This window comes from Ochlerotatus camptorhynchus, unplaced genomic scaffold (assembly GCF_037179485.1).
Source record: "Ochlerotatus camptorhynchus isolate MF236.1 unplaced genomic scaffold, CSIRO-AGI_Acam_v1.1 ptg000335l, whole genome shotgun sequence".
In the NCBI taxonomy this organism is placed as follows: Eukaryota; Metazoa; Arthropoda; class Insecta; order Diptera; family Culicidae; genus Ochlerotatus; species Ochlerotatus camptorhynchus.
The window spans coordinates 2763-259083 of record NW_027040823.1 but is presented as its reverse complement, the minus strand read 5'-3'; the positions used below and the strand labels follow the sequence as shown (position 1 = coordinate 259083).

The window sequence follows — 256321 nt, the reverse complement described above, 5'->3', positions numbered from 1 at the left end:
AGTAACGCTGAGCTATTAGCGAAGAAACGTGTTCAACTTTTTGGCTCAGCTCTGGTACTATCAACAATCAATACGAAACTATCGATTTTAAATTAGGACAAATAGGCTGGTCAAGTAGTGAGCCAATTTAAAAACCGGTTGGTGGCTGCTGAGCTGTATTTTGTTTGGAACAAGGGTAACTCGCTTGACATAGATGGCCCGCAGCGGCTCACGACGAACAACTGAATCCGATCAGTAGCGGTGCGGCTTCTTCCTCTTTCTACGAGGAATGGATGCTCATGTGGGCTCGCTGCTTGCGAGCAGCCTTTCGTTGGGTACTGGAGACCAATTTTCAACGCCACGCGCCGAAAGCACTGCTGCTGCTGCTGATGACGACCGACTGGACACAACCATACACGGTGATTGAATATGCACCATTCGGCGAGATCGGATGAAATTCGATTTTAAAATCTGTGTTAGGGAAACCGCTTTTTACAAGCAATCGGTGATAATTTGTTTCATCATTGCAACATTTGTTAGACATTTGTGTTATTTTCAATAGTGTCCATTTTAACAGAGTTATAAGTGGTCAAAACCTGACCACTTTTCGTAACGCGGTCGATTTTGGTTTTTTTGAAATTGCACCCCCAATATGTTGCCGAAAGACGTGATCTTACGTCAAAACGAATCGTAACAATGATAAATATTGTCCGTCTTGGCTTCTCCTCTGTGTCACGTATTTTGTCTGATTTCCGCTATGGGACAGAATGTGACGTGTTTCGACACACAGTGGCATGCGAACTGACGGCTATTCAAGATACTGCTGTACATGGTTCGCTTCAAACATTGTAGCTTGTGCAGTTCCGCCATTCGCTAGGAATCACCCAACACGCAGCAGTAGGCACACACTCAACTTACCTCAAAGAAGGTTCACTCGTCAATGATGACTGCGATGGCGGTACGACTGTACAGCAGTGCCTTCGTGTGAGCTAGCTGGTGAGCGCTGAGTGACTGAGCTGTTGTCACTCACGCATTAGGCTGATACATGTTGGGCTATCATTTTATAGGCTGGTGCATACCACACATCTCCCCTCTTCTCTCAGGTAAAAGAACAAGAAAAAAAAAAAGAAAAAGAAAAAAAAATAGCTTGCTTTCCCTAATAAAATTTATATGGTTCGTTTGCTTGTCGTATTCAGGGTATAATCCAAACTTTTTAAGGAATATTTCTACAATTTGAGTAATCGTCCATTTATTGTATTTAGGCTAGCGAACAACAACGAACTTTGAAAACGTTTGAATTTATTATCATCAAAATATTACCAACCTCATATGAAAATCACCAGAGTATAACTTACTATGACTTATCCTGCATCAAACGAACATAGTCAAATAGATACGATGGAGTTTTCCTTTCCCTTGCTGGTCGTTTCGATGACTCTGTATCCATTTGTTTCTCGGTGCTAGTTCGTGAGCTGTCCCTCCAGGTGTGAACTTTTTTTGTTTGCGACACATGTCGCTTTACAGTATGACCTTCATCATCAGCAAGAAGCAAACTGCCATTCTTCTCCTTAATTACCGTAAAACGTTTGACATGAAACCGGGTATCTCCTTTCCCTTTTGTTTGACGCTCTACGATCACAATATCTCCAGGCATGACTGTGTTTCTCTTAGCACCACGACGCCGATCTTCATGATCTTTTCCTTTCAACTTTACATCACGATCTCTTGCACTTAGCAGTTGATCATCGAAATCAGACTTCCCGTACTCTAGTAACGGTAAACCACGTTTTATCTTCCTCCCCATCATAACTTCTTCTGGCGAAATCTTTATAACCGAATGAATTCCGGCGTTGTGGGCATGAACTGCATTCTGAAGCTCCTCAGCATAACTGATTCCACTTGAAACTGCTGTAGACATCGCTTTATTTACTACCTTCATAAAACTTTCCGCCAGCCCATTTTGCTGAGGAAAGAACGGCGTCGAAAAGATAGTCTGAATGCCACGATCTGAACAATATTGTTTATAATCTTCACCGTTGAATGGAGGCCCGTTGTCAGATTTGATAGATTTAGGGAAGCCTTCCCGTCCAAACACGTCATCCAAGACTTTCTTAGTGTATTCGAAAGCAGTAGACTTCACAGGTCGAGCGATTGCATAGCGGGATCTCAGGTCAACAATTAAGATGGATATCCCGCCAAACTTCAGGTAAGGTCCGTTAAAGTCCATCGCTATGGTCTCCCAAACCGCCTTTGGTGCAAACGTGCGTTTCATTGGAGTATGACACTCCGGTTTTCCGTTTACAGCACAATGTACACAAGATTTTACCCAGCGTTCAGCATCTGCTGTCATTCCAGGCCACCAAACACGCTTACGCAATATGCTTTTAAATTTTGCTGTTAAAGGATGACCTGCATGTGCGATTGCTAGTGTTTGCTCTCTAAGCTCGCTGGGAATAACCGCACAACCACTTTTTACAAGCATTCCATCTTTACCAAGTAAATCATTTGAAATTGCTTTGAACTTTTGTAGTTCCTTAGGCCAATCTCCAGTTTCCAATGAATCCAATACTCGTTGAAGAGTGGTGTCACGACCGGTAGACTCCCTAATCTCGGTTTCAGTCAAAAACTGCACAGCACTTGCCTCTAGATGCGCAATTTCCCATGGCCTGGTTTCCTCGTCGAAAGCGTCGTCATTTCCATCATACAGACGAGAAGAGGGATCAGCAATATTCTCACAGCCACGCACAAACTCTACATCGTAGCTATAAGGGCTGAGTCTTAACGCCCAGCCATCGGCCCTTGTTAAAGCTCTCTTAGCGGTTTCCCGAGATCGATTCAAAATAAAAGTTATGCCTCTAGCATCAGTGCGCAAAGTGAAATGCCTACCTAATAAAAAGTATGCAAAATGTTCGACCGCCCACACAGCTCCTAAAGCTTCACGTTGATTTTGGGCGTACTTTTTCTCAGTGACCGTCAGCGCCTTAGACGCAAAACTAATTATGCGAGGGGTACGTTTACCATCCTCCTGCACTAACACTGCTCCCAAAGCATTAGGTGAGGCATCTGTATATAAAACGGTTTTGTCATCTTCCGAAAAATATCCAAGTGAAATTGTACAATGTACAATGCGATCTTTGACTAACTCAAATGCTTGCTCTTGTTCCTGTCCCCAGGTCCAAGATTTTGAAGACACCGTGGTCCACAAAGGAGATGAAATATCTGCAAAGTTTCGTATGTACGGGCTCACAAATGAAGCCAACCCCAAGAAGCTCCTCAGTTCTGATGTGGTGCTCGGATGACGGAACTTCCTGATGTCCTTGATTTTTGATTCCTCGATGTTGAATCCTGACTTATCCAGCTCATGTCCCAGGAATTTAATGCGGGTTTGATTAAACTCACACTTAGCCATATTGAGTGTCAGATTGTTTGTGTTCAAGATACGTAAAACATGGGCGACAGTCTTTCGTAACTCTTCTAGCGTTTCAGCATACAACAGTATATCGTCTATATAAACAATTTTGTTTTTTACCTCCTCTAAAATTCGAGACATCTCTCGTTGAAAAACTTCAGGAGCACAGTTTACCCCAAACATAAGTCGGGTAAACCTGTACATCCCGTCTTCTGCTAAGAAAGTTGTTAAATCTCGTGACTCACTACTCAACTCAAGATGATAGTAGGCGTTGGACAAGTCAAGCTTAGAAAAATATTTTGCACCGTGCAACTTGACTTTCATCTCGTCAACTAGAGGCAGCCGGAAATATTGACGCTTGATTGCCCTGTTCGGTGCCCGCATATTGACGACCAGCCGAAAATCGTCCTTTCCTTTTTGCACCGCAGACATACCGCTGATCCACTCCGGTGCCATAGTAACCCTCTCGATGATTCCGCGCTGCTCCATTTGCTTGAGCCGAAGTCTTGCAGCCTCGCGATATGCCGCCGGAACATTATAATATGCGTTTTTCTCTGGAGCAATCGATTTGTCAACGCAAAACTTTACCTTAACTCCTGGCATCTTCGGAAAAACTTCGTCCTGTAGTGATTGTCTACAATTATAAACATCAGCGCCTACCTTTAACAACTCCATGTCACTCGCAGTATTTCTACCAAGCAACGAACAGCGACCCTGTTTAACTACCAGGAAGTCTGCAGTTACGACCGGTTTTCTGAATCCAATTGCATGAATTTTGGCTCTGAAAGCATGTTCAACTAACATTGGCTTATCGGCCCCATAACCGCGTAAATCCCTGTTACCAGGAAGTTGAATATAATCAATCCTCGCCCATCCAGTTTGCGACTGCTCCTGGAGATTGCGCCAATCATCCCCACCAATAACATTAGCATCTGCCCCAGAGTCAATAAGAAATCTTATTGGATTTGATGAGCCAACGGTACAATCAACCATCACGTCTCCAAGCGAAAGTGCGTTGATTTGCTGAAAAATGAAAATGAATCCCTCGTTGAATGAAAAACCATAATTTGCGAAAACATGATATTCTGTTATATTTTCTGCATATTTTTTTTTATTAGAATGTATCGGTTGTTACCTGTGCCTTATTATCTTCCACCATAGAATCGGATTTATATCGACTGCCCTCTACATTGTTGACTCGTTTCATACGGCAGGTTGCAGCAAAATGGCCGCGGCGTCCACAGGAGTTACAATTTCTGTCCAACGCTGGACACCGTAGACCACCATGGACAGCCCGATTACATCTTGAACACCGTTCATAACGTTGTAATGGAAGCTTAGTTTCTCCTCGAAATTGGTTTGGTCTGAAACCAGGACCTGTATCATTGCCATTACTTTGTTTACGCTTCATTCCCACGCCACGAGAAAAACTACGGGATACAGCCATGATGGATGTCGGATCCTCGAGTGATGGAGACTCGGGCTGTAAAGCTTCATCTCGCGTAGCTGACTGAACAACAAAGTTTGTATCATGTCCATACGTTCTTGCTGCATTAGCTAATGCACGATTCCTTAATCCTTTCAGCAGTTGCGTTCGAACAAAACGCTCTTGGTCGGATGTACTGTAACCACAAAGCCATACTTTTTCCATCAACCTGACAAATTAAGACATCATTATATAATTGAAACATATTGTTTTAAAAGCTTTTCAAATTAACCTGGCATGGAAGTTAACTGCCGATTCTCCTTTCTCCTGTTGCATAGACGAAAACATGTCATGCTCGGCCGAGGTATCAGTTAATGACTTCAAGTAGTTCTCAATGTTTTTAACGAAAATCGCATAGCAACTGGGACCATTCGAGTCAGGACGCAACTTGGCCGCACGGACAATTCCTTTAAGCTCATCTCCAATGGATAAGTATAGCATTTGGTATCGCTTCACCGGGTCATCTGCATTAGCCAATGAAGCTGCCAACTCGAAGTTCTCGAAGTATTTTATCCAAGCTTCCCACAGTTTGTTAGCAGAAACGCCTTTCGGGAACGGTTTGATGTTGTCCCATCTGATGCTTTGCGTACTGCTACCAGTTTGCATTACGGTTGATGTCAAGGTTGGTGCTAATGCTGGTCCTTCAGAGCTATGAATTGCTTCAGAACGATGATTATCTTCGTGATTACGCAAGCCGGAACCAGCGATTTCAGCAATAGTCTTCTCCAGTTCAAATATTCTTTTCCGCAATTCTCGCGTTTCCTTATCCGGATCTACTGAAGTGTAATAGTCGGCGTAAAGCTCATCATGTGTGTCACCAATGTAACTTATGTGGGCTGCATCAGAATTGGTAACTCGCACAAACCTTCCAGGGCTGGACACATAGCTTTCTGATTCTTCTGAACTCTCCCTGTTGTTTTCAAAAGCCGGAGCACGAACATATTTACCCGGGCTTGACATTGTGACTTGCACAGCACCAAAAAATTCTTCGCGAGGTAGATGTAAAACTTATCTGAAAAACAAACGGATAAGCACAATTGTGCTGTTAGCGTCCAGCCCACATTTAATTTATTGCTATGTTTTTTTTTCTCAATGGCTTCAATTCAGCTAGTAAAAATTTCCCAACAATCAATAACTCAGCATACAACGTTATATATACTCGTCCCGAGCTATCAAACAAATTCAGTGCTCGTCCCGAGCTTTCAAACAATTTCAGTGCTCGTCCCGAGCTATCAAACAAATCCAGTGCTCGTCCCGAGCTTTCAAACAATTTCAGTGCTCGTCCCGAGCTAAATGCAATTTGTTCGTCCCGAACTATCAATCACCTTTATCAGTGCTCGTCCCGAGCTAGTTCACTGGTTAATGCTCCTCCCGAGCTATTGCACTTCCACAATAGTTCGGCGAAAAACCTCAAACTGTCTTCCTCGTGTTCTTATTTTTATCACCAAATTATGGTCCGTGCTCGTCCCGAGCAATTATCATCACACCACTACAAATCATGATTAAACACACTATGAACACGAACAAAAAAAAACACAATGGCGCAATAGCGCCCCTCGCAGCTGCATCACACGGCAACCATTTTTTTTTTTTTTTGCTGATTTACTCTTTTTTTTTGTTGAATTTCTCTACCGCCACACATTGGGTGATTCCCAAAGAGACAATTATACTTACTTTTGCTGCTAAATAACAAGCAGTAAAATACCTGAAACGGTCGCCAATGTGCAGTTCCGCCATTCGCTAGGAATCACCCAACACGCAGCAGTAGGCACACACTCAACTTACCTCAAAGAAGGTTCACTCGTCAATGATGACTGCGATGGCGGTACGACTGTACAGCAGTGCCTTCGTGTGAGCTAGCTGGTGAGCGCTGAGTGACTGAGCTGTTGTCACTCACGCATTAGGCTGATACATGTTGGGCTATCATTTTATAGGCTGGTGCATACCACACATAGCTCACCTGTAAATGACCATCGTAGCCGTAATTAAGAGCTTCTCCTTTTCATATTCGTGCAGCTTGTCGTATAGCGCAACTGCATTGACGTTGTACATACGCTTGGTTTTGGCCTTATTAATTTTATACGTGACGAAAAGTAACAAATCGACAGACAACAACAAACAACTGCGTGGTGTCAAGCTTGGTGTCAAGGCCTGTCGACCTAAGAGGGAATACCTCATCGAAAGAATAAAGCTGGGTTTAGACTAGGCAAGTCAAATGATCAACTCAGTTGAATTCAATTGGCTTGAAAAGTTGAGCCTGGTTCAACTTTTTTCAATTCAAGTGAGTTGATCAAGTCAGTTGAATGGTATGGTTTACACTTTCAATTCGCGTTCAAGTCAGTAGAATTCAACTGACTTGATCAATTGACTTGCCCTGTCTAAACCCAGCTTAATGGTTTATTCTTCCATGCCTCACGAATAAGTTATCGAAGTTATCCACTGTGTTTTCACTAGAAATACTCAGAGGGAGAGATAGGCGGAGAAAACAAAGTACAATTCGGCAGCAGGGATTTGTACCTAAAATATCTTACAACCCTTGCTAGAAGCCAGCATTTCACATGACTTTTATTTTTGATTCGATTTACGTGCAAAATAATAATTGATTGCATCGCAATATTTTGCACATTTCTTGGTGCCATTAATTAACCAACTAAGATCAATTAATCAATAGAGTTAGAATATTGTTTTTGATTGCAAAAACTACTTAGTTAAATTTGAGAAGCATACGAAACATAAAGGTGATTGAATTTCTGTTCGATTGCAATACTCTTAAAATTAATCTAATACGAATAAGAAATCCTCGGACAAAATCTAATGGGAATGTTCGATTGGGTCGGATTTTAGCAGTTCATTTGGCTCAAAACATTCTCTCCGCCTAGAGTCGGTGTATAATGAGTCACGCCAAGAGAAAAACAGTTGAACTCGCATCATGGTTTTCGAAAGATTCCCTTTCTTTTAACTTGGCAACAGAGGACTTCTGCATCAACTTCAAATGACTTCTAGCGAGGAAAAAAAATAACGGCTGTAGTATATCATTATATCAGTAATTTTGTGGAATTATCTTAAGGAAAAATAGTAGAAATTGTCATTACTGATCATTACAAAACGTATCGCATGACAAATGTAATGCTCACTGCGTGTATATGATCATTTCTTCGGTTATATTTAATAATTAATTGCAATACCTTTCGTGGACCTTTCATAGCATCGTAATGCTTGTTTACTTTGCACGATAGGTAGCCGGTTTGACAGTTCAATAGGTAGACTTGGCTTCATTGGCGTGACTCATTATACACCGACTCTATCTCCGCCCATCTCTCCCACTGAGTATTTCTAGTTTTCACTAAGATCCTGACATATCAACTGGCGACGAGGATGGATGAGCAACCGGTCACTATGATGGTAATAAGACAAGATTTAAAAGTACTTAAAAATACTTAAGAACACTAACCCGCATAAACAACCAGCTATGATATCGTTTGTGTATGGTACCCGCTTATAAGGGAAGTCTTATGAGATATTTAAAAATATTTTATGATATTTGAACTTAAGTTTAGAGTGGGATGTCCCTACTGTGTTACCTGACTTATAACAAATATACGTTGTATACGAGTACCCCGAATACAACATATAGTTCGTCTAATTTAACATCGCAAATGCTATGCAAAATTAGACGAATCATACGTTGTATTCGGGGTACTCGTATACCGATGTCAATTATACAAGGTCTGGCCCAACCGGCTTATTGGTATTAGTGAAATGTGGAAAAGTTTAGTGGTGTTCGTATTTCATCGCAATTTTTATATTTTTACACGAAACAGCTGTTTTCTGTGACGACACGTCTGCCATACGCAGTATGGAATGTTGTGCTGCCGTGACATCGTCATTCGCTTGCTCAGCAATGTTTACAACATTTTTGCTTCTAACACCAGCAAGCTGCCTGTTGCTCCAGACCTTGTATGATTGACATCGCTCGTATACAACGTATATTCGTTATAAGTCAGGTAACACAGTAGCGTGCACTCGTCCATTTGAATCACATTATTCGGCAACACTGACACCATGAAAGCTTCACACTTCCCTTCACACCAACACATCAACGAGCGCAATCCGTAACGCCTCGATTCAAGAAAATTTCTCCCATTTGCGGCACCGATCAAGATTTGCACATCAGACGTCCATCTTGGATGGCGGCTTCGACGCAGTGTTGGTTGTAACATTTATTTCTCATTAGACAGTGGCTTCATTAAAATTTTCATATAAATCATACAGCAGCTCATTGAAACCACTGAAATCAGACAAGTACTGAGGTACAATCTGCTCCAATATTTTCTTTAAATTTTCTGCCATTGTTCAATGCTTCGCTCCATGTCAGAAATACGACTTTTTCTGTCTACCTAACTCCACTGTCACGTAACGCATCCCTGCTGTCAAAGCTGTTACCCGCCGCACAGAACATCGCTCTTGGCAACGCTGGCTCGCGTGCATTGAAAAAGTACAGCGACTCGATCGGGCTCGGCGAAACAGAAATTAGTCGTGTTTTTCGCGTAATTTCCAACTGAAACCGGTAAAAAACTGTGGAATCGATCGTTGCGCGTGTGAAAACGAAGAAAAGTACCCGGTGAAAGTGGAATTTGGCAGTGAAAAGTGACGGCAAAAGTTTTTGTACTCCACTTCGAGGAAGAAGAGCTGCCTGGACATCTTTCTCTTTGGTTGGATTTCTGGTGTGAAATATTCCGTGTGAAGCGGGAGGTGGGATAGGTAACGGAGAAGCAGAAGCAACGCACACCCGTCCGCGCCGTAGAAAGTGGAAAAGGGACGAACCGCCAGCCAAACGCCACCGGGAGTGAGTGAGACAACGCGGCATTACAGAAGAGAAGCGAAGGAAAGCGAAAAAGTGTTGTATAGCGTTATAGCGGAGGAAAAATGGATGCGGAATCAAACCTGGCAGAGGTTGCCGTTTCATCCAACAATGGTGAGTAGCGGGGTCGAATCGTTTACGCAGGTTTTTCATCAATTTTCGAAGAACGCATTCTGCGAAGTGCGTAAAATTTCCTCAGACGGCTGTCATCCTCGGCCTCGGCGGAACTTTTACTGAGCGGAGATGGCTCGGTCGGGTGAAGTGGGGTCAACAGGTAATCTTTTTTTTTTTCGACGTACACCTTCGGTGGGCATTTTTCTTCTTCCTCGTTCTTTGGCTGCAGCAGCTTCTGCAAAAATCTTGACAACGAACTGTGTGTGGTGACGATGCTTCTTGCTTCTGCTCTGCTGCCACTTCTGGAGTGCTGGCTGCTGCTGCTGATGGTACCAATACCATCGCAAGGTAGCTTCTTTCCGATTAATCTCGTTTTCTGTTTTTATTTGTGATACCCATCCGCGTTCATCTGTGTGTGCGTTCGATGTGTACACTCTTCGTTCTGCTTGTAGATTTTTGGAACGAACCGGGGGGTGAGTGCGTTGTTTTTTTTTTCCTTATGTACAGCACTTTCCATATTGTTGTTCGGGCATGAAAGATTGCTCAGAATTGCGCTTTGTCTATGTGTTTATTATAGTGAATTATTTATTGCTGATTGCATCTGAGTCTTAACTTCCCCAAATAAGCTAAAAGTGCACGTTTCCTTTAAATCGTTTTAGTGTCTTCGGAGTATTTATTGCTTGCATATAAGGAATAAGTGCACCGAAGACACCAAGACGATTCGAGGATAACTCGCCCTTTTATCACAACACAAAACACGCTCTGTCCAGTTTGGTGTGAAATGCGCAATATTATATTAAATATGCGATGTCTTATGTGGACCGTACACGATTGCTTTTATTGACAATAATCGTATTGTCAATACATTCAATATTGACGTCAATACATCGGTATTGACAATATTTCTGTATTCACATCATCAATATTAATGTCAATAATTCCCCTTCGCGTCAATATATTGATACGTGTGGGGTTTGCTTTAAGCAAACCCCACACGCATCAATATATTGACGCGAAGGGGAATTATTGACAATAATATTGATGATGTGAATTTAGAAATATTGTCAATCTCCATGTATTGACGTCAATATAGAATGTATTGACAATACGATTATTGTCAATAAAAGCAATCGTGTAGGGTTCACTTTACAGTCAACTCTCCATGACTCGATATTGAAGGGACCATCAAGAAATTTCGAATTAAAGACTAATCAAAATATGTTGTTTACCGTCTATAATTTCAATAATAATATCGAAATACCCCATTCACTGGAATATATAACCTTACCCTAATAAACAATCTCATAGATGGTACAACCATACCACATCAACTTGAGATTATACCCCGAATTGGTGGTTAGGCGCTTCTTATGGCTATTGTTTATGGGGGTATTTTTACTCAAATGAATTCAAAAAATGGTCCAAGAATCCATGTATGGAAGTTCTGAGTAGTTAATTTATAATATTGAGCCAGACAATAAGGCCCCACTTCCTGAAATTTAATTTATCAAGATATCAAAGGTTCTGGTATTTTCTGGATGTGGCACTAACGCCCCGGCCATTAGTCCGATTGGTGATTTAGTCCAGATTTGATTAAATTTTGACGGGCTTCCTCCCATAGTTATGTTTTTAAGAGCTTAATCGCTTGGAAGTTTGTTCTAATCATTTGGACGACCCAAAATCTTGGAAATTCTCCTTGTCCGGAATATTTTAAAATAAAACTACCTGAGTCTTGAAGATTTTTCTATATCTAAGCCTTAGCGTGAAACTTTAAATGCACAAATGTCAGCATCCTCAAAACATACAAATTTGAAATTGCTACTCCTTGTTTACTGTACTACTACAAACAGAGAGTAGCAATTTCAAATTTGTATGTTTTGTGCAGGCTGACATTTGTGCCTTTGAAGTTTCACGCTTAGGCTTCCTTAGAGTATCACCTTAGCTTTTAAATATTTATTATTTTTTTTTTTTTCCAAATACTGGATGCTCGAAATAAAAATCTGACGAAATTGCTCTTTCTGGTACTTTTATATAATTTGCTCCATAATACTCTTGAAAATCATCTGCCGAAAACTCTTTGAATTCATTCTGCAATGATCTTAAATTATTAATAAATTTTGTAGTATTGCCTAGAAATTCCCCGGAGATTTCTCCGGATAATTCACTCCTCACATTCATTCCTCAGTATTATTTGTATTGTATTGTCCTAACAGGATGGAATATATCTAAGAATTGAAATTAGTTTTGCTCATGACATAAATTATTTGAACTACTTACCGTACTTACCTTACCAATCAGGCTAGGGCCTTGTTGTCATCTACTGTCCGAAGAAGTAGTCTACTCGATCCATGGCCACACTTCGCCAGCTTCGTAGTCTGCGAAGGGTCCGCAGGTCGCCTTCTACTTGGTCGATCCACCTTGCCCGTCGCGCGCCTTTTCTTCTTGTTCCTATTGGGTCGCTTTCTAGAACTTTACTGGGTCGTCGTGCGGCATTCTTACGACGTGCCCAGCCCACCGTAGTCGCCCAATTTTTGCAATGTGAAATTATTTGAAATGTTCCTCACAATTCCCTTGGAACACTCCTTTGAATTCCCTAAAAATTATCACCGGAACATGATTGCAATTACAAAATCAAGGCTCCGTGCTGGCGGTAGCCCTCTTCCTCATCGCCATGAACGTAGTCTTCGAATGCTTACCAAAAGTCGTGTTCATTTTTGTGTTAGCGAATGACATCGTCGTTCTCGCCAAAGGACATAGACCGACCCTGATCCGCAGGAAACTCCAAAGCAACATCGAGACAGTGCATGCTTGGGCATCATCCGTCGGATTTAAACTATCACCATCCAAGAGTCAATTCTCTCACCTGTGCTTAGGAAACCACCGAGCTAAAAGGAACCCCCCAAAATCGGAGGAGGAGAAATACCTTTCGAGGCCACGTTCTCGGAGTATATCTAAACCGTCACCTGAGTTTTCAGCTGCACTGCGACCGGATAATAAAGCAATGGGAACGTCGACTGAACCTGTTACGAATTATCACCAGCAAGCACACCAACACTAACCGTAGCGTTGGACTGCGTATCATGAAGGCAATCATTTGTAGCAAACTGCTCTACGGCGCCGAGCTACTGTGTAGAAATTTCGAAATAGCCGCAGTGTGTCCGGGCTTCTCCCTTGCATTCCTGCAGCAGTCACGTGTGTCGAGGCTGGAATCCTCCCATTCCGATATATATTCGTAAAAGCCGTATGTTCCAAAGTCACCAGTTTCTTGGAGAAGACGACCGGAGACAACGATGGAGTGTTCCTCCTCAAAGAAGCAAAGATTTCACCCACCAGAACCTCCCCCACTGGTTCTGAGTCGAAGTATGGGACTACTCTCCACCTAAGATCATATGGGCATTAAATAAACCAACCAAAGAAAACTGTGGTCCCGCGCTTCAACGAGCTCATTAGAACAACGCTGAATGGCTACGAGTTCATCTATTCGGATGGTTCGAAAAAAATAAGCGAAGTCGGCTATGGTGTATTCGGCTCCAACCTAGATACCAGCAGAGCCCTTCCTTAAGCCTACGCCGATTTTCTCAGTTAAGGCAGTTGCCATCTTCTCGCCCGTTACGGAGTCCAGCATTACCGATTCAGTGTGCTGAAGGTCCTTGAGAGTCCGAAGAACCTGCACCCGTTGGTGCAAGCAATTTAAATGGCTTCGCACAGTAACACCAACCGCTGGAAACTAACGATTTTAAATTGGCTCACTACTTGACTAGCCTATTGGTCCCAAGCAAACGATTAACATACCCCATTCTAGTCGAAATTCTAGTACTATACTATGTTTGTTTTGATTCGCTATGAAAGTTTGACCGATGGGGTTCGTGGATTTTCCTATGTTTCGAGGGGTGCATCGATTAGCTTGGGACCGAAGAGAGTACCAGAGCTGAGCCACAAAGTTGAGTACGTTTCTTCGGGACCTTCAGGTCTTAGAGTTACCTCTATGGTAACACCGTATATGTCTGGATTCCCAGCCACTGTGGTATCGCTGGAAACGAGACTGCGGGCAAGTTGGCAGCGAACGGCAGATCGAAAACCCCAGCGAAACCGGAAGTACCTGCAGCTGATTTAAAAATGTGGATCAAAACGATCATTGCTTCGGCATGGGACACTGAATGGGCTAATACTCGAGACCCTTACGAATTACTAGTTCGACATCAAAAACTGGAAGGACCAGAGAGTACTGTCCAGATTACACTGCGGCTACACTAGATTTTCACACGATCTCGGATCCCGTGATGGATTCCACAAACAATGTCAGTTGAGCATCTCATAATAAATTGTCCTGCATCTCCGAGACCAATATCGGTCCCAACATCAGAGTCGCATTACCCAATGACCCAGGCTCACTTCTCGACTTCCTCGAGCCGGTGTCTTAGCTATTACCAACCTACGTAGAACCCCGCGACAAATAATGACACGACAATGGACGAACGACGGCACCAGCTCTTTAAATTACATGACAAACGACGACGACAACCCCGCAGGCTCCGGACATAGACCCTCTCTATGGAAACTTCTCCGAACTTCCTTTGAGTCCTCTTCAGAATTCCTTACGTATTAACTTCAAATATCTTTCGAATCCTTTTCAGGTTTTATCAGAAATCAGAACTACCTTGGTATTCAGGTTTTGCATAGAATCTGCAGTTCATCAGGACTACCTTGAAAGTAGATTGTACTTGACGTTTTCCTCACAGTTCTTCCCAGAACCCCCCTGGAATGAGTTCCTTAGAAAATATCATCCAATTTTATGAGGTCCTTAATTTTGATGTTGTTTAAATCTGTGCTCTTGGAAAATACATAGGAAATAGGATCTTGAAAATTTCATCAAGTACAATTATTTTCAAGTCCAGCATTTCAAAAAAATTGTACAGATTTAAAATGTTTCTTACCACCTACCAATCAGGCTGAGGCTTTGTTGGCCTCTACTTTCCGAAGAAGTCGTCTCGACTCTACTCGATCCACGGCCACAATTCGCCAGCCTCGTAGTCTGCGAAGGGTCCGCAGGTTGCCTTCTACTTGCTCGATCCACCTTGCCCGCTGCGCGCCTTGTTCCTGTTAGGTCGCTTTCTAGAACCATTTTCACTGGGTCGTCGTGCGGCATTCTTACGACGTGCCCAGCCCACCGTAGTCGCCCAATTTTTGCAATGTGGACGATGGATGGTTCTCCCAGCAGCTGGTGCAGTTCGTGGTTCATTCGCCTCCTCCACGTTCCGTCATCCATCTGCACTCCACCGTAGATGGTACGCAACACCTTCCGTTCGAAAACACCAAGGGCGCGTTGGTCCTCCACGAGCATAGTCCAGGTCTCGTGGCCGTAGAGGACCACCGGTCTAATCAGCGTCTTGTAGACAGTCAACTTCGTGCGGCGGCGAATTTTATTCGACCGGAGCGTCCTCCGGAGTCCAAAGTAGGCACGATTCCCTGTCATAATCCGTCTTTGAATTTTTCTGCTGGTATCATTTTCGGCGGTCACCAGTGAGCCCAAATACACGAACTCATCGATCACCTCGATTTCGTCACCGTCAATCTGAACTCGGGGTGGGAGGCTAACATTGTCTTCCCTAGAACCCCTTCCTCTCATGTACTTAGTCTTCGATGTGTTGATGGCAAATTCAATCCGCCTAGCTTCAGCCTTCAGTCTGATGTACGTTTCCGCTTTCGTCTCAAAGTTCCGTGCCATGATGTCGATGTCATCGGTGAAGCCAAGAATCTGGATGGACTTCATGAAGATCGTGTAACTCGTGTCTATGCCAGCTCTTCTGATCACACCATCACGATGTTAAATAGCAGACAAGAAAGTCTAACACCGTGCCGTAACCCCCTTCGAGATTCAAAGGGCCTCGAGAGTGCTCCCGATACTCGAACAACGCACATCACTTGATCCATCGTTGCCTTGACCAATCGCTTCAGTTAATCCGGAAATCCGTACTCGTGCATAATCTGATCTCGATCGATGAACAAATGATGTGTGGGCACGTTGTATTCGCGGTATTTCTGCAGAACCTGCCGAATCGCGAAAATTTGGTCCGTGGTAGCGCGGACATCCATGAATCCCGCTTGGTATTGCCCCACGAACCCTCTTGCCAATGGTGACAGGCGGCGACATAGAATTTAGGAGAGTACCTTGTAGGTGGCGCTCAGCAGTGTGATCGTGCGGTAGTTGCAGCAGTCCAACTGCAGTCGCCTTTTTTGTAGATTGGACATAGAAAGCCTTCTATACACTCCTCCGGTAATATCTCCTCCTCCCAAATCTTGGCAATTACCCAGTACAGTTCAGTGCGGTTGTTAGCGGAATGCTTAAATAAAACAGCAAAAAAGGTTATCTTCCATTAAATTCCACATAATTAATTTTGGTATCTATAACAGATACGTATTTCGACTACAATGCGCAATCCTCATCATCTGGGTGATGGTTTTTTGCTTACTGAGCAGAAAATCATGGGTTTATTCCCAATCTCCTTGAAGCTGGAAATTTCCTTGATCACCGACAGCACGCTTTCCGACAAGGTTCGTCCACCCATTTCGCAACCCTAGGGGAAGTTCTCAAGAACGCTCATTCCGAGTCGGAGTCTTCCGTCATCTACCGAAAAACACGCCGACGACATCCTCATCGTCACCACCGGACCCACGCCAGTACGTACAAGGATAAGAACCCAAGCGGCAGTCTCCGCCGTCGTAGGCTTTGAATTAACAGCCTCTAAAAGCATCAGGTGCCATGTCTGCCCTTCTCGACACAAAATTTGCGGACCACCGATCAAAATCGACGACCAGTCCATACCACTGAAGAAGACCGTCCGAGTTCTGGGAGTTCTCGTTGACCGATTCCTCAACTTTGAACAGTATTCAGTGCAGTCAAGAAAATTTGCCGCAGCCGAGTGAATCTCATGCGGACCATTTCCCGACAGAATAGAATTCAAGACACGCCTAGACAAACCAACATATCCATCGGGTAGAAAAAGTCTTCCTCTGCTCGATGGTGATGTCGATTTGCCAGGGAGAGCCATGACTTCCGAGAAATCATCGAGAGAAGTCATTGTTTACAAAAGCCGTTACGCCCTAATTCCAGCTCTATCTAGAATTATCGACAGTCGCCTTCTATACGGGCTGGAGATGACCTGCATCGCAACGGATAAGCTTTTAGCTACGTTAGCACCAATCTACAACACCTACGTCCGGATTGTGTCTGGCCTGCTGCCATCCACGCCCGCTGACGCCTTTCCGCTTCCGTACAACCGCAGCTATCGCAACCAAAGCCATTGCTTTCATCTCGAAGACATCCGGAAATCAAGGAATCTTCCTCCTCGACGAGGGGAACAGACTCCTCCGCACGGCTGCCAATGAAGATCTCCCCCAGTGGCCAGGGTCCACTGGCATGGAGACAAATGCTGGCAAACACCATTACCGAAAATCGAAATCCGGATTCAGGACAGGTTCAAAACCGGAGACAATTCCGTGGCCATGAAAAGGACTGTAGCTGAAATGTTAGAAGAAAAATACCCCACGCACACTCACCGATACACGGACGGATCTCGGTCTAGTCGGAAACATCACACCAATCAGCTGCAGCTTACCGCCGCTATGTGCTGTCTTCTCTGCTGAAGCTGCTGCCGTCTTCATCGCTGCTACAACGCTCTCCAACCGACCAATCCTGGTCCTCACGGATTCGCACAGCGTTATATAAGCCCTGACATCCGAGGCCCCGACTCATCCCTGGGTACAGGCGACGATGAAGTCCGCGCCACCAAACACGGTATTCTGCTGGATTCCGGGCACTGCGAAATACCAGGCAACTCTGAAGCTGACTGGGGCTGACGCTGGGGCTGGACCATCTACCCCTCGCTATACCAACGAAGTACCGTTACACGATGTCAAGCGCTGGATCGTGAGCAAAGTACGGGAAGCTTGGGACGCAGAGTGGGCCCAAAACCGCTCCCTCTTCATCAGACGGATCAAAGGGACGACGAGGAGATGGACAGAACAGTTGAACCAGCGGGATCAGAAGATAGCGTCTCGTTTGAGGACCGGTCGGTTGTAGAACTCCAGCCTCAATCGAGCACATTCTATGCGTATGTCCTCTGTATCAGAACCTGCGGGAATTCCACGGGCTACCAAATAGCATGCTGGAAGTTTAGTCTTTTTAATTCCTTTCGGCTGTTGCGACATCTCTACCTGGTGGGGGCCTTCCCGGTGTGGAGCTCCGTCTTATTCAGATTTTAATGTTGTGTCTTTAATATATGTCGGTTGAAGTAAACACTGTAAAAAACTACTCTGTTGGGGTCCTCCTTCTGAGGCCCCACCTTTCATGGAGGAGATGAACTAGCCTACGGCTAAAAATCTCAAAAATAAAGTTTAAAAAAGAAAACTCTGTGATTAGAAAAGAGTTGAACAATCGAACAAGTTAACGAAGTTTGTTTTTTAAGGAGCTAGGTGTCCCTTAAGGTGAACGGTTTTGCTAACTGAGAAGAAAATCATGGGTTTATTCCCAAGCTCTCTTGTTATTAGTAAAGAGCTGAACGATCGCATCAATAGCGAAAGTTTACTGTTGATGATGTTTTTATATATGTATATACCTTGAAGTACCGTAATTTCGTGCACCTAAGTCCCTAATACCGTGCTTTTTTGAAAAATTCAAACCAAATTTTTAATAAGGATATTTTGAAATAAGATAGAAATTCGAATAGGTATTACGTACAAGTGTATGGAAAAAATATAAATTTAAAAAATAGTACAATACACTACAAATTGTTGAACAAATGCGCGGAATAAGGCGACGCGTGTTATTATGGCACTTCAGGTAGTCAACTTTCGCTAAACCCACAGTTCCTCTTAATGAAAGGCTTTTGTTAGTTGCTCAAAGCGGAAAATTGGTTGAGGAATACACCGATTGATTATTATCCCAATCGTTTAGCAACTATCCAAATTGTTCATGCATGAGCCCTTTGGAAAGGAATTAGCACTGTCAGAAATGACGTTTGACTTCGGTTTAGATGGGCTACAGCCCAACTAAAACGCAGTCCACTTAAAGATAGACCAACGAGCGAAATTCGATTGTATATATATATAAGGAGCTCGGTGACCAATAGGGTGATCGTTTTTGCTTACTGAGCAGACAATCATGGGTTCGTTCCTAAGCTCCTTTTGAGTATACAGTTGAACCACAGACAAACAGACATAACACATTGAATATTTCTCAATGTAAAATATCGTCCCTAAAACATTACCGCCATCTGTTGAGTACACTGTGGTGGGTAGTACGCTGAACAGATGGCGGTAGTGTGTAAACGTCAAACGCAAAGGAATTGACTATGCGCGCCACAGGTGGCGGTACTACCAACTACGATACTTTTAAATTGACCGTTAAATGCTTGTTCGATGAACAGCTTGCGAGTGTTATGTCTGTTTGTCTGTGGTTGAACGATCACATCACTTGCCATTTGCCATGGCGAATCAAGATCTTATTTACCATTCCTACTAACAAAACAAGCAGAGGCAAGCTTGGTCTCTAGTAGCAACAATTATCCAACTCAAAATAAAAAGTAATGAGCATCCAAAACTTGTGCATTGAGAATCCTCAGCTATTTGGTTCATTGTGCAATGTTGTTAGCTTTGTCACTCATGGAGTAGCAACTACGATATGTGCGATCACTCAAGCTCAAGTAGAATACTCACAGCACGTTTAAGATGTTCGGTCGGGAGCTCGTCTAAGACTGGCCAATTTTCGTTGCTGACGTTTGTTAGAATACCCCAAACCATGAGGGAATGCAACCATATTAGCCTTAGTGAGGGGGGAAAAAAGAACGTCTAAATATGATCGAATTGTCCACTCGAGGAGAGCTTTGAGTTTGCCGAAAAATTCCATCTTTGACAAACAGCAATACGATATTCCGAATGTGTAATCATAACTCTCATTTTCATTCCACCCACAGGTTCAACCTCAGGTGAGCCGAAAGACCCGACTGTTCTAAAGGAGAAGTTGGCGGACGAGTTGAAATCGGCCGCATCTCTCAAAGGAGGCGGAGATGGACCGGCTTTGGATGTTCCTCTCGAGAAGGATGATTTGCTGGAACGGTTAGACAAGATCGACACCGATTCCAGCGACGCTGCGGCCAAACCATCTGGTGCTTCGGCTTCGACAAACGATGTCGACATGGAGAACGACGATCTCATTCAGAGGTTGGAAGCACTGGAGAAAGGTGAAGATGAGACTACGACTGCAAAAGATGCTGCTCCAGAGAAGAAGAAAGACGAAGCAGCTGGAGAGCCCATTGAAACGAACCATCAGAATGGTTTGGACAAGGAAAACGAAGCGGATTTACTGCAGGAAGAAGTGTCCAAGGAGAAGGTAGAAGAGAAGATGGAAGTTGATGGTGATAAGGCTCCCCTAGACGTTTCTTCTACGGAACCTACGGCGAATGGTGCTTCAACTGAAGAGCAAATGGAACAACCAACAAGTTCAGCAAAACGCCGTCATTCGCAGGATGAGGAATCGCAAACTACTGAACCTTCCACTAAGAAGCCTCATGTTGACGAGGAAGAAGTTGTGGATGCACCTAAGGTAGTTGAACCTAGTGAACAGAAACCGAAGGAAAAAGTAGAACCAGAGGTGAAGGAACAGCCAAAGGCAGATGAAACCGATAAAGAGCCTGCAGAAAAGTCAGAGGAATCAGCCAAGACTGAAGAGGGTTCTGCTTCTAAGTCTAATGTTACAGAAGATATAACTAAGGATAAGAAAGAAGAGCAGATACCTTCGGACAAATCGGTACCTCCCCCGGATCTTGATCCCACGAAAGATGAAGAACTTTCCAAGGAGAAGAAAGTGGACGAAGCTTCTAAGGAGGAGAAGAAAGTGGACGAAGCTTCTAAGGAGGAGAAGAAAGTGGAAGTAGTTTCCAAGGAGGAGAAGAAACTGGAAGTACCTTCCAAGGAGGAGAAGAAAGTGGAAGAAATTTCCAAGAAAGAAAAGGAAGTCAAAGAACCTGAAGCACCGATGGAAGTTGGTAAACCAAGCGAGCAACCCGCTAAGGATGATGAAGATGTATCAGTTTCTGAACAGAAGGAAGAAGAAGATTCGACGCCTGCTGTCGTAGAAACTGCAGAGTCCTCGAAAGCTGTTACTGAACCAAAACCTGCTGCTGCCGAAGCGGAAAGTAAAGTTGATTCAAAACCGGTGGAAGAACAGTTAAAAACAGTAGAAAAGGAAACTAAGGTTGAGGAGAAGGTCGAAGATGTTGCAGAGAAGAAGCCAAGTGAAGAAAAGGTTGAAGAACTTGTTGTCGAAGTGCAAAAGCCTGCTGCACCCAAAAAGGCTGAGGATGTTAAGTAAGTTACCTGTTACAGGGATGCAAATTGAATTGTATTAATGACTAACGCTTTATTTGTAGAGAATCGGAGAAAACCAAGCCAGTTGAAGAAGAACCGGCTCCATCGCAACCAGTTGAAGATGTTCCTAAACCTACTCAGGAAGAGAAAGCACAACCAGAATCGCCACCCGAACAACCAGCTCCGGAAGCTGTACCCAAATCCAAGGAACTTCCAGATACGGAACCTAACACCGAATCTTCACAAGAAGAACAGCCAACCAGTTCCTCGCCAGCTGTGGTGGAAGAAAAGACCGATGATGCCATTAGCTCCTCTTCCGAAAAGAAAGAAGAACAAGCCGTTCCCTCTTCAACCGAAGTTGATTCTGCTGCTACTGCTGCTGCTGTCGAACAACCAGCGGAGAAGCCCTGCGAGACAGAGACTGTTACAAGTTCAGACGAGAAACCTCCTAAAGAGGCTGCTATATCTCAGGAAGTTGATTCCACACCCGAAAAGGCCCCCGTCGCTGCTTCCGAACCAGCTAATGATGATGAACCTATGGAAGTCGACAGCGAACCTGTTGCCGAAACATCATCTAAGAAAGAAGTTTCAGAACCACCATGCACCAAGAAGGAAGCCTATGAATGCACTGAGGAAAGCGCAGAAAAAGCTTCCGCGGCAAAACCACAGGAAGTAGCGGTGGAAGCTGTTCCTGAATCGGCTTCTGCACCAGTTCCTGTACAAGAATCGGTTCCGAAAGCAGCTGAACAGGAAGAGGAAAAGATGGAAGTTGATTCCGCAGCTCCAACTCAGAGCAAACCGGATCCGGATGTCACGGAAAGTATGAACACTACCAGCGAAGAGCTGATTGTATCCATGGCCAAGGATGACACTGCCACGGCAGCCGACAGTCAGAGTGAAACAGCAGCCACCGTTTCCGAACACAACAAAAACATGGATGCCACGGAAGGTGCTACAGAAGATTCCAAAGCGGATGCTTCAAAAACATTGGATGACAGTATCGAATGTTCCTTGCCGACTTCCAGCTCGGACAAAATGGCCGATCGGTTAAAGCAACGGTTGGATCTCATTTCCAACGGCAGCAGCACGCCAAATGCCGCCGTTAGCTCTAGCAACGTTTACAACTCCACTCCCATCCAGAAACAGTTCGAAATCAGCTCGGAAAATGTCAGCAAAATCTCCCGGAATTCGGTGGACAACAGCCACCAGGCGGACGAGGAACACAGCGCTATTACAGTGGGTGATCAGTCCTCCATTTCGGAAGAAAAGGAGGCAGCCGTTGCTTCTACTTCCGGTGTTTCGAAGCCTCCCGCAGAAGTCAAGAAACAGCTAGTGACCGATACAAGTGATGATACAAGCGTTACCATCAAAGACGGAAGCAGCTTGAAAACAGAATCCTCGGAGGTTGATTCGTGCACAGGTGAGTTCATGTTTTTTTATGTTTGTACAGCAGACTATAATTTCAAACGCTATTTTCAGCTTCATCCGCTCTCAACACGGCCGATGAAATCAACATGTATGCCACCAACGCTCGGAAGTTCAATGGCATTTCTTCCACTTCCGGTTCTGAACTGGAGGATAAATCTACCATCACTCCGACTAATGTTTCCACGACAGACGCTCCCTCAACGGTGGTCAACAAGTTGGATCTTACACCGACCCTCACGTCCGAGGAGACACTTTACGAAGTCAGTGTTTGGTTTGATGGAACCGAACTGCAGTTCTTATCCATTGAGAAACTGGAAAACAAATCATCAACTTCGGGTGCAACGGCAGGTTCAACGCAGGATCTAACTGGAATCGATTCCTCCAAACAGTCCTCCAATGGGAGCGTCGGCAGCTTAGGTCCGTTCTCTCTTCCTCCAGCACGTCCTGCAGCCGATTCGGCTATGTCGCATTCCACCGCCACGGAAACCTCCTCCGGAACCAGTCAACTGAAGCCCTCGCTGCCGAAAATGAAGCACACTGTACGGGGCGCCAAGGCGCTGGCGACTCTAATGATCGAAGAGTTCACTAAGATCAAGCGGGCATTGAGCAAGGACGATGAAGTATCCGATAATGAGCCGGAGACACCGATGAAGACGCCAAAAGGACGACCAGGATCAGTTGCCAAAAAAGCAGCAACTCCCTCCGCACGAGGTCAGAAGCGATCACGTACTGACTCGGATGCAACTGAGGAAGAACTGTCTAAATCTAAACAAGCGGCCAAACAGGCAAAGAAGGGATCAAAGGTAGAAAGCAGCTCACCATCAGAAACAACCGGAACCGCTGAACCCCCCGCCAAGAAAGAAGACGAACAGTGCTGTTTGGCGCGGTGGACTGATCGGAAGTACTACGCTGGAAGGGTTACGGGATACAAGGGAGACAACAAATTCATGGTCGTGTTTGAGGACGGTGCTTCCAAGGCGCTCTCCAAGGACGTGATCGTATTTGGCGACATGGATACCCTGCCTATCATGGGCCATTCGATCCATGCCCTCACCGGTGGTGATACGTACGAACCGGGTATCGTACAGGAACTAAAGCGAAACGAATCCGACGAAGTGGTCTATAGCGTACAAATCGCCACCGGAACCGTCGAAGTGACGGCCTCCGATATGTATCTCACCGATGAGCAAGCCAAGTACATCAACAAGGCATGCAAAGCGGCCGAAGCCGCTGACGAGAAGAACACCTCGATGCAGTCGCCCCGGGGAGCAAACACACCGGTTATGCAAACACCAGAAGAAGCATCGGGTGCAGCAAGCGCGGAGAAGGGCTCGCGGTCAACGCGTAGGCGAGGCGCAGACAAACCACAGACACCAGTCACGCCGGAGGCAGGCTACTCGGGCGGTGTGGGCAAGAAGGGACGCCGGGGTCGAAGGTAAGATCTTAGGCCCGTCACCATACGGGCAAAAATATTATCAATTCTCAAAAGTATTGTCAACCATATTGATGCAAGTATTGACGACGGAACACGTTGACGCAAAATCAAATACGTAGATAAGCATTGCCTTGACAGCATCGAGTATTCTAGGTCTTCGTTGGAAACCTGGCTAGCTCGTAAAATTAGCTTCTCAGGGAAGTTTTAGTATTGTAATGTTGCTGATATTGCAATTTAGATGGAATTAACTTACAGAATGTTGGAGGTGAAAGCGCTGTTTTTACGATTTCCCGCGTATTTGTGGAGTTGGGTCTTAAAATGTGCTAATGGGATTAAAAACAAGTGGTTCATATGTAAAATGCAGAGTGACCAGTGAACCGCGAAAATCGGAAAAAAGCTGGGAATTTGAAGTCACCGAGAAAAAACCGAAAGACAAATCTGGAAAATCAAATCCTCGTCCTCTCTTCGAAAACAATAAGATTTTTGGACTGGACTAGAATTTCAGGATACAGTCACAGCATATTAGCATTTGAGCGGATTTTAGAATGATTTCTAGAGAGTATTTCTGAGAATATTTTCTAGGGACCTTTAGGAAAACCTCTAAGAGAGTTTTTACTAGAACTTCCAAGAGGATTGCAGGATTCGTGAACACCAAGGAAAGCGAATTTTGAGGGTACAATTCCAGAATAATTTTGCGCATTTCGAGTGGAATTTCTAGAGAATTTTAAGGAGATTTCCAATGCAGTTTCCAGAATGAATTTAGATGAGAGCTCCATGATTATTTTGAGCACAATTTGAAGACATTTCTCGACGGAAGAATTTACCCTGCCCGATAGTGTTGGCAGGGAATGGGGGATTACAAGTTTTGGTCGAGAATCTGAGTGCTACGGAGAATTTCAAGCAGATTTAAAAAAAATGAAGCTCTAGTGAATTCTTGTAGAGAGTTTAAAATTCGAAGAGAATCAAAGGCCGAATTTCAATAATTTTTTTGAGTGTTCTACAGTGAATTTCTGGACTGTTATAAAGAATATTTCAAGGGACTTCCAGAGAGAATTTCAACTTTATTTTAGAAGAATTCTGAAAATACCTCTCAATCAAATAAAAGCCTCTAATCTTTGAGCGAAGACTTCGCTGCTGCTGTCTTAGAAATGGCCCACTGTATACCTGGCGTTGGCGGTTTCTTCCATGCTTGGCATGCATCGTTGTACACATCAACTGCTAATTTGTTAATAGCTTTTCACTCAGTTGTTGAAATTTGTTGTTCTTTATTTTTGTTTATTTGTATGTTTGCATCAAATAGTCTGTGTTGTGATGTGTTGTAAAAAAAAGTACGAAAATAACTAGGAAAGCATTGTCAAGTTACTAAAAATGTATAAGTCTTATAAAAAGGCAGAGAGTCTTCGGCGAAGCATATTCCGTGTCAAGTGACAATCGAACATCGACGCTACTCGGCTGAACACTCGCTACAAGCCGTAAATTGCGCTCCCTAGGCTATAACTGGTTCGAAGAAGTGGCATAAGACTGTTGCGTAGTGATCGAGGTTGAACATTAATTTTCACTTGTTGCAGAATTGCTTCGCAGTCGATTCTTCCTTGCAGAGTATCGGCGACGGTTAAGGCTCTGAAAACATCTCTTCGGATACGTAAGGGCTCGACATTGATCAATTGGCAGCGATTCTCGTAGCTTGGAAGACGAAGTGGGTATCTCCAAGGTAGTGCGCGAACCGAAGAAAACGTCGTTGCACAGATTAAATTCGCTCGGCCCCATTATTGTAGTTCGGGCTCCAGACTGCAGAGCAGTATTCCAACGTAGATCATACGAAAGAGCAATTGAGCGATTTCAAGCAGTAAATGTCTGTGAAGTTCTTAGTAATCTTGAAGACAAAACCAAGAGTTCTGGACGCTTTGTCGACGACATACGATATATGGTGTGAGTATGTCAGCTTTGAGTCTAGAAAAACGCCTAAGTCTTTCACGCAGTGCACCCGTTCGATAGTCGTGCCTAGTAGTTTGTAGTTGAAAATAATCGGTTGTTTCTTGCGTGAGAAAGTAATAACTGTACACTTAGCTGGGTTGACCACCAGTCGGTTTAGACTACACCAGTCAGCAAAGATGTCAATCTGATTTTGGAGAGAACGGCAGTCGGCGAGTGAGCTGATGCGCAGAAAAACTTTCAGATCGTCTGCAAACGATAATCGTGGCTCTGTGATAACATGGTGAACGTCGTCGAAGTAGAGGAGAAATACCAATGGTCCCAGATGGCTGCCCTGAGGTATACCGGACTTTGCGCAGAAGCTTGCTGAGCGACAAGTACCCAAAGTTACTGTCAATTGGCGCTCCGTGAGGTATGAACGAAACCATCTCAAAAGATTTCCACCGATCCCTAGTCTATCAAGCTTAGCGATCGCAATTTCGTGGTTCAGCTTATCGAAGGCTGCCGTAAGATCTGTGTAGATAACGTCCGTTTGGGTCCGAGCAATCAAACTGTCTGTGATGTAAGACGTTAGGCACAGCAGGTTCGTAGTTGTGGAACGCCCAGTTATGAATCCGTGTTGATCTGTACTTAGATATTGCCTGCAATGCGCATTTAGGGACTCTATGACAACCAATTCAAAAAGTTTTGATACAGCACTCAGCGATGTGATTCCTCGGTAGTTGTTTACGTCGCGTTTGCTTCCCTTTTTATGAACAGGAAACATATCCGCAGTCTTCCAGCAAGACGGAAAGATGCCGCTGGAAAGAGAGAGCTGGAATATGCGGCGCAGTGGATCTAAAAGACAAGTGATGTTCTTTTTAAGAATAATCGACGGAACACCATCGGGTCCAGCCTTAGTTGAAGTCTTAAGTTTAGATGCTGCTCTAGAAATCGTATCTGTAGTGGCTTCGACCATGCTGAGCGTTTGGTTGATCAAAGGAACATTACTGGCCGCGGAAGTAATGATATTAGCGGAGAGTTGCTCGGCTACAAACACACTAGCAAATTTGGCTGAGAACAGGTTGCAAATGTCTTGTTGATTTCCAGCAGTTTCACCATTAAAAATCATGGAAGAGGGTAAGCCGACTTCCCTGCGTTGCTCATTTACGAAGTTCCAGAAGGATTTCGGGTGTGATTTTAGCCGCCGTTGAATCCTCCTTTGATAGCGTTGAAAACAGAGACGACTTAACCGCTTATACTCGTGGTTGAGTCTGACATAGTAGCATTTCAGTGGCAGTGTGCGGAGTTTAGTAAATCTTCTGAGAGCAGCCTTCTTAGTTCTTTTCAACGAGCGAAGATCTTTCGTCATCCACGGGACGCGAGAGTCGATATGGATGATCTTTTTGGAAACGTGTCTGTCAATGACATATGCCAAGACGTGAGAAAAGGTTTGTGCAGCAATGTTGACGTCTACAGGATCTAGAATATGCTCCCAATCTAGATTAGACAGCACATGGACGATACTGCAATGGTCAGCTCTACGGAAGTCATATGACACAGCGTTTGGAGTGCTGGTGAAATCATGGACAATATTATTTTCGATCACGATAACTAAAGCAGGGTGATGATGCACTACCTTGACTAAAGGTTCGGGTGCCGTGGAGAGGAAAGGAGCTGTATCACGAGCACTCACAAAGCAGAGATCCAGGGTGCGGTTGTTTTCATTCAACAGGCCATTGATTTGTGACAGAATTGCGGTACTATAACTGTCCAGGAGCTGGATGGTTCCTACGTGGAAAGATGAACGCTCGTGATCAGGACAAAAGAAACCACTATGGGTTGGAGTCCATGCAATGTCCGGTAGGTTAAAATCGCCAAGAACAATAACTTCGTCGGAAGGGCCTGCTTTGTCTGAAGCGGCCAAGACGGATCGACAATGTGCGTCAATAAGCTCCAAGTCACGGGTTCGATCTGGAGGAATGTACACTGCACAGAGAAGCAATTGACGATCACCAAGGTAAGCACTGCACCTGGATTTTCAGGGAATCAGGAATATCAGGGAAATTTGTTTTCTTCACTGAGTCGACACCCTGATTAGGTATAGCAAAATATGCTACGAGGGAGAAGGGGGGTCTAAAATGTGTCTAAAATATGCTACGTTTTATGGATGATTCCTTCCATTACAATCTTCATTTGTTAATCACCAACTATGAATCAGCTTGTATCGTCATTTCGGCTAATAGCTTCGTACAGTATCCGAAACATCGCTAAGAAGCCCTGCACCTCCTCCATACCGTCGGACTGAACTAACATATTTTCTATATATTTCTAGGCTTTCGTAAATCCATTGCGATGCACATCCTGCGTTTTAGAAACCAGAACAAGTAGTTGGTTAAAAGAAAAATTACTACTACAATATGCAGATAAAAAAAAATAACAAAAAACAACAACAGTACACTTTATAGTCAATAGGGCAAAAGTAACTTTTAGCTATATTCGAATCATAATCAGAGTCGAGAGGTGAAGCAAAAGAGAATCTGTTTACAAAAAAAAGCAACAACCAGAGGAGAGAAGAATAATGTTTTAAAACACTTGACACAACCCGCCAGAGAGTCACCGTCAACCAATCGAGTATTTAGTATTATCGAATCAACGTATAATCCAATGAGAGTATTCAAAATTTAAAACGGAGCGTTACTATCCCTGGTAGTGAATGCAAAGAAAGTAAGACAAGTGCATGGGATATCAACTATTTCTCGCATTAGGCGTGGCCGTAGCAGAACATTCAGGTTTGAATGTGTCGTGTTTTCAAGCAACTCCGCCAGCTGCATTTACCGGAAAGCAAGCCCCCTGCTTTCTCTACGCTCTGTTGACGAAGAAAATAAAAAAGGACCGAGCACACTGATCGAAACGCGCGAACAGAATCTGGTCAACATTTTTGGCATTCCTTCAAAACAACAAATTACAGCATACTAACGACTTTTAGGAATCTTGACTTACTGAGATAGTTCTTGCAAAATATTTTGTTTGTACGGTGTAGAATTAGTTTTATTCAATTTATGGATAGTTTCATATTCGGGCTGCTAGGAAGAAGAACACTGTGTTCTCTTATTTATCTAAGATAGAGAGTGTAAACTACTACTAACTAATACCGCATCTGTTTAAAATGTGTACCATTTAGCGGCTAGGTTTGACGACGACAGGAAAAGAGAGTTTTTAGATATTGGAAATCTAAACATGTTTCGTAAGTCCAAACAAATGCTACAATCTGTGTTCGAGAATAAAAGAACGATACGCATATACGGTTTGGTTGTACTATTTAATTTCTTCCACATTGCCAACGAATCTTTTTTTTTTCCACGAAAGCGCTACAATGATTATGCTACAATGTGACTGGGAAATCATTTTTTGCGAAAACGAAGTTCGTTGCTGTAATTTTGATTTACGGAAATTGTCGCAAAATCATCGATGGCACGAGCCAATTCGGAATCGACTGAGCAGAAGCAATGTTCTAGTACACGCAGGCGGGTAATGGCGATTCCGATTCCGAAAAGAATATCCTTCTTGACAGAACTGCAACACAATTGAACACACAATCTCTCCATCGTATGATGCAATTAAATAGAGTAATAGCATTTAAGAGGATAAAAGTAAATCAATTAAGTCACACGTTTAGAGTATATATATAAATAGCAGCAGGACATTGAGCGAATATTCGTGGGAAGGGACAACAGCCTACAACAACATCAACAACAAAAACACACGAACACAGACTTAGATTTGTAATTATGAAAAATCACTATGAATGTTTCCAAAACCGGTGTGTTCGTTAGCGAAAAATGAGTGTACCAAATTGGCTGGCACCGAAACAACCTAATCGTATTATTGTTCTCTATAAAAAAAACATTAAATAATTGGCACTCTCTATAAAAAAAAACATACAAAAATGCGACCGCTCGGTATTAGGAAAAATAAGGACAGAATGATGGAACGGAACAAAAATCTCATTCAACTGGTAATATCGGTATTACATACACAAACTTATATATACATAAAGGAGAGTAAGCAAACAAAAAAAGCTAGAAATCAAGAATATCCAGTAACGAAATCTACCGACAAGAAGAAATGTGCGTGAGAAAAAGCGCCATCAACAGAAGACAAGGAATAAACCTATACTGGAAATAGTAATTTTAAAAATTGAGGAATACAAAAATAAAAACGTAATTATTCTTAACAAATCACAAAGAGAAAAGTTTGTTTTTCGTTATTATGTTGGTTTTGTTTTTGCCCAATTAAACAGAAAAGAAAGATCCGACAAGTCCCTTGATAAAACAAAAAAAAACCTAGAGAGGAAGGTTAGTAGAGGACGCAAGGAAAAGAGAATATAGCATATAAAATATCCACTCTGTTTGGGAATGCCAAATCTGTTTGACCATTTTCGTCTGTAAATTTCGATTTCGATTACCGTGAAAAACAAACGGCTCTTGAGGAACACAGCAAAAAAAATCGATTCTCTCAGTTTTGAAAACATATTCTCTTTTCCTAACCCTACTCTTCGACGATCTTCCTCTATCCAATCGATGGAATCCGGTTCGCGGCTTCCGGTACTACTGCGCTTTGACATCCAGCTTATTTATTGTTTTGTTAGATTGTAGGGAATGATTTCCACAGAATTGATTTTAGGTCAGTTCCGGGCAAAATTGCGTAAACATAATGAATATTCGAATCGATCTTCTCCGATTTGTATGAAACTTTGCGTAATTGTTTGTTGTGGGCAATGATTCACATTTTTGCTCAAATTTGGTTACTTTGGATCTTGTAATTTTTTTCAAAATGGCATCTTTGAAAATTAAAAAAAAATACGTCTGAGACAAAGTTGTAGAGACAAATAAATGCCTTTCTGAGAAAATAAGCAAAACATGTTTTGAGTAAAAATGCAAAAAAGAATGTTAAAAACCCAAATATCTCAAAATGTCCGATTTTTTCAATTTGTTTAAAAAAAAAGCTCATCAAAAATACAATTTTTTAAATGATCACGGACACTTGAAAACTGACAAAAATCGTAGAACAAATACTTTTCTTCAAATTTTTAATTTTTAGTACGCTTTTTGTGTATTTTTTCACAAAATAATATTTAAAATGTTCCAAACATTGTTTTCTGAGTATACATTACATAAAAAAGAAGTTTTAACAAGAAAATTAATAAAAGTTCTTGTTCTACGATTTTGTCAATTTTTTAGTGTCCATAATTTTAAACATTTGAAATGTTCCTGAGCTTTCTTTAAAAACCCATCAAAAATCGGACCAGAACATTTTGAGATATGTAAGTTTTTACAATATTTTTTTAAATTTTTCCCAGAAAAAAACATTATTTTTCTCTTTGCCTCAGACGCAGTGCTGAGATTTGTCATTGGTCCTTGACAGACTTTCGCACGATATTGACAAAATTGTTTTTCACATAGTCACTAAGTCTTTCATCATCAAAAAAACCTTTGTCAAAATCTCATTAATTTTTTCGTCAATGACAAAGATTCACCTGGTAACAAAAAAGTGTAATTTCGTGCATTCTGAGCCACATTATTGTTATCCAAGCAGTTCTCAGGACGTAAATGCTTGCTCACTTTAAGGGCTCCATGTAATTGTTTTGCTCGAGCCGTTTAATTTCGTTTCAAATTTAGCTAATGAACAAATCTGCACATGTTTGCCACTGACAATTGACATGGTTTGCCTTGACGATGACTGCTAGCTCAAATGAGTGACCAAACCAGAATTTTGATTTTCGCCGTGTATTGTCGAGATTTTGCAGCACTGCTCAGACGTCATTCCGATCAAATTTGCCAACACTACCGCCATCTTTTCATAAGATCGCGTCATATCATGAGCAAGGACCCGAACATACGTAAAATTTATATTGACTTGGTTTGCGTCTCACCTCATTTGACAGATATGATCGCCCGTTTGACAGATTGAATCGCTCATTTGTCAAATTGAATTGCGGACAAACGAAATGCTCCAGTGGCGTGTCGGTTCGTCGGTGGTGGTAAGTCAAAGAGAATGTCGATGAAGAGAATCGATCAGCGAGGAAGGCCCTTTTCAAATCATTCAAAGTGTTTTTATGTTACGAAGTTAGCGATTTTCAGAGTTTGTTGGAAAAGCTAACATGAAGCTTTAGGTGATATTAGCTAGAGAATGATCTTTAGAAGATAATAGGTGAATAGTTCCGTTAAGGCCCACGCACATTAGATCCGGATCGGACGCGTTGCGGCAAAGTGACAGCTAAATCTATTGTCTAACTGTCAAATTTACGTCAACGCAACGCAAACGGATCTAATGTGGGTGGCCCTTTAGAGTACGGCAGTATGAAAATTGAATAGAAGTTGAAAATGAGCGAGGCCTATTAATGCGACAGTTTTTAAAGTCAGACGCACATCTTTTGCCTAACCCGTACGATGTACGCGGAGACTTGAAGTATGTCTTCAAGTCTACAGGCAAAAGATGTGCGTCCTCCTTTTGCTCATAACTGACTGCGGCTGTGGAATAGTTCTAGCGACATTTCATCACTACCTAAAGCCCCACGTTTGCGAGAGCATTTCCAGTCGATGGTGTGTTATAATGCAATTCTTCTTTACCCAACTATTGTGTTGCTCCTCTCGTCATGACCAAATTGGTCATCTCAGAGAGAAAGCAGTATTAGGGTGGTTGTTGCGTGCTGTACCATCATCAGCATTGTTGACGGCTACTCCCGCCTTGAGTTGTTACATTCAAAGTGTTTTTATGTTACTTCATACGCGAAGTTAGCAGGAGCAACACAATAGTTGGGTAAAGAAGAATTGCATTATAACACACCATCGACTGGAAATGCTCTCGCAAACGTGGGGCTTTAGGTAGTGATGAAACGTCGCTAGAACTATTCCACAGCCGCAGTCAGTTATGAGCAAAAGGGGGACGCACATCTTTTGCCTGTAGACTTGAAGACATACTTCAAGTCTCCGCGTACATCGTACGGGTTAGGCAAAAGATGTGCTTCGAACTTTAAAAACTGTCGCATTAATGGCCCTTCGCTCATTTTCAACTTCTATTCCATTTTCATACTGCCGTACTCTAACGGAACTATCCACCTATTCTCTTCTAAAGATCATTCTCTAGCTAATAAATTATCAAACTAAAGCTTCATGTTAGCATTTCCAACCAACTCCCTTTGAAATGTTTCGCGAGAAAAGGTATTTTTTTTACCGTGCGGGACCGAAATCCGTACACGTACACCTGTAAAGTCTTCAAGTAGAGATGTCGATGGAAAAGCAAGTTGAAATGCGTTACACCTGTCATTTGACGAACCTCAATGGACAAACCCCCTCGTCAATGCTGATGGTGACGCAGTATCCAGCTTTCCATGCTGGGTAATGGCGGCCTGTTTGTATGAATAAATGTAGGCCCTTATTACGGGGGTCACTACATGGTGATAAGGAAGTGATATTGAGAATAAGAGCCGTGATTGCCGTACAAATCAAATGGGAATCACTTCACCGTGACGACAAGTGACAAGTTTTCACCGTGAAGTGACATCCGTAATAAGCCCCGTATCCTTCACTGTGCTTTTTGACACTAACTGGAGGGCGTATGTTGTTCCATTTTCTTCTGTTCCTGGGAGAGGGAAAGGGAGGGGTCGAAATTCGTACATCCAGATAGTGTCAAAAAATCACAATGAAGTATACAATTATTCATACAAACAGGCCGCCATTACCGAGCATGGAAAGCTGGATTGTAGGTCCCGCTTAAGAAATTAATCGAAATCGGTACGCCATATACCTAGCCATATACAAAACCGCCTACTTTTTGTATTAGGTGTACGGATGTCGGTCCCCAACGGTACTCCATGCTTGAAACAGAGGTGGTTATTCCGAGAGTCGAAGTGAATTTCTTTCATTAGTGAGATGACAGATGACTCTCCGTGCAAATCAAATGAAGAGTCACGTAACCACGGCCTGACTTTTGTCACCTCACTAGTGACATAGAGTTACAAACAAGTGGAAACTAACGATTTAAAATTGGTCACTACTTGACTAGCCTATTGGTCCGAAGCAAATCGATTAACGTACCCCATTCTAGTCGAAATTCTAGCACTGCACTATGTTTGTTTAGATTCGCTATGAAAGTTTGACAGATAAAATGAGAGGTTCATGGATTTTCCTATGATTCGAGGGGTGCATCGATTAGCTTGGGACCGAAGATAGTACCAGAGCTGGGCCAAAAAGTTGAGCTCGTTTCTTCGGGACCTTCTGGTCTTAGAGTTACCTCTATGGTACTAGCATAGAGGTAACTCTAAGACTAAAGGGTGTCCACGATGAAATTGCCACACTATGAAATTGATCTAACTTTTTAACCGTTGGGTAGAATTTAATGAAAATTTGGGTGGATTTAGTTCATAGTGCATTATTTACATCCTGCAAGTTTTAAAGTCCTGTGATCAAAACTCGCGGAAATGGAGTCGAAAGAACAGCTCGTGCGTGATAAAATCATGCGCATTCATCACGAGAACAAGGATCTCTCGCATCGTTCCATCGCTAAAACGTTGGGAATCGCGAATTCCACGGTGTCGCGAGTGATTAAGCGGTTCGAGGAACGGTTGACCACCGATCGGAAGCCCAGAAGTGAAGGAAAAAGTATTCCGTACAACACCAAAAATCACAACCGCGTAGTTGGGGCCTTCAACCGAAATCCGAACGCCTCCGTTAGGGATGTGGCTAAGAAGCTGCACCTAAGCCGAAGTTTTGTCCAGAAGGCCAAAACTAAGGCTGGGCTTCGAACGTTCAAGGTACAAAAGGCCCCTAATCGCGACGAGAAGCAGAACAAGTCCGCCAAAACCCGTGCCAGGAAGTTGTACCTCAACATGCTGACGAAAGTTGAATGCTGCATCATGGACGACGAAACATATGTGAAAGCCGACTTCAAACAGATCCCCGGCAACCTGTTTTTCACGGCCAAGGATAAGTTCAGCGTTCCGGAGCATGTCCGCACTCAGAAGATGTCCAAATTTGCGAAGAAATTCCTGGTTTGGCAAGCCATCTGCACGTGCGGGAAGCGGAGTGCACCTTTCGTACTGGGCGATTATGAAGCAGCACCTTCTTAAACGACCTAAGGTAGTGAAGACAGTCGAAGAACTGAAGAAAGTATGGGTTTACATGCAAAAAAACGGTTGATTCACAGGTTGTGCAGAATCTTATGGCCGGGGTTAAGGCCAAGGTGCGGGCATTTGCGTATGGACTGTAAATAAAATACGAGTAAAATGGTAAAATGAAGTTTAATAGTTATTTCTCAATCCCTGAAAATTTGATGGCAATCGGATGAAAACTCGAATTTTGCGAATCAATTTTGTGTGTGGCAATTTCATCGTGGACACCCTTTAGAAGCACAAACGAAGTGACATAGTCGTCTGTCTGGCTGGCGAAGAAATCAATTAAAATAATGTGGTTCGCTGTAATAGAATTTTCTTAGAAGCTTGTGCCATCAGCCACCAGATGGGCTAGTATTTTTGTTTTGATTTGAACATAGTTGATTTTGTGTGCAATATGATCTTTGACAGTGTGCAAAGAGTGTATCATTTTGTCATTTTTTTTTTATGCATTTCAGTTTAGACTAGAGTGAAAGAGATAGAACCAAAACATTCTAGTACATTTAGTGTTGCCATGTGGTACAATCCATTAGTAGTGTTGCCATGTTGCACATTCCAGTAGTAGTGGTGTTGCCATGTGGTACACTGAAAAATTGCATTAGCAGGTGCGTCACCAAAGTTTTCGAGCCGCTCCGTCTGTCACTTCGTTTGTGCTAGAAGCATAGAGGTAACTCTAAGACCAGAAGGTCCCGAAGAAACGCGCTCAACTTTTTGGCTCAGCTCTGGTACTCTCTTCGGTCCCAAGCTAATCGATGAACCCCTCGAAACATAGGAAAATCCACGAACCCCTCATTTTATCTGCGCCTAAAAACAAACATGGTGTAGTACTAGAATTTCCACTTGAATGGGGTACGTTAATCGATTTGCTTGGGACCAATAGTTAGTTTCCACCGGTTGGTGTTATTAGCCTGTTGTCAATCGCTGTTCCAGAGTCGGTGTCACACCTAGTGTCACACCAAGAGAAAAACAGTTGAACTCGCATCACGGTTTTCGAAAGATTCCCTTTCTTTTCACTTGGCAACAGAGGACTCAGCGGCGCCGGTGTTGTAGTGGTAAGCGTAATTACCTCTCACCCCAGCATGCCTGGGTTTAATCCCAGTTGGCGCCGCAGGGATGTTCTGAGGCATAACATCTCTGATTACGCCTTCCTTCGGATGGGAAGTAAAGCCGTTGGTCCCCGGTTCATGATTTGATGGGTCGATAGGTAGGGTCCAGGTGTGGGAGCTGCCTCTCTGGCGTCGGTAGCATTGGTGCTCAGCACGGAAAACAAGATCGACGGACTTCTACATCAACTTCAAATGACTTCTAGCGAAAAAAATAGGTGGCTGTAGTAAATCATTAAAAATCAAAAAATAGTAGAAATTCTCATTACTGATCATTACCAAACGTATCCGACGACAATTTAATGCTCACTGCGTGTTTATGATCATTGCTTCGATTATTTTCGGGAAAACCGTTTTTTCGGAATATATTAAGTCCAATATTTTGATAAAGAATCGAATTCTTTTTTCTTCGAATATTGATGCAGACGCGTGAAATACTTCAGGTGACCTCCCGTAGTACCATAGTAGTACCATGGTAGTACCGTGGAACCATAGAGGTGGAACTCCATTTCGTAGAATGACCCATTTCGCGGAGTTCCATTTGGCGCAATAACCCGTTCCGTGCGATTTCATTTAGGGGAACGTTTAAATTTGAATTCAATAATTTTGGCAGAATTTTCCTTTCGCAGCAGTTCTGTATTCGTATTCCAAAAATAAATCAGTTTTTATCAAAATATAATTCCATATAAAATGAGGTATGTATTCCGTGAATATAAATTGTGAAGGCAGCTTGGGATAGAAAAAAGGATGTTTGGGATTGGATTGGATTGACATCAGGAGGATTAAATTGGGAATTGGGATAGGGTCGAGTCATTCCTCTATGTAAAAACTGATTTGTAAGTGGCTGCCAGTGAGTTGACGTAACAATATCGAGTAAAAGTATATAGAAAGAGTTACTGTATTTTGTACTTGAAATGTTAGATGATCGAATCATACAAATAATAACATCTGGAGGTTTTAAGCAACTTTAAATGGAATAAGGGCACCGCAAAGCAGATAAACTGGCGGGATTGGTTGGAAATTCCTCTGCGTCAGTACAACAATATTGCCCGTTTATTACTTTCAGCAAAGCTCAACAGGCGCAACTGCAAACATCTGCCATCTCTGAATGCAGCGACGTTTCGGACATCGTTGAAGAGGAGATCCCAGTACCACCCAGCCCCGAAACCGCACTGGAATTCGTCGACGGAGTTCAACCGGAGCTGCAGCGGACCGAAAAGGAGTCGGAAATCAGAAGTATTTTGTTCTAGCCTAGAAGCGAAGAGTTTTGCTCATGATTAAAACCATTGCAGAAATGTATCTGGTAGCCGAATATTTGGGCCACGAACGACAGTTGGCCGAACTTTTGGGGCCACTTCCGGGAAGTAAGACTTTATTTCGAAACAAGCATTTCATCTTGACCTGTACCATTCCACCGAGAGGATCCTGCAATACTCCCGTATGCTACACCCCGAAGTCTTGAGAGCCTTACTACGATCACTTATGCATCTATGAACGATTTACAGGAAACCAACGACATGCGGAACAAGTACCGTCAGTTCAGTGCAATTCCCTTTGTGAAGGAGCACCTTCGGCAGCAGATTGAAACCGGGGGAGGGAAAGTTTACCAACACTTTGAAGACATTCCGAAAGCAAAGTACAAACAGTGTAAGCTTATAGCGCCACACCCCTCCGCCACGGCCAAGTACGTTCAGTGCCTAGCGGTGGACATTCCGGTAAGTGCCAAATCTAAAGCTTCCCCATCTGTTTGAAGTTTCATCAGAATCGTAATTACAGGCCGTATCGCACGAATGGATCATCCAGTGTTGCCAGACGCTAACATTCGTTGAGTTCAAATCGTTCGCACTTCCTGCCGGGTGGTCCCTGCTCGACGAACGCTACATTCGATGGAGCTGTGGTCGGGCAGCTGATCAACGGTCCACTGTGAACCCCTTTGCCGGTCACTGTGTGAACATTGCCAGTATGGACAAGGACTTTACCGAGTTCTGGGGTCGTGTGTGCAAATTGGCCGGTGGAACGGTTCGGTTGATCAAGTCCGAAACGGATCTGACGGAGAATCTATCCGGGTACATGCTGACTGATCAGGAATTCCCGGAGGATGTCAAATTGCGAGCCACCCGCTACGGGCTGCTGATCGTTTCGACGGTATGGGTGGTGCAAAGTCTGGTCGTTGGTCGCATCTGCCAACCCGACAGTCACGAGAAGTTGACGCAAATATACCAAGACGATGACTATTAGTCGTTCAAGCTGATGAGGTCTACTCGCTCAATAGCATTTGATTATGTTCGTTGTATTTGTGTAGGCATGAGTCCTGACGTCCTTTACTGTAAAGCATTGAATGCTCTGTGCAACATCAATCAGTTTTGATTTAAAACTTCGCATATTACACCATTAGCCTTAATATTAATGTTAGTTTTTTTTTTGTTGGAAGGGTAACTTATTACTATTGCAGGAAATCAAACTCCAAAATTAGATTTATATCGACAATGTACTACAAAGCAATTGTATATTAAATTGTTACGAAAGCAGAAATGGCTATCTGTTATTTAAGTGGCACGCCTTTTCCTCGTCTTAATTTTTTTTAGAAGTCTACAAATCAGCTATGAAATATTTGCGAAACGTTCTCTAGATATTCTTTAAATTTGTCGAGCCTCTTAACGGAATCCCTTTATGAAGAGCTTTGAGTGGGTTGGTTTATTTCCTTTAAATTCCGTTATAATTGCTTATCTTTTGACAGATACGCGTATTTCGTCTACTACTTGCAGACTTCATCAGTGCCAAGTACTCAACACCAGCACTTCTCTAGATATTGTTTGAAGACCTACTTCCTAAAACCTCTATGAATAATCGTCGGTTGAAAACTGTCTAAGTCTGGAAGGAAGTTCCATCGACGCATCATTTCCTCAATCGTAAGGGGAATATTAGGGTTGGTCAACCTCCTATTCTCCATTCCTGTTCTGTATCGAGGTCATCAACAACTGTGCCCAATTTGAACAAATTCTGTTATGATCCGGATTTGCGGGAGAACATTTACAAAAGCAGTTTCACCCAGGGTAAGTGCTGTTTTGACCCAATGCTCTAGATTTTTAAAATTTGAAATAAATTGTCATACTTTCATCATTTCATTTACGTATTTATGACAGAATATAAAATGTTCTAACTTTCGAAATAAATTCGGCCAATGAAAAATAAATTGAAATTTAAATTCAATTAAATTAACCGATGATTGTAGGAAAGACGTTTCTCTCTAATTTGGTAGTCATTCCATATAGGGTAAATGATGGCTTCGGCAGCCATCAACTGTTTTCGGCAACCACAATTTAAACGTTAATTTCGATGTATTTTCTCACTAAAACACTTCGCTGAATGTATTTAAACGATTCCTTAGTCTTTCAGCTTCAATCCTAATACATTTTTACGACTGAGCAAACTTGTTATGCTAGGTGTTTCTTCAAAAGAAACATAAGCACATCAAAATACGGCTGATTTCGAGTTGCCGATAATAGAACAGCTGGTTAACACGCAGTTTAAACGGAAAGGTTGCCGAAGTAAAAGAGGCTGCCGACAATAGTCACACTCACCTGAGAAGTTTGGAGCGCCTTAAAAACGTTTTCAAACCGTTTTGGACAGTGTTGTTGATTGGAATGGATAGAATAGCTAGCAGCAGATGAATGTAAACAAACAGACACGTCATAGGTGTGCGTGACACTGAGAAAATGCTAATAGAAGTGCGGAAGCTGCTTAGATTGACGAGAATACGTAAATTCCCCTAAATACTACCACATTAGAATGATCCGTCCTACAGCCATCTGTCGATTGAAATTGAAGTTGAATTGGGTTCTTTAAGGTTATTGGTATTGAATTAAACGCATATTCGTAATCTAATTTAAAAATGGAACCGAAATCCAAAATTTCATCAAAATTTGAGCACTGGAACTATTTTAAATAAGTGCGATTACACTACCAATTATCACCATCTTATTAACCCCAATAAGGCTGTTGGTCCGGACCTTATATAAAGGACATTGACTCGGTAGGATTTTGTAGGACAGCGAGCTGCCAATTTGTTAGTTTGGTGTCAAACAGCAAAGTTATTATTTTGCTTTAAACCTTAATTTAAAATTCGAGATGAATGTCTATGGTTTCGACAAAAAAAATTTCGGTATGCTCAGAAAACAAAGTTCTTTAGGATGATGTATAAAAAGCGATATATTTATCAAAATGAAAGAACCCAATTGAAAAATCTAGAAATGGTTCCGTTCGAAACGTTCGTTTCAAACCGTGTGTAACAACCAAAGCGTCGCATAACGCCCCACCGCCGCAACACATAACGCCACCAGTGGGAAACTGGCGGCCGCCGACACAGCCCTGCAAAAAGTACACGTTGGAAGAAGAAATTTCTTTCTGCCGTCCGTCAGTCAAAGCGATTTCTACCGTCGGTGTTCGTTTTGGCTTGCCCGTTTTCGTCAACAAAAATAATCGGAAAGTGTCCTCCCGGGGCGGTTACGGTCACGGGAATTTCCTCCGCGTTCGGTGCAACTCAAGTTTTCCGGTGGTCCGGCTCTAGATACGAACTATCGGCTTCTCGGAACCCCGGAGATTTTCTGTGCGGTGGTGACTGGCGAAAGCAGTGCCTACGCCTTTTGTGGGTGAAAATCAACCAACACAGTCGAAGATTGCATCATTCGTATGCGTGTTCGTGCACACAGGAAGATTGAGGTTTGTAAACACAGTGCTGGTGCATAAACAAACCGCGAAGGTGTGTGTGTGTTGAGTGCTTTTGTGTTTTCGATTGCGACGGTTTGACAGTTTCTTTCTGGTCCGTGCTGCATTACTCATTCATTGATTACTAGGCGGGACTATTGCGATTCTGTTGAGGATTGTGCTTTTTCGTGAATTTAAAAAAAAGGGTTAAACTGCTGACAAATAGTGGATTATCTGGTGAAACGAATTAAATGTTAGTTTGGAAGTGACATGGATATGGAAGGAGTTGTTGATTATCTGGTAAGTACAGATTTGTTTAAAACCTTTTGGAACTGGTACCATTTCTCTGATCAACTTATATTTTGTTTTTACGACTTATTGTGAAACAGGTTGTTAATTTTAGAATTTTGATATGGATGTTAAACATACACATGTGTCAATTACGACTTAAAAACAACTATTAGGTTTTTAACAACATCTTTTTAATTCCATATGGAGAACTCTAATTTGGATTTCGAGGTAAATTTGACTGTTACGGCATCATGATCAAATCAGTGTGTATTATGGTTAAGTTAACACAATCCCCAAAAAATTACTTTGGATTTTGTACGCTTCAGTTTTATCAAATTAGATGTACCTGAGATTGAGCCGTACTACTGACGTGTACCACTGTGTTTACATTGGATTGCATCATGTTTTACCTGCTCTTACTCTGGTAGTCAAAACCATCATTGTGTACAGCCCGTCACTGCTAGACTACTTGTCGACGCGTGCCTGAATAAAAAGGATTTGTATTCTCCGTTAAATCTTTACAACGAACTCGGTTAATTACAACAATTATTGTAGTTTCAAGCCTAAATAAAATTGAAGTCACATTTCATGTACGCGGTATATAAATAATGTACCTATACCTTATGTCAATACAAACACCATTCATTTTATGAAAATTTAATTAAATGTTTCCAAAATAATATTATTTTTCCATTTTTTTTGTGTTGATGTTATGACGAATTCGGCGTTGAAACTTGGTCGGTTTGTATACAAAAATAAAGCAATGTCTGTATAGAATAAGATACGGAAATCAGATTTGTTTTTGTGGTGGTATAATCTGAGGTTTTCGTCCGTGTCCGTGATCGAAAGAGATTTTCGATATTGTGAATCATTCAGTAGCCATGATTGTTCTTGAATGAATTTGGAAATTTTAAAAGTTCAAATCGATTAAAAGTGTAGGTTTGGAATAATGATGTAAATTTTACAATGATACTCAAACAATTCCCAATTTGGTCCCTTATTAGCCTCCTAAAGTTTGAGTTGTTTTGGCTAAAAATATAGTATCCATAAACGCATTACTGTCCCATTTGAATTGAAAAATAAAGCAAGTATGTGACTGTTATGACTAAAATTTAGTAAAAGTTAGTACATTTAATGTACATTTTTTTCTCTGTTTGATATACTTTGTTCTACCGATATATACAATCTGATTTGTACTTTTGAGAGGTGACATTTAACTTAATGACCTAATTTTTCTCAGTCCGGGATAGAGCAGGGGCTTTATGAACAGCAAATACTTAGACAGTATTTGAGAGGTCTTAGAACCCTCCCTCACCCCCGCGTAGACAATCATCGTCTGTACACAATTTTGGAGATTTGTATGGACGGTAGACACTCGTCAAACGTGGTTCATGAACAGTTCCGAATCATTAAAAGGCATAAGTTGTAAACGCTGAACACAAACGGCGTTGTTTACGATAGACTTTTTTTTATAAGCGATTGTTGCGTGTCCTTAGTGTTCACACGGGGTGATTTTATAGCGATACAACATTGTTTTGAGTCTATGATGAAGGGGAAACAAATAAAACGAAATCGGAGAAAAGTGATATTTAGAATCACGTTGGTTTGGTGAACTTGGCGGAAGTTCTATGAACATCTGGGAACATCTATGAACATCTCGAAAGTTCTATGAACTCCTCGGAAGTTCTATTAACAGTTCAGAAGATTTATGTACAGCTTGGAAGTTCTATTAAATTCTCGGAAGGCCTATGATCATCTCAGATGTTCAATGCTCATCTCGGATGTTCCATACTCATCACTGAAGTTTTATAAACTTCTCTAGAAAGTTATATGAACTGCTTGGAAATTCTATGATCATCTCAGAAGTTATATGAACATCACGGGAGTTCGTTGATTATCTCGGGAGTTGTAAAAACATCTAGAAAATTCTATGAATTTCTCGAAAGTCCTGTGAACTGCTCGGAAGTTTTATGGACATTTCGGAAGTGCTACGGATATCTCGAAAGTTCTATTAACTGCTCGAAAGTTCTATGAGAAATGTGTAGACAATAATAATAATACATCTCGAAAGATCTATATTCATCTCTGTAGTTATATGAATACCTCGGAAACAGTGGCGTCCCGTAACCTCACTTTTTACCTGTGCACCAACTGTCAAACCCAGATTTAATGCCATATTCATACTCAATTCGGTTGAAAAATACACTTTATCTTCTAGTTTACTCGATATCTATCCATTGCCAGCAATATTTTGATAATTGTTTATGTTTTGAGAGTTGGTGCCAGTGATGCAAAATATCATGACACTCACGTGACACTCGTCTACGCATCAACCGACTATCGCTGATAGAACGTTTTGTCGCGCAGTGACTGGTAGAACCATGGCAAACAACAATCACCAGTAATGGTCGCTGCTCACAAGCAAAACGTTACACTCGCTGCTGATGATGAAAAGCACAACGAAAACAGTGAAGAGTTCTGTAGTACGATGATGAGAAAAAGCGAAACGACAGAAGAAAATGAAAACAATGCCTACGCATTCCAAGTTCGTCTCGGCAGGCGCGATTGTGTGAGCTACAAACAAAGCAGGTAACATTAAACGGAAGCTGTTGGGCTCACTGACACAAACAAGCAAAGCAGCAACTGCTTCAAAACGAGCACAGATGAGTGTCGTGATTGTCGGGAATGACCAGATCGGTGATGGATCACAACCGAAGACGACATTCATCAGTTGCTTTTTACTTCTTTCGTCAACTTGATGGATGGTCATGGAGATAGCTTCGACGAGCACATTGATAGGAATGTACAAAGCGTTACTACCATCAGCTGTTTGACGATCGTGATTGTGATGGTTCGCAACTCTGGTTGGTGCACAGGCAGGCATGGAAAATCATTTACATTCATTTCATACATTCATTCACATTCATTTGCCTCTAACTTTTTTCATCAACAGCATTCCGCAAAATGATGTATGAAGCTTTTGTAGGTTTTGTTATTAGCTACAACTTTTGCTCATAACTCAAATCTGTATCTCTCATGCATCACGAACTAGAGCGGGCAGAACTTGTTACTGTTTTTCAAAAACACTAGTGGCTTCTGTTCGCTCTGGTTCGTCATGCATCAGAGATACGGATTTAACTTTTTAACAAAAGTTGTAGCTTATAACAAAACCTACAAAAGCTATTTATATCATTTTGCGGAATGCTGTTGAAGAAAAAAGTTAGAGGCAAATGAATGTAAATGAATGCACGAAATGAATGCAAATGATTTTCCATGCCTGTGCACAGGTAGATTGAGGTTAAAAAACGCCACCGCTCGGAAATAGTATGAACTGTTCAGAAGCTCTATTAACTGCTCGGAAGCTCTCTGAACATCTTGGAAATTCTATGAGAGTTTTGGAACTCTGTGCACATCTCGCAAGTTCTATGAACATCTCGGAAAATTTTAATCGGAAGATCTATGAACATCTGGAACATCATATGAATTTAAGTACTGTGTACTACACGAAAGTTCTATGAACAGTTGAAAGTCAAATTGATTTAAAAACAAAGAAAACGGAAAAGAAAAGAGCGATTCTTAATAGTATTGGAGTTCTATAAACTTGTCGGAAGATCTATGAACTTGTCGGAAATTCTGTGAACTTGCCGGACATTCTGTGAATTTGTCGGAATTTTAGTGAACCTGTTGGAAGATCTTCATCATCTATGAACATATTGTAAGTGCTATGAAATGCTTGAAAGATTTATGGACTGCTCGGAAGCTCTATGAACATCTCAGAAGTTCCTTTCATATCTCGGAAGTTTATTAAACAACTTGGAAGATCTATGAACATCTAGAAAATTATATGAATTTTAGTCATGTGTACTTCATCAGTTCAACAATTCAACTGCTCGGTAGCTCTGTGAACATATCAGAAGTTCCTTGCATATCTCGGAAGTTCATTAAACATCTCGGAAGTTCATTGGACAATTTGGAACATCTACAAAATTATATGAATTTAAGTCTTGTGTACTACACGAAAGTTCTAAGAACGGGTGAAAGGGAGAAAATGATTTAAATATAAAGAAAAGAGATATTCTTAATAGCATTGGAGTTCTATGAACTTGTCGGAAGTTCTATGAACTTGTCGGAATTTCTGTAAATATGCCGGAATTTATGTGAACCTGCCGGAAATTCTGTAAACTTGTAGCTAGTTCTGTGAACTTGTCTTAAGTTCAGTGAAATTGTAGGAAGATAAGTGAACTTGGCGTAAGTTTTATGAACTTGTCGGAAGATTTTTGAACTTGTCGGAAATTCTGTGAACTTGCCGGACATTCTGTGAATTTGTCGGAATTTTAGTGAACCTGTTGGAAGATCTTCATCAGTTCAACAATTCAACTGCTCGGAAGCTCTATGAACATCTTGGAAGGTCTACGAGAGTTTTGGAAGTCCATGAACATCTTGGGATTGCTATGAACTGCGTGAAAGATTTATGGACTGCTCGGAAACTCTATAAACATCTCAGAAGTTCCTTTCATATCTCGGCAGTTCATTGAACAACTTGGAAGATCTATGAACATCTAGAAAATTATATGAATTTAAGTCCTGTGTACTACACGAAAGTTCTATGAACTGGTGAAAGGGAAAAAATGATTTAAACACAAAGCAAACGGAAAAGAAAAGAGATATTCTTAATATCATTGAAGCTCAATGAACTTGTCGGAAGTTTTATGAACTTGTCGGAAGTTCTATGAACTTGTCGGAAGTTCTATAAATATGTCGGAATTTATGTGAACCTGCCGGAAATTCTGTAAACTTGTAGCTAGTTCTGTGAACTTGTCTGAAGTTCAGTGAAATTGTAGGAAGATAAGTGAACTTGGCGTAAGTTTTATGAATTGGTCGGAAGATCTATGATCTTGTCGGAAAATCTGTGAACTTGCCGGACATTCTGTGAATTTGTCGGAATTTTAGTGAACCTGTTGGAAGATCTTCATCAGTTTAACAATTCAACTACTCGGAAGCTCTATGAACATCTTGGAAGTTCTACGAGAGTTTTGGAAGTCTATGAACATCACACTTAATTTTTTTCGCCGAGATTCCAACAGCCGAGCAGTTCTGCAATTTGTTTTGCTGAGATTCAGTAAAACAATTGCCGAGACTCAGCTAACAAATAACTTTTTGCTGAGATATCAGCTAACAAACAGATATTTTGCAGATATATCAGCAAATGTAAATGCCGAGGTAATCGGTTGTTGGAGATTTTACCGAGCTAGATTAAGTGTGAACACGGCGAAAAGTGAAGGGCGACACTTTAAAGGAAATCAAAACAAGGCGCATAGTATTGAGCGAATTGTTGTTGTCATACATGTTCGGGGCGATTTAATAAGGGCGTATTCTTAACCTTCCGCATTTACGGGCGAAATGGTAAAAAATATTTTTCAAGAGAAAAATAATAAAAAATGGGATTTTTCACTCAACACAAATAAAAATGGATCAATTTTACGATCATAAATTTAATTGCAATGAGAAAAAAAATGCTTAACCTTCAATTAAAAATTAAATTTATACGTGCAAACTTGCTCGGTTTTTCTCCATATGTTTACATTTAGCTAGTTTCGCCCTTATCACAATTTGCTCCGGACTTTACTACTTGATCAGAGATGTTATGCCTCAGAACATCCCGGCGGCGCCGACTGGGATTGATCCCAGGCCTGCTGGGGTGAGAGGTAATCACGCTAACGCTTCATATTGATTATTTTCGGGTAAAAAAAGTTCGTCGTTAAAATCGTCGTGTACATTCAGCGCTTTAGGCATTTTGGAGTTTAATTTTTGTTTTGTTTTGAGTATGTTCCATATACACTTCAAATTGTTGACTAATGAGTTCAAATCTCACCTTTACTTTAAACCGTTTGCACAGCTGTCAGCTCTGCTGAAATGGCGCATCCTAATGTACGCCAATTCCAGTACAGAGAGTTCAGCCATGGTTCGACAATAACGAATTGATTGTGGAATAATTTGTAGGAACGTATTCCAATTATTCAATGTATGCGATAAAATATTCTGTTCTGAACTTGATTTGCGTCATCTAAATAAACCGGTTGATTGGTTTGATCATCTTCGCTAATAACCATTCCAAGCGTGCTTTCTCGTAACGGAAATCTATAGCGCTAGCAAAAAGCTGACTAGACATGGCTAGACTACAACAGTCGTCACTATTCCTTGTTTCTGTTCCCCAACAATAGCTCAAACTTTCCACGTATCCCTTTATCCCTTTTCCTTGCCGGGCCAAACCCAACGTTGTCTAATAGCTACGGTATAGACGAAACTCCTCCTACTCAACTAAAGTTTTACAGCTTGTCGCGTCACAATCCTTTCCCATCCATCACATGTGTTAGTTAATGTAACTGCAAAGTTCATTCACATTCACACCCTGTCTGTTTGTTGTGTTCTGAAATGGGGCCAGCATCGATTTAGCGATGATGACCCGCCCAGCTATCCAGTCGCCGCATGTTTCCGAATTCGAACGATGTGTGCGAATAAGATGAGAAGTCACGACGGAACCGACATTTGTTTGTTTACCTGTGCAATCGTAAAATTTAAGCTGATGCGCAGTTCAGTTACAGTTATCAAGAGTGGTTTTCTTTTTTTTTTTTTTCGCATCGTCGGGTGTCAGATATTTGAATGAATATTACGTTTTATTTTAAATAAACGCATACAGTTGTAAACAAACCCAGATAGGGTAAGGTGGGGCAAGAAGGGTCATCTATGAGGGGCACTCAATCGCAATATACAGGACCAGTTAAAATGCAAGAAAATGTACGTTGCAAAGTAGTAATGAAAATAATAGAAATTATTTTGCCGTACTTAATGTAATTGAACGTACTCAAAGTATAATTAACGAACTTGAATTAAGGAATCGTGGCTATAATTAATGGACTTAAATAGTAGTTAACGGCGTACAGGGTATTGTTAAAATAGTTAAAGCGTCGGAGCTCAAAGTTATTACGTGCCTAAAGGTCCTCTCCTTGATTTTTTTTTTTAATTTTCAACAACAGGTTCAATCAAATCCATGATTATGGTTGCATTGAACCTGTTGATTTTGGCACACAAATAAATGAATAAATGTACTAGCTGACCCATCTTGCGCCACCTTACCCTAGAATGAGTATTGATTACTGTACCGTGTGCTCCGCAACAGGTTCAAGGACACTTAATGCTTATCAATCGCCTCGAGCTCTAATTGTGCAGATGCATCTAAAAATGGTGCACTTCATAGACAGACACATCACGCTCGAATCAAACATTTGTTTAGAGGTGAAACATCCGTGTTATCTGTGAGTGGCTGCCTGTTGGAACCAACTGATAAGACAGTGCCCTAGGTGGCAATCTACGGAAATATGTAACTAGTGTTCGCTATATCCGGCAAGGTGTCTTGTTGTCAGTCGTATTTCAATTTGTTGATTTTGGCGAAGGTTTTTCTGTTTTCTTGATGGAAGGTTAGGCCAATCTTCTATTTTTATAAATGTGATCTATAAATACCATGTGCAGTCAAGGATCTTGTTTATTTTTTATGCTTTTTTATAGTCACTTTAACACTCTTGGGTCATACGTGCGAGACGCGTCCGGGAATGAGAATTGAACTCGCCATTTTGGCGTGAGAGGTATGGATGTAAACCACTACGCCGGAGCCATTCCTGCTTTTTTGTAACGCAAGATTAAGTAGCTCGGTTTGGCTGTAAATCTATAGCTGTGTGGAAAACTGGAAAATCACTGAAGTAATGCGACGTTTTTACGAATAGTCTAATTTTAAAGTCTCTTAAATCACGTTCAATGTACAGCGTAAATATTTGTATACACACGTAATCTCGGCATCCTTGTTGGGTAATTTGTTTACAGTTTTCGAACTGTAAATCACAAAAACTATCGACAAACTACTGAATACGGTAATGGTAAGCAGGCTGCCTTCCAGTCATTTTGGATAAAAAAATGTTATATTAAATTATGGAATAGTAAGATATTATAGTAATATTTTGTTTGTGTAAGCAACAAGAAAAGATTGTGAAGTTTGTGTTTGACACATAATACCTGCCAATTTTGCAATAAGCCATTTTGTCATTTATTTCACCCACTCTTCGCTCTTCACTCTTCGCGAAGAGGCGATTAGAAAATCGCTCATTGTGACTCTGCCAAAGCTAAATTTGCAGGTTTTATGCGTTAAACACAAACATTACAATCTTTTCTTGTTACTTACACATACAAAATATCATCATAGTATCTTATTATTCTATAATTTAATAGAACATTTTTTTAGCCAAAATGAATGGCAGATGGTAAGTACTGAATTGACCGAACACCGAGTTTTCAGTATTCATTACAGGGTGTACACAGGGCTGGAAAGCACCTCAGAGCGTTAGCAAAGCAACTTTGTGCATGCATCTCACAACACTCGACAAAGAGTGTGTGGTTCTCCCATTTACTTCGCACACTCTTTTCCAACTAATCTGTGAGAAAGCGATCCACACAATGAGCGGTACACTCCGTTCTGTGCGACGCACGGAGCGAATCAACTCGGGGGCAACTTGACAACTCTAGTATATTGCCAGTTTACCCCGATAGTTTGGTGCTGGTGGTTCTGTAAAACTCACAAATTTCAGAAATGTTATCTGAATAGGGCGTATTCAGAAATGATATACAGTAAATAATATTAAAGTTTAAAATGCATCTTATTGTCGCACGCCCGCCAAAACGGACACGCAACATCCGACGTCAAAACTAACATTAGCGACATAGGAACTCCAGTGGTGCCAGCGACAGATGACGTTTTGATTCGCTGCAGGTCTCTGAATGGTTTTGCAGTGAGTAAGAACGTACTAATTACACCGACAAACCGACATGACACTTAATTCTGACTTATGCCCGAAAATCTTAAACGGCCGATTTAAATGTGCAGTGATCCGAACTGTCAAAACTATAGGATTCTTTGATCTAGATAAAAATAATTTGTTTGATCTATTGATCAGACACGAACCATAACTTATTCATGGGGCAGAGCTGGTAGCAGGTCACTTTTTAGTGACTTTGCCACTATTTTGAAGTTAGTCACTAAAAAGTCACTTTTCACACCAAAAAGTCACTAAAGTCACTATTTCCCTAAAAATAGTCACTAAAGTCACTTTTTCGCAACTAAAATAGAGTGAAATGGAAAAATATTACCAACATTTTTAAATTAAGTGCTTGGCACTAAGGAAGTTTTAAAAGAATTCTGGGATGACTTCTGAGGATACTTCCAAGAGACCTCTAAAGAGTTCGAAATAAGAAGAGAAGAATTCCTATGGAATCGGCTTTTCAGGGTTCAATCTCAAAGGAATTATTCGAAGAGTTTCAAGGGTATTCTGAGATGGATTTTTTTTTTGAGAATTCTGAGAATGCCATGGGAATTCTGAGGAGAATACTAATTGAATTTCCTATATAATTCAGAAGAGAAGTCCAAGATCATTCTAAGCAGAAATTTATGATATTTCTGAGGTTAATTACATGGAAATTCTAAGGAGAACTTAAGTAAATTTAAAATAGATTTATGGGAAGAACTTTCATGGAAATCCTGGAAGAATAATTAAAAAATCGAATATAACCTACTTTTATGTTGTATTAATTCATGCGTGAAGTTATCGATTTTCATAGTTGGGGATGCTTAACGTCAAATATCAGACTTAAAGTGAACATTTTATGCGATAGATTAGGAGATGAAAGTAAAGAGTTGATAGTGTGTGAAAATTGTACATAGAAAGTAGAAACCATAAACGAACTGTATCCCGGATGGTTAAACTATACCACAAATGGTTTGGATGATACCCCAGAAGCAATCAGGTAGATGCTTACATCAGATGGCGATTTGAGCGTGAAACAATTGATAGAACTGTTTCCGCACATCGGAGGTACATGAGCAAATCGGCGATCATCCCTTTTGCAAGTGTGGCGAGGTGAAACACCCCTCACTATCCCTCATCAACGGATGAGTTTGGTGAAAGGGATGCTCTACCCGATTCGTACCTTCCTCAAAATTGTTTTAAGCTCGCTTTTTACTTTCTATATACAATTTTCACACTGCCGTAGTGCAATGGAATTATCAACTCTATACTTTATTAAAATGTCCACTTTAAGTCTGATATTTGACGTTCAGCAGTTCCAAGAATGTTGTCAAGAATGCAATAGTATTTTTGTTAAGCTTGTTTTAGAAGAAAGTTTAAGAGGAGCGGAATAATTCTAAAAAGGTTCCTGAGATCATTCTAAAAAAAAATATATGAAATATTCTTAGTGAATTATCAAAGTTATATCAAAATGTTAAAGATTTCAAAACCAGAATGAATTTCAAATCTTCGAAAAAAATGCTGTTGATGTAATGATCTATTTAACCCAATTTAAGCTGGTTTATTATGGTTTATTGGTTTGTACACTAATTTTAAAGTATATCGCTCAACCAGTAACATTAAAAAAAATCGTTGGGAAAATCCAGAAATTGCTATTTGCTGGCCATCGTAAATAAAGTAATCAAAGGGAAATTATTCAAATCACTTCAAATGCTTTTAATAGGAGATTGCGTTGAGAGTTTCCATATATAATTAGAGGAATTCATGAAATGTGATTTTAAGCTCCAGGAAAAAACAGTTTATTTCAGTATTAAACCTTATTTGAGTTTCTGAGTCATCATATAAATGTAACTATTGGTTACTTATTTATTATTTAAAAGTCACTATTTAGTCACTATTTCCGTAATTTTAGTCACTAAAGTCACTACTATTATATCGAATAAGCGCTACCAGTCCTGATGGGGATTCATGGCTTAGCTAAATATTTCCCGCAAACACGGAGCCAGATGTCAGTAGTGTGCTGTGGTCAGAAAATTTATTGTTTTTGCTATGGTCACTCATGTCGGTTTGTCGGTGCTAATTATACGCAGCTAGTACTGCAAAAAGTACAATTTGAGGTACTCTCTTCGGTCGCAAGCTAATCGATGCACCCTTCGAAACCTAGGAATATCAACGAACCCCTCATTTTATCTGTCAAACTCACATAGCGAATAAAAACAAACATAGTGTAGTACTAGAATGGATTACGTTAATCAATTTACTTGGGACCGATAGGCTAGTCCAGTGTGAGCCAATTTAAAATCGTTAGTTTGCACCGGTTGATACATTGGCGTACTTGGTTAGGCCTTTGCATTTAAGCTTAATATGTGATATATTATTCAGTTTGACTTCATTTTCAATTTCTTGCGACAACGCATGCTATCGTCAGAACTCAATTTTAGTTGCTATTTTCGAAAATCCTGATTAACAACCACTTTACTTATATGATCACTACATTTTCAGAGTTCTTCATGGTATTTGAGTTGTCATTGTCACTATGCCCATAACTGTGTAACTAAATAATAAAACATACACATGAATATGGACTCATCTGTTTATTGAGGCTTCAAGTTTGGTGAGGATTAGGGCTTTTTAATGTATCACCAACGTAGAGTGTGCCACGCGAGTTCGACCCGTTTGTTTACATCAGAAAAGGCGAATCCAATAGAAACTAAGCGATCGTTTCCGCCTCTGGTGGTGAATAAGGGAACCATCAAAAGAGTGATGAGGGCTGAAATTTTCGCCGTGAAGCATACGAAGAGGAAAATGTTTTTACTTTTTCTGATTAATTTATCCATCACAGGTGTTTGTAACCATCATCCACATGGAATATTTTGTTTTCTGTATCGATTGTGCAGTGAGCCGGCTGGTGCTTCCACATATTTTTGTTAAGAAAAGTGAAGATTTATAAAACTACCACAGCGGTTATGATCTTCCGGATTTTTAATGTGGTGTTATTTGAGCTGTAAATCCGTTAAAATATGTGGAAAATAATAAAATAAGACCCCTCCTGATGGACATATGCAAAATACGCATAACAATATGCGTTAATTTGAGATGTAAGCATTGTAATTTTGATGCAAACAAACGGTTTGGTTGACGTTTCCTCTCATAATCGCCTAGCGCACTCTACATTGGTGGCGCATAGAAACAGCCTATAAGGATTTTCACAACACAAATTAAAGCATTTTTCACTCAACATCTTGCCAATCTCCATCGGTAATTGTCTTATTGCACGATTTTACACAGATCTAAACTGATTTGCACCTAAACTATTCACACACAACAAATCCGGAAAATCATAACCACTAAGACACTCTTATAATTTTCTATTGTCTTCAACAAAAATATTCCTGGATCCTTGCAAATATGATACAGAAATAAATTTTTCAACTGTAGACACTCTTATAATTTTCTATTGTCTTCAACAAAAATATTCCTGGATCCTTGCAAATATGATACAGAATTAAATTTTTCAACTGTAGATTAAGTTTTAGAGCTACTCAGATGAATCAATTTATCAGGAAAAGTGAAAAGTGTTTCGCTTCCTATGTCTCATGGCAGAAATTTCTGCTCACAACACTATTTTGACGTTCTCCTATTGACCACCAGAGGTTGAACGAATCGCTAAGTTTCTATTAAAAAAATGCGTATAGAAACAATTTTGTAATTTTTTTTCGGTAGAATTCTCAAGTTTTTGAAAAATTCCTCAAGCCGGAATTTTAAATAAAAAAAAAAGATGCAAAATTTTATCAGGATATTACGATTGATACAAATACAAATACAGATTGTCAAACCTCTTAACGGAATCCCTTTAAGAAGAGCTTTGAGTGTGTTGGTTTATTTCTTTTAAATTCCGTTATAATTGCTTATCTTTTGACAGACACGCGTATTTTGTCTACTAATTGCAGACTTCATCAGTGCCAAGTGGTGTTGAGTACTTGGCACTGATGAAGTCTGCAAGTAGTAGACGAAATGCGCGTATCTGTCAAAATATAAGCAATTATAACGGAATTAAAAGGAAATAAATCAACATACTCAAAGCTCTTCAAGTCCTGATAGTTACAAAAAACATGTTGATGAATGTTGCAGATGCTCATTATGATTCTATTTTCAAACCGTTCGTAATATGTATTTCCCAACGTTGAAATTTGTGTGGTGATTAATGAGTATTTTCAGTTCAGTTTCAGAAATCTTGCATATCAGAAGAACACATACGACCCATGGCAAGCTTTCATCGCACAACTATGATCAAAAAATAAGTCTAAGGCTGGTTAAATTCAAGAGCAAAATAAAATAGAAGATAACACAGTATTTTTATTACCTTTTGATTATATTAGAAAATGAACCTCCATCAATCGGTTTCAATTCGTTTGGATTTATATAATTTCACTACGAAAATCATAAATTCGCTCTTTTCACATAGCATTCTTGCTTGTTGTTTGACATCCATACATGGTGAAACAAAAAGTTTGTTTTCCGTAGAAAAATACCATTGAACTATTTGCAAGTGGGTACGTGAAACTAAGGTTATCTGTCACCTGGCCGACGACTTGGAGCGAATATATAATACAACAAGCGCTAATGTCTTCTTTGAATTCTTTGCAGAATTTGCTTACCACGACTGCATGCATAGGAGATGAAGAAGAGCATAACAAAGAATAATTTTGTCAATTTGCTGGGTTTCCCATTTGCAACCCTACACTGAGTGGTGCTCTTTGCGTCGGACCCAGCCCAGATGACAGCCCTGGTTGACCAAAACCTCAAAATTGTGGCAAATAGGCAAAAAACAGTTGAAATAGATGTTTTTTAGCTGTACGAAGAAAACTTGACAATCAAGACGTCACAAAAAGGAGTATAGTAGAACCAAAACCAATGCACAATGGTCCCAAAGCCGTGTTTAGGAAGACAACAATGGTTGCGCCCAAACCGTCAGTTTTAGGTATATGTTTTCTTGTTTGTTTTGATCAATCTTATTATGTTTTTAAAATTAAGGTGGTCCATAAAATTGGTGAATTAAAAATACTAACTTTTTTATTATTTGAGATAGACCAAAGCAGTGTTCTAAACAGTTGTAGAACAATCAATTCAAAGCAACTTTGCTGAAGGCACAACGTTTTTATCTCGTATAGTTCATGAGTTTTGATTTTTTTAAACAAGCAGGTCAGGGTGACCACTAAAATCGATTTTCTTTGAATATCTTTTCATGCGTTAATTTCTCATAAAAATATTGTTCTGATTACATTTAGAACTTTTGATGACGCATATTTTTACTCAAGCAGCTAGGCTATTATCTTTTTTTGATTAGAATGTTAAAGGCTATTTTCTTCGAAAAAATGGCTCTTTTCAATTGTCAATATCTCATACAAGGCATACAATGCCTTGGTTTTATTTGCATGCACGTAACCCATAGCTCATACCGTAGTAGGCTGTGTATAAAAGAAAATGATTTACTTAGTTTGACAGTTGCACCATGACGAAGTGGCAGTGTATTCGTGATTTGTCCCACGTGCAATGTTGTGAAAAGAAATTTCAATCGCCGTGGGAGTGTCCCGGTGGACCGTCAAAAGGGTTTTAGACCGAGAAAAGAAAGGACAACTATCCGCGAAGGTGGCCACAGGTCGTCCGAGGTCAGCTCGGGTTCCGAGGGTTATCGCTGCTATCAAAAGGAAGATCCGGGTGAATCCAGTGCGTTCAATAAGGAAAATGGCAAAGGAACACGGGATAAGTGACTTTACGGCACGGAAAATCGTAAAGGAAGATTGCGGGGTGAAGTCAAGGGCACGGAAAAAAAACTCACATGATTACCAACCGCATCCGGGAGCTACGAGTCGAACGATGCAAGAAAATCTTGAGCTTAAGCGACAAAATCCGGTAATCCTGTTCAACGACGAGAGCATGTTTACCGTCCATCCCGTTTCAAATTCCAGAACCGACCGGTATATTAGTTCTCTTCCGGTAAAAGACGTGGCCGACTAGCACAAGAACGTGTATCTGGCCAAGCATCCTGCTAGCGTTATGGTGTTTGGATTGGTGGCTTCCGATGGCAAAAAAAATGGACCCGGTGTTCATTCCAGAAGGTGACAAGGTCAACACGGAGGTCTACATCGGGATTTTAAGTAAGTATGTTCTCCCGTGGATCAAAGAACAGTACGGTCCGAAGCCAAATGTTGTATTTCAACAAGATGGGGCTCCGTGCCACACCTCGAACCGCACTCAGAAGTGGTTGCAGGAAGATCTTCCGTTCTGGTCGAAGGATATGTGGCCGCCATCCAGCCACGATCTTAATCCGCTGGATTACTCAATATAGCGCGTCATGAAAGTCAAGAAATACGCAGCTGTTAAATTCAAAAGTTTATCATTTTCCAAAATTTCACTTTTGTAAATTGCACGAATGTGCAACTGTTGCTATGGTAATTAAAATTACCACCGATTGCCTGCTAAAAGCGATTTCCCTAACACAGATTTCAAAGTTGAATTCCATCCGGTTTCACCAAACGGTGTTTATTCAATCACCGCGTGGTGAAGGGTGGTGTTCTCCAGTACACAACTAAAGGCTCCCCGCAAGCAGCTAGATATCAAGACTGGCCTGAACCGCTGATCGGATGCAGTTCCAACCACCCTCATCCCAAACAACATACAGCTCACTAGTCCTCATCTGTGTTTAACACCCTAATAGCTCAGCATTACTCAACCATCACGACAAAACGGTCCTATTCAGGACCACCATAAATTTGAAAAAGAGTATTTTTTGTACGTTTGTCAAGGTCATCAATTGGATGTCATTTCCCATATCAAGATAGAGCTGGGATTAGGGTGTAACAACTTTTGTAAACAATTACCTCTTTCGATGATGTCTTGAAAGTCAAGGCTCGCCCACGCAAATCAACATGACCATCAGGTAGGGTAAGACTTCCCCTACTCGACGGTAATGCTGGTTTGCGTGCCTTGAATTCTTAAAAATCATCGAGAGAAGTCATTGTTTACAAAAGAGGCGGCATGAAAGTGGTCTGATTTTGATCCAGAGATGATGGACTCTTAAAACGCCAATCGATAAGAATGTTTTCTACGAATCTGTTAAAATTAAGACTTTATCATTTTCAAAATGTCTCTGAAAATTGCATGAATGTGCAACTGTTGCTATGATAATTAAAATGATCACCAATTTCCTGCTAAAAGCGATTTCCCTAACACAGATTTCAAAGTTGAATTCCATCCGGTCTCACAAAACGGTGTTTTATTAAATCACCGCGTGGTGAGTGGTAGTGTTCTTCAGTACACAACAAAAGGCTGCCCCCATGAGCATCCATAGAAGGAGGAAGAAGCCGCAGCGCTATTGATGGAAATCAGTAGCTCTTCGTGAGTCGCTGTGGGCCATCTTTGTCAAGCGCGTCATACTAAAGAGTATAAATAGAGAGAACCCCGCTCAGATTCCTATTCCTTCACAAAACACAAGCTCTTGCTGCAGTTAACAAATAAGATTTATTATATAAGACCACGTAGTCCTACGTCACCATTACGTACAACCCCTTGGGGCTGTCCCTTGTAGGTTTTTTTTTTAAATTTGGAAATTCACAGGACTTTAACCATTTTACAGAGTATTCTTCGGCATAATTAAAGATGATTGTCTGTTGGATTTCTTTACTATATTCGAGATAATTAAGTTTAAGCACTAGTCTTTCAATATAGCATCAACAATGGCGGACACGCGACCTCACACCACAAGTGATGAAGAAGCTTGCCTAGATGTACATGTATTTTGCTAGGCCAATCTACAAACCTTAGTTATGCTGTATATACCGACAGAATCTCGAGTCAAAATACGCTTTGATTTAGAAGCAAGTTACCAAAACAGCCGATTGATAAATATGTATAGGAAATCCCAAGCGTAAAAGAAGCAACAAGTTGAAAGCACCCATTCACAGTTATACACGAAAAAAGCGAAAGAGTAATCTCCGCGAACCCTCCACTATTATCGCCGCGTGTGTGCGTGTGTGTGTGTGATGAGGATAGGAAAGATGGGCAACTTACGCAAATGATGACCATGGAGAATGTAAGAACGGTCCATTATAGGCCTACGCATTTGAGAAAGTCATGCACCATCCTGCCGAAGTGGAAAGAATTTCTTCAGTTCTTCGACTTCATGCACGGCTCCACTCAATGCCTGTAATGGAAAAGAAGCCCCAAGCAAAGCCCGTTGGAAACTCTAGAACCTTTATGTTGTAAGGTGGTTCAACCTCCATGCTACTTCTGTTCGTGGAGTGGCTTCAGTTTCGTTCGGCGTGTGCTGCCCGTGTGACGTAAGTGGGGTTTTTTTGTGCTACCAACTAGCAACCTGTTGGTAGAGAGCAGGGATGGATCGGTTTTTGGAGCATCGTTCATTACTTTTTAATGTAGAAAGCCACTGTCAAGTCCAATTGGATTTTCAGTTAATACCATCTTAAAATAAATCGATTAATGTTATTACTCTCTCGATCAAACTTCGAAATTTTTGCACCGTAGAGCCACACTATGTGTTTTCACTGAAGGTGCACTCGAGTGCGCGCCCTTGTGTATCTTCAGTGAAGATACGAATTTTTCTATATTGAAAAATAATGAACGATGCTCAAAAGAGCGATCCATCCCTGGTAGAGAGGAAGACAAAGAAGACGAAACACTGTGACAAAATGGGCCAATGCTATACTTATTGCTGTGACAATATGAATCACACAGTTTGAGCGTTGTAAATACGAACTACTAAACTGATAACAAAGTGGATGCTTTCGGAGTGAAATGGAGCGGCAACAACAGTAGGTGGATCTTACAGAACACAAGATAACGCACAATGGAAACTGTGAGTATGGGTGATAAGACCTTCATCGAAAAATGAAAAACAGTTTGATTGCTATTGATCGTTTTATGGAGGGTCCTCAGATAGGCTAGGTATTACGTAGCTGGAGGCGGCGGGTTCGATGCCGGTCCGGTCGGTGACATCTTTCGGGTTGGATTTTTTTTTGGCTTCCTTGGACATAGAGTATGATTGTGCTTGCGGTAAAACGCTCGCTACAGAAGCGTAAAAAACCTAGAAGACGAAGAAGAAGATGCTGGTTACTTGCCAGCTTATAAAGCGTGAATGTTGTCGAAATAGCTAAACAATTCTAGCCTCATGAACACTGCTTCCAACTTCCACGCTCGTAACTTAGCACAATTAAAATTATTGTAAACATAATGGTCTCCCGTGTACACTTCTGATTACTTCGAAAAAAAATGATAAAACAATGCCTCCTTTGTGACATGGGAATGATAACAAACACTCGAATCCTTCACAAGAGAGGAAACACATGTGGCTCGATTAAAGTATGTCCTCCGTTACATTTTGTCAGGTACACAATTTTGAGGCATCTTGATGGAATCCCATTATGTCACCCACGTTTCATTCACTGCCAGAGTGAAAGGTGCCTGAAATAATGCCGAATGATTACAGCTCAGCGAATGCGGAAAAGGTTGAACCCTAGCCCTTATTCGTCCGCCGTGGTCAAACAAGTCTCGCCGCCGCCGCCCCCACACGCCCCAAATCCAAATGGCAACAAGAAATCCGTTACCTGTTGGCCCTTTTCATTGACCGGTGAAAGGAGTGCCGTCGCGGTTTGCCTCTAATGTTTGTTTTGCTTGCTACACTCTACAAACAAGCTTAGGTACCTAAATATCTGAATTTTACCTTGGCTGGGTGGCGAGCTCGTGTTCGGTGACAATGAAAACATCAGGGCAGACTAATGTCATTATTTTGACTAGACTGTGTGAGTGTTGAGAAGCTGAAGGCATCTACGTGGTGATGTGATTTTAATAAGATTTTAGAGTGGAAAAACATATTACCTAAAAGCCACTGCTACTGTTGCTTCTAGCAACTGGCAGTGCTCTGTTAATGGTCCGCAAAAGAAATGCATTATTTAAGTTTTCTTTCCTTTCTACATTTCGCTGATTTTGTTTTTCTTTTCCTAAACTTTCTGTACGGGTTTATTTTTATTACCTTTTGTGCGATCATTCACAGTCCCTCTACCAGACCACCGTTCACTTTAGTTACGAGTTGAAGCATCAAGTTGCAAGTGTTTCCCGGCACAGTTGCCAGTTTTGACGTAGGACTACGTCTGTGATTTCTATATGGGGGTACACTTTGTGAAAACCAAACATAGAACATGCAACAACATTATGAAAGATTTTGAACGTTAATAACTCAGCTGCCCCTGGACCAATTTCAATAATTTTATCACCAATCGATCAGAAATATGTATACGCAAAATTTCAAAATGTGCAAATTATCATCGATTACCTGCGAAAAGCGATTTCTCTAACACAGATTTCAAAGTTGAATTCCATCCGGTCTCACAAAACGGTGTATATTAAATCACCGCGTGGTGAGTGGTGGTGTTCTCGAGTACACAACGAAAGGCTCCCCGCAAGCAGCTAGCTATCAAGACTGCCCTCAACCGCTGATCGGATGCAGTTCCAATCACCGTGTGTGGTGGTGTCTTGTCGTCGGCATCAGCAGCAGCAGCAGTACTTTCGGCGCGTGGTGTGTTCTCCAGTACACAACGAAAGGTTACCTGCAAGCAGCGAGCTGCAGCCCACATGAGCATCCATAGAAGGAGGAAGAAGCCACAGCGCTATTGATCGGAATCAGTAGCTCTTCGTGAGTCGCTGTGGGCCATCTTTATCCACCGCGTCATACTAAAGAGTATAAATAGAGAGAACCCCGCTCAAATTCATATTCCTACACAAAACACAAGCTCTTACTGCAGTTAACAAATAAGATTTATTATATAAGACCACGTAGGCTTACGTCACAATTGCGTACAACCCCATAGGGCTGTCCCTTGTAGTTTTTTGTTGCAGTTTAGGGTTTTAGGTTGACAAAACATGCGAACTGATGTGGATTTCAACAATCTCAATTTTGTTGAAATATCTTTTGAGTGTGTGTATCATTATAATTTACAATCAAAATATATCAGGTTTTCTTTGATTTATTTATATTTCTTGTGAGGGTTGAAGACAATGATTTCTTCGATAAATATTGTTGAAAAGAATTAAACGCTATCAAAATTAAATCGATTGAAAAATTGGTTCAGTTTTTCAGATTTTCTACTGATCTCTTAAATGGCAGCAGTGTTATCATATTTTATAATATAAACAATCGATGTTTATATTTGTTCAGAGTAGTCATTCAACATTCCATCCTTCCACATTCCTTAATGCCAAGAAGGAAAAGGTTCCCCCTATTGTAATAACCACTTCCGATTTCCATGCTCTTCGCACGGAACTTTTGAACTTCGTGAAATTCAAGTTTTCACTTCAAATTGGCCGTCAGGGTGAATGCCGTGAATTGGCTGAAACCTTGGACGGATTCAAACGTCTTCTCACGTATCTTACTGAGAAGCAGCATCATTTTTTACTTACGACACCAAAACTGAACGTGTGTTCAAGGTTGCCATGAAAGGACTGCCCAGTAGTGAATCCCTGGATCAGATCAAAGATCAATTGACTAAATTACTTGGAGTTGAGCCTGTCCAAGCAATCAAAATGAAAATGAAATCCCGTCCTAATCTAGTCTAGTGAACAACCTTAAAGCCTTAGAAAAAGCTAGCCTTATGCTCCATGTCCGAGTGAAGTGGGAGCACTTCAGCAAAACTTGAGGAAATGTCCAAAACTGCACCCAGTGTCGTAAGTGCCAGGGAAGGAGTCACGGAACTAAAAATTGCTACATGCCAGCTAGATGCATGAATTGTGGTGATTCCTCTCACGCAAAAGACGGCTGTCCTGTAAAAGAAGATCCTAAGAAATTTAAAAGTTCAAATTGTGATGAAAACTTACCACTCTTAATTGTTATGATGGATATCTCAGGGCTGGTCGGTTAACAAAATGAAAGCAAATCGATATTAAAGTGTGCAGTTCCTATCATAATGAAAACTCATTTTGATTTCAAATGTTGCGACATAAGTCTGATATCATATTGTGCTTTCATTATGCAGTCAAGACGTTTTAAATGAAAGCAACTTAACTTGAAGCTCTGCTGTTTACGTCTTGTTTAAAATTTAATTGAAATTCATCTGTCGTTGAACTAATGATTATCGTTTATCTGATTTGTTTAACACATTTTAGGTCATTCGTGACTTGCCCGCGGTGAGATTGGAGCCTGAGTCTTTCAGCTTGAGAAACATGAATGGTAACCATTTACTCTAGGCCCGTATTCAGTTAAACATTATGAATGCAAAATCAGTAATCAAATTGATTTCATTGAAATCCGTTTGCTTCAACAGTGTAAAATTTTGCTCTCATTTTAGCTGTGTTAACCGTTAAGTCAACCAAAATGAGATCAACTGGAGTATTCAAAATAAGTTACATCATAACAGCAAATTTTGATTTCAATTTGATGTTCAGCTTTGCCCGAGTAGCGAGTCACTTTTTAGTGACTAGGTCGTTTTTTTCAAGCAAGCCACTAAAAAGTCTCCTTTTTTAAGGCCAAGTCACTAAAGTTACTTTTTCTGGTAATCAGTCACTATTTTAAACTTTTTTTTCAACGTGAATTTATTTTAAGATTGATCATCCTTCTTGCAAAAATAGGCCTACACTTTGTTCTAATTTTTGAACAATTCCATAACTTTGGCGGATAATTTCCAGATTTATAATAAGAGAGCTATTTATGAAATGCGTTAAAAATATGATTTTTGTTTTGTAAAACAACAACAACAACAAGTAACCGAAACGTTTTTAAGACATGACAATCAGTTTTAAAGAAACAGCTTTACTTCAATTTAGTAAGTCTACACAGTTCGAAAAAGTAGTGTAAATTTCTGTTCAATATGATGCACATAAATGGAGCGTCACATATCATATACGTTTACATTATGTATCATGTAAAGTTCTGACACATTTCATGCAATGTAGCAAATATTGTATACAAAAGCCCATCTTTGTAAACAATATTGTTTGCAAGTTGCTCGGTTGCGTGAAATGAAATACAAGTCTACGTGAATGAATGTTTACATCACAATTAATATTCAGAATTTTTTATCTGTGTAGGATCACAACATTTTTAATGTCTTGAAGTTTCGTACTAGCAAAATTGTGGAAACTTTTAAGAAGTTCAATTTATCTCACAAAAACTAGATCGAGGGATCTTTGGGGAATTTCAGCGATCTTAAGCAGAAGTCCCCGAAATTTTAGCCCAGACTTTTGGATTGGCTTAAAAACTTTAAATGTGAGCTTAGACAAATTCAGGATAGTTCCATGATGTGCTGAAATAAAATTGAGAACCCTTAAGATGTTTCGAGAGATTCTGTGCAGAGACATTCAGAATATTTATGAAAACTTCAGAACTATTTCAGAAATCCAGGGAAGTTTAAAGGTGTTCACGAGAATTCCATTTATTTTAAAGCAGTTTTAGGGAAGCTACGAGAACATCAAGACAGATCATAGAATTAAAGGGCAGTTAAAAAAAATCAAGGAAAGTTTCGAGAAATAAATTTCCGGGAATTTCAGAGAAAATTTATGTAACGCAATAAAAATTATATGAACATCCGAAAAATGTGAGAGTATTTCTGGGGTGTTATATCGTGGAAATTCCAAGATTTCAAAAATTTCGAAAACTTAGCTAAGTTGATTAGAGAACATCAACGAAGTTCCATTAATTAAAAAAAATGCTAGAACTTTTAGCAAGTACCGATATTTTCAAGAAATTCCAGAGAACTTCTAAGAAATTTAGATATTATTTCGTTATGTTCAGTGAAATTCCGAGTTCTTTGAGGACGATCAGATATCATCACAAAAATCCCATTAACTTAAGGAAATTTGGAGCGACTTACAAGGAGTTCCTTGGAATTATGGGATATTCCGAGAATTATATGATTGATCTGAAAACTTTAGAAGATACATGGAATTGTAAATGTATATCAGAAAATTTGATCAATTTCGAGAAATCAAGGTAAGCATAGAAAACTTCAGGGCTGAACTTTCCAGGGAAAATTAATGATTTAGGGCTAAATTCCGTGAGCGTTTATAAACTTTATAAAACTTAAAGAAAATTGTATAATTTAAAGGCAATTCAATCAATTGTAGTAAAATTGTGGGTTCTTTTAAAAATAATAAGATATGCAGGGCAGTCTAGAGAATTTTAACGAAATCAAGAAATATGTTGGTCAGTTTCAGGATCGCGTTTTCTTTGATATTGCCGCCTACGGACATTTTTCAGACGGATCAAGAGCTGAAGATCGTCGTCTATTATAATTGAATCAAATTTAACCTCGCATTTTGGTACTGAGACAGCTCTTGCTTCAACTATAGTAGTAGTCAGAGATTTTAGAGCATTATTAATATCATCTTTGGTTTGCAAAGGACTATTTGGGCCAATGCTATGTTCCTAAAATGTTCGATATTGCTCCCAATCAGCTCTATGGTAATTGAACGTAGAGCTGTTGGGATTAGATATTATTTCTTGGGATATTTCAAAAGTTACTGGAAGGTCATCAATAAATGACCAAGTTGCTGTTTATTAATTTATTTGATAAGGCTCAATCGAATTAACTTTACAGAGCCAAGGATTCTTGTTCACTATACAATACATCGTAAAACTATAGTCAAAAGGTACAACACAATAAACACTATATCTTCCGCTATCCAATAAGCCTCCTCCATCAGAACGGGAGCCACTTCCAGTGGTTTCTTTATATGGCGGTATCGCCAACGGGTGGAAGAGCACTTCCATTGCAGCAATGGACACAAAACGTGGTCAGCACTCACACGCTCATCACGAATCGGTTACTTTCCAAAGTCGACGACGCATCCACTGAAAGAACTACTGATGAAGAACAATGAGGAGGACCACACAATGGTTGCTGTCGAATAAACAAACTTCTGTTGACAGCCGAGTGAACACTCCAAATGATCAAGTTGTAAGCGTTTAAAACCTGACACTATTCCGACAAGAATTGTTTGATTTGAACCCCCAGTATAGTCCACAAAGACGCAGTCCTACGTCACAAGTGGCCGAGAAATGGAAACACGAAGTCAACTCTAATCCTATATTAAGGGACGAGTTTAGTTTAGACAAAAACATCGAGTTTCCCGATATTATTCCCGAATTTCTATTCATTTAGGGAGAATATCGAATTTGGAGATATCAAGCAAGGGAAATTTAACATTTATAGATCCTTGAACTGGTTTAGATTTTCAGGACACAGTCACTTACTATTAAGGGAATTTTGTTGAAAATTCTAAATGAATGTTGAGGATATTTTGGAATTAATTCTAGAGATAACAACAATGTATTTCAGAGAACTTTCATTCGGGAAGAACTCTAAGAGAGCCTTGACTAGAACTCCAAGTCAATTGTGTGAGTTCAGAGAAAAGTTTTTAGCTAGTTCTGTGGGAAATTCGATGATGATTGTCAAGAGGATTCCTGTTGAATTGTAGGTAAATTTCTAAAGAATCTTTTAAATAAATTCTTAGATATTTTTTAAGAGAGTTCTGATGAGAAATCCAAGCATATTTTGCGGGCATTGAATTTCGAGTAAGTTTGATAAGGGAATCGAATTGTGAAGAGATTAATTTTATTCCGAGCTTATGCTCGCCAAGGCCATCTCGAGAAGAGTTTCTAGAGAATTCTAAAATGGATTCCAAGTAAATTGTCAGACGAACTTAGAGGATATAATAAATAATTTTAAAGTAGAAATTTAAGATAATTTTGAGGTGAATTGCTTGGGAATTCTAAGGTCAGGGTGTCAACTACCTGGAAACACATGGAAAATCAGGAAACATCAGGGAATTCATTTTTGTACCTGGGCATCAGGGCTTCTCAGGGAATTTCATTCAAATTCAGGGAAATATTTCTTAACCACAGAAACTTATTAATAAGTATGACTGACTTCGGTAGTTTCAAACAACTCGGTGTAGTTTGAGGATGGTTGCTCATTTAACATTTTAAATAGAGGTGCGAACTTGTGGTTGTTCCATGCTTGATGTAGCATTTTTGCAAGGTATGCAAACATTGCTCAAATAAAAGAGTATTTCGATGATGTTGGGCCTAAAATAAATTCAGCTATTTGGTGTTGGCACCCAACTGAGAACTGAGATCCTGAGGGTTGATAAAAATCCCCTTCCGTAGATGCTAGACGTTGTTAGTCGCTGCTAATTTTAACCTCAAAATTGTGTGTCGTCTCTTAATATATGCTGCACCTAATTGCGTCTGACAAAATTTAACCTTCGAGTAGATTGGTGCGTCTACTCGATCCAGTTGTGTCCAACAAAAATCAATCCTTTGAGGGCATTGGGTCTTTGAGTAAATGCAAGAATGGATAAAAGGAGAGGATGATTTATTATCTGAATACTTGTAGTTCTTGTTCCTTACTGTATTCTTAACAACCTGATTAGCTCAGAGAATCAACTAAATGAGAATTTAAGGCAAATGGTCTTGCTTGGATGTGTTTTTTTCTATTGCTTGGAGTAGCACTTTTATTATTGAATACGAATAAATATACGCACAAACATTGCCTTGACAGCATAGAGTGGCTTTATTGAGGTATTATAGGTCTTCATTGTAAACCTAGTTAACTCGGAAAATTAGGTTCTCGGTGAAGTTTTAGTATTGTGATGTTCCTGCTATTGCAATTGAGATGGCAGTATCTCACAAAATTTTTGAGGTGAATGCTCAAGTAACAATTTTGATTTTATCATGGTTTTAAACATGTTTATAAAGGTTAGAATGGACTTGAAGACCATAATTGAACCGGAAATGCTGCTTGAGTGTGCGCCATTAATGCGACAGTACAAAGTCAAACGTGCAGCTTTTGCCTAACCCGTCAACTTCTATTCAATTTCCATACTGCCGTACTCTAACGGAACTATCTACCTACCATCTTCTAAAGACCATTCTCTAGCTAATAAATTATCACACTAAAGCTTCATATTAGATAGCATTTCCAACCAACTCTTCTATAAGAAATTTTCTCAATACTTCAAGATGATCAAATATCAGAGATTCTCTAGGTGTCTCAGAAATTATTACAAAGCCTTCTGGTGCTCGTAGGTCTCCAATAACTTCACATGATATTTTGTCAATACTTCAGGATAATTAAGTGTTATTCTGAAGATATTCAACTGTCCAACAATTAAAATAAAGTCTCTCAGAGATTCTCTGATGATATAAGCTGTCTCAGGAATTATTGCAAAGACCTCCAGGTGCTCGTAGGTCTCCAAACACATCTCTGGATATTATTTTTTTTCAATAAATCGTGGTTCAGCATGTTTTGACAGCAGAATCGTCCGAGACCTTTTCTCGTGGTTCGAACTCGTTACCTGACACTGGATTACGTTGTACGCTCCAGGAAACATTCTTGAATCAAAATCACCTTCTCCATTCGTACTAAAATCCCCGAAGTAAATAAAATGTGCACACGCACACATATGTAGGGATGAATACCACACACCTTTTTTCCCGTGTTGGGTATTTTGAACACTGCGAGCAGTATCCAAGTGAACAATAGATCTAAGATATATTCACTGTTTTAATATTGCTTTATCAGCACGTCGTATCTCCATTGTGTGAAGCGACCGACATAGACTGACCGAAAGCGTTTTCCTTGTTAGGTATTGCATTTCGAATGAATTGCACTACTTGGCGGGGAACTGAATTCCAAATATCAAAGGGTTCTGTCAACCCCTTATCCAGAAAAATACGCCTCTTATTGAATATTGCTGTACAAGAGCATAGCAGGTGTTCAGAGTCTTCTTTTTCTATGTCACATAATCGACACATGTCCCCTTGATGTTTTCCTATTACCTTCAAGTGATATTTACATTAGGGAGAGTGGGATTGCCAACTTCCTGTTGCTAACATTTCGTGGATAGAGGACGGGCTCTTCTCCACACTCATGGGGCATCCTTCAGGGCGAGGGTTTATTCCATTGCGAATTATATGATCTTGGTTGCTGAAAGGAGATTCTTATTCCGTTCCCGGTGGGTTTCGTGTGGGTATTTCTGCTTACAGGCGCTTCATACAGCGTTTTTGGCGCTTCATACAGCGCCAAGCTGAATATGTTTGTCAGTGGGACTTGAGCAAGCCGCCCAGATTGGATTGCCGATTGTTATGTGCAGGCGCCTTGCTACATGAGTGGTAGTCTCAATCATCATCATCATCAAGTGATATTTACATGGACAGTGTCCTGTTATTAAACCAGTGTACATACTCAGCAGTGTTGGAAAAGTTCGCGATATTTCACGAAGTTCACCAAGGGAAAAGTTCGCGAGTCATAGCGAACTTTGATGAACTTTTCCATCACTGATACTCAGATCTAGCTTTGATAGTTCAGGAATCTTGCTAGTCATTGAAATGCTCGGATTAATAAACCGTTTCGACTGCCACTTTCATTTTTTTCCCATTTCTTGAACTCCATTCTAAGAGAGCAAGCAGAAACTCCAAATAATGGTACTGGTCCTATAAATTGTTGAGATGATCCAGGCCTAGCTAGTGTGTCGGCTTTCTCATTCCCTTGAATTCCGCAGTGACCAGAAACCCAAAATAGGTTCACTTGGTTTTGGCAGGCCAATTTTTCAAGTGACATTGCACATTCCCATACAAGTTTAGAATTACATGTTGCTGATTTCAAAGCATTTAGTGCTGCTTGGCTACCAGACATAATGCAGATATTCGAATGTCTATAATTTCTACGCAAGCAAATTTTAGAACATTCAAAAATTGCTTGGACTTCTGCTTGGAACACTGTAGGCCAGTAGCCCCTAGATATTGAGATATTTATTCCTGGACCTGTTACCCCTGCTCCTACATGATTATCCAATCTAGAGCCGTCTGTATACAAGAGAATTGATCCTGGACGAATGTTTGCTCCCCCATTTTCCCACAAATCGCGATCCGGATCTGCTACATTGTAAAGACGATCGAAGTGATATTTTCTTCTTCATCCAATCTTCATTTTTATCACAAGAGAATCAATATTGAACATTCTTAGGATGCTCATATGTCCTCTAAAATCACCTTCAAGGAAGTGCTGTGACCGTTGGATCCTTAATGCACTCCTTTCGGCTTCTAATTCAATAAAGTGATGCTGCTCATTGCACATTGAGAGAGTAGCTAGTCTTTGCAGCCTCCCTGAGCTGATTTTTCATTGGTTTTAGGCCACCAAACCAATGATGCATAGGTTATTCTGGTTCTTACACACCCTTTAAACATTTTTAACAGTTTCAAATGTTAGAACTGTAAAGTAGTTTGAAAAAAATTTGAAACTCAGCATTGCGAACGGCCTAAAGAGCTCTGAATTCATTATCGTTGTCCCTTCATGCTGCTCTAGAACAGCGTTTTTCAAACCGCGGAGCCCCACTGACTCGCAAGCTCGCTGATGCCAAAGTTTACGGGTCGTAGTTTCCGGTTTCTAACTTACTAAATCTTCAAGTCTAAATGCCATAAAATCCTCAGGATCTACAAGTTCCGTCAGCCTCTGCTCCTTACAAGATTTAAGCAACACCCTGGCATCCCGGTTGCAAGTGGCATAATCATTCATATTCCCCGCATAGCACCAGCAACTGCCCAGTTCGAGCAATCTACCTACCCGCACGCGGCGATTCAGCAGCATTGATATGAAGTCAGCGCGAACCAGAGTTTGCTTTTGTGGCAATTTCTGTTTCCACTTGAACCATATCTCTACGCTCACTTGCTACGCTGCGCTCTTTCCCTATCACTACCTCCGTCTCCTCCCCACCCCCCTATACAACACCGTCACCGGTCGACGCTCCATTCGGTGCGCCATGCCGGCCGTCTGCCTGCCCACCACCATGCCTGTCCGGGTCCGGGTTGTACACCAGTAGAGAACGCAGAGCGAGAGAAAATGCTGTTGAACTGAGCGGAGTGTACTTTCGCGAGCTAAGGCTAGCGAAAGGTGACTTAGTTTCCTAGCGAATGCCGAGCTACCAAGTCGTGCATGCTCACGTGCTGCTCGCAAACTGCGCTAACGGTATAGTGTTTTATGTTTGTACAAGTGCTTTGCCCGGTGGTTTTCCGAATTCACCTGAGAGCACATGGGCTTCGAATTTATAGCGAATGAAAAAGGTTTCCACTCACGTCATACCAGCGCCGAAGACGACGACGACGGGATCGGGCATCATAGGGAAACCCCACTGAATTGCTAGTAATGCCGTGTGCTACGTGTGCAACTCACGAAGGAATTTGATTGTTTCCTGCTCGAAAATAAGTGTTGCAACTGTTGCTGTACGAAAAGTGAATTGTGGCAAAAGTGGAATGCAGTTTGGTTGGATGCAATTCGACTGGAAATAGTAATAGTGAATCAATACCTTCTCCATCGCGCTCGCGCAAGTGCCCCAGCCAAAAATCAAAAACCTTGCACTGTTGCTCCTATAGATGCAGCAAGATTCATGTAATCAACGGTGGTGAATAAAAGAAGAGAAAAAATAATAATTGCCACGTTAAATAATTTTCCAAGCACACCAAGCGAAACGAATAAGCTAGAAAAAAAAGTGTGCTGTTTTTATTATTTTGTGTGAAGTCTGTAACGCGGCAACTTACGGCGAGTAAAAGTTTGTGGTTTTCAACTATTCGGTCATCTTTGCCAGGGTGTCCAATTTTTGGCCAGCGGGTGAAAATGTGCCTTCGAAGCGTGTCGAATCGAAACCAGCTGATATTGGCCAATTGTTGTTGCAGCGTCGGCGGTGGTGCCGCGGAATAATAGCGTCTAATTCCAATCAATCTCTCGCGGTGGTCATCTCGAACAAGTACCGCGAGGGAAAAACCACTCAACCGCTAGGCAAGGCTGATACGAGCGGACGATTGATTAGAAGAGATTGCTGCTACCGCACCAAGAAGAGGAAGCAACGGTCCACAACAATCTGTTCAAACATTTATACAACTAAGACGAGAGATCGACGTAAGCACGTAGGTCGGAAGAAAAATCGAGGCTGATTCACTGCAGCTCGGAAGAGAAAACTGATCCGCAGATCGGAAAAAGCTATTTCCTAGGCGGAGAAGGGGGTCCCAGCAGCGCAACGATGGATAGCGTTATGAGCGACTTGCTGCTCAATGTATGTACATTTTTGGATTTTTGTTTTGTAATATAATGTAGACAAGTGCTTACTGTGTGTGTGATTGTGTGTGTCCAGATGGGCCATATGGTTTATCGATTAGGTAGATTATTGCTGTTGCGCGTGGAAGTGCAAACTGGGCAATTTGTCCCACTAGAAACACTTGTCGGTTTATGAGGGCTTTAAGGTCGACTAATTGAAAGTTTTACGATGGACATGTGTCGACTTGTAAGCGTGGAATGGATGCTCTTGAACTGTTTGAAGGTTTCAAAACAGTAACTAAATCATTGGAAATATAAACAGTATAACTTACTGTTGTAGGGTCAAACTTCCTCTCATGACAAATACACTGCAAATCTACTTTATCGGTCGGTTGAAGTACAGAATGTGAACTTGAGAATTTTTGTCGGATTTTTAATTAAGTAGTTCTGCAATTTATTTTGCTGAGATTCAGTAAAACAATTGCCGAGACTCAGCTAACAAATAAGATTTTGCTGATAAATCAGCTAACAAATATATATTATGCAAAGATATCAGCAAAAAAAAATGCCGAGGTAATCGGCTGTTGGAGATTTTACCGAGCTAGAATAAGTGTGTAAGCGATGCATTTAAACGTCGGTTGTTCCAGAATTGCAACATGCCCACTAAAACTAACTAGGGTAAATGTTGGCTTCGGCACCCATTGACTGTTTTCGGCAACCAAAATTAAAACGTTAATTTCACTATGTTTTCCCAGCAACGCACTTCCCTGAATGTGTCCAAACGATTGTTTAGCCTTTCAGCTTCAATCTGATTATATTTGAACGATCGAGCAATCCAGTAATGCTACATTTTTCTTCAAATAAAGCATACGCACTACAAAATGGGGTTGATTTCGAGTTGCCGATAATAGAACAGCTGGTTAACACGCAGTTCTAATGGGAAGGTTGCCGAAGAAAAAGAGACTGCCGACAATAGTCACACTCACTTGAGAAGTTTGGAGCGTTGTAAAAACGCTTTCAAAACGTTTTGAAAAATTCTGTCGATTGGAATGGATAGAGAAGCAAGCAGCAGATGAATGTAAACAAACAGACACATCATATATGTGCGTGACGCTGAGAAAATGCTAGTAGAAGTGCAGACGCTGCTTAGATTGACGAGAATACGTAAATTCCCCTATATCATCTGATAGAGCAAATTATCGCTCAGATGCTGGTGTCGGTTTGCCAGATTCAGTCTATATTCACGAGAAAGCAACGTTTAAAGTCATTGTTTACATTTGGTAAATAGGCCTTTTTTAATTGTTTTTCTAGTTACTAGCTTTCCCTATCATACTTCAAAACTATCATCAACGATAAAGTTCAGTGTTGTGGGGCCCAACCTGAGTAAGCCTACTTGTCGGATTGAAAACTATTTAGAACCAAATCAACTCCGGTTAGGCACCTTGATGTCATTTGTGACAAATGTCAAACTTGCCGTTTCCGTTCCACTTCCGCCCACATTGCGTTTGGGTCTTTACTATATTCCATGCGCTAGATGACAGCGAGGCTAGAACTAAAAAGCGTACAAATTAAGAACGGTCAGATTACCGGGGATCCACGGTACTGCTGAAAATTTAACAGCTAAGGAACTACCAAAGGCGAAGCTACCAGCTGGAAGTTGATAAGTATATAATAAGCTACTGATCTTTGAAAATCTTTTTAATTTTCACCTGTAGTGCACAGCGTTGGAAAAGATCGCGATATTTCACGAAGTTCACCAAGGGAAAAGTTCGCGAGTCATAGTGAGTTTTGGTGAACTTTTCCAACACTGGTAGTGCATTTCCGGCCAATGTTTATTGTTGGTTGTGAACCAATTTATAAAAATCATTCAAAAGCACATCTACCGTTAAGCATTCTATACGAAATCCCTACTTGGGGATTGTATTGTTGAATTTCATTTCGAAACATTAATGTGTAAAATTTAACACATTTCGTGAAAAAACGCTTCTTATATGCCTTAAGACTAGTCAATTTCCCAAGTATTGACAGAAGAGTGGTGAAGACAAAGGCCTAATAATCGCAACGTTCATGGTTCGAGCCCAGTCTGTTTCCTTTTTAATTTTTTTGAACATCATTCATTCCTTCCAACCATCAAGTAATTTCTACCCAACCAAGCGCTTTGTTGCGAGTACTTAAAATTAATTATATGATTTGAGTAGTAGCCTATACTGAAGATCCGAGAGATGTCGCCCCTTCATTGGTAGGAAAATCATTTTTGCATTGTACTAGTCACCTTTCGCGTCACTAGAGCCGCTACTATCGGGAAAAATTGTGTCTTGGGGATAATAGAAGAGTGAACCATATTGTTAATTTATAATATTTGGTTTGAACTTCCTTGGAATTAAACTCAAAACTACTGTTATATAAACTCTCCTTGACGCAATCGAAAATATTAAATTCACCTTAAGATGCCATTGGAACCGAATCAACTGCAGATGCAGATTTCTTTCGAATTCTTGTCACAATTCTTTTGAAATAATTCTCAGAATTGCTTTGAATCTCTTGTTGGAATTTCTTTGGAGTTGTGTTTTTTTTTTTAATTTTATTGAACTATCCTCTGAGTTCTTCTGAGATATTCTTTGAAATTCTTCTAGAAATTTCCTCACAATGCCCTTGGAATTCTCTTCATAGTTGCCATGTAGTTCTACTTATTACTACCTTCAAATTGCCCAAAGCATTTCAATTCTTTCTTCAACCTTTCAAGAACTACTTTCTAGTCTCATCGAAATTCTTTAAGAATACTTTCCAGAAATTCCTACGAGTTCTCTTCGAAATACCCATTGGATTATGCCAATTCTTATCGAAATTCAATTTTATTTTTTTCCTGTAAATTCATCCAAGTTCAAGACCCAAGTTTTTTTTTCAACCTCAAGGTTACTAAAATAATTTCTTACTACAATCTTTCACTTTCCAAAATTCAATCGTGTTTACCATGGCGTTCAGCCTAGCAGCCTTCGGATAATTTGCATGATTCTGTAGCTCGGAAAACTTCTTAAGTCTTAATAGGCCTTGTAAATCTTTCGAGATATCCAAGTTCAAAATATTAACTGAATTTTAAAGCTCATGAAATCGGTTATAGATTTTTAGAAACAATATTTTTAATGATTCGTGACCTAAATGGTTTTTCAAGATCTAAACAAGTAGAAGGGTCTGTGCCTAGGGGCACGAACGGAAGCTTGGCGTAGGACCGCTAGTGGACGGAACAAATATGTTGAGCCTTTAGTTCTTTTAATTGGTCGATAATCTATTATCGTAACGCTTTCCGTTTTTGAATTGATGGCCGTGAAAAGGGTCGGTTGTTTTTCAAATAGTGGCCCTTAAAAGGGCCATTGTTTGGTTTTTTTCTGGTGTCCTTTTGATCGTTTGGGACCGGTACCGTGTAGCTGATGAAAAAATAATGATTATTAATACCTGTAATTTTAAAAGTTTGTTTGGGACATTAAATTCTGAATGATGACAAGAGAAATAGGTGATGAATACTTTACATCTAAGATCTGGAATTTGTAGCGCAAAGGCCGTGAGCGGTCGGAACAAACGTGTTTGCTCTTAGTTCTTTTAATTATTCGGAAATCTATTGTATAACCCCTTCTGTATTTGAATTGGTGTCCCTGAAAAGGGCCTTTTGTTTTTCAAATAGTGGCCCTTGTATTTTTCTTGTGTCCATCGAAAAGGGTTATTGGAGTTGGCCTTTTGACGCTCCTTTTATTTTGGCGGTGTGTGTTGATATTGCTGTTGTATATGCTTCAGTGGATGGAGAACTAACTCGAAATGCATAAACGTGCTACCAATTGACGCCTGTGGGAAGGTTTAGAGCTGGATGATTTACGCAAGTTTATTCTCTCACGATGACTCAATGACCCAAAGCTGATAGTGATTTTCCGAACACTGCTATTGGCACTGATTGATGATACTTTGCTGTTATTTCTCTCCATGCTTCAAAAATATTTACATTTTGTGAACCTGTTTTACCCACCATCTAAAGATCTTAAAAGAAATTCTATAGCGTAGAAATATGGTGGCCCTGAAAAAGGCCATTTGGGATCCAAGAGAAATACATGCTGGTACTTTCGGGATGAAATTTTGGGTGAACTTCTTAGCAGTTCTAGATGAAATTTAGGAAAATTAGGAAAGCTCCGGGAGCACTTTCTCTAACAGCTTTCGGAAAATGCTAAGGGAACAGTCACAGATATCTGAGAGGAATTCAGAAGTGTTGCAGGGAAACTTCCGAGGGAACTGCTGAAAAACTTCAACAATTTCTGAGAAAACTGCTTAAAACTTGCCCAGCATTTCACGAGGAACTTCCCATAAATTCACTTGAAACATCCCGAATAATGTTTTAGGGTTCGCTAGAATAAAATTTCCAGAATGTTCCATGCACATGCCGGAATTTCTTGAACTTCTCGCCAGATTCGTCAGATTCTTGAAAGTTTCGTTGGGTTCTCGAAAGTTCCGTGAACTTCTCTGAAATTCTGTAAACTTATCTGAAAATACCTGAGCATCTTTGAAGATCCGTAAACTTCTCGGAAAATACCTGAAATTTCGGTAACGTATTTGAAGAACCGTGAGCTTCTATGAAGATCCGTGAGCGTCCTTAAAGTTCCTTGAGCTTTTTTCCATTTGTGCCAACTTCCCTGTCATTCCATTAACTGCTTTGAATTTACGTAAATTTATCGGCAGCTTCGTTTGCTAGTCGGAAGTTCAGTAAACTTGTCGGAAAATCAGTGAACTAGTTGGAAGTTCCTTGAAATTCTCGTAAGAGGAGAAGTTCAGAGAACTTCCGATAAGAAATTCAGAGAACTTCAGAGCACATCTGACGAAAAGCTCAAAGGAAGGATAGCTTCAGAGAAATTCTGACGAGAAATTCAGAAAACTTCCGAGGAGAAGTTTAGAGAATGCTCGACAAGAATTCAGAGAAATTCCGAGAAGAAGTTCTGACGCGATTGTACCTGTCTCATAGCGTTCGTATGAGAAAATGGAAGAGTTGCCAGTCTTCTTGATTTGTTGTCTTCGATTTGATTGAAATTATATTGAGCCGGCGCCGGTGGTGTAATGGTAAGCGTGACTGCTTTCTAACACCCCAATGGGTCTGGGTTCAATCCCAGCCGAGGTCGGTGGGATTTTTCGGAGGCATAAAAATCTCTGGTCACGTCTTCCTTCGGAAGGGAAGTAAAGCCGTTGGTCCCGGCCCATGTGTGTTGAATGGGTGCGATATCCTACGCAGGTGTGGAAGCTGCCTTCCTGCACATTCGATTGCCGTCAATGGATGGCAATCGATGTCCGTCGGTGATTGGCACTAGATTGCGGAACAGAGACCGACGTTGAATAAAGGAAAGATGAAGAAATTATATTGTAGAAAAGAATGATTGAACATCGCCTCTTCTCTACTTAGCAACCTGGCCTTTCTTCCAGATAGCAGAGTATCACTCGACAAGTGCTGTTAAAACGCTAACTACTACGGCATCTGATTGAAATTGGAACGTTCGTTTACGGTATGAGAAGAAAGATTAGTCTAATACACCTATCTAATCCCTGGAAAGTGCAGATCAGTTTGAAAACAAAGATGAAAAAACTATTATTCAATTAACCACTTCCAAAATTAGGTAAACAGTATATAAACAGGTTGGCCAGTGACTTTTCATTTTGAAATTCCCGGTTTTTTCCCGGTTTTCCCGGTTCAAATCTTAAAAATTTCTCGGTTATTGATATTCAACAAAAAACGAAATTGTACGCATTTTTTAAAACGTGACCAACTGTAAATTTGCGTTGATTATTTGTGAGAAAAATAAAAGCCAAATTACAGAAAGTGTTTTCTAAAGCTATAGGAAAAATTCAGCTCTATGAGTCACTTAATGTATTCAAAACAATGTATTGATCTTTCGAGATACTTTGATAAATCGAATTCTACCACTTTTTATGCTCGATACATCTAGGATTTTAAAGCCCTAGAATTTATTGAATGACAGACATTAAGGTCATTGGGCCAAATGCTATCTGGATGAATAGGTTATAAGACAGAATTGTGAAGAATACCTAAGAGATTTATTTAAAAAAATGTTTCAGAAGAATGAACTTGATACAAATGAGAATTAGAGCAAATTGATAGTGCTTTCGGAAAAAGAAAATTTGTATTCACTCCATTGTCTATACTAACATAAACAGTAACCTTTCAGTACTCGCGCTGATGTAAAGTTGAAGACGAAAAAAAAATATGTGAAACCTACTGACGTTTGAACTCGCTCAACGTGAAACTAAACATGGATCATGAAATTTAAAACGCGCGACCAATAGACCAACACCTGGAAAAAATAAATTACTGAAAGATTATTTACTAAAAATATAGATTCCCAAGATTATGGAGCTTTGAAATTTGTGTAGAGTCTGAAAATAGACATTTTCTTCAAAATTTGCGATTAATAACAATCTTCGTGATGCAAGATTTGGAGAAAAAATAGTTAAAATGTGAGAGCTTAAAAATTTACCAAGGTAACAGATTTGAAAAAAAAATATCATATTTATTAAATAGTCGTGCAGTCATAATTGTCTCTGAGACTTGGAAGCATTTTAAGGGTTAAAACAAATTACAGAACAATCGATAGAATCTTGCGGACAAACCGGATTGGATGGAATTTTTGAGTCAAATTTAAAACTATTCAAAGTGTTGTTTTCTAACAACTATTGAGGATTCCCACAAAGTTATCGAAGGAGAAGTTCTGAGCAGAATTCCAGAATTATTCTGACATGAAGTCCTCAGAAATTGTTAGAAGAATTTGGAGGGATTTCTGTGGAGAAGATTGCAAGTTCTAAATTAAATTATCTAATCTAAATTGAAGAATCCCAAGAGACAGACACAGAGTTCTTAGAGTGTTCTGGCGATTATTTGAACCCTAGTGTGAAAGATTCATCAAAGAGCTCCAACAATATTTATTGCAAAAAAATTGCTAATAATCAGAAAGAAATTCTTTAAAATACTCCAAGGGGTTTCTAAATAATTCCAAATTTCGAAAGATTTATGCTGTTTTGAATAGAGTTAAAAGAAAATTTTGAAAACGATTTCAATTAAATCAAAGTCTCCGGATAGGTTTAAAGGAATTCCAAACAATTTCTTGGAAGGGGTTTCAAGGAAATCCCAAAAAGAATTCAACGGTAATTATTACGCAGAGTGCTTTCTGGTTAATTTTAGAAGAATTCTATAATAATTCAGAGCAGAATTCAAGTTCATTCTGAAATTCATATCATGAGAATTTTGAATAAAATTAAAACCCGGGAAAAGAATAGTTCACCCAACAAACAATTTGAGTTGATTAACAGCTGAATAAGCATTTTTTTTTAGCTAAAGAAGCTTATTTTTGCCTGAATAAGCTCTTATTAAACATTCAATGTTTGTTTGGCAGTTTCAGTTTTTACAAATATTTGTTTCTTAAGTCCAGCATCTTCAATATTTTGTTTTAAGGCCCATGCACTTTACATCTGAAATTGAATCAGAAAAATCAATTTGAAATATTGCTGAGTGATTATCTGGAGTGAATCTGAAGAAAATTATGCAGCAAATAGAAAAAGACATTCATTTGGTAAAAAATCACTCTGTTTTAATGGTTTATTTTGAAATTCTGTTTTAAAAATTTATTCCTATGGTGTGGCTAATTTTTTTTTCCCGATTTTCTCAACGAATTCCCGGGTTTTTCCCGGTTTGCTGGCCACCCTGTATAAACCAATATTTAAAAGATGCAATCGAATTCCCCGGTTAATTCCAGATTCTCCCGGTTCAGTGGCCACTAGAGTGATGCAAAATTTGAAATTTTCGCTACACAATACTTAAACGATTCCAAATCGGATCCTGACTAACCTCTCAAAATTTGAACCCATTTGGTCAGAAACTGAGATGGCACAAACCATTAGAAGTTTGTATGATAATTACTAACCAAGATTTTTGTTCATATCTATCTAATAATTCACCATATCGGTCTGCTTCATAAACTTTCAATTGTTCTTGTAGGAAATTTTCCCAGCTACAACTTTGCTCAAGACCGCTTTTTGATTAAATGCAAGGATCGAAAGTTATCAATGGTTCAATGCGCTGATGTCTTATGATCATGTTCAATCAACTGCTCAGCATTGAATAGGACACAAAAATCATGGCTACTATGTCACACTGCAAAATACAGTGTTGCCTACAGAGCAGCTGCTTGATTATGTCATAAGTTTACCAATCTCTTAAATAATTAATAACTTTTTCCTGTCTCGTTTTACATAGAAACGATCTTCAGCAAAGTTGTAGCCGAGAAAATTTTCTATAAGATTGGCTATCGAACTGTTTCGCAGCTCAATATGGAAAAAGACTAGAAGGCAATGAAAAAAAAGTTGAGATTCCCCATAGTAATTTACATGTAAACTTCAAATGGCTTGTGCGAAGTCTGTTTCTAACCAAATGAGTTGTAACTTTGGGAGGCTAATCAGGACCCGATTTGAAACTATTTAAGCACTGTGGGGCGAAAAAGTCAATTTTTGCATCAGTCAGCCACCCTGAGAGAAGTGTTTTTTGTCTTTTTGATGATTTTTGATAGATGAAAGTGAATGGTATAATTTGAACGTTATAAACCGATGTGTGAGAAAGCAAACCTAATGGTGTTTGTGATATAAAATTGATTGATGATCCCTCTGGGAAAGAGTCATCCGACTTTGGTATGTTAATTAGCGTCTTGATAAGAACGTCGGAACTTGGAAACAGTAACCTTATATAAGCGCATTGGACCTTATATCAACTCTCCTAACTGGTTGGAATCGTGCAGCTAAACCCGAAAAGCCACCACCAAAATCCAAACACCAAATGTCAAGACCACTCGCCCCATGCATTTATGTCATTGCGTGAGACACAGCCTAGTTTTTGCAGAAAAGTTAAATTCGCAAATATGCACGAGCGTTGCACAGAACCACCACGCGCGGTGTTGCCAACCCTTTCTCGAAACCGAAGACCAAACTGGTTCACCTCATAAACACTACTCAAAAGCGACAATCAAAACGATGAAAGTAAATAATCAATAGGGTGCAGCAGTACTTCGGCACATCGGATCCGTTTCCATCAAACGCTCCAACTGAATTGCTACATCCAACATGCATGCAATACATTCTTTTCTCACGAGTTAAATTACGAATGCTGTTAAACACTTTCGGCAAACCGATTGAAAGATGGTATGCCGAAGTGAAGTGAGGTAGGCCGAAAGCGCGCCGCACCCTACCTACTCCAGTCCCGTTTCTGCGGCCACTCTCGACTTTCAAGACAACGAACCTTTAGATTTTGCGCGAACCATGTAGAGTAGACCTTCGCTCGTTATAATTCGCGTTCTTCTCGAGTCGAAAAAGTCAACCACACAGCAAGCAACATCAAAGTGGAAGGACAACTTTCTCCCCGTTACAAATTTGCTTCCCACCGTGCGCAAAGCTCTGTCGTTAAGTTAAATCGAGTACATTTTAATCAGGTTATGTAAGAGTTTTACCTGGATTGAGTTCACCACTCTCTGTTTCAAATGTTCGATCCTCAGCAGAATAAACATTCACCTTCAATCTTTGGTTCATTGGTCAACGGTGACTAACCAAATCGAATCGTACATACAACCCATCGACGAAACCTTGCTGGCGGGAAGTGAAAAGTTTTGAAGAATTTCAAGTCCCGTTAGCGACGGCAATCATCATCGCCGTTTTTTAGTATGCCAGTCATACATGCTGTAATATGGCAACAACAACAACAACAAGCCAAACCATGCCGTCGTCGTCGTAGCGTCGAGCGCAATATTGTATTTGTGACGAACTCCACCATGACCTATTTATTCTCGACGTACACTCGCTCGGAACGGAATAGTTTTGTTTTGCTGTTCATAAATTGACATGAATCGACAGTATATCTCAAGTTGATCCAACCCCCAGGCAACTACCCTAAGAAGCTTTTTTTTTTTGTCCAGTGCTGGAAAATTGCGTCATAGCCCATAGCACGACGAATCAGAGTCTGTGGTACTCTGAGAGAGCATGTCTCCGTGGTTCGCAAACAGGTTCCCTTTCCAATTTGAATTTCAACCGCTTCAGCAACTTGCCTACGTCGGCAGTTTTGCCAACCACGTGCTTTTTTATCAGTTTCGAGAGAAGTATAAAACAGAGAATGCCGTGTCTACGCCATACAAACTCTCGTTGCTTATTGTAGATTCTGAAATGTCTGAGTGCTCGCTCCACCCGGCCCCGGTCGTCGTTATCGACTCGACTGAAATACCGGTTTACTGCATACCATGGTACAAAATAGTAGATACTGTGTGTGGCAGGGGCTGCTCTAGTATGCAACAGACTTGATTTTCAACGAGCAGAAGGAAGAATGTGATTGAGTGTGGCCGACAGATAGAAGAAACCGGTCACCGGACAACGATGGAGATGTTATGCCCTACCAATTCTGCCGGCATAGCTGCCGGACATTGAAATGCTATCTTATGTGAAGAATGAACTTCATTTAATGAGATTTTGTCAAAATGTTCTTTCGCTTCTTCGAGCTTTATGGCCGCCATCAAATGGAGCACAGTGATGCTCAGTGTTGGGAAAATCATTCTCAAATTTCATTCATTGGGCTCTCCTGAGGGAATACATTCCTGTGAGAATCTGCAAAGCAAATCTAACGCTTGACATTGTCATACATTTTCACACACTAGAACTCACAACGCCAAAAATTCATTTCAGTTTAAAACGCATAAAAACAGCTAAACGTCAATTCGACAGTGAGCATGAATAAGGGCGTATGCGCGATGATCGATTTTATCTTTGCATTGCTACAGCTAAGCGAAACAATTTTACGCCCTTGTGCATGCTTAATGTCGAATTGATAGCATATTCAAACATGTTTTGTTAAATTTTCTATCGAATAAAGCAAACACAAGACTAATAACAATTCTAGATAGAGCTGGAATTGGGGCCTAACAGCTTTTGTAAACAATGACTTCAATCGATGATTTCTAGAAATTCAAGGCTCGCCCACGCAAACCAACATCCTCATCGGGTAGGGAAAGACTTCCCCTATCCGATGGTTATGTTGGTCTCCGTGGACGTGCCTTGAGTTCCTAGAAATCATCGATAGAAGGCATTGTTTATAGCAAAATATTTTCAAATATCTGAGATCTCGAAAAAAAATCTCAGATCCTATGTAAGTCTCCCATACTCTCAAGATCAATATATAATCAGAGCTGCTTGTACGATTCGAACGAGGAATATCCGGGAAAATACGGGAATTTGATAAATGTACCAGGAAAATAATCTTGTTTCTATCATTTAAATCGCTTCTGATTGATTGAATAAGATCAGTAGAAACATGGCAACTTTATCCCAAAATTTCAATTATTTATTAAATTCGTTTTGATCTCATGATTCTGAACAAACATAGAAAAAATCGCAAGGTTCTAGGACAATTTTTATAATGTGGCCACTTTATCGGTCAATCCAGATTATCCGGAGAACCCGAATATGGCCACTATGCCCCAAATATAGTTTCCATATTAAATACGCTTTGATCTCTTGATTCTGAACAACATAGAAAAAAATAACAAGGTTCTAGGACATTTTTATAATGTGGCCACTTCATCGGTCGTTCCGAATCCTCCTTAAGGCCAGTAGAGTTTCCCTGAGGGCGTATGTTGGCTTCGTATCACTCCAGGAAAACATTTGAATAGTGGCACGAAGCTAGATCCGGCCAGAAGATCATAGAGTTCTCGTGTTGCTTAAACAGAGGAAGCAGACGCTTCTGTGTGCACTCCTTGAGGTAGATCTCCCCGTTTACAATCACGGTAGTCACGAACGGTGCACTCCGTTTGCCACACAAGCAGATCGCTTGCCAAATCATGTATTTCATGGCGAACTTTGAAAGTTTCTAGTTACTTACTTCCTTGTGCTGGGCGGAACAGTAGGAAGCTGCCGGAAGTCCGCCTCGACGTAAGTCTCATCATCCATGATGAGACAATGAGGCTTCGTAGCATCAGGGTGTGCAGTTTCCGGGCCCGTGACCCACCGTATTTTGCTATTCGTCACGATTTGGAGCCTTCTGCACTTTGTACGTATGCAGTCCCTCCCGGTCCTTGGCTCTCTGAACGATAATTTTCATTATTATAGCAACAGTTTCTCATTCGTGCAATTTTCAATAGTGACCGTTTGAAAATTGATAAAGTGTTCATTTTAGCAGATTCGTAGATGACATTCCAATCGATTGGCTTGTTTAGAATTAATATCCATCCGCTATTGACAAAGTTATAAGTGGTTAAAATCTGACCACTTTTCGTAATGCGGTCGATTTTGGTTTTTTGAAATTGCACCCCCAATATGTTGCCGAAAGACGTAATCCTACGTCAAAATCACACCGGCATTTTTGCCTCATACGTTCTCAAAGCGTCGTTACCTACCACCAAATTTGAATTAGGCCATAGAGCGAGAATCTGCATTACTAGTGCCAAAACTGGCGCACTTCAATAAATTTTGAGTAAATGACAAAAAGAAGGAGATTTAATTGAAATTGAATAAAAATATAGACTTCTTCCGGAACAATCATATCGCTAATAACCTTGAACGACGCAAATCTCTAATCTTCGTTACTAAAAAAACTTCTAAATAATCGTCCACTCGGACTCGATTATCAAACGGGAGCTCCATCGTTTGTGATTATCAGTTTTCAGAATTACCTCTATGTTGGGATGTTTCTCCCTTGCCATATATTCCCAGCATTGTCTTTTAACAACACACGCCGGCTAGTGTTGCATCTTTTTGAACCGCACCAATCTTATCAACGAGTTTGATTTACGGCGAACGAAACTGTACGGTACACGGACGAACCGATTCTGATCTGCTGTGTGTTTTTTATTGAATCATAAAGGCACACACAGAGAACTTGGCCTATCAACAGCACATAACACTTGAACAGGTCGGAATTTCATCAGTGGTCGTCGTCGTCGTCAGACGGGCGTGTTTGATTATGTAACCTGTTGCAATCGAAGGGTCATTTGCGATCCAGTGAACTGAAACTGGGAACCCGGAGAGGTGCATGGATCGTATGAAAGTGCATTTTGGACGTGGTGGTGACGGCAGTTAAAGTCGTTCCAGAGCGTAATTTTCCTCTGCTTGTTCAGGGTTCACATGGCAGTAATTACTGGTTGATGAACTTATGTTTTTACTTCCAGGGATGACCTTGTAGAATAAGTAGTTTTGCACACGCTAACAAATCAACCGCAGGGACATTGGCGTAGCTAATTGGGGCCAGGCCCCTTACCCATTTTTTTTGAAAACTAATATATAGTGAACTCTCTAGAACTCGATATTGAAGGAACCATCGAGATGTAGAATTATCGAGTTATATAATAATAATCATATACAAAATCGCTATCATAGTAGCCATGAAATTCATTTTTACTATGGTAACTCGATATCGAGTTTGTGGACATTGAGTTGTGGAGAGTTGACTGTAGTTTAAATTTTCGGTATTAGAATCACCAGAAAATGGGGGGGGGGGGGGAGGCACCCTAGGCACCCCCATTAGCTACGCCAATGGTCAGGTGTATAAGTGTATAAACGAGTGTAGTACTCGATGGTAACTATACAACTCTTCCCTTGGATGGAATCATGTTATTGCACATGAGACATGAGGCTTTAAGTTGGTGTGGCTCGTGTATGATAAGGTTAAAAGAACCTCGTGCTTATAAGTGCTTGATGATCAATCACCGATAAGTAAATGTGGATTATTCCAGCTCGTGTAGATTATTGTGCCGGTTATCTGGCACATCTACCCATTCCTAACTATTGAATTTTAGAATCTCCTCTTAGGCTTGGGATTTGGAAAATATTCTCAAGCTCAGGGAAATTGACTTAACTCAATTGATCACTGAAAATTTAAAGGAATTTACAAAAATAAAACACTGTGTGGCAGTTTTTTTTTCGCTTAGTATGCATTTATTTGCTAGGCTCAATGTCTCTTGCAGCTAAACGGAGCCGGTCCCGTACGGTAGCAAGTAGCAAGCGTCGAAGGGATTGTTGTGACCATAACCTCTTCTGCCGGGAGGAACATGAATTGCTCAGTTGTCGAGTTGATCAGCGATACGTGACAAGTTGTCCACATCAAAGCTGTGCACTATCAATATGCATCTACTTTCTGTTTTTTGCGACTTGTGTGATCAAACCAAGTAACCTCTAATCAGATTCATCCAAAAAAATTGCTTGCTGATTTCTCAAACATTTACAGGGGAATTGCACTTGGTACCGTCGACTGCCATTTTCTTACTTAAAAATCTTCGGTTTACCTATAAGACATGAAAATGAAAGGGTTAATTAGAGCAGATTTAGCAGTTTCTGATGCATTGATCCGCCGTACCTGAACGAATCCCTAAATACAATCCGCAATGCGCAAATTTAATACTTTCTTTTTTAAGCGTTTGCTTTATTTCGCCATATGCTTCGATTGATCTGCACATTTAGTCTTTTTATTTTTATTTTCTTCGATCGACCGAAACCGATTTTTACGGTTTCGTAATGCCTAAAATTCATCACACCGTGAGCTCTACTTTCGATTCCCCAGTAGGTAGGGACCTGCCTACCAACTTACCACCACAAAACCACGGCAGTCAGGCCCGGTTCAGTGGTGTCTGGTATGGCGAAAACCTCCACAGCAGTGCCTTTAGGCACAGGTTGTTTTTTTTTTCTTTTGCAACGAAGCCATTGCAAAGTAAATGGAAGAGCTTCGCTCCATCGTCACTGCGTGCGACAGTTTCGATTCATCCCTCTGCGGAATATTAAATACCTATAGGTAATTTTCTAGAACTACTTTCGCAACAACACGGCAAATTGGATCACATTCCCCGTGCGATATAAATAACCTTCTTGCATCACTTGCAACACCAAACCTTTCTGGTGCGTCGATTGCGTCAATCGAAAGGTCCTTTTGTTCCAAACGGTCGGCGAAATCCTTTAATTGAGTTATGCAACCAGCAACACCCAACACGTACGATAATGACCATATTTTCTTCGTTTCTTTTTCTTCCTCGCAGCCGGAGGAGTGGCCCTCCAATCCGGACGACTTTATGGACCTGTTCCAGTTGGACACGAACTTGCTGTTCAGCGATGGTTCTGCCGGTGCTGCCGTCGGCGGAACGGACGACATCACGTCCAGTTTGATCAATAACCTGCAAAATGGTTTCAACTACGGGGATTTGTGCGGACCGTTGAACGACGGAGGTGTTGGCGTGCTGGAGCATCATGCCATGTCGCCGTCGTCGTCGCTCGGATCCGACCGGGAGTTCCATGGGTTCCCCAGCAGCAGCAACGGTTCGATGGACGGCAGCGGATACGAGGATGATTTCATCAGCGGAACGCCGCCCCGTATGGTGACCGGTTCGCTGGGTGTCAAGATCGAAGTGGACGAAGCCATGAACGAGTTTAATGTCTTCGAACGGACCGCGGAGCATCAGGCACTCTCATCGGCGGCTTCGGACAGTGGTCTGTCGAGCGATCATTTGGATTTGTGAGTATCTTGTCGAGCGAGAATAATCTCGCTTCATTTGCAATTTTCTTAATCGCCTAATCTAGACGTTATTCGCGTGAAAGTAAACTGACGACGAACTAGAGCGTGCGTAATCTGTACTCTATGAAAGTGATACCGTATGAGCCGTACGAACGTACCTAACTCGCATATGAATAGCGTGTAGGTATGTGTCACCTTCCAAATTGAAAATTTAAAGTAGAATGTAAAACCGGCTGCCGCATGACGGTACACGATAGCTATCTATCTTGCCTCGAAGTCTGCTTAAGTATAAACATTACTCGTCTTGTTCGAGCCTTGGCGCTCGATGTTTGTTGATGGTGATGACGATGGTTTGAAAGTGTGTGCTCCGCTGGTGCTCGCTAAGTCAGTACCCGGCTGATGACTACGGCATGCTGCATATCACAAAGGAACAATCTAGGTCATCACTAATAATATTAATAGAAGCTATATGCGTGATCATGGCTGATGCAGTTCGTTCTTCCGTTGAGACAGAGTGCAACTTTCTTCCCTGAAATGCATGCAGTTCCATTTCGACCAGGGAAAGTGGCTTTAGAGTAGTTAGTTTGAAAGATATCCTTCCAGATTGATAAAAAATCGGCATCATGATGTGGAATTACCCTTCAAGTCTCTATTCTGGTCAACATGAACAGAAACCAACAATTCATCGCTATGACCTTGAAGGCAGCTAACATAAGTCATACTACTATGAGACATTTTTTTTTCAATAATGTCTGACAACCACCTTGAAATTTATAAGCAATACGTGGCATTACTTTCAAGTAAACCAATTCAGTATCTTGACCTACTGTAATCCATAAAGTATATGGGACAAAAAAACATATCACATCAAGAAGATCGTCACTATCCTGACTGCTAGAAAAACTCTTTATACCCTGAATTATCGTCGAGCGGAGTTTTTTGTTTTCACTGAAGTCGGATCCTTATCCGATGACATTCGGTGACCATGGACGTTAAGTGACCTAATGCAGGGTGTCGACTCCCTGAAAAAACCTGGAAAATCAGGGAATTCCTTTTTGGACCTGGAAAATCAGGGATTGTCAGGGGATTTCATTCAAAGTCAGGGAAATATTTCTTTATAACAGAAACATAGGGTAGAGGACTACTTCGGCCTAATCGCCCATTTTGGGCCTATCGAGCAGAAAACTTCAAATAAATCCATGATTTCAGAGTTATGAAGTCAATTATGCGTTTGGTACGATACTTAAGTTAATAAGCTACGGAACGAAGTCAATGAGAACGCGTGATATAAAGGTTTGCACCCATTATTCCCAAAACCAAAAGGAGCGCTCCGACCGAATCAATTTTTATCTTCATCCGATAGGCCGAAGTAAATTCATTGGCGTTTCAATGCGTTAGGCCGAGTTTAGAATCCGTAGGCCGAGTTTGGCGTCAAGAATCAGTGTTAGACTTTTGACAATATCTCAACGATTGGTTTTTCTTTATGAAATCTTACGGTACATACGGAAAGGTAAATAAATTTGGAAGCCATCAGTAATAATAACATTCCGTTTGGTGCTAAACTGCGCTAGATTAAGCAAGACTAAGTGCGGGTTGTACTTAATAGGCCGGAAATGGGGTAGTTAACCCTATTAATAAGTATGACTGACTTCGCTAGTTTCAAACAACTTAATAACTCGTTGTAGTTTGAGGATACTTACTTACCTTAAGGGGTGCATAGGGCCTTTGTGTAAGATTTCCATCCTGGGTGATTACTAGCTTTGGCCTTGACCTGTGCCCAAGTCAAATTTCGGTCAATGTTCTTAACTTCGCTGTTTAGGCTCCGCCGCCACGAGCCTCTGGGTCTGCCTACGATGTCCTACTGGATTCCAGTCCAGTGCTTGCTTGCAGATTTCGTTTCCGCTCCATCATAGTGTGTGGCCGACCCACCTCCACTTCCGTTCACGAATTTCTGCCTCTATCGGCTTCTGATGGCACAAACGATGAAGCTCGGAATTTGAGATCCAATTGTGGGGCCACCAGGCACGAATTATGTACCGCAGGCATCGGTTCCCCGCTAATACACACCATGTTTCACTGGCGTATAACAGCACAGACTTCACGTTCGAGTTAAAAATTCGGATTCTGGTGCGTCGACTGATCTGATTCGCTCTCCATACATTTCGCAAACTGGCAAAAGAAGCCCTGGCCTTCTTAATTCGTGCACCTATGTCGCTCGTGCTGCCGCCGACCGACGCTATCTGGCTGCCAAGATATTGGAAGCTTTTGACTTTCTCCACTGCCTGCCCAGCTACCGTGAAATTGGAAAGGTTTTCCGTGTTGACATCCAACGATTTGGTCTTGTTGACGTTGACGGTTAGACCTGCTACAAAGGAGCGTTCCAGGTCATCGAGCTTACTCTGCATGTCAGAGCGCCGTTGTGCTAATAATGCCACATCATCAGCCAAATCGAAGTCGTTGAGATGGATGGCATCATTCGTACGCCCATTCACGTACGTCGGCGTAGACTTCTTTAGGCCATTGACTGTGAAAGTAGTCAGGTAGCCTTGTTTACATGTTTGACGGTACGCGCAGTACATGTTGAAGTCGCTCACAGCCTCACCACTGACTCCGGTGTGAAGTGCATGCGGCGATTCATATGCCGTCGAGGTTCTCCGGCCGAAATATATTCGGACAACGGCACCAATTTTCAAGGCGCCGAAAGACTACTAAATGAGCAGATCGAGCAGCTAGCCGTTACATTCACGGGTACCAACACGAAGTGGATCTTCAACTCTCCAGGACCACCCTACATGGGCGGAGCGTGGGAGCGGATGGTGCGCTCCATCAAAGCTGCAGTGGACGCAGCATACAATAACAACCGCAAGCTAGATGACGAGGCGCAGGAGACATTCATGGTGGAAGTTGAAGCGGTCGTCAACAGTCGTCCACTCACGTATCTACCGCTTACATCGGAGAAATACGAGCCGAAGGTGAAGCCGATAACTGAAGAAGAACTGGTCTTGATAGTTGGCGATGGGAGAAGGAATGAGTGGATAAGAGGTCGTGTAGTCCAAGCAATCAAGGGGGTGGACGGAAGAATACGGCAGGCTATGGTACAAACTGCGAGGTGGCTAGTGCGTAGGCCGGTGGTTAGATTGGCGGTCCTAAAGGTTGATGAGTTGAGTAAAACTGGACCTGGTGGCCTGTGTTTGATTTGTATTTGTATTTAAAATAATTCATCTGACAATTTAGTCTTAATGAATAAATTAGAGCTAATTTAACACAGACCTAATCCGATTTGCAAAACGTTCGGTTGGTTCATTGAACTCGAAAAACTCTTCGACAGCCGTAAACGCACGAATACACGCTGAGATTGGTTCGTTGTTCCCAAACATGGTTCGGTGAAAACTTGGTTGCAGTAGCGTTGTATTCCGAAGAGATCTGCTCGGCACACGAAAGTTCAACATCGCAAGCAGGTCGGGGGCATCAGTTTCACCATTCAACAGCTTAGCAATAAGCAACGATTGCTGTACTTTACGTCGGCATCTATTGGGATACGGCGGCTAATTGTCAGGATCACTCCACCGCAAGTTTCTCAGTGCCAGACGAATGAACCGTTTCTGAACCCGTTCGATCCTTAGGCACCACGTGACATGGTGAGGATGCTAAACGACGGACACATTTTCCAAAATTGGACGGACAAGTGCACAGTACAATGACTTCCAACAATGTGGATCCGAAAAATCCTTCGCAACTTTGGAAATAAAGCCCAACTGTCGCGTTGCTTTCGATATGAGCGCTGAACGGTGTAAATCAAAAGTCATTTTTGTGTCTAGTTGAACCCCTAGATCAGTCACACTGGTAACTCTGGTAAGAGTATCGCCGTCGATATGATAGTCAAACAAAATTGGATGTACCATGCGGTGAAACGTGATTATCTGACATTTTTCCACACTAATAGTCAGTTTGTTTCTCTGGCACCAATCGGCAAACAAAATCAACGAGTTTTGCAGAAGCCAACAATCTTCTTGTGTGCGCACCACAATGTACAGCTTTAAATCATCTGCATAGACCAGTTTGACCAGGGAGAATGTTGGCACTGGGAACACTGCTTGTGACGGTATAGTAGCGGCTCGGGCGAAATGTCAACGAAACTATCACAGTGACAGAACCGAAAGAGAGAGTGTGAAGATCTACAGAGAGAGAGTGTGAAGATCTACATTGTCTCGTTTATTGTAGATCATTCTATTGAAGTCAATCTAGTAAACGTGCTATCAGAAGCTAATAATCATACCGCTAAACCTATTATTGAAATTAGTTGTTCCTACCTAAAGTTTTATACAAATTCATGCAAATTGAAAAAGTGAAAAGTATTGTCTAGTACAAATGAATTGTCCTTAAAACTACACATGTACACCGATTTTTCTAAAGTTTGTTCCCAATGTTTGTTGGTCGAATATGTTCCACGGTACGATTTCTACATTATAACACAAATACCGTCGTTGTGATTTGCTACAAGAAATCGTACCGTGGGACATATTCGACCGACAAACATTGGGAACAATAGTAATAGGCTGCCACAGCAACCCACGGTTCGGTACACGGTCAACGGCTCCAACCATGATCTCGTCGATTACGATGAGGAACAGTAGCGGTGATAATATCCTTGCCTCACACCCGCGATTACCCGAATCGGGTCAGACAAAGCTCCGTTGTGCAACACTCTGCATGAGAAAGCCTCGTACTGCGCTTCGATGAGGTTGACGATCTTATCAGAGACTCCCTTGCGTCTCAGAGTGCCCCACAAGTGCTCGTGGTTTAGTCGGTCGAAAGCTTTTTCGCAGTCAATGAATACCAAGTACAGGGACTCTTGGAACTCATTGACCTGCTCCAAGATGATGCGGAGCGTGACAATATGGTCCACACAGGATCTTCCAGCACGGAATCCTGCCTGCTGTCGTCGGAGAGTCGCGTCGATCTTCTCCTGTATCCGATTGAGGATAGCATTACACAGAACTTTGAGAACAATACACAGTAACATGATGCCTCGCCAGTTGTCGCATACAGTTGGATCCCCCTTCTTGGGGACTTTCAAAGTGCTCAAACCAACGTTTCAACTGGTCAGTGGGGTCGGTGAGCAACTGTCCAGTCGCTTCATTTACGGGCATCCTTGGGTTCATCCTTGCCCCGCTCAGGCGTCGTGAAACATCATAGAGGAGGCGGATATCGCCGGTTACTGCAGCTTTCTCCCCTTCATCAGCCAGGGAGTCCACCCACGCTTGCTTGTCCCGTATACAGGAACGCTTAACTTCCTTCTCTAGAGCCGAATACCGCTGACGGGCCTCGTTCTTGGCTCCTCGGGTCCTTGCTCGCTCTGTCGCGACTTTTGCTTCTCTCCACTCCTCGATCTTCCTCCAGGCATTCTTGATGCTCGTCCACTGTTCTTCTACGCTGTCACCTTCCGGAATATTAGCTGCGCGAGCCTCGAGTTCTTCGACGAACGATCTCTTCACTGCTGGGTCTTCCAGTCGGCGTGTGTTGAATCACCGCCCGAGTCTCTCCTCCCACCGTTGAACCCGCGCAATGCGTAGGCGGATCTCGCCGACCAGGAAATGATGGTCAGACGCGATGTCAGCGCTGCGTTTATTCCGAACATCAAGCAGGCTCCGTCTCCATTTTCGGCTGAAGCAAATGTGGTCGATTTGGTTCTCTGTATATCCATCACGGGAGACCCATGTGACTTTATGCACTGGGCGATGGGGGAAGGGACCTCCGATCACCATGTCGTTGTTGCCACAAAACTCTGCAAGCAGCTCGCCATTCTCGCTCATATCTCCGAGACCATGGCGTCCCATAATGCGCTCATAGTCCGAGTTGTCGGAGCTGATCTTCGCATTGAAGTCGCCTGTGTAGATCTTGATATCACCTCTTGGAGTCTTATCCACGACAGCATTCAGTTGACTGTAGAAGTTATCTTTGTCCTGCAATTCGGCAGCATCGGTTGGCGCATAACATTAGATTATGGTAAGGTTTCGAACCCCTTGTTCGGAATCTGGAAACGATTATTCTCTTATTGATAGGTTCCCACTTGATGAGCGCAGCCTGTGCTTGGGCGCTAAGCAGAAAGCCAACTCTACGATGTCGCGGAGCGTTTTCACCTCGCATACCAGAATATAAAAGTACCTGTTCCGAAGGCAGCTTGTGTTCTCCAAAGTTCGGCCAGCGTACTTCACTAAGTCCCAGGATTTCTAGCTTCATACGGCGGGCCTCACTGGCGAGTTGTGCCAGTTTACCCTGTTGGGCTAGCGTCAGTACATTCCATGTTCCAATTCTTGTCCGTTACTTACCGCTAAAAGTCGTTGCCATAAAATCAGTTCGTAATCTTTCACTATAGGTTTCTGTAACAATTTGAAAGTTTCGCAGACAGGAGGTGGTTGGCCTAAGGTCTCCTATCCGCCGTGATGGGACTGCCATCTTGGGTATAGCTTTAGAGGAGAAGCATTTCGTATTCAGCCGCTGGATGTCAGTCAGACGCTATTTGAGCCGCCCCTAACATGGAGAACAGACGTTCGGGTTTTGTAAGCCACATCCTCCGAAAAGGATGCAGCTCGCCCTTCCATGTCAGCATACGACCAAAGTTCCCACCGGGGTTGGTTACCCGATCTTCCCTAAGGTTACTCGTACCCCAGCCGGCGCCGCGGGGAGGAAGGGATAGGAGTTACTGGGCTGGCTTTCAATTTAATTTGCTCGATCCAGCTGTGTCCAACAAAAATCAATCCCTTGAGTGCATTGGAGCGCTTTTGAGCAAATGCAAGAATGATTAAGAGTTAAGCTGGGCTTAGACAAGGCAAGTCATTGATTGAACTCAGCTGAATTCAATTGGCTTGAAAAGTTGAGCCTGGTTCAACTTTTTTTCAGTTCAAGTCAGTTAAATGACATAGTTTACACGTTCAAGTCAGTTGAATTCAACTGAGTTGCTGATAATGATTTTTTTCTGAATACTTGTTCTTGTTCCTTATTGTGTTCTTAACAGCTTGATTAGCTCAGAGAACTAACTAAATGAGAATTTAGGATAATGGTCTTGCTTGGGAGTTTTTTTTTAAAGATTGCTTGGAGTAGCACTTTTATGATTGAATAATGATTCAAAGGTACTTAGACAAGCATTGCTTTGACAGCATAGAGTGGCTGTATTAAGTATTCTAGGTCTTCTTTGTAAACCTGGCTAGCTCGTAAAATTAGCTTCACAGTAATGTTTTAGTATGGTAATGTTGCTGCTATTGCAATTAAGATGGAATTAACTTACAGAATTTTGGAGATGAAAGCGTTGTTTTTACTATTTCCCACCGGAGGAATCCGCCCGCGAATTAACTTTTGGTTAAGCAAAGCTTACGGAGCTGGGTCTCAAAATGTGCTCAAGGTAAAACAAATATAATGGGATTAAAAACAAGTGTTTCATATGTGAAATTCAGAGTGACCAGTGAACCGGGAAAACCGGAAAAAGCTGGTTTTTGAAGTCTTCGGTAAAATCTGGGGGGGGGGACGTGCTGTCAAATCAGCCTACTGATCATCTTGTATGAAACTGGTTCCAAACGTAAACAAACGCTGTAGGTTTCTTATGGCTTGTTTACATTTGGAACCAGTTATGCGAGGTAGGCGACGATTGTTCGTATTTGACAGCCAAATCCCCCCTTGGGGAAAATCCCATGAATTTAGTTGACCCATCTGGAAAAAGTTCTCTCTTCGAAAGCAATAAGATTTCAAAACCCTTGGACTGGTCTAGGTTTTCAGGATAACTACAGTCACTCTGAAGAACTATTAAGAGAATTTTAGATTTTTTTTTCCAAAGCAAATTTGAGCAGATTTTAGAATGAATTCTAGAGATAACATCAAGGTATTTCAGAGAATATTTTCTAGGGAGCTTTAGGAAAACCTCTAGGAGAGTTTTTACTAGATCTCCCAAGAGTGAAGAAGATTTCAGGATTCTGGAAAAATAGCAAGGAACGCGAATTTTGAGGGAAGAATTCTAAAGTAATTATGCGTAGATCTAAAGGGATAGTCCGAGTATAATTCCAAGCGCATTTCGAAATGAATTTCTAGAGAATGTTAATGAGCATTCCATGCAATTTTCAGAAGAATTTAGAGGAGAACTTCAAGATAATTATGAGCAAAATTTGAAGACAATTCTCGGCGGGAGAATTTCCCCTGCCAGATGGTGTTGGCAGAGAAGGAGGATTACAAGTTTTGCTCACAAAAGCTAATAGCTAATTTAAATTCAAGCTCCAGTGACTTCTTAGAAAGAGTTTATAATTCGAAGAAAGATCCAGCAAAGGTGCTGCTGGCTTAAAAATGACCCATTTATCCTTCGGCTTCATCGCTTTCAGTTTTGTGCTTAATTAAAATACCTAAACCGCGATAATTTCCAAAACCTCCGGGAGAAAAACGGGAAAATTGCTAATCGAGATTTGCTGGTCACCATGAAGATGATTTGGAGATTTGGATGAATTTATGCCCCTAGGGTAGAATGCGGATCCTTCCCGTTTTTTGGCAACACGAGATTTTTGTCTTTTTTCCATTCTTCATGGGTTAGAGGTCCGTGTGGTATTTCATGAAAAAATGTCCATAAAGCACTAATATATTCTGAGGAAAGTTATAGCTGATGGGGTTGTGTTGCCGAAACCGGTTAGGCATTGCATCTGGAATTTTGTTTTTTGAAAATTACTGGAAAATCAGGGAATATCAGGGAATTTTGTTTTGTTCGTTGAGTCGACACCCTGTAATGTCCTCTTCAATTGCAAAAAGTCAACATGCGATCGTCAACGGACGTGGACGATCGCGTCCGGGTTGTTTGCTGGCGCGCTTGGCATAGAACGCCACAGCGAATCACGAAGAGCTACTGATTCCGATCAGTAGCGGTGTGGCTTCTAACTCCTTTTCCGGTGAAAGGACGCTCATGTGGGCTGCAGCTCGCTGCTTGCGGTTGTGTACTGGAGAACAATGTTCAACGCCACGCGCCGAAAGCACTGCTGCTGGAGTTTCATATACATCCATGGAGTGTCATATACACATGGGACAATTATGCTCACTCTAAAATTATCTTAGTATTCTCAACAATTCTCGCGATAATTCGCTTGAATTTTTCTCCATAATTCTATTTGCAAGTTACCCTTTGGAAATTCACCCTTCGAATATTTTCAAGAATTTACTTGGATTTAATATCAGACTTGTCTTGGAAATCTAAACAAAATTATCTAGGATCTGCGCAGCATCCTCTTGAAATTCCCTTTAATTTCTCTTCAGAACTCATTTAGATTTTTTTCATAAATTCCGTCGAGATTCTTCTAAAAAAATTTCAAAGATTGCTCAAGGCTTTCAGCTACAGCAAAAAGCTGTTGACGCACTCAATTAATCAATAGATTGTTCCACATAGTTCGAGAAATTCCATAATATTAGGACGACCGTCTTATCGCGTCTTCCCCTACAAAACGTCAACAAAACCCTTGTTCTGTCACTAAATAACTACCTACGGCAACTAACCTGCATATTTCCGTTTCGTTCTCTCATTTCAGCGATCCCACCGCAGACTACGAAGCCCTGAGCCCGGCCATCTCGTCTCCCGGACCATCGGTCAGTGAACGTGGTGGTCTAAACTCACCTCCACGCTATGTTAAACCGATCCAGCAGCAACAACACATCCAGAAACCGGCACAGCAGAAAATCATTGTCCAACAGCAACCGCAACAGCAAACCCTTACCGTCCCCGCATCGGCTGCCACATCAACGGTAACCAAGAATGGCAAAGTATATCAAACGGTTAAAACCGTCGTTACCAGCAGTGGACAGCAGAACAGAAAGAACCCCACCAAGGTCATTGTCGAGAAGGTGACGCCGGAATACGACGGTCCCGGTGCCGGTATGGTCCTGAGCAAAGACCAACCGCACACGACTCACCTGGCCAACGGGAAGGAAGTCAAAATCTATCGTGTCGCTTCGCTTAAGAACGGTCAAACGGTAAATGTAGCTTCCGGTGCCAATGCCAACAAGAAAGTTACCCTGCAATTGAAGAACGGATCTACGAATACAATCACCGGCAAAACTGGTGGAACCGTTTTCCTAAACAATAAAAATGTAGTTTTAACTTCTTCGCCTGGAAACGGTCAGACCGGAGTACGCAAGATTATTCGTGTCCAACAGCAACAGCAGCAGAATGGTCGGTCGATCCTGGTTCCGGTTTCGATCCAGGATTTGCGTACTATCAAGATTGTGAGTTCAGCTAATCTTAAAACCAAATCCGCAAATATCAAGCTGGCAGCTGCTAACTTACTGCAGCAATCTAAGCAAGGATTAATTCAGAATAATGTCGTTCTGCCCAAGGAACAGCTGATGGTTGATGATAGCGATGCAACGCAGACTTCCGACAGCGAGAGTTTCGTTTTCGAGGACATTATGCAACAGAGCAGTTCGGTAATAGACCAGGTTGAGCGCCAGCAGAAACATCAGCAGCAGCAGCAACAACAGTTGGTCAGCGATTCGGATGCCGACATGGATCAGGATGACGATTTGGATGGGGATGACAACGAAAGCCTGTCCGGCGCCGGAAAGCAGACCGCTTCCGGGGGATACCAGAAACTGGTCCTTACGAACGAGGAAAAACGATTGTTGTCAAAGGAAGGAATCAGTCTGCCGTCGTGCTATCCGCTGACCAAGCACGAGGAACGCGAGCTGAAGCGGATTCGACGAAAGATTCGCAACAAGATTTCCGCCCAGGATTCGCGCAAGCGGAAGAAGGAATACGTCGACGGGCTGGAGGAACGGTGAGTTGGGATTTTTTTTAAGTGACTTATGCAATCTATTCTCTAAAAATTTCAAAATTCCACTGGATTGTTTCCTCTGATCGCGTTGTCTCCTTTTCCTCACCTATTTGTCTTATTTTTGCTTCGATTCTGTTACACAACAAACATTTATTTTTAAATCCCCCGTAGCAAATGTTCCCTCACTTTTCCTCTCTTATACCATTATTCTAATTCCTTCTTACCTCTTCCCGCTTCATTCGCAGAGTCAAACAGTGCACCGAGGAGAACCAGACGCTGCTGAAGCGTATCAAAATCCTCCAGAGCCAGAACCACGATCTCATGAGCCAGATGAAAAAGATCCAATCGTTGCTGACTAAAGGAACGGGCAAAACTACCCAACCGGCTACGTGTCTGATGGTGCTGCTGCTCAGTATGGCCCTGGTGGCCGTACCGAACCTCAAGTTGGGCGGTTCCCATCAGCAGCAGAACATCCAGGATTCGATCGAGATGGCCGAACTGTTGCAGGATGCCGCCAGCGAGAAGACGCAGGTTCCGACACAGGCCCAAAATCGGCGCTCGCTTCTGTTCGACACCAAGGAACAGCTCGGCGACGCACTGGTCGATGAGGAGATGAACTTCGATGAGATCATGTCGTTCAATGTCAATGCATTGATCGCCAGCGAGCATGATTATTCCTCCGAGGAGGAACCCCGGGTCAAGAAGCCGAAGACCCAATCCCTGGTGGAGTACGATGTGGACGATGAAATCTGGAACGGAAGCAGCAAGATGCGCATTAAGCTGGAAATCGACGAACCAGACAACGGATTGTTCAATCAGAAAGCGAAACTTTTCCAGGAAGCATTCGAACAGAAGGTGAACCAACGGAGTTCGGAATACAACATAAAGTCGGAGCATACGAGCGAAGTGATCGTCGATCGTGACCTGTTCGATGCTATGTCCAAGCACGGTTCGGCCGCGTTGTACACCAGTTTGAATCTCGACACATTCGTGAATGCGGCGTCGAAGGACGGTGGTGCTGGTATTGAACTGTTGGCCACCAACGGAGGTGCCTCGGCAACGGCAGGAAGCGTAGAAGAGGTAGGTAGAAAGCTGAATGCTTCTCAACAGATTCAGCAGCAGAATAACAAAAGGAAACTGCTCCTCTAAGAAGGTGGAGATCCTCTATTTGCATTCTACCTATATGTTAATTCTTTTTCATTGGGCTGTTATTTCTACATGTGTAAATAAGTTCTATTTAGTTAAGAACCTATACTGCCGGTGGACGCATAACTGATCCGTTTTCTGTGGAACTTCCATATAACATGGGACAGTTAGGTATCCACACCGGCAGTATACTGATTAACACAAGTTTAGAGGGCTCTAGACTATAATTTTACACATAGTGTAATCGTATTGCGAATGGAAAGCATTTGTGCTATTGGTCGTTTTATACCGTTTAGGTTTACGAAATGAAGGATACAAACATTACACATTTAGTATTGAGACGTACTGGTATAAGTTTTGAAATTTTCCACCTGTTTATTTCAGATTAGAAAAGAATATCTGTTAAATCCTTTCCTTGTTGCTTGTTCCAAACTATATATTGTTTAGATTCTAATACTATTATCATTGTGCAATTCGACTTTACTTTCCTTACTCTATAAGCACTAACACACTTGAAGCTTCTAGCCACTTCTAGTTGCTTGAAATATATTTTCCTTTAATTAAGAAATATCATCTAGCTACATGAACTATTCTTAATCCTGCAAAGGAAATGAACGCACGGGAAATTATCGTCATATTAAAGAAAGCAGAGTAAATAAGTTAAGTTACAGACAGCATCTCTTTTCTAACAGCAGTTAAAACTTAACACAACAACTGGTGGTAAAATACAAATCAATTCCTAGCTTATGCAGATTTCTATTGTTTTCCTCACTTCGAACAAGTGAGCACCGATTTAACTATCTACACCACACACACGTTTGTTAGATAAACTAATTGGGAACTTATTACAGCAGATTGTAAAATTTAGCCACAAGTGTCGTGGGAGACATAGATTCGTAATTTTTAAACAAATAGAAACCGAATAGATGTAATGTTATCGTACACTACACACTACCATTTAATATATATCGCTGTATATAAACAGTAGGTCGTACCGGTATCACTACTAAAACGGTATCCGAAAGCCTAAGGGTGCGCAGTAGAACTCCAAGCTTTGCTGACAAGTCACTTACATCCATTTCCTCATAATCGTCATGGAATTTCCCTTGGAAAAGATAGATTCAAAGATTGACACAGTGATATCTGATAGTGCATTCGATGTATCTAGCTTGATCGGCTCATCAACGGTATCCTGGGCACCTAAAGTTGTGCAATGGGCGAACGTTAAAGACTTCCATCCTGGGGCCTGCTTGCTTCAGTTTTAACCTGGGCCCACTTGCCGACTTGCTTAATTTCCTCACCGCCGCTATGAGCCCCTGGGTCTGCCTCTGCTGCGATGTCCTGCCGGGTTCCAATCCAGTGCTTGCTTGCAGATTTCGTTTCCGGCCGTTTGTAAAGTGTGGTCAATCCACTTCCATTTACGTTCTCGAATTTCAGTTGATATCGGCTTCTGATGATGGTGTACTCCACTGATATGTACTATGTTTCCGGACGTGTCTGTCAACTCAACATTTTGTGGTGAGTTCTTTTCGGGACGTGTCTGTCAATGACATATGCCAAGACATGTGAAAAGGTTTGCGCTGCAGCCTCAACGTCATCTGGATCAAGGATCAAGGATGTTCTCCCATACTATGCTAGACAATACATCTATGATGCTACGGTGGTCAGCTTTACGGAAGTCATAAGAAACCGTAGCAGGATAATCGTCGAGTTTGTCCTCAACAGTGACAATTAAAGCAGGGTGATGTGGAATTAGCTTAGTTAGTGCACAAGGAGCCGAGGAAATTAATGGAGCCCTATCCTGTGTGCTCAGGAAGCAGAGGTCCAAACTACGATCATTTTCGTTAACTACATGGTTAATTTGAAAAAGCGTCGCTGCGCTGTAGTTGTCGAGAAGGCTTATAGCTCCTGCGTGAAATATACAACTATCAGGATCTGTATACAGGAACCCGCTATGAGATGGACTCCACGAAACGGCTGGCAGATTGAAGTCACCAAAAATGAACATCTCATCAACTGGAGTGGCACTTTCGATAACTGTGAAAACTGACCGACAGTGAGTATCGATTAGTTCATTGTCCCGGACTCGATCAGGTGGAATGTACAGAACGCATAGAAATAGTGTGCGATCACCCAGATTGATGGCTGTCCAAACCTGCTCCACATAGTTCCATGAATCGTTCTCGATGGCCTTTGCCTCCAACCACGGACAGCTACAAGGACACCTCCACAAGTAGATTTACGGCTGTTGTTGGGATTCCGATCGCAACGAAAGACCTCGTAGTCAGGACCAAAGACTTGACTGGAAAGCGTTCGATAATCGAACCACGTTTCGCACAGAACAATTACATCGTAACAATAATCCGATACAGCTTGGCGGTACTCTTCAACATCAGAATTCATTCCACCGGCGTTTTGGTAGAAGATCACGACGTCCTGCTTGCGGCAAGGAATCGAACGACTGCTCTCCCTGGAAATCACAGATACATCAGGCAATAACTGACCATCATCAAGTCTCATTAGATACTCGCCATAGTGAGTGGGTTGGAAGACCAGCCCCCCCCCCCCCCCCCTCCACATTCGACAGCAGGTCCAGAACGACTATGATGAACGGAGGCTGCTGATGGCAGGACTGAGACGGAGGGCTTGGGGGCTTCCATGGGGCTTTCTGAAGGAGATCGAAGCAACTCGGTGAAATTATAATAATCCTAGTATGCTATAAATATCAGTACTGCACCAATAAAGTTAGTTTAGTCTCATGTTTCAACCCAACCGGTCGTTTTTTCGTCCCTGGAAAAAAAAACAACTGAAATTTTTTTCACGATGGAGAGATTGGGAATAATGAAACTCAACGGAGCGAACTACAGCGTCTGGAAAACCAAGGTTGAGTTCCTGCTAATTAGAGAAGACCTGTGGCAGTACATTACCGGTGACGGACCGGTGGACACCACGGCCAATCTGGCCACTGAAGCTACCAGGGCAGCGTGGAACAGCGGTGACCAAAAGGCGCGGGCGACGATCGGCCTCCTGCTAGAGGATAACCAGCTGAACCTAATCAAGGACTGCAAAACAGCGAAAGTGACCTGGGAGAAGCAGCGGGGACGAGAAGGCAACACTGACGTCCAAAGTGTCGATCCTCAAACGAATCTGCGAGAAGCGCTATTCCGACGAAGAAGACATCGAGCAGCACATTTTTGAAATGGAGGGTCTGTTCGAGAGGCTGACGCTGACTGGAGAGGAACTGAGCAAGAGTCTACAGGTAGCTATGGATCTGGTCAAATCCAAGGTGGTCAACGAGGTGGCAAACCGTTGCTCGAGCGGCGGACTGGACTCGGTGCTCAAGACCCACGTGAAGCGCTTCTGCAACTTTTGTGTCATTTTTGCCAACAACCGGGGCACAAGCAGAAGGATTGTCCATCTCTGGCCGAGAAGCGGACAAGCGAACGGAAAGTATCAGATGGCCAGCGTGATAAGCGAAACCAACCACGGGTGCGAGCAGCTCGCGAAGAAACCCCGAAGAAGGAGTATTCGTTCGCGACGAGAGGAACTGCAACGGTATCAAATTCATGGATCGTTGATTCCGGCGCAACGTAGCACATGTGTGTGGAGCGGGCAATTTTTGTTGAGCTGAAAAGGAATCATACGCATGACGTGATTTTGGCCGATGGTACTGCGACGAAGGCGGAAGGCATCGGTTCATGCCAGGTAACTATGCTGTCTCCGGAGGGTGAGCCATCAATAGTAAGGAGGTGCTGCTGGTACCGAATTTCGAATCGAGCTTGGTTTCCGTGAAGAAGCTGACGGCAAACGGAGTTACGGTCATTTTCAACGTCAACGGATGACGAATCTTGAAGGACAAGAAGGTGATTGCGGCAGCAACGATTTCTGGGGGACTGTACTCCCTGAAGGTACCCCAGGAAGCACTGGCCGTGAAGCACCATACGTCAAACTGTCAGCACACTTGGCACCGTGAAGCCGTCCGTGAGCTGGTGACCAAGGGTATGGCAACTGGAATCGAGATGGAAGAGTGCGGCTGCTGAGTCGCCTGTGAATGCTGTCTTGAGGGCAAGCTGACACGTCTTCCGTTCCCCAAGAAGTCGAAGCCAAAGTCCAAGCAACCATTGGACCTTATTCACACCGATGTGTGTGGACCCATGCGAACCGTGACGCCCGGTGGGTGTCGTTATTTTCTCACCATGATTGACGACTTCACCCGGTTTACCGTCGTATATTTCCTGAAGCAGAAGTTCGAGGTTTCCCAGCGTATTCAAGAGTACGTCAAGTTCGCCCAGACGGAATTTGGAAAAACCCCGAAGACCATCCGTTCCGACCAGGGAGGTGAATTTCGGAGTGACGTGTTGGATGCGTTCTGCCGAGCGCAGGGGATACGTCAGCAATTTACCATCGCCTACACTCCGCAGCAGAACGGGGTTGCGGAGCGGAAGAACCGCTCACTGGTGGAAATGGCGCGCTGCATGCTACTGGACTCCCGAATGCCGTTGAAATACTGGGCGGAAGTGGTTAACACTGCGAACTATCTACAAAACCGTTGAAGAAAACGCCGTACGAGCTGTGATATGGCACGAAGCCGGACATGAACCTCCTCCAGATGTTTGGTTCACCGGCGTACGTGTGGATCCCTGGAGAAAAGAGAAGCAAATTAGTAGCGAAATCTCGGAAGTTGCTGCTCGTTGGTTATTCCTCCCAACACAAGGCGTACCGATTCATGGATCCGAACAACGGCAAGCGGGACTGCAGGTTCCTGCCATTGGACGAGGTTTGAAGTGCCGAACCTCAGAAGGGAAGTATCGTTGATTATCCATTTAGACTCCTAGAGCAACCGAAAGCTGAGATCCCGGTTATTCCAGCAAATTTGAACGAGAGCGAGGACAAGCTGTTGTTAAGAGCTACTATTTATTACGTCTATCTTGGTTGGTGGTCGGATAAAGAATCAATCTCTAACTTATGACAGTCAGGCAAGGCCTACAACATCTAGGCCTACTACATCTCCCCCTTTTAGAAAATGTCATAGGAAGAGAGCCATCTTGGAATTCTTGATTCTCGTACAGAACGTCGAATAATGTCTCCAACTGCTTCAGATGACACGGGCTTTTGTGTGGACTGAAGTTCTCCATCTTGAGCAGCAGGTTCATGATCGATTATCGAAAAAGGATTTTCGCCAGACGTACTTGCCACTTGACCATCAGCTTCGAGTGATAGGGAACCAACAGGAATAGGGACATCGTGATTGAATGGCACTTCTGGATCCAACGGTACAGCTTCATCTTGAATTTCATCAAGCAGGAAAGCCATACTCACGGATCTGCTCGAGAACAGCGTAGAGACTTCGATCGTGGTCCTGCTTGGTGCGACCAGCGATGAGGATGTCGTCCAAATACGGCTTGACTCCAGGGATGCCGGCCACCATGCTGTCGATGATGCGCTGGAAAGCGCCGGGTGCCGACTTGACTCCGGGGGTAGTCGGTTATACTGGAACAGTCCACGATGCGTGTTGACCGTGAGTAGCTTTCGCGATTCCTCCTCGACCTCAACCTGTAGGTAAGCGTCAGACAAATCGAGATGAGTGAAGTAACGTGCTCCAGCTAGTTCCGCAAAGAGGTCGTCAGGATGAGGCAGTGGATGATGGTCACATTCTAGCGCGTTATTCAGCCCCGTCGAATAATCGCCACATACACGGACTGATACATTGTCCGACTTGCGTACGACGACTATTGGTGCTGCCCAGTCCGAGAATTGAACTGGAGAAATTATACCGTTTTGCTGGAGCCTCAAGTTCTGCGTCCACCTTGGCGAGTGCAGCGTACGCTACTGGTCGTTTCGGGCAATATGCAGGACGTGCGTCAAGCTTGAGGTACAACTTCACTTGCGCTTTTGTGCATCTACCCAGCGTGCTTCGAAAAACTTCCGGAAACTGTTGCTTGAGTTGATTGGTGAACTGATCAGAACGTGGGTGTACGACGTTGACCAAGCTGCTTATCGGCACAGACCACAAATCGAACAGATCCATAGTCTCGATTCCTAGAACGTTGAGTTCAGCGCTGCTTGAGATGAAAATGCGACCAGTCTTGGTAACATTCTTGATGGTGATCTCGGTCTGGAACTCAGCGAGAAGGTTGAGATTGCCACCAGAAGCTGTAACTGTAGATTCTTCCGTCGGTTGAGTGGGTGGCTGTCCGATGCTGATCCATGTTTCTTCTGAGATTATGGTGATGTCGGACGCCGAGTCGTGTTGAAGTTTGACTGCTACACCATTGAGCTCGACCGGGATGAACTTCCGCTTGCTTCCGATGTTGCGAACCGTGTAGATGCTTTTTGTCTTCACGTTCTCTTTGGATTTGGCCTGTTTGAACGGTTTCGACGGCGTATTCTTGTTGCTGTTGCAATAACCTACCTTGTGTCCTTGTTGCTTGCATCTGGAACAGGTGTGCGAAGCGAACGGACACTCACGAACATAGTGCTGGTCGCCACACTTCCAACATGGCGTTTTCGGCACTTTTTGGTTCTTTTTTGAGGCAGGATTATTCTGGTTGCGAGAAACAATGTTGACGTTGCGTGCTTCTTTGTTCTCCACCATCAATGTGTCCTGCTTGAGATTGGCCACGCGATGGCATTCTTCCACGAGGTTCTCCAGGGTTACCTTGCTGGTGGCTTCTCCCAATTCGTTGACTGCAGTTTCGTCGGCTTCCAATTTCGAGATCATCCTAGCTCGTAGATCCGCATCCGCGATTGGAGTCCACAGACGAAACGGAGAGCTTTGAATTGGTCCGGTGTGAGCTTGGACAGCTGAAACGCTTCACAGTGTTTATTCACCATGGCAGCATACGATGTGAAGTCATCCGCGTCACTTTTTGCATACTGGAGGCACTGGTAACGGGAATGAAAAACCGACTTCTGTCGACCGAACAGTTTCTTCAGTTTCGTGACGGTTTCGTCCAGGGTGAAGTCCCGGGGATGCTTGGGAAGAATGGTGTTGACGTACTTCTCGTGCAGAGGCGTGCTTAACTTGCGAAGAAGCAATCTCACACGAGTGGCGTCATCCAGGGATTGGCCGTCCTTTGTAAAGACATCCTCGTACCTCGCATACTAGCCATCGAAGAAAACTCCTCCGTCCGGATCGTACTGGAAATCCTGGATCCCGCTTGCCAAGGACTCAATAATCTTCTCACTGCCAGCAGTCGGATTTCCCCGATTTTCCAGGTTTTCAATCTGCTGCTGCTGCCTCGCAATGAGATTCGTTAGCTGCAGGATGGCGTTCCGAAGATCCTCGTCAGACATTTTCTTGCTTCGAGGTTCGAGGTGCTTCCAAAATTTTCCTCGTCGCCAATTGTTATATCCGTAACCAAGGCCAACAAGTAAAACAAGCTGTTGTTAAGAGCTACTATTTATTACGTCTATCTTGGTTGGTGGTCGGATAAAGAATCAATCTCTAACTTATGACAGTCAGGCAAGGCCTACTACATCTAGGCCTACTACACCGATCTACTCGGATTTGAGACCAGCTACGACAGAAGCGCAGGAGGAGCAAGACGTCGTCGGTGAAGTTAATGTACCAGTAGTCCGACGATTGGAGCGTACCACAAAGGGCATCCTGCCAAAACGGTACCAAGACACCGTGCGCAGCAGCGCAATATGTCGACGAGCCACGCACATTCGAAGAAGCAATTCCTAGCTCCGAGCGCAACAAGTGGGAGGCAGCCATGAAGGAAGAGATGAAGGCGCATGAAGAAAATTCCACATGGGATGTCGTCCGTTTGCCGCCAAACAAGAAGGCTATTGGCAGCAAATGGGTATTCACGAAGAAGATGGACGAGGGCCGAAACCTGATCCGCTATAAGGCAAGGCTGGTAGCGCAAGGATTCAATTCCAAGCCGGTAGGATTCCATAACGGGGTCAAGGACAACGTACTGCATCTACGAAAAAGTCTCTACGGTCTGAAGCAGGCTGGAAGGGTGTGGAATGGAAAAATCACCGAAGTCTTGAAGCAGCTGGGCTACGTGCCATCTGAAGCAGACCCATGCCTGTTCGTAAAAACCTGGAAGAAGAAGAAGACGTTCATATTACTATATGTGGACGTCATGCTGATTGTCACTAAAGGGTGATACGGTCAAAATTTGGTCAATATCAACTTGACGTATTTCTTTCAATTTTGCATTTAAAAAACCTGAACACCCCTCATTTTGAAGGTGTGTGTGTGTGTAGAATGTTGCTCCTATTTTGATTTTGGAATTCACTCTTCAGTTGTCAAAATGCCGTCCAAGCAAGAAGAGCAGCGTATCAAAATTTTGCTCGCGCATCGCGAAAATCCGAGCTACTCGCACGCAAAGTTGGCAAAATCGCTAAAAGTTGCCAAATCAACCGTTACAAATGTAATTAAAGTGTTTGGGGAACGTTTGTCGACAGCCAGGAAGTCTGGATCGGGGGGAAATCGAAAACCGGAAGCCGCTGAGACGACAAAGAGAGTTGCCGGTAGTTTCAAGCGAAACCCTAACCTCTCTCTCCGAGATGCCGCAAATAAGCTGGGTGTATCGTCTACAACCGTGCATCGAGCCAAAAAACGAGCCGGACTATCGACTTACAAGAAGGTAGTGACTCCAAATCGCGATGATAAACAAAATACGACGGCCAAAGCTCGATCCCGGAGGCTGTACACGACGATGCTGACGAAGTTTGACTGCGTGGTAATGGACGACGAAACCTACGTCAAAGCCGACTACAAGCAGCTTCCGGGACAGGAGTTTTACACGGCAAAAGGAAGGGGAAAGGTAGCAGATGTTTTCAAGCACATGAAACTGTCAAAGTTCGCAAAGAAATATCTGGTTTGGCAAGCCATCTGTATCTGTGGCTTGAAAAGCAGCATTTTCATAGCTTCCGGGACTGTCAACCAAGAAATTTATGTGAAAGAGTGTTTGAATAAACGTCTGCTGCCTTTCCTGAAGAAATACGGTTGTTCCGTACTGTTTTGGCCGGATTTGGCATCTTGCCATTACGGTAAAAAGGCCATGGAGTGGTACGCCGCCAACAACGTGCAGGTGGTTCCCAAGGACAAGAACCCTCCCAACACGCCAGAGCTCCGCCCAATTGAGAAATACTGGGCTATTGTCAAGCGGAACCTAAAGAAGACCAAAAAAACTGCTAAGGGCGAGCAGCAGTTCAAGGCAAACTGGCTTTCTGCGGCGAAGAAGGTGGACAAGGTGGCTGTACAAAATCTGATGGCAGGGGTCAAGCGTAAGGCCTGGTAATTCGGATTTGGAAAAGCGGAAGCCTAACTGAATATTTTTCCTGAATTTTATACTAATTGAACTTGAAAAAGAAATTTAATTTGATTTTTTAAATAAACGATTTCACCGATTTACACGCGTTTTCCCTTGACCAAATTTTGACCGTATCACCCTTTAACACAGAAGCGGAATACGAAGCCGTCCGGAAGCATTTAGCGGAGCACTTTACCATTACGTTTCTTGGAGACGTGCGACACTATTTGGGAATCCGAGTGACAAGATCCGGCGGACAGTTTTTCCTGAACCAACAAACCTACATCCAGAAGGTAGCCGAACGGTTCGGACAATCAAAAGCGAAGCGCTCGCCGATACCGATGGATCCCGGGTACCCGAATGTACAGCGAAGGACGAGGAGCCCATGCCCAGAAACGACGAGTTCCAGAGTCTGGTGGGTGCTCTTCTATACATCGCGGTCAACACGAGACCGGACATCGCCATAAGCGCCTCAATTCTGGGCCGCAAGGTGAGTCGACCAACGGAAGCAGACTGGACCGAAGCAAAACGGACGCTCCGGTATCTCCAGTCAACAGTGGATTGGAGCCTACGTCTAGGTTCATCCAGACCGCTGGAAGCATACGTCGATGCAGACTGGGTTGGTGACAAGACAGACCGGAAATCAAACACCGGTTTCGTCTTCTGTCTTGGAGGACCAATCAGTTGGGCAGCCCGAAAACAACCAAGCGGAGTACGTGGCGCTTTCCGAAGCCAGCCGCGAGCTGATGTGGCTGATGAAGCCACTGAAGGACGTCGGAGAACCAATTCTGGCGCCTGTAGTTGTACACGAAGGCAACCAAAGCTATATTGCAATGCTGAAATCTGTCGGCGGTAGCAACCGAACAAAGCACATCGACACTCGCTATAATTTTGTGAAGGAGTTGGTCAACAATAGTGGAATGGACGTTCGCTATTGCCCCAGTGAACAAATGGTTGCCGATGGTCTAACAAAACCATTGGCTCGCGTCAAGATGGAGAAGATGCGGCTGAAAATTGGTCTACAGCCCGCCGAGCTTGAGGAGGAGTAATCGAAGCAACTCACCGAGCTTGAGGAGGAGTGAAGCAGATCGAAGCAACTCGGTGAAATTATAATAATCCTAGTATGCTATAAATGTCAGTACAGCATCAATAAAGTTTAGTTTAGTCTCCTGTTTCAACCCAACCGGTCGTATTAACTCCCTCCTTTAAGACTTTCTACGGCGCTTTCCGGGTTCCCAGGATTGGGAGTTACAGAGGCATCATCACAATGACTAACATAGTCCGAACTGCTGAAAATTTGATCAGCATCAGGCAGTGAATAGGCCTGTAGAGGCAAGGTGGAAGACTCCTGATTCATATCCAGCCACAGGTCCAGGACGACTATGCTGAACGCTGGTAGGAATCGGCACGACGGGGCTTGAGGAACCAGGCTTCCAAAGAGCGGTCTATTGTGCGTCCCGGAGATGAATTAGGATTGTTCGAACAGTAAAGCGGATGTTGTGAATCAGCAGTATCAGAAGTGCTTCTCAGCTGGAAATAGCCGGCAGATGCTTGAGGCGTTGCACTGGAACACGGAAGCTGATCAGGAAAATTACTGTAACTAACGTATGCATACTTGCCTGAAAACGATGGTTGGGAGACCCCACCACCGAACTCGACCGCAGGTCCAGAACGACGCTGAAGGCAGGAAATAGAACGACTTTGATGGCGGGAAATAACTAGTGCGACTGGATCGAGGTCTCAACGCGGCATTCAATTCTGAATCAGCATACTGTAAGAGCAACTTCACGTAGTTTGGGAGCCAATCCGGCTTTGTACGATATGTAACTCATACGGTTGATGTCGGTTCCTTTTTTAACTAGCGGCACAATCTGATCATCGCACAATCGCACTGTACACAACCTTTGACCAGCTTCTCGATTGATTCCGATTTCACGCTAGGATGTATACGAGAAAGATACAGTCAAAACAGCTCGGTGGGTTCAGGGACAGTAAGGACCTCGGTAACGACATTGTCATCCGTTACTGCTTTATTACCACCTACAAGGTGTTTGCTGGTGAGCGAGCCTTCATCGCGGCTGAAGTGTGTTGGAGTTGTCAATGCGATTCGTTTCGACAGCTGAGCGATCTGCTGTCCTTGCTTAGTCATTTCCTTCCTAAGCTCAGCGTGTGCGATTTCCTGTTTCTCGGGGATAGAATTAATCGCACTACCAAACGACGCACATTTCATCAGCTTCGCGCACTCGTTGCACATCCAAAACAAGTTCGGGCCAGTGTGGACAATGTTCAGAAAAGCCTTGTTCAACTTTGTGCCGCCGTATTTCAGGTGAATCATCCTGTCGCACAAAGCCATGCAGGAGCCGGATTCTTCATCGCCTTTAGCTGGTTTAGCGCATTGGTCACAGGCGGAAGTCATGCTGACTCAGTTTGCACATCTAATTTAGAAACAGCGGTGGAGATGCTTTAATACGCAAGGAGGAGTTGGATTCTGGAGAGCGTCTGATATCGACAATCACCCATATTCTTGTTTTCGTTCGAACCGTATTTTCCATACAAAAATTCTTTTTTTTTTTGTATGGAAAATATGGTTCGAACGAAAACAAGAATATGGGTGAATAACTGCTGACAACAGAAAACACTAAAAGATGACCGATTGGATAACTTTTTCACTGTTTTCACAACACGGAATATGCTCCAAATAAACGATTATCATAACGAACTGCACTTCCCACTCGATTGTGACCAGTGCTGTTAATTTTCATATCATTCGATTGAAGATGAACCATTCTCGAACGAATTCTCGTCATGACCATAATTTGCTCATCGTCACTGTCAATTGAGTCACTTATTATTATTATTTGATATACGACAGTGGAGTATGGAAGAAACCCAGCAAAATGGTCCCGAACAGACAAGTCGACCCGATGTCGGATCAATGTAAGGCAAATCTAAGGTTGATGTCGACCCAATGTCGTGTTGTTGTCGGGTCAACATCGGGTTGGAGTTTGATAGAAGTCAGGTTGGTGTCGGGTTGGCTTAGCTTTTTCGTCGGAATGTCGACCACAGCTCCGTTTATGGGTAGGTTACACTCAATTGAATGATATCAAGCGTTTCTCAAATGAGAATGATCCATGCCTTCGTCAAATGACTAAGCAGCTGATATCACCCATTCGAAGGAGGAGGTCCCTTTTGATAGCGGATAGCTGCTTTTCTCATTTTCATCAAAAATATTCAATTGATTTTGAGAATTTACAGTACTGATTGTGAGGATGATTGCAAAACAATTTCAGAGAGAAGTTATAAGATTATTCTAGGGAATCCTCAGTGGAATATTCATCATTTGTTAGTTATAGAACGCCTAATCGTTAGTGTGGCACACTTGCCTAATTTCAGGTTATTGAACGCCTTAATAGACGGAAAGTCTCTGCCCAGGTGGAGTGCGTGGTGGTGGCCCATCAGTCCACTGCAACAGTGGACGATCCGCAGAAGAGGGCTGAAATAGTGAATGGAAAATCAGTTGAGAAAAATAGCGGCTCCAAACAGGGTGGTAAGCAGAGCGCTCCCCCGAAACCCCCGGACAAAACTGCCCCCAAGAGCAGCCCTGCCCGGAACAGGAACAAGATGAAGGGCGAGGCTCTCATCTTTAAGACGGGCGTCGAAATACGCGGAAGTCTTGAAGAAGATGAGAACGGACGAGCGTCTTGCGGAGATGGGCAGCAACGTGCAGAGCATCAGGCGCACTCGTACTGGCGAGATGCTCCTGGTGCTCAAGCGTGGCGCTAAAGACCAGGGACCAACTTACCAGAAACTGGCAAAGGAGGTCGTTGGTAATGGAGTGCAGGTGAAGTCGCTAGGCTCGACGATCACTATCCAGGTCAAGGACCTGGACGAAGTGACGGAGGCGACCGAGATAGTCACGGCGCTCAGGGAGCAGTGTCAAGTCGAGGTATCGCAAACAGCGATCACCTTGAGGAAGGGACTGTTTTCCACCCAAGTGGCTGCCGTCAAGCTCTCGGCAGCTGATGCCAGAAAGGCGGTAGCCACAGGGAGGGTGCTAGTGGACTGGTCGGTTTGCCCCGTGTGTATTCCCCGACCGGTTACAGCTTGCTTTAGGTGCTTCGGCGGAGTATATTTAAGTAGCTGTTATGCTCCGCCCAGGTGGTATGTCGAGCAGTTCTCGCAGATGGTCGACAGACTCACTGCGGTACTTGTCGGCCGAAGACCGGTGGTCATTGCGGGCGACTTTAACGCATGGGCGGTGGAGTGGGGCAGCCACCACACCAACCAGAGAGGATGCATCCTACTGGAGGCAATGGCCAAACTGGACGTTGTATTATCCAACACCGGCTCGGTCAGTACCTACAAAAGGAATGGTGCAGAATCCGTCATCGACGTGACATACTGCAGCCCGTGTTTGGAGGGCAACCTACACTGAAGGATCGATGAGGGTTACACCCATAGTGACCACGGTACAGTGTGGGGCCAGGTGAGAGGCGAGTGGCAGGAGGAAATCCTTCCTGCGCTCGAGGCTGGCAGACGTCGTTCTTCGAGGAAGAGGTCTTCGGCGAAGCACTGAGGTGGGAGCGAATAACCCCAGATCTGACGGGGGAAGAATTGGTAGCAGCGCTGACAAGGGCGTGCGATACAACCATGCCTAGGAGAGCCTATCTCAGGCATGGCCATAGACCGGTGTACTGGTGGAGCGAGTCGATTGCTATCCTCAGGGCGTCTTGCCTCCAGGCGAGAAGGAGGATGCAACGAGCTCGTACGATTGAATCTCGGGAGGAACGCCGTGTCGCTCTTCGAGCGGCTAAGGCGGCCCTCTATAAAGAGATCGCCAGACCAGCATGCACTAGCTCCAAATTCCCGGAGGACTGTACAAGATTCTGGAAAGCTACTTCCAGAATCGTGTGTTGACGTACGACACAGAAGATGGCGAAAAATGCGTTAGAGTCACCGCAGGAGTGCCACAAGGCTCCATCCAGGGCCCGGTGTTATGGAACGTCATGTACGATGGACTGTTGAGGATAAGATTCCCGGTAGGCGTGAAAATTGTAGGTTTTGCCGACGATGTCACGTTGGTAGTCTACGGGGAATCCCTCGAGGAGGTAGAGCTGACAGCGGCTCACTGCGTCAAGCTTGTGGAGGAATGGATGAGATACAGGAAACTGGAGCTTGCCCATCACAAGACGGAAGTGGTCGTAGTCAACAATTGCATGTCAGTACAGCATGCGATGTTGACAGTCAGCGGAAGCACAATTAGGTCTGAGCGCTATCTGAAACTCTTGGGGGTTATGCTCGATGATAAGCTCAGCTTCGGCTGCCACGTCGAGTACGCCTACGAGAGCGTCTACGGCTATGGGGGCATTATCCCGCATGGTGTCAAACAGCTCGGCAGTGAATGCCAGTAAGCGCAGGCTCATCGCTTGGGTCGTAGTATCTATCCTCAGATACGGCGGCCCTGCGTGGGCTGCGGTACTGGATATTGACTGCCACAGGAGGAAATTAGAGAGCACACACAGGCTAGTGTGCTTGAGGGTGGCCAGTGCATACCGCACTATCTCGAGAGAGGCCGTCTGTGTCATAGCAGGGATGATGCCAATCAGCCTTATCATTAAGGAGGACGTGGTGTGCTATGACGTGAGGACCGTTCGAGGGGTGCGCAACAACGCGCGAGCTGTGTCGACCGCGAGATGGCAATCGGAGTGGGAAAACTCCACAAAGGGGAGGTGGACTTACCGCTTGATACCTTCCGTATCAAGCTGGGTCAACAGGCGCCACGGGGATGTAAACTTCCACCTGACACAGTTCCTGTCAGGCCATGGCTGCTTTAGGAGCTACTTGTATAGGTTCGGACATGCAAGTACTCCCACCTGCCCCAGGTGTGCTGGTGTCGAGGAGACCGCCGAACACGTTGTGTTCGCCTGTCCACGCTTCGAGCCAGTATCGAGCGCTATGCTAGCGATATGCGGAGCGGATACCAGTCCGGATAACATCGTTCCTAAGATGTGTGGTACCACCGAGAACTGGAGCGCGGTGGTGACTGCGGTCACCCACATAGTTTCGGAACTACAACGACAGTGGCGAGCCGAGCAGCAGTTGCCTACTGCCCGGCTAGATTGATAGAGTATTGATAGAGAAGCGCCATAGCGCTACAGCGGCCCCTCCCACGAAGTAATGCCTTCGGGCGCTTCCAGGGAGGTCAAGGGTCAAGCGCACAGGGTAAGGTTTAGTGCGTCGGGAGTGAAATTATCCCATCCCCACACCCTGAGTTTCTTCTCATGTGTCTGTGAGCAGATTCCCCCTGTATAAAAAAAGGGTTTTTGAATGCCGCCTCATTTAATACATTTAACTTTTATGCTGAAGTTTTTAAAATTTTAATTAGATTGATAATACACAATAATCTGGTACGTCAACAATGCGGTCGTGTATCGGACCGTGGGTTCTGCCCCATCCTGCACGTATACATTTTTCAGGGAACAATTCTTTCAAAGTTATCACCAACTCTCAATGGCACATTTGTACATAAAATTCAGATTCATTAGCCATACCACCTACCTATCACCTGAAGCCCGCCCTTAGCACCCAACGACGCTTTCCAGCAAATCACACCCGGACAGCATGGAATCCGAAGCGAGCACAATTTTAGTGCCGGTCAGTTTCTCCACCATTTGACAGGCAGCTACCTCCGCGTAGCTGAGTCCTCCGATCACAAACACGAACATCGTTTTCACCTTCAACGGTAGCAGCTGGTTTACATCACCCTTGGCACTAGTTATAGAGAGCTCCCGGATCGTTTTGGGGGCGAAATTCCTTCCGGATAACTTCAACCGTTCGAGGTGACCGAACCGGTTGTTCAAATCCTCGAAGCTGGTTGCATTCAGAATCATGTGACCGAGCTGAGCAATCAGTGGGATGTAGTTACCGTTGAACACGTAGCTTGGGCACTGCTTCTTTCCGCTCCCGGCAGGACCCGTTGGACTGCTCGGGGACACCGGCGGTTGGTTGGTTTCATTCGTATCCGTCGGTAGCAGCTTCAGTTTGTTCGATTCGATTTGGAATGGCGTTTTGAGAATGGGAATCGAGATTTGCGAGAGAATTTTAGCTTTCGTTAGATTGGTTGTGTCCGGGAATAGCTTCGCTTGAAAAAGATTGTTGAACACGGTGAGATGCTGGTACCCGAAGGCATTCAAATAAGCGGTCATCAGTTTGGTCATGTCCTCACTTGTTAAGCCTATTGTCACGTGGTAGAGGCAGATTAGTCGTAGTGCGTTGTATTTGTGGGCGTCAGCCGCTAGTAATTCGTCGATGTAGGTCATAATCTGTTTGCGATTCGTGTTGGTCAGGATGCTCTCTTCGATAAGTTGAAGCTTTTCAAAATTTGCACCGATTTCCTCCATGATAGTTTCACAGAGCCGTAGGTGTTTGAAGAGTTCTTTCTTCTGGGCGGCTACCTTCGGTAGCTTGTTGGTAACGTAATCCTTCATCTCCGAGAGCTTCATGTCTTTCGAATACATCTTGCCTTCCAGACCGAGAGCTTTCGCTTGGGAACTCAAAAGACCGATTACTTCGGAAAAATGACGATAGCAATTCTCTTGATAGATCAAGTCCTGTGCTCCGTTCATCCTGAGGCTAGTAGTTTCCTGCTTCGGTTTAGCCTTACATTCGCCTTGAAAAATGGTGAGCTTTCCATTCTGGATTTTATTCCCAGCCGAATCAATGGTCAACGAACCGGAATTGTATTTGTGAATTTCGAGCAGCAAGCCTGAATAGATTACCGGAGTCAACAGACAAGATGGATAGTCTTTATCCCTGTCTACTATGAGCACTGCACTGAAGTCTGGAACATCCTTCGCTTCGCCACTTTTCACCTTCCGATCTGTTTCGATTTTATGCATCATTTGCAGAACTTTCTCGGCGTTTTCGCCCAAGCTGAATACGAGGTTGGGCCTTCCCATGACCATGTTAAATATTCTCATGCTTTGAGCTATTGATCCCAGCAACGAGCCATCCTTTCGCACGTAAACGTCAGCAAAAACGTTCGGTATCTCCAAACTTAGCAATCCCTGATCCAGTGCTATGAAATCCCACTGGAAACTGTACAGATCCACCGTACCGTACAGTCCTTCTTCTTCCAACAGTTGCTCAAAGCTTGCAAGCACCTGTGGAAATACCACCACATGATACTGGCGGCTGCTGCGGTCCGATTCCGCTGCCAGCATGCTGCTGGAAGTTTGGCTCTGATAGCTACTGATTTGATCCAGGGCACTCTTGAATGTCAACAGGTTGCTGGTGAGAAAGTACAGGAACTGCTTCCGCTTGGGAGGGGCATTTTTCGGGTCAAATTTGTAGATCTTGTCGATTCCTTTCTTCCTGGAACGGTTTATGGCAATGTGCAGAATTATGTTCATGAAATTAAAGTCAGCGCTGAAGTACCTCAACCAGGAAGCTCCAACGACGTTCTCGAGAGGCTTGATAAGTGCAGGTTCGATAATGAGATCCTTGTCCAGTGGGATGGAGTACAAAATGTTTTGCAGCTTTTCCTGGGCAATTTGCCGGAAACCAAGAAGCTTTTTATTTAGCGTTGAATCCATCTCGAAGAATTTTTAGCGCAATTCAACTGTGGATTGTTTGGTAGATTGCATTATTGGAATGGAGGAATTTAAATCGATGATTGTGATGATTCAGTGACAATGTTTACTTCGTTCTGTTGTGTGGTGTGCAGCTATATGCAAGCGTAAAATACCGGTTAGGATGTGTATTAGTGGAACTGAATGACAGTAGGAAACGTTGTTAAAATAGTTCGAACTGTCATTTGACGGTCGTCTTTAGTTTAAATTGGTAAAGGGCTTATTATTTTATCTTTTTTTTTTTTTTCCTTTTCTCATAATATTATTATTCACTATTATAAAAGTCCTGTACACTGAGAGCAGTTCCGCAGTTGATAATACTATATTGAAGGGTTGTTTCAAATTCATAACTCCACTAAATTTGTACATATGATATTCTGTTTAAAATTTGTATTTTACCATGACAATCATGTCAATGCATTGGAGTTAAAACTACTATGCTTCATAGTGCTCTCGACAATAATTCCAGGTTAATAGTTTAACCACGGGACTGACATCAAATGTTTCTACTGAAGAGCCTAAATTTAAATAAATTCAGGCTCTTTAGTTTCCACAATGGGATTTCACAAATTTGACAATACCCTCTTAACTGGTCTATAAATGTATAGCCCATAACAAACTTGAACAACACATACGAACTTTGCGATTGTATTGCATATTTTACAGCTGTCGCTTACACCACATGTGTTTGTTTTGCGTTGGCTATAAGTGTGTGCTGCTTAGCAGCCCCTTGAGTTTAACCTTGCGTTTAAAACCAGCACGTTTTTAAAGTAAACTTAACTGTGGAGTATGGTATATTTTAAAACAAGGGTTGTTTTTCTTGGTATAGAAAAAAAAAGTTTTTTATTTCGTTGTTATCATTAAATTCACGATTCATAATTTATTGTTTATTTTTTTTATTGAATTTGAAACTTATTTATTCAACTATGCTTATACAATATGACATTTAATTGATTACATAAATAAGTTCTTAAGTCTAATGTAACTGTTTCCCTGAACATTGTACATATGAATATTGGAGATCCATCAAATAGGTCAACATGGAGTATATGAAATAGTGACGTGCAGCTGTTCACTTTAAAGGATGCAAAGTGGGTTGAATATTCTTGGATCTGCCATTGTTGACATGCAACATTTAAAGCATTGTTTGAGATTAGTAAATCTTTGATTTGATGTAGTTCTATGACATTCATATTTATGGTTGATTTTGTTAAAAATTTACCAACTCTATACTCTGTAGGTTACAGTGCATGAAGCATTAAAGCACAGACAAACAGACATAACTCTTAGAAGAAAATTCTTCAAGAAATATCTTCAAGCGTGTTTTGCATGCGCACTAGCACCACAAACGAAGTGACAGACGGAGCGGCTCGAAAACTTTGGTGACTAACCTGCTATTTCAATTTTTCAGTGTACAACATGGCAACACCACTACTACTGGATTGTACCACATGGCAATACTACTACTAGATTGTACTAGCATTTTCACCAAATGTATTAGAATGTTTTGTTTCTATCTCTTTCACTCTACTCAAAACTGAAATGCATAAAAAAAAGACAAAATGATACACTCTTTGCACACTGTCAAAGAATCATTATACACAAAATCAACTTTGTTCAAATCAAAACAAAAAAAACTAACCCATCTGGTGGATGATGGCACAAGCTTCCAAGAAAATTCTAAAACAGTGAACCACATTATTTTAATGGATTTCTTCGCCAGTTAGTCGTCTGTCACTTCGTTTGTGCTAGCACCATAGAGGTAACTCTAAGACCAGAAGGTTCCGAAGAAACGAGTTCAACTTTTTGGCTCAGCTCTGGTACTATCTTCGGTCCCAAGCTAATCGATTCACCTCTCGAAACATAGGAAAATCCACTAACCCCTCATTTTATCTGTCAAACTTTCATGGAAAATCAAAACAAACATAGTGTAGTACTGGAATTTATACTAGAATGGGATACTTTAGTCGATTTGCTTGGGACCAATAGGCTAGTCAAGTAGTGAGCCAATTTAAAATCGTTAGTTTCGTATTGATTGTTGCTAGCACCAAAGATGAATACTGATGAATCTGTCGGAAGAAAAATTTTCAATTTTAGTGTCCTCTTTTACGGTCCCTTTCATCCAATGAATACCCCCAGTATGCAAGGTAATATTGTGGTTTTGCTGCCCCCTCGGTAGAGATGAAATTTTGCGCGCTTTTTTTATCAAAACAATCACACCAAAATCAGAGATGTCGCATTTTTTAATAACTCGATTAACAACTAATCGAATATTTTTTGTTCGCTGTGCTGTCCTGTTTCCACTAATAAGAGTGCAAAACTTGTTTTAAACGATCGGTTATGATCCTCTGCAGAAATTAATGCTTATATCGGCATGATATAACCGATTACAAATATTTTACTGTTCGGTTCGTTAATCGATTAATCGATTATTCGAATGAAAATCAGCCATCACTAGATGAATGTGAAACGTCATTTCAAATATAAGGACCGTACATAAATAATGATACAATTTGAAAGGGACCGGGGCTAATCACAAATTACTTCCCCACGGTAACTGAAATAAACACGAGTGTTCACCGGTTGCTAGCACCATCTATCATCCACATTCCCAAGCATTGATGTGCAACTAGAGCATCCCTCGTTCATGCCATTTTTTCACCAGTTGCTTTTCCCTCGTTCTGTCAACGCGTCAGCTGTGTTGAATAAAAACAAAACAGATGGAAGTCAGTGATGTCGGTTCTCGGTTCCGACCTTTAGGTGTGTACTGCGTGATGTACTCTGGGAGGTTTTCATGGTAGGCCCCGTACATGAAGCAGCAGATACGACAGTGGTAGTTTCCGGCAGATCGCATCCGAGTATGGTGTGTCGTACTTCTCTGGTCGTGTCACGCCCTCGGATTCCATACACGAACCTCACCGACGACTTGAAGCATCGATGCAACTGAGCATTGAGCGCGGTGGACAGTCCTGGGTAGTACACGACGTCGCAGTATGCGAAGAACGGCATCACCACAGCTTGGACGAGCTTCATACGAATCTGTCTGGAAAGCACTTCACGAAGCATACGAAGAGTATTGTAGATTTTTTGGTGGCTTCGTTTATCTGGTCGGTCCATTTTAGGTTAAAGTCCATAATGAGACCAAGATTGGTAACTTTGTTCGACAAAGTAATGGTTTCATCACAGAAGCGGATGTCATTTTGAGGGATTATGGCCCCATCTCTACAAAAGACTATAGCTTGCGTCTTCTTCTCAGTGGCCCAACGTTCGATAGCGAGGAGATCCTGGTTGATTGCTTCGATGAACCTGTTAGTTTCGCTTGCGGGGCCTGATTTGATTTAGATTTGGAGGTCGTCCGCATAGAGGTGATACTCGCATTTTAGCACACCAGGCAGGCTGCTGATGTATAGGCTAAACAGCAGAGCGCTCAGACAGGATCCTTGTGACGTACCGTCGGTGAGATTCCGGGGATTCGAGGGAGTACCACCCAGGTCTACAACCTGGCTTCGTTGCTCCAGGAAAGATGAAATCAAAATACACGCGGAGTTTGAAAACCCGAATTCCCTCCTCAGCATCGTTTCAAGTAGACCATGTCTGACACAGTTGAATGCCAACGAAAAGTCGACAAAAACCATTACTGTGCACCTGTTATCGTCAAAGTTGTTGAGGATATCGTGAGCAACCTTGACTAGAGCAGTCATGGGGTCGTGGTACTGTGGTTTTTCCTGTATCCTGACTGGTGTTTGGCAAGACGAGCGGGTGTGGATACATCGAGATGATCCGTTATTTGCGACAGTAGAATCTTCTCCAGTACCTTAGACAGCGCAGGTAGGACACTAATGGGCCTGAAGTCCTTCGGTGAAGTAGGGTTCGATGATTTCGGCACAGACAAACAGACATAACACATTGAACATTTCTCATTGTAAAACATCGTCGCCAAAACATATCCGCCATCTGTTGAGTACACTGTGGTGGGTAGTACGCTGAACAGATGGTGGTAGTGTGAAAACGTCAAACGCAAGGGAATTGACTATGCGCGACACAGGTGGTGGTGCTACCAACTAACATACTTTTAAATTGACCGATAAATGCTTGTTCGATGAACATCTTGCGAGTATTATGTCTGTTTGTCTGTGATTTCGGTATCGGGGTAACGATGGCCTTTTTCCAGACGGAGGGGAAAGTTTGAGCATCGATAATCGCATTGAACAGGTGAGTCAGGAGGGGGAGGATAAACGGGCAGAGCAGCTTGATGAATGAGATGGGGATTTCATCCGTCCCTTTCGCGTTGGTCCCAAGCTCGTAAATTTTCCTGGTGACTTCGTTGACGTTAGTGCGCCTGAACTGGAATTGGCCGTCGGCCACATTTGCGGGTGGTCGATCGGATTCTACGTTCGCTTGCGAAGGTACAGCCCTATGCTGTAACATGTGATGGCCTTCAGCAAAGATCTGATTTAGTCGGTCAGCATCAAATTCCTCCATGGCCGCATTCTTCTTTGCATTGTTATGTATGCCCTCTCTCCTCAGGTTGCACTACAGCCAACAATCAATACGAAACTAACGATTTTAAATTGGCTCACCACTTTAGTAGCCTATTGGTCCCAAGCAAACGATTAACGTACCCTATTCTAGTTGAAATTCTATTACTACACTATGTTTGTTTTGATTCGCTATGAAAGTTTGACAGATAACATCAGGGGTGTGTGGATTCATGCAGAACATGCAGGGGTGAGTGAAATAGCTTGGGACTGCTTGGGACCGTTGTTCTGGTACTGAGTGAGCCAAAAATAATAATGATTTTCTTCGGGACCCAGTGGTCTTAGAGTTACCTCTATGCTACAGCTGCTTAGCCAGGAAGATCCATGCCAAACTGCGAATCAGCATACCTTTTCTTAGCAGCACCAATTAGGGTGCCGGCCCTACTTTTTTTGGAGATGTAGTCTCGCCATTGAGCATCTCCTCTGACACGATTCAGATTTCGCACATAGAGAGAATAGGCTAGGTCCCGTAAGGTGATTGCAGCTTGGATTTCGTTCGTTATCCATGGCGTGCGTTTGTCACGAACACTAATTATCCGCTCTTTAGACTTTTTTTTTTAGGGATTTATTTTGTTTGTTTAGTGTGCTTATTCTTTTGTTGGAAACAAGTTTTTGGTAATGTATTACTAATTAGTGACCTTTCTACCACTGCTCATCACTTTAATGTGTGTACAGCAAAAAAAAATAATATGTATCAATCAATGAAATTCATGGTGAAGTATTGAACATCAATAACTGGTAAAAGGGGTAAAAGTTGATAGAATATTACAGTCATCAACACGATTTCTTCTAGAATTCTGTGTTAATCGTACAGCGTAATATTAGGAACGGAATGACTAATGTGATGTAATATTCAACAACTTTTTTTCTGTATTCGTCAGATGTGGTATGTGTCTCCAGTGGGATGCCTTGACCATTTATCATTTTCAAGAGCTAACATCTACTAACTAGACGTGAAAAAGAACTGGCATCACTGATAAGTTCGAAATTTGGTGGCTTGCTCAATGCTTCAGTGGCGCCACCATGACAAATGCAAGCACATTCCCAACTAAAACATTATTTACGATGAATGTGATTGTGAGTGTTGTGTCTGTTTGTCTGTGATAATACGTTAAATAGCCAGAAAAAATAAAAAAAAAATCAAAATTTCATTATTTCCTCTGCGACATGAGCGGTGAATGGCACTTGCAATGACATGTAATTGTCTCGAAAGAAATTCCAACAGCATTGTTTTGGATGTTTTATATTTTTTCACATTCTTATGATAATAACCTTCGAGATAGTGCAGAAATATGCTCAATATGTGTAACTATTTATGAAAAATAATATTGCTAACTATGTAACAGCGCTAGTACAATCATGTCTGTCGATGGCATTAGAGCTAGTTTATTTTTTGGGGAGGTGCACAACTAGACATGAATAGCAGCAGAAACTATACGCAGACTGCAACGCAGATTAATTAGAAAAGTTCTTTCACTAATTACAAATCATACATTTGGAATTTGTTCAACTTGCTACTATTGTTATATTGGCCTACAAGCTTCATAATCACATTTCCTACGGAGTAACGCTATCACCGACCAGTCACCCATCAGTGACTAGACTTTCCCGTCATGCCAGGCACTCTATATAGGAACTCTCCATCGTCGTCGTAGAAGCAATCGTCCAACTGGTAGGTTGCACCCTTCTTGTATAACTTTCGAGGAATTTGAATGCTTTCCCTGATATCTGGATGCACACTGCTTGGTGTGTTGCTCGCATCGAAAGAAATCAATTCCGATTCGTATTTCTTCACATCAATGAGATTATCGCGGCTTGAAAACACGGAGGACGTATCCGACTCGTCGCTGTCTTCTGCCGCTGTTGACACACCAAGTTCCCGCTTTACCTGTCGAAGTGTCTTCGGATATCGATCGGATACGTCCTTCATCACAAACATGTCCTGATTTGGTGCTTTGGCTGGAATCTCGGGAATCTCATCATACGCTCCTTCCATCTTACCAATCCGTTTTACATCCGTCTGTTCCGAAGCTTGGGCATACTTCTTGCAACTGGTGATAATTCGCGAAAACTCCCCGTCTTCCGGAACTTGCTGTCGTATTTCGTAAAGTCGCTTATGTTCCACTTTCGGCTTCTGAACCTCCTGGAAGTTTCGATGAACAAACTTGTTCAAGTGCTCTGCAAATCCACCGTCAATGTTCTTGATTCTTCCAGATTTAAAAAGCTCCCAATTTTCCTGAACCGTTTCGTCGTGCTTCTGGACCCTGTTGGCATCCCGTGGAATCCATTTGGCCTTGATAATTTTCACGATAGTATAACGATCCGCCGGAAAGCTCTCCACCAGCTTATCGATGCTCCATTCTTCCGGGTCGAAGTTATGCAAGTAGCGTATCTGTTCCTTCTCGGACCAGGTCAGAAAATTAAGCTGCTTCGTTTTGAAATACTTGTTCCCAACAATCCAACTTTGCAGTCTTTCCCGGTAGTGCTGGGCTTCCTGTTCGTACTGTTTGTGGGATTTGTGAACCTGGCTGAAGTCGGCCTCCTCCAGCTGTTCCAAATCTTCCAGTTTGGTATGCAGCTGATCCTTGTTCAGCAGGGCCATCCGTCGATCGACACCGGGATTGCGAGCGCGCCGGGCATAGTTTCGAGCTAGTGATTTCTGCTTGCTATATGCGAGTTTGAGAATTGTTCGTAACATTTTGAATTGCTATGATATTTTGTTGGTAAGAAACTTTGACGCAGTGTCTGGAGAAAAAAAAATACGATATGAATAAATAAATAATGATTCTAGTTAGCACGCGCGTTTGTTTTGACTGGGTAAATAGAATGCACGGCAACACAAAACAGTACCTGCTGGAACTGAAGTATAATAATGGTTTATAGCGAATCATTTGTCATTTCACGTATGGGAGCAATAAAATTGATAGGTCCATCTTCGGCAGATTCAAATGGCGTTGACGGCACCGCCGAGAAATCGTCTCTTGTAGCAAAGATTGACAATTTCTTATGGGAATTTTTCAGTGGAGTGAAAGGATAGTACGAAGTCCGCCATGTTTCATGCACAGTCTGACGTTTGTTCATGGATTTTACCATTGGAGTAAAGAGCTACAGAGCCGCCGTCAACGCCAATACGCCCTTTACAAAGATAGATAGTTGATTAGAGAAAATTGGCTGCATTCTGCGAGTTATATTAGGTCAGGTACACTCAAATATATAACTAAACACTGATATATTACAATTTATTCATTTTATGATTATGATTTTTGATTTTTTGATTTTGCGAGACAGAAGGGGGTCTTATGAAGGCCAGATCTCAAGTCTCAAGGCCAAATTCCAGAACTTGAGTGGATCATGGTTCTCACGTCAGACTATAATGTCTAAAATGAACCACATGCCCCAACCAACCCCTAGAACGGCTCCCATACACTCTCCATGCTGAATCGTGAGTCCCCCCTTTTCCCATACCATTACATGCAAAATAATAACCCGATGCAGGTCAATTGAATATGCCTAATTGAATTAGTTGCAATGATAGTGTTAACAGTAATGACAGTATAATATAGTAATTTAATAAAATGAATATTTACCTGTTAATAATGATCGAGGTTGGTGAAAATATTTAAAATAAATAAATTCATTCTTACCTTTTTATGGTTGTTTGATTATTAATTGCTATTATTACCTGCTTAGAGTTGGCTCCTTTAAAATACTGTGTAGAATTTACCTCATTATTCCTCAGTTCTATCGATTTGTGATAGAACCACGCTCAGCATATTATCCTGTAGTACGACTTGGGCATGCACCATGCAAGTAAGTCATCTCTCGTCAAAATGATGGGATATGGGGTGATGATGAAGGGATATAGAAAACGAATAAAAGAACAGAAAGAAAGGTATTAGTATTGGTTACATTAACCACCCCCCCCCCCCCACACACACACACACACAACGAAAAAGAAACATAGATGCACAGACAAACAGAAATAACACATTTAATATTTTTCTCCACAAAACATAGTCACTAAAACACTACCGCCATCTGTTGAGTATCATGTGATGGATAGTACGCTGAACAGATGGCGCTAGTGTGCAAACGTCAAACGCAAGGGAACCGACCGTGCGCGCCACAGGTGGCGGCACCACCAACCAAAAACACCCGAATTGACCGTCAAATGCGTATTCGATGAACAACCTGTCCAACCGAGTGTTATGTCTGTTTGTCTGTGATAGATGGGTTATTAGGAAAGTACAACTACATTATAACTATTAGTGCAATGGATGAACGTTAGTTTCGGGGTCATGTTAGTGTTAGAGTTTTGTTAGTATTGACCCGTATTCAGCCCTGTCGGCCCCTCGAACACTAGTCACAGGCAGTTGTTGTTAGGACATGCGACACTGTCACCACAAACGAAGTGACAGACGACTTTCTCCGAAGAAAATAATTAAAATAATGTGGTTCTCAGTAATAGAATTTTAGTCCACCTTCCGCCCCTCACCGCCAGGTTCGTTAGTATTTTTGTTTTGAATTAATTCAAGTTGGTTTTGTGTGCAATGATCTGGCAACTCGCGTTCTCGCTCGCGTTGACGGGGAGCTGTTTTCTCACTCATCGAAGGAAACTTTGATTAGAGTGAGAAAGTAAGGAACAGTCAGCGCGGGAACCGTGTGCGTTACTATAGGTGCGGCAGAAGGAATGTAGTCGACACTTTCGTTCTCACGGTGTTCTTACGCATGATCCAACGTTTCGTCACACTAGATTATGCATAAGAACGTCGTGATAATGAAAGTCGGTTTCAGGTGCATTATTTGTGTCAGTGATTGCTGACGTTTATCGTACGCACACTACGTCACGTATACGTATACGCAAAATGTTTTCATCGGGAGAAAAAAAAACTTCATAGCGGAAAATTTTCCCCATGAAAACAAATCACTGACACAATCATACTTTAGCAATCTCTATACCACCAGTCCAAACACTAGAAGTTTTGGAAGGTTCTCCCTCAGTACCTGCAAGCAACGTGATACCAGCTGACATTCGCTTCATATGTGAAATCCGGAACATTTTCTCACTTTTGAGCATCAACGTCAACCCGGTTTCGAATCGCATTCCCACTGAGGTGGCACCGTTGGCAGTAATCTACTGAGCCGTGGGAAAGACCTGACTAGCGCTGGAAAATTCGCCGTCTGAGGAAGGTCGCCATTAAAATTAAATCAACCTAATTTTCTTCGCTGTAACGTACTCCGTATCAGACTCGCTGAGGGACCGTTTTCGTGGGACGGGTTTCGACCCAAAAAGCTTCAATTAGCTTTACAAAAGATTTCTGTAAGGCGTCTTGGGACGCACGATTTCCTGTCCCACCGAGGCATCCGTTAGCGTGTCCGTGTCGGAACGGATGACCTCTTTGATCGACTGCACTTCTACCATCGATTTTTGTTTAACTTCACACGGTTGACGATCCGGAGGAGGATGCTTCGTCTTCATTGTCCGAAGAAGTCGACGATTTGATCTTTTCCGAGCTGAGCTTCTCGAGCCTTACGACCGGTTTGGCTCGAAGCAATTTTTCGACGGAAGTTCCTCGTGGCAGTGGAATCTCAAGTGGAATCTTCTTGACCAGTTCCTCCAGACTGATTTATTCCCCATTTGAAGAAACGAGCAAGGAAGAACTAGACAAAGACGTGGACAGCCGTCGCTTCGACGTTGGTTTCTTTCGTTTAGAAACCAGATCGAAATCGCTGTCGTCACTGTCTATTGTGGTTTGTCTTTTCGGTCTTTTCGGTCTCGGAGTATTTCACCTTACCCACCAGCACTACGTGCTTATCGCACCACGACTGGAACGTATCGACGTAATGCGACAGGCACGGAAGCACTTCTTCGCGCAACACAAAACGTTCGCATACCGTTTCTTGCAGATGTAACACTTTTGTCCTCGCATACGAGCTTCCTCATTTCTTAAGTCCTTCTCCATGTATCCGAAGATTCCCTCCTCGTCTCCAGGTAACAAGATACACGTAGCAGGTATAATCCCCCTTATTCTGCGAGTCACGTGACTCTCTGTCACCGGTGAGGTGACAATTGTCACCTCGTGTGAGGTGACTCTCCATGTAAATCAAATGGAGAGTCACCTCACACGAGGTGACTATTGTCACCTCACCGGTGAGAGAGAGTCACGTGACTCGCAGAATAAGAGAGAATGACTAGTTTTTTCACGTCTAGTAGACCGGTCCAGAATAGAGCATCGTACCGCAATCATGCTCAAACGCTTGACATACAGCATATTTAGCCGTAATAAATTAAAAAAAAAAATCGGTTCCATCTGATCCTCCTTCATTCTCACCTCCAGCACGTGATTCGATGGATCTCGACATGATTTTGGAGTAAATTTTCCTCTTTCAAATCGCCCTCGTCGAGAGCTTCCGGTTCCGCTACGGAGGAGCAAATGCATACCGAGTATGGCCGCAAAAAAAAATATAATTAAATAACGAAATTACAATGATTTTTACGGTTGAATTTTGGGCACATTAAAAATTTATTGTTAAATTATTGGACGGGAGAAAAAATAAATTTCGTTTTTAACGAAACAATTATCAATGAAAATTAATTTGATGAGATCAAATTTGTTCGAGAAAAATCATTTCTTTTATTGTTAGGATGCTTAACAACCCCCCTTTTTTACTGTACATTTCTCATATACCACGATTTTCGTTGTGATTTTATGGTAGGGGTAAGAGGGGCATAGTGAGGATCCCATGCCCCAGCTTGGTCTTCCGGCCGTTTGGAACAAATTGGTTGGTGGTAGGATCAATATCAACCTACTATCAGTTGATTTCGACAGTGAGCATGCATAAGGGCCTATACTCGATGATCGATTCTCTTCGTCGATTTCTCTTTTGTTAATAACTCGCTAGATTTAACGTTTCTCGGTGCGTTTGCTGTTGCTTTTGATAGCCAATACAACCTGTTACTACTCTGCATTGAACAAATTCTTGAAAATTGTTTCGCTTAGCTGTAGCAATGTAAAGAGAAAATCGATGAAGAGAATCGATCATCGCGTATTCGCCCTTATGAATGCTCACTGTCGATTTGTTTCATGCAGCTGGAGATTCAGAGCCAAAGTGCGGAATGCTCATTATGCCCCTCCTACCCATCAACAAAAATCTCCATTCAAAATCATTGGTTTTTTTTACGGGCAGGTCCTGTTTGGCGTCCAACAACGATGTCTTCTCGGTCGCGAATGACCGTGGCTTTGGTTAGGAGCACCGACTGATGAAATCTTTAGCAACAATTGCCGCCAACAAGCACGAGTCATTGACAGCTCAACATCGTTTACTTCTAAGCAAATGTTTACTCGATGTGTTTACCCCTTATCATTTCGGCCTATGGTCTTCCATTATACAAAAGAAGTGCAGATAACAATGAACACAACATAGTGACATGCTGTTTGACAACAGGCTTTCCCTTTCAATTTTCGTTAGAGAAAAAGAGATAACAGGCGGTGCCTCAATAGCATCAACTACTTTAAGCTAGTACATATGAGTAGATAGTGTTGCCGTGAGGTACACTCGAAAATTTCAAATGAAAGTGCGTCAAATCAAACTTCGAGCCGCTCCGTCTGTCACTTCGTTTGTGCTGTCACTGCTACTATGTTATGTTATGTTACAAAAAAAAAAAAAACTGTTTGAACTTTCTTATAAATTAATTTTACACTCAAAGCAAACTATTTACCTTAGCATTACAAAATATTAAAATTATGATAAAACTACAATTTACGGCTCCGTGAAATTAACTCGCATGAACCTTTCAAATCAATGAACTGGAGAAAAACTACAATTTTATCAAATCGCAAAAAAAAAAAAAATCATAGCGACACTTGACAAATCATCATCAAGCCCCTCATCCTTGGACAGGGACAATTTATTCATTTTATGATTATGCTACATTTATACATTGCTCCGATTAAAATTTTTCTTTAAAATTATACTCCGAATAATAGTGTAAAATTCGTTCAGTGTATTGACTTTTCTGACGTTGCCGGCGTTCCCCGAGGAGCTCCAGGCTAAACTGTACCAGTCGAAGCAAGAAGAGTGGCCACGGGGTGTTCGTCATGCATCCTGCCGGCGGATAATTGCCGGATTTGAACAGGTAATTACGAGTGCTGGGGTTGGACTTCGTCCTTCTAGGTAATAGGAAATGCTCTTTTCTTTCCGTTATGGCCCTGGCCATATGGACATGAATAGGTCCACCAGTGGACCTCATTGAGGTCACCTCAACATCAATCCGGAATATGCCTTCGTCGAGGAGTATCAAATCGATGAGTTAAACACAATCAAGGTACGGTTCTAGAATTACTTCTACCTATCGGCGCGTCACGTTTGACCACCAATGCGAAAAAGTTCAACGAGTTAAGCACGCCTGAATCGAGACAGAGCTGTGTTTGAGGATATTGGGTATAAGTTTACTCGGTTATTGGTCGGAATGAATAAGATTTAAATTGCGGCGCCGGTGGTGTAGTGGTAAGCGTGATTACCTCTCACACCAGCAGGCCTGGGCCTGGGTTCAATCCCAGTAAAGCCGTTGGTCCCCGGTTCAAGAGTTGATGTGTCGATAGGTAGGGTCCAGGTGTGGGAGCTGCCTCCCTGGCGTCGGTAGCATTGGTGCTCAGCACGGAAAACAAGATCGACGGAAAACAAATCATAGAAAAAAAAAAGAATAAGAATTAAATCGTTTTTTTTTTCGTCACAAGCATGTAAACGACGCGGACGTTCCTGCCATGTACCATCAGTACAGTGAAAGCAACCGACTGGGACCTTCCATCAGCAGCTACAACGGACGCCTTTCCCCTAGTTCAAGAATGTACACTCTGTCCAGTTAGCTTAGGACCTGGGACTTAGGACCACCAAATATATATTTTGACCATACCCTATTATATTATGTTTGTATCAGTGAACACCGCATAATGAAATAGCAGTGACAGATGTACACTTCAGGATCTGTGTTTATTCTGACATAAACATGTTTTTCGGTGTCCAGTTAAGTTAGAACCACTTGCTCTTTTCGTAAGTTTGGAGTTATTTGTGGCGCTAATAATCACAATGTCGAGGGGAAAAGCACTCACCGACAAGGAAAAAGGAAAAATTGAAGCATTCCGTCAGAAAAAAAGTCGGCATTAGAGAAATAGCACGCCGGCTTGGTCGATCGCATCATGTGGTGCTCAACTACTTGAGAAATCCCGAAGGATATGGTCAAATTGCGAAGAAGACTCGCCGATCGAAGCTTTCCGGACGAGACAAACGTAGGATTGTTAGAATCGCTTCGAATTCTGCTAAATCTCTGATGCAAATCAAGCAGGAGCTCAATTTGAGTGTATCCCGGGAGACTGTTCGTCAGGTTTTAGTCAAAAGTCTGTTCATTAAACGGGCTAAAAAGGCAAAAGCTCCAAATCTGACTCCATCTCACATCGAAAAACGCTTAAACTTTGCACGGAACAATATGAATCGACAGTGGGATACGGTAAGTTATCAGTCAGACTCATGATGCTGTAGTATTTAAATTTGTGAATATTGCACGATTAAAACAATTGTCTTTAACACTTTTTATTTTTGCGCAGACGATCTTCAGCGACGAAAAGAAGTTTAATCTGGACGGCCCCGATGGATTTAATGGATACTGGCGCGATTTGAGGAAGGAGGAGCAATATTTCACGACCCGGAACTTTGGAGGAGGTTCATGTATGACATGGTGTGGCTTTTCTGCATCCGGTAAACTAGAAATCGCCTTCACGTCATTCAAGATGAATAGCAGAGATTACATCACGGTTCTGGAAACACGTCTGCTACCTTTCATGCGCAGATTTCGACGCAAAAAGTTCACATTTCAGCAGGACAACGCTGCTATTCACACGAGCAAGTAAACAAAACAATGGATGATGGACCATAAAATAGATCTGCTCGACTGGCCAGCCCAGTCCCCAGACCTAAACCCAGTAGAAAACCTCTGGCATTATGGTTCGCAGAATTTATGCTGAGGGACGTCAGTATGTCACTGTATATGAGTTGAAATCGGTAATATCTGAGGCATGGGGAAATATTGAGAAGGCTGTCCTCCAAAACTTGGTTAACAGCAGGCCGAACCGCATGTTCCAAGTTATTAACCGGAACGGTAAGGCAACTGATTATTGACATGTCATATTCACTGTTTATAACATTAATCTGCGTTTAAAACGCAGCAACCTGATCGAAATCCGAAGTGGTTCTAAGCTAAATTGACTGCAAAAATTAACAAATATGCTCTCAAAATACATATATAACTTTAAGTTTTAACTTAATGACTGCAATGTAATGTATAAATAATGAACTCAATAAAACATCAACAGTTGTTTTAAAACTTCTCAAATAACGTTTGAATTATCCCAAAACATAGGTGGTCCTAAGCTAACTTGACAGAGTGTACGTCTGATAAGTGTGGCTGATGTTCGTTTGATTATAGAATTGCCTAATACTTTTTTCTGTTCTTTGCAGATCTCACCAACTGGTTTCCGGAAGGCAACTAGCATGTCGTGTTGGAGAAGGTTTGGAAGTGTGTCGACTCAGAACCATTCCGAGAGCCATTGTCCCGACTGGAACGACTTGTGTCGGAGGGCTTATCATGTTCCCCGAATTCACATATTTTTTAAAAATCCTGGATTTGGCTGACTGAGTGGCTTTTACTCAGTTTGACATTTCTCGTTTACTCAGATTTTGACAACATAATGCATTAGACGAAATTGAGTACGATCGACTCACCCGGTGATTAAGCTGAAGTAAGGCTGTGAACCATTTGCCGAGTTAAATTTAACTCGTGGTTAAAAGTGACATTTCGAAAGTTTTTTTCTATGAGCTTGAGCTTGAGCTTGATTGACCGCCCACGGTTGCTACTCTGTTATTGCCAGATCAGCTGTAATTACACAGAGAACCAATAGACGATGCTTGGGACTAGCAATCATCCTCAATGTGTAAAAACTGGTGATCTTAAATTAGGCAATACCAGCGCCGGCCGCGCCCGAACACAGGTCAAGAAAGGAATGGGAAGGATTGTGTTGACATGACACTCGCTTTGATGGAAGCCGAGAACACCTCTGCACTTCCACGAGAAATCACTGGGATGTTGGATAAGAGGGTTGGGTTTGCAGCAGGGTTCGTTTTGGTAAACGATAAGCTGAATTGATGTCCTAACGATCATATAACGCGAAGGAGCTTAGGACTAAACCCATGGTCTTCTGCTCAGTAAGCAAAAACGTTTACCACTAGGCAGACGAGCACCTTTTTAATGACTGAGTTGCTGTTATTACCATGTAGTCATATTAACAAATAAAACGATTGACGAATCTTGAATGTGGAGATTAGACTCATGATGTTCTGCTCAGTAAGCAAAAACGGTTGCTCTAAGGTCACCGAGCCCCTCATATCACATAATACCGTTGCTCAAATTTTTGTATCTATTCAAACCCGGAACCAACGACAACAACGAGTTTCGCAAAATACACGATACACAAGCGATTTTACCATAAATCTCTTTGATATGTAAGGACCTGGGACCGCGTTTTTCTGCTCAGTAAGCAGGACACTGTAACCGACGATCTTTCAAATCCGAAAACTAAAAACTACGAAAAAGTACTTAGGCCTTCATTAAGTTCCACTTTCACGCGACGTTTAATGTTTCAATTTGCTCTTTACGTATTGTTCAGGCTATAAATAGGCTCTTTTCAAAAGTTACGCGAGAAATACGCACAATCGTCGCCTATACCTCGCAAAACTGGTTCCAAACGACAACAAAGGCATAAGCAACGATGGATTGTTGAACTTTGCTGGCTGGTGTAGTGCTGCTGAAAAAAGATAAGTCTATTATTTTGGTTAGTGATCGTTTGGATTTGGGTCACCCCACGTTGTGTTTAGGTTAGTATAAATAAATAATACTATTTAGTCATATAAATCACCACAGCTCATTATCTTCAGCGTTATCGGTTTTCTTTTCTGGATCTTTAGTTGCCTCTGTGATATACTTACTTGCGGCATACTATTTTGAGAGTGTATATGAGCGTGTACCATGTACGGTAGCTCATCTCTCATCGTGATGGTGGGACATAGTAGACAAATTAGAGAGAAAACAAGGAGGTATTAGTATTAGTTATATGTAAACAAACAAAACAAAAGAAGAGAAGCAGACAAATAAAAAAGGGATGAAGTAGATAACAAATAAAAGAAACGTAGGCAGATTATTAGAAAAGGCATTATCCGAGACTCGGCAATCAAATGTCACTCCCGCCGAGATCTCAGCGAAACCCCCTCCCCGCCGAGACCCACACAGCCGAGCTCGGTAGAAAAAACTAAGTGTGTAGATAGATTAGTAGGAAAATAAATAAAACTACTTTATGACTCAAAGTGCAATGAATGAGCGTTAGTTTTGGGATCATTTCAGTGTTAGAGTTATGTTAGTTTTGATCCGTAATCAGCCCTGCTGACCCCTCCAACATTAGTTGCAGGCAGTGGTTGTTAGATAATGCGGCACTGTAACTACTACTATTTTAGAGGTATGATTCGTCAAGTTTATACAACTCAATGTTTCAATTGAGCCAAACTATCTATCTTACAATTACAAAAGCAAACCGAAACTTACAATTCAGTGCCAACATTTCAAAGGGGCGTAATTGCTTTTGTAAACAATGACTTTAGCCATCAATTTCTCGCGAATGAAATCTTACCTCTTCAAAATAACAATGCTAGCTGGTAGAGGAAACATTCCTCTACCTAATGGTGTCATTATTTTTCATGAGTGAGCTTTTATTCGCGAGAAATCGATGGCTAAAGCCATTGTTTACAAATGCAATTACGCCCCTTTGAAATGTTGGCACTGAATTATATGTAAATGCAAAATGAAACTTGACACATCATCGTCAATCCCCTTATTACAGGGCAGGGCCTGACGATTTGAATCTAATTTAATTTTGATCAGTGAACGGGCACCATATGGTACATTTTCTCAACATGAACCTATCATTTCCAGCCTATCTGAACTATTTAATAAATGGAAGCCTTAGCATGGGTTACGCTCCCCCTAAGCGGGCCCTCCGCATCCTGTCTCTGTCTTATCTCAAATACAAATACAAAATGCCAATGGTATGAATGTATCTATATATATTGGTCAGGCTTCAGAATCGTCCAGTGGGCAGTGCGCTCTACACTCCAAGTTACCTTTTTTTCAAATTTACCGCAAATTTGATATTTTACCCATTGAGTGTTGATTAGTCACAATGAAACATTGTGACAGAAGTTGAGGTTACTAGTGTATTAAATAATCTAGGTCCTATTTAGGATTATATCTGAAAAATCCAAATCTGGCCAACGCCCACCCTAAACCTAAACCTGTTCTAATCCACCTGAAATGACTAACGTATGGAAGACTTTGACTACCCAGCCATGCAATAGTCTCATTCCGTGCCTTATGGCAACTTGATGATTCTATTGCGCTCATCTTCTTGCACCACCCAGGGGAGACTTGGTCCTGTACCCAATGCTTAACTTATCTCCTTTCCACTCAGCAACTCGCAATTTCTTGTGATATAGTGGGCGGAATATTATTATATGAGACAATTCAATGCAGACGTCTTTCCAAATTTGGCAGATCGACAGGTAATCGGTGAGTTACCACGATAGTTGCTATACAACAACTCGACAACGTCCCATCGTCAACACCTGCTATGAGAATTTCCCATTGCAGACGCCAACGAAATGACGTCATCGAGCTATCGATCAACTACCCTGGTTATCGCCTGGTACCTTATAGCACGATGCTAGGAGGCGAACCGGAAGAATCGATGAGCTACCTCCCCCCATTTCGAAAGTTATTTTCTATGTTCGAAAATCCCCGTGCTGTCGATCGACCGGTTTTCGACCCACTGTTCTCAAAATTTAACTTCTTGTCTGTCAGAAATAACGTTCAAAAGTTAAAAAAAATCGCCAAATGGTTCAGAGCCTAAGTGTGCAGAACATTCAGTTACTCACGAACAGGCGACTCATACCGCTTGCTTTCGTTCACACAGCATGTAACACAAGGATTGGGTACCATCACGGAAGAATAAACGTACTGACTGAGTGCTCGGCTGTCAGTGACTTGTTTACTGTTCAATCATTCAAACTCTCACGAGTCAGTGAATGATAAGGCGGATGCCAGTTCCTATTCGTATGAAAATGACTCATTGGCGTTGACGAGAGCTCTGTAACTCTTTACTCCTATGGAGAAATCTCATATGTAACTGTCAGTCTATGTGTGAAACATGGCGGACTTTTTCTTATTCTCTCACTCCAACGCAAAACCCCATAAGGAACTGGCAAAATGTGTATGAAGAAATGTCACCTCGGGACTGGTGTCAAGGCGAATTGAACCTGTTTTGCGCACTGTGACAAACACAACCAGAAACGGTTATGTGATCAAGTTATTAACGAAAGAGAAAGTCGACGAAGAGAATAGATCAATGTTACTGAGGACCTAATGTAAAGTTCAGCTTAATTTTAGATGGATTTATTTGTGCTTCTCAATTTTCAATTTGTCGAATTTGAGATGATTATAGTTCAATCGGTTAATTTTCTATTGGTCAATTTTAATTTTTCATTTAGTATATTTTCAATTAGGTAGTGAATTTCATTCGGTGATGAATAAACTACGTATACAGAATCCTGATGAATGTGGACGTCTTAGTGGAATACCTGTATAATGTGAGAGAGAAGGATTAGTATTTTCCATTTAATTCCACTACTTTATTTGCTTATCCTTGACAGATACGCGTATTTCGTCTACAATGTGCAGACTTCTTCAGTGTCTTGTACTAATACTCGACTGTATTAGTACAAGACACTGAAGAAGTCTGCCCATTGTAGACGAAATACGCGTATCTGTCAAGGATAAGCAAATAAAGTAGTGGAATTAAATGGAAAATACTAATCCTTCTCTCTCTCTCTCATTATACGTAGACAGCTTTTGGAGGACCTACATTCGTTCTAGTAGACAAGGTATCCATACCAACCAGCTTACATCGATCATCATAAATTGACGAGATATTGCTACCCTTTATTAAATCAAATTGGAAGATTCGTTAAATGATCACAAGTGGTGTGTTGTACTATAAGGAGTTCGTTTGCCCAAGCTCCTTCGCGTTAGGGTCAGGTGGGGCAAAAGTGCCACCTGCTTGTATCGAAGCCTGAAATACATTTTTGATATTTCTTATTAATGGGATGCTATAAAAAGCCCTTCAGATATACTGCATCAAATTTGGTTATACATTATGATGTAAATATTATCAAAAAATCTAAAAAACTTACACGTTGTCGAAAACTTCAAAATGTTATAAGAAATCGATGACATAAAATAAGCTTTTTCTCATCATTTTTCTAAGAAAATTTAATAATACGATGTAGATTTTATTGTACGGTAATACATTTTGCGACCCTCAATATATAAATACTTATTGTTGCATGTAGATCCTCAAAAAACGTATTTGAAATTCGTCTTCTCCACGGGGGCAAGAGCGCCATACTTGCCTTGGGCAAAAGAGCCATAGTAAACAAGACATATAACCTCAAAAAGTTGTCGCCTCAGAGTGAAGTTTCGAAGTGATGGTGCGTGTCTACAAGCGAAAATCGTTGCGTAAATCGTGGTCGGAACAGAATATGGTTGCGGCCATACGATCCGTGACTAAATATGGGATTTCTGTGCGAAGAGCAGCAGTGGAACACGGTGTCCCTCGCAAAACGCTATCGAAATATGTGCTGCTGGCGTTGGAACCTGGGTCGCAACATTTGGGGCGCTTCTAGCAAGTTTTTTCTGTGCAACAGGAACAGGAACTAGTTGAGCATGTTATCAAACTGGAAAGTCGGCTGTATGGAATAAGTCATCCATTCAACAGGGAAACTGGGCTTGCCGGAACTGATTAAATCTTTCACCTTGTTGACTAATTAAAAAGTAGTTTAAGAAGAATATGAACCGTTTGATTGCGAAATTTTGATGATTTTCTTGTTATTGAGTTATATGGCCGTCTTGCCCCATGGGGGTGGCACTTTTGCCCCACAGTTTTTTAGCCTTTGTTGATAAGGCATATGAAAACAATTAAGAAAAAATATTTAACGTTTACATATTCAGTTTCAGATACAACAGGTTTAATCGAGAAGACCGCGAGTAATCGGTTCCAATCCTTTAATTTTAGATTTAAGACATTTATAATATATAAAGAAAATGATAACTTGGCTCTGTAAAGTTTATTCGATTGAGCCTGTACAAATAAAGTAATTAACAAAAAAAAAACAAAAGGTTTAAGTGGAGGATGTTTAAGATTCTATGTACATCATTTGTTAAAAAAAAAAGTTAGATTAACCTATGTTTATTGAAAGATTTTCTTAACGTGGCACACTTGCCCCACCTGACCCTATATGATCATAAGTTCAGGTTATCGTTTACCTACCACAACGAATCATGCTGCAAACCCAGCCCTTTTATCCAACATCCCAGTAATTCTTCGTGGAAGTTCAATGGATTTCTCGGCTTCCATAAGAGTTCCTAAGAGTTTCGACAAATTGACGTTTGAGTCTTTGTTTACAAAATCAGAGAATTCATCCTTGAAATATGTTTTACTGTGATGATTATATAGAAATTACCATGTGGAAACCAAACTTTCTGTTTGTTTTTCATTGGCACTGTCATCAGAATCAAATTTGCGACATCCTTTTTCCTCTCCAATCCTTTATTCATTACCATTCATGCACACCGCAGTTGAATATTGGTAGGTAGGTACCTATGTTTGTTTTTTTGGGTGAAGTCAGCAACCCTTCTACTTTTTCTAACGTATTCTCAAAACTGGTCACATGTTATAGCCCGAACGTTGAGTGTAGTACAATTAGCTTGACAAAGACGTCCACTATCGACACAGAAATGACCCAAGCGAGGAAAGATAAAGAACGCCATGTATACCAGCTTCTGCGGACTAATACGACCACCAGTATGTATGTGTGTGTGTGTGTTTGTTATAGGTATGTTTATTCTTAATGCAAGAAATTCAGTTCGGAAACATCGCATTAATGTAACTTATACTTAAACCTAATCTATATTGTGTGTAAAACTGCCAATCATCGACGATTATCCTGTTTTTGTCCGTATCAAACAAAAATGGTGCTCCAAAACATCTCTTATAATTTTTTTTTGTAAACCATACGAAAACCAGAAGTGAAATTTGCAAACTTTTAGTCAATGAAAAGGTACACAACGCCGTGGATTCAACTAAAACACAAACGACCAAAGACTATCGTTTAGAACCCAAAATCTTCGAAGTCCGACTTTCCTATTGCTGATGAGATAAAAGTTAACGAAAGACAAATAAAATCCAACTATGCAACGGACAATCGCGACCAATTTGGACTGTTGGGAAAAGAAAGCGTCATTCCTATTGTGTATAGTTGCTTGCACATTCCTACGCGAGAGACACAAAGATTGACTCCTTCTACTAAAATGTATAGCTAATGTAGCTCAAAAGGGTTATGTTCTCTGTTGGAAGTGAATACGAGAGCGAAGGGCCCCCCTCCAATTACTTAGAAGAAAGTGACATCAACTGTGCGACCGTCGAATCGAGAACCGTCCATCAATTCTGAAATTTAGAAAACAAGCGAATTAATGGAAGTGAATTGAATGATTGCGATTATCGAACAACTTACTTATGGCAACTTCAGCGTCTCGCTCCTTAGCGAAGCGAACTACACCAGTGTCCTGTCCACGAATTTCAGCAAATTTGACTTCTCCGACGTCGCGGAACTTGTCACGAAGGGTCTGCCACGTCCAGGTGACAGGCATCTACGAATGTAATGCACATTTAGGAGAGGGATTCAATAGAGGACCATCGAACGGTGGTATACTTACGTTCCGAATAACGATCGTATCTGAAGTCTTGCGATTACCATTATTGATACCGCCGTAGTTTCGGCCATAGTCATCGTTCGGTGCTGTGCTGTAGTTGCGGACATTGGAGGATCCCAAGTCATAATCGTTTCCACGGTTTCCGCCACCACTGCCGCCACCAAATGCTCCAGAAGAGTAACTCTGATTGAAGTTACCACCGCCAAGACCGCCATCGTTGCCTCCTCCTCCTCCACCAAGGGAACCAAGACCGCCCAATCCTGAGCCACCGGATCCACCGAGTCCACTGAGACCGCCGCCACCTCCTCCACCGCCGAGATTACCCAAGCCCGTTAAGTTCGATAGACCAGCTGCGGCATTAGACAAGAGAGAATTCTGCAGACTACCGGTCAAATTGGACAAGCCAACCACGTTGCTTAGCTGAGCAGCAAGATTGCTGCTCAAGCCGGACAGGTTGGTGCCAGCAGCGCTCAACAAATTGGCACCGAGTGGAGGTTGAACTGGAGTCGGAGCAGTGTTTTGTATGGGATTGTTTTGAACCTGATTATTCTGCTGCAATGTCGGAAGATTACGGGCCACGTCCTTCAATGGTTCACCGTTCGGACCGAGACCGATGCCGATACCCTTCAAACCCTCGGGCAGACGGTTAAGCTCACCTTTCTCCGGTACGCGATCAAGACGAACGGTCATTCGGCGATCGAACAACATTTGCCTGTCGAACATCGAGATTGCTTGAACGGCCTCGACAGGGTGATCGTACTCAACGACTGCAAAACCCCGACTGTTGCCATCTTTGTCGACAGACAGGTCCACATTCTGGACCTTACCGGCCATCTTGAAGACCTGCTTGAGCTTCTTAGCATCGACCTTGTAATCAAGCTACACATATCGGCGGAAAGCGTTCGTATTTAAAAAGAAAGAAAAGCAATATCCGTACGATTAGCTATTTGGGGGAGAAAGCTACTGCTGGAGATCAACTGTTTTGCGGGATTTGTTACGATGTTCACTGAACAGAATGTTATAAAATCCAATTGTCCACGTAATACGAGCGATATGCTTCATTCATTTGCAGCTTTTTTTCAAAACCTAGAATCTGCCGTCTCTATGTGGTTATTAAGCAATGAGAGCATAAACAATTAACAGGAGAGGACAGCAAGTAAGAGACAACTTGTATAAGCTATTACCAATCTAGAGTTGCTGGTAGAGAATTCAAAAATTTTACCATGATACTACCGTAGAGGGAACAAGGCTCGAAGATTGAATTAATGTTCATTAGTGAAATATATTCAGTTTCGATGAGGAACAACATTCAGCTTACTTCAAGAACCAGCAAATTAAGTACGATAAACTTGATTACCAATGTACAACAAAGACCGAAAGTGATTTCCCCTTCTCTCGATATGTGAACCTCTTCCGAATATCATAACAAATCAATTGACCCATCAAAACAGCTAACAACGTTTGCAAAGTAAATGTAATAATGAGATTGTCTACACAGCAAAACCATACTCACATTAGCAATGAAGATACGGGTATGCAGAGGTCCCTGAATGCCGAGACCTTCCAAGAACTTGATGCTGAGACCGTAGGTATTGAAGTCCGGATTGAAACCACCGCCATCATCACGTCCCGACCTTTACGACGAACCGCGAACAGCATTAACATACAACAGAAACAAAATACAGTTCAAAATAAGAATCGAACAACACTGGCTACCAGAAGCTCCTTGAAGGACAGGTGACGGGATGTGCGAGAAAAAGGATTAAACAGTAACTCCAGAATAAGGAGGAGCTGAGACTATGCTTCAAATATTAGGACTTAGGAGTACTGCAAACATAAAGAGGAATAACTTGCAAAGGAAATCTATTCGAGGTAATTCAAATTGTAAATAATGACATTCTACTCCATGTTCTTTCCCCGGAAACATATCCACTTCATGAACCGTCAGACTTCGAATAAATCCCCTTCCAAGGAACCGTATAATCTTACGAACTACAAGATACCAATCAGACACGCACATTCGATCATCATCCCGATCCCGCCGACGGCTGCTATCATCGCGTTCTCCGCGGAACGATTTCGGCACAACTCGACCGTACTTGTCCCGTTCGTTTCCATAATCCTCCTTGATGACCAATTGGCGACCGTTGATGTCGAACCGGTTCATCTTATCCAGAGCGGATTGCACATGCTCCGACTTCTCAAACTCCACAATTCCGCAGCCTCTTGGCTTGTTGTTCTCATCGTGGAACAACTCAACGAACGATACATCACCCACTTCCTTGCGGAATAGGTCCTTCAGATCCTGCCAACGATACTCATATGGCACGTTCGAGACATAAATGCGACGGCAATCGCCACGTTCACGGTCGCGATCGCGGCTACGATCCCGATCGTTACTGAATCGAGAACTGTTGCGGCCACGATCGTTCCGACGGGAACGGTCCCGGCTGTTCTGGTCATTGTCGTTATCCATCATTTCGCTTCACCTCAGTTGTCCCAATTACCACGACGAGATGCGCACCTTTCGAGAATCAATCACAAACTAGTCGCTAGAAAACAAATCAAGAAACTTGCCGATTAACCTGCGGAACCAACGACGCAGCTAGGTAGAAATTGTAAACATAAATGAAGGTAAACAACGCTTTTAGGTTAGGTACCTATGCCGAACCGAAAAAAATCGAAACAAAGCGGAAAAAGGAACATGGCGGAGCGCGAGCCCCAAAATTTTCACTACGCAGAGGCGGAAAATTTACCGAATTTGATTTTTACTGATTTCCACAAATTTAACACAGATAGCCAGATAAATTCTATCACAAATTATACCTGGACACAGCAGCTAAAGAAAATCACCTATTTGGGCACTGGAAACAGTTTTATCCGGGCGTATTTTTTCACTAATTTACCGGCACTACACGCGAACACGCACTCCAGCCGAAGAAAAGCGACCAAAAGTGGCAAAAAGATGGCCGACCAGTGAAAAGGGAGCGTTACGCTAAACGTTACGTTTTTTGAAAGAAAATAAGCATCAGACAAAGCGTTTCCGAAGGGTACACTGGTTAGGTCGCCTTTTCGGTACACTCAAAAATATTTAATCCAACCAAATGTGTATGGTTAATTTGTTTAACAACGTTTTCGGAGTATCATCCAAACCATTTGTGGAATAGGTCTACCATTTGGGTTATTGTTCATTTATGGTATTTTTTAATTAGGGAAATATTGCGATATCAGAACAGCAAAATAAACGATTTGAGCCCGGGACATGCTGCCTACTGTCAAACGCTGCTGATGGTATAGGCCTTGTCACTGGCCTGTCTCATCGCCGTCACCGACTCGCAAACAGTTACTGTCCGCAGCATATTTAGCGCAAATAGACGATCTCCGGAAAAGAATAGAATCCGAAACGTTGGAGAGGCCTCGGGAGAGGCTCACGGATAAAACGCTGTACAGACTGGAGAGTTATAACACAAACGAAGTTACAGACGACTTTCTCCGAAGAAATTAATTAAAATAAGGTGGTTCTCTGTAATAGAATTTTAGACCACTTTCCGCCGCTCACCGCCAGGTTCGCTAGTATTTTTGATTTGAATTAATTCAAGTTGGTTTTGTGTGCAATGATCTGGCAACTCGCGTTCTCACTCGCGTTGACGGGGTGCTGTTTTCTCACTCATCGAAGGAAATTTTGATTAGAGTGAGAAAGTAAGGAACAGTCAGCGCGGGAACCGTGTGCGGTACTATAGGTGCGGCAGAAAGAATGTAGTCGACTCCTTCGTTCTCACGGTGTTCTTACGCATGATCCAACGTTACGTCACACTAGATTATGCATAAGAACGTCGTGATAATGAAAGAGCAAAGTTTGTATGTTTGGGGAGCCTCTCGCATTCAACCCCCATTCCCCCACCATCCGATTGAAACGGACCAGATGAAGTGGGTTTATGTAATTGAATTAGTGATTTCAAGCTGAACATTGCATTATGTCCTAAGTAACATTGACAGATTATCTACGTTGAATTTTTCTTTGCATCACCACGGTCATGTAAAGACATTCCCCGGTATTTTTAGCACACAGATCGATAAAAGAAGCTTTTGTCTAGCATCTAATACGACAAACACATCAATAAACGGTTATGTGATAAAGTTATTTACGAAAGGGAAAGTCGACGAAGAGAATCGATCAATGTTACTTAGGACCTAATGCATTGTTCAGCTTGATTTATTAGCAAAATAACCGGCAGCAGCAACATCAGAGTGGCAATGGCGAACATGGGTATCAGTGGTCGGTCCGAATGTGGTTTCTTCCCGTCGTCGTGGTCCTTCCCGCTCTCCTGGTAGAGAACGAGCTGTGGTATAGAAACTAATAGGCTAGCTTTAGACTAACGACCGATCGGTATCGACACGGAAACGGTAGGTTCGAGACCGGGTTCAAAATCGAAATAAATTTGACGTCTTTTACCTGCGGAGTTATTGTTCGAGTGATACACAACTTCGACGAGACATTTTAGGAACGTGGTGCTTCCGACTGGCACTTTAATTTTATTGACTGTTAATTAGAACATCGTCGTCGTCTTCATCATCACCATCATCATCAGCAGCTGCAGCAACATCTTCCTGTTTCGATGTATCGCTCGTTTGGAATGTTTGCGGTTCATTTCTGGTTTCCGGATCGATCATTGAGTTCGATAGTTCAAAAGCAGACGGGTTAAGTTAATTTTAGTCGTCTAACAAACAACTATAGAACATATATATAGAGGAGGACAAGGTCGGTTCTTTCCTTCATCTTCGATAACGATTTTTGGTATCAATTACTTCGGCAACACAGGTCATTATAGGGGCACGTCTTGCCATGTTGGTTGCGGTTGCCGCAGTGTAGGTAGAACGGAACATTAACCTTATTTGTAGAAGTGGTCCTTTGGCCCTATCGAAGAGGATGCTCGGCTTGGGTGCGTATGTGGCTTGGGTGAAACATTAGCATTGACTTATCGACATGGATCGGGAGGTGTTCGTAGCTTGCTACTCGTAGATTACGACACTCCGATACGTTGATGGTCATCAAGCCAAAATAAATACACCGCTAACTTTCAACTGCAGCATAAAAACAACAAAACGGAGGAAGCTCCCTTTCACAATTAATAATTAATAATTATTATCCTCAACCGCTCTGACGGAGCTCCTTCGGGGATAAAAGGACGAAAACCGCAAAAAATGGGATATAAATTTTTATCCTGCGCCAAGAACTATTTACTCGAGGAAAAGCCGACAAAACAGGAAGTTCGCTGTTGGGAAACATAAATTGTAGCACCACTTGCGAACCTCTTCGTTTTTGAAAGTAAATTTCACGCACAGTCTGACGTTTGCTTATGGATTTTACCATAGGAGTAAAGAGCTATAGATTCGCCGTCAAGGCCAATAGCATCAACTATATACTTTAAGCTAGTACATATGAGTAGATAGTGTTGCCGTGAGGTACACTCGAAAATTTCAAACGTAAGTGCGTCAAATCAAATTTTGAGCCGCTCCGTCTGTCACTTCGTTTGTGGTTATAACTCTGTAGTCTGAACGTACTATTAAACGCTGTCCAGACTGGAGAGTTATAACATGTTATAACGGTTGTCAAATAATTGCAACACAGAAACCACCATCAAGATAGCGCTATAACATGTTATAACCATAGAGGTAACTCTAAGACCACTGGGTCCCGAAGAAAATCATTATTATTTTTGGCTCACTCAGTACCAGAACAACGGTCCCAAGCAGTCCCAAGCTATTTCACTCACCCCTGCATGTTCTGCATGAATCCACACACCCCTGATGTTATCTGTCAAACTTTCATAGCGAATCAAAACAAACATAGTGTAGTAATAGAATTTCAACTAGAATAGGGTACGTTAATCGTTTGCTTGGGACCAATAGGCTACTAAAGTGGTGAGCCAATTTAAAATCGTTAGTTTCGTATTGATTGTTGTTATAACTCTGTAGTCTGAGCGTACTATTAGATCAATAATGCTAAAATTTATTGGTGTTTCGGTGTTTTCTCGCATTATTGCAGAACACTGTAAATGAAATAACCGAATTTCAATAAATAATTTCATTTTAATTTAACGAAAACGGTAAACATTTTTACCGGCAGCCCGCATAAGCGCGAACCATAAATTGACCTTACCTAAAATGGTTATAAATTGTTTATAATCCCTGCTAAACTTCAACTGAAATGGTTATGGAACTTTACATGAACGTTTAATGATAAAGTTTTAACCTTAAGTATTATAGTTTTTTGGAAGTAGACCTTACAAATAATGGGTTGTTAAGAACCATTACCATTCAAAATTCTTGTTTTCTCCATACATTTTCGGAAAGAAAACTATACTAAGACCTTTTAACTTATGGTTTGAGAACATTAATGGTAATGGTTATGGTAACCAGTAAGGTCCATGAATGGTTTTGTAACATCGATCAACTTTATGTGGAATATATCGCGAATTGGTTGCCTGTAAATTACTGATTACCAATTCACGATATATTTCACGTAAAGTTGAGCGATAATACAAAACCATTAATTGACCTTACTGACTACCATAACCATAACCATTAATGTTCTCAAACCATAAGTAAAAACGTTCTAATACAGTTCTCTTTCAGATAATGTATGGAGAAAACAAGAATTTGGAATGGTAATGGTTCTTAACAACCCATTATTTGTAAGGTCCGCTTCCAAAAAACCATAATACATAAGGTTAAAACTTTATCACACAAACGTTCATGTAAAGTTCCATAACCATTTCAGTTGAAGTTTAGCAGGGATTATAAACAATTTATAACCATTATCGGTAAGGTCATGTGATGGTTCGCGCACAGACAAACAGACATAACACATTGAATATTTCTCACTGTAAAACATCGTCGCTAAAACATTATCGCCATCTGTTGAGTACACTGTGGTGGGCACTACACTGAACAGATGGCGGTAGTGTGTAAACGTCAAACGCAAGAGAATTGACTATGCGCGCCACACGTGGCGGCACTACCAACTACGATACTTTTAAATTGTCCGTTAAATGCTTGTTCGATGAACAAATTGCGAGTGTTATGTCTGTTTGTCTGTGGTTCGCGTTTATGCGGGAGGTCTATAAATCAGGTTCGTCACTAACTTCGATGAAATATTTTACTGAAGTTTCGGTAAACAAAGCGTTCCATTACTGAGTTCGGTAACGGTCTCGGTAAACGTCAAATCCACCATATTGTGATTCTCGATCGACTTTGAAAACGTTCGTGTTGAAAATAAACGTATTTATTTTTGTTTGGTTTGACAGCTATACGAACAATAATAAATATTTTTATTTTAAACATGCTTCTCATGTTTGAAATAAACATACATATTTTTAAATTATTTAAGTAGTTGAGTGCAGGGTAAAGCAAAATAAAACGATTTGCAAAGAAATGAAAAAAAAAGATCTTCGGGCAGGGCATCTTAATTCCTGCTCTTTTTCGGGTGTGATCTGTGGGTGTTGAGGATGCGAGGACCCGTCGGGGTGGGTGTCCGGGGGTTCCAGTTCAGTGGAACCGGTGCAAATTTGTGTTATTAGCGTCGTTTTGCCGTTTCTGCCTCGGTTTTTGCCACTGGTCCTCATATAGGTTTCTTTCTATGTTCGGTGTCGGAGGAGGATCCGCAATGGATTCGGAATGGATGGCCGTTTTCTGTTAAGGTTGAGCAAAGCTGGGGCAACTTTTTTCGAATGTAACAATAGAAGGAACTAAAAATGCATGACACGCTAAAAACCGTTTACCCAAATCCTATATTGTTGAAATAAACATGCTTTTGAATTTAATTCAACCATATATATTTTCATTTTATACATGCTTTCAATTTAGTTTGAATAATTCATATATACTCTATCATTTATATTTTTGTTTTAAATGAACAAAATTTGTATCCGTGTTCCCTATTTTCAGTGTAGCGCCGAATCCTTCCGACAAAAACTTGTTTTTCTTCATTGGTGGAGCAATTTGCAACACTAACACACTGATCACGACTGCAGCCAATTTTTTACATGGGTTGCAGTAACCACCACCTTGAAACAATATTAAAGCAAATTACAGTTAAGTCGGATACCTTTTTAAAAAATTACAGATCTCTCGGTTTTCGATTTGCATCACAGTTCTCCGGTAAAGCTGACTAAAAATCAAGCAATGCACATCGGTAAACGTTACCGATCGATCGGTAAATTTGACAGCTAATTTCGCTGATCCAGTTTACAGATTTTTCGGTAATGTTCTCGATTACCGAAAACATTACCGACCGTTCAGCTGTTGAGAATTCGGTAAATGAATGACCGAAGTCGGTGATTTTTTTTCTAAGTGTGTAGGCTGTGAAACATTTGCCGAGTTAAATTTAACACTCACGGTTGAACGCGAGGTTAAACGTGACATTTCGAAAGTTATTTTCTATGTTCGAAAATCTCTGTGCTGTTGATCGACCGGCTTATGAGAAGAACTTAGCCACGGTTATCAAAATTTAACCTCGAATTTAACTTCTTGTCTGTCAGCAATAACCACGCTCGGATAGCAGGGTTCATCGATAACTTTCCATCTGTCAAATTTGATCCAAATGTTAAAAAATCCACCAAATGGTTCAGAGCCTTAAAGCTGGCGCACAATGCATAAGTTTCCGGGTTTTTTGACAGATAGGCTAACTGTCAAAAAAAAACCTTAAAACTTATCCATTGTGCGCCGGCCTTTATACTCCGTACAGACTATGGCTTATATCATGTAATAGGCTGTCTTGCAATGAGCACTCATACATAGGATTTCCAGTGAAAACTAGATGTATGAGTGCTCATTGCAAGACAGCCTACACGGTGTTTCGCGAAAACCCATTAATGGGTATAAAAATACCCATTTCCGCTAAAAGTGCCCCTCCTCATTTAATGGGTAAACTATGGTTTACTCATTAATGGGTAAATGGGTGGTCTGTCAATAAATGGGTGTTTTTTCACCCATTTTCTTAAATTGTGTGTACCGTAAAATGGGTGAAAAAATACCCATTTTTACAAATGGAGGATGCAAGTGCTTGGTTATTTGTCCTCGTTGATATAAAAAAACTTTCTCATACATAAAAACAAAATAAATACAGGTGTTCCGCTCAAATTTAATTACACGAAATATTATAATACCATATTAGATAATTTGTATTCCGTAAGCCTCGTAAGCCTCTCCAACGTTTCGGATTCTGACATTTTCGGGAGATCGTCTATTTTCGCAAAATATGCTGCGGACCGAGCTGCGGACAGTAGCTGTTTGCATTTCCAATGAATCGGTAACATAAATGAGACGATGAAATTTCGAAGTGTTTTTTCACCCATTAGTGGGTAAAAAATATACCCATTATTCAACTGTGAACTGATTCTTTAAATGGGTATTTTTTCAACCATTTTAAGATTTCAAAATTCCCCCATTTTTTGACAGCTGCATACATGGTTTGAAAATGGGTATTTTTCTACCCATTAATGGGTTTTCACGGAACACCGTGTAGTCGACCTAAAAACAGACACCTTTCCGCTTTGGCCCTTCAGAAAAGCTTTCGTCCGTCAAAAAATGATCAATAAACACAAAACAACCCTTGGCACAAAACGAAAACACAACATAATCAAAACACCAGTGTTATGTACGAAAACGGATAAGCTGTGTTGTTTTTGTAGTGAATTTTAGTGTTTTCCACCGGTGTAAAGATGTTAAAAACCGTAGACAAATGTCCGGGGCTTTACTGTGGCCGGACATTGTTGGAAAATGCATCCTACAGTGAGTGCGGTGCTTGTTTGCGTGGCTTCCGCGTCAACGAGCAGTACGTGTGTGCCCCGTGCCAGAACGACCTCAGCGAGCACGATTGGCTGTACCTGGGATTTATGGCCATCCTCCCGTTGATAATCCACTGGTTTTGTATCGATCTGAATGCTTTGCAGAGGAAATTCACCAAGGGGGAATTGATTCTACACGCCAGCGCGTGCTTCGAAGTACTGCTGTCCGCTTTTCTGACCATCCTTTTTACGGATCCTATCTGGGAGCTGCGGATCAATTCGTGTGGCGTGCGGAAGCTCTCCGATTGGTACACACTGTTTCACAATCCAACACCGAATTATGAGACGACATTATACTGTACCCAGGAGGCGGTCTATCCGCTGCAAACGATGATCTTCGTGTTCTATGTGTTTTGCGTTACATTCATGATGATCATTCGACCGGTGCTGAATGTTAAAGCTTTGCCGGTTGAAGGAAAAATGGCCGTATACTATGCGCTGTATATTTTCCCGATACTATCGCTGCTTCATGCCGTGGCCGGGGGACTTATTTGTAAGTAATGTAAGTAAGATGTGCTTCCAGATTTGATAATGCCATGATCATTTCAGACTATTCCTTTCCTTACCTGAGCATCGTAATCTCGGTCGTGTCGAATGCACTACATTTCTCGTTCAAACTGGTTCAGACGATACAATCACTGCTGGAGAAATCCGTCACCCAGATGCGCAATGTGACCATTATCCGTAAGTAGCTTTTTAACCGTTTGAGTTTGAATTCTTTATCCATCTTGAAACAATAATTTTAGTGGGCCACTGGCTACTGCTGGCGTATGGGATCATTTCGATTCCCTATGATATCTCGTATTTCTCCCTATTGCTCGTTCCCGTTCCGGCTCTGTTTTACATCTTCACCGCCAAGTACACCGATCCGGACAATTTTAAGTAGATTTTAGTTTTACAAATTGAGCTTTAGCAACGTTTTTGCGTTTTTTTTTCGCGGTGAAGTTGTGTGATCGAAACCAGTACACTGATAATTATTACGAAACCAGAAAACCTTCTTTAAAATATCGTAGATGAAATTTCACAAAGCCGTGTTGAATAAAACTTCTGCATAAAGGCCTTTCTAAAACCTTTAATAGGTAGAGCTTTTACAACATAGAAATGACACTTAGTTTAAACAGCTACAATTTGCACTATATTAATTTAAAATTACATATTGATTTTCTGCGTCTAACGGTGAGTTTGCAATACACAATCTGTTTCGTATAGGTAACAAATAAACTGAAACTTGGGTCGTCGTTATCAACTTTTCGAGGCCCGTCTCCGCAAAAACAGCAGCGCTAGGCCATGGTACAAAAAATACTGCATTATCAGAGCAGCGAAATCCAACGCTAGATGGCTGCTGCCGAAGGAGTACTGCTGCAATACGTCATCACCGTCGTGAAGGCAAGCTCTCTCAGGAATTCCTTCGCAATCTAGAATTATTATTATTATCAATATTAATGTCATTCATCTCCGCTGCTTAATTCTAATTTTTAATCTAGAATGTTGTTAGCCTTCACGAAAAACAGTGTCAGCGAAAAAAAAATGCTCTTACCCAGATAACTTATTCCGTCCCATTGAGCAATAGAGATGGCTTCGCTTGCGAACATCATCCAAGAGATGAACGGTAGCCAGCGCAGCGCTTTTGGAATTGTTCTGAAAAAAAATAAAATGTTAGAATGAGTGATGAAACATTTAAAAAATGCAGCCCCAAACTGACCGTATCCGAATGAAGATGCCGGACGTTATCATTAGAATGTAGTCGAATGGCACGAGGTAGGACATTGCCATCGGTACCGAAGGAAACATCGTTGAGAAGAAACAGCCGCATGCCATGGAGACGTTCATCACAAGGACGCAGGCTCCAACGGTGCACAACAGCCCTAGCATTGTCGGTCGGAGGTGCGCGAGGTAGTATACTATCAGGATGAAGCTTGTGGATTCCAGCAAAACGAAAGGAAGCTGCAAAGGAAGAACTTCAATAGATATAACTATCGTTTTGAAAAGCTTTTGAATCAACAACCCTTTAAGGCTGTGCTCAACTTTCTAAATTCTGTTGCGCCAACAGGTATGCACTATATGATATCTGATGCATTCAAAAATACTTACCATGGCTAAAATCTGAGCAATATAGAATTGCACCGTACTGTACAGGTTCGCCTTGCGTTCCCGGAGAAACAACGGGAACGACTCGGGAAATACCGACAGTACGGCATACATCGGAAGGAAGGTGTTCTCCGAGACGATCAGGAAAATTATACCTTGTACTGCTTGTGCTCCGGCTTGGCTCAGCTCTATTGCATCGGAAAAACACAAACCCACCAGAACAGCAATTACCTAAAACGAAGAAGTGGTCAATTTATATAGGCAAAGGCGATCATTGGTAGTTTATGTCCTTACAATCCTTTGTGCCAGTTTCATGTAGTGTAACTGTGGATTTCGGTGAGCTTGAAGAAAATTTCTCCTTATCAAACAGTTCAACGTGTACAGCCAATTATGCTTGTCTCGCAGCGCATTCCGGCAGAAATTATGCCGATAGCCATGCCGGGATAGTAAAATTTCCGAGCTAATAATCAACTCCTGCTGGTGGTAAATGTCACTCTCTTCATACTGATCACAAATCGCCTCAGGTTTCAGTCGATCCGAAGCTTCCCTATTTGAAGAAAGACATTTTATGTAGAACTCCGTCGTTGTGCAGTTTTGAGGCCGAGCCAGGTCGAATCTTCCGAAAAACTGCTTCGCCTCGTGAGGCTTTCCCATGAAACCGACTCTTCCGTTAGAGAGCAGAAGGACGCTGTCGAACATGTAGAACAGTTCGTCGGACGGCTGATGGATGGTGCACATGACTGACGCGCCGGATCGGGTCAACCCTTGCATCATTTGCACCAACTGCCTAGCGCTGAACGAGTCCAGTCCGGTGGTAGGTTCATCACAGAACAGTATCTTCGGCCTGGAGAGCAGCTCGATGGCGAAGGCAAGTCGCTTCTTCTCGCCACCGGAGATGGTTTTTCTTTGGCCGACTTCTCCAATTCGGGTGTGATAGCATTTTTGAAGACCAGCCTTGGTTAGCAGTTCGTTAACTAGGCGATGTCTTTCGAAGGTCGATAGCGATGGTCCCAGCTTCAGCCTGGCCATCAGGTGCATGTGTTCACCGACGGTTAGGGCTCCGCAGAACAGTTCGTCCTGGTAAATGAAACCAGTCATGTCGTACATGAAGGGCCCGGTTTGCTCACCGTTCAGGCGAATTTCTCCCGTGATGGTGGTGTTGGCTGGAATGAGATCTTGTTTAGATACTTTGTAATACTAGTTAGCTTTAAAGAACTTTATATTCAAAGAATCATCAACTAAAGATATCGTAGTGAAACTGAAGAGTTGGATCGAAGGAGCAGTTGATTTCTGTAGTTAAGAACTTGTTTACCCGTTATCAATAACTGAAAAAATATTTATGAAGTATTAAACTAGACTTCCTACTGAACACACACGTCTTTCTCTAGAGGTTATGGGCCCAGTTACGTCCGGCCTCTGAAGTTGAAACTAATTGATTTGAAGAATCCAGAAGTTCGTTACGGACTTACGGAAAAGACGGGAGTGAAGATGTCAAGCGCGGCGAAAGTAGGAATAGTCCAGTTTGCTGGTGAAGGATACGACGTGTGGAGGTTCCGGGTCGAAACGCAGTTGTCGGCTCACGACGTGAAGGAAATGATCACGAAGGATGTACCAGCTGACGAAGCGCAGAGGAAAGCTTTTCAAAAAAAGGACGAAAAGGCGAAGGCTCTTCTAGTTGCGTACATCGCGGATTCTCATCTGGAGTACGTGCGTGACAAGAACACTGCGAAGGAAATGTGGAACTCCTTGGCAAGCACGTTCGCGAAGAAGGGTTTTGCAGCGTAAACATACATTCGGAGGTCCAAACGTAGGACAAAATCCCGAACGATGCATTTGTCTCGTAGAATGATCCGTTTATGGGGGCATTAGAGTGCAACGACATGCTTAAAACAGAGTGTGAGCGATAGAGATAGAAGAGGAATGCGGATGAATAGTTTGAAGAAGCTTAGAATAGGCCAGACGAAGATTGCCCTGGCATTCTGTTGGCTATTGTTGCGACGGTTGCACTTAGCTAAGATATCGTGCTCGGTCACTACAGAAGCCAATTGTCACCTCTTCCTCTTAGATTCAACCCATTCCCTGATCTATTCCCATCTATTTTTTTTCTATCCCTGTTCTATTTTCATCAACACGACACACTCAAAAAAATCTTATCAATTATATTTTTCCCCGAAAATCCCAAGTAATTGCTAGACTGAAAAAAGTACATCCAAATGAGTGTCGTTCCTCCTGGTTGAGATTATGAATGACCCAATTTAAAACGTGTCAGGCTATTTTAGTTCACGGGTGTATTACCGACTGCCTTGTTTAAAAAAAAAAACCATTTCAGTACCAACATTTCAACACGTCGAAATTGCTTTTGTAAACAATGGTCGATTTCTCGCGAATAAAAGCTCACACATGCGAAGTAACGACACCATCAAGTGGAGGAATGATTCCTCTACTAGCTAGCTTCTTTAATTTGCAGGAGCTAGCTTTTAGACTGGTGGTCCTCTACGGCCACGAGGCCTGGAATATGCTCGTGGAGGACCAACGGAACGGAAGGTGTTGCGTACCATCTACGGTGGAGTGCAGATGGATGACGGAAGGTGGAGGAAGCGAATAAACCACGAATTGCACCAGCTGTGCTGGGAGAATCGTCCATCGTCCACATTACAAAAATTGGGCGACTACGGTGGGCTGGGCATGTCGTAAAAATGCAGCACGACGACCCAGTGAAAATGGTTCTAGAAAGGGACCCAGAAGAAACAAGAAGAAGAGGCGGGCAGTGGGAAAGGTGGATCGACCAAGTAGAAGGCGACCTGCGGACCCTTCGCATACTAAGAAGCTGGCGAAGTGTGGCCCTGGAGTGGAGACGACTTCTTCGGACAGCAGAGGGCAACAAGGCCTTAGCCTGATTGGTAAGGTAAGTAAGCTTTATTTGCGCGAAATCGGCAGCTGAAGTAATTGTTTACAAACTAATGAAATGTTGGCACCGATTTGTCTAGGCTTAATTGAAATAAAAAAAAGAACATGCCATGCACGGGTGCCAATCCATCTGGTAATCATGAACATTGGTACCAAAATCTGTAGTTTTTGACAGATGCTATGAAAACACACAAGTTGATTGTCAAGTGCGCGGAGTAATCCGCCGTCACGGTAACACAAGCAAAAATTTGCGACATGAATGGTTATGAATAGAATAATCTTTTATTTTCCTACGGGGTCACCTAATTTGTACACTGATAACAGGCATTAATTTTTGGAATTCGTTTTTCACCGACAAACGGGTCAATAAATGAATTGGGGCTAATCTAAATTACCGGACCTTTGCAGCAACTTCTTCAATTTGTGTTGTGTCGGATCATGGTTTTGCTCTTTTTGGATGCAACACCGGCGCGCTAAGTTTTGTAAATGCCGTCCAGGTTATCACGCCGGGACCTCTATGTGGGTATTTGCTCGTCTATTTTGATTAACAGCAGCATCTGGCAGAGTTTCTTAACCCATGAATCGTTCGCTAACGCTGCCCATATGTTTTGAATACAGTAAGGGACCTATATTTGGCACCACACGATTTTATTTTACTCTATTGGCAAATCAAAGTTGGTACTCGTGGAGAATAGAAGAACTATGACAGTGATGATGGTTTCAAAATTTCACACGGTGAGGTATACAAGTTCAATCTTAAAATGCCTTTATTTTGCAAATGGAGCATTTTATTTAAATCTGGTTAATGCTACGTTAGTAGAAAACTAAAGAACTACTCAATAGATGTATAATATAGAAAAAATAATTTCTTTTCAGATTTTTAGGTGTATGCATAGATTTCAGCTTTTCTACAACTGTAGCAACAACCAGATTTAAATACAATGCTCCATTTTCAAAATAAAAGCATTTTAAGATTGCACTCGTATAGCTCTCCGTGGAAAATTTTTAAAACCATCATCACTTTCATAGTTCGTCTATTCTCCACGAGTGCCAACTTTGATTTGCCAATAGCCTTGCATACATTGTATCTGCTTCACAATTATCTGGAAAATCTTCACACTTAGAAATAACTAATCACGTGTAAAGTGACGGAATCTATCTTTGACATAAAAGATGAAACGTAAACAAACATGTCATTTGTAATATTAAGTACTCCGAGACTGAAAAGTTCGTTTGATTGAGCTATATTTCGCGTCTGTTATGACTCAACTTCATGTCAAATGACGTTTGTATATGTCACTCTCAGCACCTAAATTTACATGAATTTTTCTAAGTGTGTAGTTAGGAATACTATTTTGCAGAAAACACTTATTATCAATATAACCTACTATGAATTCAGTAAAGTTAACTATGAATGTTAATAAATTTACTATGATTTTGGCAAAACTACCATGCTTGCTCAAAATGCATAGTAATTTTGATAGAAATAATAGTAAAATTAATTGAATTGTTTTCTGCAAAAATCTATTAGTGAGGGTATTTAATTTAAACCAGGAATAAGCCTCATAGCCTAGTCAGTAAAGGCACGGTTTTAACAAAGCCGGAGGCGGCGGGTTCGATTCCCGGTCCGGTCGAGGGAATCTTTCGGGTTGGAAATTTTCTCGACTTCCTTGGGCATATAGAGCCATTGTGCTTGCCACACAATATACAAATTCATGCATTGGTATTGGCATCGAAAGCTCTCAATTAATAACTGTGGAAGTGCAGAACATTAAGTTGAGAGCACGCAATAAGCTAATATGCGCTAAGCAATAAGCTTGAAATGCGAACAAGAAGAAGAAGAAGGAATAAGGCTGTTCATGAGACAGTTGCGATCAGCTGACTTTTTTGTTTACCAAGAACTTTCGATAGATCACAGTAGAACTGACAGTTCACTCTCATATGAATTTCTGCTTTGTTTATGTTTACATTCAGCACCATTAACACCAGATCACTCACACACTCTAGATTTCTAGCTGTCAGTTCCACTGAGAAACGTCTCTTGGATCACCTTATGTAGTATTTTTGTCAATGGATTTTGTTTCAGTGTACATATTAAATATGATTTAGATGATTTAGATAGACAAACCACAGACAAACAGACATATAAGGTTTACTTTGATGCCTTAAGACCACTGAAAAAGCGCATACACGGTAAGAACTAGTTTGTCTCCTTTTCTCCTACTAATGTTGTCAAAAACGGACGAGCAAAACCACCCAACAGGGATAGTAAAGTGTGGGAACCCAACGTTGAGTATAATCATATTTACCTACCGTTGGGTACAACAGGGTACAACTAACTTACTTTTGGTTAAAAAGCAAGTGGAAAATTCCATACGAACTGCACACAAGTAAATGAAAATTACTTTGACCCGCTTTACCTACTTCTGGGTTCCTGCACTATAAAAAAAAACATTATAAAAGATGGATTAGTAATTTCCATGTAATTCCACTACCTTATTTGCTTATCCTTGACAGATACGCGTATTTCGTCTACAATGTGCAGATTTCTTCAGTGTCTTGTACTTATATTCGACTGAAGAAAATATCCATTTGATTAGCCCAGGTACATTTTCACTTAGAAGCGTAAACTTAAATTTAATTTAATTTTATTTTCTATCATTAAATGGGGTTAACAGAACTAAGTATATACATGTTCGAAATATTTTTTTCAATTTTTGAATTTTACACAGATTTTTAAACTTTTACCGAACAGTTCCGCATTTCAAAAACCCAGTAAACCCATGCGGACTGGATTAGTGTGCATGTAGCATGCAGCTACATTTTAATTTAACCGAAACGAATAAACTGATAACATTTGGTTGCTTGTGCACTTAAAACTGCAACCGACTGTAATATAGCGTAGCGTAAACTGACCCGCATCATTTGATGGTTTTGACTTTGGGAGATAATGACACAGCAGCCATCCAGTTTGAGCCTCTTATCTCACCCAACGTGGTAATTAGTTAATTGGAAATAATGGCTTTTGCCTTTCTTTTTTAAGGTGATACGATACGATCACGCTTTTTTTTTGCTTTTTTTTCTCTTCTTTCTATGTGTCAGTGAATTGATTATCATTGATGCTGTAGTGGTGTGAGTGTACATCATGCACTAACGCAACTACCGTAAACATAGCTGCAAGAGTTCGTTATTATTAGGTCGAATGTGTAACAGTTAATAAAAAAAATTAGAAAGGTAAAGAATAAGTTATGTCCATCTTACTGTAAATTTCAACCTTCGTCATTTAAAAAAAAAAAGATAAAGATATCTCTTTATTATCCAATATTGAGACTATCACTACATTTCTATTCAATTTGCCAATATTATCGACCTACCACCTCCCAGGACACCCCTTCCTATACAGAAAATAATTATGCGCTTGGTGGCTAGGCATGTCAAGTCATCATAGTAGTTAATTGATTCAACATCACACTTTGTACACTTTTGTTACATACGACCTGTCCAAAAGTGATTCCAGAGCTCAAACCTCCAGGTACACGGTAAGAAAAAATATTCCAAAGTGACTCATTTTCACAAATCTCGGCACTATATTGCAGGAAACCAAAAGTAGGTAATGTGGGTCGAAGAGTTTTCATTTGATTGTGTTCAATTAGTGTGGAATTGACAATTCGCTTCTAACCAAAAAAATTGTTAGTTGTACGCAAAAGTAGGTGAATATGATTATATTCAACGTGACTCGTCAAAAGTAGGCAAAAATGAACTGGCCGCTGGATATTTTTTCTTATTGTGTATGTTTTTGTTTTTGAATCATCCTTTTGCCACCTTTTGCATATCAGCTGATGGCTTCGAGCAGTGCAACCAGAACGACACATATGTTTTTTTATAGAAGATTTCTAGGTTCATTTACTTTAATTTTTTGTCTTGAGAAACAAAATAAGAAATTGTTTTAAACATTTATTAGTGATGGTTTCTAAATTGAACACAGTTTAAGCACCTTAAAAAGCAATAAAAGTATTGTTTTTACACACTTTGTTTCAATTAAATCGACAACACTGGATACGATGATAGATGATTCGTACACACACCTTCGTAATGCGGTGTGTAGAAAAAAGATAAACAAAACAGTTTCAGCTAGCAAAATTTGTCGCGGCTCGCGTTTTTAACGATGCAAATGATATTGTTTAAGTAAATGTCGTCTTTAAAAGTGAATTAACTTGAAAGTGCTTGTAGAAGCACGTGTCGTAATTCTTTTTAGTGTGGTTCTGAGTAGTGAAAGCTAGTGAAAACAGTTATTGCAATTTCATGCCCTGAGCAGAACAAAATCGGCTGATCGTACTTTTAATGCAAATATTACCAATGCGTGAATGAATTAGCAATATTTTGGTGAAAAAGTATTGATGAATCTACGTTACGGTCGGCCAGCAGATGGAAATGATGTGAAAATGATACTGACGTTTTGTTAGCTGTCAAATCGTATAGAATATTTTTTAGTACCTCATCACTCTTGTGGTTTTGGATTTCAAACCTAGGTGTCGCATGCACTGGTGCAGTTTCGCGTAGATTCATCAATTAAAATATGTATCCAGATCTTATTCATACAATTCAGGCCCCTTTTTTAAGGTATGTAATTAGTAATTTACTGTTTTGTAGGAAGATGTCTTTCGTACGCATACCAAAACACGTTTATTTAATGATTGTAGGAACAGCCATTGTTGCATGACGTGCCGTATCACCTTAAACTAAATGTTCGCTTAGTGAAAGACTTTCTTTTTCTTATTGCTTATTCTCATGCAGGGATCGGGTGCTACTCAATTTTTTGCGCGTAAAACACGCTGTTGCGAGACTGCACTTTCATTTCCAAAGAGACGTGAAAGAGCATTTTAAATCGTGCAGCACATTTCATTCTTCTTGTGTTGGAGAGCTGCCGCTCCAACGGTGTTAAGTATCTTTCTCTCTCTCTTTCTTTCTCCGAAAGTGTATTTTATCTATAACTGTAGCATTGTAGGATAGCATCAGCATCAGTGCTGTTAATTTTCATATCATTCGATTGAAGATGAACCAATACAACTATTCAATCGATACTGTGAAAAGGAATTCTCTCGTGCCCATCATTTGAAGAGCCTCTTTCTCATTCATCACTGTCAATTGAGTCACTCAGTTTCATTTGATATTCGACAGTGGAGTATGGAAGAAACCCAGCAAAACGATCCCGAACAGATATGTCGAGCCGATGTCGGATCAATGTACGGAAAATTTAAGGTATATATCGACCTAATGTCGGTTCAATTTTGGGTGTATGTCGGGTTAGGGTTTGTTAGAAGTCAGGTTGGTGTCGGGTTGGCTTAGATTTTTCGCCGGAATGTCGACCAGAGCTTACCCCCCTTGTGAAGAAAATTACACATCGATCTTAAAAAAATCTCTTTAGGTAAAGCATCACAATGTGCATTTTCCTACGCTTTTGAATACCATTAAGTCACTGCAACATATATTATATGAATGTCAAAATATTATGCAACCAGCCTAAAATATGCAATTCTTGTAAATCTCTAAGCCACGTCTCTCCCGATTGAAAAGTGCTACTCCCGTCATAACACCGTGCACTACTCGATTGTGCTATACGCAAGAAGCACCTGAGCTGTCCAACTACTCTCTCATAAGTATGAAATCTCTCTCTCCTTTGTCTCTTTCTCCTTACAAATATAAAGCTGGGTTTAGATAGGGCAAGTCAATTGATCGAGTCAGTTGAATTCAACTGACTTGAACGCGAATTGAACGTGTAAACCATGCCATTCAACTGAACCAGGCTCAACTTTTCAAGCTAATTGAATTCAACTGAGTTGATCATTTGACTTGCCAAGTCTAAACTCAGCATAAAGCTGGGTTTAGATAGGGCAAGTCAAATGATCAACTCAGTTGAATTCAATTGGCTTGAAAAGTTGAGCCTGGTTCAACTTTTTTCAATTCAAGTGAGTTGATCAAGTCAGTTGAATGGCATGGTTTACACGTTCAATTCGCGTTCAAGTCAGTTGAATTCAACTGACTTGATCAATTGACTTGCCCTATCTAAACCCAGCTTAAGGGACGCGCTCCCTTATTTTAAGCGAACAACACACGTCTCAATATATTGACGCGAAGGGAAATTATTGACAATAATATTGATGATGTGAATACAGAAATATTGTCAATACCGATGTATTGACGTCAATATTGAATGTATTGACAATAGGATTATTGTCAATAAAAGCAATCGTGTAGGGTCCACTTTAGAATAGCACCAGTGTTTTTTGCATCACTCTGAAATTTTAGTCGATCCCTGTTCTTATGTTGTTATTGCAAAAAAATAGGCCGAAATGAATTTGATAGGCCGAAGTGAATTCATTGGCGTTTCAATCAAGGGGGAGAGGTGGCTGTCAAATACGAACAATCTTCGCCTACCTCACATAACTGGTTCCAAAAGTAAACAAGCCATAAGAAACCTACAGGGTTTTTTTTACGTTTGGAACCAAATTCATACAAGAATGATCAGTAGGCTGATTTGACAGCACGTCCCCCTCCCCAGGTTTCAATGCGTTAGGCCGAGTTTAGAATCCGTAGGCCGAGTTTGGCGTCAAGAAGCTGTGTTAGATTTTTAACAATATCTCAACAATGTGTTTCTATTTATCAAATCTTACGGTATGTACGGAAAGGTAAATAAATTTGGAAGTCATCAGTAATAATAACATTCCGTTTGGTGCTAAACTACGCTAGATTAAGAAATACTAAGTGCCGGTTGTGCTTAATAGGCCGGAAATGGGGTAGTTAACCCACCAATGCTACCGATGCCAGCACTGAAGCAAATAAACTTAAGAATTTCATAAAAGGCTCGACTTATGAACGACACATAAAAATTTCATAAGCGCGATGTAGCTTTTATACGCCTTTAACCTTTTCTAATCTCCAAGCGATGACAGACGAGTTGTTCAAGTCAGTTGAGTAACATGGTTTAAGCTGGCTTTAGACAGAGCAAGTCAATTGATCAAGTCAGTTGAATTCAACTCTCGATGAACATTTCAAATGGTCCTATCTGCTTTGATCGATTCTCTTAATCGACTTTCTCTTTTCATAACCACTGCTATGCAAACAGATTTCGCGTTAATTCTACCACATAGTTTGATAAAGGAGGTTCTTATCTAGCGTCCAAAACGTCCGATATTGACAATATTTCTGTGTATTCACCAAATCAATATTATTGTCAATAATTCCCCTTCGTGTCAATATATTGATACGTGTGGGGTTCACTTCAGAGTAAATTAAACAGAGCGCAGTCGTACAATTCCACTTGAGACGTAGTAGTCAAGAAGAAGAACTCGCCTTTAGCTGAACATTAACACATTCCACAGCTTGGACAGATTTTGTAGCTTTCCTACTGCCAATGTTTGCCGAGCCTCTGAACACACATCACTTACCCGAACTCCGATAGGCTAGGGCCGTCATCAGGGTGCTTTTCCCTGCTCCACTGGGTCCCATTAGGGCAACCAAACTTCCTGGCAGTAGCGACCCACTGACATGGTGCAGAATGGTACCCCAGCTGTCCTGTGTTCCACAGCTCACAGTCAAATTGTGCCACACCAGCGTGGCAGTTTCGTCAACGGCAGCCGTAGCACAAGCAGTTCCACTAGAAGCTACACTCGATCCCGTTGAGTTCGATTGATTGCTAAACAATGTTGTTGTCTCATCCATTGCACGCACTTTGTTTCGATTGCTGTTGTTCGAGTTGAAATCTTCCACAATATTATCACTCACACTTCTTTGAAATCTATCTACCAGACAGACGTCCGGGATCCACAAAAAAAAACGTCTGTCACAGTAGATAGCTACAATGCTACTAACGTTCAATGCTTCTCTCGCTTCGACTTGGGTGAGGTTGGCTTATCGGTTGGTTGTTTTTTTACTTAACCAATTTTTTCCATCTTTTCGGAAACGGAGTTCGTAGTAGCATAATTTCTGATTAAACCGTCGGTTTTTTTGCTACCCTATGTATTACGGCATGCTATCTGGTCTTAAATACTTCAATGAAAAACGAAAATAACAGTTGTCTAGGTCGGTAATAACAACACTTCAGACCCCAAACCTCCAAACACATTTCTCGATTACTTTTTTAAAGGGACGTATCAGATTTTGTAAACAATGCATTTGATCGTCAGTTTGGCGTAACTGGTAGCTCACTCACGCATACCAACACCACTATCAGGTAGGGGAAATTTCCCCTATCTGATAGTAGTGTTAGCATGCGTGGGCGAACCAACCGATGGAAACTAACGATTTTAAATAGGCTCACTACTTGACTAGCATTCTTTGGTGCAAGCAATGTAAATATTTACCTTATTTGACAAAACCCAGGTAATCATGACGTTTGATTCTTGAAAACAATTTGAATGAAAAAAGGAGACCTACTGCTGTCATTATTACCTGAGATTTGTCAAATACACGCAGAAAAAAATAAAGTTCAAACAAACAAATTATGTTTAATTTTAAACAAAGTTTTGAATAGAATATGGATCAATAAAATTGATAGATTATTTCAACAAAAAAATTAGTTGAAATAATACCACTAACTTTATTGAATTGAACATCGATTTTTATTGATTTGAAAAAAATGTTTGCTTAAATCAAGTTGAAGCATTATTTAAGATAATTATCGTTTTTAGTTGTATTGAAACGTTATTTATATTGTTTCAAAATCAAATTTATTAAAACCCCCAGGTCAGATTAGCTGTCATTATTAAAAAATAAACCCATATTTTTTCAATTATGATTTCAATCAAGTTTCTAACGCTGTTTGTTTATTAAATTATTAAACGTCAATCAGCTTATTGCATTGAAGCATTTGGTGCGTGAATGGATGGAAAAACTTGTTGTTCTTGTGCGCCTTTCAATGCACCATGGTGTCGATTCTTACGTTATTGTTTGTGGTAATTTTGACGATTGTGTTACTACAAGTAGCGATTCTGCTGCAGCTGCTGGTGTTGACGTATTTCGGTGGAGCCTTAGGCGGTGCAGCATACGTAATGGCAGAGGAGGAGTTCCTATAATGGTAAAATATTCTAAAATCCTCGTTTTGAACTTTTCAGTTTCCACATCAGAACCTACCTGGTTCTCCGGGTCACAACATCTAAGTTTCCAGTATGTTCAGCTACGTCAAAATGTATGCGCTCTCTTGAAGATGCGCTTCTGACACCTAGTCATTATTCATATCCAAATGATCCCTACGCTGGTAAATTGAGTCAGCTTCTATCCAAGTTGGAATCCCCATCTTCACCTTCTCGTTGGTCAGCCGAACCGAATCCTCATGCAAATTGTGCCCTATCACACGTCAACACTGAAATTTCAAATCTTAGTTAAGGTTGATTGCTAGTTGAGAAAATTTTTACTTAGGCATAAAAAAAAACTAAAACTTACTTGTTAAGATTAACGATCGAAGGCAGAAATTCCGTACGGAGAATCTTTTTGACTAACAACGATGTCGACTGACAGTTTGAAACGTGCCCTATACGCACAACAATAAAAACAGTTTTATTGGGTTGATTTTAATGGGCTTTTGTATTCATTTGAAACTTGTTTATGAACTGCAACAAATAGAAATTTTGCATTGAATAATAACAAAATATTTTGTTGGCTTACGCCTCAGTGTTTTTTCTGCGTGTAATGTACACATTTACACCGATTGCATCGAAGAATATTGGTCCCAACTAAATCGATTAACGTACCCCATTATAGTCCAAATTCTAGTACTGCACGATTTAAGAAAAAAGTACCCAAAAGTAAGTTCATTTGACTCATCTCGGCACTATAGTGCAGGAACCTAAAAGTAGGTAAAACGGATCAAAGTAGTTTTCATTTACTTGTGTGAAATTCGTATGGAATATTCCACTCGCTTTCTACCCAAAAGTAAGTTAGTTGTAGTAGGTAGATATGATTATACTCAACGTTGGGTTCCCACACTTTACTAGTTACGCCTATAGTCGCTATATTCATAGTCTGGCGGATAGAACTTCGAGCTATCAAAAAGCGGAACCAATTCAATATATTTTAGACCAACAATTGAAAAGATACTATCCACTTTAATAAACAAAACGTTGATTATGCTTCCTCGCCAATCGATTACAAATTACCGGCATCATCGGATAGGGGAAACTTTCCTCAACCCAAAGATGGTGTTAGTTTGCGTAGGCGAGCCTTGAGTCACGAGAAAAGAGTTTCCGAATTTTTGTTCGCAATAGCTGATGTGCTCTTTTTCTGTTATTGGTCGTGATTTGCTCGATTGGTTCCGCTATTTGACAGCTCAATTGGTTCCCGAGATTCTATCCGCCAGACTATGAATATAGCGACTATAGTCACGCCAAGAGTGAAGCCAAATCCACTTATCGAACTGTCAAACCAGCTACCTATCGTGCAAAGTAAACAAACATTACGATGCTATGAACGGTCCACGAAAGGTATTGCAATAAAATATAAAATATAATCGAAGAAATGATAATAAACACGCAGTGAGCACTCAATTGTCATGGGATACGTTTGGTAATGATCAATAATGAGAATTTTTACTATTTTTTGTTAAGATAATTTGACAAAATCACTGACACAATGATTTACTACAGCCGCTATTATTTTTCCTCGCTAGAAGTCATTTGAAGTTGATGGACTTCTACATCAACTTCTGTTGCCAAGTGAAAAGCAAGGGAATCTTTCGAAAACCGTGATGCGAGTTCAACTGTTTTTCTCTTGGCGTGACTCATTATACACCGACTCTACACTTTACTACCCCTGTTGGGTGGTTTTGCTTCTTCATTTTTGACAACATTAGAAGGAGAAAAAGAGACAAACTACCCTAATAAACAAATACCATAAATGAAATGTATCCCGGATATGTAAACTATCCCAGTTTTAGTTTGGATGTTTTCTTACCGTGTAGATTCGCTATGAAAATTTGACAGATAAAATGAGGGGTTTGTGGATTTTCTTATGTTTCGAGGGGTGCATCGATTAGCTTGGGACCGAAGAGAGTACCAGAGCTGAGCCAAAAAGTTGAGCACGTTTCTTCGGGACCTTCTAGTCTTTGAGTTACCTCTATGATAATACGTACTAGGATCATTTATTTTTCTACCATCTGACATATTTTTCATTCGTTTCAATTATCATTTGAATTGATATTCAACACTCGCAAAAATTTTTTGATACTACAGATGTAAATAAAATGGAAATTAATTGTATTATGTTATGTAATTCTGTTCTGTTCTGCATCAAATACGTAATTTCAAAAGAAAAATATGAACTAGATAGATTTAATACATTGGAGGAAATTTATGCTACGAAAGATGTAATTATTCTAAGAAACGTCACACGGTTCCTTAAAATAAATCAACAAGAAAATTTAAGCAAGGTATAACATCATCACCGAGGTGAGCTGAGAGTCACAGTTGCCTGTGGCGGCTGTCAGAAATGACAACATAGAAGACGAAAAGTCCACGAGACTGGAAAGAAAATAAGCTGGCGATATAGCGGTTCTTGCTGTGAAAAACGGAGTGGTGTTTCCAAACACCAAAACAGAGAAAAGAAGAAGTATAAATAAAAAAAATGAATTTAATACATGGGTGTACAGTTTCCGGCCCGTGACTTTCCCACCGTATTTTACCATTCGTCACGATTTGGAGCCTTCTGCACTCTGTACGTATGCAGTCCCTACCGGTCCTTGGCTCTCTGAACGAAAGACTTGGACAGATTCAACTGTTTGGCCACATCCCTGACCGAAGCATTGGGATTCCACTTAAACGCTTTCACACGCTTGTAATCCTGATCACTAATAGAACATCAATTCTGACCGCATTTCTCCTTCCGTTCGATGCTCAGAATTTGGTAGTAACGTTTAGTCACACGACTCACCTTCGACTGCACGATTTCGAGTTGTTTTCCGATGTCCCCCGATGAGAGAGTTGAGGATTTTCCATGTGCTTGCGCAAAATCAATTCGCGACGTTGTTTTTCCAAGGGGGGGGAGGTGGCTGTCAAATACGAACAATCGTCGCCTACCTCGCATAACTGGGATAACTGGTTCCAAACGTAAACAAGCCATAAGAAACCTACAGCGTTTGTTTACGTTTGGAACCAGTTTCATACAAGAATGATCAGTAGGCTGATTTGACAGCACGTCCCCCCCAGTGTTTTTCGGGTGACGACATTTTTTAAAACTTTCGAAAAACGGACAGCGATAAAAATACAGTGTAAACAATACACTCTAAACTACTTCTACCCAAAATTTTCAAGAGAAAATACCCAATGGGCAATTTTCTACAGCGTTTTTTTCCGTGGTGCAATTTGGTGTGGGACACCCTTTAATCCATGATATCCATGGTGGATCATCTCACTAGCGAAAGTATTTGTGTAAACTGTAAAACTTTTTATGACTATGTACACACGCAGAGAAATACTTTTTAATTTCAACAAGATTCTGTATTGAATTCAATAAAAAAAAAGTTGTCTCCCGACTAACGATAAAAATATTGTTAATACCAATATTTTTTTTATTGACTTCAATGAAAATAATTTTTGTTTCTATAATATAGATAACTCATGGACCGAAACATATTTTCTTTGAAATGGCGAAACAATCTTTGAATCAACAATTTATATTTGTTGAATTAACTTTTTTTATTTACTGAGTCAGCAATATTACTTTCATTGAAGTAACGAAAAAATCTTTGAAGATACAACTTTTATTTTTCGAATTAAAAAATAAATTTTTAAATCAACCATTGTTATTCATTGAGTGAACAATATAAATTGTTGGTTCAATGATATTCCTATTTCGGTTTCAGTTGTTTGTCTTTTTTAAAAGAACAATTCGGTTTTTTAATACATTTATTCCATTTAATTATAAAATAAATTTATATAGGTAATTACAATTACCGTTACAATTGTTTTTTTATATAAAAAAAAACGAAGCGCATTTAGATGCGGTGCCACCACCTGTCATGAAAAACTAACTGGCTAGGCGTAATTTTTGAGGTTATGATGCATTTTACACTGTAAAAGACTGGCGTAAGTTTAAATAAACTGCAGCTTTCTTTAGTGAGGATACATTTCGTATATACTGTACCTGTGGCTCGCTGGGAACAGATTGCGTAGTTCAGCTGCTCTATCCAGCAATGCGGCAGGGGTAAGCTTGGAAAACTTATTTTTAAACTCATCCACAACAATGTGCGTGATGATCTTTTTGTCGCCTCTCGACAGGAAATCGACAGTGAGCATTCATAAGGGCGTATACGCGATGATCGATTCTCTTCATCGATTTTCTCTTTTGTTAATAACTCGCTAGATTTAACGTTTGTCGGTGCGTTTGCTGTTGCTTTTGATAGCCAATGCAACCTGTTACAACTCTACATTGAATAAATTCTACAAAATTGTTGCGCTTAGCTGTAGCAATGCAAAGAGAAAATCGATGAAGAGAATCGATCATCGCGTATAGGCCCTTATGCATGCTCACTGTCGAAATTATCTTTTTGATATTTGTGGATGATTACCCGCATAAACGCGAACCATAAATTGACCTTACCTAAAATGGTTAAAAATTGTTTATAATCCCTGCTAAACTTTAACTAAAATGGTTATGGAACTTTACATGAACGTTTAATGATAAAGTTTCAACCTTATGTATTATGGTTTTTTGGAACTGGACCTTACAAATAATGGGTTGTTAAGAACCATTACCGTTCCAAATTCTTGTTTTCTCCATACATTTTCGGAAAGAGAACTATATTAGAACCTTTTAACTTATGGTTTGAGAATTTTAATGGTAATGGTTATGGTAGTCAGTAAGGTCCACGAATGGTTTTGTAACATCCATCAACTTTATGTGGAATATATCGCGAATTGGTTGACTGTAATTTACTGATTACCAATTCACGATATATTCCACGTAAAGTTGAGCGATAATACAAAACCATTAATGGACCTTACTGACTACCATAACCATTACCATTAATGTTCTCAAATCATAGGCCTGTGAAAGAGAAAAATAGCGGCATTATAAATCAAATATATAATGATCATAAACTATGTCAATATTTTTTATGGGAAAATAATATCCATATTTACCTGTGCTTTTCTCCAGGTGAACAGGTCCGAAAATAAATTTTGTTCACTCTGCCAAAAAGGGGACCGGAATTAGTTCTTCTACTTCACGACGCTCGATGATCCTTAATGTTTCGGCTGTGTACTCGTTAGCTGGAAACAAACTATTAATTTAAGGATTTTTCAATGCAGAACTGCAGAAATGCAGAAATGCAGAACTTACTCACCGATAAAATAGTCAATGACCGCCGCAGACAGTCCAAAGCTGTTTAATATCTGCACGGTTTCAACGATTTCAGCGGACACTTCTTCCACCACGACCTAAACTCTTCCGACGAACTCATTTTGATTTTTAGATAACACAAAATGGCGGTCACTTTGCCGACTGCACTTGACATGTACACTGACAAAATGTATCAACAAACTTTTTTTTTAATCGACGATATTTTTAAACTCTAAAATATGTTTTTCAATAAGAAAATATTGTAGATTCAATAATAACTAATTTTTGAAATAAAAATATCGAATTGTTGAATTCAAAAATTATATTTTTAGTTTCAACTACATGAAAATTCTCTGAGTGCACGCTATTTCAAAACTGCCCAAATTTGGGTAGAATCCACCCAGATCGGTCAAAACTGAACCTACCCAAAAATGGGTAAACTGTGTTGGGACTGACAAGTTGATAAATGAACAACATTGACATGCATCCGTTCGACGTAGTTCATTTATCAACTTGTCACTCCCAACAGTTCAGTTTTGACCGATCTGGGTGGATTCTACCCAAATTTGGTTAGTTTGGAATAGTCGGTGAATTGACCACTTTGTCAAGCAGTTTTGGCGTGACTTTCTACCAGCGATTTCACAAAACCAAATAATTTATATTTGTTTATGAAACGCACAAATGTTGTGTGTGTGTGTGTGTGTGTGTGTGTGTGTGTGTGTGTGTGTGTGTGTGTGTGTGTGTGTGTGTGTGTGTGTGTGTGTGTGTGTGTGTGTGTGTGTGTGTGTGTGTGTGTGTGTGTGTGTGTGTGTGTGTGTGTGTGTGTGTGTGTGTGTGTGTGTGTGTCATCCTCTATCCCTCACCCAGCCGGGGGCGTTGGACAAGTAGAACTGCGAATAATTTGATCAAATCTCATGCTCCGTAATGGTGCCCTTTATGTTGTGAAGACTAGTACTTCAAAAAGGGTAACTTTTGAGGGAAGACAGGGTGTCCTCAACAAGTTAAGGGAACAGGATGCACTAAATGTCCACAACAGGTACAGCAAAACATCACATAGACGCCCTTATTCACACTAACTACTCAGGGGGTAGAAGGTCAAGAAGAGCCACCGCCACCAACTAAAGCTTGAACCGGGTACCTGGGACTCCCACGATATACCCGTGGCAATGGTCAGCAGACGATGCCCTGTGCGTATTTAGTATGTAATATGTTTTATTTGGATACACAAAATGTTTGAAGCCATGCGTCATCTAAACCATAATTCTTGCGTCACTTTTCAAATAGACCAATGTAACAAATGTAAACAAATCGAGTTAAGCGATACAAACTATTGCTCTTCTATCATTGTATGTGATACAAAAAAGATCCATCCAAATTTACTTTAATTTATTTAAGATAATCATGATACATGGGTACATGATTGTTACTTCGGTCATTCGGACTACCTAACATGATTGGTGCTCTTTTTCCAAAGGCGTGGCCAATCTAAAGTTAGGTACTATACTCTGAAATCTGTGAAAGGGAATCTAGTATCATGTAGACAAAACGTCCAATGTAACACTCATTGATTATGTCATTGAGAAAAATCGTCCAATGTACAACTCGACTTGTCAAAACGTCCTATGTGGTTTTTTCTATGTTGTAGCATGAAATTCAAAGTAAAATTGTGATTTTACCGTTTCTTTTGAATTTTCAACGTTATTATACACTGACTCCATTAAAAATAGTATTGCAAAATGTATTGTTTTTAAACAGTTAAAATAATAATCTGTCGAACTTCAACTTCGGTTTTCTCAAAATGGTGGATATGTTACATTGGTCTATTTGAAAAGTGACGCGAGAATTTGCATCACCACAAATACACTTGTCAACAATCTTCAACTGGAACGTACTCACCAAATCACTTCACCCGGGAGCGCATTCCCGATGCTTCCACGCATATTTTTTTTCCCTCCACTCCAACCACACAACAACCAAATATCACTTTTCTTTTTCAAGTCACTCCGTGCACAAAAGCAATGCACATCTCAAAACCCTGACAATAGATCAGCGCACTTCTCATCACCGCGTAAATAAACAGAAATTAAATTTTTCACTCGCGATGCCACAAATTTCTGGTCCGGGAGAAACAATCAAACCACGCCAATTTTGCAAACATGATGAATCATGTTTTCTTTCTCGATTCTAAAACTTCTCGGAAAGCGAGAAACCAACACTCACACACGTATAACCGTCCGGGAGGCAGAGTGCCAGCGCTAATCCGGCAAATGCAGCCGAAAACTATGAAAGCGAATGCACGCACAAAACAGAGAACGAACTTAACACACAACCGTATCCAAAGGCGTTAGAAACTCGACTGCCATTATGAAACGCACAAATGTTGGCTACTTTTCTCGAGGTTCTAGAAAAAAAAATCTCAAAATAATCAGAGTTGGTTGGAAATGCTAACATGTGCGTCTATCTTGAAAAACTGTCGCATTAATGGCCCTTCGCTCATTTTCAACTTCTATTCAATTTTCATACTGCCGTACTCTAACGGAACTATCCACCTACCCTCTTCTAAAGATCATTCTCTAGCTAATAAATCATCACACTAAAGCTTCATGTTAGCATTTCCAACCAACTCTGAAAATCGTTAACTTCGCGTATGAAGTAACATAAAAACACTTTGAATGACTCAAAATAATGTTTTATTTCAAAGTTCGAGTGGTAGTAAACGTCATTTTAAGTGCTCGAATAAAGTGGTTAATTGCTGGGGGGGGACGTGCTGTCAAATCAGCCTACTGATCATCTTGTATGAAACTGGTTCCAAACGTAAACAAACGCTGTAGGTTTCTTATGGCTTGTTTACGTTTGGAACCTGTTATGCGAGGTAGGCGACGATTGTTCGTATTTGACAGCCACCTCCCCCCCTTGGTTAATTGACACTAGATTGCGGAACAGAGACCGACGATAAATAAAGGAAAGAAGAAGATTGCTGCTCGTTCTTTTTCACAATCTGTTACAAGAAAGTAGAAAACGGGTAACTAGAAATCGAGATAAAGTAAAGTTGCCATTCACCACTCAGACTCCCTCCACCGCTTACTGTATACTTATTGTTATTATCATTATTTTTCTCAAAATTTTCCAACTATAGCAACAAAAATCAAAAGCATATGATGGTGAAAGATAATGCGTTTTGTTGTAGTATTTTTGGATTGTCCATATACCACGTAGATAGTTCAGGGGGAAGAGGATTGTCAAATGTTCACGAACAATACAATTTAAAAACAAAATGTTTGGATGAATGTCCACGCAGGAGGAGGGAGAGCCTAAAACCTCTCAAAAACTGTCCACATGGTCAGCCCCTTTACAATTTTGCATTTTATGCATTTTCAGTTTTGGTCGCGAAGAGGTTAATACTGAAAAGAATAACAACAGTGATTATTCTTTTGGCAATGAGTCAGTTTTGGCCGCGTGTGGAGCTTATCATCACAAGCGTCTGTTTTTTAAACGAACCATTGATTCTTTATTTACTGTCCATTTGCCTCTTGATTGCGGAATGCGGACCTTATGCACGGACACTCCTCGATTCCACGAGTAAACCAGACGAATCGTACGGAGTACAAAATGCTGCTGATTTCGAGCTGCCGAAAATGGACTTGATTGGCAGCTCAAATGGAAAGAATGTACTAGAAAAAATCCGCATATTGCATTCATGTGTCCCTCACGTGAATCTTTGCAAAAATATTAACCAATGATAAGCAATGCAAGATTTGAAGACATTTCAAGCTGAACATTGCATTAGGTCCTAAGTAACATTTACATATTCTCTTCATCGACTTTCTTTTTGCATCCTCACGGTCACGTTAAGACATTCCCAGGTAATTTCAGCACACAGATCGATGAAACAAGCTATTATCTAGCTTTGTATACGACAAACACGACAAGAAACGGTTCAGGCTGTGTTCCATTTGGTGAATTTTCACTTAAATTTGACAGATGGAAAATTTTCAAATGAACCTGCTATTCCAGCAGACTTATTTATAACAGACAAGGAATCAACTTTGACACATAATTTCTCGAAAATCGGCCGTTCAACAACAGAGGAATTTTCGAACATCATAATTTATTTTCGAAGTTTCAAATTTAAGTGAAAATTTCCAAATGGAATACAGCCTCAGTACCCAAACATCCCAGTGGCAGGTGCGTAGGCAACATACCGTGACAGCGGGCCCAGTACAGCAAAATAAACGATTTGAGCCCGGGACATGCTGCCTACTGTCAAACGCTGCTGTTGGTATAGGCCTTGTCACTGGCCTGTACCCAAGTTATTGACGAAGCTTGATTTGAATACGTGTGAAAATATCAAGAGCAAATTTTCATTACGTCGAAAGTCACAAAGGTAAACAAAGTCGAGCTATCAGTGTCAATCGATTCTCCTGCTATTACACTATATACTGTCCGAATATAGGATCAAATCCCATTTTTAAATTTATTTACCAGTCAAATTGCTTTTTGACGTAATCACCTTCCGATCAAAATAGTTTTCGATGTTACTTAAGTCACCCAATTTCTATGGAGATGCCGTTTGACTTAAGTAACAGCGCTGAGAAACCCGTGAAAAGTGTACGTTCGTCGTTTCGCTTTCTCATTATTAAAGTGAATAAATCGAACTGTTTGTTGCTAAGATGATTTCGGTGGTCCTAAAATGATGAATGGGCTGCACGTAAGGAGACGTAATTGATAATTCTCCCGAATATCCTGGTAAATACACTTTGACTTAAGTAACAATCGAGGGGGGCGACTCTATCTACGATGAAGGAAAAATTGTTTTTTGCTGTGGCTAGCTGCGCGCACGCTGAGTAGATAGTAAGAAGATTTATGACGATTCTGAAGATTTCTTGCAAAAAAATGATGCACGATGCAAGTAGATGCGAGAAATTAAAGAAGATTTTTCGAAGATTGATTAGCTAGTGTGAGATTTGTTGAGCACCTAGAATTAAGATTTAGATGTGTCGCCCCCCCTCGGTAACAATAGGGGCCACCAAACGACGTATAATATCTTTTGACTCAAAAACCAGTATTTTTTAGCATGAAAGCTAGCGATTTGCATTTGTATGATTAAAACCCGGCTTAATATGTTAAACATTGCTATCACTATGAGATTATATGTGTTTTATTGGAAATAGGAATAACTTTTCGGTCATCAAAACAAAACTTTATTTTTGTCGGATTGGTGCGAATGTTACTTACGACATAATGAAAATTTGCTCTTGATATTTTGTTTTCGAAGATCGATACACGGTAAATGAATCTGACTCATATTTGAATCCCATTCACTCAAATTTGCAAACACGTATACGCCACTCAAAGAATAATTGATTTTTTAATCAAATACAAGATCAAATATGAGTTAATATCACTCATATATTAGTAAATGTCACTCTAATATGAGTGACCTTTACTCATATTTACTCATTTTACGAGTGATACGCTTTTGTGAGTTTGAGTGGACGGTACTCAAATATGAGTTAGACTCATTTGCCGTGAAGTTTATTTTAACGGGAGGATTGACTGCACGCTCCCCCTTATTCTGCGAGTCACGTGACTCTCTCTCACCGGTGAGGTGACAATTGTCACCTCGTGTGAGGTGACTCTCCATGCAAATCAAATGGAGAGTCACCTCACACGAGGTGACTATTGTCACCTCACCGGTGAGAGAGAGTCACGTGACTCGCAGAATAGGGGAGGCTATTTCTAAACAACCCAAATTTGAGTAAGATCTACTCATATCAAGTCCCCGGCAAGGTGAGAGATAACCTTAGTTTCACGTACCCACTTGCAAATAGTAGGTGTCGCCAAACGACATAAACAAATGGATAGTCCTTTAATGGTATTTCTCTATGGAAAACAAACTTTTTGTTTCACCATGTGTGGATGTCCATCAACAGACAAGAATGCCGTATGAAAAGAGCAAATTTATTATTTTCGTGGTGAAATGAAATAAATCCATACAAATTGAACCGAGTTTCATCTCCTTATACCATCGAATGGCAATGATAATACCATAGAGGTAACTCTAAGACTCTAGAAGGTCCCGAAGAAACGTGCTCAACTTTTTGGCTCAGCTCTGGTGCTATCTTCGATCCCAAGCTAATCGATGCACCCCTCGAAACATAGGAAAATCAACGAACACCTCATTTTTCTGTCAAACTTACACTGTACCAACCGGTGGAAACTAACGATTTAAAATTGGCTCACTACTTGACTTACCTATTGGTCCCAAGCAAATCGATGAACGTACCCCATTCTAGTCGAAATTCTAGTACTACACAATGTTTGTTTTGATTCGCTATGAAAGTTTGACAGACAAAATGGGGGGTTTGTTGATTTTCCTATGTTTCGAAGGGTGCATCGATTAGCTTGGGACCCAAGAGAGTACCAGAGCTTAGCCAAAAAATTCAGCACGTTTCTTCGGGACCTTCTGGTCTTAGAGTTACCTCTATGTGACTACTGCCGAAGTAATCATGGCTCGGACACATGACAGGGATAGAGTCACCCTGGAATTTTCACTTAAATTTGTTCCATTTGGTGCATTTTCACTTACATTTGACACTTCGAAAATAAATTATTATGTTCGAAAATCACTCTGTTGTTGATCGTCCGATTTTCGAAAAAGATGTTTGTCAAAATTCATTCCTTGTCTGTCAGAAATAAGTCGGATAGAATAATAGATTTATTTGAAAATTTTCCATCTGTCGAATTTAAGTAAAAATTCACCAAATGGAACCACAGCCTTAGGACCAGCGTTGCCAGAATGTTTTAAAACTTATCGATATCAAAGGTTTAAATCGGTGTTTATCTGTATTTACTACTTTAATTAATTTTATATTTTTGCCGTTTTTGAAAGCGAAAATTTTAACTTATGGACTATGATCGGAAAATTCCGGAAGAAAACTCCGGTGAATGTTTGAATTAGCTTCTGGAGGAAGCTGAAAACAACATCCAGAGAAAGAAGAAATAAGTTCTCCTGGAGGAAATTTGAGGAAAGTTCTGAGAGAAGTTAGAAAAAAACATCCGCGGAACTGAGAAACTTCTGGCAAAAATTTAAAGAAAAATTTCATTCAGAAAAAAAAAATCGGATTTCACATTCAAAGGAAGGCAGAAAAGTTTCGGAAATCGGAAGTAAATTCCAGAAGTAGCCATTTCCAGGGGAAGCCAGAAGAAGCTCGCAAAAACTTTCCAATAGAAGTAAAAAAAAAACCAACTGGACAAAATTCCAGAACTAGACGACAGAAATCTCTGGGAGAAGTTGATTTGAACTTCCTGAAGAAAACTGAAGAAACTTCCTAAGGTAGATTGAAAAAAAAAAAAAAAATCTGGAGGAAGTTGGAAGCCAGAGCGCTAACGGAACAGTCGAAAGAAACTAGGACATAATTCCGGAAGAAAGAAGCTCTTGGGGGATGTTCTAATGATCCAGAAAATCTTCCAAATGGTTATAAAACATCCCTGAAGACCCCGCAACGCCCCTGAAGTTTTTGGAACATTCCTGGAATGTACTTAGGAATATTCCATATTTCCTCGGAATTCCTTAAAAGTTCTTGTAATTTTTCATAAGTTAATTGGGCTGTTTAGGTGCACTTTGATCATCTTTGAAATACTTGGAACTTCCCTGATTATAATGAGACTACCGGAATAATCAACTTTGAAGGTCTCTAGACTTTCTTTAAGATTACGAGATTTCTTAAGCGCTCGCACAATTTTCTTGAATTTATTGTAACATCAGCATTGAAATTCTCTGATCTTCCCGATTTTTCTTATTTTTAAAAGTTAACGACACTGCCTATAAAAAGCACGGGACTTCCCATTAAAAGCTCTCACAATGTATTGCTGAAGTTTTCGGAAATTACCTGTGTTTCACGGAACTCCTTTAAAATTTCAGCGATTTCCTTGAAATTTATTGATCTGTCATGATGTTCTCGGAGCTTCCTAAAGTTCTCTGAATTCTCCTGAAACTAATGGAAATGTCCTGAAAACCAATAAATTTTCCAGAAGTTCTTTGGACTTGTGAAGTATCCAAAATATTTATGATGTTTCCTTAAGTTCACTGGACTTTCCCGAAATTTCCGGGAGGAGTCGTAAAATAATGTACGATGTAAGGTGGAAGAAAATTCCAGGAGAAAGTTTGAAGAAAATTCAGAAAGTTAAATAATGATTAAAAGTATTTCCCGATTCCCCGGAATTACCAGAAAGAACCATCGAATGTTTATCGATTCATGGGAAGCCAAATACGGTGAGGACATTAATCGAAAGAGTATCCATAAGACATTTTTAAAGATGATTTGTTTTTAAAGTGTCAAACAATTTGAGATATTCAAAAAGATACAAGTCTGCGCAATAATTTTCTGCCAAATTCGAGCGCAGGCAGGCAATAAACATTTTGATTATTTAAAAAATCGTGAAGTAATGAAATTGGGTTGTTAGCGGAATGCTTAAATAAAACAGCAAAAAAAGGTTATCTTCCATTTAATTCCACTTAATTAATTTTGGTATCCATGACAGATACGTATTTCGACTACAATGTGCAGTAGACTGATGCAAATTTTGACATTTTCGCTCCACAGTGCTCAAACGGTTCCAAATCGGGTCCTGATTAGTCTCCCAAAATTTGAACTCATTTGATAAGAAACTGACTTGGCACAAACCATTTGAAGTTTATGTGGAAATTACTATAGGAAAACCAAATGTTTTGTTCATATCCATCTAACAACTTATCATATCGCTCTGCTTTAAAAAATGATAACTGAACTCGTAGAAAATTTTCTCAGCTACAACTTTGTCCTGAACCACTTTTCAATATAATGTAAGCATCAAAAGTTATCAATAATTCAAGCCACTAATGTCTTACGATTATGCTCAATCAACTGTTCAGCAGGCAACATTGGTGTTTCTGGCGCTTGGAATAGAGCACAAAAATCATGGCTGTCACACTGCAAGATACAGTGTTGCTCACAAAACAGCTGCTTGATCATGCCATAAGATTATCAATCTCTTAAACAATTAATAACTATTTTATTTGACGTTTGGCTCAACAACTATATTCTGCTAAGTTGAAGCTGAGAAAATTTTCCATAAGTATAGCTTTTGAATTTTTGAACAGTGCAATATGGAAAAAGGTAAGAAGACGATGAACAAAAAGTTTGGATTTCCCATAGTAATTTCCATATAAACTTCAAATGGTTTGTGCCAAGTCAGTTTCTTTTCAAATGAGTTCAAATTTTGGGAGACTAATCAGAACCCGATTTGGAACCTTTTGAGCACTGTGGAGCGAAATAAACATTTCAAAAGGTCCTATCTGCATTGATCGATTCTCTTTATCGACTTTCTCTTTCGTCAATCACCCATATTCTTGTTATGGAGGCGAACCAGCCCAAGGCTGAAAGCCTCCCTAATAAAGATAAATTAATTAATATTCTTGTTTTCATTCGAACCGTATTTTCCATACAAAAAAACATCAGCTGCAAAAACTGTCCCTGTTTTATTTGACATTTTGGGCGCTAGATAAGAACCTCCTTTATCAAACTATGTGGTAGAATTAGCGCGAAATCTGTTTGCATAGCAGTGGTTATGAAAAGAGAGAGTTGATTAAGAGAATCGATCAAAGCAGAAATTTCATCGAGAACAAATCAAAATCTAACCCTCTTAAGTACTCATCTTCTAGGCAAAAAAGTCAATATCACAGGTATAAATTAAGTATCTGTCATGGATACCAAAATTAATTAAGTGGAATTAAATGGAAGATAACCCTTTTTTGCTGTTTAAAAAAAATCGATCTTCTAAATTGTCGAACCTATAAACGGAATGCCTTTAAAAGAGCTTTGAGTTCGTTAGGACCTAAAACCCCAAAAATCAGTATTCTGAGGAACCTTATCTGTATATTAGTATCTAGTTCGAAAATCGGATAAATCGATGTATCTGGCAACGCTGTTTAGGACGCCGAGTTCAACACAAATTTCCTAAGGATGATCTGAGTGCTGCTGTGATACGTTCCAACTACAAAGAAGCTTCTCATCGAGAAGAAAAAAAAAGCATAAAATATGTAGCTACTTTATTCTTAACACTTTGTTCATTAGCTAACCCTACTCGATTAAAATACAAAGTTCCACTGGTTCCGTTGAAAATTGCGCTCATTCATCCTTTTTGTATCGCATTTTCATCTGTGACTATTAAACACAATTAAACAGCTACCCATTTGATCGGCACCATTTGGTACGCAGCGTTTGAAATGAAATCAGCGCCTGCGACCAGTACCAGTACCTAGTAGTTAATGACCACATGGTCGCCTCTATCTCTCCAGCGGTGCAATGATTCGGGTTGGCATGAAATTGCTCGACTCGTCGCTGGAGCTCTCGTCCAGAATATCATCAATCTCGTCCCGTACCAGTTCGGCGTAGGACGGTTCATTGCCGACGTTGGCTTCTTCTGTTTGCACCCGATTGTAGTGCTGGTAATCGGCACCGCCGACGCCTCCCCCAATGCCATTGCCCAGCAGGATACCCCGAAAGCAGCGCCTCCACAGCAGATAGATGACCACAAAGGCGACCAGCAGTGTCGCTCCGACGACGGTTATCATAATGAGGTAGTCGGTCGATTGCCAGCTCTTATCAAGCTTTTGGCTATCGGCCGGGTCGGATAATGTGGCATTAGGCGAGGATTTATTTGTTCCGCTCGGTCCACCGTGGCGTTGTTTTCCGTTGATGGAAACGCAACGTCGCCGGTGTGCCTCGAAGGGAGCCGGTGGATGCACATCGGCATCATTGTCGTCGACGAAGGCAAATAAAGGCTGACACTCGATGCAGTGGAATTCGTCCGGACCGACGCACTTGAGGCACGTTGGATGACACTGGTTGCACTGGCGCCGCTGATCATGAGGTTGAGTGTCACGTTCTTGTGGTGAGGGCACTGCCTGTAGCAGAATGTCGTCGTCCAAATTGTTGGAACCATCACCGTTGATGTCGGCCAGTCGGAAACCGATAGCTGCAGCACTGCGTCGTAATGAACCTTTCGGCAGTGGTTGCTGCTCGATGATGGCACTTTCCGAATCGTCGATGTTTGGATTTCGGCTGGGGTCCGAGTCCGAGGGGAAGGTCGAGTCCGGACACGTACTGTAGCAGCGATCTTTGTACCAATAGGAAGATGGACCACAATCTGTAAGGGTGATAGGGGAAAGAGGGGAAAGATTTTCGCATTCGATTGAAAATTGTTAACCAGAGTTGTTAGCGGCCTTCGGGGATAGCGACGTGCTATGCTTTCCTGCAGTGGGAATGCGTCGTGATGACAGGTAGGGAGTAGATGAGCCAGCACCAGATGAAAGCAAATTTAGGAAAATGTTTACCTACGGTGATAGTGCAGATGATGTTAGTTCTACGCGAATTTAACCAAATTAATGTTTGGACATGCGATTAGGTTTGCATATACAAAGTAATCGATGAGCAAAGAATCACAATGGAGGCAGGCTTAAGAATAGACAGTATCACAATAACATTTTAGGTACGGAGTTTTGAAACAAGCTCCTATAATTTAAGTTTACTGCGGGAAATTGAACAAAAAAACTCTAGGTTTATTCAAAGTGATTTTATGTTACTTCATACGCGAAGTTAGCGATTTTCAGAGTTGGTTAGAAATGTGTCTAATATGAAGACATACTTCAAATCTCCGCGTACATCGTACGGGTTAGGCAAAAGGTGTGCGTTTGACTTTGTACTGTCGCATTAATGGCCCTTCGCTCATTTTCAACTTCTATTCAATTTTCATACTGCCGTACTCTAACGGAACTATCCACCTACCCTTATCATTCTTTAGCTAATAAATTATCACACTAAAGCTTCATATTAGACAGCATTTCCAACCAACACTAGGTTTGGGCTAATAATAATTCAATGGCGAAACGGCGGACCATACCCAGACTAAACCCAACAAACATTTTCAGCTATGAATTACCAAATTTTAAGAGCCATTATTTGAAATGTATGACTAACTACCCGCATAGAAAAATACCATTTCTAGAACAGTTCAAACTTCACTGACACCTTACTAGCTATGTTAACTTTTCACAAAATAGTTTTGTTATGGTTTATGGAATGTAATAAACATTAAAGAAACACTACTTTCAACTGTTACAGTTTCTGGTATGTTTTAGCTAAATTTTGTTACGGTTGATCAACTATACTGAACTGTTACAAAACATTACGAATAAAAGTTGTAAACAACTTGTACAACGCTTACGTGTTTCGATTATGGTTGCTTTATGTTTTTACAATTTGTACAAACAGAAGAAAACGCTTTTGATTGAAACGGTGCTCGTGAGTTCATTGTGTTGTTTTGTTCGTTATTTTATTTTTAAAACCCTTGGTAATATTAGCTTAAAGCATAAAATATTTCTTAAAAGCGCATGCATTTTCTACACAAATATTCAGGGCTAACAGCGGTTTACATGTGAAGGAGATTTCGATGTTGGTGGCTCACATCATCCAAAAAGGAAATCGAAGCAGGTACGTTATGCCGGGGCCTTTTTATCTTCCAGAAATGGAATGGAGTTTGTTTTGCAGGGCAAATTCATTCATCTATTCATTTTATATTAGATCAATAAACATGTTACCAAGAGCAAGGGAGGTGTCCACAAAAAGAAATCTTGTAAATCACATTAAAATTAAAGAACAACCCATGATGGCTGTATTCCGGATAAGCTACGACAGTATTTATTATAACGTCAATAAGTATAGTAATTTATACCATTTCATAGTATATCATGAAGTTAACAACAATGGTTGGTTCTAAACCGTACTACCTTATTCGAAAGTTAATGGAAATAGTTTCACATATCCAACTAGAACCTTTTCTGATGTGGTAAGGCTATAGTTGTTTTGCTAAAAATGTATGAGAAAAAGCGAGATTTCGTATGGTGAACGTTCTTAACCACCCATTGTTCATATGGTTGGGTCTTCGAAAACCTTAATCAATATGGTCAAAACTTTATCTAGGTATGGTTTAATTAAAGTTGACTGAACCTTTCTCATTATGGTTTTCAGAGGAAGATAAACCATTTTTAATGTGGTAATCGTATGGTTGTGATTTATGCGGGTACTCTCGAACGGAACAGACAAGGATCCGATTGGACTTGTGATTGGCCAGTCGGAAAGGGAAAACCCTGGAGATGGCTCTGCGGAAATTCAATTCCTGAAAGTAGACCTAGAGATCCGCAACTTTTTCGAAATTCCATAAAATATGAGTATATAGAGTGTCCCAGAAATTATAAGCACAATTTCAATTCGCTGCCATTTCTACCCCACTGAAGTTTATTAGCTGTTCATCGATGTGTGTTGTTGTTTACTTATTGCTCAACAAGTTTTTGTGCACAAAGTGCATTGTTTCGACAAAAACATCAAATTGCAAGGCATTTTCCCGGAAAAGCGCAAACAGATCGTGCACAACCTGTCAGTAAGGAAGTTGGTGAAAATGGAGGAAGTAAATATCGGAGCAGTTGAAATCGCCATCCAGAAGTTTGGTGAAGAAGTTACTTTCGAGGACACATCGAAATCTGTCCGCAAACCGGGACCGGTGGACCGAAAAGTGGACCATAAGATACCCAACCTATCGTCAGTAAGAAAAGTGCCTCTGTTCGAGATTTGATAACAAAAAAAAAAACTGAGAACATCGAAGAGTAACGTCCAACGTGCCAAGGCAATAATCGGGTTGAAAACGTTCAAGAAGCAGAAGAAGTCGAAACAAGTCGCATCCGTCAAACCGAGGGCTTGCAAGCTACCGTACGCGTGATAATTTTTGCACCATTGAGCAATGTCAAAATTAAAAAAAAAGTTCTCAAAAATTTCGTTTTCGAGTTTTTTTTTATTTCAATAAATGGGGGGATGGGGGGATATTTCTCAAAGTCTTAAACTATGTTAATCATCGATCGAGTTTCCACTTGCTGTAATTACGGCCTCCACACGCTTCCGGAATGCACGGCAGGTTCTAATAATGTAGTCTGGATCCATTTCTCTCCAGGTACGGGTCAATGTTTGTCTGAGGCTTGCTGTGCTCGGGTGGCGTTTAGAACAGGCCTTGGGCTTCATGACGCGCCATATTGAGTAATCCAGTGGATTAAGATCGGGGCTGGATGGCGGCCACATATCCTTCGCCCAGAACGGAAGATGTTCCTGCAACCACCTCTAAGTGCGGTTCGAGGTGTGGCACGGAGCCCCATCTTGTTGAAATACAACATTTGGCGTCGGACCGTACTGTTCTTTGATCCACGGAAGGACATACTTACCTAAAATCCCGATGCAGACCTCCGTGTTGACCTTGTCGCCTTCTGGAATGAACACCGGGTCAATTTTTTTGCCATCGGAAGCCACCAATCCAAACACCATAACGCTAGCAGGATGCTTGGTCAGATACACGTTCTTGTGCTCGTCGGCCACGTCTTTTACCGGAAGAGAACTAATATACCGGTCGGTTCTGGAATTTGATACGGGATCGACGGTAAACATGCTCTCGTCGGTGAACAGGATTACCGGATTTTTTCGCTTAAGGAAGTTCAAGATTTTCTTGCATCATTCGACTCGTAGCTCCCGGATGCGGTTGGTAATCATGTGAGTTTTTTTCCTTGCCCTCGACTTTGCCCCGCAATCTTCCTTTACGATCTTCCGTGCCGTAAAGTCACTGATCCCGTGTTCCTTTGCCATTTTCCTTATTGAACGCACTGGATTCCCCCGAATCTTCCTTTTAATAGCAGCGATAACCCTCGGAACCCGAGCTGACCTCGGAAGACCTGTGGCCACCTTCGCGGATAGTTGTCCTTTCTTTTCCTTTCTTTTGCGCGTGGGACAAATCACGAATACGCTGCCACTTCGTCATGGTGCAACTGTCAAACTAAGTAAATCATTTTCTTTTATACACAGCCTACTACGGTATGAGCTATTGGTTACGTACATGCAAAGAAACGCGGCATTGTATGCACAGGTGAAACGGGAACCTTATTTGTACGATGGTGCAAACATTATCACGCATACGGTATATGATAGCCTGCTGTATGGAAAATTGGCTTGTGTCAGATTTGACTACAAGACGCTTCAGCGGGACCCACAAAGCTGCTTCACCGTCGCGGCAGTGTCAAATTTGACTCTGATCAAAATTGATGGACTGACGCAGCGTCAATGTGAAGTCGCCAAGTAAAGATTTCGGTGGAAAAGCAACTTGACATGCGTTACACCAGTCATTTGACGGACGAACCCCTTCGTCAATGTTGACGGTGACGCAGTATTGTGGGTCCCGCTTTCCGGGAGACCAATACAACACAGTCCGTAATGGTCAGGAAGTTGACGATGCCGATAAGTCAATTTTTACCGAAAAATTTGGTAAGAAGGCCATGGTTTGGCAAGCGACATGTGAGTGCCCCATGATCCGTCAATTCAATCGAAGAATTAAAAAAAAAGACTGGACCAAAGTGGCCAAAATTATCGCCATGGAATCTTTGCTGAAGCTCATGGGCAGCGTCAGATCAAAAGTTCGCTCCTTGGAATACGATTAAGGGAAGTGCAGATTATTTTCATATAATTGAAAGAAAATACTACAGAGAGCATATAGGAGAAATATCTCTAATGTTGGCCTATGAATCTAATATTGGGCCCATCGCTAAAAATCTGCTATTTATCAATTTTATCTAGGTGAACGCATCATTGGGAGGGTACTAATGAATATTTTTGGTTGCTATTGAAAATTTAGTCGATTGCTGTCGAATTTAAGTATGAGCCCAAATTAGTGGCATTTAGGCCGACATTACATCCATTTACCCTATATGAAACAAAAATTTGAGTTCATTAACATAACGTTATTTTATTCCAATACTAAACTGTGCTTATACTTTCTGGGACATCCTATAGAGGAAAAATACCATCATCATATCGATTCTTCTTTTTCATTTTTAAGTCATTAAGAACTTTGGGCGTATTGTCACCTCACCTGTGAGAGAGAGAGAGAGAGAGAGAGAGAGAGAGAGTCACGAGACTCGCATAATAAAAGTGACTTCCAGGCATATTCTTTCGGGGTGTATGAGGTGAAGTGACGCGCCGTCACTAGTACAATTGTCACCTCGCGTGAGGAGACTCTCCATTTGGTTGGCACGGGCAGGCCACTTGTGAAGTGATAATTGTCACCTCGGGTGAGGTGACTCCCGTGCAAATCATATGGAACCTCACCCGAGCTCTCGGTCAAGAAGCTCTCGCAGGCTGGAATCAACGTGTTATTCACAAGTCTTGGAGGTCAAGATCGTGCGGAATTCTAGAAGGATGGAGAACTGATCGGTGTAGCGTATCTGAGTGGAAATTTGTACCAGCTGGAATAGGATGTCGGTACTATGGGACAGGCCAATATAAGCGTGGCTGAGACAAACAAATTGTGCCATCGTCGCTTGGGCCATGCAAGTCAACAAGCTTTAAACAATCTTTTGAAGCACAAAATGACTACAGGTTTTGTGGAGAAGGTTAATTCAATTGGTTTTGCGATACGTGTTTGATGGACAAGCAGTGTCGGGAACCATTTGACGGTTTCAGAGAACATGCCACACGTCCGTTGGGGCGAGTTCATTCGGATGTGTGTGGCCCCATTAGCTGAACGTTTCAACGGTAAAATCAATATTGATTGACTCGCAGGCTTCCGAAGACCATGTGGTCAGAAGCGGCTCTAACTGCAACGTACCTCTTGAACCGTTGGCATTGGCTGGACATGTAACCCCGACCGAGAAATGGATGACCTTAACAAGATAAGGATATTTGGGTGTAAGCCTATGGCATGGATCCCCAGCCAGCAGAGGAAAAAGTTGAACCGCTCCACATGGATACCGGCTCTGACACAGAGAATTGAATCCTACGAAGAGATCGAAAGGACGTGACAATCGGAATCACTGGCTGGCAGCTGTCCATGATGAACTGGAATCGATGATAAGTAACCAGGAGTGGGGGCTGGTAAAGCGTCCGATAGGAGTGAAACCTTTGCAACCACCAAAGTGGATATTCTGCGTTAAGGAAGATGCTGACGAAAATATTGTAGGACATAAGGTTAGGTTGGTCGTGAAAGGGTTTCTCCAGAAACCTTGCCTCGATTATCCGAAACCTATGTAAAGGGTGTCCACGATGAAATTGCCACACACAAAATTGATTCGCAAAATTCGAGTTTTCATCCGATTGCCATCAAATTTTCAGGGATTGAGAAATAACTATTAAACTTCATTTTACCATTTTACTCGTATTTTATTTACAGTCCATACGCAAATGCCCGCACCTTGGCCTTAACCCCGGCCATAAGATTCTGCACAACCTGTGAATCAACCGTTTTTTGCATGTAAACCCATACTTTCTTCAGTTCCTCGACTGTCTTCACTACCTTAGGTCGTTTAAGAAGGTGCTGCTTCATAATCGCCCAGTACTTCTCGATGGGGCGGAGCTCCGGAGTGTTGGGAGGGTTGAACATTTTCGGCACGAAATTGACCTTATTGTCCGCATACCACATCAGCACGTCCTTGGAGTAGTGGCATGAGGCCAAATCCGGCCAGAAGATTGTTGGGACGTTGTGGGCCTTCAGGAGAGGAAGCAGCCGCTTCTGGAGGCACTCTTTTATGTACACCTGTCCGTTCATCGTGTCCTGGGTCACGAAAGGTGCACTCCGCTTCCCGCACGTGCAGATGGCTTGCCAAACCAGGAATTTCTTCGCAAATTTGGACATCTTCTGAGTGCGGACATGCTCCGGAACGCTGAACTTATCCTTGGCCGTGAAAAACAGGTTGCCGGGGATCTGTTTGAAGTCGGCCTTCACATATGTTTCGTCGTCCATGATGCAGCATTCAACTTTCGTCAGCATGTTGAGGTACAACTTCCTGGCACGGGTTTTGGTGGACTTGTTCTGCTTCTCGTCGCGATTAGGGGCCTTTTGTACCTTGAACGTTCGAAGCCCAGCCTTAGTTTTGGCCTTCTGGACAAAACTTCGGCTTAGGTGCAGCTTCTTAGCCACATCCCTAACGGAGGCGTTCGGATTTCGGTTGAAGGCCCCAACTACGCGGTTGTGATTTTTGGTGTTGTACGGAATACTTTTTCCTTCACTTCTGGGCTTCCGATCGGTGGTCAACCGTTCCTAGAACCGCTTAATCACTCGCGACACCGTGGAATTCGCGATTCCCAACGTTTTAGCGATGGAACGATACGAGAGATCCTTGTTCTCGTGATGAATGCGCAAGATTTTATCACGCACGAGCTGTTCTTTCGACTCCATTTCCGCGAGTTTTGATCACAGGACTTTAAAACTTGCAGGATGTAAATAATGCACTATGAACTAAATCCACCCAAATTTTCATTAAATTCTACCCAACGGTTAAAAAGTTAGAGCAATTTCATAGTGTGGCAATTTCATCGTGGACACCCTTTACCAGTGACCAATGTGTTTCATGTTCTGGATGCTGGATGAACCTCTGTTTGTAACCCATGGTTATCAAAAGAGAAAGTTAATGAAGATAATCGATCAAAGCAGATAAGATCTTATGAAATGTTCATCTAGAATTATTAAAATTTGTGAAAGCTAAGAAATCAAAATCGTGTGTTGCCTAAATCGAACGGGTACTGCACTTCACAATTGTATGTTTTAATAATTCTACAGATGATGTTTACCTGTACTATCATTCAAAATTTAAATTACCCGCTCAATTCGAAATAGAATTGATCAGCAAATAACCGATTAACAGTCAGCTGTGACATAGCACTACTGTCCCGTTGCCGAGAAGCGAGCTTGCCTATTTCTTTTCGGTAGCAGGGTTGCCAATCCAATATCCAATAATTGTTCACTAGGGCCAATGAACCAAGTTAGTGCCAAAATTCGACCATTTTGACTCTCGCCTAATTTTTCAAAATGGCGTTTTCGATATTTTTCAATAAATGATAGCACGAAAACGGATCATCTAATCAAGTTGATGTCTGGAGCATAGTTGTAAAGGTAACTGGATTTTCTTTTCAGAAAAAAAATACACACTGAAAAAGATCAAAAAAATTTGTTAAAAAATTAAGAAAAGCTTTTAAAAAGTAAAATAACAAAGAAAGTATGTACATTTTTAAGATTTCAAAACTAAGGACTTAACGGACACTTCAAAATTGAAAAAAAAATCGTAGAACATCAACTTTGAGTAAAATGTATGTTCTTTTTTTCATTGCACCTACAGCGAACAATTCTGCGAAGTTTCATGGTATTCTGTGAGGAAAAATCTAAGAATTGTTTATTTTTTCGCTATTTGGTCTTGAACTACTGCTCATATACGAGAGTTTCATGAAACTCCCCAACAAACATTGGATGCAGAATAAGAGCTTATGCAGGCAAAAATATACTTCTTGAGCTAAAAACTAGCTCATTCAGCTTTTAATCAACTCGAATTTTATGTAGGATCATGCCATCTTCCGCCATGTGAATTGACCGTACTGGGGGCTTGCTGACAGATAAAACAATTAAGCGTTATATATCTTAAAATAGTTATTAATTTACTGCAAAATCAATTAAACCAGTTCACTCCCATACAGTTTACTGATGTCTTACTACCAAGCTATTTTGTCTCTTACACAATGTTCTCCCCCACGAGTTCGACCTTTCAACATTTCATGTAGGATAAGTGCACCAGTATTGGCCATAGTTTCCTGTTTTGGCCACACCTCAGAAAACCGATTAAATCATAATCATCATGGATTTTGAGGTAGAAATGTTTATGTACACCGATGAATATGATTTGTACGAGCAAACTGAGCGTAACTTAACGTATCAAAATTGTAAAAAGAAGTAAAATATCGTCAAAAATTGGCCAAAATAGGAACATGGGCAATGCTGGTGCGTTTCCTCAATTTCAGGGCTGTTACAATATTTTCTAAATTTGATCCGCGAAATCCGCGATTTCTCAAAAGAAATCCGCGACTTCATATACTAATCCGCGACAAAAAAAAAAACTGTTTTCATTGCCTAAAAATACCATTTGTATACTACTACATGGTATTTCAAGCTTATTGCATATAGCATATTAGATTTTGCCTGCTCTGAACTTAGTGTTCTTTGAAGTACCTTCACATTGATTTGAGAGCTTTCTATGCCTGTACCATTATATGCCCAAGGAAGTAGAGAAATTTGCCAACCCGAAAAATTAATAGACCGAACGGGAATCGAACTCAGTCGCCTCCAGCATGGCCTCGCTTTGTAGCTGCGCCTTTACCGACTGAGCTAAAGGAGTATCGTTTGTATCCTTTGAAAAAAAATCAGTTATTTATGAATGGTTTTATTTTATTATTATTATTATTATTATGGTCACTTTAACACTCTTGAGTCATTCGTGACTTGTCCGGGGGTGAGATTTGAACTCGTGACTTCGGCATGAGAGGTATGGATGTTAACTACGCCGGGGTCGCCCCCTAGTTTATGAATGTTTCTATTGAATAATACAGGCCTAGATTTGATGAAGCATTATTTAAAAAAAATTTCTTCAAAGTTAACCTTTGCGTCTCTGACGTATTTTGCTGTCCTAAATGTTGTAGTTAATTTGGCGCTAGTTTTCTCAACTTTTGACCGATTTAAACCAAACACCCTGAACATAATCGAGAAATTACCAGAGTTTCATAAGTCACACTTGTTGGTCACGTTGCGGTTCTGTATTTACACAGATATTCCTTGGGGTCTGTCCAAAGGTGAGATATTGTATTTTCGTTGGCAAATCATAACCGAATCATATATATGTGACTTTGTGGATCATGCACGACTTATTACTATGTGTACTGGAAATTATAGGTTTGACAAATTTGATTTTTTCTACTAGATCAACCAAAACTGCAATAATGTCTGTAGTATCGAAAAATGTCCAATCAGTTTCAAAGTGTCTATGTGGATCATGCATGATCAATTTCCGAGTAATCCAGATGTAAATTCTTCAAATCGACCTGGAGTTCAGATAACTTGATCTACTAGATCAATCGAGATTTGGACAATGTCTTTAATGTAGAAATATTTCCAGACAGATGCACAGTGTCTATGTGAATCATGCATGAACTATTGCCATGTATACCAGATGTTTTAAGTTCTCCAAATCGTTCTAGAGTTCAGATGATTTATTCTACTAGATCAACCATGACTGGGATACAGTCTGTAGTATCGAATTATGTCCAAACAGATTCGTAGTGGCTATATGGATAATGTTTAATTATTTCTACTTATACTAGATGATCTATGATCTGTAGTATCGAAATATCGATTTGAAAATCCTTAGTAAATATTTGGCATACACGAATATAGGTTGACATGATCCACATAGACACTGCAAATTTATTTGGACATATTTCGATACTACAGATATTGAATTAGGCTTGGGTGATTTAGTAGAAACATAATCTGATCTCCAGAATGATTTCAGAACCTATAACATCTTGTATACGTAGCAATAGGTTGGGCACAATCCACATAGACACTTTGAATCTGTTTGGACATATTTCGATACTACAGACATTATTGCAGTCTTGGTTGATATAGTTGAACAAATCAACTAAACTCCAGGACGATTTGGAGAACCTATAATATCCTGTATACATGGTAATTACCCGCATATATACGATTCGTTTATGATTTGACATTGAAAAATGCTATGTTCATATTGGAAATAAATAAAAACATGAAAATGTCTCTCATTGGACAGACCTCACGGAATTTCCGTGTAAATCCGGTGTGACTTATGGAATTGAGATCATTTCTCGATTATTTGCAGGGTTTTTGGTTTGAACCGGTAAAAAATTGAGAGCCAAATGAACAACAAAATTGATGACAGCAAAATAATCCGGGACGGAAAGGTTACAATGAATTCCACAATTTTTGTGACAGCACATCAGTCCCTTCGCGATTTTCGCGACATCATTTAATGTTTCCGCGATTTTCGCGACTGAAAGTTCAAATCCGCGACAAATCCGCGAAATTCGCGAAATCCGCGAAATTCGCGAAATCCGCGCCTGTTGTAACAGCCCTGCAATTTTGATGACAAACGATGTGTGATTTCCCTCTTACAGACTTCATAGTAGAGTACCTGGCATTGAAAACAATTCCAGTACCCTTGTTTAAGCTTTTAGATTCACATTCTTAGGCGCAACCCTAACAGGATGTCCCGCCTTTTCTCTTATTGGGACACGGCTTATGGGGTGTTTACACTTGTGCTGGAGTGCTGGGGGCTAGTGTACTAAAACTGTACTAAAAAGTAGTCAGCTTGCTGTAAACAGAATGTCAGCATCTACCAGCATGAGATTTCAGGAACAACTGAAATTCGTGCTAGTTGGTTGAGCTAGTGAATTAGAATATGTATGTAAACAACCCATTAGCAAGCATTTTGTGTGTTTAGAATACTAAGAAGGATGAATTTCAAATGTGACTCTAAATGCATAAATGTCGGGTACTCTGTTTTGAAGTCTGTGAAAGGGATTTCTTGGTTTGTTGACTACTTTGCCCTGTATTGAGGTCTCTAAAAACTGTGCCAAATTTGATCGAATTTAATTATGATCTGGATTTGCGGGAGAATTTGAAATTTTGTATGATAAAGTATGGGAAACTGAATAAAGCTATTCATTTGCTTGTCAAAATTCAACAATTGCTCAATTTTTACCAACCCTGGACTGAGATTTCATTATGATAGGAAAAGTAAAATTTAACTCTCCGTACACGATGCCTCCGGTAAAATGTGTAACGGCAAACTTGTAATGTTTAAAAAATCCTAGCTCAGCCATTTATTGACACATTGCAAAGCTATTGGCACCGGTTGAAACAATGACACACCATTAGCCATACGGACGTTAGTCATATTTTTATTTTCGTATGTGGACATTACCCATAATGTACGATTACCCGAATGTACCTGAATATTTCAATTGAATGTTTCATAAAAAAATCAAAGAATAGCTTATGATGTAAAGCAGCAATCAACTCCAAGAGAGATGTTGCTTTTGAGAATTTTCAGATGGAATTTTCAAAAGCTTTTATCTGTCAAACAACAGCTCAAGATACAAACGAGGGAGTCAACTCCAAGAGCAACATAATTTATTAGTATTTTATGGTAGAATTTTTAAAAGCATTAATCCGTATACAATTTATAGTATAAAGAAGGAGTTAACTCAATGTAAGAAATGATTTCTGCATTTCCATTGCATTTTTCTAAAGGGAAAAAATATTTGTGAGTACAGTACCCGTTCGACTTTGACAACAAAACCACAAAGCCGTTCGATTTTGGGACGGGGTTCGATTAAACGGATTGTGAAAATTATTTGTATTTTCGCTCCATGCGATCACAATTTTTAATCAAATTAAAATGATTAAATTCTTAGTCATGAAGATGATTACTCTCTCAGAATTTCTAGTTCGCGAGGACTGTTTAGGACCATCATAAGAATCTTGTTCTGGATCCTTTGGAGTTTAAGGTGATGGCATTTGGCACAACTCTTCCAGAGAATTATAGCTAACGTCTGTTATTGCTACCATATATTATGGCTACCGTCTTTATGACAATCGTACGTATGGCAAACATCCGTATGGCTAACGTAATTATGGCTAATGTCCGGTCACCGTTTTCCCATACAAAATTTAAAATTCTCCCGCAAATCGAGATTGCGCAGTTGTTGTCAATACGCATTTAAAGAGCAATGGGGCACAGGTGGTTGTAAAGTTGACCCTCAGTTGCTCAGAGTATTCCGGCTTGGTAATGAAGTGCGTTACCTGATACGGCTGTCTGAGGCCCCATCGAAGTGGATATGTGAAGCTAATAAACACGGCAAGGTTAGATTGTAGAACGCATGCCGGAAGAGAAATAATGGAACAAAATTATCATCAGAGAACAGTTGAGTGAGACATTAGGTGGCGAAGATTCAACTAGGTATTGCTGTGGACTGAAGCCCACTAAGAATCAAGTAAAAGTAAACAGTAATTATTACAACATGCAATCACTTACCCGTCGTGGATCTTCGAATACTCTTCCGATACTTTAATTCGGGGTTAATTCAAGCATAAATTTACAGCACATATTCTTCTAACCATGTTAGCTTTTGTTACTTCTGGTTAGTTTCAGCTAAACCGTTATCTATGGTAAATGTGTATGCATGAATGTGTTGGTCATTAATTATGAGTTTAAACGAATAAAGATAAACATTCACCACCACTACCACCAATGGTGGACCATATGTACAATAGGGGATTAAATCATGGATGCAAAGCAACAACTAAAACTAAGTCGGAACTTATTCTATATACAGAAAACTACAAACTAAAGCCTTAACAAACAAAACTAATCAATGAATAAATAAAACAACTCCAAGCAAACAAATGCATTCGTGTGTGTGTATGTGTGTTGTTGGTAGGTTTTTGCTTTTCCCTTCAACACCAATGTAAATAAATAGTAACCGAAACAGATAAAACAAAAATGATGTTAATAACTCACTAACCCTACTACGCGGATCGGGGCGAAATGAAATAATGCTGCAGAGTTAGTCCGGGTTTGGCTTTGTTTCTTTCCACTTCGTGGATGGACAACAGTTGGTGTTGATTATTATTTTTTTTTGTTTTTGTATGAGTAGTTTTTTTTTTGTTCAACAAACATTGTATCGCAATTGTTTTCGCTCTCTTTATTAAATCAATTTGTTTGTTTTCATTTCGCTTGAACTTATTTTCTTTTTTGTTGTTCTTGGATGGCTTAAGGTGTGAAGTGCTTTGCGGGTGCGAGGAAAATGGATTTCTTTTGCTCTCATTTCCGGTACACTCGACAGATTTTTTTGTTTGTTTGTTTTGCAATTCGTACAATTCGATCTTTTACACAGTCAATTTCGGAAGGGGTTTTGCTTTTTTCCGATTTTTGTTTTGTTTGGGAAATGAATACTTTCGTCTGCTTTTTTTTGTTTGTTTGTTTGTTTATGCCTATCTAATGAACCATTTTAAAAAGATACCCTCCTCCGGCTAGCGTGTCTTGCCTTTAATTGTTTTCCTTGGAGTAATGAGGGAAGGATGATTTTTTTTTTCATTTTCAAGTAGGGATTGGGAAAACGATCTTTTACGCTATATGTTACAAATTTGTGCTGCAAAATTTTCTATACACTAATGTTTCGCCGGATTTCAATACTTCCCTCTCGCTGGTTGTGATGTTTCATTGTTTCATTTTTCTTTCAGTTATTCAATTTAACTAAGTTGCTATTATAATTACTGTTACGTTTCACTTTACTTATCTATAGCTTTATATAATCGCTTCACTGTTGCTCTTAGCTGCTGTGTGTGTGTGTTTTTTAAGTAGCTTAATCACAAGCTTCAGTTTTCAGCCATCCGAACCTCATTTGTTTGCGAGAGTATTTTATTTATTCAAAACGGAGTAGGTAATTAATTTTCTTCGTCTGTTCGTTTGTTTCGATCTTACAAAAGTTCCAAATGTTTGTTTTCTTCTTTTCTTGCGTTGTGTCTAAATTACAGCACCAATGTATCAAAGGTTTTTTTTTTCTTCTTTTACTTTGCGCTTAAATTTTATCGAGCTTTGTTGGTTATCTCTTTTCGTATAAAACTTATTGCGTTCTTATATTTGAGTTTCTATGCCATTCTGTTTATGCATTTTGATAACTACAAAAATAGTAAAAAGAGATATGAGCAATAAAAAACAACCAAAATGCTACGTTAATCTGTGGCAGTGAAAAATCTCTCTTTCCTCGGTCTGTTTTCATTCGTAGATAGTTTTGTAGTTGCTTGATTTGTTTGCTGGGTTGAATCAAGTAATGATTGGACAGGTCTGTCAATCCATCCCGTAGTGACAAAAAATTCGGAAGACAATGTGAAAAAAATAGTATGAGAAATCTGGGGCCGGGAATTTCAAGAACGTCCAGAGAACTCCAAAAGGAAACATTAGAAATTTTTCGGAAACTTCACGAGTCCAAAGAACTTCAGGGAAATTGAATGGTTTTCAGAACAATTCCATTTATTTCGGGAGAATTGAGAGAACTTCAGGGAAGCTCTGATAGCATCAGGGCACATCAATTGATATCAAGAAAATTGCTGATACTTTTAAGGAGCTCCGAGAAACTCAAGGAATTTCCTAAGACTTCAGCAAAGTTCCAAGTGGTTCGTTATTCAGCCATTCCATAGCAAAACGATATAGTGGTTCTCAGAATTTCTAAAAAAAATGGTAGTTGGTTAGTCCTTATTGCAAAATGCTAGTCTCGTATTTTTGAATTTTGTCATAAGCTGACCATTTCCATGTTAGGGCGGTCAGAGCCTGTCATATGACATTTTAGTTTGGTACTGTTATTTTGATAGCTTGTGTCGGAAGCAAAGGCAGCCGATTATCACAGAAAATCGACTACGGTGACCCGCTTACAAGACTGCTTCGGACACGTTCCATTAGCAGTTTCGTTGGACATAACACTTGAATCCCTTTCAGCTACTTCAAAATAGACTAGCTACCTAAACTACGTATAGACAGTTTGGGGGAAGGGGTGTTGATAAATGTTAATCTAACATGCTTAATTTTTCCACACCGTCGCCAAAGCGCGGCCCTATTTTGTCACTATGCAGGGGGTTGATGTGAACCGATGCTGTAATTTTAATTTGGTTTCACATTTCCACGCCCGGGGGCAACGCTTTTGTTTTGTTTGTTTTTTTTCTTCAATCCTGCCATCCATAAGTTTGGTTCCGCCAACAAACAACGCAACAATGAACTCGGCTTTGTTTGACTGATATCTGTCATCACGTTTCTGCACTGTTTACTCGGTTGATGTCTGTATGAATGCATGTGTGTGAGTGTGTGCGTTTGTATGTTTGTGCCGTGAGGTGTAACAAGTGGATTGGGGAAGCAGAAGGCTTGGGTAAATAATATGAGAACTCCCACGTGTTTATGTTTTCAGTGTACGCGCATGATATTTACAACCGGAGCGAAAAATAATGTATCGAACACTGGCTTTTTAACAGGAACAACTTTGTTTTTTAAATGAGCAAAAATGACATGATTGTAATTACCACTCAAGCGGATTGCACGCGTGTTGTTTTTCGCTGGTAGAACAACAAGAGAATTTCCGATTAGTACACCTTTCGATGGAAAATGCTTAAAGAGTATGATGCCAGCTGCCGCAGCTCTATTTGGAAAGCTGATTATTTCCCGTTTCTGTTTGTATAATTTGCTAACGAAATGCCCGTATCGTTCTAATTGATTAATATGTTATTGTTTGGATATGTTAACGCGCATACTTAAAGGGGTTTAAATATATGTTAAACTGAAATCCCGTTCCGATTTGGCTTGAGCGCGCAGGATTTAAAGAGTTAACAGAATTGATTGATTAACGTACGTACTACTTAAAGAATCTATGTAAATGATGATGTCAATTATATATAAATATTAATATGTGTGTTTGTGTAAGTGTGTTTTGTAGGTTATTGTTATTGTTTCATTTGGCTTGTTTTGATTATACGTGATTTGTTATTGGTTGGCTTTTCAAGTCATATATAGCGTCTAAATAGGATATGTAGATAATAAGCGCGTTACTCAAAATAATCTCTTTTCTCCGCGGAAAATCATTAACGACAAGCTGCCTTGTTTCGCTTTCAACGGTGGCCACCAGATGTCTGTTTAGTCAACGAATAATTAAACTTATGTTTCATAATAAGGTATGTGGTTGTGTCACAGATTTTGAAACCTCCCCTTCTCCCGGGCGGGACGTGTTCCGTTTTTGGCAACACGGTCCTCGTTTTTCAACTGACAATCGTACAGGCTGAGATAAATCACTGCACGTAAAAGCTAACCTCACTGTTCATTTTGCTTTTAGTCTTCCTTCTCCATAAGAGTAAAAGAGCAACGAATGGGAGGCAACACAAACCCGACAGGGCTGTCAAAGTGTGTATGTGCGGGGAAGCTTAGGTTAGGCTTCGTGTGGTGATCTATTGGACCCGGATCAACTAGGGCAACATCCATAATTGACGTAGCATATATTTGGTCAATGTTATTTTCAAAATATCGCTACATACACACTTAAAATCAAAATCTTCCCTCGGTGAAATATATTGCCGTAACAGTTCAATAAACTGAAAATTTGCCGATGTTTCGTTGAATATATAATAGTTTACTGAAATTCGGATCTGGTATTTGTAAAATTTCGGTGAAAACAATCACTTATCAAGCCTCGTCTATAGTAATCACTGATCTAATTTGAAAAAATCTCAAACTGCCGAAATCAGCTAATTAGTTTAACGAACATACGGTGTTCAATTTTGCTATGCTGAACGCCCCCACCCTACTTATTTTTCCTTTTAAAAATCTCAATTATTAGGAGAAATGGATGTAATGTCGGCCCATACATAAATTCAGCAATCGACTAAATTTTCAATAGCGACCAAAAATAATCAATGATACCGTCCAAATGACGCGTTCATCTAGATACAATTGATAAATAGCAGGATTTTTAGCGATGGGCCCAATCTTAGATCCATAGACCAAAATTAAAATCATTTCCCCTATTACAAATAAAATCAAAACAAAATTTAAAATACTGCCGGGATTCACAACAAAAACTACCGATAAACGGTAAATAATTATTCTAAAGGCTTGGCAAAATTTGGCAGTTGTGGTAAACTTTGCTTAGCCGATCTCACGGCAATTGAATGTTTTACCGAGCTGATGGCCGAAAGCTCGGCTGTTGGATTCTCGGCACTTTTTTTGCCGGGCTCGAGGAGGCAGAGCAGACAACTGGCTTCTTACTCTTTTATCTCTATCTCTATCTCTATCTTACGAACTTCAAATCGGCCAATCACGTTTGACAGAAAAGTGGGTCGTTTTCACCCCCGTACTGTCTCCTCTTCCTCTTAGGGCTCGGCGAAAAAATCTAAGGCTGTGAGCCATTTGCCAAGTTTAATTTAACTCGTGGTTAAAAATGACATTTCGAAAATTATTTTGTATGTTAGAAAATCCCTGTGCTGTCGATCGACCGGTTTTCGAGAAGAACTTAGCCAAGCTTGTCAAAATTTAACTTCTTGTCTGTCAGAAGTAGCCACACTTGGATAGCAAGGTTAATCGATAACTTTCCATCTGTCAAATTTTAACCAAAAGTTAAAATATGGCATCACTGTTTTGTGTTAACATTTTGCTAAGGTTTACTTCTTCGTTTACTTCAAAGTAAGGGGGAAATGCATTTTTTTTTGTTAGTGCCATTTTCCAGCGAAATTGTCCCCAATTATAATAAGAGATTGTATAATTGACGAGACTCTCTTTGTCCTTATGCCCTCTTGGGGATGAACCTCTACATAAAGTCCACACGGCTGTCTAGAGATGTCCATAGTTTCAGGGAAGTCCAAACGAATTAGTGAGAGTCACCACGCCCCGCATAATAGGCCAAAATTGACTAGAATTAAGTATTGACTCGATGACCATAGGATCCGGACCGAGAGTCAATTGTATGGGTAAGGAGCAACTACAACACCCCGGTGCCGAACGATCCTACCATTCTGCAGATGTATCTGCAATCGCAGCTGTTTATCTAATTCACCAATAAGTCAGCCGTGCAGTTCATTCTGTGGACTGAATTCGGATCGAGATTCTAGACCGACATTTGGATAAACCATGGACGAAGTAGGTTGGTTAGACGAACTTAGTACGTAACCACGACTGCTGAAACTGCGAAGCTACTGCAGGTCTATTCCTGCTACTACTACCGCTGGTGGGCATTTTATGTCGGGTCCTTTCTATTTTTCAGATTGTATCATTGCCCGAGTAGCATGAGTGCCACTTCCTTGAAGCGGATTACCGGTAACCAGCTCGTTGAATGTTATCACGACTTTTTTCCATCCTTGACTTGAAAATGTAAATACGCAATCTCAAAAGTCATAAGTGCAGAGTTGCCAAACTCATGGGTTACTGAGACTGATAGCTTGATTGCCACACCTAGCCTTCGGCACAGATTGGGATGTTCAGAGTTGAATACCCCTTGAATAATCCACCAAATGGTTCAGAGCCTAAGGCTGTGTTCCATTTGGTGAATTTTTACTTCAATTTTGACAGACACTTTCTCGAAAATCGGCCGATCAACAACAGAGGGATTTTCGAACATCTTAATTTATTTTCGAAGTGTCAAATCTAAGTGAAAATTTTCCAAATGGAACACAGCCTAAGTGTGTAGAACATATATCAAAGGAGGCATCGACTTGTGGAAATAGTGTGACCGTGGACTGTCAATAAAACCATTTCCAGCCGAGTTTTGAAAAATCGTGAAGTTTGATATATCGCACGGGAACCGGGGGCATCGAAACATGCCTGGGGGTTTGCTAGTGTGATATCATAAGGCCATTACCGGGTTTTGGTTCGTGTTGAAAATTTGTCACTTCCCTGGGGGTACTGAAACATTTCCGGGTCACCGGAACATGCCCGGGAGGGCTAGTGTGACCGTGGACTGTCAATAAGGCCATTACCGGCCGAGTTTTTCAAAATCGTGAAGTTTGATATGTCGCACAACGGATTTTGGTTTTTGTTGAGAATTGGCCACTTCCCCGGGCACCGAAACTTTTCCGTTATAGCCGCCATCGGTCCAATTACATCATTTGAGTGTGAAAATATGATGTTCACCGTGTGTATAATTATTACAGAATAGTAAAGCCGAATGTCGACCCAGAGTGACCCCAACGGAAACCGGAATAACTCCGGTACCATGTATTGTCGTAACTCGGAAAAAAATCCGTTCCCGAAAACGGGAACGGACCGTGAACTAAAAATCACGGCCAGCTATCCAGAACAAAATTTTCTCAAATATACACCGTGAACTATGGTTCACGGCTGTGGTTCACGAATATGGGAACTCTTTTTTTCCCGTGAAGAGATGCTTGAGAAGATTGAGAGATGCTGTTTTTAGAGCTTACTGAATTTTGAAATCTTTGCAATTTTAGACGTTAGGTACGCAAAGGTAAAGAGGTTTTCAGCCTAAAGGATGGTTCGCCTCTAATAGCGGTAAGCTCCAACTCGGATTAACTTTTAATACCGTCCCTGTTTGTACCGGTTGGAGCTTACCACCATAAAACAATGCAATTAAGGATTCAGCAACCACTTGAAAATTTAATAATCCTTCTGAGTCCGACATTCTATAGAAGAAATAAGAAAGAACCAAGCTCATTTGGATGCGAACTCATGCTGAACTGGCCCTTAGAAGTTTACATGGGAATTACTTTGGGAACAGAAACATTTTTGTTCTCATCGTTCTAACCCTTCGCTTTAAAGTTTGCTATCTATTACAATCGCAAATCAATCCCATATGGATATTGGACAATTTTAAGATAATAACGCTATCCACTATCAATTGGTATCTACTATCATATTGCGTGATAAAACTACGGACTTTGATCATGAACAATGTGAAAACAAAATCAAGTCAGAATTTTTTACGATTTATGTGACGATTTCAACTTGACTATTTTGAACACTGGTGAAGTGACACGTATAGCTAAACCTCCGGCTCGAGAAAGCCGACTCGACATATCTTTGTGTTCAAGATCACTATCATTGGATTGTCTGTGGAAGATTGTCAATGATCCCCATGGTAGCGATCATTTGCCAATCATCATTTCAATTAAGTGTGGCCCTCACTCTGCAGAACCATCTCGAGTTCCATTTGATCTTACAAGGAACATCGACTGGCAGAAATATGCAACGGCGGTGACAATCGGTGTCGAATCAATAGATGCGCTTCCACCATTGGAAGAATATCGATTCCTAGCCGATTTGATTTACAAAAGCTCACTGGAAGCACAAAAAAGAAAAGTTCCAAGTGCACCCTTTAAAAGGAGACCAGCCACACCTGGTTGGGACGAAGAATGCACAAAATTGTATGTAGAAAAATCTGATGCTTTCAAAGCTTTTCGTAGACACAAAACCTCCACTTACTTCGAGGAATATTCAAAGCTTGAGACAAAGCTGAAACAATTAATCAAAGCAAAAAAACGCGGTTATTGGCGCAATTTCGTCGAGGGACTCTCACGAGAAACCTCAATGAACACCTTGTGGAGGGTGGCTCGCAACATGCGTAACCGCTCATCTTTCAATGAGAGTGAAGAATACTCCAACCGATGGATATTCGATTTCGCTAAAAAGGTCTGTCCGGACTCAGTTCCAGCCAGTGCTGCAAAATTTCGACACTACACGGTGATACTCAAAATTCTGCTTTGGTCACTCGTTTGAGCTAACAGTCATCGTCAAGGCAAACCATGTAAATTGTCAGTAGCATTTTTGTCAGTGACGAACATGTGCTGATTTGTTTATTAGCTAAATTTGAAATGAAATTAAATGGCAAGAGCAAAACAATTATATGGAGCCATTAAAGTGAATAAGCATCTACGTCCTGAACTGCTTGGATAACAATAATGTGACTCAGAATGCAAGAAATTACACTTTCTGTTACCAGGTGAATCTTTGTCACTGACGAAAAAATGAATGAGATTTTGACAAAGATTTTTTTGAGGATCAAGTCTATCATTGACTATGTGAAACACAATTTTGTCAATATCGCGCAAAAGTCAGTCAATGACAATGACAAATCTCAGCACTGGTTCCAGCACAACACATTCTTCGAGAAGCGTCTCCGAGCGGCAGCTCTCTGGATAGACCATTCACAATGCTGGAATTGCTAGACTTATTCAATTCCTTACTAGAAAATAACATTATACCGCCTGAATGGAGACAGGTCAAAGTAATAGCCATTCGAAAACCTGGCAAACCAGCGTCTGACCATAACTCATACCGTCCGATTGCTATGCTTTCGTGCATTAGGAAATTGTTGGAGAAAATGATCCTTCGGAGACTCGATCAGTGGGTCGAAACAAATAACTTGCTATCAAATACACATGGACTTGCAAGGACCATTGCAAAGTGCCTTAGGGTACCTTGGGGTCTGGTTTGATTCGAAGTGCACTTGGAATACCCATATTACGCATTTGAAGCAAAAATGTCAGCAAAGGATCAACTTCCTCCGTTCAATTTGCGGCACATGGTGGGGTTCTCATCCGGGAGACCTCATAACGCTTTATAAAACAACAATTCTCTCTGTTCTAGAGTACGGCTCTTTCTGCTTTCTCTCGGCAAGAAAATGTCACCTAATAAAATTGGAACGAATTCAATATCGTTGTCTGCGTATTGCTCTTGGCTGTATGCACTCAACGCATAACATGAGTCTCGAGGTTCTGGCAGGAGTAAAACCCCTCCAGAACCGTTTCTGGGAGCTCTCTCTCGGAATACTAATTAAATGCGGAGTGACGAACACACTTATAATTGAAAATTTTGAAGAAATTCTTGGGCTGAACACACAATCTCGATTTATGAGAATCTACCACCACTACATATCGTCGGATATGTGTCTTCCTTGTTATACTCCAGACCGTGCTCACTACACCAATCGCAGTTCCTCAATTGAATATGATCTGTACATGAAATAAGTGATTCATGGGATTCCAGATCAACTACATATTTTACAGACGGGTCACGTCTCAATGGATCCACTGGCTTCGGTGTCTTCAATGAAAACTCTAGCGCCTTCCGCAAACTTCAGGAACCTTGTTCCGTTTATGTTGCTGAGCTGGCAGCAATCAACTTCGCATTGGGGATGATTTCCAACATGCCCGCAGACCATTACTTCATCTTCTCGGATAGTCTCAGTTCGATTGAGGCTATTCGGTCGATGAAACCAAGTAGGCACTCATCTTATTTCCTTTCAAAGGTAAGGGAGCAGATGAGTGCACTGGTCGAAAGATCATATATGATTACCTTTGTATGGGTCCCCTCACATTGCTCAATCCCAGGCAATGAGAAGGCGGACTCTCTCGCAAAGGTGACCGGAAGGCGAATTTTATGACAGGCAAATTTCACACGATGAATTTTACCATTTAGTGCGTCAGAGTACCCTTTCGAGTTGGCAAACCGATTGGGACACTGGAAATCTTGGACGGTGGTTACATTCAATTATTCCTAATGCTTCTTCGAGAGCGTGGTTTAAAGGCTTGGGCTTAAGTCGTGACTTCATTCGCGTGATGAGTAGACTTATGTCCAACCACTACTCGCTAGATGCTCATCTCAATAGAATAAACCTCGTGGACAGCAACATCTGTCGGTGTGGAAACGGTTACGATGACATCGATCACGCAGTTTGGCAATGAACGGATAATAACGCCGCCAGAGAGCGACTTTTCAATACCCTCGAGGCCCAAGGAAGACAACCCTATATCCCTATCAGAGACGTGTTGGGTACCCGCGATCTCTGCTATATGCAGTCAATTTATGTGTTACTGCAAATGTCTAGTATAAGAATTTAATTCGTTTGTCTTTTGTATCTCTTTATTTGTCTGTTTGTTTGTCTTGTTCCCCGTCTCGATGAGTCTCATCGTCGCCCACTGGTCACCATAGCCGGTCGAACTCCAGACGAATCTAGAACCACACTACCATTCATACTGGCGACATCGCTCTGATGAGACAACGAACCCAAGCTCCTCCCCTTTTCCTATCCTTCGACAATGTACCCCTCTAACCTCGAGTAAGCCGCGAGTATTCGGCCCAACTCCTACCAGACATAGAATTAAGTGAATTTTGTTACAAACAAAGAACAATGAATTATCGGCTCCGTAAAGCTAACGTGATTGAGCCTTACAAATAAACGAACTAGATAATAATAACATCAAGTCAGTTTGTCCCATCAAGCAAAGTAATCCAATATCAGTCCCATCCTACAATTCAATCGTCCAGAAGCACATAACATATGTGGAACTTCATTCAAAATAGTTGGACATCGATCTGCCAAAATAAAATTTTCGTGATATCGACATTGAGCCTTCATAAGAACCAATGTCGAAAACATAAATAATGGCGTCTTTCGTAAATTTCTCGTATGTCAAAATCAATCCATGTAAGCCACCAATTTTATCGGATAGGAGGACTCTTTCTCTACACAATCATCGTGGTGGTTACTTGAGTGAGTTTTCATTATTATATACGTTAGCGGCATTGGCCATTACGAAAGAAAAGCAGATATATGGTTGTATGCTCAGTAAGCAATAACGTTGACGGCGACTCTGCAACTCTTTACTCCTGGTAAAATTCCATAGACCTTTTTGACGTTTAATCGTCTTTCTCAATCTTGCTCGCACTCGTTCGATTTAAATGGTGTAGTAGTGCCTGCCGATTAAACATCGAAAAGCTATATAAGCATCCGACAATCTGTGCATGGAATCTAGCGAACTTGGTCACCATGGTACCAGCCAGCCGCCGTCTTTTCACGTAAAGATTGACAGAATCTTATGGGATTTTCATAGCAGTGAAAGAGTAAGGAAATGTTCACCATGTTTCACGCACAGACTGATGTTTGTTTATGAGATTTTATCATTGGAGTAAGCAGTTACAGAGTGACCGAAAAGGCGAATTGTCAATAGTCAAGATAATGTACAAAGAGATGTAAGCAATTGAGGCCCAGATAATTTGTCGTCTCTTTTGTTCCTCTGCTGTTTAAATGCTTGACGGAGTTTGACGTGTGAGCATTCTTTTTTCGACTAGATCGACAGAGGGCTTTTCAAAGGATTTTTTAACTAGTATTTTCAAGTCAGTCAGAAGCCAATCAAGCGCGTTGTTATCCAGTATTTCCTACTTACAGATGTAATATTTTTTCGTCTCTTCGATCTAATTGCATTGGATTGATTATGAAATTTATGTTAATTGAATGGAATTTAATGCAAATAACTCGAAGATTTGATGATTACGTTGAATAGCTACCCCCTTGACTACCCCCTTGATCGCCCTTCTCATTTTACAGCTGGTATAATCAATTTGACAGATCTATGTCCTTCTATACCACCTCGTATACCACTTAAAATCACTGAAATCTCGCGTCACTTTTCAAATAGACCAATCTACATTGATCGATTCTCTTCATTCTTTTGTTAATAACTCTGCTCCAAAAACATACTCAGATATTCTTATCGTCTAATACTCTTTATAATACTTTCTGTTTACAGATTATGTAGAAAAATTAGCCCGGAATATTAATGCAGCCAAGTTATTAACGAAAGAGAGAGTCGATGAAGATAATCGATCAATGTAGATTGGACTATTTGAAAAGTGACGCGGGAAATGGGGTCCATTTTTGAAGATCGAGTTCCACATATCTTATGTGCCAGAAGTCAAGCTACAGTTCTGTTTTTTTAATGCAGGCTTCATTGCAACTGATTTCAATTTGAAAAAATAATCAAGTAAATTACTATGATTTTTTAAATATTTATAAGGGAATTGCACTTCGTAACTTCAACTGTCATTTTCTCAATTGACTTTTTGCCGCAAGATTTCACCAATACAACGTTGCTAGTGCAGTCGTGTAAAATCGATTTGTTTATTATTTTCAACCACGAAATCAGCTGTCAAAGTGTTCGACCTGACACCGGTTTGTTTTTTTATTTTCAACCAGTAGAACGCTTGTATTAGTGAAACTTCTCACCAATCCTAACGGTGGTAGAGAATTCTATGCCTATTTTTTTCCATATAGGACTAATATGGGATTATAGGCAGTGTACTAGTGTGCAATCTAAACTCAGCTGCAACTTTGCTGAAGACCGCATTTGGATTGAACGTCATGATAATTAGCTATTAATTATTTGCATAAACTGCTCAGCAGGCTTAGCACGAGCAATAGGGTAAAAAATCCAGGCAACTATGGAAGAACTACAAGATGCAGTGAAATAATACTAATTACCGTAAAACGGAGTATCTATGATAATGTGGGTAACTTTGATAGTATAATATAAAGAATAAATTTACTCGCTGTGCTTTTTCCAAATAAGAAACAATGGTTCCATATTGTAGCTTAGGGTTTTTCTGTTGATATGGTATATAGTTTTTATATAGTATGCGTTACATATTTTACAAAAATATTAATAAACCATTTTCGTGTTTTTCGCCTTTTTGAAAAAAACACTCAAACCATCACTTATGAAATGTATTTCCGATACAGCCATCATAAATTCAATGTTGTATTCTTATTGCTTATGAAGTTTTCTGACTCATTTAAAGTTTCATAGTTAAAGAACTAAATTGTTTGAGTTTTACTCATTTTTTTATCGATTTCACATATTCATCGAGCATTATCAAAGTAACCCCAAATCAAAATACTGAGGTTAGGTCACAAAACTAAAAAAATAGTGCAAATGCTTTAGTTTTCGTTCAACACATTACTAACGAATTAACTCTTGGATCCTCAGTACTTGTTTTAAAAATATAAAATTTGAAAAACAGTCATTGCTGTCAAAAATATTTAGAATATACTTTAAAAAACTTTCAATGTTACCCCGTTTTACGGTACATTGAAATCTAAAGTGATCTTCTGCAAACTTATAGCTGATAAAATTTCACATATGAGTAGATAGCAAGCAAGCATAACGTTAGCAACACAAAGTTCACTTTTCCCATAGTAAAGTCTGGTCCACTTAGAATCCGGACACTTTATTCATTCCACGGGAGCACCTCTAGTGGTCGGATTTGGAATGTTTTGACAGCGATTTGTTTTGAAAGCATACGTGTTGCATTGCTGAAAGTTGATCCTGTACACCCACGTCGAAAAACCGAAGTGGTAAATTCGAAATATCGCGGAAAGTTGAAAATTTCCGTTTCTACTATCCGAGATGTTCTCAAGCGGTTCCGTAATCGCAAGAGTGTGGCCTGGAAGCAAACGTAGTGCTGGAATTTTGGTTCCGCCGCTGAACTGAAAGAGGTTTTATTCCGCAAGGAAAGTGAAATTGCATTCAGAATGCGGCACCTTCATGTCGATGACGATACTAATGTAATCGATCTTTCCTTTACCGATTTCTTTTGAGCTGCGTGCTAGAAATGCTAAGGAAAAGTAATTTCTTTAGCATTCCGTGTCCTATCCCGTAGCATGTAAAAACGTCATTACTTTTCAGCTGCGTACCAGGCTAAAGGCGGTAATTGTAGATCGACAAAAATCGTAAACCTTCAGCAAAAGCTATTCTTTGCACATTTTAACCCAAAAACATGTACCGCCATCTGATCCTCGTGAATAAAACCTGGCGTTACAGCTAGCGTTTGTGGCTGTTTTCAACTATGATACCACCAACTTATAACTGATAGAGTGCATAGTGCCCACTTGTCTGGGATCGATTAAAAATCGCCATAAATTATTCTAAACGTATTACACGCTTTTAATTGCAAATCAACCACATGGGCTGTAAATAATTCCTCAATTACAGTGAAATGATTTCAACCAATCCTGATGACAGGGTGAATGAAGTTTTAATTACCGAATGCAACCATCGCTATGGTTTTAAAAATGCGTGAAAAAAAAAACGAAAAAACAGACAGCTGAGTTTGGCACACCATGAAAACGATACGACACGACTCAATTAATAATTACTACTACACGATCCGATGAGTTTTTTTTTTTTCGTTTTCGTTGCGTTTAAATATGGTCACGTCAGTCTGAGCGCCGCCTATAATCCGAATGAAAACATATGCTACTACAAAACCCGATAATTGACAACGATGTTATCATTTTCATGGGATGAGTGAGTGAGTGAATGAGTGCGTGAGATAGAGAGAGAGGTACACATACACATGTAGGTACAACAGCAAACAACACTTTCTGACGATGACGACGGCGGCGGCGGCGGCGGCGATGACGACCAGCGAATGCATAATTAAATGTTTTCGCGCAAAATATGCATTTTATCCCGCGCTGATCCAGGACATCGATATTGGTTCGATTGAGCGATTGATTCCCAAAAAAAAAAAAGAGTTGTGAATATGGATTAATTAAATGCCGGTTGCAGTTTCACCAATTGCGCGAGGGCTTCATTTCGGTACGGTTGACTCGCGGGATGTAAACAAACAAAAAAGAAGGATGATGGCCGAATCGGATTTGGCCGCTTTATCCTTCCGGTCCGGATGGCATTACTGGTCGGTAAACAATGCACAAGGATTTCCAGATGAACATTTCAAAAGGTCCTATCTACTTGGATCAATTCTCTTTGCCTACAGATTTTATGCTTGACACAGGAGGTTCTTATCTAGCGTCAAAAACGTCGATAAAATCTAAGCTAATCAATGCAAATAGGACCTTTTGAAAGGGTCATCTAGATTTTCCCCGTTATGGTAAACATATGATGACGGAGAAAGGGATGTAATTTTCAAAAGTTTGCTATATTTTTTTAAAGTTTTAACCCAATTCAAATCAGGGACTGTATTTTATTCAAATGTGGGTCTTGGAAATTTTTCAAAATCTAGTAAATATTTCAAAATTTTGCATATATTTCTCAGTTCCATATGGTTGGAAAAAATACAATCCTGATCGTTTTTTTTTTGTCATATTCTAAAACTACAAACAAATGTCGAAGCCTCAGAACGAGGGGCAAGATTGTAATATTTAGAATTAAAGGTTTAGTTAATGCTTTTTAAGGGAAGATGGATAAATGACGTATCATTTTAGGGTGACCAACTATGTAGGTAAACACGCTACAAGATCGAGGTGGACCAAAATTGGTGTTTCATGAAAAGTAAACAAACGTTAAAAGTCTGTTTTCGTTCGATGAAGCACGCTATGTCTGAAGGCACTATTTTTGCAACATTCATGTACCTCAGTTTTATCTTCACAGGAAGTTAGTATTGATCCTAACAATCAAATCTGCGAAGGTTTTGAAATATTTCATCTTGGGTTTTTTGAGAAAATGTGTTTTGAAGTTTACTTAGCTGTTAACAAAGGTGTATTACGGATTATTGATTATACAAAACTGTTACGGATCGAAACAAATTCAGCTGGAAATTATTCAAAAGGGGATTAAAATTGTCAAAACACTAAGTTTCAATGATACAGTAAGATTCGCTCTTCGGTACCGTCAGATATCATAACAATGTCAGAATTTTTAAATTAATAAAATAATTAAATAATGGTTTAGCTATTATTGAGCCATTCCATTGTAAAACGATATAGTTTTGATCCTTATCGCAAATTATATATTTTTTTTATTTTGTCATTAGGGTGACTATTTCAACGTTAGGGTAGTCCAAAATATCGTTTATTTTTTATTTTTTCAAAAAAGACATTTTTCAAAAATTTATAACTTTTGAACAACTGGGCCAATTTTAAAGATCAAAATGTCAAATGAAAGGTTAATTAAAGTACTTTTAATGATGAAACATAATGATACAAAAAAATTGGGATTTTATATTTGAAAACATTGATTGTGTTCGTTTATTATTCGTTTATTATGGTTTTCATGGTTTGAAGATGGAGGGTGTTTTTATAATTTTCTTAAAAAATTAAGTCTATTTTACACAACATATCGAAAAATCAGCGATGTGCTGTTTTTCATTAGCTGATCATTAAAATGTCATCCTTCAAAAACTGCACGATTATCAATCAGGCAATAGCGTTTATCAAGCACATACAATGGCGACCAGCGAATCCAAATTGCGTATGCTGAGTCACATTGGCGGCAGCCACCATATTGCGTTATTGGGATCATTCTTGGCCGCGTTGTCTTTCCTCATAGCTGATTTGAGGCCGGGCTGAATAGTTTGACGGCCGGTATGTCTTATACATTTAGCTAATTTTAGCGTCTGAAATATAACAAAAGTATAGTTTAAAGTCATGTAAAATATAAAGTTATAAAGATAACTGTTACATACTAACCTTATTAACGCTCAGATAATAATCTTTCTTAAAGCTGAGTAAATCTTCATGAGAAATCTTAGATTTTTGTCCTGACTGTTTCAAATTTAAACCCATTGGTCTTCCTGCGACGTTTGAAAAACTAACCTAGGCTAGTTTTCTGCCTGCTAACTATCTAATGCTTTTGGCAACAAAGTGATGCTTACTTTCATCTGCCAATTTGGAGAGATTCTGAAGTTTCCGGTGTTCACTATATGCATGACGTTTCTCAGGAGAAACCTGCGCGTGACATAATTTGAAATTTTTTATGAATTCCTTTTTTTCTGTGGTGTTTTTTTCTTACAAATATCTACACACCCGCACAACTTTGACTATCGAGTTTGGTTTGAACTTCTTGTTAACATCTTTCTTCTGGATATTTGTGAAGCTCAATTTTCATAAACTGCTCCGTTTTTTATACCGGTAAACGGCAATGTAACATGCGTGAGCCATACTCACGATTTTTTTTAGGTGGCAAACTCTCATTTTTACGACCTTCCACCCTGCTCATGCCCTCGATCACATTTCATAAAGGATGCGTAAAAGAGAAAGAGATATAGCAACAAATTCTCACTATTATACCTGTTTTCTAAGACATGGAGTGGGAGTTGTTCCACCAACGACCCGATGATACAGTTTATAGAAGTTACATTCACATTCAAATCCCTGTTCAAAAGTGTTTCCTTGATTTCGTTGAACTTCGATGAAGTTCTTCAAACTTTCATGATTTTCTTTGATGTTCTTGATATTTTTTCCTGAAATTATCAGATATTTTTTTTTAAATTCATAGTACTTTCCTAATGTTATTAAATTTTCCCTGTGGTTCACAGACCATCCTAAAGTATGCAAACATTTCCTCACGTTTAAAGAACTGTTTGCAGAACATCATTGAAATTCATATAATGTTTCTATAGTTCACAGAACTCTCTTGAAGTTCGCAGAACTTACCAGGAGGACATTCAACTCCCCTGAAGCTCACAAAATATCCCTGCAGTTGGCAGATCTGGAGAGCGAAGAACACCTTTAAAGTTTGAAGAATATGTCTGAAGTCTTTCCTGAAGTTCAATGAACTTCTCTGAAAGTTGTTGAATTTCTCTGCTTCTTTGGAGGAACTTATTTAAAGTTTGCCGAACTTTCCTAAAATTCACTACAGTTCCCTATAGTTCGCAGAATTTCATAGAAAGTCGCTGAATGTTCCTTATTCAAAATATGGAAATTGCAATGAAGCTCTAGCAATTCTGTAGTAATTCAAGGTTAGGACTACCTAAACTCACTGGGCAAACGTAACTAACCTCATGTGAGTTTCATTCCTGTATTATCGGAAAGACGATTTTCAAACCAATTCGTCATGGTGGCCAGAATTTATTTTCGATCTCGACATTGAATCAAACATATATATTTATTTTTAACATCACAACCTGCTGAGTACGGGACACAAAACTTTCGGATACCTATTATCTCCTTTATTGAACTCCAGTAAAAATCTTGCAACGATCGTCGCTACTAAAGTGGCTTGATTTTTTTTTTACAGAGTCGCTTTTTCGAAGCACAACAAGCAAACTCTCTATTTTCTTCATCAAGCTTTTTTTTAATTTTTTTCCAGATTTTCTATACGATACCTCCAATAAAAACAAAAACATTCGAAACAGGACGAAAATCAATGCCTACTACGATTACGTGGCTGCCTCAGACTGTTCTGCTTGAAATTAATTAAGAAGTTGTTCTAGCAAAAAATATCAATTGATTTTGGTTAAAGTCAACATAATCAATACGGATCTTACTTGAGAGTCAAAGAGAACTCTTTAATGCCATTTAGATTAATGCAATCATCATTTGAATCTTGTTTAACTGCATTTGTTCAATTCCTAATAGTTTTGTATCGTCAATAGTCCATAGTCTTTGTAAACTTCAAAACACTTTTTCTCAAAAAACCCAAGATGAAATATTTTAAAACCATCACAGATTTGATTGTTAGGATCAATACTAACATCCTGTCATGGAAAATCTGAGGTACATGAATGTTGCAAAAAAAGTGCCTTCAGACATAGCGTGTGAAGCTCCAACTTTGGACCACCTCGCCCTGGTAGCGCATTTTCCTACATGACTGATGACCCTAAAATGCTAAGTCATGCTACGTATCATCCCTACACTGTGGCAAATAGAAGTAAGAATTTCAAAAGGCTCGACTTAAGAACAACTCATATACATTTCTTAAGCGCGACTTATGAAAGATTTTCGTCTAACATACGGTAGCTCTTATATACCTTTAGCCATTCCATTTTCCGAAGCATTGGTCCAGACACAGAAACTGTACACAGCAAAAAAAATGTAATATCGATCAATGTAATTCAAGCTGATGTATGAAATAAGGATGTAATAGCAAAAAGCAGATACAATACTACATCAATGGATGTAATTTTGTTCGCAAAATCGGTGTAAATTCTTCTTCTTCCTCGCATTTCAAGCTTATTGCGTATGGCATATTAGCTTATTGCGTGCTCTCAACTTAGTGTTCTAGATGCACTTCCACAGTTATTAATTGAGAGCTTTCGATGCCTGTACCATTTTTGCATTGGTATAATTGTGTGGCAAGTCCAATCATACTTCTATGCTCAGGGAAGTCGAGAAATTTTCCAACCCGAACAATTCTTAGACCGGACCGGGAACCGAACCCAGCGACCTCCAGCATGGTCTTGCTTTGTAGCTGCGCCTTTACCGACTGAGCTAAGTACAACGTTATATTACACAACCGATGGATTGACCTGGTTGCAGCAGTTTGGATGTAATATTCAACAACTTTTTTTGCTGTGTTATCTCAACGTCCATAGTTCGTTTCAAGTCTGGTCCATTTTTGTCGACATTATTTGTCATAAGGCTAATCAATGAATTTCATATCGATTTCTTGTCGCTAAAATTCATATGTGGTTCTTATGAAATTTTTACGTCCTTTTGATTAATACCGTGGACCCTCGTAAGCCTGAACGACACTTCGTGCATATTAAAGGGGTTCATTTTTAATTTGAACTTCTAGCAACCCTGCGACCATCAGAAAAACGAGTTTCTGGAAGCCCTATTTGCTGTTTTGTTTTGATTCTGCGCTCCATTTCACTTTACTCTATTCCATTCCAGTTTGCACGGCGTGCAGATTACCCGCATTAATGCGAACCATTAATTGACCTTACCAAAAATGGTTAAAAAATGTTTATAATCCCTGCTAAAATTTAACTGAAATGGTTATGGAACTTTACATGAACGGTTGCATGATAAAGTTTTTACCTTTATGTATTATGGTTTTTTGGAAGTGAACTTTACAAATAATGGGTTGTTAAGAACCATTACCATTCAAAATTATTGTTTTAGGGGGACTTTCGTTGACAGCATTGAAAATCTCCACACGGCGAAACGACCCAAATTTGAGTTTAGTTCATTCATAATCGCCAAAAGTGCGATGAGTAAATTTGTCTCATGGTTTCCTGTGGAAAATAGACTGAGTGGTCCCAATCTTTATACTTCTCAAATTCGGGAATTTTTCCCTGGAAAATCCTGGAAAAACCTGGGAAAACATGAGGCAAATTTACTCATCGCTGAGTTCCTGCACATTTGGCTATTATGAGTTGACTAAACTTAAATTTGGGTCGTTCTCATTCGCCGTGTTCATAAACATGTCGAAAACGTCCACAATGAATCCGACAGTTTTCGCATAGCTGTACAGGGTGGCCAGATAATTATTTTCATTATCGGTAGCTTCTCAAAACTTTTATCGGTAGTTATCGGTAGGCCGTCTTAAGAAAGCTTCCCGAAACTTAAAACCTTTGTGAGCGGGGAAAGTATGAAAACAAATCACGCGCAATTTTTAACTCTCGAACCGAACCATCAGTCCTTCAACCTCACACATTAGATAGTCTAATCTAGAGTCGGTGAATAATGAGTCACGCCAAGAGTGAAGCCAAGTCTACCTATTGAACTGTCGATTCTATGAAAGGTCCACGAAACACAGAAAAAAAAAATTTGTATATCACATCAAAGTGGATGCATTTCAATCATGTCAAAAACATGTTGTAATATTAACATATTAACATTAACAAAATTATCATTAATACATCGCATGAACATTGCTTTTACTGCATTTGTTAATTTTTGTGGCCATAAAAATTACATGAGATTTTCGACATGATTGAAGTGCATCCTCTTGGATGCTATATTAAAATGTATTTTTTGGTGTGAAGGTATTGCAATAAAATATAACATATAATCGAAGAAATGATCATTAACACACAGTAAGCATTAAATTTTCATGGGATACGTTTGGTATTGATCAGTAATGAGAATTTCTACTTTTTTTTAAAGATAATTTTACAAAATCCAAGGGGTAAGTCACTCAGCACATTGTGCCGAAATTAGACTCGGCACAGCTTGGGCACATCCATCGGCACATCTTCGGCATACCTTTGATACACTTTCGGCACAATCTCGTAGGCATTGGATTGTTGTAAATAAAATGGGAGCACTGATGGACAACTGTCATTGAAGGTGTTCACAACAATACGTGCTATTTGTCTGTATATTCAGGCACATCGTATAATTGAATATTCCAGGGGAGCTCAGACCAGCAGTTCACTTATAGATCTACATACGAAATGTAGGTTCTAGAGTGAGCTCAAGAGGAAGAGGTAGTTAATCAGACCCCATTAGTACTCTTAATTCAAATAATGCTGCAACTTACACTTATCATCCTCTATAGTCGGTCTCCTACAATGTTTCCCATCTGTTCCAACTCTTTCCAGCCGCTGATAGACCGTTGCTTTTCACATCACGAAAGGCTAGGTTTCTGGTCTACCTTTGAGGGCATTTTAATGCCCTAAAACACAGGACTTTTGTCAACAATCAATACGAAAGTAACGCCCGCAGACCATTACTTCATCTTCTCGGATAGTCTCAGTTCTATTGAGGCTATTCGGTCGATGAAACCAAGTAGGCACTCATCTTATTTCCTTTCAAAGGTAAGGGAGCAGATGAGTGTGCTGGTCGAAAGATCATATATGATTACCTTTGTATGGGTCCCTTCACATTGCTCAATCCCAGGCAATGAGAAGGCGGACTCTCTCGCAAAGGTGGGCGCGCAAGAAGGCGAATTTTATGACAGGCAAATTTCACACGATGAATTTTACCATTTAGTGCGTCAGAGCACTCTTTCGAGTTGGCAAACCGATTGGGACAATGGAAATCTAGGACTGTGGTTACATTCAATTATTCCTAATGTTTCTTCGAGAACGTGGTTTAAAGGCTTGGACTTAAGTCGTGACTTCATTCGCGTGATGAGTAGACTTATGTCCAACCACTATTCGCTAGATGCTCATCTCAATAGAATAAAACTCGTGGACAGCAACATCTGTCGGTGTGGAAACGGTTACGATGACATCGATCACGCAGTTTGGCAATGTACGGATAAATACGCCGCCAGAGAGCGACTTTTGAATACCCTCGAGGCCCAAGGAAGACAACCCTATATTCCTATCAGAGACGTGTTGGGTACCCGCGATCTCTGCTATATGCAGTCGATTTATGTGTTTCTGCAAATGTCTAGTATAAGAATTTAATTCGTTTGTCTTTTGTATCTCTTTATTAGTTTTTGTTTGTCTTGTCCCCCGTTTCGATGAGTCTCATCGTCGCCCACTGGTCACCATAGCCGGTCGAACTCCAGACGAATCTAGAACCACACTACCGTTCATACTGGCGACATCACTCTGATGAGACAACAAAACCCTACCCCAAGCTCCTCCCTTTTCCTATCCTTCGACAATGTACCCCTCTAACCTCGAGTAAGCCGCGAGTATTCGACCCAACTCCTACTAGACATAGAATTAAGTGAATTTTGTTACAAACAAAGAACAATGAATTATCGGCTCCGTAAAGCTAACGCGGTTGAGCCTTACAAATAAACGAACTTGATAAAAAAAACGAAACTAACGATTTTAAATTGGCTCACTACTTGACTAGCCTATTGGTCCCAAGCAAATCGATCAACGTACCCCATTCTAGTCAAAATTCTAGTACTACACAATGTTTGTTTTGATTCGCTATGAAATTTTGACAGATAAAATGAAGGGTTAGTGGATTTTCCTATGTTTCGAGGGATGAATCGATTAGCTTGGGACCGAAGATAGTACCAGAGCTGAGCCAAAAAATTGAGCACTTTTCTTCAGGACCTACTAGTCTTAGAGTTACCTCTACGCTTTTATTATCCTATGAATACAAAACAAAAAAAATCACACACCAGCCACAGTGTTGGCAAAATCATCAATCAATTGATATTTTTCCGCTCTCATACGCTCTCAATGTCATGCGTGATATTGGAACAAAATATCATGCTTGATATTGATTTTACAAGCACCTTTGAGACTATTCACAACGTGCAAAAATCAAGTTGAGAGTCGACTCGACAGAAAAATGATTCCGTTGCACGTCGTTTTCTTAGAAAGAGAAAGTATAGCTTGCTATCTCTTTTTATTCTTCACCGATGGCAGACACGAAGTGACTGTTGCCAGCCGTTATGGAAGTTTCAGTTGCGTTCGGGTGTAAAGCAAAAATCATGAAACTCAATCTCACCACAGTTTGTTGATATTTGCAGCTGGTGAGTGTTAGCTTGATATTCCGAGCTGGGATATCACAGCTTGAAAAACCAACCGCAGTTTTTTGCTTGTTGATTTCTGTCTACGAAAATCAAGCGTGATCCTGAGCATTGGTGAGATTTGATTTTTTGATATTTTCCCAGCACTGACCCGCCACTTCCACGTCATCCTCAATCCGATTTATCCTTGCGATTTCAAACCGAAACAGTCCAGGTGTCATGACACAATTGGCACACAGGCGGCACACTGTCAAAAAAGATGACCCAAGATTGGTGTTCAGAGTGACCTAAGACTTGACAAAATCACTGATATAATGATTTACTACAGGCACTATTTTTTTTTCTCGCTAGAAGTCATTTGAAGTAGGTGTAGAAATCCTCTGCTGCCAAATGAAAAGAAAGGGAATCTTTCGAAACCGTGATGCGAGTTCAACTTTTTTTTTCTCTTGGCAACACAGCGACTCTAGTCTAATCATAACAAGTAAGTGTGAGTAGGACGAAGGGAATACGGAACCAACAAAGGGATAAACAGAAAATAGCATCTCCGCTAGGAGACAGACAGAGAAAGTCGATTAAACGTAAAAAAAAAACTCATTCGTTTGGATTGAAGTTGCAAAACGAATCGCGTTCGATCAAATTGACTGACTATATGGAAAACAAAACATAGATATTGAACATTTTTCAAGATTACTTCAAATCTGTGATTATCGGTAGGAAAAGTGAAAAATCGGTAGTTTTGAACCTTTCGTCTGTGAATCGGTAGGCATCCCGAAAATCGGTAGATCTACCGATAAATCGGTAGGTTTGGCCACTCTGTAGCTGTAGCAATGCAAAGAGAAAATCGACGAAGAGAATCGATCATCGCGTATAGGCCCTTATGCATGCTCACTGTCGAATCGCTTTGTGTCGGCGCAGGAACGTAATCCGCATCTCCTCTACACTCAAAAAAGTCCACATGTCTGATCGAAGTGTTTAAACACTTGATTTTTCATATGCACAATCATATTTATTTTAAGTGTATTTCACCATGGCTCAATGTGTTCTACACCTTGATTTAAAGTGTTTCAAACTTTGAAATGTTGATAATCTTTCTCTATCAATTCAAGTAGGGAAAAGCGCTACTTCGTCGTAATCGCCCATTTCCGTTCTATCGATCAGAAAAGATCAATAATATCAATGATTTCACCATGCACAAATCAATAATAAGTTTGTTCAGAGGCTTTAGTTCATTAGCTACAACATAAATCCTATTAGAGCGCATTGTATGAATATTTACGCTCATTGTTCTCAAAACAAAAGAAGCGCTTTTAACGAATCCCCTTTTTCTACGTTTATCCGTAGGACGAAGAAAATCTAATGGCGTTTCAATGCGTTAGGACGGAATTGAAACTCGTTGAACGAATTTAGAATCAAGAAGAAGTATTAGATTTTAAACAATATCTCAACAATTTGTGACTCTTTATCAAATCTATCGTTGGAAAAGTGAATAAATTTAGAAGTCAGCTTTGACAGAAATAATCCATTTTTTGTTTAAACTCGTTCAGTGAGGTAAAGTGAGGTAAAGCGCGGGTTGTGCTTAGTAGGATGGAAATTAGATCAAAAACCCTATATTGCACATTGTTCAAAACAGATGGATTCGAAGTGTTTTGCATTTCAATGCTATGTGAATTGCTTGTTCTGCAAGGTGTACATCAAACACATGAGTGTTGTCACTTCATCCTTATCAACCAGCCTCATATATGAGGTGAGGACAACCGTGGCCTAGTGAGATCGTACGTAGACAAAGGCAGCAGCACATCCCAACAGTATAGGATCAATTCTCAAATCAGACCCATTTAAAAAAGGCTTTGTTTATATATGAGTCGGTAAAGAAGATGTCTATAAAGTAGAATATTGTAGAACATTTTACTATGACGTGCAAGTGTGTCACAATTCGAACCAATAGTGTTGACGTATGGTTAAAAGCAAAAGATTCATTCACACATGAAATGGATGTGTTTCACAATAAGTGCAAAATTAAGTGTTGACGTGTGAAATTTTTTGAATGTACCACATGGATACTTTTCCTCGCGATAGAAGAAGGAGCAAACGAGCAAACTGAGGGGGCAAATGAGAAAACTCGCGTAACACGACAAAAGGGCCTATCATTGTTGATCGATTCCCTTAATCGATTTTCTCTTTCACGAATAACCCAACTGCAAATGCATTTCCCATTCAGTGTGTTGTTTCAGGCGCAAGCGAACATCATCTTCTGTCGAACTGTGCTGCGAGCGTAGCGTGAAATTCGTTTATACTGCCACTGGTAATTCTAAGAGAAAGTCGATGAAGAGAATCGATCAACGAGGGTAGGCCCTTTTCAAATGTTACGCGAGAAAACTGATTGGGAACATGCATTAGTCAAATGGAATGTAAACCAAAAATATCGCCCAGCGCTATGTAGACCTGGTTGCCAATTACCACTTTTCCACTTTATATTACACGGCGAATGAGAACAACGTAAATTTGAGTTTAGTTCACTCATAATCGACAAAAGTGCAGGAACTCAGCGATGAGTAAAATTTGTTTCATGTTTTCCCAGGATTTTCCAGGATTTTCCAGGGAAAAATTCCCGAATTTGAGAAAAGTAAAGATTGGATTCACTCAGTCTATTGGTACTACTCAGAGACTGAATAAAATTTTCGTCAATTAATCATATTGTCGAGCAGTTTTGAGACGACCTTCTACCAGCGATTTTACGCAAATAAAACAATAAAATTAAAAGAAAAAAAAGGTAAAAAAAATTAAACAATAAATTCCAGATTTTTCAAGCATATTACAAATAAGACCCTATTTTCTCGAGGTTGTAGAAGAAAAAGTATTAAAATATTGTTCCACGTTCAACTTCGAGTGGTAGGAAACGTCATTTTAAACTGCTCGAATGATGTGATCCATTTCCTCATTTTCCGGCAGATTTTTTAGGTTTTCCACAGGAAACCATGAGGCAAATTTACTCATCGCTGAGTTCCTGCACTTTTGGCGATTATGAGTGAACTAAACTCAAATTCGGGTCGTTCTCATTCGCCGTGTACGAAAGGAACGTAATATAGAATGACAGTTTATTTATGTGGGATATTACTTGATATCGAGCGTGATATAGCTGCTATATTACGAATCGCTCTATATCTCGTAATACAGAGCGTAGTGAGCGGTGATTGGAACTGAATCCAATCAGCGGATGAGGCCAGCCTTGATAGCTAGCTGCTTGCCGGGAGCCTTTCGTTGTATACCGGAGAACACCACCACTCACCACGCGGTGATTGAATAAACACCGTTTGGTGTTGACCAGATGAAATTCAACATTGAAATCTGTGTTAGGGAAATCGCATTTCGGGGGCAATCGGTGATAATTTAAATTATCATAGCAACAGTTGCACATTCGTGAAATTTTCAGTAGATTTTTAAAAACTGGTAAAGTCTGAAATTATACAGATGCGTAGGAATATTTCTGATCGATTGGTGATAAAATGATTGATATTGGTCCAGGGGAAGCTGAGTTATTAACGTTCAAAATCTTTCATAATTATGTTACATGTTCCATATTTGTTTTTCACAAAGTGTACCCCCATATAGAAATTAAGAAGGTAGTCCTACGTCAAAAAAAATTAAATGTTTTAGATTTGAACCGGGAAAAACCGAAAAATTTTAAATGAAAATTAACTGGTCACCCTAGACTGATCAATGATTTTTTTTTTCAAATAAAATGAAAATAAAAATTCTCCAAAACTTGTACAGTCCAGCGCGTAGAGCACCTTTTTATAAACTGAAGGTACCTGTCGTGTCCCCGAGAGAATGAGCGAAAGCAAGCAGAGTAGCAGGGTCGCCTCTCCGTGAGCGGTCTAATGTTTTTGTTTGTTCTTTCTTTGTCTGTGTGTAAAGTACATTGGAAGACAAACGAGTGGATAGGGAATGGTTTGGCGATGTTTCATTCCAATTCTGCTCGCTTTGGCATCGCGCCATTGAAATAATTCCTTCTTGAACACTGATTTTTCAAAGTAAGAATGAAGTTTTCGTTTCAAGCGTTTTGACAACGACAATTTTATCTTTTAAACAAGTAAATCGAATACTTAAAAATGAACTGAATAGAAATGGAAAAAGGCAAACCACAATGATCGCAATGATTCAATCTGATATCGTTTTCAATTTCCAACGATGTAGGTAAAACTGCACATCATCTGTAGTCCATTTTTTACCACGGCAAAAATGCAAATTTATCCACCTTTTGCATTCGATTATATTTTGCTCGTTTAATCCCGGTCCCAAAGCGAGATAAGTTGCCCAACCACACTAACGTGGGCAAAATCTCTTTTGTAACAAATTGATTTTCATGTTTTTTTTTATTTTATTTCATCCCGATTCCGTCACGGCTCATGTCACGAAATATTATGTAATGGGGACGTTTAACCAACTCACCCGAATAAAAAATAGCGTACATCCTGTTAGAGCCCTACACCAGGCGGATTAATTTCCGGTGCAGACTGCTCGGAAAAATATGCTCCCATCAAACAAATGGGGATGGGACCGACTTTTGGACGATTCAAAATAAAAACTGATGGAAAAATAGGATAATTCATTTACGCAGTTATGCAACGGGGAACATATTTCCGATTCCGTGCATTTCCAATTTAATTGAATTCTAGAATTTACAGCCTTCCCCGGTCGTCTGATGGGAAGGAGGGGGGGGGGGGGGCGATGGCATGTCGAGTGTGTGTTCACCTCATTATGGTGCACCTTTTTTCTCGAATTCAATTAAATTTGCTCATGTTTCGCTAAATGACCCCAAACAGCGGACACGCACTGCACTATATTTGCTGTTGGTGGTCGCATTTCAATGGCCGCACGACACAAATAGCTATTTGGGATAACGTTTTTTTTTCCCCGTGTCACATCGAGCCAGTTGAGCCTTAATTGCTACTGGGAGAACATGGCTTTTACACAAACGTTGTTTTTCCGAATGGGTGTCATTTTCGTGCTTCGCCTGCGAGGTAGGCCATAGGGAAAACAAGCGGGAGTTTAGTGTGATGGGAGCGGGGAACTGAAGGTTGCGATTTATTATCTCTTTGCGTTGGTGAAATTCATTTGGGACATGCATAATAGTACATTACCGATAATTGAAATTATGTAATGCCTAACAATGTAAACAGACCTCAGGCAGTTTCGGTGGTCATAAACACCGAAACATAATAACGGAGGTGAGTCGTAACCGTTTTCCGCAGCAGTTGAAATTTCAATTACAGCATTAAAGCTTTGGACCGACAGTCGGTCGGATTTACCTGAATCACTGAGAATTCCCATAAGAATCACTCAATGATTTTTCGTCATAAGGATTTATTTTGAAAGTCAAAGTTTGATAAAAGTCAAAACAATGAAATTCATAAGTCAGGTCCTGGATTTCATGAGTTCTACAGTTCTTTTATGCGTAGACCAGATAGTAACAGAATTTACTGAAATTTCTTCCCCAGAAGAACTGAAGATCGAATTCTTAAAATTCTTAGAGAGACTGGATCTTTTAGAAGTCCTCAGAGTTTTAAAAGTTGTTTCTGTAATTCAGAAGTTCATGAAATCCATAATTTTTCAGGGGTTCTACAGTTCTTGTAGTCGTGAGATTTTAAAACTTTTCTATTTCTTATACTACGTGAGGATTGCTTAGTTCAAGAAGCTTCTGGAGTTGTTATAATTTAATTAAGTTCTGTTTGTTGCGGAAGTTTGAACAGTTTTTAAAATAATAGATTCAAGTTCTATGGATTGCTTAAGTTTCAGAAGCTGTTCGGGAGTTCCAAAATTGTTGAAGGACCACAGTTTTCCAAAGTTACTCGAAGAATGTAAAGCTCGAAACGTTGGAATCAGTAGTAAAGTAGACTTTTTTCAGAGTTGTTGAAATTCTTGGAATTCTAGAAATATATAAAATATGAGAAAACTCGATTGTCACTGAAGTTAGTATCGAGAGTATCGAGAGCATTGCATGTTTCAAATCTGCCTGGAACTCTAATACAGTTAAATGTGTCGTATGACGCGAAATAAGTTCCGAAAAATTCATTAAAGAAATTGGACACCTCATTATCAATGGTTTGGGGTTAAAACGTAACGAAAAATTGTGAATTTTTGCTCAGTGTGTTTATTTATTTTGGCAACACACCTGAAAAATAAAAAAAAATAAAAGGGAAAAATTTCGAACGATCGGTCGGATCAGCTTATCAACTCGCAGATTAGTTCTGCACAAATTGTTTCTCGAAAAGTTTTCGTTTCGAGAATGGCAAAAAGCGTGAACGGCAAGCCATTTGCTCCTGTGGCTTGAAGAGTTTTTCGTATTTCACAACGGGCACAATCAATGGGGAAATTTGCAGATAAGAATGCATGAAAAAACGACTTCCACCCATCTACCGAAAGCATACGGATTCTCCATTGTTTTGGCCGGATCTGGCATCTGCTCACTATGCTTCAGCTACGTTGGAGATGCTCAAGAAGGAAAAAGTCGATTTTGTCGAAAAATTCCAAAATTCCCCAAACAACCCTGAACTATCGAAAGATACTGGGCAATAATTAAACGGCATCTCAAGAAAGATGGAAGAGAAGCAAGCTCTGTTGACTGCCTCAAGAAATGAGAGAGAGAAGGATTAGTAATTTCCATTTAATTCCACTACCTTATTTGCTTATCGTTGACAGATACGCGTATTTCGTCTACAATGTGCAGACTTCTTCAGTGTCTTGTACTAGTACTCGAGTATTAGTACAATACACTGAAGAAGTCTGCACATTGTAGACGAAATACGCGTATCTGTCAACGATAAGCAAATAAGGTAGTGGAATTAAATGGAAATTACTAATCCTTCTCTCTCTCATTATCAGTGTTGGGAAAATATCAAAAAATCAAATCTCACCAACGCCCAAGATCACGCTTGATTTTCGTAGATAAAAATAAACAAGCAAACAACTGCGGTTGATTTTGCAAGCTGTGATATCGCAGCTCGGAATATGAAGCTAACAAAACTCACCAACTGCAAATTTCACCAAACTGTGGTGAGATTGAATTTAATGATTTTTGCTTAACACCCGAATGCAACTGAAACTTCCATAACGGCTTGCAGCAGTCCCTTCGCGTCTGCCATCGGTGAAGATTAAAAAGAGATAGCAAACTATGCTTTCTCTTTCTAAAAAAAACGATGTGCAATTGAATCATTTTTGTGACGAGTCAACTCTCAGCTTGATTTTTGCACTTTGCGAATAGTCTCGCAATATCAAACGAGCTTGTAAAATGAATATCAAGCATGATATTTTGTTCCAATATCACGCGTGATATTGTGAGCGCATGAGAGCGGCAAAATATCAATTGATTTCTGATTTTGCCAACACTGCTCATTATACAGGTATTCCACTAAGACGCCCACATTCATCAGGATGCCTCAAGAAAGTTTGGTCTGCAGCACAACGAAAAGTTAAGAAGAAAATTGTGCAGTCCGAGCGTTCTTCAGAAATGAGAAGTAAACATTCAAACTTACGTGATATAGGTGTTGATTTTCATTTATGTAAAGTAAACTTATGAATTTGTTCGAAAATAAATATTTTCCTTTGAGAAACAGGTGTCTACTTTCATTAATGACCAGTCCTTAGAGCTTGAAATTAGTGTCACTTCGACAGTGAGCATGCATAAGGACCTATACGCGATGATCGATTCTCTTCGTCGATTTTCTCTTTTGTTAATAACTCGCTAGATTTAACGTTTCTCGGTGCGTTTGATGTTACTTTCGATAGCCAATACAACCTGTTACTACTCTGCATTAAACAAATTCTAGAAAATTGTTACACTTAGCTGCAGCAATGCAAAGAGAAAATCGATGTAGAAAATCAATCATCGCGTATTCGCCCTTATGCATGCTCACTGTCGACTTAATGTTTTTGTTTAGAGATGTTGATTGTTTTGAAAGTCTGACGAATTGAGAATTCGAAGATTTCCAGAAATCTCTGGAGCAGGAGTTCCGAACTTTCGGTACCCCAAAAACTCCAAGAACTGCGAGAAATAAGACCCAAAAGCACACGAAAATGTAGGGCAGCCCTAGAAGCAACAATCAATACGAAACTAACGATTTTAAATTGGCTCACTACTTGACTAGCCTATTGGTCCCAGTCAAACGATTAACGTACCCCATTCTAGTCGAAATTCTACTACTACACAATGTTTGTTTTGATTCGCTATGAAAGTTTGACAGACAAAATGAGGGGTTCGTGGATTTTCCTATGTTTCGAGGGGTGAATCGATTAGCTTGGGACCGAAGAGAGTACCAGAGCTGAGCCAAAAAATTGAGCACGTTATTTTGGGACCTTCTAGTCTTAGAGTTACCTCTATGCTAGAAGTATTCAATTTAGCTCTGAGGATTTAGGTAAAAAACTCTAGAAACTATCATAATTCTCGGAACGCCTATTACGTTACGTATCCCGGAAGGCTTTCAAAAATAAAATTACTCCAGAAGCAGATAGGCATACTTTTTGAGCACCAACTTTGGAACTTCGAGAGCTTTCCATTGAGAAAGCCAGAATTAAAAATTGTTTTTGAGCTGTAATTAATTCAGGGCTATTTTGCACAAAGATGGCGCTGTTCCAATGGTAGGAAGTAGTAAAAATTCGCATAGAGAAGTTTTGAAAAGTGGAAATAATACGCTTTTGATGCATATTCAGGTCAAAAAAAGTGAACGACAACCTAAAGAAATCATTCGTGAACTTTGTGGAAATTCAACAGTCTACAATTAAATTTAAAAAAAAAGTTTTCTGCGATACATTACTACCAGCCCCAGAGAGCAAAACAATTTAAATTGAGAGAGAAAATTCTATTTCACGTGCTCAATCTCTCACTATGCCATACACACTTAATCTAGCTCGGTAAAATCTCCAACAGCCGATTACCTCGGCATTTACTTTTGTTGATTTCTCTGCAAAATATCTGTTTGTTAGCTGATATCACAATGTTATTTGTTAGCTGAGTCTCGGCAATTGTTTTACTGAATCTCAGCAAAATAAATTGCAGAACTGCTCGGCTGTTGGAACTTCGGCGAAAAATTTAAGTGTGTATATTTTGATGAAACACGATATGTGATTTCCTGGCACCTGACAAATTGCCGGTACCCTTATTTATGCATTTAAATTCTCTTTCGAAGACCTTCCTTTTAAGCATACTCAACACAGAAAATGCTTCCTAAGCCCCGCCCCTAACAAGGGTTTTTGACTTTTCACAGTTTAAGGCGGAGCTTAGGTAGCATTTTTTTTGCGTTGAGTATGCTAATAAGGAGAAATTTAGGATGTGAATCTAAATGCATATATGAGAGGTACCAGACATGTTTTGCAGTGTCAGGTACTAGACTGGCCCACAAAATTTAAAGTTCTAATTTTCCACGGGCCAACCTCTAGAATTGTGCCTATAGGTGAGAAAACCATTCTCTGAAAGTCTTAGCTCATTTGGTTGTAGGATGAACTGGCGCTTTTAGTTTGCATTTTGCATGGGGATTTTAGATATGAAGTCGGAGACGAGCCAGCCGACGGCTGAAAGTCTCCTTAATAAAGATATAAAAAAAAAATATGAAAATTTCAATAAAATCGCCTATGTAAACATAAAACCAAAAGTACCAATCCGTGTTACGTCAAAAACAGCTGAAACGTTCAGAGAGTGGTTATCTCATCTACTGACACGAGCAGTTTCGGAAAATCATTCTCAAATCTCATTCATTGAGCCTCCTTGCGAGAATAAGCTCGCGTGCGTATGTGGCAAACAAAATTCACGCTTGAGATTCTCATGCATATTCACTCACTCACACTCACAACGCCGAAATATCATTCTAGCTTTAAACTCATAAAATCCTCTCAAAAGTCAATTGATAGCATGCTTATGCATGTTGTGTTAGTTTTCCAGAAATGAATTTTTGAACCTGAAAACTCATCGGTGATTTTTGCGACGTTGAATTTTGGAAGGCAAAACTCATAGGCGCATAAACTCATGCATGAGATTTGAGTTTTTGAGTATTTCCGAACACTGGACACGAGTCTGGATGTTGACCTGTGGAAAATATGATCATTTATTTTTTAGTGGTAATCTAGTTGATACGTTGCGTATGCTGCCTGTATTTTGTTGCAATATACGAACAAAATGAAGATATAAATACAAGAATGAATATCTTCATAATACTAACTTGGGGGCGACCCCGGCGTAGTGGTTAGAATCCATACCTCTCACGCCAAAGTCATGAGTTCAAATCTCACCCCCGGAAAAGTCAAGAATGACCCAAGAGCGTTAAAGTGACTATAATAATAAAAAAAAAAGAAAAAAAAATAAATAAATAGTTTCAACCACTTTAAAATAACGATATTTTTCAACAAATTTTAACTCGAAAACATCACTTCCAATCGAAATGACGTCTTAGACATAGTATTAGGAAAACATAATTCCTTATTGGGAAAAAAATAAAAGGTAGAAAATTTCAAGTAAAATTGGGTAAAAATCCAAATGAGTGATTATAACTGCAATATTTTTTGAACATTTCTCATTTAAAAGCTTCATTTTGTGAAAATTTAATGTTGCACACTTCAAAATTAATAAAAATCCTTAAACAACAACTTTTGGACAATTTTTTTTGGAACTATTTGTTTAAACTTTTTTTTGTGAAACCTCACATAAATGGTGTCCCACATCAAATTGCATCACGGAAAGAAACGCTGTAGAAAATTACCCATTGGGTATTTTCCCTGAACATTTGGGTAGAAGTAGTTTACAGTGTATTGTTTACACCGTATTTTTATCGCTGTCAGTTTTTCGAAAGTTGGAAAAAATTGCGTCATCCGAAAAGCAACGTCGTGAATTGATTTTGCGCAAGCACCTGGAAAATCCTCAACTCTCTCATCGGGACATCGGAAAACAACTCGGAATCGTGTATTCAACGGTGAGTCGTGTGATTGAACGTTACTACGAAACTCTGAGCATCGAACGGAAGGAGAAATGCGGTCAGAATGGATGTTCTATTAGTGATCAGGATCGCAAGCGTGGCGTGAAAGCGTTTAAACGGAATCCCAATGCTTCGGTCAGGGTTGTGGCCAAAAAGTTGAATCTGTCCAAGTCTTTCGTTCAGAGAGCCAAGGACCGGTTGATTCGTTGAAAAATCTCTAAATAGTCATTTTGAAGTTATTTTGTGATAGTCAAAATGGCCGAATTTTTAGCTCAAATGGGAATGATTGACCATAACGAACAATTACGGAAAATTTCATGCAATTCGGAGAAGTTTGCATCAGATCGATTCGCCATTTGACGTGGAACTGCTCTAATGGTCATTTTGACTTTAGTATCATTTTCGATATATTCTTCTTAAATTAGACCACGAAAACGTATTTTTTAATTGAAATGCAAATTGCACCAAAATTGTAGTTTTGTCGTGATAGTTGAGTAATGTTGAGTTATTAGGGTGTTCAACACAGATAAGGCTGGTGAGTTGCATGTTTTTTGGAATGAGGCTGACGCGCTTGGCATAGATGGCGCACAGCGACTCACGAAGAGCTACTGATTCTGATCAATAGCGGTGCGGCTTCTTCCTCCTTCTATGGATGCTCATGTGGGCTGCAGCTCACTGCTCCAAAAACAATGTTCAACGTCACGTGCCCAAAGCACTGCTGCTGCTGATGCCAACGACCGGACACCACAACACACGGTGATTGGAACTGAATCCGATCAGCGGTTGAGGGCAGCCTTGATAGCTAGCTGCTTGCGGGGAGCCTTTCGTTGTGTACTGGAGAACACCACCACTCAACACGCGGTGATTGAATAAACACCGTTTGGTGAGACCGGATGGAATTCATCTTTGAAATCTGTGTTAGGGAAATCACTTTTCGCAGGCAATCGGTGATAATTTAAATTATCATAGCAACAGTTGCACATTCTTGCAAATTTTCAATAGGGGCATTTTAAAAAATAACAAAGTCTTAATTTTAACAGATGCGTAGAAAGATTTCTGATCGATTGTATTAAAATGATTGCAATTGGTCCAGGGGCAGCTGAGTTGTTGAAGTTCAAAATTTTTCATAATTTCGTTGCATCTTCCATTTTTGGTTTTCACAAAGTGTACCCCCATATAGAAATCACAGACGTAGTCCTACGTCAAAGCAGATGGCCTTTTCAGATAAAAATACACAAGGGGAAAAAACCTTGGATTGGAAAGTGAATATTTGGAAAATAGTAAACTAATCATGATTTAGAACTTATGGACTTTCGATTACTTTTTAAAAGTATTAGACAATTTCAAATCTATTATTTTTCACAAAGCCCTTAAAGTGATCTCTCTGCAACTCGATGGTTCCGGGTCATTTGGTCGAATGCCACTTGGCCAAATTCCGTTTGGCCGAATACTGATTGGTTGTAAATGGAAAAACGAGATTGAGCCTGGCCTGTACCGTGCTCCGTCTCTCCTGCTGACACAGTGTAGAACTACTAACCACTAAAATCAATTTACTCGCCTCTAGCCTTGCGTAGTATGGACAGGTCCGCAAAACTACTCATGTTTAAAAGAAGGAAAAATCTCCAAAAATGATATGTCTTAATTTTATGGCAGCTGAATTTGCTGTGCAAAAACATAACTAGGACATTAAAACTCCAAAAAACTGCTCATGTTTAAAAGAAGAGAAAATGGCCTAAAATTATTAAAATCTATTTCTTCTAAATTTGATGGCAAGCTGCATTTGATGTGCAAAAAGCCCAAATATAACTAGAACATCAAAACTAAAAAGAACTGCTCATGCTTGAAGGGTGTCCGGCTAAAAATCATGCCAATTACATAACTAAAAATAACATCTCATGGTTAAAATTATAATTAATGCATTGGCGTCCCGTAACCTCACTTTTACCTATGCACCAACTTTCAAAACCAGATTTAATGCCATATTCATATTCGAATCGATTGAAAAATATACTTGATCTTCTAGTTTACTCGATATCTATCCATTACAAGCAATATTTTGATAATTGTTTAGGCTTTGAGAGTTGGTGCACAGGTAGATTGAGGTTAAGGAAAAGCCACTGAATTAATGTATCGAAAATATAATATTTCTGTTTTAAACAATATAAAATTTTGAAAAATTTCCTATCATCAGAATCTAAAAAAATCAGAATTGTGAAAAGTCAAAAGAAATAAAAAGACCCACATCGTAAAATTCTACTAAGATTGTGATCTGGGAACTTAAAATTACTCTGAAACAAGAGTTTCGAAATACTCAGGAATCTAGTAGTGTTTGAAATTTTGGAAATCTCTTTTCAAGTATTGGACCAAACGATCCATTCGGCCAAATGGCCGGACACCAACTCGATATTAAAGGGACCATCGAGTTATAGAACTCATGATAAAGGTACGACATAATAGCCAAATAATAATGAGTGATCAGCATAGCTAAAAGCAACAAGTAGTATTGGGCGATCTTGTCAAAATAATTGATCACACTGGATAGATCTATTTTTCACCGACCTTTTTGAATGGAACTTTTCGAATCGAATAATTTGTTTTCAAATTGACGAAAAAAAATATGCAAATACAACATTGATCTTTAAACCTTTAAAAACAGCTTAGAGCACCCGCACCAATGCGTTGCTATTCGGGCTGCTAGTTTGACAACTTTAGCCATTGCTATTTTAGTTAGCAACTTGTTTACGCACCGGTCGTTCCTAGCGCGATTGTGAATTTACGTTTTCGGCTTTCGCACCGATAGTTGCTAAACTTATCGTCAAATTTCGAACTAAAATTGATCACAGAGTTTCGTGATTGTTTTTTTCCGACAATATTGATATACCTAACCACGAATACTGAAAATTGGTTAAGATCCAATTACAGACCCAGGTACCCAAGAAACGGTCCTCCGGAAGATCCGAATAGACCAGCGATTTTTTTATCACTTGTTGTGATGCTATATGAATGAATTTGAATCTGGGACCAGCATGCACACACACTGGTGGTCACGAAACTGTCCTCCGGGAGATTTGGAACATCCATGAAAGTGGTCAATTCGTAAAAATGATCGAATTATCGATCTTCGTATGCTCATCTTATAAAAGTTGCGCACCAAAATGCTGCCGGGTGCCCATCTGGCTAACTAGATTAAATATTTTCGCTTGTGAATGTATCAAGCTCGGTTGGTCGAATTTAATACGGTAGATCTATTAACACCAGAAACAAAAAAATGAAACCTTTAAGAAGTTCTGATTGATAGAAATGTGGGTAAGTTAGAAGATCATTAGTAGTAAGATTCGAAAGCTCCAGCGCAATCTAATAGATTTCAGTAAAATTTTCTTCAGCGAAGATCAAGAGCTTCAGGGCAGTTCCATTAAATTCAGGAAAATTTAAGCTTAATTACCTATGAGTAAGTTACGTGAACTTCGGGTAAGTTCTGAAAATGTTAGGGCAGTTCCATGAACATCAGGAAAACTGTGAGAACTTGAGGGACGTTCCTTTATGGCAGTTCCATTTATTTCAGTAAAATAGAGGAAACCATCAAGAAGTTTCGAAAATTTAAGGAAAGTAAAAAAAACTTCAGAGAATGAACTTAAAACGTTAAGAAAGCTACACAGAAGATCTATGTTTAAAGGAAAGTTTAAAGATCTTCTGGGCAGTTCCATTAATTTCAGCAAGCTTCAGGAAACAATCGAGATCTTCAGGAGAGTCTGAGGAATGAAAAGAAGTACTGAGAATTTCAGGAAGTATTATAGGCAAACCACGGGAACAAAGGGGAAGTTCCGAAAACTTCTGGAAATTTTGGTGAACTTCAGGCAAATTTCAGGATTTTTAAAGTGGTTCCAAAAACTTCAGGAAACTGCAGGAACTTTTAAGAACATTTGATAAATTCAGGGATATCCAGCGAACTTTAGAGAATTCAAAATAATTTCAGAGATGTGGAGAGGTAACTTGAGGAAAATTGACATTTTAACACTCCGAACACGATGCCTCCGGTAAAATGTGTAACGGAAAATTGGCAATGATGGCGATTGAGCCTGTACAAATAAAGTAATGATTAAAAAAAAAATATGGAGACTCCCAGTTTAAAAACAACAAGGGACAGCCCTATGGGGTTGTACGCAATGAAGACGTAGGACTACGTGGTCTTCTATAATAAATGTTATTTGTTAACTACAGCAGGAGCTTGTGTTTTGTGTAGGAATAGGAATTTGAGCGGGATTCTCTCTGTTTATAATCTTTAGTATGACTATGATTGCCCTGAAAAGAACCTTTTGATATGAATTTTAGTTGAGACATGTTCAGAGATATAACTCTTTTAGAAAATCTTTGTGACCTTGAAAAGGGCCGATGGTAGTGCAGGCTTAAAGCCTTTGGAAGATGATGATAACGTGTAGGCAGCTGGATCAGGAAATCGGACCGGACAATCCCATATTCTTCGGTTCAATGATTGCACACTTGCAAGATTCTCGGCCCGTCTGCTACTAAACAGGGGTTGAACTGGTGTCTGCCGACAGGTTGGAAGGACGCAGTGAAGGATATCTTAACGACGAATGGGCACTTGGAAGAATCTCGGCTCAGCTACCGTTGGACACGGATTTAACCGGTTGTTGGAAAGGCGCAGCGAAGGACACCTCAACTTAGGTACGAGTTTGCTTCCAAGTTTGGATACAAGATTACAACTCTGGAGAGCATTTTGTGTGGTCTTTGGGGGCGTGTGGTTCTGAATATGGCGATGAGTGTGCAAAATGTTACGTAATTGCATCCACCCTATTCGCACACGCCCGAAGATCGGAGGCGAATGCCATTTCGACTTTCGTCTACTAACGACTCTCTGATGACAGTGTTGGGGAAGCAGCATATGCATTTATGTAATTGATAGATTTGTTAGTTATTTCGACGCTTTTCGACAATGCTTGACATTTACCACTTTTTCAATAGTCGGAAGCATTGTTATGATGCGTAGAAATATTTCTGTTCGATTGGTGATAAAATTATTGAAATGGGTCCAGGGGCAGCTGAGTTATTCGCGTTCAAAATCTTGCTTAATTTGTTACATGTTCCATTTCCGGTTTTCAGAAAGTGTACCCCCATATAGAAATCAAAGACGTAGTCCTACGTCAAAAAGACACATATTCAACAATATGGGTATTTTCGGAACGTGGACGACGAACGGGGGCCGGAAATCGATGCTTAACGCCATTTATGGATCCAAGATTTCCAAGGGCCCAACAATCAATGTTCTATGTTATTTTGAAATCCAATTGTTTGTATACTGAGATAATTCAAATGGGACAGCACCACAAAAAATCTCGCTAATAAGCGACGTTTTCGGGTTGCGATTTGTTTAAAAATATCGAATACGCCATTTTGAAATGGTTTGTGAAATTCAAAATGGCCGAATGAGAATAATTGACCATAACAAAAAATTATGCAAAATGTCATGCAAATCGAAGGCGGTCGAGTCAGAAATTCATTTTTTGCCTAGGCCTGAAAATACTTCATGGTAATTGCCATATAAACTTAAAAGGGCCAGTGCAGTATGAGATCGGAACCAAATTTAGGGAGAATGATCAGAGAAAATCGATATTTTGAACCACCCTATTAATTACACACACGTTACAGGTGTGACCGTTTGATTGAACCCCTTTTGTTGCTGGTTGTTCTACTCAATGGGTGGAACTAAATTGCCGACAGTTGAAAATCACAGTCCCATTCATCGTCAATCAACAATCATCGCCATGTTTACCATTATGCAAATTGGGAATCCGAACCGTACCGCAAACAAACGAAAAGTCCAATATGGTTTTTTTAACGGCAATTGAAATAAATTGGTGACCTTAACGCGCGACGTCCAACACTTTCAGCCGATACTTTTGACGCTTTTGTTTTATTTTTTTCCAATTTTCAACCGCTTCGACGACGACGGCCACAACGACGGCGCGTATCATATTTCGCGTTTTAATTAAATTTTCATTTGGAGTTTAATTTCATATAGCTTTTTTATGTTTAATTTGTTGTTTGGTTTACTTTTTTTCTGTTTTACTTTCTTTTTTCGAATGTACGCTTTCACTTCAATCTCATTAAAATGTACAAAATGCATGAGTTGCTCAGATCGCTTTTTAAATTTAATTAATTGTATCGTGAGTGTTGTTTTTGTTTTCTTTAATTAATTTGTTCCCCGCGTTGTAAGTGTGTGTGTGTGTGTGTGTGTATTTGTGTCAGTGTAAATGTGTGTCCATATCAGTGTGTGTAAGTATATGAAAGTATGCAATGTTATGCTTATTTATTTCCCTAGAAGGTATAAAAAATCCATTCTCCCGTAGTTCGTTTTTTTCTTCTTTTTCAGTTTTCGTTACAGTTACGTACTTTACTTTTGCAGCGTATTGTTTATCGGCCTATTCGATTCTCGGCGTAGAAATTTTGTTCTAACCGAACTTTGTTACGTTTTGTTTCGTTTACCAACACGCAACGGCACACAAATCGGGATGCGTTTTGGGTGAAACTATTTTCGCGCACTTTTTCTTTTTTTTTATTTGGTTTCTCGCTTAATTTTCTAGTAGTAGTTGCTGTTGTAATTTGGATTCATTATTAATTACCTACTTTCGCTGATTAGCTTTACTTGCTTACGGTAGTGGGAAAGGAACAAAACGAGCAAACACGAACCTATGCAGAGTGCGCCCGAGTATTTGGCGCAAACCGATGCCGTCACGTCGCTCGAGGCCGTTCGCTGGACGTCCACGTGGCTTTCGCCGATCTGGAAGGAGAAAAGGGAAATTATGATTTTAGTACACAACAAAATACCAAATTTAAATAATCCGACTGTAACCAAAAAAGCAATTATTGATTAGAGCTAAACGCTCGTATTGACACAGACACAAATATGACCTGGTCAGTTCCCGGAACAGAACCGTTTGATGTGGCAAACATCGGAAAAATATTTATTCAAATACCACTCCAATACAGGAGAGGCTTCCACTGACTGCGATGCCTTGGAAATTCATCAAAACGATGGTATTGCCATAGCTCTGGCGTCAGAGTAATATCCTGTCTCTATTATTCGATGCAAATATAGCAAACATTTATCCCTGGATTAACAACAGCTAACAGAGAGTTGGTACACAACAAATTGAATTGAAGTTTATTGCATTGATCCGTGCAATATAGATCACCCTGGGAGGCTTGGGTTAGATTATTTACATACAAATGGGAAATCTGCCCGTCCCGCTCCTGTACGTTTGGTAAATCTCTAAACAACATGCTGAACTGTATGTCACTACTGCGTCCGATCCTATCCGTATCTGTTTTACTGGCTGATGATTGAACAGCTTAGATTTTGAAAGATTTAGAGCAAAGCCACTTACATTTCCTGCTTAGCACCGAATTAGCAGCATACAAATCTGAAAATTCCTATCAATGTGAAAATGGCAATTGACTCAACAGGGTCGTATATTGGTCACAGGTACCTGGTAGCTGACTCGGCTGAACCCGGCACAGGTAATTGATAATAAATGGACCATTTGTATTTGCTTACTTGCCTACATCCGACCCGGCAAGCCGGAGTGTATTGTATATGTTTATGCAACAATATAATCTACACAGCTGCCATGCCCACAACTGATAATGGATGTCTCGTACCATCTCCTATATAGTTGTAACCCTGGTCCTGGTTCATAGTCACACGGGTGTTGTTGCGTTGTTTGCCTGGCTAAACGCAATCGGCTTTATGGACGACGTATCCTACTAAACACATATCATAACATTTTCCATTACCCGTTCCATAGGAGAGTCCAACTCCTCTGCTGCAAGCTCAACCCCATTGCATAGATCTCTAGTCCAGCTCTTCTACGGCCGCATCATGAATGTAACTCCTTTTTCAAAGAATATATCCAGCACCCCTCCATGGGGAATCAGCAAGATAAATAATTGCTGATTTATCACCGCAGTAGCAAAGAGAGGTGAGTGGAGGTGGGCAGATTATTTGCATTTGTTGCAATATGGAGTGTGGTGAATAGGAAAGGAATGTTTGTGTGTGATAGAAATGGCATTATTTTTGCATGAAAATTGATACAAAATTACGAACGAATGATGGAAAATATCATGAACACATTAATTAACTGAGAAGCGTTAAATCAGAACAAATTGTAGGCAATTGTGGGAACAAAACTCATAACGGTTGAGCATAGTTTAATTAGAAAGAGTTGCAGTAATCGACTGCAACAGTCCGAGTGTGTTTACTCAAAACACAATTCAGCAAACTAACCATTGTAAATGTAATTAAAATTGTACAGTGCATTTTCCGCTAAGTTTGTAAGCTTTTTCACACGTTTGAGTAAACGCATTGAAGCGTGCATCTAAGAAATCGATACTGCATGGGCCGCGTCGCTTGAAAGAAGACAAGCAACGCAAATAAATATTACCGACATACAGGATGCACTCAAAAAAATGACACGTTCTATTCATGTGTTTTGGAATATGAAGACCATTCATTGCTTGTCACCATAGAATCATGTGCTTTTCCCACGGATGTCATGAGATTTACACAAAAAAAATAATATGTTTTTGTTGCTAATGAAATCAATACTATCCACACATTGAATTCATGTGTTTACTTATCGAAATCCATGAGATCCTCATATAATTCTGCGCTACTGTTTTCCACTAGTGTATTTAACGTGTATGACACATGAATCGTACGGGATCTCACTATAATGATGAGAAGAGTGCCTAAAGTGTCAAAACAAACATGTAAGGCAGCAGCAACTTTGCGAGGAGAGTAAGTTTGTTAGTGGAGTTAGGTTTTCCTAACGAAATTATCGAAATTATTAACCGTGAGTACATTGTTTGTATGATAAGATATATTTATAACATTAATGCAATATTTTCATTACAGAACACGGCATTGACCCAACGAACTTCGACGAAGTAACTGAGTTCATCCAAGAACTTGGATTGGCGCAAGTAGTCAAAGACGAGGAAGGAACTACTCTCGTATTCACGGTATACGTATATTTTGGAGTAGCCGATCAGTAGACATTTTTATCATCTCTCCTTTGTTTTCTTTTTTCCATCACGAACAACAGGAAGCAGTGAATAGTATTCCGCTGGTGCAATCATCACCATTTGACCCAAATTTGACAGCTGCTCCATCCAGTGCTGACCAATTCTTCGGTGAACCATCGAAACCACCATTTCATACTGAGGTAACTAATTTCGCTTTATTCAATAATAATTAATTTAGCCATATTTATTTTACAGACTACAACAATCGTCGATGCACCCAAATTAAACCTGTCGTCAACGTCATCATCATCATCAATTATTCTACCGGTTGGTGACTCAGAGGAAGTAGATGAGTCCAACCAGTTGGTAACTACGACATCTCCGTGTAAGTTGAGTGAGCCCTCAAGTGAATCGTCGGAAGTACCAACCAGTTCTAAGGTAACATTTGTTTATAATCTCGATGATCCATTCACATAAATTTCCTTTGTGTTTTTAATTACAGTCTGCGAACCTTCCTACAACTGTTTTGAAACAAATTCAAAACAAACCAGCACCAGACAGCAACCTCGATAACAACAACGGTTCACAGCTTTGATATACAATTTTGCAAAAATTGTTATAATTTTTTAACTGTTCCGTGTGTTTTAGGAACTAAATTCCAGTAGAGGAGAGAATGATAATCCATCTAATGATCTGACACCCGAAAAACTGCAGAACATCCTCAGAACCTCATTGAACGGAAAAGACATTTTACGATTGACAGAAACGGGACCGCTTTCGGAGCGCGGGCAGCTTGAGCTTGCGGAGATTGTGGCTGAATGGCATATGACAAACAAGACAAAAGTGTTCGAAACTGATGTGAAGAAATACGCTAGAGTTATCGTCTTACTCTTCCGGAACGAAAAGCAGGTAATTTTGCAACAATTAAACAATAAATCTTCCAGCTGTTTCTAAGTTCAGCTGATATTGGTGATATTCTCTATTTTTTTTTCAAAATCTTGATTCCCTCAAAGTAGTAATTTTTGGACTAGTTAAAACCAAGGTTAAAACACAACACGATTTTTTCGCAATGAAAATAGGTATGCGAATCAGTTCATAAAATATAGTTTTGATCCTTTTGGGCAAATATCTTGAAAATTAATAAATTTGGCGAACATGTTTTCCACTACTCCCATTTGCTTTTATAAACAAAGATTCACCTATTAATTTGTTGAAACTCCATCTAATAGGCGAGTGAAGAGTTTCGATAAAGGTTATCTTCCAATTAATTCCACTTAAATAATTCTGGTATCCATGACAGACACGTATTTCGACTACAATGTACAGTCTTCATCAGTGTCGATCCCACTAAAGAATTATTAAAATCTAACCCCATCCTAAAGGTAAAAATATCAAGATCACAGGTATAAAATGAAACTACAACGTGCAGGATCGGAACCTAACTAACTATTAACCAAAGATTTGAGATAAGTAAAGGACAACAATCTAGAGGATGAGTACTTAAGTGATTTAGATTTTGATGACACTGATGAAGAAGGACATTGTAGTCGAAATACGTATCTGTCATGGATACCAAAATTAATTAAAGGGAGTTAAATGGAAGATAACCTTTAATTGTTTAATTTGAAGCATGTTAGCGGAATGCCCAATTTCATTATTTCAGTTTCGATAAATCATCGTTTGGAGCTGTTCATTAACCACGTAGACAGTTTATTGAAGAAGGAGGGAGGAAGGGTGTTGGAGAACAAAACAACATGCAATGCAGTATGACCTTTTGAAATGTTCATGTAGAACTGTCTACGCAGAAGGAGGGGGCATCAATCCCGGAAAAACTGTCTACGTAATTTATGAACAGCTCCTTTGAATCTTTGTTTATAGGGCTAAGTTACGACTCACGCTAACATGTTTAAAGAGATTTTGGTCCCCGTTATTAGAGGGACGAAGTCATCTTTGTACATTGATTGAAATTTATTTCGTAATCTTTCACTGCTAATACCAACATCTATTTTACAGGAATCATATTTTCTGCCAAGAGGTGGAGATAAAAAGAACCCTGGTGGTAAGATATACAACAAAATAAATTCACTGAAGGCCAAAATTCGCAAGCGAAAGTTAGATGACGAGCAGCACATGAAGCAACATAATGCAAAGCATATAAAAAGTTGTGAAAAACATCATGACGCTGCAGTTCACGATGCTCTACAATGGCTACAAGTGAATAATGCTCCTTGGACAACGGTTTTGGATCGATGGAGAGCTTCGTACCCGCTACGCGTCGGGTATTTAGCGAAACCGAAAGCGGAACAAGGGCTAATCAAATTGAATCTTTTGCGTTTGATAACATCAGAATTTGGATACCAGCTGGTAAGGGTTTGCCATGATTTTATTGTTAATTATAATGTAATGTAATTTGTATTATTTAACAGATCGACATTGATTACCAATTACTGTATCCGGGCAACAACGCTGTTGATACAGAGTGGACACACGTTCTTACAGTAGCTGGACAGTACATCGAACGACGATTGATAGACGAACCATCGTCTCAATTGCTTAGTACGTTAAGCAATGCTGAGGTATCAGAAGGTAAATCAAGCTTCATGAATAGCGCAGCTTAGTATAGATGCAACTGAACAAAACTTGAGGATTGCAACTATTTTTGCCTGAAATTATTAATTATTTCGTTGGAAATTTGTTCTAAAGTTTCAACATTCGAAATTCTATGTACCTCGGTAGTACCAGCCAGCGGGTAGAAACTAACGATTTTAAATTGATTCACTGCTTGCCTATTGGTCCCAAGTACTTCTATGGCGTACCCCATTATTGTCAAAATTCTAGTACTACACTATGTTTGTTTTAATTCGCTATGAAAGTTTGACACATAAAATGAGGGGTTCTTATAGGAGTGACCCGACAAACATACTATTTCATTTTAAACCTTCACAAAGTTTCAAATTGTACTACAATTAAGTTATTCGATGAAAAGATTCGGTCATATATGTGAATGAACCGATTCTGAGCCATTCACCTAAGTGATCTACACGCAACGGAATATTTTTGCACCTGCCCATTGCGAAGATATTTGAAAAGGGCGAGGAAAAGGGCGTATTTTTGAAAGAAAATTGATCATAACTATTGAACAATATAGCGACTTGTAATCTTCGGCAAAAATATTAGTAAACGCTCGCCAATAAATTTACAAAAATATTTGCCTTAAAAGGAATGAAATAAGTCCACTAAAGACAGTTTTCACATTTTAAATAGAAAAGTATACGTTTTTTAGAACCTGCTTACGCTTTTACAGAAAAATCTTTGTAGAATGAAAACCCGTTGATAAACTCGGATAAAATAAAATGTGGTCTGTGACAAAGATTCTCAAAATTGATTTTTCTACAACTTTGCCTTTATTATCGTCTAGATTATCGCCTACTTTTTGTATGAGGTTTACGAATTTCGGTATCACATGGTACCGTAAGCGACCGAAATTCGTACAGGATCAAAATCCGTACACCTCACGCAAAAAATTAGGCGTTTTGTATGATATGTATGGTTTTCGATTAATTTCGGCTTTCAGTCCCGGACGGTATACAAAATCTTTGACGAAGACATCCACGAAATCCACAGGTTAAAGACCACTGTCATTCGCATTGGTAGTCATATAAAGTGTGAGAAGGGTAAAATCTCACCATAGGTGGATACTTTTGGTTTTTTTTTCAGTTTTCTTGGCCTATGGTACACCAAGAAACATTTTATGGGCACCAAAATATTATTTGAGTGGTGTATGATCTTTTAAAATCAGTTGCATTCAATTATGGTGTCATTTGGCGGCAGTTGGAGAAAAAGTATAACCGTCAAAAATCGGGTGTATCCCATTATTGAGGACATCATGCAAGCTAATAGATCATATGATCTGAACCCTTGAATAATTTAGAAGACAGACTATTTTATGTTCATGAGTATGGATTTAGAATGATGAATGTAGGTTTTATGTACACCATTGAACATGTTCCATAGGGAGAACCATTGCTCAAGGGTTATTAGAAATATAGTCAATAATTAACTCCTTACGGTTGCTTACATGTAGATTTGAATGTATATGGTCTAGTGCATTCAAATAAAATATGTTGAAATTTTGCTCTAGCTCAAGCTCAAGCTCTAGCAATTTTGTAAAAAATGTCTTGAAAAGGTTTAATCACCAGCATATTTTTACTTGAATGGACAGAGTAGTGGGTCTGTAACCATTTCAAGAACTCACAGTATTTATTTAATAATTTTTTATTTATGTTTTATTTTTCCAATATAATTTCAGATACTTGAGTATGCGCGCTGATGTTGTTATTAAATTGCGTACTTCATCCCCAAAAAGTAACCGAATGTTACAAGCCCACGGTCATAAACGGGCGTGATGATACTATCGTATTCGCTGATTCAGATACCAATGCTAATACTAAGCTTACAGAGATATACAAACGATATCAGGATTTTGCTCTTCCTCGCTCACCAAAGTTACTCTTTTTTGGCACCCCGACCGAGCTTTTGGGAGTATTCTGAGTCTACTACAACAGCTATTACTACACTGTGTCTTCAGCAATACGAGCAGTTGATACCTACATCAAGTTGACTACAGTTGAAGCATTCCAAAATCAGCATGCTGATTTGGCTATTCATTGCGCGATATATGTACAAGTTGAAGTCGGCAGAAACGTACGCTAGCATCGAGAAGATAGTAACATTCTTAGAAGCTACCAAGAGCACAGAAAACTCAGAATGATGATCGAATGTTTCATTGAGGGATGTTCGAGTCAGTTTGAAACACCAAATGAGTATATCATACATTTAGTCGACCACCACCAAATACCTAGAAATTATCGTATGGTTTGCACTTATGTTCCATGTCAATCAGTTTTTAGTAAATTTTATTCATTTAAGCGCCACATTTTAGGCCATTTCCGAACTAATAGCAATAGCAATGAGAAATCAGATATAGATGTCGTTACACAGTTAGTAAAAACTGTTCGATTAGCAACGTCAGGACCAAGCATAGAACCCACAGCAAGTACCAGTAACTATCAATCCATAACAAGAGAACATCAAATATTTGAAGATTTAATAAGAGAAATAGATACAACCATCGTTAATTTTACTCTGCAGTTACATAAAAAAAAATTAACGAGGTCTGATGTTAGAAACATTTAAAGAGATACGGAAGCAATTTATGCCACACTTGCTGATCGAATTGAAAATTTGCCGTTAAATTTCAAAGATGCCGAAACAGAGTATGAATTTCATATGTATTTGGAAAAGTTGAAAAATACTTTTAGTTTCATTAACACTGACCATAAATTCTTTTGTCACCTGCAACAAAAAGGCTTATATCGACAACCAAATGTGATTATTGTAGAGAATAATCTGCTTACAGTAACAACGATTACAAATCCGGAATACATTTTGACAATAGAATCGAAAAACCATCATGTCGTATTAATGGATATCGAATTTCAAATCAAATCATTTTTTGAGAGTGCAGGTGTATTTGAAGCGACAGTAGATTTTGTAAACACATTAGAAGAAACTGACAGAATCAGAAATTATATTGATGGCAGCACATGGCAGATGATCAAAGAAAAATACCCGGGTGACTACATTTTTCCATTGTCATTTTACTATGATGATTTTGAAATTAACGATAACTTATCATCACACAATAAAAGAGACGTTGTATGTGGTATGTATTATACCTGTTTAGTTACTCCCGAAATATATGCGTCTAAGCTAAGAAATATATTTGTTGCCAGTATTCTTGAAAAGGTAGCAATGAATAATGTTGGCATCAACAAGTTAGTAGAAAAAGTGATTGAGAAGTTCAAGAAGATTGAAGAAACAAGAATCGAAATTGAAAATAACAATAGAAAATTGCTAGCGAGATTTCCTCTTGTCTTACTACAGGGAGACAATCTTGGATTGCATAGTATGCTTATGTTAGTAGGAGGATTTAGTGCTAAGTACTATTGTAGATTTTGCAGAAGGCCAAAAGAAATACTACAAGAGGATGTTAAAGAACATAAGGAAAGTTTACGAAATGAGCAAAATTACAATGAAGATTTAATGGAAGGAAATCAGCGAGAAACAGGCATTAAAGGAAGCACAGAGTTCAAAAAACTACCTTCATTTAAAATCACAGAAAATAGGTCAGCAGATGCAATGCACGACATTTTTTTCAAATGGCGTGTGCAAGTACGGTCTCAAAAATGCATTAATTTATTTTGTACATACGAAAAAATATTTCACTCTAAATGAATTCAACACGCGTCGCAAAATGATAGCAAAACGCTACATGAATCATTGGTGAGAATGCCTGACATAGAAGAGTTTCATGAGAATAAGTTAAAATCGATAAAACTTAGAACTACAGCATCTGAAATGCAAGCATTATGATAAACTGAAACCAAAACATCATCACATGATCCACTACGGCAGCGTTGTAGAAAGCAGCGGTCCGATTGGTAACCTAATGTGTTATAGGCTAGAGGCTAAGCATAAACAATTTAAGCAGTATTCATATGTCACGTCATCTAGAAAAAACATTGGATACACCTTGTGTGTTAAAGCTGGCCTCCAATTTAGTTATGACCTTCTAAATTTGACATTTTTCAAAAATGATAATACGGGAGCATTTGATTGGGTTGATCTTAAACCAAGATCATATTTCTCTAAAATAGTACAATCTGAAGTACAGTCAACCCGGATGAATTTTGAAAAAGAGGTATTATGTTCGCACAATGGTACTGTTTATAAAAATGGATATTTTTTGACGTTTACGGAAGATGGAGTAACTGAACTAATGGAAATTGAAGAGATATTAAAAGTCGATTCCTTTTTCTGCATTGGGGGAAAACTGTGGGAATGTGGAATGTTCAACAATAATTTCCTTGCTTACGAGGTACACCATAGTACAAAACTTTACAAAATTTTGGAACTGTCTATGTTTGATGGACCGCCATTAATGATTCATACTTCAAATAATAAGCTCTATTATAGAAAAAAGTACAACTTTATTCACGAAGCCAGTGATGTTTGATTAATAATTTAATTAGAAGATTGTAAAAACAGGATTAGAGCATCCAGGGCATAGGTTAAGCTATCTTCTACGATTAATATACTGTACAAACAATATGAAAATGTAAATTAATGTATCAAAATTGAAATGTATCGTGTTTATCATTTTTACATACTGAACCCCGTTCAATAATTATCTTTTAAGTAGACCGTAGTTCTGTATATTGAGTTTCAAGCGTATCAGATAACAATTTTTCTGTTTGTACGATACTATTGGAATGTGTATGACTACAATTTGCTTAAATGAAATTCTGTTATCTATTTCAGAGCAACAAATCAACTTGGAATCCAATAGTTATACTATTAGATTGCTACAAGGTCTTTCATCAAATTCATGTGCATCGTGTTTAAATTTAGCATGTGTGGTAGAACATATTCATATGCAAAACATTTCATGGTAATAAATCATGCACATGACTTTGACATTTAAATCACATGAAATTCATGTGTGCTGTAAGTGAATGGAGCATGGATAAGGTATGGCTGATTTCATAAGTTAGACAGTTGAAATGAATGTGTTTGCCACATTGCGCCAATTCAAATGTGAAACACATCAACGGCGCGTGTAGATTTTTTAAGTGTGGAGGCGGTTGACCAGCGTTGCCAGATTGTTTTAAAGCTTATCGGTATCAAGGGTGTTAAAAAAATCGGCATTTATCGGTATTTAATATTTAATTAATTTTATATTTTTGCCGTTTTTGAAAGCGAAAATTCTAACGATGGTGACGACTTGACAGCCACAACAACGACTAAACTATTGACAATAACGACAAACAATAAAGCCCGATTCAAAGTAAATTTGGACGCATTTAAGTGATCATAACTCAAGAATTAAACAACATACACGGTTGATCAAAACGTCAAACAAAAGGGTATTTATTCAGCTTTCAAACGATATATAACAAGTTATTACATTTCATCGTTTCGAACGAACTGTCGCACTTTACTTGTGATCGATGCCATCATGATCTGCACAGTTGCTGGTGACACTGTACCGGCGAACTTATTCCACTTTAAACGCATTTGTTGTGCATTTGGCACTTCTTTACCGCATCCTCGAAGTTTTCGCTTGACAATTACCCAATATTTTTCGATCGGTCTGAACTCAGGGCAATTCGGAGGACTAATCTCTTTGGCGACGAAATTAACATTGCTTGCAGCATACCATTCTAATACCTCCTTAGAGTAGTAGCAGCTAGCTAGATCCGGCCAAAACATAACGTTAGTCTTGTGTTGTCGAATGAAGGGTAAAATCCGCTTTTTCAGACACTCTTTAATGTAAACCTTCGACGTCATTGTGTGAGATGTGATTTTAAGGCCACAACTGCAGATTCCTTGCCAAATCATTAGTTTCCGAGCAAACTTATCAGCAAAAACAAATTTATACCTGGAAGGGACATCCCCACGACCAGTTGACAGGTAAAATTTTCGTCCGGGGATTTGTTTATAATCCATTTTGACATATGTTTCGTCATGCATTAAAATACAGCCATCAAATTTCGTCAAAACTCGTTCGTACAGTAATCGTATTCGCTTTTTGGCCACTAAATTTTGTTTCAGGAAGCGATTCGGATGTTTACTGGCACAAAAAGACTTATATCCTTCTCTCTTGAAAGGATGTTACGCACGGTGAAAAAGTTGGAATCGTATTTCTTTGCCAAATCACGTATGGAGACACCAACACCTTTCTCCAGACCACGAAGGGTTCTCTAGATGTTTGTGCACAATTAATTTTCTATTCTCAAGTTCCATGATCCGTAATTTCGGGATGCGTCGATCAATCGAGAAAAACTTTTCACCGATTTCTTCGTCAATGAAACATCAACAAATGCCTGTCAAACGTTTTTTGTTCCAACCACCAGGGTCGCGCTGGTGTATTAAACCGTGCGTCCAGATTTACTTTGAATTGAACTTTATTTTCACTTGAAAAGGCCACAACCCATGGCAGAAATGTCGAGCAGATTACATCGTAGTCGTGGCACTGTTTTAAGACTGAGAAAACCGTTAATCGAAGCAAAATTTTAGCTTTTGTACAATGATCGAAAAATTCCACAAGAAAATTCCGGGGAATGTTTGAATTAGTTTCTGAGCAAAGCCGAAAAAACATCCAGAGAAAGACGAAAGAAGCTCTCCTGGATGAAGTTCGAGGAAAATTCTAAGTAAAGTTGGAAAAACATCCGGGAAACTTCCAAGACACGTATTGAGAAACTTCAATCGGTTGTCAAATCTAAATGAAGCCAGAAAAGTTTCGGAAACCGGAAGTAAATTTCAGAAGTAGCCATTTCCAGAGAAAGCCAAAAGAAGCTCGGAAAACCTTAGAAGTCGAACAAAAAAAAAATAAACCTTTGGCTTATGGTCAAACTTTCAGAAGAAGACGAACGAAATTTCTGGGAGAATTAATTGAACTTCCTGGAGAAGACAAAAGAAACTTTCTGGAGACGCTGGCAGAAACTTCCTAAGGTAGATTGGAAGAAACATCTGAAGAAAGTCGGAAGCCAGAGCGCTTACGGAACAGTCGAAACAAACAACGACAGAAAATTTTCCTTATATTCATAAAACATTAGGAGTTCTCTGGTCATCCTCAAATTGCTCGGAACTTCCATGATTATAATAAGACTACCGGGATATCTCTTATCATCTTTGAAGGTCTCTGGACTTTCTTGAAGATTACGAAATCTCTTAAGTGCTCTCACAATTTTCTTGAATTTATTGTAACATAAGCATTGAAGTTCTCTGATCTTCCCGATTTTTTTAACTTTTAAAACTTATCGACACTGCATTAAAAAGCATAGAACTTCCCATAAAATGTTCTCACAATGTTCTAATGTTCATGTAACTTCCCTTACGTTTCCTAAATTTGCATGAACCCCTCAGGACATTGCAGAAGTTTTCGGACCATATGGCAATTCTTCGTTCCATGCCCGAATATCAGGCAGTTCGAGCATTGGGTGACTCCACGGCCACCTTGAACGGCTTAACAGCCTCGATGTCGTGGGAGAAGTACTCCACCTGTGATTGGTATATGGTCTGTACCGCCTTGTAATATTTCAATGCCGGAACCATCAGTTTGTATCCTTCCGTGCACAGCTGGATGGTGCACCGGACACCCTGCGTGACGAAGAAGTTTATTTTTTCCCGCAGTCCGGGAAGGAAGTCCTTCACGTAGAAGGGCGGCATTCTGTCCATCTTCGGCGGTTCTGTTGTTTCCGTCACCGGTTCTGCACCGTCCTTCAGAACGGAGAACCGATTGTTGTCGAGCAGCTTATTCGCGGCTGTCGCACTGTCACTGTTGTCTTCAGGCCTAGACCGTTTCCCTGATCACGTTCACTGAATTACAGTCTGTTTTAGACTTGCAGAATAGCTAATTAGGCCCCTCCCTTTTGGAGTATTTTTCGTTAGAGCGTTCCTAGTTGCAAGTATATGGCAGCCAACTCCCCGGCAAGGTGACAGATAATCTTAGTTTCACGTACCCACTTGCAAATAGTAGATGTCGCCACACAACGTAAACAAAGGGACTGCCCTTCACCGCCGCAATGGTATTTCTCTATGGGAAGGCAACTTTTTGTTTCACCATGTGTGGATGTCAAGCAACAAGCAAGAATGCCATGTGAAAAGAGCGATTTATGATTTTCGTGGTGAAATGAAATAAATCCAAACAAATTGGAACAGATTGATGGAAGTTTTTCTTATATAATCAAATAGAAATAAAAACACATTGGTTAATTCTATTATATTTTGCTCTTGAATATTATCAGTCTTGAGAATAATGTTTCTGAGCATACTTGTGCGGTGAAGACTTGCAATAAAAAGCCGTATTATTAAAAACAGTTTACTTCCCCATCTTTCTATTGAGGGGTGAAAAAAAATACAAAATTGATTCTTATTCGCGGTGAGTAGCAGGTTTGCTGTGTGAACACTAACATTTCGTATATTCATTCAAACATGAAGAAATAAATAAAATAAATTAAAATAAGCGTCTCTCAACAAAAGATATTCATAATGAGCTTCTAAAACGAATAAATTTCAGTGATTGTCTTTTGTTACACCCGTCCGTTTAATTAACATTGTTCCCCACCAACTTGAAGTTTCAAGAAACAGATGAGGCTATCTGATTTTATGTTCAGTATTTTATTTACTTTATTTACATATCTGCATTCGCCCTATTCATATAACACTTCTGAAATTCGTGAGTTTGACAGAACCACCAGCACCAAATTTTCGGAGTACACTGGAAATGTACTGGACTTGTCAAGTTGCCCCCGGGTTGATGGCAGCATTCACACCAAACCAAGACGTGCTCCGACCAGCATAGAATTGGATTGTTGTGAAAGAACAACTAGCGCTACTTGGCTCAAGTCAATGCCGACCGGATGACGGCGACCTAGTCATGCTGCCTTTTGCGCGAAGCCTTTCCTCCAGTCGATGTGGGTGCATTCGTTGTCGTCGTCTTCGTATTGGTTCCGAAAGGGTGCTGTTCCACTTATACGTCGTGTCCGACGATTATCCGTCCGTTGCTCGAAAGCAAATGACGAAGAAAATGAATTGGCAAGCGTTTTTATTACGGCTGCTTTTCTCCTCCCTCCCATTCATTGGTGAAATGGTGAGCAATCAACCGAGCGGTGAGCGATGAACTGAGCGGTGAGCGATGAACCGAGCGGTGAGCGATGAACCGAGCGGTGAGCTCGCTCATGTGAGCATGCGCAATGTGTCGTGTGTTCGATTTGCGCTCTATCGTTACGTCTGTGTTTGGGATTTTTCGTTGCATGTCTGAATTTTTTTTAATGTTACCCCCAGTATAGAAATTAAAGACGTAGTCCTACGTCAATAGGAATAACTATAGGAATATTTTAAGATCGGGAACGATGTGTATCCGATGTGTTTCTAAAATCTAGGATGGTGACTTCCGGTTTGTGAGAAACTGTCAAATAGCCTACAAATTGGCCTCCCTTAGCTCAGTCGGTAAAGGCGCAGCTACAAAGCAAGACCATGCTAGAGGTGGCTGGGTTCGATTCCCGGGCCGGTCTAGAAATTTTTCGGGTTGGAAAATTTCTCGACTGCCCTGGGCATAGAGTGTGATTGTACTTGCCACACAATTATACTAATGCAAAAATGGTACAGGCATCGAAAGCTCTCAATTAATAACTGTGGAAGTGCATCTAGAACACTAAGTTGAGAGCACGCAATAAGCTAATATGCGATATGCAATAAGCTTGATATGCGAAGAAGAAGAAAGAAGAAGCCTACAAATTGAGAATTTTCAGAATGAAAACAAGAACAACATGTGAAAAGATCATGTAAGCTTTTTGTAAACAAACCTTATTATCATTCCTTTTTTCCGTCGGTCTCTGTTCCGCAATCTAGTGCCCATCACTGACGGACATCGATTGCCATACATTGACAGAAATAGAATGTGCAGGAAGACAGCTTCCACACCTACGTAGGATATCGCAGCCATTCAACACACATGGGCCGGAAAAAACGGCTTTACTTCCCTTCCGAAGGAAGACGTGACCAGAGATTTTTATGCCTGAGAAAAATCCCACCGACCTCGGCTGGGATTGAACACAGACCCATTGGGGTGAGAAAGCAGTCACGCTTACCACTACATCACCGGCGCCGGCTAAACACAAACCTTCTTATGCCCTTTTCTCGCCACCATTATGACTCCAGGGGAAACTTTCCCCTTCCCGATTATGTTGTTGGTATGCGTGGGGGGGCGACCCTCGGATGGTGATAAAAGGGCCTACAAAGGTTTGTTTACAAAAACCTTGTATACCTTTTTCATATGTGGCTCTTGAAAATGAATGATTTACTCCGTTTTGGAATCCAAGATGGCTGCTCCCGGTTTTCTAAGATCTAAGGTGGCGTCTTACGGCTTAAGAAAACATATGAGTGTTTCTGGATCGAAAACAACGATTAGGGACCGGAAATCGATTATCGACGGCATTTATTAATCAAAGATGATTGTTTCCGGGCTTAGGAAAACTGTCAAATACTCACAATATGTTTTTACCGGGGACGGAAATCATTGATTTACGCCGCAAGATGACAACTTCCAGCCCGGTAAATCGATATTTTACGTTATTTTGAAAATGATTTTTGACGGGACATTGAAAAAGGCCGATCAAATTTTGTAAACAAAACTTGCTAACCGAAGAACACCCACGAAAACCAACCACCCCTACCCGATGATGGTGCAGGATTTGCTTCTGGAGAATTCGGTTTTGTAAAACTTCGAGTTCATCATTTTCTCAGTGACGAAAACCTTTGTCATCTTGCTAGCAGCTGCAAGTTCCCTGCCAGATCAAATATTTGCTTGCGAATTTATCCGCAAAAGCAAATTTGAATCTGCCAGGGACACCACCTCGAGCCTTCGCTTTGTACAATTTTGGTCCTGGAAGCTGTCCGAAATCGACCTTCATCATTAATAAGCATGCACCCACCGGACTTGGTCAGCAGGTTGTCATACAGCTTTCGTGCTCGGGTTCTAGCTACGGTATTCTGCTTGAGTGATCAATTTGGTTGCCTACTGGCGCGGTATGCCTGTAAGCCTTTACGGGCGGCATCATGCTTTTTACTCAAATCGCGATCGGGCATATCTGGGATGCTTCTCTGATGGACCTCACACCTGTCCATGGAACTGGCGGTTGGCAGTTCTACTCCGGCGTTTACTTTGAGGCTTCCGATTCGTCGTCAAGGTTTCCCTGTACGTTTTGAGCACGCGCCATACAGTGTTTCTAGGAAAATTCAACACTTAAGCCAGCTTGAACGCGGACCACGATGTATTTTCCTGCTAAATGATTTTTTTCCTCTTGCATGGTGACTGTTTCCAAAGCAAGAGCGTTTTATGAACTGAAAAAATACACTGTTATTGTTATTGTTGCTGTCAACAAATAGACGTCAATAGCTTCCGAAAACGTCCACTAGGAGCGCTGTAATAAGCAAAAGAGTTTGTTGCATTACTAAGTGGGCCTGGCCTAAGTGGGTTCATCTACCGTACCGATTACGTAGAAAATGCACACTGTTGTCAATGTTGTAAAAATCAATGCCTACTACGATTTTCGTTTATGTTAAAAGTACACGGTAAAAAAGCATCATATTTATGTAAAGTGATTTGCTGTTGAATTTGCACTACTTGCCAAGCATTGCAAATCGATGTGCAAATCCCTTGGAAGAGATCACATCGATTGTATTGCACTTCGTTGTTGATGTGACTCGAAATGTCAAGCATACTGCAAAAATCTATCACTTTAAAATTAACTAATTTATCCTTGGATTTCATGTTTGCTGAATATGGATTTAAATGTTATATCACATGTGTCCAAGTGATATTAAACAACATTACAAGGCTTGTAGTAGAAGTAACATTGAGCAATCAATTTGATAAGTTTAACAATGTTTTGTAATAGAACTTATCTGAATAATACACTATTATTGAATACAGCACCAATTTCGCAATACTCGCGTTCTAGAATGCAAATTATTTCGAGTGGAAATGGCAAATTATCGCTTTCTTGCTCTTAATTAATTTGTTGTTGACTAGCCAGGATAAATGCGCAAGCAATGTTTCGCGCGAGCAAATCGTAGGCGAATTCGCTGATAGGGCATGGTTTACAGCGGCGCAAATAAATCAATGTACAGCGGCACTAGCGCACAGAAAAATAATCAACACAGAAATTCAAAACAACCCAAAATTAAGTTCTTTCACTCATATACCATGTTTCATACGGTAACTCCAATTTGAGTTAATCGATTCTAAATTGATTGCATTTAACTACGGCTTTACAAGCCAGGATAAATTACTCGTTCTGTTTTTGACAACAATAGTGAGTGGGAAAGAAACGGAGAGAGGTAAAATAACTTAAATTTGAGTTTAAAAAACCCAAGCGGTGTATACAGAAAAATAAACGCGAAGCCAAAATTTAGTAATATACTATATAGATACAAATCGGTTTATTGCTAATAACATTATTTTTCAGTTCATGTGTAATTATTCTTGTGTTAGAAAATATTCCAAACTAAATCTTTCTTTGAAAACTATGGCTTGTGGCTCGGAAAAGAGCCGTTTTGATATTGCATGGCGCTCCGAAGGACCGTTTTGGTGATGATGTTGGTTTAAAGGGAATTGTGTTTGTCGCCATGAAAAGGACGGTTTTCATTTGATACACATAGTCGTCTGTTGAGCGGCAAGCAAACTACCCGGCTGTTTGCCCCAGGCAAAAGTGTAGCCCTGATATAAGACAGATCTCCACTTTACTTTGCGGCATTAAAAAAATTAAAAACCAGAAAAAAAATATAAAGTCGGAAAATGGAAAAACCATGTTCCCATATTGTCACAGTAAGTTGAAAAAATCCATACAAACAAGATGGCGTTATTGGTTTTTCCCCAGAGCCCTGCAAAATTCACAAAAATACGTATTTATTAAAAAAAAACATTAATTTTATCCTACCACCGACTTTGCGGCAATAAAAAAATATAAAGTCGGAAAATGGAAAAACCATGTTACCATATTGACAGAGTAAGTTGAAAAAATCCATACAAACAAGATGGCATTATTGGTTTTTCCCCAGAGCCCAGCAAAATTCACAAAAATACGTATTTATTAAAAAAAAGTAGAAGGGTCTGTGCCTAGGGGCACGAACGGAAGCTTGACGTAGGACCGCTAGTGGACGGAATAAATGTGAAGAGCATTAAGTTCTTTTAATTGATCAAAATTTGATATGTAATATCTATTATCTCAACTCTTTCCGTTTTTGAATTGTAGGCGATCCAAATTTGTAGTAATCTTTTTCAAAAAGAAAGTTGATTACGAGAATCAATCAAAATCACTTGCACCCCTGCTTCCAAGTTTGTGTGGTCGTTGGGGGCTTGTGGTTCTGAATATGGATAAACAAGCACAGATAAATTCTATTCCAACTCTTTACTGATGTAAGCTTGATGGCCCTGAAAAGGGCCGTTTTATTGAAGAGGACATCCATGGCCACTTACGTTTGGCTATAAGAGATGAACTAGCCTCAGGCTAAAAATCTCTATAATAAAGGAAAAAAAAAAAAAAAAAACTTACGTTTGGCGTGTTTAGAGTAGGTGACAGCATCACTGACCTAATTTTCCACTAACACCTTCAGCACACCTCGTAGATCAGACCGGAGATACGTCAGACACTGCCACGGCGAGCAAGACGACGGATGGTGGTTACCTCGAAGATTTTGCGATGACGATTGGCACCTCCTTTGCCACGACCAGCCACGATCTACTGCTGCTGTTGCGACCACGCCGTCCGAAACGAAAATGAGCTGATACCATTTTTGCCATTTAAATGATCTTTATTTCTTGTGATTGTGTGGTTTACATGTATGAATTTTTTAAGTGACACAGATGCGTCTTTTCAACTTTACTACATTTGAGATTTTAATTATTATTTACAGTTCCTAGTCCTATCAGGCCTATTTTAAAGTATGACCACCTTGGTGGGATTGGTTTGATTTGAATTGGAAAAAGGAGACTACTTATAACTACTATTTACAACTACAACTAACCTACAACTACTATGTACACCTAACCTACTATATACAAATTGCTTATCAAATCATGTTCTGATAAATTACATTTTTGTGCAAATTTAGTCTTAATTTCGTTAATTTTGGAATCTATTTTGGCAATGCCTGCCTCTTCATGTAAATTTGTTATTCTAGTGTCGAAAGGACGATCAAGAACCATCCTCAGCACTCTATTCTGAGCTACCTGAATTTTGTTCCTGTGAGTCTGTGCACATGATTCCCACACCGGAGCTGCGTAGAGAATCGCAGGTGCTATGATTTGTTTGTAGACGGCCAGTTTGTTCACCCTTGAGAGGCGGGATCTGCGGCAAATCAGCGGATACAGACTCCTAACCAAGGCGGAACACTTGACTACGGTTTTCTCCACATGCGAGCGGAATAGGAGCTTTTCGTCAAACAACATCCCGAGATAGGTTACTTCGGCGGACCACTCAACCCTTGTGCCATCCATGATTACAGTACAAGAGGGAGTCGGTTTTAGTTTGGGTGATTGCCGATGGAGGAACATGATTGTTTGTGTTTTGGAAGCATTGATTTTGATTTTCCACGTGGTGGCATAATCAGCAAAGGCGTTAAGGCATCGTTGAAGTTTGTTCGTTATTTCGCGAGGCATCCTTCCTTTGACGGCTATTGCGGTATCATCTGCGAACAGGAAAAACACGCAACCGTCTCCAAGGGGAGGAATGTCGGAAGTGTAAATGCTGTAGAGCAAGGGGCCCAGCAGACTGCCTTGCGGGACTCCTGCAGGGATGGAAAACGTGTCTGAAAGACAACCATTCAACGATACCTTAAACGACCTTTGCTGGGGGTAGCTACGGGTGATTTTAACCAGATGTAATGGAAAGTTGAAGTTACAGAGCTTGTATACAAGCCCATTGTGCCAGACATTATCAAACGCTTTCTCAACGTCTAACAATGCCATGGCTGTGGACTTGGATACAGCTTTGTTACTTCGGATGTTATTCATCACCCGCACTAGCTGGTGATTGGTGGAGTGCCCCTTTCTGAACCCAAACTGTTCCGGAAGGAGAATGTTATTTTCCTCGACAAACTTGAGCAAACGATTGAGAATGAGTTTCTCGAACAATTTGCTCAGCGCTGAAAGGAGGCTGATTGGTCTGTAGCTTGAAGCTAGCGTTGGGTCCTTCCCGGGTTTGCGGATAGGTATGATTTTCGCTGTCTTCCAGATACTTGGAAAGTAGTGCAGTTCCAAGCATCTGTTGAAGACAGCAGCCAGCAGAGAGTGAACCTTCATGCTGAGATTTTTCAACACTAGGTTGAATATTCCGTCAAACCCGGGGGCCTTCATGTTTTTGGTGCATTTCAGCGCTGAGCAAATCTGTTCCACTGTGATTCTATCCTCCGGAGGGATGGCACAAGGGGAGGAATCAAGGTTGAGTACGCATTGCTCAACCTGAACTTCAAGCGGACTTTGGATGTTGGAGCCAAGCATGTGCGATTTGGCAATATGCTCACCAATCGCATTTGCTTTCTCCTGAGGGGTGATTATGAGCCGATCGTCATCATTTTCATCTTTTAGTGGCGGAATGGGTTTAGGGTGCGTCTTTAAGACCTTGGCAACTTTCCAGAATGGTCTGGAGCGGTCGTCCAGATTCTGGACAAGCCGCCCGAAACTTTCGTTCCGGAGTGAGACCATTCTGGAAGCAATCTCCTTGTTCAGATCGGCCATTTCACGTTTCATCGCTTGATCTCCAGTCCTCTGAAACTGGCGTCTACGAACATTTCTCAGGCGAATTAAGAGTTGGGTGTGGGAATCAATAGCAATAAACTTACCCCTCACAGGAACTCGTCGGATGCACGCCTCGTCAGCCACGGTTATGGCTTGGTGGAGTCCCTCCAACGCTCGGTCGATGTCCTCCACGGTGTCAAGCGGCGGGTTGTCGATGATGTGCCTGTCTACCACGCGTCCAAACTGGGCCCAGTTTACGCGATGATAGTCCTTGCGCAGGCTTGAAGCAGGAGCCACGTTGCAGCCCAGCTCAGACACCACCGGTTGGTGGTCGGAACTGAGTTCGTTCAAGGCTACCGGCTTGGACAAGCCGATATTTGTCAGGAACAGGTCTAGCGTCGATGGGTTGCCCGCCGGTGAGATAAATGTTGGCTCATCCGAAAACCAAACGGAGTACAGCCCATGCTGTGAGTGGTCGAACAGGAGACGACCGTTCTGGTTCTGCTGGTAGTTCCGCCAGGCCTCATGGCGAGCATTCAGATCTCCTCCAACTACGAAGCGGGAACCGGTACGGGTGATGGTGGACAGGTCCTTCTTGAATTTAGCCGCTAGTCCACTGCTGGCGGCACACTGTCGAGGGCAGTAGACGGCGATGAACTGGACGTATCCAGTCGACGACTCCACCTCCACACCAAGGGCCTCGATGATAGTGGTGCGGATATGGGACAGAGTGTGGTATTTTATTCCTTTCTTGACGACGACCGCAACACCACCCCCCCGGGAGCTGGTGCGATCAAGCCGGATAATGTTGTGGTCAGGCAACCAGAAGCTGTCACCGGACTTTAGATGGGTCTCGGTTAGAAGGCCCACGTCGATGCTGTGCTTGCGGAGGAAGTCGACAAGCTCAATCTCTTTTGCTCTTACAGAGCAAGCATTCCAGGTGACGATACTTAGCGGTTTAGACGCCATACTGGATGATGAACTTACCGAGCACTTGGATCTGTTCGGGCTTATTGCGGCACTTACGAAGAGCACCGGACATGTTGACGAAGATTTCCATCAGTTCATCCGCTGAGAACAGATCGGGGTTGTTGTTTTGCGCTGTTGGTTGTCTCCAGAATCCAGGGGGGGATGGAGAGCTTTGGCCAGCAGAATCACCGGAAGTTGCTTGAGCGGAATGCACCCGCGAATTCACTTGCCTTTGCTGAGGAGCACGAAGGGGCGGGAAATCCTCCGTCCGAAATGCCGGGACTTTGTCCTTCTTGCGTCCTGGTTGGTTGTTAGTTGCCACCTGTTTTCGGATGCGTTTGAAGTCCTCGCGTTTGGAGCACTGTCTGTCGGAACCTTGATGAGCACCACCACAGTTGGCGCATTTTAACGCCACGGCTCCATCCGCAGGGCAGTTGGAAGTGGCGTGTTCTTGAGCGCAGTTGCTACAGCGTGGCTTGATGTTGCAGTTGCGAGTGCCGTGTCCAAAGTTCAGACATCGTTGGCACTGGGTCACATCGCGATGGCCTCCACGGTATGGCTCCCATCGTACGATTATGGAGTAGATTGAGCGGATAGCCTGCAGCGCATTCAGCGTCACCGTTCCCTTCTGGAAGTGCACCAGGAAAAGACAATCCGGGTACGTCTTCACGTTTTCGTCTCGCCTCGTCATCCGAAAGACAGCGATTGGGGCCAGCTTGTACCGGTCCTTGAGTTCTTCTTCGATCGCCTTGGGATCAACATCCGGTAGACCCCTGATGACTACCTTGAAGGGCTTTTCACCGGGGATGTCGTGCGTGAAGTATTCCGCATTGGAATCCTTCAGGAATTTGACTGCGATTTCGTATTCCGCTTTCGTCCGGAGCATCACCTTAGTGCCGATCCTGCTGATCTTGTACTCAGCTGCGATGCCCAGCGATGCGAAATCGCCAATGAGCGTCTTGAGTGGCACTACCTTCACCACCAGTGGAGGAAGCTTGATTTTCGCCGCACTCGGGCCGGCAGAATTCTCGGTTTCGACGGCGTCGCCGAAATCACCGATGTCGCTGGCGTTCGTCGCGGTAACATCGTCGCGTCCGCTCGTACCATCGGACTGACCTTGGTTCTTCTTCCTCTTTTTCGTCCGCTTCACAGGGACTGGGTTGGTATTTCCAACATCGGTGGGCAGAGTAGCGTACCTATTTGAGGTAGGTACCGAGCTACCCTCACCACTGTTCTTCTTCTCCGCTTGTTCACGAAGTCGGCTCCGAGAGCGCTGTCTTCCCATCACGCGATGCGACCGACACTACTGACGACGCGACGTGCAGTATATCTGCAAACGTTTGTAACAAACTATAGATTTATCGAACAACTCGACAAAGCGAGCA

The 256321-nt window shown here is 40.7% G+C and overlaps 9 protein-coding genes and 1 long non-coding RNA gene across 15 annotated transcripts; 4 read left to right on the top strand and 6 right to left on the bottom strand.

The window, feature by feature from the left end:
* Window positions 1-9344: 9344 nt before the first annotated feature.
* LOC135708789 (TP53-binding protein 1-like) lies at window positions 9345-38685 on the top strand. 3 transcript variants are annotated; one of them, XM_065230933.1, is made up of 9 exons: window positions 9345-9849; window positions 19821-20261; window positions 20721-21213; window positions 21276-22633; window positions 22693-24076; window positions 37329-37498; window positions 37555-37700; window positions 37768-37977; window positions 38039-38684. In XM_065230933.1, exons 1-9 carry the CDS (start codon window positions 9801-9803, stop codon window positions 38498-38500), a joined length of 4713 nt encoding a protein of 1570 aa, XP_065087005.1. In that variant the 5' UTR covers window positions 9345-9800; the 3' UTR covers window positions 38501-38684. The 3 variants fall into 3 exon arrangements, with proteins under 3 accessions (XP_065087005.1, XP_065087004.1, XP_065087006.1); XM_065230932.1 differs by having other exon boundaries at window positions 19821-21213; window positions 38039-38685; XM_065230934.1 differs by lacking the exons at window positions 37329-37498; window positions 37555-37700; window positions 37768-37977; window positions 38039-38684 and adding an exon at window positions 28323-29563 and having other exon boundaries at window positions 19821-21213.
* Window positions 38686-40666: 1981 nt separating this feature from the next.
* On the top strand, window positions 40667-99674 carry LOC135708792 (uncharacterized). Of its 2 annotated transcripts, none has more exons than XM_065230939.1 (4): window positions 40667-41266; window positions 86279-86751; window positions 96300-97544; window positions 97787-99674. In XM_065230939.1, exons 1-4 carry the CDS (start codon window positions 41237-41239, stop codon window positions 98688-98690), a joined length of 2652 nt encoding a protein of 883 aa, XP_065087011.1. In that variant the 5' UTR covers window positions 40667-41236; the 3' UTR covers window positions 98691-99674. The 2 variants fall into 2 exon arrangements, with proteins under 2 accessions (XP_065087011.1, XP_065087010.1); XM_065230938.1 differs by lacking the exon at window positions 40667-41266 and adding an exon at window positions 70050-71214.
* A 4675-nt stretch (window positions 99675-104349) lies between these two features.
* LOC135708809 (uncharacterized protein K02A2.6-like) lies at window positions 104350-105408 on the bottom strand. The gene has a single exon (XM_065230961.1). The coding sequence runs from the start codon at window positions 105406-105408 to the stop codon at window positions 104350-104352; it is 1059 nt and encodes a 352-aa protein (XP_065087033.1).
* Window positions 105409-114484: 9076 nt separating this feature from the next.
* Vps33B (vacuolar protein sorting 33B) lies at window positions 114485-116649 on the bottom strand. The gene is made up of 2 exons (XM_065230957.1): window positions 116396-116649; window positions 114485-116332 (listed from the first exon to the last, which is right to left on the bottom strand). Exons 1-2 carry the CDS (start codon window positions 116551-116553, stop codon window positions 114538-114540), a joined length of 1953 nt encoding a protein of 650 aa, XP_065087029.1. The 5' UTR covers window positions 116554-116649; the 3' UTR covers window positions 114485-114537.
* Window positions 116650-122407: 5758 nt separating this feature from the next.
* Window positions 122408-141920, bottom strand: LOC135708787 (uncharacterized). Its single transcript, XM_065230927.1, has 2 exons — window positions 141904-141920; window positions 122408-123872 (listed from the first exon to the last, which is right to left on the bottom strand). Exon 2 carries the CDS (start codon window positions 123823-123825, stop codon window positions 122719-122721), a length of 1107 nt encoding a protein of 368 aa, XP_065086999.1. The 5' UTR covers window positions 123826-123872; window positions 141904-141920; the 3' UTR covers window positions 122408-122718.
* On the bottom strand, window positions 137870-141967 carry rump (rumpelstiltskin). 3 transcript variants are annotated; one of them, XM_065230925.1, is made up of 6 exons: window positions 141877-141967; window positions 141069-141602; window positions 140564-140684; window positions 139054-139929; window positions 138852-138987; window positions 137870-138784 (listed from the first exon to the last, which is right to left on the bottom strand). In XM_065230925.1, the coding sequence occupies exons 2-6, from the start codon at window positions 141527-141529 to the stop codon at window positions 138729-138731; spliced, it is 1650 nt and encodes a 549-aa protein (XP_065086997.1). In that variant the 5' UTR covers window positions 141530-141602; window positions 141877-141967; the 3' UTR covers window positions 137870-138728. The 3 variants fall into 3 exon arrangements, with proteins under 3 accessions (XP_065086997.1, XP_065086998.1, XP_065086996.1); XM_065230926.1 differs by having other exon boundaries at window positions 141807-141911; XM_065230924.1 differs by having other exon boundaries at window positions 141069-141911.
* A 6740-nt stretch (window positions 141968-148707) lies between these two features.
* Window positions 148708-149862, top strand: LOC135708784 (JNK1/MAPK8-associated membrane protein). Its single transcript, XM_065230923.1, has 3 exons — window positions 148708-149391; window positions 149448-149582; window positions 149645-149862. Exons 1-3 carry the CDS (start codon window positions 148773-148775, stop codon window positions 149782-149784), a joined length of 894 nt encoding a protein of 297 aa, XP_065086995.1. The 5' UTR covers window positions 148708-148772; the 3' UTR covers window positions 149785-149862.
* Window positions 149863-150055: 193 nt separating this feature from the next.
* On the bottom strand, window positions 150056-161649 carry LOC135708802 (protein scarlet-like). Its single transcript, XM_065230955.1, has 6 exons — window positions 161339-161649; window positions 151281-152149; window positions 150990-151217; window positions 150601-150842; window positions 150436-150536; window positions 150056-150313 (listed from the first exon to the last, which is right to left on the bottom strand). The coding sequence occupies exons 1-6, from the start codon at window positions 161610-161612 to the stop codon at window positions 150141-150143; spliced, it is 1887 nt and encodes a 628-aa protein (XP_065087027.1). The 5' UTR covers window positions 161613-161649; the 3' UTR covers window positions 150056-150140.
* A 16664-nt stretch (window positions 161650-178313) lies between these two features.
* On the bottom strand, window positions 178314-234120 carry LOC135708808 (uncharacterized). Its single transcript, XM_065230960.1, has 3 exons — window positions 234067-234120; window positions 233267-233357; window positions 178314-179411 (listed from the first exon to the last, which is right to left on the bottom strand). Exons 1-3 carry the CDS (start codon window positions 234118-234120, stop codon window positions 178549-178551), a joined length of 1008 nt encoding a protein of 335 aa, XP_065087032.1. The 3' UTR covers window positions 178314-178548.
* Window positions 234121-235506: 1386 nt separating this feature from the next.
* LOC135708801 (uncharacterized) lies at window positions 235507-235891 on the top strand. Its single transcript, XR_010518313.1, has 3 exons — window positions 235507-235600; window positions 235684-235803; window positions 235859-235891. It is a non-coding gene; the product is annotated as an uncharacterized LOC135708801 (long non-coding RNA).
* The last annotated feature ends 20430 nt before the right edge of the window (window positions 235892-256321 follow it).

Excerpts from the sequence above, each read along its gene's own strand:
- rump (XM_065230925.1), bottom strand. The coding sequence starts at position 141,529 with ATGATGGATAACGACAATGACCAGAACAGCCGGGACCGTTCCCGTCGG. Across the intron at positions 139,930-140,563 it reads CCCGTATCTTCATTGCTAAT|CTTGATTACAAGGTCGATGC; the intron begins GTGAGTATGGTT and ends CGATATGTGTAG. Across the intron at positions 138,988-139,053 it reads ATACGATCGTTATTCGGAAC|ATGCCTGTCACCTGGACGTG; the intron begins GTAAGTATACCA and ends TTACATTCGTAG.
- LOC135708789 (XM_065230932.1), top strand. The coding sequence starts at position 9,801 with ATGGATGCGGAATCAAACCTGGCAGAGGTTGCCGTTTCATCCAACAAT. Across the intron at positions 9,850-19,820 it reads TGCCGTTTCATCCAACAATG|GTTCAACCTCAGGTGAGCCG; the intron begins GTGAGTAGCGGG and ends TTCCACCCACAG. Across the intron at positions 37,978-38,038 it reads GCCTAGCGGTGGACATTCCG|GCCGTATCGCACGAATGGAT; the intron begins GTAAGTGCCAAA and ends TCGTAATTACAG.
- LOC135708808 (XM_065230960.1), bottom strand. The coding sequence starts at position 234,120 with ATGGTCCATTTATTATCAATTACCTGTGCCGGGTTCAGCCGAGTCAGC. Across the intron at positions 233,358-234,066 it reads TCAGCCGAGTCAGCTACCAG|ATCGGCGAAAGCCACGTGGA; the intron begins GTACCTGTGACC and ends TTCTCCTTCCAG. Across the intron at positions 179,412-233,266 it reads CTCGGGCGCACTCTGCATAG|ATTGTGGTCCATCTTCCTAT; the intron begins GTTCGTGTTTGC and ends TCACCCTTACAG.
- Vps33B (XM_065230957.1), bottom strand. The coding sequence starts at position 116,553 with ATGGATTCAACGCTAAATAAAAAGCTTCTTGGTTTCCGGCAAATTGCC. Across the intron at positions 116,333-116,395 it reads GTTGGAGCTTCCTGGTTGAG|GAAGAAAGGAATCGACAAGA; the intron begins GTACTTCAGCGC and ends AAACCGTTCCAG.
- LOC135708809 (XM_065230961.1), bottom strand. The coding sequence starts at position 105,408 with ATGATCTCGAAATTGGAAGCCGACGAAACTGCAGTCAACGAATTGGGA.
- LOC135708802 (XM_065230955.1), bottom strand. The coding sequence starts at position 161,612 with ATGGATGAGACAACAACATTGTTTAGCAATCAATCGAACTCAACGGGA. Across the intron at positions 152,150-161,338 it reads CCTAGCCTATCGGAGTTCGG|CCAACACCACCATCACGGGA; the intron begins GTAAGTGATGTG and ends ATCTCATTCCAG. Across the intron at positions 150,843-150,989 it reads TTGCTCAGATTTTAGCCATG|CTTCCTTTCGTTTTGCTGGA; the intron begins GTAAGTATTTTT and ends CTTCCTTTGCAG.
- LOC135708784 (XM_065230923.1), top strand. The coding sequence starts at position 148,773 with ATGTTAAAAACCGTAGACAAATGTCCGGGGCTTTACTGTGGCCGGACA. Across the intron at positions 149,392-149,447 it reads CGTGGCCGGGGGACTTATTT|ACTATTCCTTTCCTTACCTG; the intron begins GTAAGTAATGTA and ends TGATCATTTCAG. Across the intron at positions 149,583-149,644 it reads GCGCAATGTGACCATTATCC|TGGGCCACTGGCTACTGCTG; the intron begins GTAAGTAGCTTT and ends CAATAATTTTAG.
- LOC135708787 (XM_065230927.1), bottom strand. The coding sequence starts at position 123,825 with ATGTTACGAACAATTCTCAAACTCGCATATAGCAAGCAGAAATCACTA.
- LOC135708792 (XM_065230938.1), top strand. The coding sequence starts at position 71,182 with ATGGATAGCGTTATGAGCGACTTGCTGCTCAAT. Across the intron at positions 71,215-86,278 it reads TGAGCGACTTGCTGCTCAAT|CCGGAGGAGTGGCCCTCCAA; the intron begins GTATGTACATTT and ends TCTTCCTCGCAG. Across the intron at positions 86,752-96,299 it reads TCGAGCGATCATTTGGATTT|CGATCCCACCGCAGACTACG; the intron begins GTGAGTATCTTG and ends CTCTCATTTCAG.